Genomic DNA, 288,358 nt, shown 5'->3' with positions numbered 1-288,358 from the left:
GTTCCCTTGAGGTGGTGGATGACTCCTCCTGCTGGCCAGCCGACTTCCAAGCAAGGCTTCTCCTGTGTTTGGATTCATTCCCCTTCTATGCTTCCAGGCCCTTCTTCAGGACAGAGTCTCCCTCAAGTAGAGCTGTTCCTGCAACTTGGGCAAGCCCGCCTCTGGCCTCTGGCAGATGCACACCCTTCCTAGTCCCACCAGGCTCTGGAAATGCAAGCTATTCCCAACAGGGTCATGACTTTTCATGTGGCTACCAGGCATGGGGAGATCTGGCCACAGCTTCCAGGCCTAGGACTCTGGGTGTGGTTCCAGCCCTGTATCCTCCATGTCTACTAGGTCTCCAGGGGGTTCTCTTAAACATCCCACTCCCTATTGGCTGGCATTTGGTGTCCTGTGAGGCCAATCTGTTATCCAGGAAGCTTTGGGTGACAAGGAATGCAAAATCCAAGTTAAAGCCCTGAAGGCTTTAACTGGGTGTCTCTGCTGTGTTGCCTGCCCTGTTGGCTGCATCTGAAAATGACTGTCGCCAGATGCAACCCAGGCTTTCTGCTTTCCACTTCATGTCTAGTGGATCATGTTCTTCTCTGTTGGTCTCTCTGTTTGCCATTCTAAGTGAGAGTCCCAAGAGTCACTCTGAATGGCCCAGTTTAAGGTACAATCCATCCCTGAGCCAATGGCAATGATGCTGATTGGCTAAGGCAGTCAGAGTCCAACCTGGCCACGGGGGAAGGCACTTTCTGTGCAGTACCTGGATAGGGTGCAGGAGGGAGAAACATACACGGGAATCTGAGTACTGGGTGACAGAAATGGGTGATGTGTAGGAAACTATATTAGCTTCCCCGGGCTGCTGTAACAGCACCAACAACTGGTGAAACTGCAGATATGTGTTGTACCACAGTTCCTGAAGCTGGAGCCTGAAATTACATGTCAGCAGGGCTGTGCTCTCAGGATCCTTCCTGGTCTCGTCTGCTGGGGATCCTTGGCATTCCTTGGCTTGCAGCTGTGTCACCACAGTCCCAGCGTCAGCTCCTCCCTGGGGGTCTTCACGCTGCTTTCTCTCTGTCTACCTCTGGGCTCACAGCTCTTGTCTTCTATTGTTAGGACACGAGTCACATTGGGTTAGCAGCCCACCTGGCTCGAGTATGACCTGCTCTTCAGTCATCTGCAATGATCCTATGTCCAAATAAGGTTTGTGTTCTGAGGTCCTGGGGATTCCCCATCTTTTTGGGGAACACAGTTCAACCCACAGCAGCCACAAACATCTTCTTAAAACTATTCTCACTGCTTACTTTGCACAAAATTGTTTAATTTGATCATGAAACCTACATGTCACACTTGAATCAGAATTAAATAGTCTTATTTCTTACAAGCAGTTTCCCTCAAAAGAAAAATAAAAGGAATAGGAACCCCCTCTGAAGTTATTTAAAGGTACGTAATTGATCCTAAGGAAAAATTCCAAAGAATATTTGAATCTTGACAGCATGCCTGACTACAGGCAAAGCCTAGCATTGTGGCACTCACTCAGGGACGAGACCAGCTGGTAAATCATCAAGCCAGGCGTAGTGGCGCATGCCTGTAATCTCAGCAGCTTGGGAGGTTGAGGCAGGAGGATTGGGAGTTCAAAGCCAGCCTCAGCAATGGTGAGGCTTGCTAGGCAACTCAATGAGACCTGTCTCTAAATAAAATACAAAATAGGGCTGGGGATGTGGCTCCATGGCCGAATGCCCCTGAGTTGAGTCTCCAGTACCCCCCTCCCAAAAAAAAAGCATCAAGAACAATCAGCTGTAGACTGATAACTCCAAAAGTATGAGCCAAAACAAACCTTTTCTGTTTATAAGTTGATTATCTCAGGTATTTGATACAGTAGTGGAAAGTTGATTAACATAATTCTACATCAGTTATAGCCATTTATCCACCTACCCATCCATCCATTATCATCATTTGTCTAGTCCTCTACCTATTAATCATTTATATTAATGTTTAATCTATACATATTTAACTTTTTCATTACATAAGCAATTCATATTCACTGTAGATCTGAGGTTGGAGGAGTGTGATCTTGTACCTTTGGAGACTTTGGCATTGTCTATTATTAGTTGTCACAGTGTGTATATAGATGCTACTGGCATCTAGTGGGCAGAGGCCAGAGGTACTGCTGAATGTCCCATAAGACACAGGACAGCCCCACAACAAAGTATTATCTGGTCCTAATTTTCAATAATGCTGAGATTGCAAAGACCTGTGCTAATACAAATTTCAAAGAAGTAAATGGAAAACTAATACTGCTGGGGATTTCTATAATTAATATTTTTACTAAATTCTTCTGGTTTTCTATGCAATAAATGTATAGGCAAGTAATCACAAATACATGAGGAAAGGTGATTATTATACACGTGCCATTTTGTAACCTTTTTCATTTTGTAATATTGTTCCTTGTCAATACTTTTGTATCTAACACATCATTATTCTTATTTAAGAAAATAGCTTTTAAAAATCGATCTTTTTTTTTTTGAGGGTAAAGACAAAAGTTTCTAGTCTCTCCATGCATATGGTTAAAAAAATTAAAAAATCACAAAAGTGTATAACATGGTGTATTTTAAAATTGTATTTTAGTACATGTGAATTCTGGGAAAACCATAAATTGGATTATGCAATGGTGTTGTTGTGTGTTTTCCTTTCATTAATTAATAATATCTCCTAGGACAATGTCTATCTCCACCCTTGTGTGGATACATTGCATTTTAAAAAAAATAATTTTCATTTATTTATTTATTGGTACCAGGGATTGAACTCAAGGGCACTCAACCACTGAGCCACATCTCCCAGCCCTATTTTGTACTTTTTATCTAGAGACAGGGTCTCACTCAGTTGCTTAGAGCCTCAATTTTTGCTGAGGCTGGTTTTGAACTCTTGATACTCCTGCCTCAGCCTCTGGAGCCACTGGGATTACAGCTGTGAATCACCGTGCCCGGCTCCATTACCCTCTTGACAATGGAGCAGAGCATTACCGGCTCACCTACTGATGCACAATTGGCTCTTTCCATAGGTTTGCTGTCAGTTATCGATGCATGGACATTTCCACACCACATCTCTGCATATGTGTGTGAGTGTACCCCTAAGAATTGGCCTTGGGGAATCAAAGGCTATATACTTGCCTTTTGGTAGCTATTTCAAAATTACTCACTAAAGAGTCTGCCTCATTTATTTTTCCTCAGCCTTTTCCCCCAAAGCCTCACCAATCAAATATTTAACTTTTGCAAATCTGATTGTTTTGATTTGAATTGCTTTAATTATTGGTAAAGCTGTACATTTCTCATGTTTAATGTCTATTTTTATTAATTATTATTATTATTATTATTTATTATTTTGTGGTGCTGGGGATTGAACCCAGAGCCTTGTGCATGCAAGCAAGCACTCTACCAACTGAATTATGTATCCAGTCCCTATTTTTATTTTTTTAAAATCCTTCACACATTTTATTTCTATTGGATCATCTTAATGACTTCATTGGATTTAAGAAGAGTAGCCACACATCTTTCTGTTCGTTTGTTTTTTTCCTTGAGTTTTTATCTAGATGATTAAACTATCCCCCTCCCTTTTAAAATAATGGTATTTTATTTTTATATAAATAAATGTTTCTTTTATGGTGTTATATCATGCTACCAAGTCCTTCTTTAGGTCAGTAACATAACTAAATTCACATTTTATTGTTTCATGGCTTAGTGATTTCATTACATTAAAAATCTATATATTTTTTTGAGAGTAAAGACAAAAGTTATCTAGTCTCTCTGAGACCATATATCAAATTATCTATACTGTTCTGCTAATCCAAATTGAAACCTAAGTGTATGTATGTTGTTTACATATATACATATATGTATATATACATTTTTTTTTTAGGTACTGGGGAATTGAACTCAGGTGCACTTAATCACTGAGCCATATCCTCAGCCCATTTTTGTATTTTATTTAGAGACAGGGTCTCATTGAGTTGCTTAGCGCCTTGCTAAGATGCTGAGGTTGGCTTTGAACTCATGATCCTCCCATTACTCTTTTTTAAAAAATTTGTCTGGATAATTTATATATTCATTTAAAAATAATTAATTCAAATAACTCAAGCATATAAAATGTATAAAGAAAAATATAATGAACAATTAATAAAAATTAAAAATTAATCTTATCTTCCAGTGGTAAATTTAGTATCAGAACAGTAGCTCTGAATCCAGTGTTTAGCATTCCCATGAATGTTTTTATACTTTTAACTTCTATCTGTATTTAACCCTAAAACTCTATGCAGTATTACTGTGCATTTTTAAAATGCGCTTTTTATTCTTTGAAGAAAACATATGTATCTTAAACCAACCAACCAATCCACTCTCTGCCCACAGTGTGATGGCTTATAATGTGTCAGTGGGCTGGGCCACAGTGTCCAGATAACAGGCCAACATTATTCCAGATGTTTCTGTGGGGGTGGTTTTGGAAGACTGACATTTGAAATGGTGGATTTTGAGTAAAGGAGATTTCCATCCATAATGTGGGTGGGTCTCATCCAATCATTTGAAGGCCTTAATAGAACAACAACAAAAAAAAAACCAAAAAAAACAAAAAAACCCCAAAAAACCCAACCTTCCTCCAGCAGGAAGGCATTGTGCCAGCAGGGACCTCTGGACTTCATCTGCACCGTCAGCTCTTCCCTGGGCCCCCAGCCTCTTGACCCACCCTGCAGATTGGGGACTTACCATAATCACATGAGGAATCCCTTGAAATAAATCTGTCTCTGGGTATGCACATTCTGTGGGTTCTAACCAATGATACTAGGTCTGTAACCTCCGCCATACCAAGAGCCGGAGGAAAGTTTAAAGAATATTTCCTCTCACATGATCAAAATCTAAGGAAGGGCTCTTGGTCAAGCCTCCAAGAGTACCTAGGAGGAGAGAGCACTTTCCTGTTGGCCAAATGGTGCTTTGGCATAGGGTCTCCAACTGTAGTTGGCAATGAAAGACTCTTCTAGAAGGTACATCATCACAGAGGTGTGGCTTTTGCCACACTGTCAATGACACTTTCCATGATCACAGTCAGCTCTATATCACCACAGTTTCATAACTATCCTCCTCCCTTTTAAAAATAATGGTATTTTATTTTTATATAAATAAATGTTCTGAGAAATCTCAGAATTTAGTGTATTGTTGTGAAAATTAATAACTTGCCCTTTTTATAGGTGTGTAATTAGAGAGATGTGTTCTTTCCCATTTCTGCCATCACAGATAACCACTATTTAACAGCTCAAAAAATACCGTTTATTACCCCACAATTCTGTTGGTCAGAAGTTCCAGCTGGGCTCCTGAGTCCTCTGCTTAGGATCTCACAAGGGCCAGAATGAAGATGTCATCAATCTGGGTTTTTGGGAGACTCAGGGAAGAACCTGCTTCTGGCTCATTCAGGCTATTGGCAGAACCCAGATGCTGTGGTTGTAGGATGGAGGTTCCTGCTCCCTCACTGACTGACAGCTGTTCTCCACTTCCAGAGGCTGTCTGTGATCCTTGGTTTGTAGCCCCTGGAAGGAAAACACACCATTGTTGGCTCCATCTTCAAGGCCAACAATGGTGTGTTTTGCTCACTTCAGGGATCCAGGGTGATGTGATTAGGGTCACCTTGGTATCGAGCTTTTCAAACCCTTTAGGATAAGTTAAGTACTGTCAAGGTAGTCAGCTGAGCATGTCGTTGGACAGTTTCTTAACTACATTTTGACATGTAAATAGAGAAAGCCCAGTACATTCTGGTCAAGGCCTACCTTTGTGAACCCTTGCCTCTTGCTTTGGGGTGTGCGGATCTTCCTGCCTTGCTGTGGCCCAAGATGTGCTTCTGTCTCTAAGTCCCTAACAAATGGCACCTTGTACAATCCTGGATTTGTCAGCCTTTCTTCAGTTTCTTGACACCTTCCTTCTGTCTTTGATGGCTGATTCTTGTACCCTGTCCACCAGATTTTGTTAAAACACTCATACTGAAAATCTCTCTGCCTTTCTTTTCTGTTTTCAAGGATTTGTGCAATTATATTGGGCACATCTGGATAATCCAGGATGATTTATGTTCAGCTGATTAGTAGCCTCACTGGTATCGGCAAAGTCCCTTTTGCCATGTGAGTTGACATCACTGCAGGCATAGTACCAGAGAGAAGGTCACAGGGCTCCTCTCTGAGGCCATCTGCCTACCCCAAGGACCACAGAGGTAAGTTTTCCCCAAACTAAAGGACCAGCCTGGTCAAGGATGTTCAGATTTCCCCTTCAGGGAGACTGAAAACTGCTTCTAGCTCTCAGCAGAGCATTTTCCCATCTTGGAGAGCTCAAAGATTGCACACTTGGTGTTTCCTTTGTCTGCAGCAACTTTTGCAAGAAGCTTCTTCCTGGTGTAGAACCCTGGACAGGCTCAGTGTGATCACATCAGAGCACTTCCCTCCCCCATCCTTCCCGCGGGGCCCTTGGTTTCCCCCTGTGCCCTGATCCCTAGGCTCTGCTAATGACATGGCTTCAATTGTCAAAGTGTATGAGATACTTAACACACTTGGCACGAAGAGTTTCTGTCTGGCATTCTCTTTATGGTCAATATATTTTAAACCCAAAATGTGTGTGTGTGTGTGTGTGTGTGTGTGTGTGTGTGAGAGAGAGAGAGAGAGAGAGAGAAGAAGAAGAAGAAGAAGAAGAAGAAGAAGAAGAAGAAGAAGAAGAAGAAGAAGAAGAAGAAGTTGATAATGATCATGATGATGGAGGAGGAGGAGGAGGAGGAGGAGGAGGAAGAGGAGGAGGTCGAAGCAGTAATGCTTTCAAAGGCTTAGCTGCTGTGTCAGCTGAGTGACATGGTTCGGAGCCTCTCTGTGGTGAGCAGGGCTGTGGAGAATAGCAGTAGTGTTGGGCGGGGGCCTTGGGCACTGCAGAGAAGGTAGAGAACAAAAAGAGATGGCAGTGGTGTCCTGTAGAGGGACTACAGGGCTTTTAGCTGCAAAAAGTCCCTTGGGAGAGAGAGAAAGAGACTGAGATTAAAAAGGGGTGAGGGGGACCCCAGATGGAGTTACCCACCCTGGAGAAGTACGGGAAGGGAGAAGAGGGGAAGGCAGCATTACGTAGACCTAAAGAAAATACAGACAGAGAAAGAGGAAACGAGAAATGTGAATTGAGAGAGGAAGTGGAAGGCGGCTATAGGGCAAAGGTGAATTTACTCCCCGTAAATATAACACAGAACATGAAACTCCTCTGCTTAAAACTGTCCAGTGGATTCCTAAAGTGACCCCAGGCCCTCGGCCACCTGTTGATGTGCTCCCTCTGAGGCCATCTCATACCAACTCCTTTCCTTTGCTGCCCTCTGACCACGTGGGTCTCCATCTTGGGGCCTTTGCATGGAAGTGCTCCGTGTCCCCACAGCTTGTCAGCTTATTTCTCTCTGGGCTCTGCTCAAATGTCACCATGACAAGGAGGACAGCTCTGTCCACTCTCTAAGACAGCCACCCCTATTTTCCCTCACTGCACGTATCCCTATGTGACATGCTAATTGTTTTTACTTGTTTATGTTTTCTCTCTTGCCAATTGAGTGTTTGTTTATTGTGATATCTCAGTGGTTAGCAAGTGACTGTCACCTTAATACTTGTTAGAAAAATCAATGGACAGCATTTTATGTAAGGTCTTGTTCACTTAATTTAAAACATGAGACTTTGATGGTTGGGATGATTATGATAAAAATAATAAATGATAACAACCAACTAACTCTCACGTGGCACTTTAAAATAATGATTGAGATTCATGCTGTCAGATGGCAGTAACTTGGTACTTGCCCAGGGCACCCAGGAGCACATGAGCCTTATTCCCAGACCATAGACACCCATGTCCTTCATGCACCCACATAGGGCAGATGCCCAAAGAACAGTGGCAAAAGCAACAAAAGCACTACTTTATTGTTAGCTGAACTTGAAACCTGGTCTCCACTCAGAACCCTGAGAGGAGGCTGGGCCATGTGTAGAAATCCTTGCTCATCAATTTCAGGCTTTAAATTAAAGCATAACATGACAGTGTTCTCCCCGTCCCTTCCCCACCCTGTACTCCACACTGCTTCCAACCACCACCCCGCACCCAAGGGTAGCATCACGTCTCAGTATTCTTTGGGTGCATTGGATGAAACGCTGGTGAAGAATGTTGTTTGGTCCCGTCTGAGGGAGCAGGACATGGGGAAAGAATAGACAGAATTCTCTGGACTGTAAATGATAGAAAGTAGATCCAAAGCCTGGGAGAAATACCTGGACCATTCCCCACCTGAAAAGGCTAGAGAGCAGGTTGCCTGTGGCTGACGGGGGCTCTGAGAATGTCTCCTGTCTTCTTTCTCAGGTTCTTTGTCTCCCTCTTACCTTGTTTGTCTCCTCCTTGAGAACTGGCCTTATTTTCTTCTGCTTTCAAAAGGGATGACCTCTAGGATGGCCATTTAAAAAGAAGTTTGGTGATTCCAATGGAGGAGAGTCAGGCTTTGGAGCTGGCTCCAGTGGGACACTCTTGAGGAGGATTGAGTGGCCAGCTCTGGTCAAGTACCCACCCTGTAGAAGACAGGGTGCGACCCATGATTTATAGCCCCACAGAACTATGGGAAGAGGAACCTGAGCTCCCCAAAGGGACAAAGGGAATGGAAAACCCTAGTGGGAAGACGAGGGCGGAATTATGTCTGCCATATTGGCTAGTTCCTTCTCTCTCTCTCTCTCTCTCTCTCTCTCTCTCTCACACACACACACACACACACACGTGCCCACAATCTGTGAGTTTCTGAATGAAGTGGTGTGCTTCTGAGGAAAACAAGGGGAGGGGACCAGACACATTTTGTGTCCATCTTCCAGTTTTCAACACTATTAATGGGATATCTCTAGCTTGCAGGCACAGCTCCAGGCACTGGGGAGACAGCAAAGAATAAAGCAGGGACTGCTCCTCCTGGGGACAGAACCAGGCAAACAGAGAAGTGGGGGGGGGGGATTTAAGACGCCACTGGGAGAGGATGAGGTGGGTCTTACCCTGCTGAGAAGTTGCAATAGGAACTCACCAGAGGGAAAAAGTAACCGGGACAGAGACTTGGAAATGATATGACTGTCCAAAACGGTAGTGGGTGACTTTAGTGAGGAGCTGCAAGGAGGTCTAACTTGAAGGAAGTCAGGGAAGAGGAACTTAGCAAACTCAGCAGGCTCCTGAGAGACGCCAGGAAGCTCAGGTGGGATGAAGTCATGGAGAAAGCAGAGGGGGAAGGAGGCAGCCAGAGAAAGAGAAGGAAAGGAAGAAGCGGGGGACGTGGCTTTGACAGAGTAAAGGAACAAGGAGGCGACAACATAAAGAGAAAAGTGTGAAATGACATGACCCTCAAAGGAAATGGCTGTGAACGGTACCTAAGTCACTTCCAAATCTTTTGATGATGTCTGTAGCCTCCAACCATCAGAGGGGGTCTGTCCTGGGATACCTGTTGCTCCTAACTGGACGGAGGAGAGCAGTGGATGGATTGTTTGATAAGAGTTTGTCTAGGGCTGGGGATGTGGCTCAAGCGGTAGCGCGCTCGCCTGGCATGCCTGCGGCCCAGGTTCGATCCTCAGCACCACATACCAACAAAGATGTTGTGTCCGCCGAGAAGTAAAAAATAAATATTAAAAATTCTCTCTCTCTCCTCTCTCACTCTCTCTTTAAAAAAAAAAAAGAGTTTGTTTAGTTTTGAGCAAAAGAGCATGTTTAGAAATTGCCAAGTTGTCTTCCAAAGTGGCAGTGCCATTTTGAATTCCCCAGAGCATCAAGTGAGAGTTCCTGTTTCTCTACATCCTGGTCAGCATTTGGTGGCCATTGTGATAGGTGTGCAGTGGCATCTCACTGCTGTTTCAGTTTGCATTTCCCTGATGTCTTGGGATGTGAAGCATCTTTTCACAAGTTTATTTGCCACCTGTATGTCTTCTTTGGTGGGGTGTCTATTAAGATCTTTGCCCCATCTTTTAATCAGACAGTTTTCTTATTGTTCGTTGAGTTTTAAGGGTTCTTCAATTATTTATTTATTTATTTTTTGAGAGAGAGAGAGAGAGAGAGAGAGAGAGAGAGAGAGAGAGAGAGAGAGAGAGAGAGAGGGAGAGAGAGAGAGAGATTTTTAATACTTATTTTTTAGTTTTCGGCGGACACAACATCTTTGTTGGTATGTGGTGCTGAGGATCGAACCTGGGCCGCACGCATGCCAGGGGAGCGCGCTACTGCTTTGAGCCACATCCCCAGCCCTCTTCAATTATTTTAGATAAGTCCTTTATCAGATGTCTTTTGAAAATATTGTCTCCCAGTCTGTGGCTTCTCTGTTTTTATTATTTATTTTTTGCCAGTGTCTTTCACAGAACAGAAAAAATTTAATTTTAGTCAAGTTTTGGGAGGGGAGGGGAGGGGGGATAGTAGAGGATAGGAAGGTAGCAGAATACAACAGTCACTAGTATGGCAATATGTAAAAATGTGCATGTGTAACCAATGTGATTCTGCAATCTGTATACGGGGTACAAATGGGAGTTCATAACCCACTTGAATCAAATGTATGAAATATGATATGTCAAGAGCTTTGTAATGTTTTGAACAACCAACAAAAAAAAATGTTTAGTCAAGTTCAACTTATCCATTTTTCCATGGATCATACCCTTGATGCTGTATCTGAAAAGCCATTGCCAAACACTGATTTCCTCTTGTTATCTTCCAGGAGTTTTATGGTTTTTCATTTGATCCATTTTGAGTTAAATTTTTTTGACATATAAAGTTTGTGTCTAGATTTGTTTTTTGTACGTAAATGTCCAGTTGTTCCCAGTGCCATTTGTTAAAAAGACTGTCTTTGGTCCTTTCCATGCTATTAGAGGATTTTAAGTGAAGGAGCTACAATTTACGAACCATATTTTAAAGGATCATTTTGGCTCCAGGTGAAGATGTTAAATAGGCAACAGATGTCCAAATAAACTCAGGTGAGCCATCTGGCAGGGTGACATGGGTTTGAAAACCATCAACACAGAGATGGCATTTAGAGCTGCAGGTTCTGAGATCTCTGAGGAATAAGTACAGTTAGGAAAGGAAGGGTCCTGGGCACTTCACCATTTAGAAGTCAGGGAGATGGGAAAGAATAAGCAAAAGAGACAGTCGGTGAGACAGAGGAAACCAGGAGAGGACAAGATTCTGGAAGCCAGGTATAAAATGCATGTAGGAAAGACTGGGTGGTTTTTTTCAAATGCCACCAGCAGTTTGTCTCAGATTAAGGATGAAAGTCAACTCTTGGTTTCAGCAACACAGATGACCTTGACAAGATCTTGACCTTGACAAGAGCAGTATTGGTGAGGGTAGGAGCAAGACAGGAGAGGTGGCTGTGGAGAAAGTGAATTGGGCATTTGGCTTTGAAGGCAAGGGGCAGTGGCTGGCAGGGGCAAAGGGGCACGGGGAGGTGTTTTTAGAATGGGAGCTTGACACAAAGAAAATGAAAACTGTATCGAAGTCTCTGTTCTATAGATGATCCCAGTTTGTTTGTGAGATTTGCTCTTGGAAATATTTTTTATTTTCTTTATGTGGTGTTGGGGATCGGACCCAGGGCCTGTGTGTGCTAGGCAAGCGCTCTACCACTGGGCTGCACCCCGGCCCACTCTTGCAAATTTATGACACAGTTCAAGTGTCACTTCCTTTAAAGACCTTGCCAACCCCTGCAGCTGATCAAGTCACCTGTTTTATTTTTCTCACAGTCTATTCACCGTCTGAAAATAGCTTGTTAATCAATCATTTTTTTGATCTTCCTCTCCTAGAACAGGTGCTCTCTTAGGGTAATGACCTTGCTGTTCTGCTCACTGCTGTCTTCCCACTACCACACAGTGGCAGGCGGATGGTATGTTGGTAAATCAACTCTCTGGGGAAAAAAAAAAAACCCAACCAACCCTGATTTGTAACATTTGCTGATTACTATGGTGCAAATGTTTCACCACAGTTGATTTTGAACTCTCGACATGACATCCCTAAATGTGGAGTTGGGGAGAGAAGTGTACATTAGCTTTTCAAGATTCTCTGTGAGCCAGCTACACCACACTTGGCACATGGCAGGGCTGAATAATTAGTCATTTAGTGAAAGAATGAATAATCATTAGCTTGAGCCATTTCCATTAAAGGTAGGTCTCTGGGGATTATTGGAAGACTTTCATTCCTTATTGCATTCTTTTTTAAAGTTTTTATTTTAGTTGTAGATGAACACAATATCTTTATTTTTATTTCTTTATTTTTATGTCTTGCTGAGGATCAACCCCAGGGCCTCATGTGTGCAAGGCAAGTGCTCTACCACTGAGCCCCAGCCCCAGCCCTTCCTACTGCGTTCTTATTTACCCTTTCTCTACACTCCTTTTCCTCCCCTGGGCACTCTGCATGTCTCTTTCTTGTTGGAAAGTGCAAAAAACCAAACTTTGCCTGAAGGTTTGAGGCCTAGCGGGGGTTCCCCTAGGCCCTGATCCTGGGACCTGCTCCTGTGTCCCTGCACAGAGCTTGGCAGGGCTTTTGGCCAGGCCTCTTTCTTTTCTCCTGGGTCATAGCTGCTTCATTAGAAGCAGGTGTTTTCTTCCAATTCGTCTTTCTCCAGGCCCACCAAACCAAGCATGGGTAACTGTCTTTCCATAACCCCAAGCTCACCCCAACACACATCTCTTTCCTCAGTGTCCTCTAGTGTCTCCGTGTACCTGGAGATCCGTCATTGTCATTTGCAAATTTGTTTGCAGGTTGCTCCTCCGATTCCCCTCTCCTCACTTCTCCCTGACAACCTTACATAGTTTAGAAGGCTAAAGTCTTCATCTAGTTGTTTTTTCTTTATTATAAAAAAGTCTTAAAAGAAGGAAGAATGCAAGTGATTGAGAAAGACAATGGCAACAGCAGTCTCTAGGCGTCACATTGAGGTGGATTCTACTAAGCGTCTGATGCACTTCTGGTCAATGTGGCTGTCTTAGACACCACCCAGAAGATTCTCTAAGACAAGACAGTGAAAGGCAGTAAATGAATTAGTGGGTATGGAAAGAACTAAGATGGACTTCCAATTCCTCTTCTTGAGTCAAAACTCACCCAAGCAGCTTTCTACAGTCGTCATTTCTCTGGTCCTACCTGGATTTCTCTTTGGTCCTGATATGGTTTATCTGACTGGGTTCCCTGTGTCCTGCAGAGACTGTGCCCTGCCATGTTTGGCACTGGGTAGCTGGGACTTTCAGTCCCTAGGTGATTTGGCTTGGATGTTCCCCAGGGGTCCATTGTGAGTGAAGGCTTGGTGCTACTGGGAGTTGCTGAAATGGTTAAATGGGGCCCAGTGGGAGCTTCTTAGGTCATTGGATGTGAGGAAGTTCTCGTGTAACCCTTTGAATTTGTGCAAGAGCGTTGTAATAAGAGGAGCAAACATAGTCCTCTAGTCCTCTCTGGTCTCCTTTTTGAAATGTGACTGTTACTATACATGCTTCTGCCATGATGTGCCACCAACTACCACCCTCACCAGAGGCCACACCAATGGTGCCGCCCTATCTTGGACTTTGAATCTCCACACTGTGAGCCAAATGAATCTCCTTTATTTTGTAATTAGCCTGTGTCAGGAATTTCATTATAGTGATGAAAGATGACTAGGACGCCGTACCTGCAGCCATTCCATGTTAATTCAAAATCCTTTTCAACTGTGGTGGAGAAGGTTCTGCTCCAGTGCTTTCTGCAAAAAGACCTGCTGCCAGTTATTTATAAATATGGAGATGATTTTTTTCTGTTTGCATGGTTCTCTGCTTCTCTTTAGTATTTTCTGCTGGCTGCCTTTGCATTTTCCCGTCCTGTTGTTTACTCGGACTGTGGTGGGAAGGGATTTGGAAGTGCGCTCCTTTCTTGTGATGACTCATTACACAAAACTATAAAAGCCATTAAACTTCCTGGGTCATTCTTTTAGCTTCTTCTGTAAGGTTAAGTTTTATGTTTCATCACTTTGCTCTAGAGTACGATATTAAAGTCCCTTGACAACTTTATGAACTAATTAAGCACTCCAACTGCTCACTTCTTCAAAGAACAATGAAAATAGAAATAATGACAAAAAACGTATAAACTATTGGGCACTCACCACAGGCATTCTGTCCTTCTTATTTTGGAAAAATTTTAAACCTATATCTCAGAACCTATTATCATTCTCACATGAGGAAATAAACTCATAAAGTAATATACCCCAGGTCACTTGAAGTAAATAACAGGTCTAAAAATGAAACCCATGGCTGCCTGACTCCAAAACCTTTTCTTCTAACTTTTCACTAATATTTTGGGATTTGTCTCTTCTAGGGCCTGTTGTAACTAAATAATTTTCTTGGCTGCAGCAATAGTGACAAAAGTCACATTCAACTTAAGTCAAGGGCTAGAGCTGCCCCAAGGATGGAGGATTTCCACTTTAGTAACCTTTTTTTTTGCCATAGCAACTTCTTTTCATCTATCAACATCCATTGAGGTTGCTTTTTAAGCATTTTTAAGAACTTTTAAACATTTTTAAGAAATGTTTTACAGAAGTCCAAGAGCTCTCCTGCCTCATGAAAGGTTTTATTTCTCTGTGTTAGATAGTCCATGAAATCTAATATTAGTGAAATGTACTCTGGATCTATAGCGGTGATGATGATGATGACATGATTTTTTTTCTTTTGTAGTCTGGGCTTATTTCTTGATTCCATGACCAAAGTGTCAGCACTTTGTACTTTTTAAAAAATTTTCCAATTTTTTGTTGGGTACAGCAATATCTTTCTTGTAAATAAAAGTCCTTTCCCCCAAACCTGACTGTAATTCTAGATGTTTCTTTTTTGGGAGTTTGATGGAAACACAGATTCTTTGGCCCCACCCCGGGGCCCAGCAGTGTGTTTTCAGAAGCCCTCCAGGTGGCTGAGGGGCACTCTCAGGCTTGAGAGGCCTGGTGTGGACACTCTGGCTGCCCTTCTTGCCACGCCCACTCTCCTGTGCAATGCCGCCTACTCCTAAGGCTTCAGCCTACTCACCAAATCTGAGTGCAGCCCAGACTGGCTTTCTGAGCTCTGAACTTAATAATGCTTATCTAAATTACATCTCTGCTTAGCTATGTTGTAGAGACTTCAAGCTCAGCACTGTAATAAATATTTATGTTCTAACTTGACTGTCATTTTTTCCCCCATTGAACTAGGGTTGTTTACCCTGCCATCTCTGCCAATATACTTTGCCAAAATATCTTGTTTAAACTGCCTTCTTTGCCTCATCAGCAACTTGATGAGGGCAAGGACAAGTCTGTCTGGAGATGGCTGTCTTTGGAAAGCAGCTAATATTTGTTGAGTGAATCAATGACTTCTGTATTCTCTAATCAGGGTTTGACAAACCGTGGCCCATGGGCTGCATCCAGCCCATCCAGCCACTGCCTGTTTTGTAAATAAAGTTTTATTGGGACGCAGTCACACCCATTGGCTTAGGTGCTAAGGTTGCTTTATGCTACAATGGCAGAGTCAAGTTGTTGCCACAGAGACTTTATGGCCTACAACGTCTAAACTATTTACTATCTAATATCATATAGAAAAAGTTTGCTTGAGGTCATGCTGGTGTGTCTGTAGAAGGGCCAACCCAGGCACTTTTCTGTGCTACAATTATGTTGTACTCTCTAGGATGTTAGCTTGGCTAACCGGGACTTCAGGTGGCCCCATCACTAGCATAAACACACCTGAGCAAGCACCTGTGTTATGGGGAAAACAAGCTGTGGGCTCGGAATTGATAAACGAGTTTGGCACTGACATCAATCACAATTCCAGAAAGGAGAAGAATAGAGACCATCCTGCCCTGGTGTTTTTCTTTTTTGGTACTAGGGGTCGCACCCAGGGCACTTTGCCACTAAGCTGAGTCCTCAGCCTTTTCTTATTTTTTATTTTGAGACAGTGTCTCACTAAGCTGCTTTTAGGGTCTTGCTAAATTGCTGAGGCTGGCCTTGAACTTGCAATTCTCCTTCCCCACCCTCCCAAGTTGCTGGGATTACAGGTGTGTACCACTGCACCTGGCTCCTAGTTTCTTAACATATCAAATTTATACATTTTATTTTATACATTGTCAGAAAAATTGAGAGAATACCTAATAATCTTACCAGGTATTCCTTCAGTGCATGCTTTCTATTTTATTGACTCATCCCTCCCAGGGTATTTTCTAAGTCTAAGAGATACAGGTTAGCTTGCAGAAAACTGATGATAATATAAAGATTCTTGTTTGAAAACTTTGTAAATGATTCTTGACTTTAACAATGCAAGTGAATTGAAATAGAAAAAATTGATTAGTGTGACAGATGCCATTGATTACTGTCTGGAAGTAAAAATGACTTCAGACAGTTTATTGTGTAGTAGGGGATTAGCCAGTTTTGCTTATATTAGAAAATTCTCTTCAGTTGACTTGAATGACAATGCAAATATCAGTTATTCAATTTCTCCTTCCAGCCAGTTGTAGTATCTTCCTGGTTTCCTCATTAGTAAATTGAATAAAAACATGGAAATAAATTCATTTGATATTTTCCTGAAGGTTGTTTCTTTTTTTCTTTTTTTGGCAGTGCTAGGGATCGACCTTAGAGTCTTACATGCTCTAGGCAAGTGCTCTGTGAGGTACATCCCCAGCTACATTTTTTGAAGAGTATAGCAGGAATACAATTCATTCACCTTCGTGAATTGCTTTGGGGAAGCTGAGCAGAAAGGGTCTCAGGACACACAGGTTGGGAAGACAGACCTTGTGATGTTTCACAGGGGATGGAAGTAGAACATTGGGGTCCATAGCTAACATTCTTCAAAAAGGCCAAATGTAGCACTGATAACAAACTTCGAGAAGATTACAGTAAACATTTTTCCAGTAAAATATGTGGAATTTGTAAAAGTCCTGGTGTTCATGCTGGGGAGAAAAATGCTAAGATTTTTTTTGTTGTTGTTACTTGGGATTTCAATTTTGGGGGATTGTGGCATGAAGTTCTCTTGTTTACGTGGGCCGCTGTCCTCTTCACGTGGCAGGAGAAACCAGAGCCACTGCTGGGCTCAATTTAGAGACTTGGCTGGACCTGGCCATGCTCTAGTCAGACATGAATTCCTGGGGCCAGAGCCTTACGGCCTGTTAGTTATGGCCATCAGTCTGAGAAGACACCCCTCGTTCCGTATGTGGGACCCCTCATGAGTGCACAAAGTCTTTGCATCTGATGCAAACTGCACATTTCATAGAAAAACCTTCGCAGCACTGGTTGCCTCCAGGGCAAAGTCAGACACTCTTCATTGATTTGTTGGGCTGCTGTAGGCGGGGGAGGCGTTCTGTCCCCTGACAACATTCACTTTCAAAAACCCACTTCTCCATTTAGAAGATGACTGTCCACTTACCCCATAACTTCAGGCTTTCCCTCTAGTCAATCCACCACCGAGATGCCCTGGGAAAAGACATCGGCACAGTGAGAATCCACTGGGTAAGCTGTGGGCCAACAGCTGTGTGCTCTCATGGAAGTCGGCCAAGGGGCCCCAGGTGTCCCCTCACTGCTCTGCAGTTTCAGCCTCTCCTGGATCCTGCCCTGTGGTGGTGAAGCTGAGGTGCTCTGTGGGGGAGGCTCACTTCAGGCCGTTGCAGTCCATGGGGAGAATCCAAGTGGGCAGGGGTACATGGCCTTGGGGATTCCTAAATGTAAGGCAGGTCTCAGAGACCTAGGGAAATAGAAAGCTCATTTTCCCATTAAAAATATGGGCTTCCTCAGAGTCTGAACTCTCTCTGTCTAGACTATATACCCAAGTGTGGGCACAGGAACTGCCCAATATGGAGCTCATCGCATACACCTATTCCTTATGCTATTCCACCCTTATTTAGGAGGAAATAATGGCACTTATAACCTTGATTTTGCAGTGTTTGGTTAGAGGTTGGAGAAAGGAATTCTGTTTTCCCAGGATGGGCAGCAGGATGCATTACAAGAGGAGGTATCACTAGACACAGGTGGAGTGTCCCAAATCTGAAAATCCAAAACCCAAAATGCTCCAAAATTCGGGACTTTTGAGAAGTTGAAATGAGGCCTCAAATTTAAAGCTTCACTCTAACCTCAAGCCACTGTCCCATCAAAATAAACACTGAAAAATACTGTGTAAAATTAACTTCAGGCCAGGTGTACAAACTACAAATAGAACATAAATGAATTTAATATTTAGGCTTGGGTTCCTTCCCCAAGATATCTCATTATGCACACACAAATATTCTAAAATCTTTAAAAAATCAGAACGGAAACACTTCTGGTTCCAAATATTTCAGGTAAGGCCTATTCAACTTTCTTCTAAAGGGGACTGTGCCATAACAAGTTCCTGCCACCAGAGGGTACTGTACACTTTCTGGCGATTCGGAGAAAGAAAAGGGGTACTGAAATTCTGTGGGGAGAGAACCATACAGTACAATGCAAATTTCAACTAAGGTTTCACTTGCTAACTTTAGAACAGCAATAATAAAAAAATTCGACCATGACGACGTTCTTACTTTCATTCTGCTCTGCGTGCTCCTGCTGATCAGAACTGTCGCTAGGCGGAAGGCTGGATCGGGATCCAGGAGGATCCTAGGACATCAGGTTGCTCCTTGGGAAGTGCTGGGAGTGTGTGGGGGCAGCAGCGGGTGGAGGGAGTACCTTGCAGGGTGGAGGGGAGGGCAGACTCCCTCTACCCTCTGAGGGTTGCATTACTGAGTCTATGAAATAAACGGACAGCTGGCAGGTGAACACCAGCTTTAAATGGGACATAAATTTAGCTGGGTGCGGTGGTGCACGCCTGTAATCCCAGTGACTCGCGAGGATGAGGTAAGAGGATCACAAGTTCGAGGCCAGCCTCGGCAATTTACTAGGCCCTATGTCAAAAATAAAAAGGGGTGGGTAGCTCAGTGGTAAAGCCCCTCTGGGTTCAACAATGAAGTGTGCAAATTTATTACCTGCGTGGGGGCGAATAGGAAAGAAAGAGAGCAGCTCATACCAGTGAGAGGAGACGACTTGTGACAATACTATCCAAAGTGATGACAATTTGTGACAAAGCTCATCTGAATGTGTGTTGACTTCTTGTCTCACCTGGGGGCGAGTTAATCTTCCCTGGTGGACGAAACTCCTTTTGGAGGCTCTGTCTTTAGGCGGAAGGGGGCCGGGCGGAGCCAGCCCCTCCTGCAGTCGCTGTTTTGCTGGGGTCTTCGGCTCCAAGGGATGAGTGTACCAAAGCGGCCGATTTGCGGGCTGCATTTCCTGAGCTCCGAGGGCTCGGGGTGGGGGCAGTTTACCAGCTGCGGGGAAGAGCCTGCTGCAGGTTCGGTGCGACGCGTGGCTTCAGCGGCGAGTCCCGGCCCCAGGCTGGGCGGGGAGGAGGCTGCAGCGAGGACCGCGGGGTAGGAGCCAGGGCAGCCCCGGAGGCTCCCCGCCCTGGGGTGGCACCAGCGCCCGAGTCCCGCGCTCGGATTGCACCGGCCGGATCCACCGTCGTCCCGGAAAGGGACTCGCGGCCAGGAATCCCTCCCCCAGTGGAAGAGCGAGGAAGAAGGGCCGGCGATTTCCTGGTCACCCTCAGTCCTTTCCTGGTTTAGTTTTCGGTTAAATCGTTAAGTCTCAGACCCAAGTGTCACTGCACAAAGGCGCCCGGGTGTGGCCAAATGGAGGGAGGCCCGGGAAGGCTGGCTTGAGGCCTGGCCCCAGCATCTGGGCCACCACTTCTTCTAGACTGAGTAAGACGCTCAGTTGTGCCTCCGAGAAGTTTCTGGTGTTTGTGACTCAGTTGGCTGCGAGCTCTCACAAAGCCACTAAGCCAAGACTTTGTCCCTGCCCCATTGACTTTTGTTGGGTTGTGCCCAGTCTTTCCTTCTGTATTGGCTCTCCAGAGAGCGCCACGTGATTACCTAGTTGGAATAATTGATCTGAAGCCACAAGTTCAAATAATGAGTACCCTTCCATTATTATTATCATTATTTTTTTTAAAGAGAGAGTGAGAGAGGAGAGAGAGTGAGAGAGAGAGAGAATTTTTAATATTTATTTTTTAGTTCTCCGCGGACACAACATCTTTGTTGGTATGTGGTGCTGAGGATCGAACCCCGGCCGCACGCATGCCAGGCGAGCGCGCTACCGCTTGAGCCACATCCCCAGCCCTATTATCATTATTAATTGTGATAAAACAGACACAATATCATTTTTCCATCAATATGATATTTTACCCTTATATTATCATCAGTGACATAAAATACTTTCCCCATGTGGTGTGACCATAATCACTCTATTTCTAAAACTATTTTCATCATTCCCTAAATTCTCCACACAATGAACAAACAACAGCGTTCCCCATCTCCTGCTGTGGTCCTCTGGAAACCTCTGCCTGTCTTTCGGTTTCTGTGAGTCTGCTGTTCACATTAACTCATGTCAGTGGAATTACACTTTTGTCTTATGTCTGGCTTATTTCATTTAGGCTAATGTTTTCAAAATCTATCCATGTCATAGTACATGTCAAAATGTTATTTCCTTTTACAGCTGAATAGTGTGCCGTTGTATTTGCCACTGAGTGCTACTATAAATATGGGTATGTGATATCCATTTGAGACACTGTTTTCACTTCTTGTGGATATACACCAAGGAGTAGAATTGCTAGGTCATATTGTGGAGGACTTGTATGCTCAAAACTGAGAAACACTGCTGAAGGAAATTAAAGAAGGTCTAAAAATGAAAAGATAACCCATATTCATGGATAGGAGAATTAAAATTGTTAAGATGTCAATACTATCCAAAGTGATGAACAGATGCAATATAATCCCTATCAAAATTTCAATAGCCTTTTTCACAGAAATGGAAAAGCTGATTCTCAGATTCATATGGAATTACAAAGGTTCCCGAATAGCCAAAATAAACTTGACAACGAAATTGGAGTCTCACACTTCCCGACTTTGAAAGTTACTTTAAGTCTACAGTAATTAAAACACTATGGTACTGACATAAAGACTGACATATGGACCAAAGACATGGAATAGAGAGCCAGAACTAAACTCTTTGTGGGGTAGGATAAGGGGAATTGAACTCAGGGGCACTCAACCATTGAGCCACATCTCCAGCCCTATTTTGTATTTTATTGGAGACATGGTCTCACTGAATTGCTTAGGGCCTTGCTGTTGCTGAGGCTGGCTTTGAACTCTTGATCCTCCTGCCTCAGCTTCCCAAGCTGCTGGGATGATAAGTGTGTGTCCACCATGCCGGCTCAGAACTAAATTCCTATATATATAATTGATCAGTTTTCAACAGGGATACTGAGACCATTTAATGGGAGATAGAAGAGTCTTTTCTTTTCTTTTTTAAAGAGAGAGTGAGAGACAGAGAGAGAGAGAGAGAGAATTTTTTTAATATTTATTTTTTAGTTTTTGGCGGGCACAACATCTTTGTTTGTATGTGGTGCTGAGGATCAAACCCGGGCCGCACGCATGCCAGGCGAGCGCGCTACCGCTTGAGCCACATCCCCAGCCCTAGAAGAGTCTTTTCAACAAATGGTGCTGGTAAAACTGGATAGTTACATTAGAAAAATAATAAAATTGGATCCTTACCATGAAAACTAACTCAAAGACCTAAGCTTAAGAGCCAAAATACAGAACTCATAGAAGAGGACATTTGGGGAAAGTCTTGGAAATGATACCAAAAGCACAGACAATCAAAGAAAAAGTAGCTAAATTAGACTTCATAAATATTAAGGATTTTTGTGCATCTAAAATTAAGTTGACATGTGTTATTTTGTTTCTATTTTAAAAAAATTTATCCATACAGATGTGAAATGATATCTCATTAAATTTTGATTTTGATTTCCCTAATAACTAATAGTGTTGAGCATTATTATATACTTGCTGATCATTTGCATGCTTTCCTTGCAGAAGTGTCTATTCATATCCTTTGCCTATTTTAATTGCGTTGATATTATAATTATTTTTTGAGTTATAGGAGTTTTTATATTTCTGTATATTAAGCTCTTATCAGATATATGATTTTTAAACATTTTCTTTTTACTCTCTTAACTTTTCCCTTGCTAAAGAGTTGCATGAGTCTCTTATGTACTTTGGGGCTTAGTGCTGTAGGAGTTATGTGGCTTCCAAATATTTTCTTCATTCCTCAAGTTGCCTTTTTCCTCTTGGTGAGCATTTCTTTTGCTGTGCAGAAGCTTCTTAGTTTGATGGATCCCATTGTCATTTTTTTTTCTCATTGCTTGTGCTTTTGATCTCATATCTGAAAAATCACACGAATAGTATGGAACACTTCTCCTATGTTTTCTTCTAGAAGATTTGTAGTTACACTCAGAAAAATAAGGAATTATATCCCATCTATGTATGATATATCAAAATGCATAAATGCATTCTACTGTCATGTATAGCTAATTAAAGCAAATAAAAACATTAAAAGACCCTTTAAACCCCTTTGAGCTGATTTCTGGGTGTAGTGCAAGGGGTGTAAGTTAAGGGTCCAATTTCATTTCTTGCATGTGAATACCCAGTTTTCCTCTTTATTGAAGACTCTATCCTTTCCTCACTGTGTATTCCTGATGCCTTTATTGAAACTCAGTTGACTGTATGTGGGGGGTTTCACTTCTGTGACTTTCTGTTGTGTTCCATTGGTCTATGTTTGTATTTTATACAAGTGTCATACTCTTTGATTACTGTAGCTTTGTAATATAATTTGAAATCAGGAGGTGTGATGCCTCCAGCGTTGTTCTTCCTTCTCCAGATTGCTTTAGCTATTTGGGGTCTTTTGTGGCTTCATATACATTTTAGGATTTTTTTTTTGTTCTGTGAAAAATATTATTGAAATTTTGATAAGGATAGCACTGAACCTTAGATTACTCTGGATAGTAAGGGCATTTTTAACAATATTAATGCTTCCAATTCGTGTACACAGGTTATTATTATTATTTCCACTTATTTGTGTCTTCTACAATGTCTTCCATCAATGTATTATAGTTTTCATTGTACAGATATTTTACCTTGTTGGCTAAATTTTTTCCTATTTTATTCTTTTTGATTCTATTGGAAATGGGAGTATTTTCTTACTTTTTCAGATAGTTTATTGTTTAGTATATAGAAATGTAACTGTTTTTTGTATGTTGATTTTGCATCCTAGGATTTTACTGAAAGCATTCATTAATTCTAAGTTTCTTGGTGGGGTCTTTAGGATTTTCTATATAGATCGTGTCATCTGTAAAGAGATAATTTAATCTTTCAAAACCTCGTTCTTGAACTGATTACCTTTTTTTTCCCCATTTCTTTTTATTTCTTCGAAAGACTTTCTGTTCCCATACTGAATTCTGAGATTTTTTTTTTTTTTTACAGTATTGGGGATTGAATCCAAGGGCACTTTACCGCTAAGCTACATCCCCAGCCCTTTTTCTTTTTGTGAAGCAGGGTCTTGTTAAGTTGCCCAGGTTGGCCTTGAACTTGTGATCCTCCTGCCTCAGCCTCCCAAGTACCAGGGATTATAGTCCTGTGTCACTGGGCCTGGCCTGAAGATTTTTAGCTACAAGTTAACAAATCCTTTGATTCAAAGTGGCCTCAATAATGAAATATGTATTACCTTTCGTAATGGGAAGTCTAACAGGAAGGCAGAGGTTTCAGGGTTGGATGGTCTGAGGCCCAGTGAGGTCTTCAGGCCCTTGGGTACTTTCTGTCTTTCTGCTCAACTTCATCCTAAGGCTGTGGGTTCCCCTCATGGTCATGAGGTGGCTGCTAGGAGCAACTGGTGGCAGTTGACTTGTTTGGAGCCACAGGAAGAAGTGTAACTCAGTTCACACAGAAACTCCAGGAAAACCTGTTGTAGCAACTCATTGGTCCAGACTGGCTTAGTGACCACCCATGAGCCAGAGGCTGGAAAGGCAGAGGGCTTACCATGACTGGCCTGGACGGGCCTGGGCAGAGGGGATTTGGAGTCGCTCAGAATGCCTTCTCTCTTTGAGCTGAGTGCTCCTCACCTAGGCCTTTTAATCAATTTCCTTAGCACTTAGGTTTGTGTTTACTCTCCTGAACCTAAACCAAGAGTCTGATTTGTCTATTATACAGTAAGGATCCTTGTGGCTTTGTAGCTAGTCATGGATACATCCGTGACATGGTTGGATCTGGAACAACAACTGGTTCCCTGCAAGTTATTACCATAGTTAGCCTCTTCCAAGGCGGGAATGTGGCCTCCTAAGAGGAGGGAAGATGGAAGTTGAAATTAGCTTTACCCTCAACACCCACCATGGTCCTCGAGCCTCACTGGACTTCCAAAGAAAGGAAAGACCAGTAGAAGTTGAGATAGTGGGGTTTGGAATGCCATGCACTCCAGCTCTCAGAGCCTGAAGGTCAAAGGCAGAGACTTTTTCTCAGGGAGGGGTCTTTGGACACTGCCTGGGCCTCAGGGGGGGTGCCTGCAAGAGCTTGGCAGTACTTGGGGCAGACCACCAAACTAGTCCTTAGGCGGGACCCCTGGGCTGCTTTTGTCATAAGAATCCCTGGCATTTCTTTAGCTCTCCAAAGTCTGAGAACCAATCCTCAGGGGTCTCTGCTGCCCTGTTTGGAGCTCAGGAAAGCAGCAAAATCAAGATGCAAAAACAAGCTGTGGTGGAAAATCCCTTCCACTGACCAGTGCCTAACCTGCAACCAACCTTCATCAGTTACGGTGTCCAGTTCCCCATCCGGAGGGGGCTGACCCCTGTATTTGACCTGCAGCTGCCGTTTCAGGGTGAGGTGCTGACAAGCTGTATCTGGGCCTAAGTGAATCTGTCGTCCCTCAGGCTGTGAGTGGCACTAATCATGGGGCCCTCACTCCTGCAGGGTCCTGGCCTTGTGGATCCCCTCCTCTGTGTCTCAGCTGGGCAACCAGGTTCTTATGTCGTGGCTGTAGCTAGAACTCTGTCTAGACCATCCCTAACTTCAGGTGACAGGTCCCAGCACACCCACTAGGGCTGGAGGGGGCAAGTCTGCCAGGGGGTAAGAAAGCTTGGAGTTGCACCCAGACTTCTATTGGCACTGGCCTAAGCCTGGCTGTCATCTGAGGGAAGGCAGAACAGACAAGCTAGCTGTCACTGCTCTTGTGGCCTGGGAGCGGGCTGAAGCTGCTCTTGGGAGTCAGGAACTGCAGTGAGCTTGTCATGTCAAGGAGGGCCTCGGGGGCCAAATCTCATCTGATCATGAACAACTCTTCTCTCTTAAAGTTCTTGAGTGAATTGAAAGAATATAAAAAGGGACTTTCAGAGAGGAGAACTCAGTTCTGGTGTATGATTAGCAGCCAGTGTAGAATACTGCAATGCAGAAGCTTCTGTTACTGGACTAGAGTCAGGTGGTCTAGGATCAGAAGGGCTTCTTCTGAACCACCTGAGTCCTACTCCTGCCACCAGTCATCTGAGGAACTCGGACGTCTTTTGCTCTTGGAGTCAGAGGAGTCTTTTGAACCCACGTGGGCTATTGTCTGGCTCAGAAGTGGCCTAGACCAAGGCTGGGGTTGGAACTGGGTCTGGCCACTGCGGTGGAGGAAGGAGAAGAAGAGGAAGAGGATTGGGGAGGAAGGGAAAGAAGAAGAGCAGAAGGAGGCGGGTGGGGAAGGAGGAGGAGGGAGTGGCAGAAGTGGTGAGGTGGCTCAGGGCCAGGTCTCCCTGAGGTCCACTTGTCCTGTGATGGCTGGGAGCAATGACAGCAGAGCCCAAGAGAGGTAGGTCTGCTAAGGGGACAGACCCTGCCTCAGCTTGAACTTTATGACACAGAAATGAGAAGGAGGGGGAAGGGGGGAGGGAGATGTATCTGCGGCACCTGTAGACGCAGTCTGCCACCCCCTGGTACAGGTGTCCTCCTTGGTGTCCTCATGGATGGCCTGGAATCTGTTCTACTCAAATTTGTGTGAAGGAAAAAGCCAGCCAAGGCCGGGGAGGACAGAAGGGCAGGAGTCTCTTCCCCCACATGTTCCACTTTGTGGATGGGGAGCCCTTGTCTCTGGGATACTGTTAGCAGTTTGTAGAAATTGGATTCAGTGAAACATCATTCGGAAAACACTGCTGCAGAGCATGTCTGACACTAGCCCGGCCTCACCTGCTCCCCCTCATCTCAGACTCTGGGTCCACACAGCCTGTCTCCCGCTTGCCCCGCTGTCTCTGCCCTGTGATCCTGCACAGATGTCCTGCACCTGGTTTTATTTCATGTCCCACTCTCATTTGCTCCAACTGATCTTTATTCTGTTATATTTTCAGTATTTAAAAGAGTCACATTAAATCCTCAAGAGAATGTGTGACCGAATCATCGTGCGCAGGTGTAAATGTAGTTGGATATTTGTGAGTCCACCTGGCCCCTTGGGGTGTGGAGGATCTTGGTTCTCATCCCATTGGTCTATGGTCTGTGGTCCCTTTGTGAGCATCTCTACTCTCTGCCTAGCTACATTTCCTGTTTTTATATTACCGCAGGTGAGAGTTTTACAAAAACCACATAACCAGGGGCTCCAGTTTCATCAGTATTTTTCTCATAAGCCCCACCCACTGTACCTTTAGGTGCCCACCCACTTCTCAACCCCAAAGCTGAGGCCATGTGTTTTATATTTTTGTTATGACAGAATCCTCCTTCAAAATCTGTTCTAGTGATACTACTCTGGGGGAAAAAAAACCACCCCAAAATGTAGTGTTTTAAAACCACAAAACTGTTCATTTTGCTCTGTGTCTGTGATCTGGGCAGAGCTCAGCGGAGAGGTTGTTTCTGCCCTGTTTCTCCTGGTGGCTGGGTTGGGCTGGACTCTGTCTTGAGCCCTGGGCCTGCAAGCTTAGCACAACATCCCTTCTATCATATCCTATGGGTCAAGCAGACACAGAGTCCAGATTCCAGGAAAGGGAACATAAGCCTCACCACCGTATTTATGAGTCAAAGAATCCTGGGGGCATGTAAAAGCCCCATCCTACTTTTAATAGGCTCACTGTCTTACCAAATTGGCCCTGCCTTTGGCCTTTTTCCCTTCTCTCATGATCTCCAGAATCTCTAAGGACCTTCTTCCCACTGTATATTGTAGAACATTTTAGATCCTTCAGCCTTGTCTCCAAAGTCAAGGTCACAATGTACCTGGCCACCGGCAGGCCTGAGAGAAGCTTGGGACTTTCTGGCTTTCCCTTCCCTCCCTTGTGGTCTCTGCAAGGGGAATTGACAAAATGGAGACCTAGCTCCTTCCAATATCAACTATGCCACTCCCCCTAGAAATGACTTTGGTCCATTTTGTCCAAATAAACTTCAGGCCCTCTTTCTTTTACATACACACAGGGTCCCGCATTTTCTATAGACCCCTTGCCACTGGTCTTCTCCTCCTCTTCACTGGACACTGAATTCCCCACCCCTCCCCAGGCCTCGTGACTCTGACCCTGAATGTCCTCTTCAATCCCCAGCTTCCATGGTCCCACAAGACTTGAAAAACTTGGAGATTGAAAAAGAAGGCCAAAAAAATACTTGTGACCTGATTTTTAGCATCATAAATTCTTTTACTTCCCTTTTCTATTTCCTGGGAGAGTCAACATGGGCTTCCTGTTCTGAGCCCTGGTAACCCTGTTGTGGGCTCCAGTCTGGGCCTAGAACACACAGCTGTTTCCCCCAGTGGTGAGTCATGGCCCGTCAGGCTCAGCAGCCTAGAAGGTGGTGGGACAGAAAGCCAGTAGGTGGAGGTAGCAAGCTAACAGAGAAGTCTGTGTGCCCCTCTGTCATCTTTGTCCATGTGGGCTTTCATACTTACTCAGATCCAGTTTCATTCTGAAACTTTGGGCTGGGTTACAAAACCAATTATATATTGTAATAGGAAAAAAACTGAGTTAGGAGATATCAGGTAGACGGCGCTGAGTGAGAGCTGCTGGAAAGATGTCACCGACTCTGACTTGTCAACTTTCATGTCACCTAGATGTGGTAGAACCATTAGAAACCTTAGTTCCCTCTCTCTTGGTGTAGACCTGGGAGGATAATTGCTGGATCCTAGGGTAGTTTTAGTAGACATTGCTAGTTTCCAAAATGGGGATGCTAAATTCTACTCTATCAGCAATGAGAGTTTCTGTTACTGTATTTCTCTCAACATTTGCTATCGTTAGGTTTTTTTAAAAATCCTAATCATTTTGGTGGAAGTATATCAGTATCTCATTGAAGTTTTATTTTGCATTTTCCTAATGTGTGATGATTTATAGGACATTTTCTTATGCTTGTTGTTCATGTAGATATATTGTTTTATGCTGTTTTGCATGTATTTTAAAAATTGGGGATTGTTTGTATATGCAGGCTTCAGGACTTTAATTCTTCAGTATAAATACCAAGGAGTGGTACAGGTGGGTCATATGGTGGTTCCATGCCTAGTCTTTTGAGGAACCTCCGTATTGATTTCCTTAATGGTTGTACTAATTTACAATCCCACCAACCATTTAAAGTGTTCTTTTTCTCCACATTCACTCCAGCATTTACTATTGTTTGTATTCTTTTTTAATATAATTTTTATTCTAATTTGTTATATTTGAAAGCAGAATACATTGCGATTCATATTAAACATATAGAGCACAATTTTTCAAATCTCTGGTTGTATACAAAGTATATTCACACCATTCTTGTCTTTTGTTTGTATTCTTGACGACTGCCATTCTGACCGGTGTGAGATGGAATCCCAGTGTAGTTTTGATTTGCATTTCCCTAGTTGCTAATGATGTTGAACATTTTTTTTTCATACATTTGTTGGCCATTTGTAGCTCTTTTGAGAAGTGTCTATTTAATTCATTTGTCTACTTATTGAGTTATTTGTGTTTTTATGTTGTTTCTAGACACTAATCCTCTGTCAAAAATGTAGCTGGTAAAAATTTTTCTCCCATTCTGTAGGTTCTCTCTTCACATTCCTAATTGTTTCCTTTGCTGTTCAGGAGCTTTTAAATTTGATGCCATCCCATTTATTAACTTTTGGTGTTGCCTACTGAGCTTAGGTGTCCTCTTGAGAAAGTGGTTGCCTGTGCCTATATGCTGGAGTGTGGACCTTATGTTCTCTTCTAGGAGTTGTGTATTTTCTGGTCTAATTTCTAGGTCTTTGGTCCATTTTGAGTTGATTTTTGTGCAGGGTGAGAGACAAGGGTCTAGTTTCATTCTCCTACTTATGGAAAGCCAGTTTTCTCAGCACCATGTGTTAAGAAGACTGTCTTTGCTCCAGTGTATGTTTTTGTCACCTTTGGCAAGAATCAGATGACTGTAGATGTGTGGGTTTGTCTCTGTCTTGTATTGCTTACCATTGGCCTCTGTGTCTGTTTTCATGCCAGTTCCATGAAGTTTTTGTTATTGTAACTTTGTAAAATTTGAAGTCAGGTATTGTGATGCCTTTAGCATTGGCTTTTTGGCTTAGGATTGCTTTGGCTATTCTGGGTCTTTTATTTTTCCAAATGAATTTTAGGACTTTTTTCCCCCTACTTCTGTGAAGAAAGTCATTGGTATTTTGATGGAAATTGCATTGAGTCTCCATATTGCTTTTGGTAGTTTGACCATTTTAACCATATTAATTCTGCCTATCCATGAGCATGGAAGGTCTTTCCATCTTCTTGTGTCTTCTTCGATTTCTTTCTTTGGTGTTCTCTAGTTTTCACTGTAGATGTTTTTCACCCCATTGGTTAGATTTATTCCTAGATATATATTTTTTGAGGCTATTGTGAATGGGATTGTTTTCCTGATTTTTGTCTCAGCAGATCCATTGTTGGTGTATAGGAAAGCTATTGATTTTACTTTGTTGATTTTGTGATCTTCTACCTTGCTGAATTTGTTTATTAGCTCTAGCAGTCTTTGGTGGAGTTTGTTTTGGATTTTCTAAGTATAGGATCTGCAGACAGTGATAATTTCACTTCTTCATTTCCTAACTTTATCCATTTTATTTATTTCTCTTGCCTAATTGACCTGGTTAGAATTTCTAGCACCATGTTGAATAGCAGTGGTGAGAGTGGACATCCTTGTCTTGTTCCAGATTTTAAAGAAAATGCTTTCAGTTTTTCCCTATTTACTATGAGGTTGGCTTTGGGTTTTTTGAAGATAGCCTTCATGTTGTTGAGGTAGGTTCCTTTTATCCCTATTTTATTCTTTTTTTTTTTAACCATGAATGGGTCCTGAATTTTGTCAAAGGTTTTCTCTGCATCAACTGAAATGACTAAGTAATTTTTGTCTTACTTCTATTTATGTGATGAATTACATTTATTGTTTTGTATATGTTAAACCATCCTTGCATCTCTGGGATAAAACCAACTTGACCATGATATACAATCTTCTTAATATGTTGTTGATGCAATTTGTTAAGATTTTATTAAGAATTTTTGCATCTAAGTTCATCAGGGATAGTCTTTAGTTTTCTTTCCTTGATGTGTTTTTATCTGTTTTTGGTATGAGTGTGACACTGGCTTCATAGAATGAACTTGGAAGTGTTTCATCCTTTTCTATTCCATGGGATAATTTGAGGAGCAGTGACATTAGTTATTCTTTTAAAAGTCTGGTAGAATTCAGCTGAAAATCCATCCATCTGGTCCTGGGATTTCTGTGTTGGAAGGTTATTACTGCTGATATCTCATTACTAGGTATTGGTCTGTTTAGATTATCTATGTCATTGTGGTTCAATTTTGGTAGGTCGTCTGTGTCTAGATATGTATCCATTTCTTCTAGCTTTTCCAAATCATTGAAGTATAAGTTTTCAGAATAGTCCCTCATGATCCCATGGATTCTGTGATGTCAGTGGTGATTTCTCCATTTTCACCTCTAATTTTAGTAATTTGGCTCCTCTCTCTCTTTCTTTTGGTTAGTTTGGCTAACAGCTTATCAATCTTGTATATCTTTTCAAAGAACTAACCCTTCAATTCATTGATCCCTGTTATTGCTTATTTATTCTCAATTTCATTGATTTTGGTTCTGATCTTCATTATTTCCTTCCTTCTACTGGTTTTGGAATTAGTTTTTAAAACTTTCTCTCACCAAATGTTTTGTGACTTTCAGTATTGGGTTTTTACACATCTTTTGTTAGGTTTATTTTTATTCTTGATGGTTCTGTAAGTGATATTGTTTTTCTATTTTTATTCCATTTCTTAATTTGCTAGTATCTAGAAACACAATTAATGTTGGTCTCAAATCCAGTTACCTCACTAAAATTACTAATTAATTCTTATGGTTTATTTAGAAACTCTTCAAAAATTTCTGTAAATAATGGTAATTATTAGGTTTATTTTTAAAAGTTTCTTTTTATTTTTTTAAGTTGTCAATGGACTTTATTTTATTTATTTATATGCAGTGCTGAGAATCAAACCCAGGGCCTCACACATGCTAGGCAAGTACTCTGCCACTGAGCCACAACCCCAGACCTAAAAATTTCTTTTCCTCACCTATTACATGTGCTAAGATTTACAGCAAATGTTAAATGAAAGAGGTGACACTAGACATCTTTGTCTTGTTCTCCAATTGAATGGAAAGGATTTACGATTTCATATTTAAGTATAATGTTTGCCATTAGGTTTTTTTTTTGTTTGTATGTTTGTATACTTAAGATTCATAAAGTTATTTTCCATAATTTTTCTGGGAGTTAAAAAAATCTTGAACAGATATTGAATTTCAATTGTTGAAATTGCTTTTTCTGGATCAATTGAAGTTATCATGTTTTTCTCCTTTCTTCCTGTCAATGTGGTGACATACATTTTCTGATTTTTAAACGCTAAAAAATTCTTGCTTTCCTGGAATAAGTCACACTTAGTCATGACATATTATCTCTTTTACCTGTTGCTGGATTTGAGTTGCTAATGTTTTGTTGGCATTTTTTCATCTATGTCAATGAGAGATATTGACCTATATTTTTTATATATATATTTTGTAATGTCTTCATCAGTTTTTTTGCATCAGGATTATGCTGTGGTTTTATATAGCAAGTGTGTTTTGTTTTCTTTATTCATTGAGACTTTGAGTAAGTTTGATAATATTCTTCCTTAATTGTATGTTTTGAACAACTTGTGAGTGAAGTCATCTAGATTGATTTTTTCTTGGCTGGGAGAATCATCTTGAAATGTTTTTACTTTTGATGTTTTTATTAGAGCATTATATTGTACATAATATTGAGGTTCATTTTGACATAATCACACAAGCATGGGGTATAATTTGCTCCACTTCAGTCTCTAGTATTTTCCCTTCCCTCTCCTCCTCCAGCCCTCTGTTCTCTTCTCAACTATACCTATCTTCCTTCTATTTATTTATACTATTTTTAAAATTAGTGATTTATAAGTATACAGAAATGTGAGATTCAGTGTGGTATATTCATATGGTACACGGCATAATTTGGTCAATTTCATTCCTCTCTTCCTGTCCTTCCTTCCTCTTTCTCAATCCCCTTCCTCTGCTCCACTGATGTCTTTTCTGTTTCCATAGGATGCCCCTATTTTGGTCTAGCTTCCACATAGTAGAGAAAATATTTGACCCTTGGCTTTCTGAGTCTGGCTTATTTCACTTAGCATGATTTTTCCAATTCCATTTACTTATCAGAAAATACCATAATTTCATTCATCTTTATGTCGGAGTAAAACTTCATTTTATGTATCTATTCATCTGTTGATGGGCACATGGGCTGGTTCCATAACTTGTTATCGTGAGTTGTGCTGCCGTAAACATTGATGTGCCTGTGTCACTATATTATGCTGATTTTAGTTCTTTTGGTATCAGATGGTGGTTCCATTCCAAGTTTTTTGAGGAATCTCCATAGTGCTCTCCAGAATTTGCAGTTCCACCAAGAATGTTTAAGTGTAAATTTCCCCACACATTCTTGCCGGCATTTATTATTAGTTGTATTCTTGAGGATTGCCATTCTGACTGGAGTGAGATGAAATCTCAGTTGAAATCTTGATTTTTTTTTTCTATCATTGTATTTTTTTTTCCTTAGGATGTTTGCAATGGTCAAGAATAAGGAGATATTTTGTGATATATTTTTCAACCACTTCAAGAAAAATAAAGTGGAGATAGCAACTGCAATAACAAAGCTGTTTCCTTTCCTAGAGGGCCTCAGAGACCGATCCTTTATCACCGAACAAATCTATGCTGTAAGTGAGTTAATTACATCCCCCCACAGTAACCCAGTCTCACATTAATTCATGTTTGGCTTCGTGGATTCAAAGCTTAGTATGTCACTCACTGGCTGAGACGCCTTTTATGCTTTGTGTGGGAAGACCCCTTTATCTCCATCACCTGACAAGGCAGAAGATGACAGAACAAGAAGAGGTCATTACAGACACCTCTGTTTCTAACCAAAGCTCTTTTCTGAGGCACAGGTGGGGATGGGGATGGATGGTAATGGTGATATGACTCAATGAAATTCATAAGCAAGATTAAAATAATTAAGAGACTGGAGCTGCATTTTACTGTATTGTTCACATGTGTTTGATAAAATACTGAGGGAATTTGTGCCATTATAAAACAGAATCATGCCTTGCTATTGTCTCCTGTAAGGTGTTTTGATTCTGTTAGGTGATTCTGCAATCTTGGGGTTCAATAAGCTTGATCAGTGGGCCCTCCTGGAGACATGGAGGGGGAAGCCATCTCTTCCATGTGGGACTGTGCCCTTCTCTTTGTGTTCTTTACAGCAAGGGCAGAGTCACCTCCCCACTCCTTAGAGCACTTCCAGGACTTCTCATACCCAAAATGGGGTGTTAGTGGAGGATGGGGAGGGTCCAGTGATTGCCGTGTTGTCAACAGAATTACTACAAATCCATTCTTCGAACGTCCTAGGCTGGATGAGAATTTGAAAGTCAAGAGACAGGGCTTACTTGTTCTTTTAAACAGGTGATCAAGTATTCAAGAAGTTCTAAAATATTACATGAAAAATTATAGTCTAGTTGCACTGAGAAAATAGAGCTTCTATGTGATGACTTCCTGTTTGACTTCAAAGCTATGATTTATAAACTTTTTCCATTGATTTTTTGAAAGGATTCTCAAGAAGCCTTTAGAAACTTGGTTCCTGTAGCCAGAGTGGTGTACCATGTTCTTGGCCACCTTGAGAAGGTGTTTGATTGGTCACTTCTACAAACCCTATTCAGCAAAGTGAACCTGAAAGAGTATCCTGGCTTAATACAGATTTATAAAACCTTTGAAAATGGTAACGAATCTTTTCCTCTCCCTTTGGTGTCCAGCTCTACTTTTCATTCATTCACTTAACAAGTATTTATGAAAGGCTGGCTGTGTCCCAGGGCCTGCCCGGGCAGTGTGAACCTAACTAGTCTGGTGTCCTGGCCTCCCCTCATTGACCGCATTCCAGGCTCCTGGTTAAGGCATCCCGGGACATTCCCCAGTGTAGGGGATTCACTCCTGCTTTAGCTGCCAGAGTCCTGCCTTTGCTGCTGGGACCTGGGCCTCCCCTGTATTTCCTTCCCACATCCTCTGTTAGGTCTCTTTGGGATCTTTTCATTCTTTTTACCCAATGAAACCCAAACTCTCTCCTTCTCTAACTCCATCTTTAAAGCCATTGACCTTTTTCTTTCATCCATATAGATCTCTCGAGGACCTTAGGCTTCTTCAGAAATCCCTGTTTCTTCCCTAAGGTTTGGTCAATTCATAGGAATGTTCCGTCTGTAGAATTTTAATTGAGATAACCTTTCACTCCTTCCTGACCATCTTGTCGGGCTATCAATTATTTATGATTTTCCACTACTTCATCATCCTTAAAAACTGAGAGGTTCATCACCTGCAGGATTTCAGTGGTTTTGTTTCTTCCCTTGGCTGTCCAAGAGGAAGGGATAAATTATTTTGAGTCTTGAGCCATAGAAATTAAGAATTACCAAGGGTTAGGAACTCCCCACTGAAAAATAAGAATTCCTAGTGCTCCCTCCGTGTAATTGTGAGTGATATTCCCAATCTCTTGCCTGAAAACTCTATTTTTTCCCCTTTGTTCAGTGTTCCAAGAAAAATATGTTTCCCAGAGAAGTGACCTGGAAGGAAGGCAACAAACGTCCATCACTCAGCCAAGCCGTGAGCAAGGTACTTAGGACCGAGTACAAACTTGGTTTTCAGGTTGACTAAGAGGAAAAGGAGACCTGGGACTAAGCTGGGTGAGGAAGGATGGATGCTGGGGGGGAATCCAGGGGAGGTGGTGAAGGTAGATGAGTATTGATTTAGGTTGATTCCAAAATGGCCTGACTCCATGAGGTGGCAGAGAGACTTTCTGTCCAATAGTCTGTAGGTGGGGTGGACAGGGAATCTGATGAATGACAAGTTCAAGAGTGCCTCCGCGGGAAGCTTCAAAGGGCTCAGAGTAGGGGCCTATCAAGATCAGTGTCCAAGAGGAGCCCTCGTGATGGCAGGAGAGACTGGCATAAATGTGGCAGCTGGGCTGGGGGGCAGCTCAGCGGTGGCCTGCCTGCCTAGCGTGTGCAGGGCCCTGGTTCAACCCCCAGCACCACCGTAGGTCAACAATGAAACAAATGAACAAGTCAGTAAATGAGGTGGTTGTTGTTCAAAAGCAGGAATGCTTCAGAGAAAAGCTGACCCCAAGAGAGACCCAGAGAGGAAGGGGCAGAGGTTTGGGGAGAGGAGAGGGTGCTTGAAGAGAGAGAAGCCGGAAGGAGGGGAGAAGTGAAAGGGAGAGGGAGTAAAGGACACGCACAGGAAGGAGGTAGAGAAGCTCGCTCTGACTGAGCCCACCGGGGCTGCTGTGGATTCTGTGCTCAGGCCGCCGCTGGAGGCGTTATCACTTACTGTCCTCTGGTCAGATGAGGAAGTTGAAATCTGGAGGGACCATGGACGGTATTTGCCTGGGGTCAGACGAGCAAGGAAGAACCCAGGCGTTCTGAACCCAGAACCTGCGTTCTTAGCCCCATGCTGCTGCCCGGGTTGTCTAATGAAAAAGGCAGAAACATGAAACCAAAGTACGGGAAGAGGTGCAGACAGAAAGATAAAGGAAACAGAGGATGCCAGGAGAGGGAGGGAGTGAGGCAGACCAGTCGCTGATCCTCACTGGAGGCCTCCAAGGAGGAGCCACACCAGGAGGCTGTGGTGTGGGAGGGCAGGAACCAGGTGGCCAGGGCTTCTAGGAACTCAGGTAGGACCAAGGGGCAGGCCAGCGGGGGACAAAAGCAGGCCATCACCAGGTGCCAGAGTGCCTCACAGAGGACCCTAGTGAGGGGGCCCAGTGAGACCCTCAGACAGGGCTGCAGCTGACCCAGACCCCACTCTCGAGACTGAAGTCAGGAGGGAACTTCCAGCTCCAGATGAGTCTGGATTCACACTTTGAGGGGTCTCTACCATCTGCATTGTAAAGACAAAAGAGAGAATGGAAAAACCCATCCTTCAGTTTCTGAGATCAACTTCTAATTTCTTCCCCTAGGAACAGGGGAGAACACGTTTCTGCAAAGACTGACCTGGCCACAGCACTTAGATCCCTCGTCTTACAATGGTCTGTTGCTGTTGCCTCTTGTGGGACCCTTTGCTGTCTTACTCCATTCTGGAATGTTCTGTGAGGCTGCTTCCTTGTGTGACTGATTGCCCAGAACTTTCAACCTTTGCATCTGTAGCTTCTCCAAGTTCAGGATGTAAACAGGAGGGTTTTGAGCCTCTGAGTTACCTAGGAAGGATTCTGGGCCTAAATAGGTGGTTAACTTATCAATGTATTAAAAATTTTGATTTTGATTCATAATGTCATAATGTCATATTTATGAAACCAGAATGTCATCTAGGAGCCATCCTGATTGGAACTAGAACTAGAACCTCAGAACCTGTCTGGGATGTAAAGTCAAAGCGTATAAAGACAGAACAGCCTATCTGCAGCCCAGAGAAGGCTCTTGGAACTCAACAAGAAAATTATGACTGTGCCCAAGCAGGTAAGGCTGATGATGTTCTGGCACATACATGGTGACCAGTGGAGGGCACCGTACTATAGTCAGGAGCAGGGGCCGAGTCACACGATCAGTGTGAACCCCAAATGACAGCAGGAGAATGGACCAGTGTCCGGTGCAAGGAGCCAATGACATAACAAAAAAGAATACCTTACGATTCCTGAGGGGAGGACAGAAAAAATCCCAGAGACAGAGAAAATAGGATTGGAGACTGGAATAGAGAATGGGAGAGTTTGGAGAAAGGAAGTTGGCAATGGAGCACAGAGCGTAAGGAGTGAGCTGGGACCATCTCTGGAGGTGAAGGAGAAGGGAAATGGGATGGCAGGAGAAGTCAGGGCGAGAGAAGCTGGTGGAGCCCAGGAAGCAAGAGGCTTTCCTGTGGTGGAAGCCGCAATGTCTGATCCTGGTTCCTGGTGGCAAATTGAGAAGGAGAGAGAGAGAGAATGAATCTAACAAGGTGGAACGCAGCAGCTCAGAGCAGGACTTGGCCGGAGCCTGGCTGGGCTCCTAGGCGAGGAGTATGTCCTCTGTGGTGTCCGAGTGTCCAACCTCAGAGCTCCGGAGGGTCACACGGTGGTTATTTCTCAGCCATGGTGCTGGTCACTCCTTTCCTTTGATCTCTTCAGTTGCTGGTGAATTCAGTGCTCTCCCAATGAAGAGAGAGGAAGGGTGGGAAGAGAAGCCCAGCCCCCTGCAGCGAGGCGGACAAGGTAACTGGGCCTGAATCCCACATCTAAACAACCTGTTACCTGATTAGATCACCGTGTGGAGGAAGAAGAGTCTTTCACCACAACTTCCTGCACCCCTCTTGGCTGAGAGCCACTGCTGCTGCCCCTAGATGCAGCCAAGCAGCCACACTAAGCTCGTGGGACAAGGAATGGTGAGGGCCGGGCATCACTGCTGCTGCCTCTGCAGCCTCCATACTTGGTAGGGCTGTCATCGTTGCAGTGACAGCCACCCTGGTTCTTTGGCTGCTTTAAATAGAGCTGCTCACTGGGTTGCCCTCAAGACATTTGCTGGGGATTTTCCACCACCTCCTGCAGTGGTGGTGGTTAGCACCGCCCCCACCTCATGAAGCTGACTGTAGAAGACTCAGCTCCCATGTGCAAACCCCAGTGCTGAGAGCTCAGAGTGGCACGATGGTGCAGAAATTCTGCATTTAGCAGCTAACTGTGCGCCTGCGGGAGCCCACTCCTTTTGCCTATATAAGCTTGGTTTTTCTCATCTTTTGAGTGTCATTCCAGGAAAGCTCCATCCCAGGTACTACCTCCCTTGTGCTGCAGCAAAAGCCCCAGTTAAGTTCATTCAGATGCTTTGATTTTGCCTATTCACGATTTCTATCTCAGACTGCATCCTCGTCGGCCAAGCTGGTCACACTAGGAGCTGTGAACACTGAAGGCTGGTGAGGGGGGTTGCCAGCTCTCGGAGTTGTTACCACTAAGAGCTGAGAGCTGATCCACCTGCAATTTCTATCAGCTTCCATCTTCCTTAGCCAAGTGGCCCCAATTACATGTTGCCAGCCCAGACCTGTCCTCTCAGTTCACTCACCTAATAACCTGAAATCTCCCCATGAACCATCTTGCTTGGATGCCTTCCAGAAATCTCAGGTTCAGTGCTACCTTAAAAAACTAGGTCCCCCTCCACCTGATCCTCCTCCTTCTCCTTTGCCAGGGTTTTCTCTTTGGTAATGTGGACAAGTGTCCAGTTTTTCAAGCAAAATCTCAGGAGTTCTCCTAAGTCCTTCTGTCCTCCAGCTTCAGGTCCCATCAGTCACTCAGTCCTGAGGGCGTGACCCGGCAATAACATGGCCATTTTTTCTTTCTATTGCCAGGACTGTAATGCAAATCAGATTGCTGATAACTCTCTCTTGAACTTCAGCTGGTGGTGCTCACAGAAGTAGGATGTGTTCACGTCACTTTTCTACCTAAACCCCAGTGTCTTTAACAAAGCTTGGGATTCATGGAATGTCCTTCACTAGGCTCCCAAGGCTCAGGCCACACAGTCCTTCCTGTTTCCCCAGCCTCTATTCTTTCACTCCAAGAAGTCCTGCTGAGCCCCGTGATACTCCAGTTGCTTTTGCCCTCACTCTGCCTTCTATTTGGATCTGTTTTCTTGGCTTCTTTCCTAATTTGGCGGTCTCCTGCCTACGTGATACTTCCTTCAGAAGCCTCTTCCTGGTTCTGCAGGTTTGCAGAGTGCTTCTCACTTCCTATGAGGCAGCACTCACTGTGCCAAAGTGGTGAGCATGTGCCATCTGTGGTGGACTGTGTGATCACAAGGCAGGGACCACACCTGACCTCTTCCTACTGTGTCCTCTGAACCTAGCACGGGATCTGGCACATAATAAAACCTCAATTACTATTTATCAGGAAATGAAAGTATTCATATTTCAGTACCCTGAAAATTGGACACATATTTTGGTAAACATGATACTATTGATGTATTCATATTGAAAGCTTTACAAAAGCAGTTTTAAGAATTGTATTTACACATAGAGTTGTCCCTCAGTATCAGTTGTTCCTCCCCATGGATACCAAAATCAGGGACGCTTGAGTCCCTTATATAAAATATCATAGTATTTGCCTATACAAATGCTCCGGTATACTTTAAATCATCTCCAGACAACTCATAATACCTAATACACTATAAGTGCAATGTAGTTGGTTTACTCTATTGTCTAGGAGATAATGATGAGAAAAATAAGCTTATACATGTTGAGTATAGATGTAATATATTTTCCCAAGTATTTTTGACCTGTGTTTGATTGAATCTGAGGATGCAGAACCCCAAAATTGGAGGGTCCACAGTGTATGTAACAAGCTACCTTTGTGAAAATTATCATAAGAATTAAGAACTTAAGATCTTTTTTTATTATTTGTTCTTTTTAGTTATATATGACAGTAGAACATTTTGACATATTAAACTTATATGGAGTATAACTTCCCATTCTGTGGTTGTACATGATGTGGAGTTACACTGGTTGTGTATTCAATATGAACATAGAAAAGTCATGTCTGATTCATTCCACTGTCTTTCCTATTCCCCTGCCCTCCCCCTCTTCTCCCCATTTATTGTTACTTGTATTCTTGATGATTGCCATTCTGACTGGAGTGAGATGAGATCTCAGTGTAGTATTGATTTGCATTTCTCTAATTGCCAGAGATGTTGAACATTTTTTCATATATTTGTTGATTGGTCTTATTTCTTCTTCTGTGAAGTGTCTGTTGAGTTCCTTTGCCCATTTGTTAATTGGGTTATTTTTGTGTGTGTGTGTGTGTGTGTGTGTGTGTGTGTGTGTGTGTGTATTTGTTTGTTACCTTTTTTGAGTTCTTTATATATCCTGGAGATTAATGCTGTATCTGAGTCGCAGGTGGTGAATGTTTTCTCCTGTTGTGTAGGCTCTCTCTTCTCATTCTTGATGGTTTCCTTTGCTGTGAAGAAGCTTTTCAGTTTGAATCCATTCCATTTATTGATTCTTGATTTTACTTCTTGTGCTTTAGGAATCTTGTTGAGGAATTTGAGAACTTAAGATCTTAATCAAGTTGAGAATTAAGTTAGTTATATTAAAACATCAAGTTTGGCCAAGATAATTATCAGTAAGTAAATGAGTGTAGCAGGTAAAGGTGAAAGAGGGGGAAAAAAACCATGCAGAGTTCAGGGTGAAAAGGGAAGCACTTGAGAAGGTGGGACAGAAAGCAAGGTGCAGATGGAGTGGAGATGAGGCCAGGAGGTGAAGTCGGCAGTAGAGTCATCCCCTGGCGTCAAGTGCAGGGAGAGGGCAGGATACCACGCGGCTTTGCATTCATACATTGCATTTATAGTGTATTGGGTATTATGAGTTGTCTGGAGATAAGCGGCTTTTTAAGGGGGACAGATACAAATTCTTTAAGAATCACTCATTGTTGTAGGGGCAAGGCGATGCAGATACGAGGATCTGGTGCCCACTTCCCTTGTGAGTCCGGAGGACCAGCAGAAGGCCAGGACCGTGCAGAGCCAAGTGGATGAAATCATAGGTAAGACTGACAGGTCACCTGGGACCCTGTGAGTGACCCCAAAGGTGACCGCCTGGGCATGTCGTTGGAGGCCAGTCAGTGGCCTGGGGAGCACAGGATGAATGCAGAGAGACCTGGACTCTGGCGCTCAGTCCAGAGAACTTTGACTCAACAAGGCAAGTTTGTGGGGAATGAGAATGTACCGAGAGACCTGCGAGGGGCAGGGAATAGCTAAGGGGACATATATCGGCAAGGATGCCAGGTGTGTGCGGGGTAGAGGTGTGAGGATAAAGAAGGGCAGAAACAGGAGGCACCTGACAGGGGAACACAGAGGCGGAGAAGACAAGGAAGTGGGAGCTGGCAGAGGCCAGGAAGTGGGTAGAGATAGCTGGAAAGGAAGAGGAGAGTGAGGGAGAGGGAAATGGAGATCAAGACAATCAAGGCTGGCCAGTGGCCATCTTGGTGTGCAATGGCAGAAACCAGAAAGATCAACTGGAGCTGAGCCATTCCTGCCTAACAGTCACCCAAGCTTCTGAGTCTTCTCCAGTGTCCCTGTGTTATGGGTGTCCAGCTGTGCTGGCTTCTGAGTCACACTGTCATCCCTCACAGACTCTGTTTCTCTGCAGTTATCAGCAGTGAGGACGAGGAAGAGCCCCAGGTGTCTCCCGCTCAGCACCAAGGTGCAGGATTCAGGCGGGTGAGGAGGGCGCGGACCTCTGCCCCGGACTCCAGGATCTTAGAGCTCCTGCTTGCTGGTGCACATGGCTCGGAGGGCACTACCAGCCAGGGCCCTGCTAACCCTGGGCGCCCATTCTTCACACTTGCCTCGGCTGGCCCTTTGGGAAACGTGCGGAGGCAGGGCGGTACTCCCTGACTGCTGCCTTCACGTCTGAATGTCCAGGTAGAGACAGGATGTATGTTTCTGTTTTACACCTTTTTCCTTCTCATGGTCGTACATGTGACAGTATAACGAAAATTACCTAATTTGTCTTTGTCTCCAGTTCTTGATCCAGAGTGGTAAAACCTCTGGAATTTCTAGTGAGAAGAGCATCTTTTAAAAACCAAGCATATGATTACAGGGTTAGATCTTTCAGCCCCACTTCTCGACCTCTGGGGAGAAGAGAGGAATGGAAGATTGAGTGCATCAACAATGGCCAATAATAAAATGTCAGGTCTGCACAATGACAGCTCAGAAAAGCCCCTGAACAATGGGGTTCAGGAGCTTCCTAGTTGGTGAAGTCACGGATGCGCTGGGAGCTGAAGAGAGCATGTACCTCTCCTTCCCCTGCCCACCCGCCCCCACTGTCTGCTACACACATACCTTGCTTTACCATTTGGCTGTTTCAGAGTTGTATTCTTTATAATAAAACCACAGTCACCTAAAACTCTTTTTTGAGTTAATGTGAGTCATTCTGGTTCTCTAACCTGAAAAGGGGAGGGTCCTTGGAACTCCCAAATAATGTGGGTGGCCTGATCACAGGGCTTCTTATACTAGACTCTTTCCAGCCACGGGCCCCTGTTGTCACTGATAACAACTGGGTCATGATTCTGAGTCACATCTTGTCTTTTCCATTCATACTTTATTTTTATTGGGAATGTGAGAATTTTTGTTTATTTATTTATTCTAATTAGGCATATTCGACAACAGAATGCATTTTGGTTCATTGTATACAATTGCAGCTCAGCTTTTCATGTACATGATGATGGCATCACACCATACATGCAGTCACACATGTACCTAGGGTAATGATGACCATCTCATTCCACCATCTTTCCCGCCCCCATATGCCCTCCCCAGCCCTCCCTCTCCTTTGCCCAATCACAGTTCCTTCATTTTCCCATGCCCTTCCCCTCCCATTATGGATCAGCATCCACATATCAGAGAGAACATTTGGCCTTTGGGTTTTGGGGATTGACTTACTTCACTTAGCATGATATTTTCCACCTCCATCCATTTACCTGCAAATGCCATAATTATATTCTCTTTTAATGCTGAGTAATATTCCATTATGTATATATACCACAATTTATTTATCCATTCATCTATTGAAGGGCGTCTAGGTTGGTTCCACAGTTTAGCTATTGTGAATGAGCTGTTATAAACATTGATGTGGCTGCATTACTATAATATGCTGATTTTAAGTCCTTTGTGTTTAGACTAAGGAGCGGGATAGCTGGGTCATATGGTGGTTCCATTCCAAGTTTTCTAAGGAATCTCCATGCTGCTTCCCAGATTCTCTGCACCAATTTGCAGTCCCACCAGCAATGTATTGAGTATGCCTTTTTCCCCACATTTTCTCCAACACTTATTTTGTTGTTTGTATTCTTTTTTTTTTTTTAAGAGAGAGTGATAGAGGGAGAGAGAGAGAGAATTTTTTTTAATATTTATTTTTTAGTTCTCGGCGGACACAACATCTTTGTTGGTATGTGGTGCTGAGGATCGAACCTGATCGAACCCAGGCCGCACGCATGCCAGACGAGCGCGCTACCGCTTGAGCCACATCCCCAGCCCCTTGTTTGTATTCTTGATAACTGTCATTCTGACTGGTGTGAGATGAAATCTTACAGTAGTTTTGATTTGCATTTCTCTAATTGCTAGAGATGTTGAATATACAGATTCAATGTGATTCCAATTAAAATCCCAATGTCATTCATTATAGAAATAGAAAAAGCAATCATGAAATTTATTTGGAAAAATAAGAGATCCAGAATAGCCAAAGCAATCCTTAGCAAGAAGAGTGAAGCAGGAGGCATCACAATACTAGATCTTAAACTATAATACAAAGCTATAGTAACAAAAATGACATGGTTTTGGCACCAAAATAGACATGTAGACCAATGACACAGAATAGAAGACACAGAGACAAACCAACATAAATACAATTATCTCATACTAGACAAAGGGGCCAAAAACATACATTGGAGAAAAGATAGCCTCTTCAACAAATGTTGCTGGGAAAACTGAAAAGTCGTATGTAGTAAACTGAAACTAAAACCCTATCTCTCACCATGCACAAAACTCAACTCAAAGTGGATCAAGGACCTAGGAATTAGACCAGAGACCCTGCGCCTCATAGAGGAAAAAGTAGGCCCAAATATTCATCATGTTGGATTAGGCTCTGACCTCCTTAAGAAGATTCCTAAAGTGAAAGAAAAAAATCAAGAATCGGCAAATGGAATGGATTCAAACTAAAAAGCTTCTTCTCAGCAAAAGGAACAATCAATGAGCTGAAGAGAGAGCCTACATTTTGGGAGCAAATTTTTGCCATATGCATGTCAGATAGACCCCTAATCTCCAGGATATATTAAGAACTCAAAAAAAAAAAAAAAAAACCTTAACACCAAAAAAAGAACAACCAGATCAATAAATCAGCCAAGGAGCTGAACAGACACTTCTCAGAAGAAGATATACAATCAATCAACAAATATATGCAAAAATGTTCAACATACTTTATTTTTGATCAGGAAGAGTGATCAGGAAGAGTGAGCCAGAGGTAGAGAATCTCACCTCTTTGTGGCTGGTGTCTGAACTGGGGGCCGTCTTGTGAGACTGAACTTTAAACTTGTGGGGCCCATGCTAACCCGGGGTAGTTAACCTCAGAATTGAATCAAGTTGTTGGGTGCTCAGTTTGGGTCAGAAAATTGGAGAATTGACTGGTATTGGAATGATGTATCTGTTATTGAAAAGGACATCACTCATTTGGTGCTAGAAAGGAATCACATACCTGTTCATACTGATACCAACTGCAAATAATAAAAAATTAAGTGACTTTTGTGATTTGTTTTCAATGCCACAAACATCAACAGATATACCCCCCTGTTATTTAACCTCTTCCCTTGAAGTCCCTGTTTGAAAGGCTCTTCATATGCTCTCAAAATGTGAAAGTCAGAGTCCTGCTGAATGATTCGCTATTGTCACACATGAGCTCCATCTTCCCAGCCTGTGATGTGCTTCCTGCCTGCCTGTTATCTACCTGTGAAGCCACTGCTACATATCTCAGGTTTCTGTGTGGCATACTCTCCCAGCACATTGTTTTTTAGTAAATCATAGGATAACTCCTGTAAATGTTTATTGGCTCAAACAGTAAAGGTTCTATTCTTGCTCACACAATCAGCGTAAGGTTGTGTTGCCCTTTAAAGAAAAGGCGGGCAACAAAATACCATGTCTCTGAATGTCCATTTCCGTTCCCCCAAACCTAGTCAAGTTAAGGGAAGAATGAGAGCAATTCTGGTGAGAATGTCCAATAACAGTGTTTGCTTGCTCTCACGTTTGCTGGGAATTCTAAAGTTGATTTTATGCACATATGTCAGAACCGTTGCTCCTTGGGAGGCTGCTCAGACCAGGAACAGCACCCTAAGGCTGATGATCCACTGCCTCTGTAGCCGTCCCCTATCCTGTGGTGACTGGTGAGGAGCAGAGCCTGGTGGAGAGGGGAGTGCCCATCCAGGCGGCTGCATGTGGACAAGGCATGGGGGTGAAACGGGGCATTACTTTCTGGTGAGGTGCTGGAGGCACTGCATGCAGCAGAGGTCCACCCGTCTAGCCGGTTGCCATGGAACCTTCTGGCAAAACACTTGTCCAGTCCATCACCACTGGACTTTCTGCCAAAATACCTGTCTGGCCCATAACCACGAACCTCCCTGTAAGCATTTCTCATCAACCTTACATCTCATATCCCATTTCCAGGCTCTTCCTTGGTCTCTTGGCAACCTATTGCACTCCCCTAGCACAACTGGGCATAGACAGTACAAAGGTGGTTCTTGGTGTTGGGGGGTTTTGCTCCACTTAGCTATTTAGGGACTCTGGCTGACAGAGGTTCCAACATCTTCAACACATGGCTTCCAACATCTTCATGGGAGGAAGAGGCAGCGACATGTCAAACATATGGGGGCAAGTGGTCCGGCAAAAGGGAAGAGCAGGGTGTGAGAAGAGGGAGTGGGGTTCAGCGGAGATACTCCATGTGGGGGAGATGTGTTACTTTTCAGTACTAGGGACTTAAACAACATTAGGCCCAAATTAATTCAAAGGCAGGCCAAGATGACCCTGTGAGTTCCCAAGTCAGTTTTTTTAAAAATAATTTTTTAGTTGTAGATGGACACAATACCTTTATTTATTTTTATGTGGTGCTGAGGATCGAACCCAGTGCCTCACTCGTGCTAGGCAAGTAAGTGCTCTACCACTGAACCACAATCCCAGCCCCCAAGTTAGTTTTTAGTTTTTTTTTTGAGGATACCTTCTGGGGTACTCCATTATCACACTCTGAGACTAGTCTGAGACTATGAGGGCTTTCACCCCTTGTGCAATGGTTAGAAGAGATGACCCTGTGGATTCTGTTACAAAAGAAGAACCCAGGTACCTTTAACCTATAGCCAATAATTAAAAAGGTAAACCATCTGTTGGAAATTGTCCATTTGTATACACAGATAATATTCTTGAAGTGGATTTACATTAGCCAGGAATTCCATTTTTCCTGTTTTCATTACTTAAAATGCAAGAAGGCGAGAATTCTGAATTGATCATTCAGAATAAATTCACATTGGCCTTATGAACTGCATACATGTGGTAATCTTCTGGAGAAAAGCATATTGGAGGCAAAGCATATCTTTATGCCTGCAAATACTAGAATGTTGAAATTGCCTTCCATGTTCTATAGACCATGGAAAACTGCATTCTTCTATTAATCCATTATGTCCCATTGTTCTATATAGGATTGAAAACCTGTGACTTAATGGGTTAATGGAAAACTTGAAGGAAACTTTCTAGGTAAGAGGTTCTGCTCTTTAGTTACTGCTAAAAAGATAATCTTTTAGTTTACCCACTGGAACCCCAGATTATACTATTGACAAGAATTCTCCAGCATGAGATTGGCTTAGTATAGATTTTCCAAATCACTTTTGTAAAATCCAATAACTTAAAGAGGTTGGCAGGGAAACTGGTATTACAGATGTGAAAACTGAAGCTTGTAAATATTTAAAGGATCTTGACAAACCAACATGGAAAATTCGAGGTAGAGCCAGGACTTTGATCATTCAGAATTCATTCCATCATTGTCTGCTTTGAGCTTTTTTTTTTCCCATAAGAAAAGTGGAGACAAAGCATCATTATGATGTCAATTCTGTCTGCCATGTGAGTTGTTGCCCAATTTCCTACTCTTTTCAAGTTCCTGTTTTTAACCTTCCCTGGTTCATTTTCTAGATCCCATGAAGAAGGCGACAAAGTAGAAAACAAACTCACTTTGGAAAATGCAATTATGAAATACCCAACAGCAAATAAGAACTTATAGTGTTACCATGAACGTTTCTTTTCCTAGAGAAAATAGATTCAAATTTTTATATGTTTTCCAATTAGAAATACTTTTGTTTTGGCTTTAGATGGTCACATGATACACTCTGTAATGGTTAGGGTAGGCCGTCTACCCTGGTCAAGGAATATACAGTGTGCCACGAATCAGGATCTGTGGATGTGGATTTTCTCCACCCACGAGGGGCCAGGATGGCAGCACAGCTCTCCTCCTTGTCCCTCGAGGCCCAGTTTGATGAAGGGAGGTATTGCTGTTTTTGACTTACTGCATCATGACCACCCTGGGTGGACATCCCTCCTCCCAGGGGACAGAGCATGGCAGACCTATGGGCCAGGCTTTGGCATTGCCTATCCCACTTTTGCCCACGTACCTTCACTGGAATCCCGTGGCAGTGGCTAATGAGGAGTGCGGGGCTGATCTTTGGGGAATGTGGGTTAGCTGTGTGCTCAGGAAGAGGAGGAGAACTTGGATTTTGGCATTTAGAGAGAGTTCTCTGCAATGCCTTTTAAAGAGCCTATATATGTTTTTTTTTATTACAACACATCTTGATGTAAAAACAAATGATGATATCTTACACATTCTATTTTCTTCAGAAAATCTAGAGTAAAGGATCACTTCATAATCCCATAATATTCAATATTGCAGATGAAAAATAGAACAATTTAGAAAACTGCTGAAATTATCAAATGAAATTGACCAATACCTGATTGCAAAATTCAGGATTTCTCAGAGGTTAATACGAAGTCAAAAGTGATGGATACAATGTGAATTGTTTGTGCTTGTCCCAGGCTGTTGATAAAACCTCAGCCTGTCCTCTTCATTGCTTCCAACTGTGGTTTTCAGAGCCAATAAGCTTTTCCCTGCTCCTAGGCCAGCATAATAACAGCCCATCCAGATGATTAAATATAGAGCAGACCTATGCAAAATGTCATACTGATCTGATAATGATACTTCTATACCATACTTGGAAACTTCCATAATAAATCCTTCCTCCAGAGGAACAAAAAGCAACTTTCATCTTGCTGTTATTTAGAATTATTCTCTCTTACTTGAATTAGCATTTTATGTACAGAATTCTCTCTCTCTCTCTCTCTCTCTCTTTCTTTTATTTTGCATGGGGGATTGGTTACTGGGGATTGAACCCAGTGGTGCTTACCCACTGAATCACAACCTCAGCTCTTTTAATTTTTTATTTTGAGACAAGTTCTTGCTAAGTTGCTCAGGGTCTTACTAAATTGCTGAGGCTGGCCTTGAATTTATGATCCTCTTGCCTCAGCCTCCCCAGCTGCTGGGGTTACAGGTGTGCATCACTGTACCTGGCTACACATAGAATTCTTACTATGTGTAGTTATGATAACTTCATGTGTTTCTGGAATGATTTAAAAAATATACATCCCTAAACTCACTTAATCTTCAAAATTACATACTCCAGTGATGAAATTTCATTATTCAAACGGTGAAATGGTACATTGGGGACTTAATTTTGACACTGAGGTTGGGGTTCTTCCCTGAAGGCTGTAGTGGATGCTCTGAACCACTAATACTAATACGTGGTACTCTGTCCATAGCCAGAAGACAGTGGATCTGGGAAGCCATTAGGCAAGGCTGACAGATTTGTCTGGTAAAGAAACATGGAGCCATTTAGGATTCAGTTTATTACTTGCAAAATTAAGAAAAGCAAAGGTGCCAGCTCCCCATGTCCTTATCCCTCTGGGGACATGGGGTAGCAGTAAAATGAAAGGAGCTGGCTGGGTATGGTGCACGTGGTGATGGCCACGTCCGTGTGGATGCTGAGCCGTTTACAGCCTGCAGCTCCATCCTCGTGGGGGCGAAGCGGAAACTCTCCAGCCTCTCAGAACAGAAGGGAAGCTGTCTGCAGAAGACCAGCAGGGAGTGAAGAGTGGCTTGGAGCAGCTCCCCTCCGGCAGCCCAGGCTGTCTTGTTACGGAAGGACCACAAGGAGCTCTGGAAAGACTTACATCCAGTCAGGGGCTGTTGATGCATAAATGCACCTGTGGTCTTCATGAGATGGGTAGGAGGCCAGAATATGTCACCTGCAAAGAGGCCTCTTTGGCATAAGGACTGTTTTGAACTGACTGTTTTGAGAAATAGAGGAGAAGTCCCACAAACAGAATGGTCCCTTTTAAAGGAAATTTGCATCTTTAAGGAGATCTCCACTACTACCAGAGCTTCCCTTGCTATACCAGAGATGGACGACTCTAGATCATGAGAGACTCATCAATGAGGAAGACATCGAAAGTCTAACAAATCCCACTGTTGTTTTCCACACTTTTCCCAAACACACCCACCCTCACTCTGTTTTTGCCTGGAGATGGGGTTTTATTGCCTCTGGGCAAGACGCTCATTTCCTTGGAATTCTCCCATGTGGAAATGTCAAGTCTGCATGACACTATTTATCATTATAGTTAGAGTATACTCCTTCTGCTATTTTAAAAAATCAAAGTTCACTATAAGACAGTGTGCAGAGGCAGGGCATGGTGACGCACACCTATAATCCCAGCTATCTGAGAGGCTGAGGCAGGAGGATCCCAAGTTTGAGGGCAACTTCAGCAACTTAGCAGGATCCTGTGTCAAAATAAAAAACTAAAAAGGGCTGGGGATGGAGCTAGAATACTTGTCTAGTATGTGTGAGGCCCTTGGTTCAATGGCTTGTGCTGCAAAAAGAAAATAAATAAACAAACAAATAAATAAAAAGTGCCAGCAATAGCCTCATGTCCCACATTTATGGTCTCACTTGACTGCACCAAAAGGCTAGGTCATGTGATCAACCCACACCATCTGGCTTTGCATAAGTACAAAGATGTTCCCACAGAGACAAAATTGCCTACTGATGCAGTTCTCAGAATGTATCTTGCTATTAAATGACACCTGACTGTATATACATGCTAATAAGATGTTTTTCTTTTCTCTTGTTAACCTGTTCATTGTGACAGGCGACCCAGATAAGTACTTCGAAGGGTAGAGGGAAATTACTTTTTCCTTGTCTGTGTGCAAGCGTCTAAGAGCCAGTCCCCAAGAGCCAAGAATCGTCAAGGCTTCAAACAGCCTCTGGAAGCTGAAAAACAATCACTGAAGGCCTTAATATAAGATTTGAATCAATGAAAAGACATGATGTGATCCCTTATAGAAAGATTGGATACCTTTAATCGTAATTTTTACTCTAAATTACTCAATTAGAGACTTGGGTAAGACAGTTTTAAGTTTTATTAAAAAAAGGAACAATAACAATAATAAAAAATGAAAAAAGAATTGTGACATGAGGTTATTTGTACAGGAACAGGCAGAGTGAATAGAGGACCATCAGAGCACCGTGTCACTAGTGACACAACCAGAGGGTCCCCAGGGGGAACACAGACATGGACTATGTTAACATAATAATGTGCTTAAACTGACAGATGCTCTCGCTTGTTTCTTGGATTGAAAAAATGTTTTTGAAGTACTTCTCGAATATGGCTTCTATCTTAAGCGGCAGCTGGATGAATTTATGGTTCTGGAAAAGCAAAAACAATAACCTTCTTAGCCATTGTTCAATGAGCCTAGACTCCCAGTGTCTCGGGTACTCCAGAGCCTCATTTAGACTCCTTCAGATGTCAAGTGAGAATCAACCCAGTCAAGAGGAGTTTATATTCCCTGATAGCTTGATTATTTCTTTTTGTTGGGAAGACAGAGAAGCAAAAATAGCACTACAGGTTGAATATCCTTCATCTGAAATGCTTGGGATCAGAAGTGTTTTAGATTTTTTTTTTTCAGATTTTGGAATATTAGGATGTACATAATGAGATGTCTTGGGGATAGAACCCGAGCCTAAACACAAACTTCATTTGTGTTTCACATAAACCTGCTATGGATAGCTCAAAGGTAATTATATGCAATATATTTAATAACTTTATACATGAAACAAAATTTCATGCTGTGGAATTTTTCACCCATGATGTCATATTGTCCCTCAAAACATTTCAAATTTTGGACTATTTCATATTTTGAATTTTGATGTCCCACCTGTAGGTCACGCTCTAATTCTTATTCAGAAAATCGTCAATTTAATTTTTTAAAACATTCTTGCTATTTGATTTTTTTTTGCTATTTGATTTTTAAAGACAATATTATTCATAACAGCAAAATATTGCAGAAATATCCAAGGCCAATCAATGGTGTCTTCTTGTTTCCTTCACTGTTATTCTTCGGAAATCCTTGTTAGCTTTTCCGTAATGGCACCAGGAAATTCTGATGGAAAGTGTTATGGTTTGTATGTGAGGTGTCCCCAAAAAAGCTCACGTGTGAGACAGTGCAAGAAGATTCAGAGGAGAAATGATTGGGTTGTAAGAGTTTTAACCCAATCAGTGATTTAATCCCCTGATTGGGATTAACTGAGTGGTAACTGAAGTGGTGGATGTGGCGGGAGGAGGTGGGAATTGGGGCGTGGCTTTGGGTGTCTATTTGTATCTGCAGAGTGGAGTCTGCTTCTTGATCACTGATGTGAGCTGCTTCCCTCTGCCACACTCCCCAGCTATGATGTCCTGCCTCACCTCAAGCCCCAAGGAATGGAGCTACCTGACAACCTCTGAAACTGTGAGCTCTCAAATAAACTTTTCCTTCTCTCTAGTTGTCCTGGCCAGATCCTTTAGTCACAGCAGTGAAAAAGCTGACTAGAACAGAAAGAAATCCAAGACTTTGAAATTTGAGAAATTCAGTTTGCTATCTTCTTTTAGAGAAGAGCCACACCAGTTGCCTTTAAAATGCACTTCTACTTCCTGTGGAAGACAATGGGTCTGCAGGGGCAGTTCTTCATGGGCAAGAATCAAGAGTCTGCAAGCGAGCAGACTCGGAGTCCTAGGGTGGTGTTTGCCATGGCATCTGCTGGTTTGTTGTTATTTTTCCCACTTGTGCCCCAGGGCTCTTAGAATATTTCCAGAACTTTTGTGGCTATAGGCTTGCCACACGGGAGGGCAATCGTAACTTTCTCTGATATAAAATGAAAGGCAAAGTTACTTAAAGAGAAAGGTTAGCAGGGGACCACTCACTCTGTAGAAGGCCTTGTTGTTCAGAAAGATGAGGCGCATGTCCCGCACAAACCCCGCCACTCGGTGATACTTCTTCTTATTCAGCCTTTCCTTGACCTTGTTTAACCACATGTGCTCCTGGGGGTCTTGAGTCTGTTGAGGAGAACACCGAGGGAGGGCCATTAGCATGGTCCAGGCCTGCCTCCCACACATCCCAAATGCTATGGTCTGAAGGTTTTAGACCCCACTTTCTCCAATTTTTGTTTCAAAATGCTCACCCCCAGCGTGATGGTGTTAGGAGGTGGGTCTTTGGGAGCTAATTATGTCAGGAAGGCGGAGCCCTCAAGAGTGGGATTATTAAGACTCCAGGAGGTTCCCCTCTCCTTTCCACTAGGTGAGAACACAGTGAGAAGTGGCCCTCTGTAGCCTCTCCAGAACCCCCCAGGCCGGCACCCGGGCCTTAGACTTCCAGATAAATTTCTGTTGCTTCTAAATCCATTAGTCTGTAATTTGTTGGACAGACTGAACAAAGACAACTATCAACAAGGCAAAGATGATGGGAGCTTGGACTCATAGGATTCAGATCACAAATTTGACTAACGCAAGTTTCTGGCTTTGTTGCTGTTACTTACATAATATGGTTCTTGGGCAAAAAAGGCACTTTGTGAATAACAATAGACCTTCAATAGGATCAGCTCACATTTCTGTAAAAGACAGAGGAGATTTTAAGGAAAAGGTAGCATGGAGAGAAAGAGCCAGAAGCCTGTCTAGAGAGAATGCATGGCTCTCAGACCTGCGGGCTCCTTGAAATAAACATGGAATGGGGATTTTCTCTGGAATGTAAATTTTGGTGGTAAGTCAGGTAGTCAAAACATAATACGGGCCAATGATTGCCATGGGGCACCATTTCTCCCACCTCTGCCAGTCTGTGCTTCTCTGTGTGAACAGAAAGGAGGGGGCTTCAGGGTCACACTGACTTACCAGCTGTTCCTCAGGCAGCATAGGCCTCTTTAAGACCTCAGATTCCAGATGACATGGTTGGCTTTCTGGGTGCTTTTCCCAGGCCTTTGTCCTGCATAAGGTGCAAATCCACTGGCTCCTGAGAGGTCAGGCGTAAAGTGAGCAAGGGCACCGTCTGTGAACCAGCCACCGTTCCCATGGCTGCTAAAGTTCAAGAGTGTCTAGTAGTTTCTGCCATGTATCCAATGTCCATATAGCCAAGGACATCCCCTTCCATCAATAGTGGTCACAGAGTGGCAGTGTGTTGACTGAGATGCCCCAGGGAGTGGTGGACTCTTGTTCACCTCAGAACTTGGAATTCCCATCTGAGTCACTGTGAGCCTTGATCAACTATTGGAATTTACTACTTTAAGCCCAGAAGTTCTGGAACTTGATGAGTCAATCAGACCCTAGTTGAAATCAGGAAACCAGTTCCCATTTCTCGATTGGGCCGAGTAAGCACAGCGCACAGGCTAAGGCAGCCTCTCCTCTATCTGTGCCAGAGCTGTACCTGGAATATGAGCTGCAGAAACTTCTTGGAAGGGAAATCTACTGACAGGGTATCAGATGGCTTCCATTTGCCCCAGGATTCATTCTCTAATCTCTTCCAGGTTCTAGGAGGTGCTAGGAGGGTCTTGGTAAATCAGGTGGACACAATGACCCATCCTAGCAATGTCAGCCTCTTCTTGGCCACCCAGTGCTTACTCAAGGGCCCCATTATGTGCCCATGGTGAAGAGATGGGAACTACAAGTGGGTTGGACAAAAGATCTTATCTGTTTTCTGCCTCTGCAAATTGCCCAACCTGTCAAAAGCAGAGGCTTACACTGATCCTCTGAGATGTTGCACTAGGAGCAGGGGACCACATCACAGAAGGGCAGTGCTCTGTCCCCACAGGGACAGTCACATTCCTGGTAGAGATCATTCTCCTGGCCACCGTAATTCTGCCCACAAAACCACTCCCAGAACCCCTTATCGACCTCTGTGGAGTTATGCACCCCATCACCTCTGTTCCAAAGACACACAGCAAAAGAAGTGCATCAGGGGGTTAACACCGACAGAAGTCACAGGTCTTTTTAATGTGCCCAGTTACCCAGACTCAGTTGGCTTGATAGACTGCTGGGCTGGACTTCTGAAGGCTCATTACAGAACCAGCTTGATCAACTTTGCAATGTTCCCACAGCAGATGATATATGCCTAACATCAGCAGTCAGTTTCGGATATTACCGCCTGTCAGAGTGCACGGTCTGGGAACCAAGTAGAAGAGGTGGGAGTGACAGGCAGCTCTTACTACTATACCCAATAGGGGCTGGGATTGTGGCTCAGCGGAAGAGCGCTTGCCTAGCATGGGCGGGACCCGGGTTCGATCCTCAGCACCACATAAAAATAAAGGCATTGTGTTGTGTCCATCTACACCTAAAAAATAAATATTAAAAAAAGAGGTGGGAGTGACAGCTCTTAATATTATACCTAATAACCACTTGCAAAGAACTTTTGCTTTCCATGAAATCTACGGTTGCCAGCACCATTAAATAGCTCTGGATGATGCTTTTGGATCTCGAGATGCTAAGCATCCTGCTCCTTCTGTCACCTACTAGTGACAGAAGCTCTGCAGGATATGTATGCACAGTGAAAGGAGCCATACCCCAAGAAGAAAGGACAAGGGGTGTGGATGAAGGTGCTTTACCAACCTCTGAGCATCTATGGGTGGGATGTGGCAGTTCTGATGGTAGGATCTTGAACAAGTACTGCAGAAGACCAGCTGTTTCTCTTGGCGGCATACTTCACACTTATTTGAGTTTTTTTGCTAGAAGGGAAATGGTGTAGACATCACTGGGATTTGTGAGACCCAGAAAGTTACCATGTTGGGATTCTAGAGTGTGTGGGCTTTCCATGTACCAAGGTGACACTTATAAACCTCTCTCCTCAAAATATTAAGAAACAATATTGAGTGGAGATTTTATAAGAGGACATTCTGGTCTACCACAAGTTCAGAAGACAGTTGCTATGTGCCACACCAGAACATTTTTCTTCATGAAAACAGTGATTCTGACATGGAATAGCTTGCAACAATAGCATCAAAAAAGGATGAATTACAAATAATCTGATATACTTATTATGTGTCTGGTAAAGTCTGGTCCAGGAACACAGTGTCTTATCTAGTTGTCTATTTTTAAAATTGACTCAACAAAGGGCGAGTCAATTAAATTAATGAAATTTAATGAGATGGAATAAACTTCTGAGATATCATTGTGTCCCATAGTCTTGGCCATAAGCTCCCCAGGAGTTGAAGAAAGGGCCTGGCAAGAAGGTCCTAGACTGTGGGTTCTGTGCCTGGAGGGCCCTGGACCTGTGGCAGTACCACTGGATAGAAGGACCATGGGTGCAGATGACCAGGTGAGTGCCAGGGAGGACAGGCTCTGGGAACCTGGAGGAAGAACCCCCATGACTCAGCCAACTTGTCATGTGAGGTGTGGAGCACCATTTCTAATGTCCAAGGAGTATGGTCATGGCAACTGCCCAGGGTTGAAGAACGAGATTCTACCCTCATTTTCTGTGCCCAGGAAAGAGATGGTAAACTTGTCCTAAAAAAGGAAGATAGCCGGGCCCAGAAAATTGGCCAGTACTGAATTTCAGACCAATCTCAATTTATATGACCTTTAGCCAGATTTAGTTTCATTTAGTTAAGTTAAAAATTTGACAGTATTTGTCAGGATTGTGGAGAAACTCACACATGTTAAAAATGACAGAATTTAGGTCACGATAGAAATTGGCTAAGGAAGGAGCTCACTGTTAAGCAAGGGAAATTACATTTCCCCTCTTTTTTTGGTGAAAATTTACATAACAATAACATGTGGATAATTTCTGGGTATGGGGGCCATGTGTCTATGTTAGAGAAATACCCAGAAGGATGGGCCCTGCCTCCTCTCCTGGAACCATCTGAGCAGAAAGAGAAGAGTTCAAGGAGAACTAACTGTCTGGAGAGACGTGGGTAGTGCCTCTAGCCCTGGCTGAAATACCTGCACCGTAGGCTGGAAGGAGGAATGCACATGCTCATGTGACCATCTAGTGAGGCTGGGGTGGGGATTCTGGTGGGTAGGGAGGAGGTGAGGAGGTGACAGGAAGCACCGTTCCATGTCTTCACAGTTCTCAGGTGAGACCTCTGTGTCTAGTCCTTCTAGAAATACTCTCTCTGCTTCATTCCATGATACCCCATTCTCTTGGGGTTTTCTCTAACACTCTGTCTTTCTTTTCAGGTTCTGCCCTTGGAACGTGGGAATTCCTTGGGACTCTGTCCAGCGTCCTTTGTTCATTACATTCTTCTCAACGGCCAGCTCCTTCCATGACCAAACTTACCACGTGTGTCCCAGGACTTTTAGACCTGTATCCTGGTCTCCTTTAGAGCCTCCAAACATTAAAACTCTGATCTTTGTCCTAGTGAAATGCATTTTGTCATGTCTAAAACCCATCCTGGCACAATACCCATTCCTTGTCTTCCTGTGTCAAATCTGCTCCTCATTTATGCTCCTCATCTCCCCCACAACCCACCCAGAAGCCTGGAAGAGAATTCTGATTCCTCCTGGTCTCCATCTCAGGGATCCGACCCTATCCCAGTCCTGCTCTTTCTCAGTGCTTCTGTAAGGTCTGCTGCTATGAGGGTGCAGAGACCCTACTTTGAATATTATAAGCCAAAGCAAAATGCCCTGCTATTTGGGTTTAAAATCATTAGTAGTCATTCCTGGGCCCAGTGAGTTGAGGTGATTTAATTATAATTTCTAATTTCTCTTGATCTTATAAATTCAAGATAAGAAGAAATCCAAAAGTCACCCATATGAGCAAATTCTAGGTGGCAAGGTGTATCTGGCCAATGTGTTCCCTTTCAATAAGAAAACTTGAGTGGTCTGTTAGGGAAGTCATTGGGCACACCTCCAAGGACTCCCGAGGTCACCCTGGCATACAGCCTGGCAACCATTTTTCCTTTTTGTCCTAATAGGTGAGACTTGTGGATGCTGACCATTATTTTTAATTTTCTGGGTCAAGGTTCCTGAGTCATCATCCTATAAATACAGGGCAAGTGGGCCTTGAGAAAGAATGATTAATACAGGCAAATCCCATGCTGGAGTTATGTGGTGTAGGAAGCCTGCAGACTTAAGGTTTCCTTCCTTCCTTTTTTCTTTCCTTCTTTCCTACTTTCTTTTATGATGGTGATTAAAAAAAAAAAAAAACCAGGGACTAGAGCATGCTAGGCAAGTGCTCTACCATTGAGGCACATCCCTGACCCTCTCTTTAATCTTCTTAGCAAGAAAAATTTGTTCTTTTGTTTCTAATCTGCTGTAGAATAGAATCACTAGGAAGTTTTTAAAAAATTCAGGGCTGGGGTGTGGCTGAGTGGTAGAGTGCTGGACTGGTATATGAAAGGCTCTGGGTTAGATCCCCAGCAAAAACAAAAACAAACTCTCTCTCTCTCTCTCTCTCTCTCTCTCTCTCTCTCTCTCTCTCTCTCTCTTTAGATGGCCTGGGGCTCCATGACCAGAGGTTTTTCAACTCAGTGTGTCTGGGTTGGTGGTGAATGTGCCCAGGTGGTTCTAATTCACAGTCATCAGGTGAGACCTCTGTGTCTAAGGCAGTAGTCTCTAGATCAGCAGCATCAGTATCACCTGGACGTGTTAGAAGTACACCGTCTTGGGTTCTACCCCTCAGGTGCTGAATCAGGGGCCAGGATGAGACCCAGCCAGTGGTGGCCTGCCTGGCTCCAGGGGGATATCACATACACTACAGATCGAGCAGCCCTGGTCTACAGTCACTCACAACAGGGGCTGCGCTAAAGAAACTAATGGAGGACTTTGGAAAATCATCATTCTTGGGAAGCACATTAAACCAATGACATTAGAATCTTGGGGGTGACCCCCACCCCTTGGTGATTGCAATGTGCAGCCAAGGTTTTCTTCTGAGCAAGGGCTGGGCTTGAAGAAGGGCGAGGACATCCTCACTCCAACAGTTGCCTTTTCATCTTCACAGAAGGTTTGACTATGGGCTGCAAGAACCATGACTGTTGTCAATCAAGTTATCCAGACTCCAGATGTGAGAGCTCTTCAACCACTGAAGGGTCCCAGCTCCAGCACAGGAACACTGGCTGCGTGGGGGTACCTAGATCTTGTTAGGGCAGTGCATTTGACAGCAAACCAGAGGGCACGGCAACCCCCATTTTTTATCCCTCTTGCTGGCATCCTGCATCAGTCTAGCTGCATAACATTCTATAATGAGAGGTGCCCCCTGCAGTTGTGCAAAAACCAGACCTACCTAAAAGGTGCATCTCATTGTCATGAAAAGAATCCAGGTGTGATTTGGCTTAGAAAGAGGAGTCATCTATGATTTGGGCAGACCTCAAAGCAGGCAGCATTATGACAAGCCGAAAATGGACAGGATGCTTGGGAACAGAATGCTTTGCACATTATTAAGCACCAGCCAAGCAGTTTGAATAAAAGCGCCCTGTGATTTGCTGAGTGGTGATGGTTTTGTCCTAACCAGCTACAGTACTCCCGATGGCTCCCTTGAGACTGGCCGCAGGGGCTCCAAGAAGGAGCCACTTGCTCTCTGTGCATATCTATGCATGATTAAGGACAGGGTCCAGGGTCCACACCTTGAACTTGCCAGCTGGGCCCAGCCTGTTCCCTCAGGATGATACTGAAGACCATCTTGAGCTCTTTGCCTGCTTCTGAGTGGATGTCACATATTTTTCTGTCCATCTTTCCATCTCCACTGCCTTCTTTAAAGAGCTGTTTTCCCTCTCAAACTTGCTGCACCCCCTAATCTTCAGGCCAGACCTGTATTTTCCACTCAAGCTCTGCCTCTAGAGACCCCAGTTGTCTAAGTTCAGCCTCCCATACCCACTTTTGAGGGGAGATGAGGGCACGGGAAGTTTTCCAATTAGACTGATGGAAAAGGTGCTTTCAGTGGAGACACCCAGCCTCAGAGCCATGTCCCTGGCTGGTATTCTTTGTTCATTACACACAGCAACATACTCCAACAGGGAGTGAGCGCGTCTTAGGGAGAAGCAGACATGATACAGGACATGTACCAGGGCAGAGGTCTGGGGATAAGCTGGACATAGTACTTACATAGGGGTCAACTAAGACATTGTTGAGAGACTCCCGTGTTTTCCTCTGAAAGAGAGAAACTTGAAGTGAAAATATTGAATGTGATGTTTTATTAACCACATATTTGAATAGACTTATTTATTGAAGGGATCTAGGCCATATCCCTCTATTTGTTTTGTACCTGCTTTTATGGGCTATTTGCCTAATGAGAATGAGAACACATTAAATTATGTGTCAGTGACCGTTTAGTCCAGTGAAAATTCCTTTCCCTGGCTCTAAGACTCAGGGGGACTCTGTGTGAAGTCGTGGAGGGAGTCTGGCCCTCCTTTCCTAGTTGAGTTGGAGAAACCTCACTGATGCTCCTACCTGCAACCCTCCAGTATTTTCTCTCTATAAGGAGGTGTCATGCCATCCGGAGAGCTGCAGTGAGAATTAGGCTGAGGACTCATCCTTCAGGGCCCCCTGTGGTCATATGTCCCAGTCCTGGAGGCCATGCCGATGTCCCTCAGAAGACCTCCACTGCCTCCTACAGCTCTCCTGGAGCCCCTCCCTGAAGATAAAATGTGTCCATGGTCCTTGGGGCTGCAGCACCTCTTCCTGAAGAGAAGAACCTTTCCACTTCCCCTGAACCCCAGGAGCTGGCATTGACCTTGGATACCTTTGAAATGACGTGTACTCCTTCCAGTCTAGAGCGTTGGTGGCCTCACATTTGCCTTCAGCCTGGAGCAGAGAGGTCATAGACAAAGCACCTGATGTGAAGCAAGGTACAACTGACTGAAGAGGTGACCATCTCATGCTCCTCTCTCAGTGGCCTGGAATGGGCCCCCACTGTATTAGTTATTCTCTCAGGTGAGACAAGGAGAACGCAGTCCTTGGGGCCTGCTGTCTGGGCCCCCCTCGGCTGCCTTTGGTCAAGCTCATTGCCTGGCACTAGTACTGCTCCCCAGATGGCTGGTGATTGAATACTCGAGGGCATGAAGAGATGAACACGGTTATAACTTAGAGAAGAGGTTTCTTAGCAGCCAGGAAGTGATCATCTTGCACTTTTAGATCTTATTAGCCCAGAGAGTCTTAGCTATCACCAGCAGGTTGATCAGGAAATGCAGGAACAGAGAAGATGCTGACAGTAGCACCTGCCCCATGGCACAGAGAGTGACGTGGCCATCAGAAGCCCACGGCCATGGGAGGAAGGCCTTGGAGAGAGAAGGATGAGAGACGTTCAACCCAACTGATCATCCTGGGCAGAGTCACCCCTGGCTCTGGGGCTGCGAGGACATGTTTGGTCTTAATAAATAGATCAAATAATGTCTCTTTTTCCAGAAAACCCAGTGGATCCAGAGCCTAGTCACTGAGTGTCTGGTCATGAAGCCAGTGAGCAGAGAGTTCCAGGAGTTGGCCTTGTGAGGACTGGATTCTTGATGTGGTAGAGAAATATAAGCTCACCAAGGTCAGAGGTCAGGGAGTGGCGGTTCCCCCATCTCACCAGGTTCTGGGACAGCCAGGCTTGGAGAGGCCATGCAAGGCACCGACAGGCTCACACCTTCCCTGCAGTCCCCACAGCAAGGAAACTGCTCGTCCATGCACTCCACAGACTACTGCCATGAAGGAGAATCCACCTTTATGGATGGAAGTGAGGTCTGTACACACCCTCTGGCGGGGTCAAAGGGCCTCTCACAGAGGACAAGATTTTCCATGTCAGCAGCCGTAGTAATCCATATTGTGTTACTATAACAAAATACCCACGTCCGTTTTTATTAGAAAAACAAAGAAAAAAGAAACAAGGTTCTGGAGGTTCAGGAACCAACATCTGATGATGGCCTTGCTGCAGAGTCCAAAGGTGATGAAGGACATCACGGCAAAAGACAGGGAGTGCGTGTGGACAGCATCTGGTCTCGATCCCTGTTCTTACAAAGCCACTGTATTCAGCCTTCGGGGCTCCACTCTGGTGACCTTATCTAATCCTAATCACTTTCCAAGAGTCCCACCTCTGGACACCATCGTTGGATTCAGTTTCTGTCCTCTTAATACCTCACAAAGGGGATGAAATCTCAACACATGAACCCTTGCGGAGCACACTCAAATGACATCCAAACATCACGGCAGACTTTCAGGGTACTTCTGCCTTCAGTCACTATATTCTCAAGTGTGTCATAAAGGAAAAACAATTCTCTTGAAGAAGTGTGTGTGTGTGTGTGTGTGTGTGTGTGTGTGGTGTGTACGTGTGTGTGTGTGTCTAGTAGAGGAAAGACAGAAAAGAAAGGGAGTCTGGTTGCTCCCCTGTGATGCACCCTCCCAGGGGAAGTTTACAATAGGTGGTCTGGAGGGACCATGGGATGTTTCTCGGGAAACTTTTGCTCCATTCTTATTTCATTGAAGACACAACCCCTCAAACAGTGACAGACAGTGCTTAAGATGAGAACGCAGAGACAATGGCCATTAGAAGTATTGTTTTGTGAATTTCTAATTATGCTTGCTCTTCCAATTCCAGCCCCATTACTTTTTTGTTTAATTCTAAGATAATGTGGCACTCAGACCTTTCACTAACACATACATACAAGGACAGTTTTGCTTTATTGTCTATTTTTAAGGATTGTTCCCACCACCGTCCATCTCACGTGTTCTAATGCTCAAAGAAGTTCTGACCTCTTATGCTAAGAAATGTTTAAAAGCAGCAACTACACAAACACCATTTGATGAAGTCAGATTTTATCATAACTGATCAATTTAAAACAGAAATGGAAAATCAACAATTTGACGGTTGAGACATTGGCAGAAGGTCATGGGATAATCACCTTTTTTCTTGTTATTGGTGGCTTTGGTAGATGCCCTGCCTGAAAGAGAGAAAAGATTGATCAATGATGTGATGATGGGCCCTTATTTTTGACTTTTGAGGGTGGTATTTCTGACTGCCTTCCAGATCTTTCTACCTGGATGTCTCACTGTCAACTCAAACTCAGGGTGTCTTCGTGGAGGTCATTTTCCATGTTCCCCAGGGATTGAAGGACATTTAGGCTCTTCCTTCTGGCCACATGACCTCTACAGCCAGCCCAGTGACTGTTGGGTCTCATTGCTTCCAACTTCTCAACACACCCAGGAGCCAAGCTTCCGGCCATCCCTTTTGCACTGTAGGATGCCCTGTTCTACACTGTTCCTTGTCAGAGCTGGTCTCCTTTAAGACCAAGCTCGGTTCAAATTTTTCTATGCAAGTTTCCTCAACCTCAGAGCTTTCCGGAGATGACCACCCCATTCCCAGCTACTGGAGCTGTGTCTGTTGGTGCCTCCTGTTACAGCAGTGGCACCTCAGTCCTGCTCTCAATGTGTGGCCTTAATCCTGGCTAAGGGCTCAGAGACTGGATGCCCTCCTCGATTTGTATGTTGCTCAGTAAATATTTGCTGAGAGCAGACCTTTTCTTTACTTGTGCCACAAGTAAAGGTCACCTGGGATGTACGCAGAGGCAAAACACACGCAGGTGTTCATCTGCAACAGAGACCTATTCCTGTTTCCTCCATGTTGGCAGCTGATGTAGGAGGAAAGGAGTTATTTTAAAATGCATTTTATTTATACTCTTTTTTTCAAGAGTAAATTTGAGGGGGCTGGGCTGTCTTGCTCAGTACAAGAGTGTTTGTCTTGCCTCCTCAAGGTCCTGGTTTTTCTTCCTAGCATCTCTCTCTCTCTCTGTCTCTGTCTCTCTCTGTCTCTCTCTGTCTCTCTCTCTCACTTTCACCCAACAATTGTTAAAGAATCAGTTTGATGTGGTCTATCAAAAGAGATGTTGTTGAAATATTCTGTCACCAGGAACTACCCACACAGATGCATTATTTTCGGGTATGTCATGGGTGACTTTTAACATTGGCCCTCCAGGTTTAAGAACACTTTCTCCCTCCACCTTAAGTGACTTTCATGTGACCAGATCTCACAGCTCATTAATGGCAGAGTCCTGGCCACAGGGTGCCATCCTGCCTTCAAGGACATGAGTGAACGTGCTTAGAGGGCCTCAGCCAGCCAAGGTACCGCCTCAGTGGCACGTCGTAAGGACACTCGCATGATGACCTGAGAAAGGGGATCACGATGGGCTTCGGGACACCGACACTCTGCGGAAGCCTGGTGTCGATGTGGGTGGGCCTTTGGTGGAAGCCATTTGTCACAGAATACCTCTATCAGTTCTTTCAGGGTCCATCCATGGCAGCGCAGGCTTAGCTTCCAGTTCTTAGCTGCTGCGTGGTTTCCTCTGATCTCAAAGTCCCTGGGGGTGAGCCATTTTCCATCCTCAGTCCTTATGCTCTTCGTCTGGGCCCCTGCAAGACCAAGGAAGCTGAGCTACCGGCCAGGAAACGCTGCAGTGGACCTCCCTCATGCTGGGCCTGGGCTGCTGTGCGTCAGGGAACGGATTCCTCTCAGACATCAGGGACCCCAGTCCAGCCCAGAAGGCAAGGACAGAGGGGGACCCCCCTCATTGTGTGTGTTTCTTTGACCTTCATGTGATGAAAGAAATAATTACCACTGATGTTACCTTCTTAAAGTATTTTGTTCCATCAAAAGAGAAAAAAAAATGAATGATCCTAAATAATGAGCAAGATTATTTCTTCCCCTTTCTCTACACCTCAGGATGGAACCAGCCTGGGTTTCAGAAAGTCTGATGAAGGCACAAAGCGCCTGCTGAGATTCTGCGAACCCAGGTGGCCATGTCAAAGTTGTCACTACAGGTGCATCTGCCTCATCTTGTGCAACACCTTCTTCCTGCTAATGGCAACTGATGATTTCTCGTATTTGGATTCATGGCTATTTGATGTTAAAAGTAATTATGGATGTGTTACGGAGGAAAACGTTAAATCACACATAGGCAGTAGAGTCACAGGGCAAACACTGATACCTGGTACCCACAGAACTGTATTGTGGGAGGGAGGATCAATTAGGAGAGATGAACATTCATGCTACACTTTAAATTATAATTGGCAAAACCTATTATCTCTTTTTTCCCCCTCATAATAATATGGTGAGGGAAACTTTATTATTCTCATTTTGTAGAGGAGGAAGTTCAGGGTCAGAGAGACTGAGTTCCTTGATGCTGATGACACAGATGCTGTCTGCCATGGTTTGGATATATTTAGAGTGTGTTTCCCAAGGGTTCAGGTGTTGAAGGCCTGGTCCTTATGATGGTGATGTCAATGGTGGTGAGACCTTTAAGAGGTGGGGCTGCTAAGACGTTCTTAGGTCACTGAAGCTATTGCCTGGGAGTACTTAAGGTAGTTGCTATGGGACCCCAATCATTCTCTAGTTTTCCTATCTTGTGATGTGATCTCTTTCCCTACTAGAGACTCCCACCATGATGTCATCTTACCATTAAGCCATCACCCAGGGCCAAACACAGGAGGCTGACAGCTCTTGGACTTCAGACTTTGAAGCTATGTGCTAAATAAACATTTTTCCTTATAAACTATCCTTCCATGGGTATTTCATTATAGTAATGAAAAATAAACCAATAACCTGTTGGTATAGCTAAAACTTGAATGAAGGTTTTCTTTAAAGTCCTGTGCTCTTCCTACTTAAAGCTGGACAAATGTTCTAGGAAACAGCCCCGGGAAGATGGATGTTGAATTTCTCACATGTACACATTTTCCACCAGGTGTTGAAATGTTTCTCACTGCATCGGGTGCTAGATGGGCATCCTGTGGGCCTTTTTCATGAATGAAAGGGTAGATATCTTGGTAGGGTAACATTTTATGAATTTTACAAGCGTGAAAATGCCACATTACTGCAGCCTATCTGGGATGTTGTGCCATAAAGACTTAATACCAGATAAGATCCTTCTATACTGGGGCTGGGGTTGTGGCTCACCAGTAGAGCGCCTGCCAAGCACATGCAAGGCCCTGAGTTCAATCCTCAGCACCACATAAAAATAAATAAATAAAGGTATTGTGTCCAACTCAACTAAAAAATAAATATTAAAAAAAGAAACTTCTATCCTTAGAGAGGCTTACTTGCAAGTTGGACCCCTGGCTGGTATCTGGGAATATGGATCTTGGAAGCAATTCTACCATTACCCAGAACTGATGAGATGCCTCACTGTGTCTAAACTGTCCAACATGGTTTATGCAGAAAACCTGTTTTCCTCCTGAGAGTCGGGATTTTGGAATGTGCTAGGCAGAGGGTGCCTATGAAATTCACCTCTGGTAAAAAAATCCTGGACTCTTAGGCTCAGGCCAGTCCGAGTAGAAGACCCTTCACTGTGTTGTCACAGTTTGTTGATGGGGAATTAAGGGAGCACTGCGTGACTGCACCAGGAGGGACCCCTGGAAGCCAGCCTGGGCTTCCTCTGGATTTTGCCACATGGGCCTCTTATCTTTGCTGATTTTATTTCCTTCCTCCACTTTAATAAATCCTGGGTGTGGGATGATATCCTGAGTCCTAGGAGTCCTCCTGGTGGGTCCCCAGACCTGGATCTGGACCCAGAGACCCCCACACAGAGATCTACTTCCTGAACAAAAACCGAAGGTAACAAAACTCACCTTGCTTAAATTGCTTCTTATCGAGAGTCCCCTTAGCCTCACCACAGGTCACAGGAAGTTTAGGAAGGTTGAAATTCACATTTTTTTCTCTGGGAATTGTTGGACCTGTAAAGAAGTAGTAGTAGTAGTAGTTGTTGTTGTTTTGTTTTTAAATTCCATCTTCCTCTAAAACTGTGCACTCTGTCTCCCCATCTATCTTGAGATCCCTCTTTTTTAACTCAAAATGTATTGGATTTCAAGGTTTTTCTTTTATGGCTGCTTAGATGCCCATCGATAATGTCACCCTCCACTCCCACCTTCTGAATTCCTACATGAAGCCTCGTGAGGCAAAAGCTGAGCTCCCAGACTTGTGGGGCCACAACTCCTACCGCACAACGACTTTCCCCCTGGTGTTTTGAAGATGTATTTCTAATCATGTTATGACTTTGAGGTTCTGCACGTAGAAAAAAAATAACCAAATTTTAGTCTAGTCTCCCATTCAAGGCATTGACTGGGGGAACAGGGCAGGGTGGCACAGGGCACCTAATGGGGTAGCTTCTCTCTCTCTCTCTCTCTCTCTCTCTGCTCTCTGAGTTGCTTCACTTATCCTCCACCCGAGCTTCCTCAATGGCTCAGGGTGGGGGCTCGAGAAGAAACTTCAAATGGCTCAGGGACCCCTGCAGTCCCCACTGCCTTTCCAGCCAAGATCTGGGAGATCCATCGAACACACAGCCAGGACTTCACTCTGGGACGGGGACAGTGAGCTGTCTATGGCTTTTCCTGAGTCATTTCAGAGATACAGACTATTAGAGCTGGGGGAGCCCCAGCAGGGAACTTGGTCTAATTTACCAAACACCCTTCCCCACATCTTTACAGATGAGGAAACTGAGCCCAAAGTGGCAAACGACAGGCTAAAACCACGCAGTCCAGGAAGTCTGGGGGTTAGAACGTGGGTTTGGTGTTACTTCTGTGCCATCTACAGCTTTCTACCTGGCCAGAGAAGGGTCCGCCAAGTATCATGACAATCACAAATTTTATATTTTTTTCTTTATATTTCTCTCCTCAAAAGTTATGGGCATAGTGAAAGGAATTGCAGGACAGGGTGGCCTGGGGCCTCTCAGATCAATTGACTAATCAATAGAATGGGAGTTCACGTGATCTGCCATGTGGTTGAAACTGACCACTGCCAACGAAGATCCTAATGTTCGGAATGGGCTCCATAAACCAATGATGGAAACTGATTTATCACTCAGAACGCAGAGTATAGAACAGGAATTTAGGTGTTTAATTATTAAAAGTCTATTGATCGCATCTTTTTACCTCTTTTTCTCCCTCTTTTCAAGGGTCTAACGTTGACTCTTTTTCTCCCTGAGAAAGTTGAGAAGCAGCACGATTATCTCTTGTTTACAACATTGCATTGCAAATAACCATGTTTTTCAAAAACACCATTTAAATGTAATTTTTCAGGAGCTTGTTTAGTACTTAAAGAAAAACACAAATGCCAAGATCAAAAGTCAGGCGCTTCTTCTGTAAAGGTAGTAAATATTTAAGGTTTTGTGTCCATGATCTCCAGTGCAACTCTTTGACTCTGGAGTTGTATCAGGAAAACATCCAAAGACAATATATAAACGAAAGGATGTGGATTTGTTTAAATAAACCTTAAAACAAACATTTGGAGAACGGAATTTGCCCTGTGGGCCATAGTTTGCTGACCCCTGACCTACACTTAGTTCTAAAAGTAATGCTGCAAGACATGGTGGCGTCTGTTGCTTGGGAGACTGAGGCAAGTGGATTGTGAGTTCAAAGCCAGCCTTAGAAATTTAACAAGGTCCTAAGCAACTTAGAGAGATCCTGTCTCAAAAAAGTATATACAATCATATATATATATATGGATTAGGGATGTGGCTCAATGGCTAAGTGCCCCTGGGTTCAATTCCTAGTACCAATAAAATAAGAATAAAAGTAATGCTTACCTGAGATTCACCCTACATTTCTTTATTAGTATCCACAATTCATCCCAAACACATCTGAAACACTGATTTATGTTGTTTCCCAAGCAACACGGTGAGAACGATATGAAGAAAACTTTTGTCTCTACTAACTCCTTAGAACAAATCTATTAAATGGGTACTACAACTATTCTCACTTTCAAGGTGAGGAAACTGATGCTCAGAGATTTTTAAAAAACAAATTAAGGGCTGGGGCTGTAGCTCAGTGGCAGAGCGCTTGCCTAGCATGTTCGAGGTACTGGGTTCCATCCTTAGCACCATATACAAATAAAATAAAGGCATTCTACAGCTACACAAAAAAAAACTTCATAAAAAAACAAACAAATTAAAGAAAGGTAGTGAAAATTTCCTTTGGGAAAGAGAAAAAACGGCAATTCAAGGTCTCGGGACAGACCTCATGGCAGACTTTATCAATCACACGCCCAAACTTAAACTTGAAAGATTTTTCTACTGAAAATACTGCAGAAAATGGCCAAGGACTTCAAAACTAAGCTAGTGAAGGTTACTCAAGGGGGGGGGGATTTGTAGAAATTAAGGCTCAAAGTCTAAGAGTTATAGAGCTAAAGACAGCACAAAAAATTGACTTAAAAGATATTTAAGAAAAATGTAGAGTCTGATTTTATGTGTTGACTGGATGTGCAGAAAAAAAAAAAGGAAAGATTGAGTCACTCCATGTGATTATTTAAGACTGTATCATTCAGTTGTTTGTGGCTGTTAAAGTCAGGGACATGGAGTGCCCGCTCACACTTCTCAAAGCCTGTGCCTGTGATTCTGTGCTCATGGCTGTCATTGTGGGGTGCTGATTTGGGCAGTACAGATCCTAGGAGAAAACTCCCCCATGTACACTGTCATACATGTGCTTTCCTTTAAGCAGGTTGTGACCACCTCAGAGTGGATGTTATTTTATTTTCTGAACCTTTGCCGTAAGAGTTACTCAGAGGTTTTTGCTTTTATGTTTTTAAACCTCATCAAGATAAAAATGGCCCCAGATGACATTGATTGATGATTCACATCCCCAAATCAAGTTTGTCTTACCTCACAAGGCATCACCCTTAGGAAGTTAATTAAGATATTACAGAGATACATGCAGTGAGGAATTACTAACCTTGCATGAAAGAACAATCAACTTGGCTATTATACTCAAAGTTTTAAGAAGAACAAACAAAATGGGAAATTGGAGTCCTCAAGGAGGTAGATGAACCTTTTTTTTTTTTTTTTAACACTCCTTGATTGTGCCTCAGAACAAATTGCTCTAATTTGATCAGTTTCAAAGAATATGATTGGGGTATGATAGTTCCTGGTGGCCAGGGTGAAAGATCATTGACACAGGTATGGTTCTCTGTGGGACTCTCTCCCTGTCACTCAGGATGCGGAAGGGACACAGGCCAACTCTCTCTCTTTCTCCACTCCTGGTTCCATGAGACGACACCTGTTCTATCTGCTCTCTCCTTTCCCATCAGGTGGCCAAACTGGAGCCCCAGCCCTGCTTTGGAAGATCCAAACTGGATCTTCCCAGCAACAGCCATTACTTCCTCTTAGTCTCTCTTTGTTTAAATCCTCCTAGGGCTAGTGGGTTAGCTAATCTCTCCTTTCAATCAAAACCTGTAAGGGCAAACAACTTCAGGGCAGAGAAACAAAAGATCATTGTGCTCCCTCTTAGTTTATGGCTTAGAGAAATTTGGATTGAAGACCAGATCATATTTGATAAAGTGCTGCTGAACTTGGCTTTACAACGGCTTGCCCTATCTTACAGTCAGGAAGTAAAACACCTGGACAGAGCAGGATTTAACTGTTTTTCAGTAAACTAGTCTTAGTAACCACTTTACTACTACTACTACTACTACTACTACTACTACTATTAAAACTCTATATCAACTCAAAAATAACAATGTGGTCAGAAAGAATTGAAAGTTATTAAAAATAATTTTGTTGATAAGTGGGACTAATCATTCTGAGCAAAAGATGTTAGGATGTTTAGGTTCCAGCAGATGTCTCAGGATCCAGGAATGGTGTGATGGGATCCTAAATCCTCACGCAGAGTGCTGGTCTACCCCTGCATCCCAGAACACGATAGGAAAGAGGGAGCCTGGTTCTGCAGCATCAGACTTCCCCACCCCCAGGCCTTATGAAAGAGCCTACATTTTTTTTGAGAGAGAGAGAATTGTCAGACATCTCCTTCAAGCCAATTGAGAAGTCTTTAAGACATCACTGCGTCTGGCCATGGGAATGTGAGGGATGTAGACACGATCAGACTCACTCCTGCTCTAAGTGTGAAAGTTATGGCTAGAGGGGTCAGTGGTGGCAGAGGACTGTGCTGAGAGCCTACAAAGGAACAGAGAAGAACCATGATTGCCATGGCCTCATGGAGACGCTGTAAATGGGAGCAGGACTGGAGCGTTTTTGAGAAGTACTCTGCCCGAAGTAACTGCAGCAGGGTGTGGACCTTCTAGAAGGACCATTCAACACCTTAATTTCAAAGCAAGTTTGTCACTATTAAGAATGGACAGGCAGTGAAGATACTGCTTTTGCTCTACTAGTGAGAAATTTATAGCCTATATGTATTTATATTTATAAATATACGTATGTTTCTGTATGTACATATTCCATTTATACATACATATACACGTATCCAGAGAAGGTTAATTTTAGACTGGCTGAATCACAATGGGGCAACCTAGGAGACAGGCAGATAAATGTCTTCTCTGCTTGCTTCATCATCCCTTTACCACAGCTTTCTCCTGGCTGAAAGAGAAACTCAGCAGAGTTCTAGAAGGATCAGCAAATTTCCCAGGGAGAAAGGGGGCTTTCTACATGGTAGGGTGGAACCTCCACAGGTGGGATGGAAAGACTGAGGATCTGGTTCAGTAGACAGAGGTGAAGATCTGCAGGTGGACTCCAGGAAGAGTCCACTGCTGTTCCTACCCTTCCAGGCAGCAATGGTGAGGGGCCATGGCAGACACTCCATGGGCCCGCTGTTCTCCCTGCAGGACAGGCAGCTGTCCAAGGTGCTTGCCGGGTTGGGTGGGAGATTCTCAAGGGAAGCCACGTATGAACGTGATGAGCCTGGGAGGGCAGCCAGTCTGACTCATGTTATTAGGAGTAAACTGAGGCAGAAGCGGCGAAGGGGCAGACCCGAGTCTGCAGGATGACCACAGGGCGTCAGAGAAGAAGGGAGTGGATACATCACCTGTATGTGTGTGTGTGTGTGTGTGTGTGTGTGTGTGTGTGTGTGCGCGCGCGTTAGCTATTTTGAGCCTTGGGAGGAGTGGCAGACTCATCACTCAGGTTTTGTTTGTAGTGTATTATCTTTCCTTCCCTGACCCATTTTGGAAATTGACAGTATCTTATATATTTCTTAACAGTCAGCACATCTACATAAAGCAATTAGGGAAACAGGTTTGTTACTAACGAACAAAATAAAGCACGAGAATTTAATGTTTGTTGAAAACGTTTCTTTTCCTTTCTTACCTTTTGGCCAACCTCTTTTCCTTTGAAGGGCATTATTCTGAATTGAGTGGAATCTATGTCTGCCTTTCTTTATTTCTGAGAAAAAAAGGAAAAATATAAAACAGTTGCATTGCATAACAGTGTTTTTCAGATTTCTACTTTACTGTAACTTTTCAAGAGTCTGATACATAATGAAAGCTATGTAGTCCATAGCCTTGCAAATTCCAAGCCTTTAATAGTAAGTAACCTGGGCTCACATGAGATTCCATTGTATTTACTCTGACCTTGATCCAAATTCATTTACTCCCATGTCAATAAAAAAATTAACATATTATACCAAAGAATATTGTGATAATAATAATGATATCTAACACTTAAGTGCTTATTATATTCTAGATAGTGATACAAGATACACACACACACACACACACACACACACACACACACACACCAGGATTGAACCTAGGGGCACTTAACCAATGAGCCACATCCCAGCACCTTTAATTTTTTGAGACAGGGTCTCACTAAGTTGCTTAGGATCTTGCTAAGTTGCTGACACTGGCTTTGAACTCGGGATCCTCCTGCCTCAGCCTCCTGAGCCACTGGGATTTCAGGTATGTACCACCAATACATACATATGCTAGTAAATTTAGGAAAGAAATTTTTTTAAACCCCATTACCAATGAAGAATCTGAAGCATACAAAAAATTAAAAAACGAAGTGAAACATTGTAGATTTCCTTTGGTTGAGAGGCAGAAATCAATGGTAGCAAAATAAGAATTTGGATTGTTCAGGGAGAAGGGAGGATGAGCTACAAGGATGAGACACTAGCATCTTAGCCCTGGTCAAAGAATTTGGGCTGAAAAGAAAATGAAAGTCACCAAAGACCTTATTTAAATAGTTTTGAACAGATAATAGCATCTAAGAAATTAACCAAAAGGACACTGCCCCAGGGGAATTGTAGAGATAAATGTTAAAATCTTAGAAAGCCTTAATAAGGTTAAAGACAGCAAAAAGTGGTTCACTGAAACCCTATCTCAGGGAAAGGTGCTCTCAGAGTCAGTAGTTAGTGGGTGTGGGTGGAGAGCAGTGAGGTGGTGTGTGCAGGCACAACTCACCATGCCAAGATACCCTCTTTCTCTCCCCTGGTTCAGCTGTGAACACCTTAGGCAAACACAGACTCTTTTTCTATCTCTCTGTGTCTTTCTCTGGTACTGCTATATTCACCTTTCATCAAAATATGTTGAAGTCAAACAGATTAAAGGCATAAAGTTGTCTGGTTCAGTTGACCCAAGCTCTCCTCATTAAGAGATCTCGGGCTTAAGACTTCCAATCCCATAGAGCTCCTGGACTTTCCTTTAGAGTCGTTCTTTTTAAGTTTTTTTTTTTTCTCAAATGTAATTAAGCATACAGGAAATGTGGCTGTTCTTGGATTTCCTGTCCAATTGCCATTGATTGGCATCCTACACTGCTATAGAAGTGAGCTAAGAGCTCCCCTCTCCTCAAGGAAAGTGAGAAGGCTTTGCCTTCAAGGGAATTGGCCTGCATCTCTAGGAATTTGGAGGAGCAGAAATATTTACAGCCTTGACCCTGGGACAAGTACAAGGGAGACCCTGCTAGGAACCAGCCACAGGCCCAGTGGAGCTTTGAGGAAGGACAATTTTCATGAGCTTCCCCGGGGAAAGGAGGAGTTCAGTTAGGTCTGCTTGAAAGATACTCTGTGCAGAAAGATCACTAGGATGGATCACTTGGATGGTGGCCCAGCAGAAGGGTGGATCTCCACAACCGGTTGAAGTTTCTGCATTAAGGGAACTTAAGTTGAGAGATTTCCTCTAAATTGGGTCTCTAAAGAACTAAAAAAAGAATGTGGCTCATTCATCTACCCTATCTGGGAGACATCAAGGATCTACCAAAAAGACGGCCATGGGAACCAGTAGAAGCTCAAAGGAAAAAGACCTGGGTAAGTATAAATTTGGATATGACAAACATGATAAAGATAGGAATGGAGAGGAAAATGATAGAGATGCTAGAAGTAATGGAAAGAAAAAGAAAGAAGCCCTGACACCACTACTACATAAATACACTAGAAGTATTTTATAGACACAAAACATTGTAGCCTGTGCAGCAAACAATGGAGCATCATATGTCTTCTTCCTCCAACACCCAAGCACAACACGGTGTGTGCTCTGAGTTTGGTTTGAATAACTGTTTCCCAGGCTTAGAACCAACATGGTTCCAGGGCTGTAGCTTTGCCTTCATTGATTTGAGTTCCCAACGTCATTTGAGTTCCCACTGTCTATTTCTCCTTGTTCCACCAGGGGCTGGATCAATTAGTTACAATACCCCCTTCTAACACTTTGCCCTCTCCTCCCATTTCCCAATCGGGGTGGCTTATCTCTGGCTTATAATTCTGTGCTGCACCCCAGGTTCCAGCTCATGCTCATGCCAAAGGGTCTCAATATAGAGAAGGCTTGGTTTGAACCAATGCTTTCCTCATTTGGAGGAAGTAGTGACTTTGGTTGCAAACGTGAAGGGCAAGTAGGCAGGCTGCTGCTTGTCACCCACAATCAACCTCTCTTTATTGTATAAGAAGAGAGTTATGGCTGCCCTCGTGGATGCTGGTAAGAGATGATATTTCTCAGCCTCACTCGCAGCAAACTCTGGCCAATGACCAAGTTTTGGCTGATGGGATTTGAGTAGAAGACTTCTTTCCAAGAAACCAGTGGTGGTTGTTCCGTTCATTTCTCCCATTTCCACTGGTTGAGAGACAGCAACCACAGGTCAGCCTTGTTGGACCCAGAAATGGTAACCACATGTCAAGGAAGGCAGATTCTTCCTACCACCCTGAACTGTTAAATGAAAGAGATATTCGTTGTTTGGTGTAAGCCTGCATTGGGGGATATCCTTGTTACAATGACTTAGCCTGTATTCTAAATAAACCAAGAGTTAATCAGTTATCGTGGTTCATTGGAGATTTAGGGGCTGCAGCAAAGGTGAGATCTGGAAGAAAGATCAGGACCACAGCAAGCTCAAGGAGGGAAGGCTAACATTTCTCCTTACCTTTTTGGAGATGGTTTACTTTATGAAGTCTCTTTTTCCCTTCAAACAGAAAAGAGAGAAAACAATCCTTTAGAGCTATAAACAAAGGTTTACAAGCTTTATATATAAGTAGCTTTTAAGTATTCTATTTTTAAACCTTCATTCCACTATGTTTTTGTGAGGCTAAATCCCCAGCTAGAAACACACCACCTTGGTTATTGTCACATAGAAAAAATTAACACAAAAACCTATATTTGCATTGTCAATGATTTCTTAAAAATAAAATTTACATGAGGGTTTTTTTTTAAAGAGAGAGAAAGAGAGAGAGAATTTTAATGTTTATTTATTTATTTTTTTAGTTTTTGGTGGACACAACATCTTTGTTTGTATGTGGTGCTGAGGATTGAACCCGGGCTGCACGCATGCCAGGCGAGTACACTACTGCTTGAGCCACATCCCCAGCCCAACATGAGGGTTTTTAAAAAAATTTTTTTTAGTTGTCAATGGACCTTTATTTTATTTCTTGATATGTGGAGCTGAGAATCGAACCCAGTGCCTCACACATGCTAGGCAGGCACTCTGCCACTGAGCCACAACCCCACCAGTACATGAGGTTTTAACAGTCACAGTAAATAAAATTTTTAGAATTGCTCAATACCAGGCAGAAGGTGACAACAGAAGGGGAATGTCAAACAGGTAAAAACAGGATTTCAGACAATGTCAGCACACTTGCAGGAATTTAGAGGAATACCTTGAAAATCCAAAGTTATATTTCCTGTTTACAACATGCAGAAATTAAGAAATAAACCCATCAGAACAATGAAGTCAAACTGTAGGAGGAAAACAAAGGAGATGGGACAATTCAGAAATTAAAAAGGACATAGATTATAGAATTCAGAAAAGGAAACAAGGATGTTTAAGAACGATTCAGAAAAATGAGTAGGGAGAAAAGAGTCAGTGGAAAACCATGAACAGATCATCGGAGTTTCTGAAGGAAAAAAAAATAGAAGGAATACTTGAAGATAAGTCAAGAAAAAGGTACGTGAAGTTCTTGTATCACATAGAACACATGTAACACCAGTACACGTGTTTTCAGCCTGTAGCAGAGACGTGCACTCAAGACGGTCAACCCTGAGACATATTCCAGGAAATTTACCACACCTCAAAGTTACAGGAAGAATTGAATGAGCTACCTAGGCAAAAAGATCAAGAGAGGGGATCTTATCAGCTACAGAATTTTCCACAGTAACATTTAATGTGAACAAAAATCTACAAGATATTTCTATAAATAATTAGCAAATTGTTTTTCAGGTATAATTAACACACATAATTAATTTCAAAAAAGAGAATCCTGGGGGATGTTGTTTCTCTGATCCCTTTTTGAGAAAATAACCTAAATCACTAAAACAAGGAAGGATTGGAAAAATGTTGGCAAAAGGACTAAAATATAAGGAGTGGGGTGGACTAGAGGGAAATATGGGTGGTAGAGCAAGTTTTTTATTTTATCACTAGGAGTCAAAGGGTATTATTTGGATAAACCCAGGAGCAGTTGTGAAGCATTTTTTAACAGCTGAAAGGTAATAATCATGGTCTAAAACTGAGTGGGTGAGGAGACTGAACACATTCTGATTTTACAAATCTGGATGGGATGCTAATGGGTACCGTCTAAAAGAGAAGATCAAGGGTATCATAAAAAGACAAATCTAAGAGTGATGACAAGAGCAGAAACCTAATCCTTAAATATCCAGTGTCTTTGCTCCCACCAGTGCACACTAGGAATGGGCGGGGCCAGAATCTAGTCACCAGAGTTAACTGTAAGGAATGCAGTGAGGTATAGTCTCAGCTCAGTGGCCAGGTGTCCAGCGGAACAAAAAGGCAAACCTTCCTAGGTATCTGAAGTACACACCCACACCCACACAAAATGCAAAGAGACAGAATGTAGAGTGTTGACATTTCAAAAACCCCAAACCCTAGAATTCAAAGTAGAAATCAATGGGACCAAACAAGATCAAGCATCTTAATGTCCATAAAAGTAAATGTGCTTGACTCATTTGAAAAAGAAAATTTTAGATCCAATTACAAAGTTAAACTCAACTTTTCACTACATACAAGAGATTAACTTAAACATATATTTAAAAACAATGAAAATAAATATGCATTAGCATATCTCCACAAGAAATCAGGGCTTATCACTGAATCTTAAAGAAAGTGTAATTCAGGCCAAAAAGTGTTCAGCAAGGAGAAATCATAGGAGACACAATAAGAAGCAGAAATATACTATTAGAAGACTTTTTTTCTTTAGCTCATAAGAGATCACTGGACAAGACAGAGGAGGCTATGAAAGACCTAAGTAACACATTTAACAAGGCAGACGTGATCCCTGTGTAATGAACTCTATAGCCAGAAAATAGAGCACATGCCCTTTCTTCCCCTTCTCTTGAATGTCTCCTGAGTCAAGGAGAAAATACAAATGCAAATTGTGGGATGTCTAGCCAATAACAATATTGAAGACATCACTTACAGGAACCTATAGAAGACTGATAATAGAATGCCCGCAGAAAAATATCAGCCTTAAATAATTAATCAGTGATAGAAATGACAGCAATTGAATTAAAACACCTGCCTCAGAAAGGTTAAAAAATATAAAATATTCCAGATGACATAATCATAGACTCAGAAACCCCCAAAGAAGCAATTAATAATATAATAAGAAAAATCAGAAAATTTCAGATTATGGAAATGAATAGCTTTCATAGGAGTAATGAGTGATCAGTCAAAAGGCGCACTGTGAGGAAAGACAGCAATTACAACAGCATCAGCAACAACGGACAAAACAGAAGGCCTGCATCCCCCACAGGAGAGAAAGCTGAAGCACTACTGAAGGCAGGAAGGGCGGGCGATGGGCCACCACGCTGTGTCCTTGGTGGGGAGTCTCAGCACCACAACACGCTGAGACCACCCGTGAGAGCTACGGGACCCTGACAGACCACTTCCCCCAGCTCTACTCCATCTCTCCAGCTGGTGACCTCCAATGCCATTCTGTAAAGGACCACGTGGAGTGCTGTCTTAGGCTTTGCAATGAATGTTTTCCCGCCTCTCTCCCTGGCTCAGTCCCTGCCTCCTTAAGATCTTATACACGGTATGTTAATGAGGTTCTCCTTGTCCACCATTCCTAAAATGAAATGTTTTTATCACTCTACACCTGCAATACTCTTTGTTACTTTATATATTATTTACATACTATTATAAGCTATATAACATATTATTTATATGTTATTCCTTTGTCCCATATAAAATATTACACATTGGGCTAGGGGTATAGCTCAGTGGTAGAGGGCCTGCCTAACATGCCAGAGGCTCTTGGTTTGATCCCTGGACTGGAACTGCAAAAAACATAAAATAAAAATAAAATATGATATATATATATATATATATATATATATATATATATATATATATATATATTTGTGTATTTTCTACATACCCACAGTAGGATGTAAGGTTGATGAGATTTTGTTCATTTCTTTATCTCTGTTGTGCAGCTTGGAAATATCTGTTGAACATATAAATGAAGGATGTGAAAACTCAACAAATATTGAGTCTTCCTGCAGGAAGACTCAATATTTTAGACATGTCAGTTCTCCGTTCTATGCAATTTTGATAAAAATAAAACAGGGTTTTAAAGGGTTGGCAAAATGACTAAAATTCATGAAGAAAGGTGGCACATGCCTGTAATACCAGTGGCTCTGGAGGCTGAGACAGGAGGAATGAGAGTTCAAAGCCAACCTCAGCAACTTAGCGAGGCACTAAGCAACTCAGTGAAACCTTGTCTCTAAATAAAATACAAAAATGGGGTGGGGATGTGGCTCAGCAGTTAAGCACCCCATAACAACAACAACAAAAATCATGATGAAGGGGAAAATGGACATAAGAGCCTAAATAATTTTGAGAAAGAAAACCATTGGGAGAATATTAAGATATTATGCAATTAGAGTACTTTAATAGAGTATGATATGTACTAATACAGAATAGAGAGAGCAATGGATCAGTCTAGAAAGCCCAGAAACAAGTCTGTCTATCTACCTACCTGTCTCTGTGTGTATGTATACTACCACTGAGCTACAACCCCAGCCCAGCCATATGTGTGTGTGTGTGTGTGTGTGTGTGTGTGTGTGTGTGTGGCTTGATGCAGACCATGTATGATATTGCAATATCTTTGAATAAACTGGGACAATTGGTTGCCATACTGAGAAAAAGTTAGACCCCCACCTAATGTCACAATGAAAAGAAATCAACTCCAAAAGGACTAAATATGTAAGTGAGAAAATAAATAAGGATGTCGCAGTCCAGTATTCTCAAAAGCAGATCTTGTTCAGTAAGCTTACTCTTGAAGCAATCCCAAGGAGCAGGAGTGAGGAACTAGGAAGTGGGAAAGGGAAGAAGAAAGCCAATTGGTGTCCAACTCGTCCTCCATCTTGCTGGGAACCCTCTGAAGAACTGTAATAGTGGCTGTCAGAGGAGCTGGGGAAGCAGCTCAGTGGTACAGCATCTGCCTAGCCTGCAAGAAGAAGAGCGAAGAGTGGCCTCCACACTGTCCATCTTGGGTCTGACTGTATTGGTCAAGATGCCCAGTCAAGTAGGAGAGCAGAAAAGCTCTGGGATGCTCCAGGATTAGGCCATGGTTCCTTAAACAGGATTAAAAAGCATGATCATAGAGGATAATATAGACAGGTAACACAAAGAAAGTATCTTTTGTACATCAAAAGCACGATCAATCAGGGGAAAGAGGTAAAAGGGAGATGGAAATAGGCTGGGGGAGTTTCTAAGAACACATTTCTCTGAAGAGGAGATTCTTCAGCTGAAACATGAATAAGGAGCCATCTGCCCCAGGGAAGAGCATTTACTTATATCAACAGAGATGGTAAGGCTTTGAGGCAGAAAATTGCTTGGGTATTCAAGGAAGGCCAGAGTAGTAACTGAGGCAGGCGTGTGACAGAGAGAAGATTTATAAGGTGATGGGGGCAGCTTATGTAGTGCTTTGAAGGAATAGAAAGACATTTAGACTTTTTCTCTTGATTCAACTGGAAACCATTGAAAGGGTATAAGCAGTTGGGTGGCAGGCTGTTGAGTGGAGAATGAATTATAAATGGGCAAGAAGGGAAATGGGGTGACCGGTGGGGAGGGCTCTGGTTTACCCCATGCAAGATAATAGGACTTAAACTGGGGGAGGGGCAGGGGAGATAAAGAGTGAACAACGTGAAATATACTTTTGAAACTTGATGGATTGAATGTGGAGGGTTAGGAAAAGGCGGAAATCAGTACATGCCCTACATTTTTTTGGCTCAAGCAACTGAAGATATATAACATTTACTGAGATGAGGGTGACTGGTGTGGGTGATAGGGTTGCAAGTACAAACCATGAAGTCTGTTTAGCATATAAAATTTGAGAGAGACACTTATTAAAATCCAAGTGGCTATTTGGAGCAAGAATTTGAATTTATGATTTGGCAGTTCAAAAGAAAGAGGAGGAGAAATATAATTGGCAATCATAAACACGAAATTTAAAGAACAGCATGGTTAGAATGGAGAGAGTACTGTAGCGATGGGAAGGGACCCAGGTCTTTCCATCATGTAGACGTCAGCAAGTTCAGAAGGCCACCACCAGTACTACCATTCAACACCATCATCAACACAGCCAGCAAGTGACCAGGGAAGTACTATTAGACAGTAAGAGATTGTGGGTCCCAGAAGACAAAAGAAGAGATTGCATTTTAATCCACATGACTTGAAGGGGCTGTGTTCTCCCCATCACCCACCTGATCATGGTGGTGCCAAGGCCTGCTGGGTGCTAGAAGGCAAAAACGCCCCCAGCCTTTAAGACCATGATCAGGTGACCACCGCTGGCCATCCTCAGATAAGCCACACCAGCTCCATCCTCTAGTCTGGAGAACTAGCTTTCTGAGGCCCCAGGCTCCTGGGAAGGGGTCTCTCTCCCCTTCCACTATTACCTCCACACCTGCTGCCTTCCTTCTGCCTCACCTGTGAGGCCAGTAGGGTCACTCATCTATGGCCATTTGTACATTTGTCCTCGGAAGAAGCCCACTGAGAATATGTAGTCTAGAAGCAGCCTCACCCCACAATGAGGTCTGCAGAGAACCCACATTAGATTGCAGCATTTCTATGACAGAGATCATAAATAATGATGTAGAAATAGATAACCCTAGAGAAATAGATAATGATGGTGAAAAATCACCACTCTTCTCACAGGTAGTTTCCTGACATTTCTGATACATCTTTTCATATTTTTGTTTGCTTTAACTATGTATTTTGTACAATCATATATTTGGATTAAACTTTCACACACTGGTAGAATTAACTTATTCATGAAAATATATCATTCAATAGCTATTTATTGAGCCCTTATAGCTAATTAACCCCAGGAGCTGAGGATAAAGTTGTGGATAACATAAAGTCCTTGCTACATGGAGTTTACATTCTGGTGGGAAGACAAATAATGATAAATAAATACATAAGATGACAGAGTACTATAATGAAAAGTAAAGCAGAATGAAGGGATCAGAGAGCAGTGGATGTGTGTGTGTGTGTGTGTGTGTGTGTGTGTGTGTGTGTGTGTGCGCGCACTAATTTAATATAGAGGACTTGGGACGAATCTCTAGCAAGTTAACTTTTGAGCAGATATTTGAAGGAAGTTAGAGTAATTCATAGATTCTGTCCTTCATTGGTCAAGATGCCCAGATCATTCCCTTAGGAAAACCATTGTAGGCTCTGAGTTGACTACCTTATCTGTGGAAGTGAGGGTCACTGTGACTTGCCTGCCATGTCCTGCAGGCTGAGCTATGGTGACTTCATCTGTCACCAATGAGATGCTAACCAGTCTTCAGTGTGACCATAAACTTGAGTAAAGGCTTTTGAAGTCTTGGCCTCTCTGCTGAAGCCTTGCACACTTGTTTGGGGGTGCCCTGGTCCTCCCAAGTTGGCTCTTCCTTCAGTTTCACCAAATTATCTATCTTATTCTAGTAACAGTGGGCAATTACAAAGACCATTTTGTATATCCTCAACCAAAACAGGTACCTTGAAGGGAAACTGAGATACGGTAATCTTTGATATAGATGTGGTCTGATTTGCCTGGAAAGAACAGTTGAGGAAGGGTCAAGAGTGAGAAGTGGGTAAGTAGGTCAATAAAAAGGGGGGTGTGGTGAGGCCCACAGGACGAGGTCTTGTAAGCGGCAACTGCATTTTGAAAAAAGAAAGAGTGTAGAAAGCATTTTAATGATGCCAGGGATGATTATTAGCCTATAAATACAAAATAATGATTATAAAGTATTATATGATAAATTATTAAAAAATAATAACCATCCTCCCACTTAAATATTGAAATAGTTGTTCATATTTTGTATTTAGGTGAAGACAAGAAAGGAAAGGTAAAAATAAAAAAATAAGAGGTCTCAGCCGGCTCAGATTGAAGCAACAAGAATTATAGGCCATAGTAGAAAAGTCTATATACATCCTTAGTTCCTGTTTTCAGGCCTTTTTCTTTTTATGCCAATAAAATTAAGCTCCACATATTTGCTTTTCTTATAAGACTAACAAATTTCCAGAGATTGGGTTTTTAAGTCCCTGTAACAAAGAGAAACAATTCCAGAAAGAGATGAAAGAAAATTCTCTCAACACAGTTGTAGAAGGAGAAAGAATATCTGTACCACAAAACTAATAGATATGATCTGAAGGGTTAAAATTAGAAGTTTTGTAAGAGTCTTATTCTCTGGTAAAATACAGGAACACGTGTCTATTTATAATTATTATCAATTCATTCTGTTCTCTGTTAATATAAATTTGTCATTGGAAGAGTTGGAAGAGTAGAATGTTTCTAGTGATGTTCTTCCAAGTTAGGATTATTGACATTTCTGATGAAACCAATTTCCAATGGAGGCTGTAGTTCTGATTTATCATGCTACTTGATAGTTTAGAACCATAATATTTTAAGTTACATCTGGATCCTGAAACTGCATAAATGTTGTAAGATTTTATATCAAGTCAGTGACTTTCTGATTCCCTCACGTGTAAATAATAAAATGACTATGGATTTTCTATTTAAATTAAGATTTTGAGTCTTGTCTCATTTAAATTCATTGGTTTATTATATAGATGGAAAAACTATGTTCATGGTAACACATATTTATATAATATATACAACTTTTTTAAAAGTTCAGGAGCTATTTAAGAAACTTCTTATTGGAAGAATATTAAGTAAAAATGAATAAATGGGTAAAAGTCTGTATTATCCCCAAATTAACCTGCATTTATGAGGTCAATGCATTTCTAATTAGAGGTTCTGAAGGGGTGGGGGGGGAAGAATCTTGAAGTTATTCTAAAACTTATCCCCCCAGTAAGTCATCAGGATGATTCTGACTTCCGCTTTCTCTTTTGTAGTGCCTTCTGTCATAAAAGAAAAACTAATAGGAATAGGGAAAGGCACTGTGTGGTCTAAGTGGCAACTTAGTTCATGATGCAATAGTGTAGGGAGTATTTTTAAAATTCCCAGCTCACGTGTACACAAAGAGATGCATAGATCCTATGTGGATTATAGATAAGACTAAAAAGGATCAAGTGTTTGACAAATATAGAACAATATTTTTGAAATTTTGATGTAGAAATGGCTATTGTAAACATTATATGAAACTCAGAAACCAGTGAGAAAAAGGATGACAAATTTGACTACTAAATTCTTAAACTCCTCTAGCATAAAAGATTCCATTAACAAACCTAAAAGAAAAACAACCACTTGTACAAACTATTAGCAATACACATGACAAAGATTTAATGTCTATGACATAGGAGAGTATCCATGATCATTCAGCAATGTGAGGAAGCAAACAAACTGCATCCACAGCAAAGAGATTTGGGAAGAAGAAAAACAAGTGATCAAGAGCAAACCAAGGGCTGGGGATGTGGCTCAAGCGGTAGCGCGCTCGCCTCGCATGCGTGCAGCCCGGGTTCGATCCTCAGCACCACATACCAACAAAGATGTTGTGTCCGCCGAGAACTAAAAATAAATATTAAAAATTCTCTCTCTCTCTCTCTCTCTCTCTCTCCCCTCTCTCACTCTCTCTTTAAAAAAAAAAAAAGAGCAAATCAAGTCTTGTTAAGGAAATCAGGTCCTAAGTCAACATGATAAAGATTTGGTCTCACTTTTTCTTCTATTCAGCACAGGGTCTTTGTTCTAGTGCCTAAGTCTTTGGTCCACTTTGAGTTGAGTTTTGTGCAAGGTGAGAGATATGGGTTTAATTTCATTTTGCTACATATGACTTTCCAGTTTTCCCAGAAACATTTGTTGAAGAGGCTGTCTTTTCTCCAATGTATGTTTTTGGTGCCTTTGTCTAGTGTGAGATAACTGTATTCATGTGGGTTTGTCTCTGTGTCTTCTATTCTGCATTATTGGTCTACATGTCTATTTCGGTGCCAATAACATGTTGTTTTTGTTAATATAGCTCTGTAGTATAGTTTAAGGTCTAGTATTGTGAAGCCTTCTGCTTCGCTTTTCTTGCTAAGGATTGCTTTGTCTATTCTGGGTCTTTTATTTAATGGGATGAATTCAAACTAAAAAGATTCTTCTCAGCAAAGGTAATAATCAATAATGTGAAGAGAGAGCCTACAGAATGGGAGAAAATATTTACCCCACACACCTCAGATAGAGCATTAACCTCCAGGATATATAAAGAACTCAAAAAACACCAAAAAAAAAAAAAACCCAAATAACCCAATCTATAAGTGGGCTAAGGAACTGAACAGACACTTCACAGAAGAAAAAATACAAATGGTTAACAAATTATGAAAAAATGTTCAACACCTCTAGCAATTAGAGAAATGCAAATCAAAACTACTCTGATTTCATCTCACTCCAGTCAGAATGGCAATTATCAAAAATATAAGCAACAATAAGTGTTGGTGAGGATGTGGGGAAAAAGGTACACTCATACATTGCTGGTGGGACTGCAAATTGGTGCAACCAATCTGGAAAGCAGTATGGAGATTCCCCAGAAAACTTGAAATGGAACCACCATTTAACCCAGTTATCCCACACCTCAGTATATACCCAAAGGACTTAAAATCAGCATACTATAATGATGCAGCCACATCAACATTTATAGCAGCTCAATTCACAATAGCTAAGCTATTGAACTAATCTAGTGCCCTTCAACATCTGAATGGATAAAGAAAATGTGGTATGTATACTCGATGGAATATTACTCAGCTATAAAGAAAAATGAAATGATGGTATTTTCAGGTTAATGGTTGGAGCTGGAGAATATCATGCTAAGTGAAATAAGCCAATCCTCAAAGCCCAACAGCCAAAGGTTTCCTCTGATATCAGGATGCTGATCCATAATGGTGTGTATGTGTGTGGTGGGGGAGCTAGGGAAGAATGAAGGAACTTTGGACTGGGCAGAAGGGAGTGAATGGAGGGTATAGGGGTAGTGGAATGAGATGGGCATTATTATTCCATGTGCATGTGTGATTGTACGAATGGTGTGACTCTGCATTGTGTATAGCCAGAGGAATGAGAAGGTGTGCTCCATTTGTGTACGATGTGTCAAAATGCATTGTGTTGTCATGTATAACGAATCAGAACAAATTTAAAAAATAAATTGAAAAAGAGCAATTGAAGAATTCCTGCCATACTAAAGGTGGGAAAAGTCATGTTAAAGTAGCCCTATAATATGATTTTCATAGTTCAATTAAAGATGCTAATCTGTTTATTATCTAGCTATGATATTTTAGTTTAAAAAGCAAGAAAAGGAAAGAATATGTAGAATTATATTACTTAAATAAATAAAATATTTCAAAACATTTATACATGCAAAGAAATATTCTCAAATCTATACATTGATGTTTACAAGAAACATTTAAAATTCAGAAAAGAAACATTTAAAATTCAGAATAGAAACATTTAAAATTCAGAATAAAAACATGAAGATATGAAACTTTTGAAAAATACATTGTTACTTTCAAAGGCATTTTTGTCTTATGAAAGGTATAAAAATGATGATAATAAACCTTAGCATTAAAAAATAGTTCATTAGTAACATAAAAATCAAGCAAATACTTATTTGTTCTTACTTCTTTCCCCACTGCCTTTTCCCAAAGTAGAATTGTTCCCAACATCCGTGGTATCTAGAAAGTGAAGATGGGGGTCAGAGAACTGTGGTTTATAAATGAAAGTTAAGAATATATGACAATTCAGTGTGTGGAAGACTAAAGATCATACTGATGTGATGGGCTTCATTTCTCTATCTTCATTCTAAGGGAATGGACTGGTAGGGAAGATGTAAGGCCTTCCTTTAGTTCCCTGACACTCGGAGAAAGCTCTTGATCACTCTGTGTGCCTGTTTAAGGAAACAGGGATCCATGAAACAGGGATAGCAAGGGTAATCCTGCTCAAATTCTAAGTTTTTTATGAAGATTAGATGATCTCATTGGTGAGTTAATAGAAAATCACTATATAAATCAATAACATGTTGGAAGACAACCATTGGAACTATATATTTTTAGTTTAAGAATAGTTATGTAAGGCCTTTTTCCTAACAGGTAACAGGGCCATTTGTCCTTTTAGGCTTTCCTAAGGCTGTGGCAAAGCTATTCTACCATCTCTCAGATCTACCAGCAGAAGCACATTGTTTCCTTGGTTCTACAGGTAAGGGTGGAAGCCATATAAATCCGATGCTTCAGTATTGATAATAAACAGGACACTGCTGTTTTTATCAACCTATTTGTTTTACACGAACCACATGTAACCAACAGAGCTCATCCTGTTAAACACGTGTATCTAACGCTCTCTTGCCTTTCTGCAGTTCCCAAAGGGTCAGGTCATGCAGGTGTAGAGAACAAGATTCTGGCATGGCTGGGCCTGTTCCTTGTCACTGTGTACTCAGTAAGTGCTGCAGAAAATGGAAACTCTTATTCTGGATTCCTGCAGCCTGGGGCCTGGGGCCCACCTCCTGTCGGTGAGCTAGAGTCTTCCCAATGTTCTCCTTGAACTTGATCACCTTGTTCACCCTGGATCCCATGATATCTGTCTCTCTTCCTCTTCATGTGGCCCCACCGCCATTTTTCTCTCACCTTTTACAGCTTTCTCTCCTGATTCAGTCCTGCCCAGCAGCTGTGGTATTTCTGAGCCACCTCCACCCTGATGCCCTTGAGCAGACTTGCCTGTTGGGTGAGACGCTCGGCCACTTTCCACCGTTGCTTCCTGGCCTCTTGGCACACCTTTTGGGGAACACAGGACACAGGAGCACTTCTCATTTCCAGTCTCTTGTTGCCCTGCTCCTAAATCATGATTAGTAAAGTAATTTTCATCCATGTTCCTTCCCCTGCCCAAGTTTTCTTTTCCCCTAACACTGGTGACTCCTCCCTCCCACTCCTACATCAAAGGATGGCTTTACCTTTGAAATCTCTCTTTTGTTATTCCTTAGTGCATAAAGGTGTGTATATGTGTGTGTATACATATATATGTATAATATATATATGTATAAAATACACCTCTCTTTTATAGCTGACCCCAAGAATTTCTTCTTGAAAGAAGAGATTAATCAATAGTGTGTTTTAGAGATAGAAAACACTGAAGGAGGAGAGTCTGGTTTTAGGGCAAAAGATGATGTGTTCAGTTTTGGAAACGTTGAGTTTGGAGTGTGAAGGTCTTGACATCCAAGGGAGGACTGGGGCCTTCAGAACCTTGGACAGAGGACGTTCTCAAACTCAGGTGGGAAGAGGGGGCTGGCTAGAGAAACTAGAGGGTGGGTGGAACGCGAGTAATCAGGGCCACCTAGATCCCCAGGGACACCTTACCCTGAAGACTCACTGCTACTGTGAACCATGCCTTGTGTCGGGTTGCTTTTGTCTCATGTTCACCCTGGATCCCATGATTTCTGTCTCTCTTCTTCTTCATGCGGCCCCACCGCATTTTTATCTAGATCTTTTAACTGTTTTTGCAAAGTCAACCTTTGCCTATCTATATTTCCTTCTTCTAGGTTCATTTTCATCTCACAGACACTACTTTTATCCTCATCAAATGCCAGTCCTTTGACACTGACCAATCACCCAGCCTATTCCCTTGCCAGTTGCACATGAGATCTCTACGTTGCAGGTCTTTCAATCAATCACCAACTTTTATTTCCACGTTTCTGGTTAGCTCCTGAGAAATATCTTGCAAGTCATCCCTTTTCTCCCCCAAACTCCCCAATCTGGGATCCTTGGATCCACATACACTTAGAAGACCTTGAAACTTATTCAGTCTCTTTCCATCTGGTCACCAAGGTTCCCTTTTCCACTGTTTTATCTTAACAGTTTTCATTCAGAGTCACCTCCCTTCATCCAAGAACCAGCTCTTCTTTCTCTCTTGGTCCTCTCAGACCTGTGGAAAACACTGAGTCTGTGCACAAGTCTGCATGCGCATGTGTGCATGTGTGTGTGTGTGTGTGTGTGTGTGCGCACGTGTGCACATGTGTTTGGGAGGAAAAGAATGGCTCCCGCCCCCCCACCCCCGTGTAGGCAAGTAAACAAAGATAATTGATGATATCATAATTGGCTTCTCCAATCAAGACTCTACCACTATTCATTTGAAGACCTGTGGATCCCCAAGACACTGAGGGGAAATAAGGAAATGATCGAGTACAAGTGTGACCAGGGAACAGACTTCAGTGTGGTCACAGGGAACCACGTCTAGCATTCAGACGAGTTGAGAAAAAATACACCCACCCCATGACTGCACTTCAGGTCCAACAGAGCTGCAGCCTCTCTTCTGTCTGGCCACACCTCATTCTCCTCTTCCTTATTTCCTGTCCAAGGCCCTTCCACTGTTCCTTCCTGTGAGCCTCTGTCTCTGATTTTGCTGGCCTCCCATGTTGCACTGTCTCTTCTCAGTGTTGCCCTGGATCTCTATTCCTCTTTATTTTTCTATTAATCCTTTCTGGATGGATCCTTTAGTGGTTTTGTATACAAAATATCAGGCTCTATTCCTGTCCTTATTGTCTATCTGTGATTTTCACTTTTTACTCTCCATGGATATGTATGTATCTCAACCTATGTATACACACATGTGAAAGTGTGTATATGCTAATGTGTAAATGAGTATGTGCATATACAGCACACATAGTATACATATATACCATAGACCATATATTATAAAATATAATATGTACTTTACATATTATATTTTTACTTCTTGTTGTTAAATGTTTTCTTTCTTTCATCAGCTACTGACACATTTCCCTGTGAATATTACAAGTTAGTTATACTAACTTTTCAGACTCTGATCATGTAACACAGGTCTTTTTTTTCTGCCCATTACATGCAGTAGTCACTCACTGTAAGTCAACACGGTTGCTAGTTCCTATTGTTACTTGAGTTTTTGACTCTTACACATTTTGTACATCTATTATATTGTCCCAAATGGGGATAGCAAGGGTTTACCTGTCCAAGTCTTAAGGCTTTTGTGATGATAAAAACAGATCTTGTTTGTCAAAGTACATGGAAATAACACAATATAATCCAATTCTATAGTGAAGGACATCTGTCAAAAACTATACTAAACTTTGAGAGTGATTGATCTGAAGCTTTTATTTCTGACTATAATTACACAGAAGGACCAGTTGTCTTCTTAGGCTTCTACAATTGCAAATGACAAATGACCAGTGTGGGGCTAGAAATCTAGAGACTTTGTGTGAATAGGCATGACAGATACCATTGCTTTGCTATTTATTTCTCCTGCGACAGCAAAATATATTTACACACATTTAGTTGACAGGACTCATGCTGTTCAACGTGAGTTTGTAAGGATTTCCTGCCTCCTTCCATTTTCTAAAGTATTGAAAAGAAGTTTCCAGGATAACTGGACGCAAGTCAGTCAAGTTGTTCAAAATAAAAGGCATCTGGACTCAGTGGCTTTTAGTGCAGAGTCCTGACATCCTGCAGGCCAAGGCGCGGCGTCTAATCTTCTTTACCTGATCCACTTCTCAGGACTTCCCGAGGCTCCTCTCCATAACTCAGCTCTGAAGAGCTTTCACTGCTGTGCCCTACAGAAAAGAAGGAAGTTCCGAGTCAGTCCTTGCCTGTGCCTTAGCATCCCATCCAATCTTTAAAAGGAGAACTGGCAAAGGGAAGCTTGAGTAAGAGGAAGGGATATTCCTGCCACCAGGCCACCCTTTGGCTCCCTCTGACCCGCTGGACAAGGTTGCTCCAGGAACCATCCCCAAGGCTGGGGCTGGGGCCAGCTTTGCCAGGGAAAGCAGCCCCTTCTGTCCCCATCTCTAACACTTCTGACCCTTTCCCCTTGTTTGCACAGATGTCAGCTTCCACCTGCGTTTCTTACTGGGGGCACTGGACACAACCTTTAAGAGACATCAGCACCTCCATCAGCTGGGCCCGTGATCCTGTGAGGCGGGTGAGCACTCCATCTGGGAACCCCCTGATCTCAGTGAGTGAGGAATGACCTTGTGCTGGAGCCACTGCACACTTGAGGCCTCTGTGTTATACCGATTAGTCTGACTCACTAATTATAGTAGTATCGTGTGAATCATCTAAACTCTCAAAAATTGTATTTTGATTTTAAAGGATATAAAAACCAAATGAGGCTTTTGTGGCAAGGAAAACTGTTTGTTACACCAAGAGTTTTTAATTGCTCTTACTTCTTTTCTGACTGTGTATCCTCCAAGTAGACATCCTCACAGAATCTAGAAAGAAAAGGAAAGAAAAACCAGTGACCAGAGCCTACTGAGACAGGATCTGGATTACAAAGATGCTATAATGATTATTCCTGTCTCTCTAAAGAGCAGAGTTCCCTAACAAATGGGGCAGAGACACACATCTTTTAGCTCTAACTGCAAAATCAAAGAGTTTAGAAAGTGATAATTTTTCCCCCATAGGTTTGCAGCTAAATAATTTATCAATGAATCTGGGCTACCTGGACTGCCTAATCATGCTGTGGTGTGTGCTCAGAGTAAAATGCACCTAGGAATAGGGGGTCTGCATTGTGCCCTGGATGTCTTGGAGCCCAAGTGGCAGAACTTGCCCTTGGCATCAAGCTCACCTGTTGGTGTTGAGATCCGGAGCGCTGAGGGTATCTCCTCCTCACTGGATTCTGAAGAGCCATAGTCATGTCCTCTCGCTGCAGAAAGGAGCAAATATCCCTTGGAGGTCTTAGTGTATGCCAAGGAAACCAAGACAGAGGAATTCTATAGAGAGGACACTAGGAACAACTTGGAGAGCTGTGAAATTCCAGGGCAAGAATATTCCTCCCCTCAGACTTCCATGATCTGCCTTTCAAATTCATGTGACTCACCGTCACCTAGCCTGACGCTAAGAAAATCTCACCCTCACTGGGCATCTTGCTTTGCCTTGGCCCCTGTCTTCCTCCACTGCATTCTCTTTCTTCTTTTACTTGTCCTTTATGGATTTATTGTTGGCTTTATGTCTGCATCTGTATTGATCCTAGCTTTGCTTATCTTTCAGGACAATCATGGAAGTCTGATATTGAAGAAGGGGAATCTTCTATTTGGCTATTTCTCTGACAACCACCAAGAATAGGATCATGCCTCTCTCCCCTCTAAAACTTTATAAACTTGAGACAAATGACAATATTAATGAAAAGAAGAACACTTTTCTTACTATATCCTATAAAATAAAAAGGGTGGGTGGAGAATAAGTACATTATTTCAGCTCTTTATCAGTAATAGGTGTAATGATATGCAGTCAAAAAGACTCATTTTATAAGCACATTTTTGCAATGTTTTCATTGTAGCAGTCAATTAAGTTTTTTTTCCAGTTAAACAACAGTCTAAAATGCTTTCTTAACACCTTCGATTTCCCATTAGGACCAGATTGCAGAAAGAGATATCCTAAAAGCTACAGAATCAGGGCATATGAAGAATGCTCAGAATAAAATTAATCAGGAAAACAGTTGTGGACTCTGCCATTCTGTAGTCCTGGAGCTGCAATCTAATTTTACCTGGAGCAGCCTGGTGCCATGAGCAAGTGGCTTCTTGGGCCTCTTCTTCATCTCTCAAGTCAAACTGGACATGGTTTTTGATTACTGCACAAAAGAACAGAATTCTTTAGGAGCCTCTGTTGTGACCAAGGAATCAGCTCAGTAGAAAATTTCCTAATAAGAAAGGTAAGGCCACAGTGATCTGCTTTTCTGATTACCTGCCATGTAGGTTAGTGACTTGCCATACTTATCCCCGGTGACACAAACACTTCCCTGCAAGGGACGTCTTTGCGTGGCTTGGCCTTTCTTCCTACACCTCTCCCTTTTACTTTTCCCCTCTGATGGCCATTCCGTGTTTCCATCTTCTCTGCCTGATCTCCATGGAGGGAGGCCTTGAATATCTTACGTTGAGGATGACAAGGCTCCTTGTCCCCCACGCCCCATTTACAAGATCGAGAAATAATACTCTCTTGGGTGTGAGTCCTAGACATATCTGGGAACTACTTTTTGGAGCAGTTTGTTCACACCAGGATAAGAGTCAGAGATGTACAGTCTGCTGAAGCAAATTCACATTTTTCTTTAGAAGCTATTGGGAGCAACTGGAAAGAACATATGATTTAAAATATTGCTCTTTTGTGACCTCAAGATCAGGTAAAATTTTAATTTGCTCTTTTTCCAGTATGGTTTCCCTAAAGAGGCATGTTTCCAAAATACTCTGGATCTAGAAAATTTAAAAGGAAAACAAATCACCAATTTGTGCGCTACAGAGTTTTTTTTTGTTTGTTTGTTTTGTACTGAGGATTGAACCCAGGGTACTGAGCTACATCCTCAGCTCTTTTTAAAATTTTTATTTTGAGATAGGGCCTCACTAAGTTGTAGAGGCTGGCTTCAAACTCGTGACCTTCCCACGAGTCTCCCAAGCAGTTGGAGCTACAGGTGTGCAATACTATACTTGGCCACTACAGAGTTGTACATCTTAAAACTCATACCTCAGGTATGCCTGAGATAATACAACATCTTGATAATCATATTAATCTTGCATTTTATAAGGACATAACTCCAAATCCAGGATCCTAGTCTTCTCTCTCCTTTAATTCCCCATGAGACTCTGCAGAAGAACTTAGCACATTTCTAGGATTGTGTTGTCTCTTCTGAGAAACAAAGATGTCAGTGCCTATCCTGCTTACCCTTTAAGGTTGTTGTAGAGAAAAAAAAATAGCATATTATTTGAAAAGTTCTCTTGAAAAATCACTAAAAATGCCATGGCTTGCTGCAGAATTTTGTCAAAAACAAAACTTTGGGTTTCATAATACATTATTTCAAGTCTTTATTTCTGCTAACATTAGAGAGTTGAATGAATTGTATTTTGTTTGTGGTCAGATGACAATATAAACTTTTAATAAAGGAATATTTAATGGCAGCATAAACTTCTAATAAAGGAATATTTAGCTTTCTGTTCTGTATAGAAATCACTGGATAAGTATAAAACTTTGTGTTCATAGCAATTAGTTTCTAAATCGTTACTTTGATAGCCTATTTCTACTATATAATCAATGCACAAATTTATATTGATAAATAGAATCCATCTATTCACAATTTCAATCATGAAAAATAAATACATAATGATTTCTGGGTCCACACATTTCCCCAAAGGGTCAAATCAATGCAGACTTGGGAGTCTCAGGATAAACTGGAGCCATCATATAGAATAGGTTCAGAATAAAGGACATCAGAGAACAGTAGCTCCAATTCCTGCAGCCCAGCCTGCTGTCCCAGCTCACTCTCCCAGCCCACTGTCCTAGCCCACTCTCCCAGCCCACTGTCCCAGCCCACTCTCCCAGCCCACTGTCCCAGCCCACTGTCCAGCCCACTGTCCCAGCCTGCTCTCGCAGCCCAATGTCCCAGCCCACTCTCCCACCCTGCTCTCCCAGCCCACTGTCCCAGCCTGCTCTCCCAGCCCGCTGTCCCAGCCCGCTGTCCCAGCCCGCTCTCCCAGCTCACTGTCCCAGCCCGCTCTCCCCCCAGCCCGCTGTCCCAGCTCACTGTCCCAGCCCGCTCTCCCAGCCCACTGTCCCAGCTCACTGTCCCAGCCCGCTCTCCCAGCCCACTGTCCCAGCCCGCTGTCCCAGCCCACTGTCCCAGCCCGCTCTCCCAGCCCGCTCTCCCAGCCCGCTGTCCCAGCCCGCTGTCCCAGCCCGCTGTCCCAGCCCGCTGTCCCAGCCCTCTGTCCCAGCCCGCTCTCCCAGCCTGCTCTCCCAGCCTGCTCTCCCAGCCCACTGTCCCAGTCCGCTGTCCCAGCCCGCTGTCCCAGCCTGCTGTCCCAGCCTTCCTTACCAGGATGGCTCCTCTGTGCTGAGTTAGAGATTGCTACAGGCTCTTCTGTGTCGCTGGTGTCGTCCGAGTCCTCACTGCTGATGACTGCACAAAGGACCAAAATCCCTTCAGAGTCTCAGGGAGCCCAGCAGGAGCCCACACAGCCAGGCACCCCACAACAAGAGCACGAGGAAGACCTGGCAACTAGGGGCTCTCTGCATGTGTGTGGCTTGGGGGTTAATCCAGGGCTAACCCAAACGACAAAACCGACACATGAGGCAGCTTTTCCCAGCCCACGGACCCTCTGACCTCCACCTCTGCTCCACCTCTTCCCTTTCCTCTGGGCTCTGGCCACCACCCCGGCTTCTGCCTCTGTTTCTGGCAATGGCTCCTCTTTATAACTCTTTTTCTTGATCTGTTCTTTCTCCATCTCCTCTTGAGAATATCCTGGTTCCCCATTTCCCCTTGTCTTTAGTTCCTACTGCTTCCTTTTCCTCCTTCTTCAGGAGGAGAGCCTCTGCTCTCGGCACTGCCCACAGCTCCATGTCTCTGCTGCCTCCCCAGGTATTACCTGGGCAGTGCCCGGCTCCCCAGACTAGCTGCCCACTTGAAGTCCCTCCAACATGGCAGACACTGACAACAAAGAACATTCTGAACTTGATCAAGATTTGGATGATGTTGAAGAAGTAGAAGAAACTGGAGAAGAAACAAAAATCAAAGTGCATCAGCTGACTTGGTTCAGATGATACAAAATCCTCAGATTCTTGCAGCTCTTCAAGAAAGACTCGAGGGTCGGGTAGAAACACCAACGGGGTCCATTGAAAGGTGGCCTAGGGTGGTTAAGAGAGGAGTGAATCCTCTCAGACCCTCAAGTTAAATGTGCGCAGATGGAAGCCAAAATTCCATGGGGAAGTTCATGATCTTGAAGGGAAGATGCTGTTCTCTGTCAGCCTCTATTTGCTAAGTGATTTGAGATCATGAACAGAATTTATGAACCTCCAGAAGAAGAATGGGAATGGAAACCAGATGAAGAAGAGGACATTTTAGAGGAGCTGAAAGAAAAGGCCAAGAGAGACGACGAGAAAGAAGACGAAGAAAAAGAAGATCCCAAGGAATTCCTGAATTTTGTTTGACTGTTTTTTTAAGAATGCTGACTTGCTCAGTGACCTGGTTCAGGCAGCTGATGACCCTATTCTGAAACACTTGAAAGACATTAAAGTGAAGTTCTCAGAGGCCGGCCAGCCTATGAGTTTTATCTTAGAATTTCACTTTGAACTCAATGAATATTTCACAAATGAAGTGTTCACAAAGACATCTAGGATGAGGCCAGAATCAGACAATTCTGATCCCTTTTCTTTTGAAGGTCCAGAAGTTATGGGTTGTACAGGGCTCTAAATAGATGGGAACGAAAAGGAAAGAATGTCACTTTGAAAATTATTAAGAAGCAGAAACATAAGGACATGGGACAGTTTGTAGTGTGACTAAAATAGTGATTCATTCTTTACTTTTTTTGCCCCTCCTGAAGTTCCTGACAGTGGAGAGCTGGATGATGATGTCGAAGCTATTCTTGCTGCAGACTTTGAAACTGGTCACTTTTTATGTGAGCGTATAATCCCAAGATCAGTGTTCTGCTTCACTGAAGAAGCTATTGAAGAAGAAGAAGGAGGAGGAAGAGGAGGAGGAGGAGGAGGAGAAAAAGAAGGTGAAGAAGCAGATGAGAATTATCAGCTCTCTGAAGAAGTCAAATGCTGCAGTATGCTTTTTCAACGTTGGCTGCAGTAAATCTTTTTGATAAAAGCTGTCTGGATGTCTCGGATTGTGTTGGGAAATTTTTCTTAATAAAAGTGTTCAAATTAAGTTGTATTATCACCAAACTCTCTAATCATGAAAATCTGTTGACCCATAGAGTAACTTGTATTAATTTTTCCCTACATTATGAGCCAATTTTTCCTACCATGTACCTACTTCATGGATGCATTTTGAAATTTAATATAGGGAAGGGAAGAGGAAGGAAATGAAGAAAATGATCCAGACTATGACTTGAAGGATCAAAACCCAGCAGAATTCAAGCAACAGTGAGGCAGGATGTACGTGGCCTTGAGGATTTTGTATTTTCTTGGTAGACTCAGTAATTTTTTTTAAAAGAAAGGAATTGAAATTTTCAAGACAGATTTGTTCTCCCTAGCATTTTAACTATAGCTTTTCTGTTGAATGCACAAATTCTCTCATGCATGTTCATTCATTGCTGCAGTTTGATTCTTCTGGGACATTTATATCATGTAGTTATTGGAGTACAACTATAAAAATTAACAACTGTTAAACTGAACTAATGTTTTTTATACCTTTATTTTACTTATTTATTTTTATGTAGTGTTGAGGATCGAACCCAGTGTCTCACACATGTTCGGCGAGTGCTCTACCACTGAGCCACGACCCCAGCCCCCAAACTAAATGTTTTTGTTTGCTAATTTTTTTTTGAAGAACAAAAGTAGTTTTCAATTGGTAGTAGAGTGAGTTTAAGTCTGCTTGCATAGTTGTGCTTTTCACTTATTTGTTATAGAAATGCAGTGATTTTTTTACTAACATAACTCATCATTTGAGGGGAAAAAAACTACATAACTAACATGGTTAAGAATTTGCAGTCAGACCAAATGCGATAAATGTTAGTATTAATGGGATATAGTGAATTATAAGGAATTCTGACTCATAATATGGTTATTGGTTACCACAGTGAGGTGAATAAAACAATTTTCAGAAGGTTATTAACCTGATAGAAGTATACTTGTAAACTTAATCTCCATTAACTAAGTATCTTTTCTTTGTGGTAGGGTCTACCTTCTGCTTTCCCAAAAAGGATGAATTTATAACATTCGATGAGCCTATTTCAAGTTTTTGTTGTTTGTTTGCTTGGTTTTTATTTTTGCAGTTTAAAATAAAAATGTCAAATGCAATTTTAGTTCTCAAAAAGAAAAGAAAAGAAAAAGAAAAAGAAACAATCCCTCTGACATCAGTTCTCATTATTACCACCATTTCTGCCAGTATTTTCCCAGACCCTAAGGACCTCTGTTAAGCTAATTTGCTTCAGCTTACCCAGGCGCTGGCCTGCTCCAGAGGCTACCCGGACTGCCTGGTGGGCCTTCATGACGTGCCGAGCCCTTTACCTGGGAACCTGTTCCCTGGAAACAGTCACAGATCCTTTCAGTCAGCCTTACCTATTACTTCGGATGGCTGGTAATGGTTGGTCCTGGTTTGGGATCCTTGCTTCACTTGCGTGGGAAAAAATGGCTTTTCCTTCTTTATATCCACCAGACGCACAGAACAGGAAGTCATGTGGATTCCATGGCTGGAGAGCTCTGCTCCTGGGCCAAATTGTAATGAATAAAGAATTTTCCTTCTCCTCCCCCATTGACAAACATGCCATTGATAACAATCGCTTTCTGAAACTGCATTGTTGAGATGCGCATCCTCTATTTCCTGCTGCTTAGTTCTGTCCCTCCCTTTGTACCTCTCTTGATGGTGTTTTGTTTTTAACCTATTTTTTCCCCATTTTTTTTTGGTAAGTAACATTTTTTTTGCCTTTTTAAAAAATAAAAATTATAATTGCAGTACATATAAAAGTGGGTTTTGAATGATTACGAAGTATGTCTCTTTGGACAAGACACAGATTGCCAACACCCCAGAAGCCTCTTAGGACATCTCCCACTAATTGCCCCCACCATCTTTCTCAAAGTCAACAGCCTTCCTGATTTCCAATACTCCCATTAGTTTTGCCTCTTAAGTAATTTAATTTTATATAAACAGAATCATGCTCTTCTTACTCACTCTCTCATATATATCCCTGAAGAAGCCAAATAGCCCCAAATTCATCTATATATGTGTATGTGTGTGCATATTTATATATATACATGTTTGTGAGAATCATCCATATTCATTTTTGTATAATTATATTTATTATATAATTTTGTATAATTATTCTTGTTGCACATGGTATCGTATTCCATCATAGAAACAAGCTGACATGTGTTTCTCCTTTTGTGCTATTTCAAGTGTCTGGCTTTGTGAATACTGCTGTGGACATTGTCTTCTGATGAACACAGTATACATTTCTGGTAGTTTCTGCTGAGAAATGCAGTTCTGAATTCTAGAGTGCATATTTCCAACTTTAACAGATGACACCAAATTGTTTTCTAAAAGCACATGTAAAGGCAAATATGTAAGAGAAAGAACTTGGCAAATTCAAGTAACTGAAGAAAGTTTGGTGAGCGAGGCATTAGAGGGTTAGAGGCAGGTGATGGGGGTAGGCAGCACACAGGCCTCTTTCAGGATGTGTCACACCAGGCAGCACTGACCTAATTCAGGACCACAGGAAGGCACTGGGTTCTAAATAGGAGAGCCATGGAAACTGGTTTGCATTTTTGAAAGTTCCATTTTTAGTGTAAGTTCGGACAATGCATTTGAGGGGAGCAAGGTTGTAGAGACAAAACCAAACCAAACCAAACCAAAACCAAACCAAACCCAACCAAACCAAACCCAAACCAAACCCAAACCCAAACCAAACCAAACCAAACCAAACCAAACCCAAACCAAACCAAACCAAACCCAAACCAAACCCAAACCCAAACCAAACCAAACCAAACCAAACCAAAACAAACCCAAAACAAAGCAAACAAAGCAAAAACACTGTTCCTCCAGTTCGGAGAGCCAGAGGGATCCAGATCAGGATGATCATGCTGAGGATGCAGAGAAAAGGAACCGTTGGAGATATTTTAAAATCAGAATTGAAGGAAGTGGTAAATACAGTGGTGGCTGCTTTACACCAGTCAGTCTGGGGTGGTTTGTACATCACACTGCCATAAATAATGGTGACAACCTCAAAAATAGAAAAGTCCTTCAGATCTTTGAAGATTTTCAGACACTTTGAAAAATGAGACAAACAACAGGTCTGGGTGGGAAATGTGTGTTTAGGAATCAAGAGAATCTACATGGTGACTGAGCCTTGGAGAGGCAGGATGCCCGAGGGAAGGAGAAAACCGGGACAGTTTGGTAAAGGACACCTTACCCTTCTCAGGGTTGACGACTTGTGCCTTTTATCCTCAGATCAAACAGTGTCTTGATTTGTTCTCTGTCCCTTGTTGGACACAGCCCCTCTCTACTAGTTTTTCACCCACTGCGTTTTAACTCGTTTTCTACACGACTTTTCATGTCCCACCCCCATATTTTTGTCCTATTTCTTGATACTTCTCGATCCTTTGTATCTTTCTACTCTTATTCTCTATGTCTTTTTCTTTAAAAAATAAGAAACACATACACACACACACACACACACACACCCCAGGACTAGGTGAGGCAGAGGTGGTACTGTGGACACAGAGTGAAGGAACCCTGAGGCCCAGGTGCTCAGAGGGAGATCTCCTTACACTCTGTGCCTGGGGTTCCCCCTGCTGTACCTGGCCTCGGCCCTGCTGTCCCCTACCTGATGCTTTAGCTGATCCATCTATTACGTTTTTACCTGCTCCTCATCTGCTTTTTAAATTTAATTATCAGTGTGACTCCTAACTCTTGTATGTCACTTTTTGTCTTTCTATACTATCTCACTTCAACCACTCCAGTCCTCACCAAAGTCTCCCCAGTGCCAGCCCACTGCCCCAGAGTTCTTCCACCTGTGGTTTCCTCCTGAGGGCCTTCCCCTGCCTGGGATTCCTTCCTTGCAAATATTATAGGAAACATTATGCATGATTTCCACGCTTCCATTTAACCTTTGAAATAAGTTGCAACATATTTGTTTTAATCGACCATGTGACATGGAAATGTTTGGATTCCATGTCAATTTATCTAAAATCTGCCTCATTCATGTACTGTGTTATTTACTGATCTTTAGTTGACCTTTCCCATACATTCGCTCCTTGTTTTCTCTACCCAAGGACACACACCACCTCCATGAAAGACCACAGACAGCCCTCTCTTCCTTGCCTTTCACAGCTCTTGAAAACCACCAGAGGGTGTGCTCAAAGGCCGCGTCTGGGCTGGGCAGGCAGTTAGTGGGACCACAAAGCAGAATTGTTGCTCTCACAGAAAAGTGAAGACATAATTAGAAAATTGGGGAGGGGCAGAGCAAGTTGGTAGAATAGGACTCTTCATTGTTCATCCCCCCCACAGAAACACCAATCTGAACACCTGTGTGTGCGAAAAAACCTTCACAAGAGCGGTGGGAACCAGGTGAGAGATCACAGCATCTAGGTGAGGCAAAAAATTAAGAACTAGACTTTGTCTTATATTCCAACACTGGGTCTTCCCCAGCAAAACTCAGTGCTGAGCAGGCCCAAATGACTTCAGATTCCAGCCCATTCCTGTGGTCTGAGCCTTCAAGCCTGCCCAACCCCAGGCTAAGTCCCACAGTCCCAGGATCATGACCAGTCCTGTGAATTTGGTCACAGGTGACTCAATACCAGGTCAGCCTCAGCAGTCCCACACTTCAGTCCAGGTCCATTCCAGATCAGCCCCAGGGCATCAAGCCAAAGGCCCACCCTAGCACCTGGACAGCCCGGTGGTACCAGGCTTCTGGCTTCCACCCTAGTCCCCCAAGAGCTCTGCAATCTCTGAGTCAGGGTCCACCCTGGCACAGGACGACCCACTCGCTGTCCTAGGCACTGGGCCAGCAAGCCTGTCCTTGGACCACACCAGATGGCCTGCCACAGATCTCTGGGTCAGCAGACTGGCAAAGGCTTTCTAGGACAATACCAGTTTTTGGGGACTGGAACAAGCCCCCACTTCCTCAAATGTACAGACATTTGAGGTAATAAGAAACTTGAAAAATCAGGAAGTCAGAATACCGACAAAGGAACACCACAGTGTCCCAGTAGCATGCCCCAAAGAAATGGATATATGAGCCACCTGAGAAAATATTCAAAATAATTGTTTTAGGAAAGCTTAGTGAACTTCAAGAATATACAGAAAAACAACTCAGTAAAGTCAGGAAGACAATAATTGACCAAAGTGAGAATTTTAACAGAGGTTGAAATTATAATACAAAACAAAACAAAAATGATAGAAAAACAACTAAAACAGAAATTCTAATGCTGAAAATATAATGAATTGAGGGGCTTGGGTTGTGGCTCAGAGACAGAGCGCTTGCCTATCATGCATGAGGCACTGGGTTTGATACTCAGCACCACATAAAAAGATAAAATAAAGATAATATGTCCTCTTATAACTAAAAAATAAATAAAAAAAGAAAATACGATGAATGCAATGAAAAAATGCAACTGAAAGTCAACAGCAGAATTGATCAAGCCAAAGAAATAATCTGTGAATTTGAAAACAGGTTACTTGACAACACATAGGCAGAGGAGAAAAATTAAAAGGAGTGAGGAAAACTTACAGCTTTTTGAGACATTTCAAAAGAGTAAATTTTAGAGTCATAGTGGTCTGTAGAGGAGCAGAGAAAAACAAAGGGGTAGAAATCTTATTTGAAGAAATAATAGCAGAATATGTTCCCAATTTTGGAAAAGATACAAATTTCCAGGTATAGGAGAGTCAAAGGACTCCAATCAGACTCAATCCAAACAAAACTACACCAAGACACACCATAACAAATAAGAAGACCGAATTCATGATCAAAATGGAAGTTATACCATTGTTGTAAATAAAGGCCACACAGGACAAACACAGCAAGCATCAGACAGTGAAAAGTTGAAAGGTTTCTTTTTAAGATCAGGAACAAGAAAAGAATGCCCACGTGTACCACGTCTACCCAACACAGATTTACAAATGGCCAGTAAGTGTATGCAAAGGTGAACATCACAGTTCATCAGGGAATTACAAATAAAACCACAATGAAATATCAACTCATACCTGTCAGAATGGTTATTATCAAAAAGACAAAAGATAGCAAGCGTTGGTATGAAAGGAGAGAGAAGGGAATCTTTGCGCATTGTTGCGGGGAATGTAAATTAGTATACCTTATGGGAAACTGAATGGAGGTTCCACAAAAAATTCAAGTAGAGCTACCATACCATCTGACAATCTCCCCACTGGGTACATATCCAAAGGAATTAAAATCAGTGTGTCAAAGAGATTATCTAAACTCCCACGCTTATTACACAGCATTATTGACAAATCCCAAGATATGAAATCAACCTAAATACCTAACAACAGACCATGAAAATGGGATATACATGCAAAATACCTGCCTTAGAAAAGAAGAAAAAAATCCTGTCATTCACAACAACATGAGTGAACCAGGAAAGTAGTATGTTAAGTGAAATAAGCCAGACACAGAAAAAGTCCCATGGCATGATCTCACTTATATGTGGAGTGTGAAAGTATTAATCATGATCATAGAAGCAGAGGGGGTAATGGTATCTATCAGCAGCTGCTGGGAGAGAGGAAGGGGTTAGAGGAGATGTGGGATATAAGATTTCTGTTAGGAGGAATAAGTTCAAGAGATCTACTATATAACGTGATGACTATAGTTGATAATAGTATTGTATTCTTAAAATTGCTGAGGTCATGGATTTTAAGTGTTCTCACCATAAAAATTATAAATATGTAAAATAAAACATGTCAATTTTAGCTCAATTAGTCATTTCTATCTATGTATGTATCTAATATGTATATGTTTTCATCATATTGTACATAATACCTATAAATTATACAAAATATGTATTATTACACATGGTACATAATAAATATATATAAATATAAACATATGATGTAAATCAGCTTTAAAATGATTAAGGTGGTTAAAAAGGCAACTGATAACCCCACAAACATGGAGGATCTGGGGAAAAACAAAAGGGTAAGGTAAGTGACACTTACTTTCTACACAGTGGGGCGAAGGGCTGGGTGTCCCCACGCTCGCCTCTCCACGGTCCACGTGGGCAGCCATGTGTTGACGGGACTCTGAAGTTTAAAAAAGACCATGACTGAGACCCAGTAGAACCTCGCCCTGCTCTGTGTGCATTTTGTTCTATTTCGCTCTGTCTCTCCTTCCTCCCCACATTTCCGTCTGTAGCCCTGTTTGCATATATTGCCACCCGCAGTTGGGGAGGTGTCTGTGCTTCCCTGATTCTGCGGCCAATCCCTCTCTGACTTCTTTTGCCTGTTTAAAAAAAAAAAATATATATATATATATATATATATATATATATATATATATATATTTATTTATTTTTTAGTTGCAGTTGGATGCCATACCTTTATTTTATTAATTTTTTTTATGTGGTGCTGAGGATTGAACTCAGGGCCTTGCACGTGCTAGGCGAGCACTCTATTGCTGAGCCCCAACCCCAGCCCTTCTTTTGCCTTTTATTTCTCTAGGGCCTCTTAGCCCCCCCCCCCCCACACACACACACACACTCACACACTCACACAAAGGAAGTCAGCCTTACCTACTGGCTCTCGAGGGCACTGCTCATTTCCTTGGTGGCTTCCTACTGCACCATTTGGGTCTCGGGCCGGCTCTCTTTTATTTACATTTCTCTCTTCTGCTTCGCAAGGGTGCGCCGAGAGTTCGTTTTCGGGTCCGTCTGTACCTAAACCACATTTTAATTCACAGATATTTTATTCGCCCCTTGCATCAATCAGGATCAAATAGGAAAATACAAATCACTGGAAGATCTTGAGGCAGAGAGAATTTAACCCAGTTGAGAGAAGAGCTGAGTGCTCCAAAGGGAAGATGCAGCAAGCAGAAGCGTCAACAGGAGGCTGGAGGGGACTGAAGGTTGCCCACTCTAGGCTGGTGAGCAGAAGCCGGGACCAAGGCTGGCCCGCGTGGTGGAAGGTGGAGAGAGCCATGGGGAGGAGCAGCTACCAACTCAGTGGCTCCCCAGTGTCGTGATGGGGCTATACTTCTTCCAACTGTGCAAACTTTTTCTAATGTCTCTCACGCTGGAATCAAGGAGAGTTGGCAACAAATAAATAAATAGCAGAGGTCAGAAGATATAGGTAGAGGGAAGAGTGGAGCAGGAGGGCAAAGAATGAATTCCAAGCACACCAACCCGGGGTGGGAACACCTCCTCCCCCTGGTGAACTTCCTTGGCCCATTGCTGACTTCCATGACCCACACCATTCTGATTCCAGGAACCTCGATAGTCTGCAAGTGGACAAGTGTATTTTTTTGCAGTTGCATTTTTTCCATTTAGTGCTCTTTTTCTAAACAAAGTGGGTTATGGAAAAATTATTTTAAAAGTTTTTACAGACTTTTTTTTTTTTTTAAAGAGAGAGTGAGAGACAGAGAGAGAGAATTTTTTAATCTTTTTTTTTCTTTTAGTTCTCGGCGGACACAACATCTTTGTTGGTATGTGGTGCTGAGGATCGAACCCGGGCCGCACGCATGCCAGGCGAGCGCGCTACCACTTGAGCCACATCCCCAGCCCTTTACAGACGTTTTAATGTGGAACTTAGAGCAGGTGCATGTTTTGTGCCACCATCCAAAGCTCCTAGGAACTGCTTCTTCGTGTTGTGGGCGTGAGACCCGGCCTTTATCCCCCTGTGCATGCCACAGGCAGTGTCCTCCTGGCTCACTGTTGGACACACTCGTTGATGACTTATTGTGTTTTCTGGGCATCATTTGGGTTTCAGGTTGAAAATTCTCTTCATATTCATCTGGTTCTCATCACTGAGGAGTTCTAAGATTCTAGCCCCAGGTAGGGTTGCCCCACACCACAGGGAGATTCATGAAGAACTGACTTGTCTCTCCCACAAGCTCACTGCCCCTACCAAATCCCTTCTCTGCTGGTTATTAATCACCTTTCCACCCATTCATTCCTTCCTGCTTCCACTATCTGCACTGGTAGATGGACAATTAAGAACATGGAGCATGCATGTTGTATTTTTTAAATAATTTTTTGAATAAAAGTAATTTCTAAAAGTATACTTATGCTTTTAAAAGTCACTCTGAAAGTATTCTGTAACAATGTATTTCTGATTTTAAAAATCTTTTCTTAAATAACATCCTCCTTGCTGGGCATTCCCTGGAGACTCGTTTCCAAAGAAGAGTCATGGAATAAAGACATAAAAGTTATTCTACACACATGAGTGTACTTTAGAGGTGGGGAGTCTCAATTTAATTTCCTGCTCTGAGGTTGGTATTGCTTTGTTCATCATTTCTCCTGGTTGAGAAATAATTAGATCCACAACAGACATTCATGTCAGACATATAGACAAGGAGTATATCAAAATTTACTGTCATGGTTGGCCAGGCACAGAGGTACACATCTGTAATCCCAGCAGCTTGGGAGGCTGAGGCAGGAGGATTGAGAGTTCAAAGACAGCCTCAGCAATGGCGAGGTGCTAAGCAACTGATTGAGACCCTATGTCTAAATAAAATACAAGATAGAGCTGGGATGTGGCTGAGTGGTTGAGTGCCCCTGAGTTCAATCCCTGGCACTCCCTCCCCTCAAAAAAATTATTGTCATGATTAAAAGGTTAGACTCTGGAGGCAGGTACAAATAGCAATGGTAATTAAATTAGTAATGATGACAAAGTCATGTAACATAGATGAAGTTCCAGGCACGATTGTGAAAGCTTTCATTGGTACAACTTGTTTAGATACATCAACCCCGTAAGGTATATACTACTAAGTGATAAAAGGAGGAGGTTCCTTGTCCAAGATTGCAGAGGCAGGATTTGAACCCAGGCAGCAGAGCACCAATATTCTTGCTCTGACCCTATTTTATAGCAGAGTTCAATCCCAATTCTTAGTTGGGTGAAGCTACACACAAAAAATCAAACTCTTTAAACCAACTCTTTCTCCTCTGAGAAAGAGGGTGATAAAACATCATTTTAAAGTATTTGAGAAGATAAATAAAATATTACCTGTATCAATATATGCCATATTGTAACTGATCAGAAAAAATAAAGTCATTATAATTACTATCTTAAATGTATATTATTTTGAATAATTGGATGATATATTATTAAGAGCATTTTGGATTACAGGAAGGTCAAGAGTTGTTAAAGTACCAAATGGTTTTTCGAAGAGACCCACCTGGTGTCTGAGCCCCAGGGATGGTGAGCAAAGGTGTTCTATGAGAGGCACCCTGGTGTTATGGTCTCATGTGTTGGACCCAAGAGCGATGACATTTTCCCCACAGAAAAAGCAGGCTCATTGCACCCCTCCAGCCGCACAACACGGGCCCCCACTGGACATGCGATCAAAGGCACCAGACAGATTTAAGCAAGGCAGGAAACTGAAGCCAGGGGCTCGGGACAAGTGCCCAGACCCAGAGCTGGTACCAGGACTGGCAGCAAGTGCATGCAAGGGGTAGGGAAGAAGAATCCCTCCTAGGCAACCCCGAGGGCCTTTAATTAAAGATCTCTGTTATTTAATTTCCAAACTTGGAGAAGCTACAGATGCAAAGATTGAAAGTTCTGGGCAATCAGTCACACAAGGAAGCAGCCTCACAGAACATTCCAGATGGAGTAAGACAGCAAAGGGTCCCACAAGAGGCAACAGCAACAGACCATTGTAAGACGAAGGATCTAAGTACTGTGGCCAGGTCAGTCTTCGCAGAAAAGAGTTCTCTCCTGTTCCTAGGGGAAGAAATTAGAAGTTGATCTCAGAAACTGAAGGATGGGTTTTGCCCTTTTTGTCTTTACAATGCAGATGGTAGAGACACCTCAGAGTGTGAATCCACACTCATCTGGAGCTGACTTCAGTCTCGAGAGTGGGGTCTGGGTCAGCTGCAGCCCTGTCTGAGGGTCTCACTGGGCCCCCTCACTAGGGTCCTCTGTGAGGCACTCTGGCACCTGGCGATGGCCTGCTTTGTCCCCCGCTGGCCTGCCCCTTGGCCCTACCTGAGTTCCTAGAAGGCCTGGCCGCCTGGTTCCCGCCCTCCCACACCACAGCCTCCTGGCACAGCCTGTGGCTCCTCCTTGGAGGCCTCCAGTGAGGATCAGCGACTGGTCTGCCTCACTCCCTCCCTCTCCTGGCATCCTCTGTTTCCTTTATCTTTCCGTCTGCACCTCTTCCCGTACTTTGGTTTCATGTTCTGCCTTTTTCATTAGACAACCCGGGCAGCAGCATGGGGCTAAGAATCCTTTTCCCTTGCTCCTTTGACCCCAGGCAAACTCCATATGTGGTTTCTAGGTTTCAATTTCCTCCTCTATAACAAGGGCTTATAAGTGATAACCATCTCTAATTACAACAGGACCTTAGAGGCTGCTTTTGCTAAAAGCACTGACTCTTCTCTTGGACTTGCAGATGCCCAACAGGTAACTAAAAGCAGGATGAAAATTTTGTCTCTCTCTCCTCCTGCTCAACTCTGCATACAAGCATGACAATCATTTCAGGAGTGTTCAACTAAAACTGGTATTTCTCTTTGCGGCTGAAGGCACCAAGGTAAGACTAATTCAGGTATTTTTAAAATTTGAAAGGACATTATAATTAACAGATTGGCAACTGCCGGCTTTTACAACATTCTCTTCTCTACTGCCAGAGCCATGCCTAGAACTTTCCAGTCATTGCCCTAAACCTCCCAGAAATAGCAAGTCTTGTAGGCACAAGGAGGCTGCCCCCTGCCCTGGACTAGAATGGCGGCTGCTCTCTAAGCAGCAGCAATCATCTTTGGATGGGAACTGAATTGTCCCCCTGAGAAGGATGACTTCCTCAGAGAGCCACAGAACCAGTCCTGATATGACGACCCACCAGGCCATGACCAGGATCGGCGGCCTTACCAGCTCTGTACGCTCTCCAGCAGTGCAAACCCCTAAACCCCACTATGACACCTCGACTTTCTTACCAGCCCCTGGGAGTCAGATCTTACCTCACTAGACCTTCCCTGCTCTGCCCAGCATGGCCACACTGATTACGGCTCTTTTCCTGTCCTCACCACACTCCTCTCTCTGACCAACATCTTGGGTTGGGTGACTGAACCTAGTCCTTTGGGGTCCTCAGAGCCAGGGCCTTTGCCCTAATTCTAATAACACAATGACAGCCTGGGCACTAAATCATCACAGCAGAGGGTGGACATTCGAGGTGAGCTGCTAAGGACACAGAGCTTTTTATTTTTTTATCATTGCCCTTTGCCCCATTCTTCCTCTAATGCCCCTCCTCCTTCCTGCCTTCTCAAGGCTCCATAAGCTCTTTCACATCTTGGCCCCTTCCTCTCTGTGTCTATGTCTGTCTTCCTCCCGGGTGAGTCCTGCTCTTGGACAGCAGTCACTGTATTGAAACCAGCCCGGGCTTCTGCTGTCGTGAAGTGTGACACTGAGATAGAATGAGAAATAGATATTTTGATCTTCCTCCTGGCCACAGCGCCCGGAACTCCTTGTAATGTCCTAAGTGATAAAGGTGGAAAGAGCATTTTTGTACTCACAACCAGTCCCTTTCGTTAACACCTGAGTTTATGCTAATGAGGTGAGTTTTGGAAAGTTCCTAAGGATGGAAGGAACTGAGAGTGGTTAGAAGGTTGAAGGCTCTGACCTCCAGGGAGGGGAGAGGGGATAGAAGTTGACTTCTATCAGTGGTCAATGATTTCATCCATTGTGCCTGTCAGTACAGTGGGTTTTCTAGAAAGAAAAAAGAAGATCCCTAATGACAGGGTTCAGAGAACTTGTGGATTGGCAAACACAGCAGTGCTGGGAGAGTGCGGTGCCAAGGCTGGGCATGTGAGCTCTCTGCCCCTCTCCATTACTTTGCTCTGTACATCTCTTCCATTTGACTGAGTTGTACCCTTTAAACAAATGGGTGAACATCAGTAAAAACTTCCCTGAGTTCTGTGATCCATACTAACAAACCATCCAATCCAAGGAGGGGTTGTGACACCTCCAATTTACAGTCAGTTGGTCAGAAACAGAGGTCACACCCTGGAACTTGCAACTGACAAGTGGGATGGTCTTATGGAGCATGGTCCTCCACCTGTGGGTTGTGCGAACTATAGGACACCCCATGGGTGTCTGCAGAGAACTCGAGTTCGGTTGGTGTAAGGAGAACTTCCACCCCTCAGGTGTCGAGTGCTGTGGAAGGCACAGGTAGAACCATTGTTTTTCTTTTGCTAAGGGTCCTTCTCCTTCATGTTGGCCATGGGTCATTTTTCTTAGCCCTTCACAGCTTCATACTAATCTTCTCCTGCGGGACCTTCCTAAATCACAATTACTTCCTGGTAGTCAGTCTCCTTAAATCTGTTTTCCTGGCCCACTGAGCTCTGGTTCCCTCCTCATGGGTGCTGGGCTGGCTGTCTCTGGTCATGCTATTTCCCAGCATCCCACATCCTGTTGGGGCCAGTTAGGGTTGGGATTGTAATGATCCCCCAAGGCATTATGGAAGCTAGTGGAGACTTTAAGAGGTGGGGCCTAATGGGAGGAAGACAGGCCACTTGGACAATGTTCCCCTAGTGTCTCTTTCTTTGCTTTCTGGATGCCATGAGTTGAGCACCTTTGCTCCACTTCTGCCATGATGTTCTGCCTCACTACAGGCCCACAATGATGGGGCAAGACACTGTGGACTGAAACCTCTGAAACCACGGACCACAATAAATCTTTCCTCCTTTAAGCTGATTTCTCTCACGTGTTTTGTCACAGTGACAGAAAGTCGACTAACACGAGGTCCATACAAATCACCACTCCTTGCCATCTCCATGGTCCTTCCACATTTCTTCCCTGGTTCACAGTCTCTACTGCACAATGCCCTTGTTTCCTTTTCTTTTGAGCAGATGAGAAATGTTTTATCCAGGTGTAATTACCTTGTTCAAGCCTTTCCTGCCTCTCTTCTCCATTATCTTCTTGGGGATATAGCATTCTCACCTCTGAAGAAAGGGAGGGAAAAGAAGGCAATTAGAGATCTCCAGCAGGGACCAGGTACACCATCTCGAAATTATACATTTAAGAATTTCCAGTCCCCCAGTTACTCAGAGTTCAGTGAATCCCACATGACACAGTTCACCTTCCCACCCTGGGACAAAAAAGAGGAGACTCCCACAAAGGAGTCTATGCTTCCCACACACTAGGGAGATACTCAGTGGGAGGGGATACACTGTAAGCTGAGATACTCCTCTAAAAAATATTCAGAGGATAGCAAGGCAAATTTCAAAATAAATAATAGAAGTGAAATGTCTTTTCTGAACTGTTTGAACTGTAGGAATCAACTGTTCAGAGTCTGGGACCTTGGAGAGCTCAGTGTATGAAAGGGGAAGTCCCAATGGCTTTAAAGATAGGGCCAGAAACAAGGGGGGCTTGGGCTGAAGAGGGTCAGGCAGGATGAATAGTTTCCAAAGGAGTTGGGACATCAGGGCCCATCAGGAGGTGGCAGCATGTCCCCTGAGGAGAGGTGAGCTGGTTGTGCTGTGGGTGGGGGCGGTGCTGCCACCCTGGCCATGAACTTTAGGCTTGCATCACCAAGCACTGGGAGTACTGGAAACAAACACAGGAGATGTGGGTGCTAAGGCCAGAGAGGGGGTGTCTGCAATCCAGAAAGAGGTCGAAGCCCCTGGGAAGTGGCCCCTCTTGTAGCTCCAGCCTGCGGGGCGTCCCATTATAAATAGAATAGTGACTTGCCATTGGTGCCCGGGTGTTCAATCTCCTTTGTGACCTGCTAGAGAAATTATTCTGTTCTTTATTATATAAGGTAACTACTGACACACCTCAACTAGCCATAGGTCCCTGCTTTTACATATTCACCCTGGTTTATAAACCTGTCATATCTCTTATAGCCTAGGAAATAAACTTCAACTTCTTGGCATTCAATGCCAGAACCTTCGAGGTCTCCCTTGGATTTATCTCACTAGAGTTGGTTCCTACATTGCTGCTCACTCTCAAATTCAGCCGAATCCAATTTGCCAGTTTCACAGACATACTTTTGCACACCTATTCCCTCTCCTCTTCAGGGGATGTGTCTGTTTTACTTGTGATGTCTCTATCTTATATTTTGAGAACTTGGTTGAGACCAAACTGTTGGAATAAAAAAATCGTCTATGCAAGTACAAAACCAAACAAACAAACAAAAATTGGGGGCATCCTTTTTATTGCATACCAATAAAAGTATGAATCATGCCTTCTTGGAAGAAGTGAAGAATCAAATCTTTAGTTTTTCATAACACCAAAAATCCATGTTGAATATTTGATTAATATATGTTTTGCTCCTTTTGATTAGAGAGTTAACAAAACCATTTCTTATTCTTTTAGGACAGTTTGACCCAGGATTACCTTTCTAACTCATTACTCTGGAAACCTAATAAAAAGTGGCCTTTTTGCTGGGATACTAGGCAAACACTGGGCTTTAGAGTTAAAAATGACCCATGACTAGTTGCCTGAGAGGGACTACTAATTCCTGTAGAAAGCTACAACATTATGAAGGTCTTCCTCCAATGGTGATTCATTACTTGGCTTGTCCCCTGTGGGCTACCTGAAAACCAGGACTTTGGAATTCCAAGAGGTCTTGATTCCATGGACATGTGGTGCTAACTCAGGGTGGACCCTGCATCCAGAGCTAAGCAGTCGCTCAAGGTGTGTAGTAGTGAACTTGGTGGACTTCTACGTAGACCACTGAAAGGTTTTCCACTGAAGAGACAGGGTCATGCATCCCTCTTGGGACTTTGTTTCTAGTTCTATGCTTTTTAAAGTAAACCTGGCACCAATATGACTCTGGTTGCCCTGAGTCTAAAAGCCCAGCTGAACAGACATCCAGTGGTGCTTACTGAACAGCCATTCTGTCATTAGCACCTGACATGTCTGACTTATTAACTACCATATCCCATAGCACGTGACCTTTTTGCATGTGGTGGAAGCTTCAGATACGCTTGTTGAAAAAGAAAATTGACCCTGGACCTCAAAATGTGGTAATATATCTAATTACCATGTTCGAAGCTTCTACGAACACGAATTAAATCAGGGTATTCCTGCAAGTTGACCTCACTGAACAATGCTTCGCATAAATCCAGGTTGAATTTCTTCTCCAGTTCACAGAGAACATTGTACACCACTCTTTGTACAGGGACCAGGTTTCTACAAGACTCTTGAGAATCCTTTAAAAAGAAGTGAATGGAAAAATTTAAATAGAGATTTCTATGTTACAAAAGAATGCTAGAAAGTAATTTTATAGTTAATGCATTTCAATTTCTCTACATAGGTATCATCTCATGTAAAGCTTCAGAATTTTTGTACATTCGGATAGCTACTAAATGAAACAAGTAAATCCTATCTCTTAAAAAATACCCAATGGTAAGGCTGATCTCCTCATCCTTATTTACATTTAATGTAAGAAAGAGCAAAGATGAAAGTGGGTTCAGAGTTAACTGACATGTAGCCCTCTAAAGAGCCTGGCCAATGTGCTTTGGGAATAGACTTCTCAGGTGATGAGGGCTGATCTATTGGCTGGACAACCCCTGCACTTCCCCCAGTTCTGACTTGGCCTGAAGGGCTCAAGGGAATCAAGTGACCATTCCTCCTTACTATGAACTCGACCACGAGAAAGCACATTCATAGGGGAAAACAAAGAGTCAATACTCTGTATCTCCATAATGACCAAAGATTGATGCCAATTCCAAGACTCCAGAAGTACCCCCCCCTTCAAAAAAAAAAAAAAAAAAAGAAAAGAAAGCTTGTTAAAAGATGTTGCAGATATAACAACAATCATCCACTCTTAAATTCATTCTAACAACACACCAATTGCCATTGGATTTTAATGTTCTTAGAGCTAAGTATTTTTAAGTTGATATTAGTTGAAATAAAATGTTGTGCTTACTGCTATTTCAACAAATCAATTCAATAAGATCATTTGTCAATTCACTTCAATTATCTTAAATTTTTACTTTATGTTATATTGTATGAATTATACTGCATGAAAGGTAAGCATAACTTAATTTGGGGCTTGTTTACCAGGTTGTGACATAATAAACTTCACTTACTTCAAACATTTTATTGGTAATGAGTTCACGGTCACGGAGGCCCTCGAGGAAAGGAAACGTCTTTTTTATGGCATTTGAAATCTCCACTTTGTGTCTTTTGAAGTGATGGAATATAACCTCATAGATGGTATTGTCGTCTACACTCTGCTCTTCTGTGGACATCCTAAGGGAAAAGAATACCATGGGAAATCAAGATTCTGAGATGCTTGTAGAGGATCTTACACATGAAGATTGGGCCATGAAGAACCAACATATATTAAATAGATGGTCCGGATAGAGTTATCCAGATAGATGGGATGAAACAATGGAAGAAAGCACGGAGATGATGAAAGCCTTATCTAAAAGGCTTACAAAGTCCTTCCCTGATCAAAGCCTTTGCAAAGAAAGACTATTTCTGAAATAAAAATTTAAATTCGTGCAAAATTGAGATAAAGCAGGCCATCCATAGAGAATGAAAAACAATGGAAGAAAAACAAAATCTAACCTTGAAAGTACATCTTAATTAACAACTAAAAGAGAATAAATCTCAGAAAAATAAAAACAAGATGTCCCCTCTTTGACTTATAGCTATTAAGAGATAAATATCATCCTATGCCACAAATCAATTCATAAACGTGTGACAATGACAGTAACAAAAGTGATGATAACAATATGGTAAGTTGGGAATTTCCAAGAATCTCAAAGCTATTTCCTGGGACATCAGGTTCCGCTTTGATTTACTACAAATCTGTCTATGCTATTGTCATGAACACTGACTCTTCTTAGGCAACTTGAATTTCAGAAATTATTCATTTCCTGTGAAAACAATTTGAACTCTGACTCTTTAATTCTGATTCATAGTTGATGATTTTATTGCTCTAATAATAGTGTTTTAATCAACTTCTCTGTGTTTCTAAATGTTATGAAAACCCAAAGCTTTCTTTGTCAAACCGGAAGAGACCTGTGCACACACTTCCCAGGACCTATTGTGCAGCAGGGCATGAAAACACCAACTCTCCTTATTTTAAATTCCTGTAAACAAAGTTTCAGGTTAAAGATCATAGACTGAAGAGAACTATTCATCTTCTCATTTACTAAAACTAAGATACTTAAACGATGAAGCATTAGATTCATAACACAAAGAGAATGGCAGAGGATGATGAAAAACTTCTCAAGACCAAAACTAGACAGAGGAGTGCTCATTGCTGTTGTGGTAGAAGATGCACCCAGAGCTCAAAAAGCAATCAGTGTGTCCCACGAACCCCAAAGAGACAGTGGAGATTGCGAAGGAGTCATGGGGTGACGTGCTGTTGGAGAGATCAAAACAGAAGAGTATGCCTCACTCCTCAAACTGTGAGCTGACCACAGTCAGCACCGCTTCCCAGGGACAAACGTTGCTGGAATTTCTATCACCACCTGCTAATTTTGCCCATTTGGGGTTTCCCATAAATGGAAAAGAACATTGTCTCTGCTTTAGTGTCTACTGTTGTGCTCCTCATTGTGTTGTGGTGTTTAGCAGGAGTTTGTGTCTTTTTTATTGTAGAATGATTTTCCATTGTGTGAATCGACCACAATCTGCTCATCCAACTTCCTGCTGATGGACATTTGGATCCATTCCAGTTTGAGTCTGGAATGGATAAAACTGCTGTTCTTGTAGAAGTCTGTTTATGGCAAAATGTTTTCATTACCTAGGAAAGAGACTGTGGGTGATCGCTTAGGAATATGTTTAAGCACTTTACAACTTTTCAAGCTGTTTTTCAAGGACTATTAGAAATAGACCCTCTAACGTTAGCCTTGCTCGTGTGTGTGATGTGGTATCTCATTCTAGTTCTAATTCATATTTCTTTAGTGACTAATCATGTGCAGTACATTTTCATGTGTTTTTCTGAAATTCATATATTTTCTTTTGTGAGGTGGGCCCACTTGTATTATTGGGTCATCTTTTACTTATCAATGCATAGGTATTTGCTTTTTATTTTGGATAGAAATATCTGTCTGAATTACGTATTGTGAAGATTCCCCTCATCTTTGGCTTGCTTTTCGTTTTCTTAACTATGTCATTTGATGAGAAGAAATTCCTAATTTTGAAGAAGTCCAATCTATTCATATTTTTTATGGCTAATTAGTGTTCTGTGTAAGAAATCTGCCCATTACCAGGTCATAAAAACATTCAAAAATCAATCTGTAGTTTAAGCGTGTCTATTTCTAGATTTTCTACTCTGTACCATGGGTCTATCTGTCTTTTCTTATGCCAATGCCATTTTTGGTTTGAACACTGCAGCTTAAAGAAAGTCTTGAATTCAGCTATGAAGAACTGTCTTGACTTTTCCACATCTTTGTTTTCTATGTGTTATGGTTTGGATGTGAGGTGTCCCCCAACAGCTCCTGTGTTAATGCAGGAATGTTCAGAAGTAACATGATTGGACTAATTAGTGACTGGGTGGTGGTGGTAGGCAGGTGGGGCGTGGCTGGAGGAGGTGGGTCACTGGAGGTGTGTTCTCCCCACTGCTTCCTGGTCCCATGAGCTGAGCGGCTTTGCTCTACCACCACGCGTTCACCATGCCATTCTGTTTCACTTGGAGTCAACTGACCTTGGACAAAACCTATGAAACAATGAGCCCAAAATAAATCTTTCCTCCTCTATGTTGTTCTTGTCAGGTATTTTGGTCACAGTCACCAAAAGCTGACTATCTGTAGAATCCATTTGTCAGTGTCTATAGGAAAAGCCCTTTGGATTTTTATTGGGTTTGCAGTGAGCCTATTAACATATTTGCAAGAATGACATCTTAACAATATTGAGCCTCCAACCTGTTCCATTATATGCCTCTCCACTTATTTTTCCCATCATTGTTTGGTTTCCAGCATAGCAGTCATGCACTTCTTTCATTAAATTATTTCTCGCTATTTTGTTCTTTTCAATGCTATTTTAAATGGTGTTAGTTTAAAATAATTTGTATTTTATGGAAACAGAACTGGTTAAAAATATTAGACATTTATTTATGACTTTGCTAAGTTCAGGTATTAGTTCTATTGAAGAACTTATAGATGTCCTTTGAATTTTTCAGAAAATAATAATGTCATCAGCAAATAAAAATGATTTTACTTCTTTTACAACAATTATTTCTTTTTCTTATCCTAGTGTACTATTTATGCATTTAAATATAATGTGCAAGTTATGAAAGTGAACTTTTTCTTTGTTGCTAATTTGAAGAAAAAGAATTCGTTATTGCCTCTAAATCTCTCTCTCTCTCTCCTCCCTCCCTCCCCCCCCCTCACACACACACACGCACACACACACACACACACACACACACACACACACAGAGTCATGCACCACATAGTGACATTCCATCAAAAATGAACTATACATACGACAGTGGTCCCATAATGTTGTACCACCTAGTGGACACTGAGCCCTCTTAGCCTGTGTAAGTACAGTATATTCTACAGTTTTTACACAACAAAATTGCTCAGTGATACATTTTGCAGAATGGATCCCCATTACTGAACCACACATGACCCTGTGTGTGTATACATATACACATTTATAACACTATAGTTGAAAAATGATGATGGTGAAAGGCACAAAAATCAAAAAACTTGAATCCAAATAGAAGTCACAACCAAGACAAGGAAATGTGAAATTTGTTAAAATGAAAGAGGAGCAAAGCTGCAGCATGCAACCACAAACAAAGCAAAAGGCAAGGGTGCACGTATCAGTGGCCGAGCAGAATTCAGAAAGCAGACCACTGGACCAATGTTTTATGGACATTGGAAAACAGTTCACCTCTCAATGTTTACTCTTCACACATGGAAAAAATGTACAAAATAAATAGACTCTCGGTAAATTAGTAAGAGTGATTTATTACTTAATCTTGTGATTTAATAACAGATAACCCATCATTGTTTCCAATATCCTTGAAATATACATATTTTTATACTGATCATGATCTTAGCCACAAAAGAAGTCTCAATAAGTTATAATCAATAGGAGCTACACAGATTTCTTTCTTTTTTTTTTTTTTAAGAGAGAGAGAAAGAGAGAGAGAGATAATTTTTTAATATTTATTTTTCAGTTTTTGGTGGACACAACATCTTTGTTTGTATGTGGTGCTGAGGATTGAACCCGGGCCGCACGCATGCCAGGCGAGCGCGCTACCACTTGAGCCACATCCTCAGCCCACGATTTCATATTAAATAAAATTAATTACTTGAAATTTTATAGAAGAAAACACTATGTTAGGTCAAAGATGAAATTAAACTTGCAGTTAGAACTTATTTAAAAGAAATGAGAAAAATGATGACAATGAGAACAGGTAAAGCAAAGATCCTGAAATAACTTTACAACAAACAGAAGAGAGAAGATGTATACATGTTGAGAGCCAGACAAGTCTAGATGGCACCTGGCACTTTGCCAGAAGGAGTGGTTTGAGAAGTAACGCCAGTGAGCCGTTAAGATGATAGAGATTCCTTAATGACTGACTGCTGTGTCTAGAGGATGTCAATTAAGTTAAGCTGTATGTACAGTTTTTCTTTGCATCCTAACTCCCTCAAAGAGTGTTCAATCTATATAGATTGTAAAATAGGAAAAACCAGGAACTAGAAGCTGAAATATTAACTGAATGATAATAGAATTATAACATGTAAATAATGGTTGTGTTTACGTTAATAAAGAAAACCAGATTAAAAAAAAAAAAGTTAAGCTGTGTGTAATCATTAAGATGATAAGCATTCCTTATTGGTTGACTGCTGTATCTAGTTTATGTTAATTAAGTTAAGCTGTGTATTCTGTCCCATAATAAAGCGGCTCCCACTGCTGCTGTATCAACCTTCACAAGTTCCTTGTCACTCGCCCCCGGGTTATTTCGCCCAGCCAGACTGCGGCATATATGCACATCCATAATGATTTTCAGAGGGACTCTGACAAGACTCAGGAGCTGTTTTTAGTAAAATATCTGTATGAAATGAAATCAATCCAAAACAAATTCTCCTAAATCAGCAAGTATTATAGTAGATATTAAATGAAATAATTTAAACAGAAAAAAGATGGTGCTGCTTATCATTACCACCATTATTTTAAATATATTTTAGAAGTTTTAACTAACGCATAGATATGAAAATGAAGCAATTTGCATAAGTAGTCAATTGCTGTACATACGACATTATGTGCCCTGTAATTATATTCATAGAAATCTAGTCAAAACCCATGAAACTGGAAAAAGCATTTGCCAAGGGTCATGAATAAAAAATAGATCTATAAAACTTAGAGATTTTTTTAATTTGAGACAATATAAATGGAAAAGAAGCCATTCTTCAGACACAATAGCAAATACACACATATTTATAAATATCTGAAAGATTCGAGATCTACATGAAGAACACAATAGCTTATGGAAAGAAATGAAACGAGATCAAGTAACTGGAGATACATAAAATGTTCCCAGTTAGATGTGAACGTTCTTTTTCCAGTGCTGAGAATGGAACCCATGCCTTGAACATCCTAGGCAGCACACTGAGCTGCCTCCCTAGTCGTAAATGAAATGATTTTAGAACACTTGTCCGCCTGAATGGGTGCTGTATTTGCAATCTGAAATTCAATAAAAATCGGGTAGAATAATATAACTAGTTTTATGACAGAAGAAGTATCTAAGTCAGACAAGAAAAATTTAAAAAATAGCTCGAGGAAGATTTTCCTTAATAAATTTAAATGTCTAAACCATATATTACGAGACATTGCAGTAAATATTTTCTACACCTTTGACAAAGAGTTAAGACATCTGATATATAAAGACATTAGTGTATTAATAACAAACGGCAACTCAAAAGAAATGGACCTAAACAGACAATTTAGAGAAGATAAAATTAAAACATCTAGCAAACATATAAACACTTAAAAATTAAACCATCAGTGGCAAACCCGTTAGGGTGGCAAACATGATCTCATTAGTGACCTCCTGCTGTGTGGGAAAAGATTCAGAGAGACAGATGTTCAAAGCTGGGTGAGCATGAATTACTACAGTCTTCAGAAAATGCCTGGCAATGTCCCCTAAATGTTGACGAATGCTACAGATTGATCTAGAAGTTCCATTTTTGGAACCTATTCTATAGAAATAAAAATACAACTTGCATCTTCCAGAAACAAGAGCTCCAGAGCTTTCAATAGCTCCCTTGACTCCTAGAATAAAGGCCAGACACTTACACTGTTTTCCAAAGGGCCAAAAGTGTGACCCAGCCCTTCTTTCCTCTTCTGTGTACCTCTCTCTCGCCATGTTCCCCTCTTAGTTATTTCCTGAAGACACTGGGCACACTCCAGTCCTAGAGACTTGATATTGGCTGTCTCCTCTGCCTCGCAGGTTCACTGCCCAGACATCCATGCAGCCAACTCACCCCCTCTGCCCTTTTGGGTCTGGGTTCCACTGTCACTTCAGTGAGGCTGGCTTTGGCTGACCTATCCAGAGTCACAACCTCAAATCCCCACCCTGACCTGATTCTACCCCCCAATCTCGCTCAGTGTCCTCAGAACTCCCTAACATACTAAATTAATTACTCATTTAACTTATTATTTATTATATCATTGTCTCTCTTCTTCCAAAAATATAGATGCCAACAGGCAGGAATTTTGTCTTTTTTTTTTTTTGGCTTCCTATTTGGTTTTGATATAAACAAGGTGCTCAATATTTGTTGATTAGATGCCTCATAATACACAATAATTTATTGAAACATAGTTTTAACAGCAACAACAACACTGACTCCCAAACCTGAAAACAACTTGATTGTCCATTCAACCAAATAGTTAAGAACATTCTGGTAAACACACATTGTTCAAATATTACAGTTATTTATTTGTAGTAATTTGGATGGATTGTAATAGTTTTTTTTTGTTGTTGTTGAATAAAACATAAAGTTCAGATTAACATAACATGATTTCATTTTTACATTAGTCAAACTAATATATTCTTTTATATGTGTGTAAATTTTCAGAATGAATGAATGTTACCACCCAAGGCTGTGAAAAGAGGTGTAGTAAACAGTACCGGGCTTCCATCTAGGTATCTGGCAATATTTCTTTTACTATTTTTTCTTTATAAATAAAAACAGAAATAATAGAAACATTACAGCAAAAAGAACAAGACTTTAAGTATATTTCATACTCCCACGTCTTTGACATGATATTGTTTCTTTAATACGATGATATTAATCAGCTTCCTATCACTGTGACAAAACACCTGAGGTCATCAACTTATAAAGGGGAAAGGTTTATTTTGGACATACTTTCAGCAGTGTTAGCCTATGGTCACTTGGCCCTGTTGCTTTGGAGCCCGTGGTGAGGCAGCACATCATGGCGGGGAGAAAGCAGGGAAGCAAAGCTCCTCAATTCATGACTGCCAGGAAGCAAAAATAAGAGAGAGAAAGAGACAGCACCCCCATGTCCCCTTCAATTTCACACCTAACTTCCTTCCACTAAAGCCCACCCTGAAAGGTTCGCTGTCTCCCAACAGGGCATCAGCTACCGAGCAACACAGGAGCCTTGGGGGACATTTAGGATTCAAACCAAAACAGCAATCCACTAGGAAACTTAAACATTTCAGAGTTGAGTTTTCAAATCCAAAAACAAAGGAAGGCAAGAGCATATTTTTTTTTTTTTTTAGGAATGAATTCTACAAACAAGAACTGTATGCTGAAAACTATAAAACTTTGAAAGATAAAATAAGGCTATCAATAAATGATACATTCATGTTCATGGTCTGGAAGATTCAATATTTTTAGGATGGCAATTATCCTCAAATTGACCTATAAATTCAATGTAATTCTCTTAAAGGCTTTTTGCAAGAATTGAGAGGTTGATCGTAAAGTTTATGTTGAAAGGCAAAAGAAGAGCCAAAACAATCCCGAAAAATAGCAAAGTTGGAGGACTTATACTTTTTTTTTAATACTAATTTTAAAGCTACATGAATCGAGAGTTTTAGGATTGGTGTAAAGGCAAATAAAAATCAATGGACAGAGTTGACGTTACAGCTATAAATCCTGATGTTTGTAATGAACTGATTTTCAGAAACAAATGAGGAAAAGATAGTCTTTGCAACGAATCATACTAGGATAATTGAATATCCACACCTGGAAGAGATTAATTTAGACCTTCCCCTCATACCATATACATAACTCACTTCAAAATGGATCCCAGACCTCAATGTGAGAGCAGAGTCAGCCTCACAGGGATGCGGTGTATACAGTCACCTAGGTCCTGTGTTTGGCTTCATGCTCTGCTCTGTTTTGAAATTCTTAGTAATTTGAAGACAAGGATATCCCTCTTACTTTTTCCCCCTGGGACCAAAAAATTATGTACAATGTTTCAGAATGAATGAATGCTCCATCTGGGAAACCAAAATCTTCGTGACTTTGGTTTACATATAAATTTAACTACAAATACCAAAAGCATGGTCCAAAGAAGAATAAATTGAAATTCAATGAAATTTAAATATTTTGTGCTTCGAAGGCACTAAGAAAATGAAAGACCAGGTAGAGTCAGGGAGGAAACAGTCGTCAGTTATATCTCTAATAAGCCACATACCCAGATAGGCAAAGAATTCTTTTTTTCCAGCTATGTAAGTAAATGTTTATTAGATAAAATTGTTAGCGGACGTTCTCTTTATGCAGAGCACCACCACCCTGAAGCCACAACTAAGAGTGACCAGGCCACTGATCGCCAAGGGCACCTCCAGGCCTGACCCTAACCCTACGCACTCTGCTGAAAGGCAGAGGGTGTTGAGTTGCCTGGATCTTATGTCTGGATCCCAGGGAGGGGACTACTCCACACAGTTCACAGACGTCCAGTACCACTGCTTTCAAGGACCAGCCAATTTCTGGCGTCCACAGTGGAGAGCTGTAAGGGCAACCTGAAGAGGTTCCAAAGTACACAGAGCGGCCGCTGTGGGTGGGTGGCCTTTCTGATTAAAGGCCCGCTGAGCTCCCCTGGATCAGTAACGTAGTTGGATTTGAATAACCATTAGATCCCATCTTCTTTGTTTAATAACAATTAGATTTTTAACAGGAACAGCAATGACCGAACAATCTCTACAAAGGCAAGAGTTCTTGTTTGGTCCTCCGCTGTGTCTGAAATGCTGCCGCCAAGGGCTGTGTAGGGTGAGTAGATGTCACACTGACGTGGCCGAAGCATTTAAGTCAGTCCCAAGCATTATGAAGACAACTGTTGTGGACACAGCATACCTAATACAATAATTTTTTTTTTAAGAAAACAGGCTTGAAAGACTCCTATCTGAGGGTGCTCAGGAGGTGGTGCACGTAGGCTTTCTACCATCCCATGCTACCTCCTTTGTGACCCTCGACCTGCTGACCGCAGTGCAGCGTTTCAAAGGTCAGGAAAAGACTGTTTAAAAATTAACGTGTAGAGCCCATAGACTGAGGAGTCTCTTTTCTGAACAGCGGGTGTTAGTCGCAGCCTCCACAGGATCAGGAACACGAGTCCTCCTCTCAGAGTCCTTCTGTCGTTTCTGAGTAACTGGAATTTACTACTGACCACCTCACTCTCCTGGTTACATGCCACATGATGTGACTGAATTAAACCCAGACCAACCCTTACAACACTGAAGACAGGCCTGTGTTCTCGGTGAACACGCGAGCTTTAAGTGCAAACACTTCTACACCGGCCCCTATGAAGCCATTAGGCGTTTGAAAAAAGTTTAAAGGTGAAACTCTGCAGTTAGTCTTGAGAACTTGGCTATGAAGGAGCTCACTACTCACTCAGTATTATTCCAAATGAGTTAAAAGAATTTGTAAAAAGAAAGGAAGGTCCCCTAGAGACTTGAGATTCTGCAGTAGCCTAATCATCTTCTTTGTTCAAGAAGACTGTGGTCATGGTCAGAATTCACTCCAGAATCCAGTGGTCCTGAGGTGTCAGCTAACCCATCAGGGCAAGAGGTACACAGAGAGGTCAGGAGACCACTCAGGAAGCCCACAGTGGGCAGAGGGCAGAACACACTGAGAACCCAGCCTCAGAGCAAAGCCTGGCCAAGGAAGGGGGCGTGACCCTTGTCCTCGGAAAGACCCACAGAGCACTCCTAGGCACATACCCACCCTGCTGAGTTGTTTATCTACAAATAACAAGAGAGATCTGCGGAGCCAGGTGGCCCTGACTCAGTCAGGCTAGGTGGGGACCCATAGCAAACCCCTAGCAACCACCAATCAGCATGAGACAGGGAAATACCTGGGATGTCAGATGACCCTCCTGGTAGTTTATGGTGGTTGATAACACTTTGGGAAACCACATCGTTCAGCAGTACTCCCCTTGTGGCTTAAACCAATCACAAACAAATCCCCCTCTTGTACTAACCAATTACCCCTACCCAACTTGTTCCCGTCAGTGACTATGCTAATCATGTTTTAGAGTTGTTTTATGATTTTCCCGAAGTGTGTGATGATTTGCTAAGAGATGCTATGATGTATGTGAAGTCCCTGCCTTCCCCAAAAGTGTATAAAACTGCTGCAAACCCTGGGCTCGGGGCCTCTCAGTGTCACCAGTTGCTGTGTGTGCGCGGAGGACTGAGCTAGCTCGCAATAAACGTCTCTTTGCTCCTTACATCAATCTTGGTCTCTGGTGGTCTTTTGGGGGTCCTGAATTTGATCATAACAACGGCATCTAGCCTCCGCCCAGGGAGACAAGCCTGGGTGCCCCTATGCAAAGAATTCTTACAACTAATAAGAAGAGAGACAATGGGATCTAAAAATGGTAAATGATTTGAATAGATATTCTTTCAAAAATATAAATGGAAAGCAATACAATTGTGAAAAGATGTTCAACATCATTATTCATCAAGGAAAAAACAAAACTATAATAAGACATCAATACACATGGCAGAATGGCTACACTCAAAGACATAAAATTACAAGTGTTGGCAAGGTTGTAGTGTTTCCATAGTGCTGGTGGGAGTGTAAGATGGTCCTTTGGAAATGTTGTGTTAGTTGCAGCCTCTACAGGATCTAATTTTTTAAATGTTAGGTAATTTTTAAAATGTTAGACACAATGTTATTGAATGATTTGACAATTCCACTCCTATGCATCCTCTTAGAAATGAAAACATATTTCCGTACAAAGACTTGCATACAAATATTCATGGGAGCCTTATCAATAGCCAAAAAAGTGAGAGCAACCCAAATATCCATTGATTGGTAAATGGATAAATAAAATTGGTAGAGCCATAAAATAAAATACTATTCAGCAATAAAAAGCAACCAAAACAACTGTATCCTGTAACAAAGATGAACCTCAAAAGTGTTATGATTATTGGGAGGCTAAAGCAAGAGGATCGCGGAGTTCAAAATCAGCCTTAGCAAGGCCTAAGCAGCTCAGTGAGACCCTGTCTCTAAATAAAATACAAAAAGGGCTGGGGATGTGGCTCAGTGCTTGAGTGCCCCTGAGCTCAATTCCTGGTACCTCCCCATGCCCCACAAAAAGAAAGAAAAAGCCAGATACAGAAAACTACACCATGTCTGATTTGAATGTCCAAGAAAAGAAAACCTATAGAGATAGAAATAATATTCCTGGTTGCCTAGGGTCAGGGGAGAGGAATAAGAATTTACTGCAAATAACCATGAGGAATTTGGGGGGTGGGTGGTATGAGAATGTTCTAAGCTAGTGACAGTTGCATAAATCTGCACATTTACAAAACAAATAAACAAACAACAAAAAACCTCACTGAATTGTACACTTAAAACAGGTGAATTCTACAGCAAGTAAGCCAAACCTCCAGGAGAGCTATTAAAAAATAAAAGTGGGTGCCCCAATAGTTGAGCAGACTCAGTTGAAGAGTAAGTCAATGAGCCACATTTTCTTTCTGGAATGCAGGGGAAAGTATAGAAAATGTGAAAGACAAAGATACACTGTGTAAGATGCTTCAGCATTCCACAGACGGGAATTTTAGGAGAGAATAGAAAGTACAAAAATAAGGAAATCAAATAAAACAAAGAAAAAAATTCCCCAGAATGAAAAGACCCAAGACCAGCGGAGGGCCCGGCATCAGCAAGATGGCAGAAGAGGAAGTCTCTGGCTTTAGTTACCCTCACAGGAAGATCAACTAGCAGCTATCCACAGGAAAGACCTGGGGTGTGGGCTGAACCAACCCCCTTTGACTACAGGAAAAAGAAGAAAAGTCACACTAGATGGTTAGGAGGAGCAGTTTCGTGTTGACTCCGGTGCTTCCTCCCCAGGCTGCCTTCCTTCCTTCCAACAGGGGACTCGCGGGCTAAGGTTTCTTCAGTGGGTAAAAACAGAGCCTGAGGAGGACATCTAGCTCCCCCAGAATGCTGAGGTGCTTTCAGAGAGGTCATTCCTGTCTTGCCCAGTGGGGAGTTCAGGAGGAATCAACAGGCTAGACCACTGGGGTCATTCAGAAACAGAGGGTGCAGGCATCCCATTTTGGTGACAGCACCAGGTTCCTGCCATCAGAGGCACTCTATCAGAAAGCCTTTCAGTAGCTCTGCCCACCTGTAGAGCCACACTTGTGACTGTCTGTCCAGGGAGCACGCTCAGCAGTTCTGCCCAGATTAGGTTCCTAGCCAGCAGTCTAGCCCGGCCGGAGCAGGCAGCCAGGCTTGGGACCCGCCTAATTTAAGAAGATAGCCTCTGGGTCCACCCAACTAAGCAGACCAATAACAGCCCCATCCAGCCTCAGAGCACAGCCCCTGGCATCACCTGGGCCAGGAGCCAAGCTGGCAACCTGCCAACATATGAAGTAAACCAGAGAGCCCCAACACTGACCCTGCACTTTGCCATAACCCAGCCCACAGCCTTTCCTGGGCAGGGAGCCAAGCTGGCAACCTGCCTGCATATGAAGTAGACCAGAGAAGCCAATCAGTGACCATGCCCAGCCTCAGAACCCAGCCTCTGCCCCTGCCTGGACAAGTAAACAAACCAATGACTGTGCCCAACAGCAGAGCACAGCCTCTCGTTCCCAAAACCAAAGAGCACAGACTGTGAACTCGTCCATCCTCAGAGGCCAGCCTGTGAACTGCACAGCAAGAAACCAACCCAGCAACTCCTTCCCATGTGGGGTGCAGCATGGGCCCCTACCCGAGCCAAGCCTGCATCCCTGTCTGGACGCTGAGCACAGCCTGCAGTCATACTCTGGCAGGGAGCTCAGCCCATGATCCTGCCCCATTTAGAAGCATAACCTATAGCCCCACTCAATGACGTAGCCCAGCCAGTGACCACACACAAATATTGGGCAGAGCTTTCAGCACTGTCTGACCAGGAAGCCTGGAGAGTGACACCATCTGACTAAGGAGCCCATGTAGCAAGCACAAGTTGTGGGTTACAGTGTGTGGTGCTCCCCAGACAGGGCTGAGAGTAACCCCAACTGATCTCGGAGCACGGCCAGCTGCCCCAGTGCAAAGGGGAACCCAGCCAAGGACTCCACCCGAGTGTGAAGCTCTGACTGCAAACACACCTGATTACAGGGCCCAGCCCTGGCCCTTCCCCACACCAAAGCAAAAGCAAACCTACAAAGACCGGAAGAGGTGACTGCTGCCTTAAATGTTCAGGCATTTATGCAAGGGTCTAAGGACATAAGGATCATGAATAATGAGAAAAAAGGACAGCACCTCCAGGAATGAACTGACTCACAAAGAATTCAGAATAATCTTCAGCGACCTGAAAGAAGACACAGAAGGAAAACAATACATGAACAAAATGAGAACTTTAACAAAGAAACAGAAGTCATTTTTTAAAATCCTAGAGCTAAGAATACAGTGACTGAAAAAGAAAATGTCTCAAGAGCTTCAACAGCAGACTCAATTGAACAAAGGGAATTATCTGAACTTGAAGACGGGTCACTTGAAATTGTCCAGTCACAGGAGGATAAAGAAAAAAATAATAAAAAAATAATTTCTCATAAATCCTATTGGACTTATGAAACACCATCAGGTAAAACAATATACACATTATGGGAAGTCCAGAAGGAGAAGAGAGAAAGAGAGAGGGGGAGAGAGAGAAGGGGAGGGAGGGAGGGAGGGAGAGACAGAGAGAGACATCAATCTCTTTAAAAAAATAATCATCTCATAATGTATACAAATATCATAGCATCACGAGGTACTCCATAAATATATAATTATTTGTCAACTTAAAACAAATAGTAAATAATGGCTTGAAATTTCCTAAATTTGGGGAAAGAAATGGACATCCAAACTCAAGAGGTCCAAAGGTCTCAAAATAGGTAGAACCCAAAATGTCTACACAAAGAACACTAAAATGGAACTGTCAAAATCTGTAGACTTGGGAAAGCAGCAAGGCCAAAGGAACCAAAAGGACAACCAAAACTTTAGGGGGCTGGGGGAGGATGGGGTCTCAATATGTTGCTGGTCTCAAACTCGCAGGCTCCAGTGTGGATCCTCCCATCTCAGACTCCCAAGGGGCTAGCTGAGGATGCGCCACCCCACCTGGCACAAAATACCTTGAGACAAGCAAAAATGGAAACAGAACAACCTGAAGCTTATGGGATACAGCAACAGTAATCCTGAGAGAACATTAGCAGTTATAAAAATTTTCAGTAAGACCAAAAAAAAATCTCAAATGAGCCATCTAACTTTATATCTCAAGGAAGTAAAACAAAGTTCAAAGCAACCAGACGGAAGGGAAAAAATGGAGAATAGACCAGAGATCATTTAAAAACAAACCAACAAGAGTTAGTTCTTTGAGAAGGTAAACACAATTGACATTTAACTGAAGTAACAAAAAAGTGAAAGAATTCAAATAATATATGTATAAATAATAGAAGAAACAGTTCAACTGGTACCACAAATATGCAAAGGATCGTGAGACTATCAGGGTTGGGGATGTAGTTCAGTGGAAGAATGCTTGCCTAGCATTTGTTATGCCCTGAGTTTGATCTCTAGCACCACAAAAAAAAAAAAAAAAAAAAAAAAAAAAAGAAATACAGCCTATAGTACCTCAAGAACAAAAGAAAATCTGAGTGGACGAATAACAGGTAAGGACATTGAATCTGTAACTAAAACTCTCCTATCAAAACAAAACAAAAAAACCAGAACGATGATAACAACACCAGCACCCCAGGTCCAGATAGCTCTACTGGAGATTTCTACCAAACTTTTAACATAATACCAATTCTTCTCAAATGCTGAAAAAAAAAATAATCAAACTGGGGGACAACACTTCCTAAAAAGATTAGCATTGCTCTAATACCAAACCCAGATAAATACCTCAAGAAAAGAAAACTTCAGGCTAATTCCCTGATGAAAACACTAGCACCAAATTAAAAAGCACACTGAAAGGACCGATCACCATCAAGTGGCATCTATTCCAGGAATGCAAGAAATGCAAGGATGGTTCAATATATGCAAATCAATAGATGTGATACCTCACATTACTGGAACGCAGGACAAAGCTCACACCATTATCTCACCAGTTGCAGAAAAAACATTTGATGAAATTCAACAGCCTTTCATGGTAAAAATTCTCAAACATTGGGTATAGTACGAATACATCTCAATATAATAAAGATCATATAGGTCAAGTGCACAGCTAGCATCCTCAAGAACAAAAAGCTGAAAACTTTTCCTCAAAGGTAATGAACAAGAAAAGGTGTTCACTCTCACTTACCTCCTCAAAACAGTACTGGAAGTCCTAGCCATAGGAATCAGGCTAGAGAAAGAAAGGAAAGCATGCAAATCAGAAAGGAAGAAGTTAAACTCTCTATTTGTAGATTATGTGACAATATATATATATAGAAAATCCTGGTGACTCCAGAAAAAAACAGTTAGAACTAATAAACAAATTCATAAACTTACAGGATACAAAATCAATATATGAAAATCATACAGTAGCAATGAACTATCTGGAAAGGAAATTAAGAAAGCAATCTCTTTTACAATAGCAAAAAAAATTAAAAATAAAACTCTTAAAAATAAATTAAACCAAAAAATGAAAGATTTGCACTGAAGTCTATGATTGATAAAAGAAGCTGAAAAAGACAGAAATAAATAAATAAATAATGCTGTGTTCATGGTTGGAAGAATAAATATTGCTAACATGTCCATACTACCCGAAGTGATCTACAGATTCAAAGCAATCCCAATAAAAATTCCAATGGCATTTTGTAGAAATAGAAAAACAATTCCAAGATTTGTAATGGAAACACAGAAGAGAGCAAAAAACAAAGTAATCTTGAGAAAGAGCAAAGCTGGAGACACCACATCCCCTGATCTCAGACTATATCACAAAGCTATGGTGATCAAAAGCATGTTTCTGGCATAAAACCAGGGACATAGACCAGAGGAACACAGCCGAGAGCCTAGAGATAGTGGCACTAGAGATAGTGCCAGAAATGTGCAGTCAGATAATACTTGACAACATTGCCTCAAACACACTTCGGGGAAAGATAATCTGTTCCACAAATGGTGCTGATAAAACCGGATATCCACAGGGGGGAAAAAGAGAGAAAGAAACTGAACTTTTATCTTCTACCACTCACAAAAATTAACTCAAAATGGATTAAAATCATGAACGTAAGACCTGAAGGCACAAGAATCCTACAAGAAAATATAGAAAAGCAGCTCCTTGGCATGAGTCTTAGCAATGAGATTTTTGTGTAAGACGCCAAAAGCATAAGCAACAAAAGAAAAAAAAAGAAAAATTACACCAAACTGGAATCTTCCATACAGCAAAGGAAACAAGATGAAAAAGCCACCTACAGACAGGGAGAAAGTATTGCAAACCCTGTGTCTGGTAAAGGGTGAATATTGAAAGTATAGAAGGACCTCATACAATAGAACAATAGAACAAATGATCACATTTGAAAGTTTGCAAAGAACCTGAAGAGGCATTTTCCCAAGAAGACATACAAATGGCCAACAGCTTGACATCAGTAAACAGGGACTCAAACCACAGTGTGGTGCCGCCTCACACCTGTTACGACCGACCCGCTAGTGGCTAGTGTCAAAAAGACAAGAGATAAGAAGTGTTTGAAGTGATTTGAAGAAGGGGGAGCCCTTGTTCACTGTTGGTGGGAATGTAAATTCATGTAGCCATCATGGAAAGCATGAATGGAGTTTCCCATAAAAATTAAAAATAAAACTACCATATGACCCAGCAACCAACCCATCCATATTTGGATATATATGCAAAAGAAGTCAAATCTGCATGTTAAAGGGATTCCTGGACGCCCATGTTCACTGCAGCATGACTCACAACAGTGACAACATAGGAAGGAAACACCTTAAGTGTCCATTGACAAATGGATTTTTAAAATTATATATATATATATATATGAAAAAAATGTAGATCAAAGGAAATGCAACCAATCCAAAGGCAGGTAAGAATTAGTGTGAGAGAGGAACAGAAATTCATGTATAAACCAAATGAAAGATAAGAGCAAGAATAAATACAGAGACTACAGTGATCAAAATAATTGTTAGTGGAATAACTTGGTTTGTACAATGTAGAGCTATCTCAGGTGGCTAGGATACACAATTCAGCTATATTCTATTTATAATAGACACCCCCCCAAAAAAACCAACTCAAGATTAAAAATGAAGAAATTAAAAAAGATATACCAGGCAAATGCAAAGTGAGGGAGGGTTCTGCGCCAAAACTAACACCACAAACACAAAGCATTTAGGTTGAAAGAATTACAGACACCACAGAAGCTAACTTTGAGTAGAAGTTTCCCACAAAAATTAAAAATAAAATTCTTCCAGATAAAGGAGCAGAAATCATGATCTGTAAGAAACTGCTTAAGAATATTGAGAGGAAATTCTAACAGTGGTGCAGGAAAAGTTAAAAACTCACAATTGTAGTATAAAAGGTTAACATAGAGTTGTTAGAAATTGGGCCAACCTAGTGAGCTAAAATCAAATCAAATGAAAGATTTGAAAATAATCATGAGCATTCTGGATTAAATAGATGGGTACGACAGAGCTCACAATTTGTTGCAGCACATTTAAAAATATCTGACATCTTTCAGTTGCAAGGGCAAAAGGGGCTTCCCCGACTTCCTCCACAAGTTCAATAATTAGGCCTTTTGAGTTAACAGACAATAGACAGATTAACAGGATTTAACAACAACAGATTTATTACATATTTAACACAGAGCCACACGCATTCGGAATGAGACTCAGAGAAAGTCAAGAAGGTTGAACCTTACAAAGAGCTGCACAGGAGGACAGGCGCTCAGGCCTCTGGGAGAGGGGAACAATCTATGGAGAGTTGAGGGAAGGATCCTGTTATACAAATAAATTCTCCCAGGCAACAGCCACCTGTGCTCATCTCTGCTGGGCCAGGCGTCAGACCCCCAATCTCTCCTTCCTGGGAAAAGATCTTTCTGGGCAGAAAGGGGGACATCAGATGGAGAAGCCTAGAACTGCATCTGCTGTTTATTGGTGCAGATGGGGGTCAGTTCCATTATATAAAAGAACAAAGTTTTGGAGGAGTACCTGTGTCTGCAGTTTCTCTGAATAACCAACTTGAAATATGACAAATAAGTACATTTCAGGGTGTCATACCATGGGGTTCCACAGAGTGCTCACTCTGCTTTACCCCACTCTTCTCAGTGCTTGATATATGGTTTAACTCATTTTTCCCCCATACTCCCTTTATGAAATGGGTACCACTCTTTGTATTGTTGGGAATTGACCCCAGGGCCTTGCACATGCTCACCGTGTGCTCTACCACTGTCACCCCCAGTTTACAGGTATGACCCAAGCTGGCCCAGCTCCACATCTGGGAGGTGGCAGAGCTAGAACTCAGATGTCCTACTTGGCCTCTCTACCACCTCCTCCCTGTCTCCTATCTGGCATTATTTGCCATGCTGTTAATCATTACACTATTTACCTTTCAAACACGGAGAAGCCTCAACAATGACCATCCATCAGGCCACAAAAGAAATAGGAATAGACCTTCAAACCCAGAAATCCTAAGGAACACATTTTCTAACCACAGTGTGATAAATAATGAAAAGTCAAAAGGAGATCTCGAAGAGGCATTAAAGTTTCCTTCCAAACATTTCTTAGGCTAAAGAGCAAATCAAATAAGAAATAACAACTGGTCAAGAAATTAACGCCAATGAAGACAGTGCATATAAATCAGACATTTCCAAAGTGACACAGAGATGAACACTCATAGCCTAAAATGTGTGCTTTAGAAAACAAGGAACATTTACAAGAAAATTAAGTTTTCAACGAAGTCATTATTAGGAAATAAAAACGAGGTAATCTTCCAACAAGTCTGAAGTAAAGAATTAGGAAAGAAAATAAGAAGAGAAATATAATAATGAAAAGCATAATTTAATTAAATCTCAAACAAAGAGTAGTAAATCTATAAAAACAAAATGTGGTTCATTGAAAAGACCCACCAAATGGCAAGTCTGGTCAAGAGAACAAAAGAAAAGATAAACCGTGGTAAGAATAAGGAAGAGGATTTTTCTCCAGAGAAGGGCAAGATCAAAACATTTTGAAAGAAATTCTTTACAGGGCTGGGGCTGTAGCTCAGTGGCAGAGCGCTGACCTAGCATGCATGAGGCACCGAGTTTGATCCTCAGCACCACATAAAAATAAACAAAATAAAGACATTCTGTCCATTTACAACTACCAAAAATTTTTTTTAAAAGGAATTATTTTACAACTTCCTACCAAGAAGTATGACAATCTAGGAAAAATGTCACCTTTGAGGAAAATGAAAACAGATCTGTCTAAGAATCAACCCTGGAAGTAAATATAATTTAAAACAATAGAGGAAATGCATAAAATACTTCCAAACCTGTCTGATCCTGACCTCTCCTCACACCACACAGTTTCCCACAATTTTAGGGACAATTGCCAGCACCCCAGCATGTCTGAATTGAATAAATCATTCTAAACCTTTTAAAATTTTTTTCAGATGGCCCCAAATCATTTCATGAGGCAACTTTAGTTCTGCTATCAAAACCAGACAAATAAAAAATAAGAAGCAAAATTTTTAAGCCCAAGCTACTAATAAATACATCTGGTTAAATCCCACAACAAAGTAACGATAAATCCAATTCAGGAATGGGTAAAAAAATGTAGTGTGATGTGACCAAGTATATATTAGCTCAGGAATTATGAGACAGGTCACATTTGAAATCCTGTCTATGCTTTCGGATAAGACTGGCAGATTAAACACAACTATATTTACTAGATACAACCTAGAAACTCAGAGAGATCCTTAACTTAGAGAGATCCTGTCTCAAAAAACAAAACCAAAAACAAACAAACAAACAAAAAAACTCAAATAAAAATGGTTGGGGGTACAGCTCAATAGTGGAGCACCCCTGGATTCAATTCCAATGACCCCCATTCTACACAAATATAAAGAAAGAAAATGTAGTGTATATTTTTAAAGAAAGAAATTGCATCATTTGCAACAGCATAGATGAAGCAAAAGGATATTGTTTTAAGTGAAATAAGTCAGGTACAGAAAGACAAATACTGTATGATCTCACTTATGCATGTGTGGAAACTAAAGTGGGTCTCAAAGAAGCAAAGTAGTGAAAGCTACCAGATGCTAAGGGCTGGCAGGGGGTAGGGAAGAGGGAACGTGGGTCAAAAGGTACTAAGTTTGAGAAATAAGTTCTGATGAGCTTTTGTACAGTATGGGAATTATAGTGAATAAAAATGTATTGTTTTTTTGTTTTGTTTTGTTTTTTTCAAATTTACAAAAATAATGCCCCGGTTCAGAGGCGGGCTTTAGGCAATGACTGGGTCACCAGGGCTCCAAGATCATCAGTGGATTTATCCATAGCTGAATGCACCACTAGGAGACAGGACCTCGTTGGAGGAAGAGGGTCATTGGGGGACATGAGCTAGGAGGGTTTATCTTGTATTTCTAGTTGTTATTGGTGGTGGTAGTGTTTTTGCCACACTGGGGACTGAAGCCAGGGCTCTGCACATGCTAGGCCTGTGCTCTACCACTGAGCTACACTGCAAATTTCTTGAAAGGCATTCTTAAATAAGGCACAAAGGGGAAAATATCGACAAACTTGAGTTTATAACACAAACCTTTTGAATGTAATTTTGGGTAATGATGGAAGAGCAAAAGCAGAATACAGAATCACCCTTACTTAGTATCTGTACAAGATAATCTAGCCAAAAATTCATCAGGGGGTTGGATGATCAAAGGCAGGTTGAAAGCACAATCTAGAACAACTAGAAAACTAAATCAAAATAATTTTTATTTCTATTTTTTAAAGGCATTAGAGAGATAGAGAAACAATCCAGACTGAGGAACTGAGATTTCAGAGGCAAAACTTCTCAGAGACAGCTGAGGAGCTGCTGCTGTTCTTTTTTTTTTTTTTTAAATATTTATTCTCAAGCTTTTAGGTGGATACAATATCTTTATTTTACATTTATGTGGTGCTGAGGATCGAACCCGGTGCCTTGTGCTTGCTAGGTGAGCACTCTACCACTGAGCCACAACCCCAGCCCCCTGCTGCTGTTCTTTACCTCCTTCTGTACCTGGGGCATCTGTTCATTGTGGAAAGGGAGCTGAGTAGCTGGACGTGGCCAAGGTTGAGCACAGAAGAGTCTGGAGATGGTACAGGCGTGGAGACTGGAGGAGCCTCACACACACTGCCAGGTGCCCCTCCAGGTATCTGGAGAAGTTATTCAGAGCAAAAGGCTAGAAATCATATCAAGTGCCCCTGAAAAGCAAAGTAGAATTTCCTGCCAGCCTACCACACTAAAAAGGCAAAAACTGTCATGGTGAGGGACAGAGGACATGGAGAGGGAGTCAAGAGCCCTGGAGGGAACATGGATCTAGTCATGAAATCTGTAGTTTGTTGGTCCTCTGAGGGTAGGGTACTTGTCACATCTGGACACAGCCAGAGGCTGAGAATCTGGGCTTGGCTTGGCCAGGGGATTCCCACCTCCCACCAGAAAGCAGAAACCAACTGTATTTGATGGTCTTATGGGGCTGGACTGCCAAATCATAGTCTTCAAGGAATCAAACAACTTGGTTTCCCGTTGAGAACTTTTCTTGGTTCTAAAGCTGCATGAAGCAAGAGACTAAAAATATAACAAAATCTTTGAAGAGCAGAGAAGACTTAACTGCCCAGTCTCTCTACTGAAATTCCTGAAGATTCTTACCTACAATCAGAGAAAACTAAAGGTATATTAACTTTCATTAAAAAATGCAAACTAATCTTGACTCATTTCATGCCCTGATTTGCTTAAAGTAATCAGACCATTACTTTAGCTGCCTAGCATAGAAAAGGGGGAGTTATTCTTACATGGAGGATAACATTTAGAGACTCTATGTCTTTTACACATAATGTCTGACATTCAGTAAAACATTAATAGTCACATCAAAACATAAGACTATAAGACCAAAGAGAAAAATAATGGAATCATATACAGACATGATATGGAGATTGGAGTTAACACACACCCAGTGATAAAAATGTTCAAGAAAATGGATAAAAAGATGGAGAAAATATATGGTCAGAAAATTCCAACAGAGATTTGAACTCTACAAAAATAAATCAAATGGACATTGCAGACCAGAAAAGCACAATTTCTTAAACTAAACTTAATAGAAGGATTTAGCAGAAGACTGAATACAGAATAAAACCAAAATTAGTGAAGTAACAAATTGCAAGACAGATCAATACAAAATACCCAACTAAAATTTAAGAATGAAAAAATTTATAAAGGAGTACAAGAGACATGTGAGACACAGTCTAAATGTCTAACATGACTTGCACTTTGAGTCCTAGTAAAAGAGAAGAGGAAGTAGAAGGAAAGAAGAAACATTTAAAGAGATGACTGGGGATTTTTCAGAAGAAAGAAATCAAGTCATAAACTTAAGAAACTCTGAAAACTCCAAATGGGAAAAATAAAGAAAAAGAAATCTGGACACATCACAGTAAACCCGAAAGAGAAAAATCTTAGAGGCAGTCAGAGAAAAACTTCTTAAGTTGCCACCAATCCTCAAATCATAAGCTTTGAAAAACAAGCCAATTAATCAATTAATCAATGACCTTGATTCTGGTGAAGGGCAGAACTAATCCAACCTAAGCCCCCCTACCCATGCTGAAAAAACACTTTAAAAAAGCTGTTATAAATGTAAATGTTATTAAGTTGTTATTAAGCAAGGATTTTACCAGGAAAAATTAAACAGATAGAAGAAACCTAGGGGGTGCCCAAGTGCAGAAGCCACTTTTGAAGTGAAGACCTTGGTGGCTTCCAGAGAATCAGATCTTAGGTTTGGTAGCCTGAGGGTGAGGGGTTCAGAAATGAAGTCCAGTCATTACTACGTTATGTGGATGTATTAGTCAGGGTCTCCAGAGAAACAGAATCAGCAAGAAGTAAACTTATAAAAAGAGGACTTATTAGATTGACTTACACAACCAGAAGCTGGATAGTCCACAATGGCCGTCTGCGCGCTGGAGAGCTGGGAGAACCAGTAGCTGCACAGTCCAAGAGTCTGAAGCCCCAGAACAAGAGGGATCAAGGGTGCTACCCTAGTCTGAGACCTAAGGCTTTGGAAACTCCCTGGAGAATCACTGGCAGAGTCCACTTTGGAAGAGCGAAGAATTGAGAGAGTCCGATATCCTCAGACAACTGAAGTGGCAATCAAGAACCTGTTCAAGAAGAATCGAGCTTACATCTGCTGCTGCTTCCTTGTCCTTCCAACTTTTATTCCATCCAAGCCATCATCCTATTGGACAGTACTGCCTATGCTTAGGGAGGGTCTCCATTTCAGTTGGCTATCCCACATGCCAATCATTCCTAAACACATCCTCATGGACACACCCAGAAGCTTCTTAATCATTGGCATGTCTTAATACAATCAAGTTAACAATTCAAAATAACCACTACAGTGCATATATGATTATATGACCTGTGTAACTCTACATCGTGTACAATAAGATAAATGAGAAGTTAAACTCCACTTATGTGTGATATGTCAAAATGCATTCTATTGTCATGTATAACTAATTAGAACAAATAAAAATATATATTAAAAGAAAAAAAAAAGAAATGAAGCCCAGAGACCACACAGGGAGGAGGGTCTAATGGCTGGCTCCATTCCACAGGCTCAAGGTGACACTGAACATCATGGAGGAAGAGTGTGGCAGAGGGAAGTAGCTCACTTGATGATCAAGAAGCAGAGATAGAGGGAGCCTCCACTTGCCAGATACAAATTTATACCCCAAAGCCACACCCCTGCTGCCCACCTCCTCCAGTCATACCCAACCTGCCTTCAGTTACTACTCAGTTAACCTCATCAGGGGACTAAGCCACTGATTCAATTAAGACTCTCATGATCCAATCATTCCTCCTCTTAACCTTCTTGCATTGTCTCAAACATGAGCTTTTGGGGGACACCTCACATCCAAACCATAACAGGAGGAAATGGTAACTGTATGGCAGAGATGTCTGGCAAATACCATCTCAGCGTCAAGATTTTTTTTTTTTAACTGAGTACTGAGGGTCAAACCCAGGGCCTTGCATATGTTAGGTGAATATAAATTTGTTATTTGTTATGGTTTGAATCTGAAATGTCCCCCAAAATCTTATGTTGAAACCATGGTCCCCAATGCAGCCAGGTTCAGAGGATTTTAAGCAATAACATGATCATGAGGGCTCTGACCTCATCAGTGGATTAATCCGTTTAATTGATAGCTGAACCGATTACTAGGAGGTAGGTCTTGGTTGGAGGAAGTAGATCGCTAGGGATGTGCCTTTCAGGGTATATTCCCAGCCCCTTCACCTCGCTCTCTCTCGCTCTTTGCTTCCTGGTTTAGCAGCTTCCTCCACCACATCTTCTGCCAGGATGTTCTACCTCATCTCAGGCCCACCCAAAGGAATGGAACTGGTTAACCATGAACTTAATCCTCTGAAACCATGAGTCATATAAACCTTTTTTCCTCTAAGTTGTTCTCGTTAAGTATTTTGGTTACAATGACAAAAAGTTGACTGACACAATTTTTAAAGAATAATAGCCATAGACCATATTCCTGAGATTGAAGACCCAACATTATAAACATATCAATTCTTTTCAAGTAAACTCATAGGTCAATGTAATCCCCACAAGATTTTGACAAGCTGAATCAGAAAGGCAAAGACCTGAAACACTTTGGAAGAAGAGAAGATTTACTCTACCAAGCATTGGAAGTTATGGGGAAGCTGGCATCGCTGTGACCAGGTGGGGCTGGCACAGGAGGGGCCATGACAGGCCAAAGAAAGGGAGGAGAGGACACATAAACACACCTGCTAGTCAGAATTCACATCACTGTGACCAAAATACTTGACAATAACAACATAACAACATAGAGGAGGAAAAGTTTACTTGGGGATCACAGTTTCAGAGGTCTCAGTCTGTGGACTGCTGACTCCATTGCTCTGGGTCCCAGGCCAGGCAGTACATCGGCAGAAGGGACAGAAAATCATGATGGGAACAGGAAGCAGAGAGGTGGGGGGAAGGGACCACAGGAAGAACAATCCTTCCAGAGCCTGCCCCTAGTGACCCACCTCCTCTAGTTATATTGCCACCCAGTCATCAACACTAGGATGGACTGTTGAGGTTAAAGTTCTCACAATCTAATTATTTTACCTCTCAATATCCCTGCAGTAACAGAGGCTTTTAGGGGACACTTCATATCCACACCATAACAGTCCACCACAGCCCCCCAAAGTGCATATCCATATCACAATGCAAAATGCATTTAGTCCATCTCTAAGAGTACAGAGTCTTAGCAGTTCCAGTGTTTCCCAGAAGTCCAAGCCCAAGGTCTCACCTGAGACTCAAGGCAAATTCTCAGTTGTGAACCCGTGTGAAAGTCAAAAGCAAGTTGCATATATCCAATGTCCAGTGGCATGAAGTAAACATCACCATTCCAAAAGGAAGGAATAGAGGCATAGGAAGAAGAAATGAGGCCAAAGCAAGACCAAAACCCAGATGGAGAAACAGGTCCCCTGATTCCACCCATAATTCCTTGAACAGCACCTAGGACACTTGGCTTTGAGGTGCTGTTTCCAAAAGGCTTGGGCAAGCCAGGCCCAGTGGTGTATGCCTGTAATCCCAGTGGCTCTGGAGGCTAAGGCAGGAGGATTGTAAGTACAAAGTTAGCCTCAGAACTTAGTGAGGCCCTAAGCAACTTGGAGAGACCTTGTCTCTAAATAAAATATAAAAAGGGCTGGGGATATGGCTCAGTGGTTAAGCGTCCTGGGTTAGAGCCCCGGTACCAAAAGGAAAAAAAAAAAGGCTTGGGCAGCTCTGCCCTTTTGGCCTTGCCAGGTGCAGCTGACATGGCCTTTCTTTTAGCCCGGCTCTCTGACCTGGCTGCACTCTGTCCTCCCAGGCCTTCCTTTGAAATCTCAGTGGACACCTTCATGACCCCTTCACTGTAGCAGTCTGCATTCCTGTAGAACCACACCATGTGGACAACACCAAGGTCTGCTGCCAGTTCACATAAAACCTGGACCTGAATCACAACTGCAGTGACCTCTGAGTCCCTGTGCAGTTCAGCATGGTGAGACAATTTCCTAGGGCCCCCTGCGTGAGTAGAATGCCCATGATCTCAAAGGAATGTCCCCTTCCGGCCCCTTAACCCTGAAATCGTTGTGGTCTTACCAATTCCTGAAAATACCCTCAAGGCATGTTTTCCTTTGTCTCTGCAAAGTATTTAGAATTTCTTTGGGGGTTTTAATCTCTTTAATAAGCACACTTTCCTTAACCCAGCTTTGCTTTTTTTTTTTTTTTTTTTGGCCAAAATGTGAGGTTTTTTAAAATATCATTTATCTCTGCTTTCTGCTTCCAATTCTTACAGTAAACCTGGCCAAAAACTGCCAGCAATATTCATGCTACTGACAGTGCTGCTTTGAAATTTCCTCTGCCAGATTAATTAGTCCAACACCTTTAAATGTGGCTTTCCCAAAGTTGCAGGACATGGGCAAAGTGTAGGCAAGTTCTTTGCCAGAATACCTCATGAGTGGCTTCTAGTCCATTTCCCAGTGGAGTCCTCAGTTTTCTCTGAAACCTCACAAACCCAGTCTGCATTCCTGTTGCATTCTGGTCTTTTGAGCTCCAGCAGAATTGCCCATGAAACTCCACCTATCACATTCTATAGCTTCCCCATCTGCAACTATAAACTTTTAAAATCCCTTCCACAAACCAGCAGCAATGTTTCTGAGTCACATGGTCAAGTTGCTCACAACAACGACCCTACTTCTCAGTACCAACTTCTGTTTTGGTTAGCTTTTGCATCGCTGTGATCAAAATACCTGGCAAGGGAGGTTTTCAAGATGCTGCTCCATGAAGTGAAACCAAGAAAACCAGCAAGGTGGGAGAACACCAAAAAGCAGGGGGACTTTACTGGAATTTAAAACTGAACATTCAAAGCAGATCAGCCCTCAGGAGTTTGGCTATAATAAAATAAGGAAGAAATCCCCAGCGGCAGAGCTGCTGCCGCAGCCGGGCTGGAAGCTCCAGCCAGAGCAGTCCCTCTTTGAGAACAGTGGAGGGATAAGGGAATGAAGGGGGTTAGGTGGGTTCGAGGTGGCTAAGGAAACAAAGCACCAGGCAGCCCACTCGTGTGTAAGAACAACCAATCAGGCACCAATAGACAGCAGTGATAACCACCTGTCAATCAGCGGGGTCTCCGGACCAATCCTGGAAGGACATGGATCTCAGCAAGATTCCCCATCCAACCCCAGGAGGACAAGGAACTCTAAAAAACCTCCCTTTCCTGTCCCAAGCACTCCCTTCCTGACCAAAGCCTAATAACATTCTGAGCCTCTGCATGATTCCCCCGGACCCGCTCTGTTAGACTGGAGGGTCTCCCCCTGGAGCGAATCTCAATAAAGCCTTGTTCAGCTGCTTTTAATCTGCCTCCTTTTGATCAGTGCCTGACCTTACAAAAGGAACCTGCATTTTGGGGAGGCCCAGGGCATATCTGGGTATGGAGCATTTAGAGATCAAGGACACTGCTGGTAAACCTGAAAGATGCACTGCATGATATCTGTGTGGAGAAGCCACCATCTCTCCAGGCAGCATGCAGGAGACTAAGGAAGGAACCATTTTGCAGCTGCTGTGTGTGGGGCCAGCAACTGAGGGGGCCGATTCCTGGCAAAACCAAGTTTGACCCAAAATACGGGCCCAGTAAACACACACTGCACGACACGGAGTGTGCTTAAGTGCCCAGGAGAAAATCAAATGTGGAGACAGGTTTACACAGGGCACAACTGGTCGTGGAATCCCACCTGGCTCTCCCTCCCCCTCTAATCCAACTGCTTGCAAGACCAGCTGGGAGAGACCCATCTGGCTGGAAGGGCGGGTCAGGAGAAATTGTTTGGAGAATGAATCCGAGAACAGGAAATGTGGGGTCTACAGGTAACTTAGGGGGACTAAGAATTGGGTTCCCCACCACATGAGTAGATCTCAGGGGATCCCTGGGGACATCTTTCAGTGTGAACCAGCAATCACTGGGCCCTGGAAGGGCACTGATTTAAAAATCTCCAGCCCAACTGGCATTCAGCCAAGAGCCTGGAGCCCACCTAAGCTTAAGCCCTGCCTCCAGGAATTCTGCCTTATGGGATCACCTCTCCCACTCCAGCACCCAGAGGGCGGAGCATCACCCTCCAGAAGACCCCACCTAACACTGCTGAGAAGAGAAGGTGGGAATCCGGTCTCCAAAGGAAAGAATTCTTTAACTCTCCATCAAGATTCTTTTCTTTTGTTTCTTTTCTTTTAGTTCTTTTTTCACTAAGAACTGCTTAATTGTGACCTTAATGGTACATGGACATTTATACAGTCTCCTATTTTTTCTTCTTCTGATCTGTAGCATTTTCAAAGACAGTTATTTTGCATGGATTAGTTTTTTGTGAACTAGGATGGTTTATTAGTAAATTTTAGTTTTGTTTTGTATTCTTTTATTTTTAATTTTTTAAAAAATTTGCTTTATATGTATAGATTTAATCCTGTTTCCCTTGATTCTCTCTTTTCTTCTGCTAACAGCCAATCTCTATTGTTCTTTCACTCTTCCTTTAATCTTTCACGTCTTCTTCTCCCCTCCTTCCTCATGATCACCACATCCCGTATCACTTCTGTTCTCTTTCTGTCCACCATCTGAAAATGTAAACCCTTTTGCAAACTTGTTGTTTTTATTATAGGCAATAACTGATCATATCATTTCTGTTTACTGTGATAATTAACATTGTAGACATCATAGTTGGTACTATTTGGTTTAATGCTTTATATTGTTTGCACTGGTTGTTGTATTACTTGTCTCCCCCTAAACAGTGAGATACTCGAAAACTTCAGGGACACTATAAAGTCCACAGAGTATAAACTCTACTGCCTCAGATCTGTACTGTTAGATGGGTAGATACACAAACAACATGAAAAAGCAAGGGAACAAATATCCCCAAGCAAACCAAGTTTCTCCAATAACAGAATCCAATGACATCACAGTGGAAGAAATACCAGAGAAGGAGTTCAGAATGTACATGATTAAACGGATCTGAGAAGTAAAGGATGATGTAAGAAAGCAAACACAGGTAGCAGAAGATCACTTCAATAAAGAGAGAGTCTGAAGAAAAAAAGAAATTCTTGAAATAAAGGAAACAATAAGCCAAGTTAAAAATTCAATAGAAAGCATCACCAGCAGACTAGACCACTTGGAAGACAGAACCTCAGGCAATAAAGGCAAAATATATAATCTCGAAAACAGAGTTGGCCACGGATAGAAGATATAAAGAAACCATGATCAGAACTTCCAAGATCTATGGGATAATATGAAAAGACCAAATAAGATTTATCAGAACAGATGAAGGTACAGAGGTACAAACCAAAGGAGTACACAATCTTTTCAGTGAAATAATATCAGAAAATTCCCCAAATCTAAAGAATGAAATGGAAAATCAAACACAAGAGATTAACAGGACCCCAAATGTGCAAAATTACTACAGATGTACATTAAGCACACTATAATGAAAATGCCCAGCATACAGAATAAGGGTAGAATTTTAAAGGCTGTGAGAGAAAAACATCAGATTATATTCAGAGGGAAACCAATATGGATCTCAGCTGATTTCTCAACCCACACCCTCAAAGCCAAGAGATCCTGGAATAACATCTTCCAAGCTCTGAAAGAAAATGGATGCCAACCAAGAGTCCTACATCCAGCAAAATTAAGCTTCAAATTTGAAGATGAAATAAAAACTTTCATGATAAAGAAAAATTAAAAGAATTTTCAACCAGAAAGCCTGCAATTCAGAATGTTCTCAATAAAATATTCCATGAAGATGAAAGGAAAAAAAAGTGAAAACCAATGACAGAAGGGACTACACTAAAGGAACAGTCAATCAAAGGAGAAACTAAGTGAAATTAAAAACTAGAAATAAAAGCCAGGTGTAGTGGCACACACCTGTAATCCCAGTGGCTCAGGAGGCTGAAGCAGGAGGATCATAAATGCAAAGTCAACCTCAGCAAAATCAAGGTGCTAAGCAACTCAGTGTGACTCTGTCTCTAAATAAAATAGAAAATAGGGCTGGGAATATGGATCAGTGGTCGAGTGCCTCTGAGTTCAATCCCTGGTACCCCCCATACACACCAAAAAAATAGAAATAAGACAAAATGACAGAGAACACAAATCATATCTCAACAACAACCTTAAACATTAATGGCCTAAACTCATCAATCAAAAGACAAAGGCTGGCAGATGGATTAAAAAACAAGACCCAACAATATGTTGTCTCCATGCGGCTCACCTCATAGGCAAAGACTATCCTTTCCTATCCTTTCACCTCCACAGACTGGAGGTGAAAGGATAGGAAAAAACATAGCACTCATATGGATTGTGTAAACAAGCAGAGGTTTCTATCCTCATATCAGATAAAATGGACTTCAAGCCAAAGTTAATTAGAAGGGACAAAGAAAGACATTTCTTACTGCTTAAGGGAATTATACATCAACAAGACCTAACAATGATAAATATTTATGCCCCAAACAATGGAGCAAAGCCTTCTTAAATTCAAGAATCAAATAGACCACAACCTAATAATACTGGGTGACTTTAACACATCTCTCTCAATACTGGATGGAGCTTCCAAACAAAAGCTAAACAAAGAAACTATAGAAATAAATAATACAATCAATAATTTAGACTTAACAGACATATACAGAATATTTCATCCATCAGTGATTGCATACACTTTCTTCTCAGAAGCACACAAATCCTTCTTTGAATAAACCATGTTATGTAAGCTATCACATATGTTGGCATACAATTGTAATATTACCTTAATTCATTTTTAGCATCTGTAGGGTTATTTTGACAGCACTCTTTCCATTGATATTAATTTTTGTGTCCTTGTTTCTTTCTTCATCAGACTTGATTTTTATCAAATTTTAGCTGTATTTTTTCTTCTCTATTTCATGTATTTCTGCTCCTACTCTTATTTTTTTCCCTCCTACTACTTAATTTGAAAATAATTTGCTATTCTAGCTTCTTTCTGACACAAGTATTTTAAATGTTCATCTGAGTACTGGTTCATCCCAGAGATCCTGGTATCTTAAGCTTTTATTATCAATTCAAAGCACTTTTTATTTACTTTACTTGTATTTTCTTCCTTGACCTCAGAGATATTTATGAGTGCACTATTTAATTTTGAAATAGTTGATGTGGGGAGGGGTTCTTCTATATATCTTAAGATGATTGATTTCTAATGTAATCATGCAGGAAACACAGTCTTCATGATTTCAGATTTTTAAAAAGCAATGGAAATGTTTTTTATGTTGATTATGTTGGTTACATACATGTCAAAACTGATCAAATTGCATACTTCAAATATATGCCTTTTATTGTTCTTCAATTTTACCTCAATAAAACTACGGGGGAAAAAAAGATTGGACTTGTAGCTCAGTGGTAGAGCATTTGCCTAGCATGCGTGAGGCCCTGGGTTCAGTCCCCCGTACTGCAAAAAATAAGCACAATCCCATTATAACATCTAAGTAAAAATAATTAATTCCTTAATATCTTCAAATATCTGGTTATCCAAACAAGGCCCATACCATGCAAATGGTTGATGTGTTCTTTAATTTATTAGGTGTGGAAGTGGGGAAGTACTGGGATGGAACTCACTGCATTACATCTCTAACTCCCCTTAAAAATTAAAAAACCTGACAAGAAGAACTTAGAAGAGGAAAGGTTTACATGGACAGAGTGGAAGTGCATGGACAGCTGACTTCACCGCGCAGGTTCCAGGTAATGCAGCGCATCGTGGGGAAGGGCCTAGTGGGGGAAAGCTGCTCATGGTGGCGCAGGAAGTGGGGAGGGAAAAGGGACCACAGGAAGACCAGCCCATCCAGGCCGCACCCCCAGGACCCACCTCCCTCAGCCACACCCCACCTGCCTATGGTTTTCACACATCAGTCCATCTGAACCAGGGTGGATGGATTGGGTTAAAGGTCTCACAATCTAATCACTTCATCTCTGAATATTTCTGCATTAACAGTTAGTTTTGGGGGGACACCTCATATCCAAACCATAACCACCCTCCTGTCTATTTGGCCATCACTCAATGGCGTCCTCAAAAAAACAGGTGAGAATCAAAACAGAAACTTCAAACTGTAGCTCAGATGGGAAACAATGCAGTCTCTGATAAGACAGGAAATGTGAAAAAATATTCAATCCAATTATATCTGAGCAAGCACGACATTTGGGTGAGCATCTTGGGGCAAATATCAGCGAGATGGCCTACCAAACCACAGCCAGCACCCGAAAAATGAATGAGCGCAGAATGCAAGATTCAGGCAGAATCAGTCTGGAAGAATGACTCAGAAGACCAGGAAAACATCCCCCCAAGGGCTTGATACCCCACGAAAACCCAAGCAAAGCAGCGTCGTGACGAGGGGTGATGGATTTAAAGGACCCAGCTAAAAGTGTGGCTTGTAGTGCTATGGGAAAAAATTAAGATCCTCTCCAAACACACACACACACACACACACACACACACACACACACACACACAGTTTGTTTGGTTTTTTAAAATTATAAATTACAAGAAATAAACCTACTGAAAATTGAGTAATTGTCATGGAGGAAAAGCTGAAGGTGACCACTAGAAACATGAAGTAAAAGAATCAGAGAGAGGAAGGTATCCAGCAGCCTTGGGGCTGAGAAGGCTGAAGTTACTCCAGTGGAATATAATTTTGCATAAAATTGAAAAGGAAAAAATTGTCAAAAATGTTTGAAAAGGAACTTTCCCTTTTTATTTTCTTTTGCCCCTAAAAGTAGACTCGAATATGCAGCCAAAAAAGAACGCAAGAACCATCATTAAACACTGAGAGTGCTCATGGAATCAACCCATCAGTAACTTCCCACACCACTTTATTTATATCTTATGAAATCAATGCCATCATAGGTTGCACCTTAAAATGTAAGTTTTAGTAAGACGAAAGCCACCTCACACAAAGTTAGGACAAGGAAGCTACATTTATACTTTTCCAGGATATCCAGCGAAATCTCCCATATCATGAAACAAAGGACAGACACCCAAATAAAACTGGAAAGAAAATGAACCTGAAAGAGGAGAGGGAATCTAACAGCCAACAAACAGGAGAAACTGAGCCACCTCCTACCTAATCAGGAAAATACAGATGAAAATCACGCGCACCTCCTCATCTGTCACTTTGACAAAGTCTGGCTGGGTGTGGGGAGGTGGCTCGTCTCATCTGCTGTTGGTAAGAGAATACATTCATATTCAGCCTCTTACAAAGGCAATTTAGCTGAGCCTATAAACGAATACACATTGATTCCCTTTGCCTCAGTGATTCCACTTTCTTGTGTTTTGATACAATTATGTAGAATTCCAACATAAAGTATATAATCATTATCACAGCCTCTTAGTAAAAGTGAACAATTGAAATAACCTAAATATCCATCAGAAGGGGATGGTTTAAATATTATGGTACCTATATCAATCTCATGGAATAGCATAAAGCTGCTTTAAAAAACAAAGTTCATGTACATGTATTAAGGTGAAGAGATCTCTAAGATTTCCACTTTTAAAATAAGTGGCAATATAAAATGCTGAAAAAATGTACAGTATCATCTCATTTATTATGAAATGCATTTATGATAACAAGTTATATAGACAAATGCACAGAAAAGAGAAGACGAGACCAGACTTCTCACAGACCTGGGACTGGAAGCTGAAAGTGAGTGAGAAGGGAATTTTTTCCCATTGTATACCTCTATGCTGTTTGAAATTTTATGAGCAAGGTTGTATAGCGTATTCCTTTTGTAGACATAAAAAAAATCAAGTCTTGTTATTTTTGAGCCCACTACAGAGGAAAAGATAGAATTTCTATTGTTTTTCTTGTCAGAGGTATGACCTACCCAGGAACAGAAAATTAAAGTGAAAATAAAACTCGGCCTGCACTAGTTTTTCTCCTCGTGGGCCCTTTCTCTCTTTTTTTTCCCTTTGATCAGGATAAACAGAGAAAGAGCTCAGACCCCGTCAGCGCAGGGACAGCCCCGGATCTGACAAAGCTAGTCCCCTGCAGGTGCTGGACCATAGCACCCCAGGCTCGCTGGAAAAGATGCCAGATGTTTACCCTGGAGCTTGTGCTGCCCCACCTACCCTCTTTGAAGTGACCTGTGAAAGGTGGAGGGAGGTGGAGGAGGACTGGGAGCATTCAGAGGTCATGGGAAATGGCCAATCCCTGCTGGGAGGGACAGAGTCCCCGCCACTGAGAAGCAACTGCAAAACAAGTTCGTGTGCTTCGTGGTGAGCTGAATTCACATCGACAGCCGACAGCCGTCCTGCTCCTTTAAAAAAAATCGCTCTTCCTCTTTCCTAGCTCTTACTTCATCTAGTGCAGACCTTGCTCCCGTGGAGCAGGACTGAGCCACAGTACCGCCTTAGACCCCAGCTGAACTCAAGCAGCACACGGCCAGAGACAGAAGTCCAAGGGAGGAGAGAGACTCACCTGGTGCTCGGGTCGCCAGCCCTGTCTGCCATCCTCCTGCCCTGGACCTGCCTGGGTCTGGGAGGGTGACCCCTTGTCCCTCAGTCTCCCCCGCCTGTGTCCAGTGTGGCTGCCCGACCCTGAGCAGGAAGTGGGCCCTGGGATTGACTCACCAAACAGCGCTCCGCCCCGCCCCGTTGGGGAAAAGAGAAGTGAAAGTATTTGTTCGACCTCTGATGGGCCACTGCCAAGCTAGTCCTCCCTCCTCCCTCGGCCCACGGTCTCCCGGCTCTCCTGAAGTGTAGCAGGAGGATGAAGGCCTGCAGGCAGGGAAGGGGGCCCCAGGGACAAGCAGGGCCACTCCCAGGTGTCCCTTCTGTCTGTCTCTAGATGATGGTCCTTATCAGTTGTGTCCAGTCGTGACTAAGCATGCCTCTGCCTGTGCCTGTGCCTGTGGTTGTTCCTTACAACCAGCAACTTAGTGAGTCCCAGCATCTCTATGGCAGATGCTTCTTCCAGGAGGGAAAGCTGGAAACTTCTCTTGGGCCAGCGGGGGAGACTGGACTAAACGCAGGAAGGTCCTGACATTCAGACCAGAGCTGGAGAGAGCCGACGTGCTCAGCCTTACAAAGGAGGCAGAATACCCTTAGCATTCTTAGGCATCAGTCAAAGGCAGGGGAGGTCTCTCCAAGCCCCTGGGGCCACATGCTGAGCCAGGTTAGGGCTAGGACTGACATTTTAGGTGCAAGGGTATAAGGTGCCTTGACCGGGAGCTGCTCTGCATCAGCAAGGGCTGAGGAAAAGACGCTGTGTATCAAAGAAGTCACTGGACCTCTCAGTGGAGGAGGATGGAGGAAGGAGCCCAGGGGGTCTAGAAGTGAAAGGGCAGGGGGACCCAATGGGGGGACCTCTGCCTCTCAGTTATGCCTGTTTGGCTGGGGCACGGTCAGGGATGCAGCCGGCAGCCAGGGTGTGCAGACTCCAGGGCCAGGATGGGATGGGCAAAGGGCAGAGGACTCAGAGGCCAAAAGTGGCCAGAGCTCGAAAGTGATAGTTTCACACCACGGTCCGCCGAACGCGACTCCTTCTGGTGGTAAGCAAGGGTGCTTGACACTGTGGGGGGAGGACAGAGGTTCCTACCATTGATCCACTTATCTTTCTTTCCTCAGAAGAGCGAGCACCAAATGGATGGGGCAGATTCCAGGCACTGATGAGGACATCTTTTCCAGTGGGCAGGGCCACTGTGCCGACAGGTACAGACTCGTGCCGACAGGTACATACACCGCCACCCAGCATTCCCTTTCTCTCTGGGGCAGAGGGGCTGGTAAGCTGAGCCTCATTGGGCACAGCTGTCCTCTGTCCGGTCTCTATGGGGCAGGGTGGGCCACACAAGCTCTGGCACAGACTTCACCAGCCTGTCTTGGTGAATCCCCCGGCCATCCCCGTGTAGTAGGCTGTCCAGAGCCAGTGCAGAGCTGGGCACTGACGTGAACATGTCAGGTCTCTACGTCTGCTCAAGCTCCAGGAGCCTGGAAGCCAGGGAGCAGGAGAGCAGCAATTGAGGAGGACCTCGGGCAGGGGAGTGACAGAGAGATGGCTTTGGGAGCTTCACCAAGAAGAGCTGGGACCTCCAAAGCAGGGGATGGGAGGGTGATTCCCCAGCCTGGACACCCCTTGGGGACAAGAGATCTATCTCTGAGACAAGGAGTCAGCATCCCATCCTGGAGTTTGAGGGCAGGATGCAACCCCAGCAGCTGTGGCCACTGGACACAAGTTTGGAGAGTCTGGCCTCCCTCCTGTGGGTGGGCACATGGAGAGTGAGTGCAGGGGCCTCCGGAGTCTCCTTCTGGGAGGCAGCTCATGGATCAGCACGACACACCTGCCCCCTCCCTTCTTCTGGGGCAGATTCTTCAACTAGGACTTGGTGGGTGGGAGTGTCCCCTTGTCGAGCCTCTCCATAGCCATCCACCTGCAGAGACTGGGGCTCTATTAACACCCCCAAGCTGGGTGCACAAGGACAGGGTCCAGCGTGGGGCTGGGCCATGTGGTTGACTGGAGCAGCTTGAGACCGTGTAGATAAGGCCAATTCTGAGATTCAATTTGGGGAATCACTTTATTACCACACACCTGAGCAAGGTCCCCAATTCCACTTTCATCAGGAATAAAGGAGGTTTGTTGACCTCCTTTTTGCCCATCTCTCAATTGGGTTAGAACTCAGGTGGGGGAAAAGGATGGCATGTGGGAGCCTCCTGCCCCTAAATATGTTTAGCCCATGGTCTGTGTCTGTGTGTCTCTCCCCTCCAGTTCTCTCCTACCTGAGCCCCACATGGGTGAAGAGGCTGAGGATCAGAACCCCTTACAACTACGTCACCATGATGCAATTATCCCCCTGGCTTAGTGATACTCGGTGGCAATATTTGGGCTTTTAAAGACTGTGGTGAAGGGGCTGGGGTTGTGGCTCAGCGGTAGAGCGCTTGCTTCACACATGCAAGGCCCCTGGGTTCGATCCTCAGCACCACATAAAAATAAACAAATAAAGGTATTATGTCCAACTACAACTAAAAAATAAATATTACCAATAATAAAAAGAAAATAAAGACTGTGGTGAGACTGAGCCTCACTCCTTCTCCACCCTGCCCTTTGCTTGACAGAACTTCAACGACTGGGCTAAGGGGTGTAGAGCTTTGGTCACTCCAACCCGCAAAGTTTGCAAGATGCAAGAGGGATGATTAGAGGTGGAAAGGATTATTTCTATGGAAGAAGAGAATGTATGGGGAAGGGTTGGATGGGAAGAGACAGAGACCATCGCAGAAGAGGAACGGGTTGAGGGAGAGGGGTTCTGAGGAGTGAAGAAGGGAAGGGAAGCACTGGAGAATGTGGGAGGTCCATCTGGCCACCTTCTGAAGGTCTGGGGTCCAGCCACGAGAAACACCTCCACAGAAGCCCTCAGTCCTTGTGCGGCAGAAGGGAGGAGGTTGGCCCAGCCACATCTCCAGTCCCCACCTGCAATCTGCATCATCACCCACGGCCCTTCAGTTTATCCTCTGTGAACAAGGACAGCTGTATCCTGTTCCCTGGTTACTGGTTGCAGAACCAGGATCCCCAGAGTCCAGTGACACAACTCTTGCTTCTTTCCTATGGTCCCCAGGCAGCCAGGGTGGGCACAGACTGACCATGTGCAGCAGAGTCCCTCTCCCATCAGCCCACAGCCCACCTGGCTCCTGGACTTGGCTCCAACCAAGTCTACACTTCCCTCTAGTGGCCTAACTCAGTATTACAGTCTCCTTACACCTGGGTTCTTTTGTCCTTTGTTGGAAACAGAAATCAAAAATCCTTCTCTTTTCAAAAACAACCCAAATACCTTGATATTTGTAGTAGAAGCTCTGTTATTTCATTCTAAATAAAGATGAACCGAGTAAGAGATTGAGTTTGGGAAGTTTTAATATCTGACAGTTCATGAGCATATCTGGGCTTGTGGTCTAGCAGAGACCTCTTGATTCAAATCCCGAGGGAGGTGCTGCCCTCTGGGCCATCCATCCTTTCAGGAGCCCTCTGTCTTCCCAGAAATCTGCATCCCACCTGGGAGCACCAGGGTGGCCCTTCCTTCTCCACCTCCCTGGAGGCTGAAGCCCTCAAACCTGCCCACCTCCCACCCCTGAGGCCCCCCGCAGCATAATCCTGAGGTCCTTTCCAAACATGTAGATCTTGTAATTTAAAATGTGTTTAAAACATTCAATAAGCTGCAAAAACAGATGGCGCAGAATGAGCTTTTAAAGGAAGGCCTGAGAGGTTCAAGGAGTGGGTTATGCTGAGAAGTTCAGGAAATGCCCTTGCCCAGTCCTGCCTCATGCACCCCAGTCTCCTTGGGGGTGGCCCTCACCTTCCTCTACCATTCAGTGTCCTCTGACTCCTGAAGGACCGGAATCAAAACGTCTTAGCTTCACCCAACTCTTGCTAACTTAGGGTCCTACCTCTCTGAAAAACAGCAACCTGCTTCAGAGTTCATGATTTTGGATATCCTGGGGATTCCCAGGGGCAGCTTGCTGAGGTCGTGGGCACCAGTTAGCACTCACTGCCAACACTCGGAGATGTGGATCAGGATGGCTCCGTGCTGTTAACACCCGACAAGATGGAACTAGGACTGCTCTCAGAGAGGGGGAGAAACACTTCATCCTAGTTAGGGTCCAACTGGTGCCTCTTGGGGAGCCTCGGGGTCTATCAAGCTGGGTGCCCCAGAAGCAGAGGAAACAGCATGGCTGCGGGAACTGGAGGAGAAGGCAGTTGGGTTGCACAACCATTTGAATAAAAGTGAAGCCTCTTACAAAACGGCCATTGCTAATATTTCTGCAAATCCCTCCAAATGTCCATTACTAAGAGTAGCCAGGTGAGGCGTGTGTGGTGAGAGATGGCCTCCACCAAGCACATGGAAGGAGCCCACTGGTAGCTGCCTTCCGCTTGTTCTGGCTCATAAGTGGGTGCTTTTTTCAAGTGGGGGGTCCATGGTAGGGACCGCAGTGTTGCTGAACAGAATAAAAGATGTGGTGGAGAAGGGAAGGGTAGCTTCATGAAGACTTAGTTGTTAGGGGACAGGAAATAAGCTGTCCTAAAGAGACTCGATCATGGAAGAGGTTCAATCCAACTGTCCCTGCATAGAGGACTTGGCATCCTAAGAATATTTATCCTAAGTGTATTTCTAATAAGCGCTGATGTATACCTCTGTCCAGCATCTAGGGGAGATGTAGGGGAAGAGACGGAGGTGGCCATACCCACGGAAGCACTTGCTAGAAAATGTGGTGGGCGGGAGCTGGCTGAGTTGGAATACCTGGGCTCTCCCAGGGAACCAGTGTCCAGGGTCACAAAAATTCCACAGAGCATAGACTTGCACAGAGCATAAATTGGCCTTTATAACCGACCAACCATTACAGTTCTTGTTTAGGGAAACTCCAAAGTAAAGTATAACGAGCTCTCCCGAAGGCCACAGAGGTCTCTAAACTACTGTACTGTTCCCCTGCCTGGTGCACGTGCTTCTCACAGGTACAACACTGCACTTGTGAAGCAGGTGAGCACCCAAAAGGGCCCCAGCACAGGCCAACCACTGGGTCTAGACAGGTCATGAAGTAGACAACACAGGAGGGTGGCCCAAGGGCTCTAGCAGGCCATTGGTGCCCTGCTGTGCAACTAGGCTTATCAGGTAAAGGCAGGCTCCAAAGCCAACAGGTGGAAGAGCTCCTCGGGAGCAGGTGGCCTCCAGGGTCTGCTGGTACTGTGGCTTTGGGGGGAAATGCTTGGCACGGTTGTGTTGGTTCTCAAAACAACGACATTCAAGTTGCAAACCCACCCATCTCACTTGCTACACACTCATTTTCTTGGAGTACTAAGGAAAAAAACAGTAAGTTCTCTGTGATCACGTGCCAGTTCTCAACCTCTAACCAGCTCAGAACGGCTGGTGGGCTCAGTTTACTTGGTGACTTGCTTCCTCTAGAGAGAATGGAGACCCGTCTGCACTCTCCCACACATACCGCCTATGGCCTGTGGTTCCCTCTCCTATGGATAAATCTGGGAGGTGTAGAGCCCATTGAATGTGGGGTCACAGTAAATGAGCGGCTCACGTGTATCCAAGGACTCTGGGTTGAGCTATGACGACAATATGATATCCCTGAACTTCGCCTACAAGAACCAAGTATTGGGAGTTGGGTTCTTACCCACTAAGCTGCTTTGGCAGGAGGGGCCTGGATTTACCATTTATTGTTCAGACAATATACAATGCAGGAACCCAAGGACTATTTCTTGTCTTTCCTGAATAAACACAAAGTAAAGACAACCAGTTGGAATCTACAGAACTCAGGCCACACGTCTACATGCTACCTACATGTGCCTCAGGCTCCGTCTCATTCTCACAGACCCAGAGAGGATGAATCTAGAACACATAGACCTTGTCTGAAGGGGTGTACACTCTTCCAGTCCCATATACCATGAGGTTCAGGGCAAAATGTGAATGAAGAGATCAGGAGAGAAAATTCCAATTTTGATGCAATATAGAAACAGGTGGTTTCGTGTCAGATGAAACATTGTAGACCAGAGAATCTGAACATACCTGTTATTGAAAGGTCTGGCAGCTCTGATTAGTTCATTGCTCTGTAGCCCCCAACCCCACCCCCCGCCCCGTGTCCCATCAGCATCTACACTGACTGGACGGGTAGCTAATTGCCATCTCTTGCTTGAACCAAGACAGGAACTCTATTTTAGCAGGTAATTCTGGTGGTTAGGCTCAGACGGCACTCTTGGTCTGTAGTGGAAAAAGCTCAGCCCCAGATCTGACAGATTTCAGTTTGCCCCAGGTATCAGCCACAGACTAGGGAAGGGTTTACACACACGTTTTCTATGACCCTCTCTTTTTGGACATTTTCCCCTCACTCCCCAGAAAGCCTGGTTCCTCTGGGCTCTTCCCCTGGCTCTTCCAAGCAGAAAGAAGAGCTTCCTATCAAAGTTTTAGGCCACAAGCAAGAGTGTGGCTGTTCTTAGAGGAAGAGGAAGTGGATTCACTACAGGCTGCTCCCTTTGAGTTTCGACTTCCCCCCAAAGTTTCGATTTCTCCCCAAAGCCTGCCTGCTTGTGTTCACCTTTCAGAACCCTCAGGCAGCTGGTTTTGAGTAGTGTCCAGAGTTTCTAGCTAGTTTGGAACTTTGGAGGGGAAATCCTAGCATGCTTCAAATCATTGAGTCCCTCAAACTTACCTACATGTCATGTCTCTGAGTCGTGGTACCTGTGATGTACCCAAGGCATTCAGAATACTCAATACTTCTTGCTCATCGGATCCATGACCACACTGTGATCCGTACAGTGGGCCAATGTAATGTGCTGCAGCAGCCAGAGGAGCTCTTCTTAACAGAAAGCAGGAGAATTTCTTTTGTCCTAGTGCAAGTCTACTGTTGTCTGACCCATGTGACTGTTGTGTCCTGATTACACATTCAGGAGCTGGGAAAATGACTGCCGGCTGGATTCAGTACACCCATTCTGAGATGGACATTACCTGACATCCATCCACTCTAACAGGGGGGCCAGGATGGCTCTGTGTCCCCAAATATTTGCATCAACTCCAACCCTGTGTTCAACAACTCTTGAAATATCGGTGTGTTTTTCTTTCCCTGATGTGGTTATTTGAACAAATGGCCATAGATCCCTTTGGGGAAGAACTGAGGGAATCCTACTACTTACCCTCTCAAGATCCTTCCTTCTGAAAACTTGCCCTCCCTTTTATTGGAAATGAGCCTCATGAGAACTGGCTAGACTGAGGTAGCTGTCTATCATCTTGTGCTCCTCTATTTCAAATCTCTTTTGATGATGTATATGAAGTAATATCCTCATTGGCTGAGGAACACAGTCACTTCCCGGATGAGTCTTTCCATTGTAGAGCAGGGTCACGCTAGCATGTCAATATCCCTCGGCTTTTGTTCTCCAGAGCCTGCCACAGCAGTTTGGGCATCTCTACCTTCCACTTCATTTAATATGTACCACAGTTATTGTAAGCCTGAAATAGCCACCTGGGGCTTACAGAATCATGACCATCATCCTCTGCCAGGTTGATTAAAGTCTGTGGCACAGAAGAGCTCTCCTGTATCAACAATTCCCCCTTATCTAGTTTTACATCTTACCTTTCTTGATCCAGGATCTTCTACCAATCTCCTAGCTCCTGTTGGTAATGTTGGCCAATCTCCATCTCCTTTGAAATATAAACCCTCTTTCAACTTGCAGCCCCACCCATAGTTTGTCCAGTTGGGTCATGCAGAGAGGCCTCTGCATGCTTAAAGTCTTCATTTAAGCAAGATGGGGATGGGTGTAGTTCCCTCTTCCAACAGGGGGAAGGGGGATTCTTTTTCATGACCAGTGGTTCAGAGGGTATAGTAGTTCAAAATTCTCATGTGCATCTACCTTGATAGCCCCGTTTTGAGTTTCAGGGACTTGAATTTGGCATAGAGACCACCTGAGCTTGGAATTCAGTCCTTTTTGGAGTTCTGCCATTCTTAAAATCAGGACCTGCAACAGGCTTTCCTTCCTGTCTGCCTTCCAGATGCAAATTTAAGGGCCTCTTGGCTTTAGGCTGGCGATTAATAGATCTAAACCTGATATTTATGCTTATCAATATATTAGCAATAGCCACCAAACCCAACATTTCTTATAGTTACCCTTTCTCCCTTCTTAAATGCCAGACAAATTGCACCAGCTAGTGTGCCTCTTTTCCTGTAGCTCATCTGGCTTTCTATAGTAGAAAGTCTGGCAACTGTCCTGTTATAACATCCCAGGGATTATCAATATCCACCTATCACCATTCTGCTAAACAGTGATCCACCTCCAGGATCATGTTCTTAAGAGTTTGTTTTCGAGGACCACTACTTAGGGTGGGTCCCTGCTGTGGTTTGGATCTGGAATGTCCCGAAAAGTGCATGCTTTGAAGGCTTGGCCCACAATGAAGCAATGTTCAGAGGGAATCACTTTGGGGAAGTGACTGGATCACGAGGGCTCTGATCTCATCAGAGGATTAGTCAGTTGGTAACTGAATGGATGCTGAGACGAGGGGGCAATTGTAGGCAGCAGAGTCCGGTTGGAGGAAGCAGGTCCCTGGGGGTATGGCTTAGAAGGCTATTCCTTGTTCTGACCCTGTTCTCTTTCCTTCTCTCTCTCTGCTTCTGAGTTGCCACGAGCTCAGCAACTTTCCTCGGCCATGTTCTTCCACCATGATGTTCTGCCTCACCCCAGGCCTGGAGCAGTGGAGTCTGCTGGCCATAAACAGAAACCTCTGAAACTGCAAACCAAAAGAAATCTCTCCTTCTCTAAGTTGTTTTTCTCAGGCATTGGTCACAATGATAAAGAAAAAAAAAAAACTAACCCAGCCCCCTAGAAGCAGAGTCTGAGATGGAGTATCTTAAGGTATTGGTTTATTGTGAAGCTCTCTCAGGAGAAGAGGAGTGAGGGAAGCAACATAACAAAGCAAGAAAGGTGAGGTCAGCTGCAGACGAGCTTCAGCCTGGTTCCCTGGGATCAGTAGCCACTGTATCCCTCAGGCTGGGAGGTGCCACCCCGGCTGAAGCTGGCTTTCTTTGGTACAGGGATGCTAGACTTCGTAAACGGTGTTCAGTGCAGCAGAGGGTGGGGGATCTTGCCAGAAAAATAAATTGCACCAGAACACCAAGAGCAGTTACTGCCCCAGTCAACTATTTTCATTTGTTTCCTGAATAGTGAACAGTCCCTTCAAATTCTTCTCGAATTCAGTCTCCAGTCTAATTCCCATTTGGCCACACTCACGGTACTGGAAAAAAAAATAATAAAGACAAAAACGAAAATCTCATTATCCGTGTTGTTAGACATCTGGCCATGGAGAATGATCAGGACACTTGTTAAACATTCTGGGGCACGCTAACCAGTTCAAACTTGAAAACTCCTATAGCTAGGAGCAACTTCTGTGTTCTGCTGGCATAATTAGAAAGAAATGTGAAATCATTGCCATGTTGGGGGATCATTACTTATGTGACTTTGGTTGTTTATTAGAGTTCAGTAAGAGTTAGAAGACGGATCTATGTTAATAGAAGTCACGTGTAAGGGGAGATCAATGATCTCTTCCTTCCTCATCACTTCTATTCCTCTATTGGGGAGTCCCTGTTAACTATATGGCCCTTGAACATATAAAGGAGCCTTGAGTTTGGGATTTCTGAGAAGTTTTAAGGAAGCTTGGGGGAAGATAAGAAGCACAAACTGACTTGAATATAAATTCACTTTCTGGGCTGCGGTTGTGGCTCAGTGATAGAGTGCACGCCTAGCACGTTCAGGACGGTGGGTTCCATCCTCAGCACCACATAAAAATAATAAATAGATTAAAATAAAGATTCTGTTCAACTACAACTAAAAAACAAATATAAAAGATAAATAAATTCTCTTTCTGTGTGTGTATGGGAAAGGGAGGACTTGACTGTTCTCTCTGTGCTCTGGTTGGAGGGATGGCAAATGAGCGCTTGAGAGCAAGGGGATTTCTTTGGTTACAGGGACATCTTCTGATTCACTGTTACCTAAATCTTAAACTAAAAGAATCACTCACTTCCAGGGCCTTTCTTGTGCAGGCTTGTTAGAGGAAGACAAGGGAAACTAAACTTCCCAGGTGCCAGAAGATGAGGGGTGGAAGCAGCCTATGGGGGAAAACAGAAAGGGAAGCAGAGCGCGTCCTTACCTTGTACGAGGCCCTGTGGTTCTGAAAGATGAGGCGTATGTCCCGCACAAACCCCTTCACTTGGGAGTAACCCTGTTTATTCAGCCTTTTCTTGATTTTGTCTAACCACATAGGTTCCTTCAGACTTTGACAAGTCTCCCTCATCTGCTGACAAATAAATACACGAGTTACTTAAGTCTTAAACTGGAGGAATCTGTGAGAGCGACTAGCAGTTTCGTGTTTGACCTGCTATGGATTCTCATAAAATCCAATGGAAAGACAACAGGGCTGCTGTCTCACGCCCCAGGGACTGAGATCACAAATCCCATTTCAGAGTCACCTCGTATCATGGTGGTCTGTGATTGAGGCTCTCTGCTGTTACTTACACGATAATAACGTGGATTCTTGGCAAAAATGGAGCTCTCAGAACAGCAATAGACCTTCAAGAGGAGGAACTCACATTTCTACAAGAGAAGTAGGCTGTCAATGAAAAGCAGCTTGAAAAGAAGAAACCCATATGCTCACCCCATAGAAAGCATGACTCATGCCCCCCAGCTTCAGGAAGTTTCTCCAAACACGTGTGATGGCTAAGTTATTCTTTTCTGTAAACATGTTCTGGTGTGATGTCAGCATAACAGAAGTGTGGGTCGGAAGAGGAAGCTCCCTCTGAGTTCCACGTCTCTGACCCCAGGCCTGTTGGTGTTTCTCACAAGAGAAGGGACATGAGAAGGCTTGGGGATTCCATGGACTCACCAACTGTTCCTCAGGCTGCATCTGCCTCTCTAGGATCTCAGATTCCCGGTGACTCTCTTGACTGTCTAAGGAGCCCATCCTGCAGAAAATGCAACTCCACGGGATCCTGAGAGATGGTGCATAAAGTGAGCAGAGAACACGGCCCCTGGAAATAGCTACTGTTCCTATAGCTGCATGTCCTCCTTTAAGGAATAGTTAGTTGATATGCTAGTTAGAGAGAAAACTCCCAGAGTGTGCAAGATCCCCACATGGGATCGTGAGCTGTCCACTCTGTTTCCATCTGTGGCAGAAACAGGATGTCAGTCCTTGGAAAGTAGTGTCACGTTGACTAATAGGATCTCCTTTCCCCCACTGGGAACACAAGGAGCCCTGCCAACGAGGCTCAAGTATAAGAAACGGGGCTTTAACTCCTGGTGATCTTGGGTCCATCAGCCCATTAAAGCGTAATGAAAAGTGGGAACCAGTTGTGTTTATTTCTTTCCTGACTAAGCACAGAAGAAGAAAAAAAAAAACCTGTCATTTCCCATTTCCAATCCATGGACATAAGTCCCTGCTGCAAAACTTTGAAGAAAGGATAATTATAGTATGTAGGCTAAGGACCCAGTCACCAGTCTCTGCATCTCTGGTCGCACAGAGAATATTGATATTGCAGCATCTTTCAATAGCCCTCTGAATCATGCTGCTAGATCCCGGTCGCCAAGATCTCTGCTCATTCCCCATCGAGACCCAAGAGGAACATTGCAGGGCAAGTGTGCACGGCAGGGGGAAGGACTCCTAGCAGGAGAGAGAGAAGGAATCACATCTCACTCCTCAATCTTTGCTGGTGGAATGTGACAGTCCCTATGGAAGGCTCTGGAGCAAGTGTCACAGCAGAACAGCAGTCCCCTACGCCGACACACCTCACACACTTCCGAGTTTCCCATCTAGAAGAGAAAACAACAACCATGTCACTGGGATTGGCAAGACCCCGCAAAGCCACTGCTATGGGAACCCAGAACACAAGCCTCTGGGCGAACCTGCATGGGTCCATTTGCTTCTCCCTGGGACAGTAGGTGCTTGGAGTGGAGAGTTCAGACAAGACATCTTCTGTTAAAGTTCAGGAAGAGGAGACCACGTGTCATACCAGAAAACATTTCCTCTCAAAACCAGAGATATAACACAGAAAGACCAACAGCAAAACAACGTGGTGATTTTGAGGGAATCTGAATAATTTTATGACTAGCCTGCAGACAAAAGTTCCTAAAATAAATGTTGAATCCATTTGCTTATACAACAATGATGAAATTGACTCATCAAAGTGTGATTTACTAAAAGTTTATATATGAAGGAATAAACTTTTGAAATATCACTGCATCCCATAGCCTTGGCTGTAAGCTCCCCATGAGCTGAAGGAAAGGTCTGGGAAGGCTTTGGGCTATGGGTTCTGACTATGGAAAGTAATCAAAGATGAAAAGGTGCTGACTAATAATCATTTTGAAGTTTGTTTTGAGCTTTGGGATGAAAACACTTGTTAGGTGAATTGGGATCTTGGTCATTTTTTTGATCTTAAAAATGGTCATATATGAGAAAATACTGGGCCCCTAAGGCTCCTGCTTAATGTCATGGGGGATTCTTACGCAGATCTGCAATTGGAGACTGAAACTGTTCAGACATGGAGCCTTGGACCCATTCTTCTCGTTAGTGCAGACTCATGGATTACCATCATCACTGTCAAGAAATTGATGCCTCCTCTCCCCAAACAACAAGGAAATAATGGAGGCAACAAGTGTTTCAGAATCTTGCAATCATAATCCTTTTAACAAGGTATTTGATTCCTTGACAGGCCATGGGAATCCTCAGTGGAGAGTACATAAACTACCAACGTCCTGATCCCAACACCAGAGACCAAGTCATGTGGTCTGGGTTGGGGCACCAGCATTACTGTTCCTCTTTAAGTCATAGAACAAGTATTTCTGTGCAGCAAAATCATCTGAAGCCTTTGAACAAGTCCTAGTCCAAACTAGTTCAGAATCAGAATTTCCTCTGGGGGCAGGATCCAGGCAACAATGCTTTTTACACCTTTTCAGGTGATTCTGGTGTCAAATTTGAGATTCAGCCTGAGCCAAGTCTGGTTATTGAGGCCTGGAGATGTATATGTCAGGGTTGTTTGGCCTTAATATCTATCCCAGGAAACATTAACAGGGGAGAGGATACCTTTGCTTGGGTATGACCTAATCCTTTGTCTACATCTATCCCTCACAAGCCACACAAATACTGGACTCCAGGGCTGTTTTGACTATTGAAAACGCCCTCTGTAGAACAAGGGTAAAAACCAGTGTGAATAAGATCTAAATCTGGTTGGAGAATTGCTGTGGAGGTGTGTGTAAAACTACTTTGCTATGCCTCTTCTGCTGAGTGTCATGAATGGAAGACACTCTTTGCAAGTATTGACCCATAATTGAGTGAAAAGCTAACATGGCCTAAAATCTGCATCTCATTGCCATGAAAGGAATCTAGATATGATTTAGCTCAAAGAGAGGAGTCATCCATGATTTCAGCAGACCCCAAAACAGGAAGCCATATGGCAAACAGGGCCCACGGAATCAGAATGGTTTGTACATTATTAAGCACCAGCCAAACAGTTTGAATAAACTATGATTTGCTAAGTGGTGATGGTTTCAGTCTTAGCCAGCTCAGCCTCCTAATGGCTCCCTTGAGACTGGCTATAGTCTTTCTTTCCTCCCTCCCTCCCTTCCTTCCTTCCTTCCTTCCTTCCTTCCTTCCTTCCTTCCTTCCTTCCTTCCTTTTCTTTTTGGTACTAGGGATTGAATCCTAGGGCACTTAACCACTAAGCCATCCCCAGCCCTGTTTTCTGTTTTATTTAGAGACAGGGTCTCATTGAGTTGCTTAGGGCATCACTAAGTTGCTGAGGCTGGCTTTGAACTCACAAACCTCCTGCCTCAACCTCCTGAGCCACTGGCACTACAGGTGGGCACCACTGTGCTGGGTGTTCGGTGTGCATTTCTATGCAGGACTAAGAACTATGTAAGACTAAGGATGTTAGTACTTACATCGGGTTCAACATTGTTGTGAGTCTGTGGTGTTGTCTGTTGAAAGAAAAATATTCGGTGACTATGTTGCATGTGATGTTTGAATCTATCACTTATTTAAACAATCATGTTTCAAGGGATTCAAGTAACAGTTATTTCAAAAATAAATTAATTAGGAAGTCAGTGGGTTGGGTTGGCTTCAGGACTTTAAGTTTCCACAGCTTGAACTCGCCAGTTGGGCCCAGCCTGTCCCCTCAGGGTGGTGCCGAATACCATCTTGAGCTCTGCCTGCATCTGGGTGGACGTCACATATTTTCCTCACCACCCTTTCCATCCCCACTGACTTCTTTAAAGTGCTGTTTTCCTCTCAAATTTGCTGTATACCCCTCATCTTCAGGCCATTCCTGACCATCCCTACTTCAATTCTGCCTCTAGATCTCTGCTTCCCATACCCACTTGGAGGGGGGACAAGGCACGGGAAGTTTTCCACTGAAATATAAGGAAAGGGTACTTTCAGTGGAGACACCCAGTCTCAGACCCATGTCCCTGTCTTGGGGGACACACTTGATATTCTTTGTTCATTGCACACAGCAATAAATACTACAGTGAATGAGTGCACTTCAGGGAAAAGCAGTCATGACACAGGAAATGTGCTTGGAAAAAGGTCTGGGGTCTTGGGATGCAGCTGGGAGTTAGTACTTACATCCGGGTCAACATTGTTGTGAGTCTGTGGTGTTGTCTGTTGAAAGAAAAATATTCGGTGACTATGTTGCATGAGATATTTGAATCTATCACTTATTTAAACAATCATGGTTCAAGAGATTCAAGTAACAGTCATTTAAAAAATAAATTAATTAGGAAGTCAGTGGGTTAGGTTGGCTCAGGACTTTAAGTTTCCACATAAAAATGGGGAGCCCAATGTAAACAGTAAGGAGAAACTAGTGACTTTAGCAATTAAAAAAAAAACTACCAGCTAATCTTTAACCAGGGTCTTTCCACTCTAAACAATGAAACGTATCTTCTCTGTCTTACTTCCACCTTAGCCCATGAAAGTCACCTGCTCACACTGGTGCATTGGAGCTCAGTGGTGTTCTTACCTGAGTGCTGCCCAACTCATGACCCTTTCATCGCTCAAATAAGCTCATCAAATTTATTTTTCTCTCAACACAATATACCTTTTATTTCATACCTTTTTATGTTGACCTATGTATCTATTAGGAGAACAAGAAGTGCCAAAGAGCTCTGTGTAGCCAATGCACATTCCCTTCCCCAGCTCTTCGATTTAAGGTGGGCCTTCGTGTTGCCAAGAAGGGACCCAGGACCTGGTTTCCACAGACTGAATTGGAGAAATTTTACCTGTCCTGTTGCTTCAAGGGGTTCTCAGCCATTTTCCTTCAACTTGGCTGCCCAGGATCTGCCAGCCCACCCACAGGAGCTGCAGCGAGAATCAGTCTGAGGACTTAGCAGTCACAGGCCTCAATATAACCACAGGGCCAGGTTCTGCAATCCAAGGAAGCCCACAGAGAACTCTCCTACTTTCTGAAGCTCTCCTAGGGATTATCCCTAAAGATAAAATATATAAAAAGTCCCCAGGACTGAAGTTCTTCTCCCTGAATGCCCCCCTCCTTGCTCCTCTATCCAAATCCCAAGAAGATGTCAGCTGGCTGGCTTTTCAGAGAAAATTTTACATTTGTTTACATGGCCTTTAAACATCCAGTACAACGAGCTGGCATTCTTCCCTTCGGAGATATGTGCAAACTCAACTCTTACCTCTATCCCAGGATGGAGAGACCATAGACAAGTGGGACCTAAGGGACAATACCCTCAGAGGTGGCCATGTCACTGCCCACCTTTGACCAGCTTATTATTATTCCATTTTTACAATGAATTGACACAATCCTTAAGGTCAGGAATACAGTTTCAATCTTCTCTAGTGACCACTGGATACTTAGGATGTGTTCATTAATTATGTGTCATGTACTGGAAAGTTCTCATCTGGTGCTCATGGTGACACTGAAGTTTTCAGGAGCCAAGTGGCTCTGAAAGCAAGGGACACTCCAAGAGGCCCTGAAGACCTATGGAAGTAGAAATGGATCCTGGGATCTGCCACTTTGGAGAGCATCTGCTCTCACCAACAAGGAAACACAATATACAGAGGCAACTGCAGCGTGTAGGCCAAGAATTGCACTCATGATAGGGCAGATTCTGTTGGTTGGAAATTTCCAGCTCATTCTCATAATGTGGTCTGAGTTACTCTTGACACCTTGGGAAAGTTAGAGCCACTTGTCTTTAAAGCACTCACCAAGTAGGCAAAAAGTAGTTTCCTTTTAGGAAACCCACTGGATGAAATATTCCAGGGGCTGAGAGTTCAAACCAGTGAGACCACTGATATTGCAAAGGCTGAGATCTCAAATTCTAACATGAAGTCCAGAGGTCAGTGACGTGACCCGTCTTAGAAGTCTGTGAATGTCTTGAGTGGCTCTTTCTACCTACAGTATATAAGAAGGGCACTTCTCCCCTTCGCCTCCTCTTTCTCAGGTTATCATTCATACTCAGTGTTGAAAAAATTGTCGCCTTGCCCTGATTCTACACCACACTCAACCTATTTGGTTGTTGCCTTCTTTCATAGAAGGACAAACCGCTTCTCACAAATAAAAGTTTGCATGCACAATCCTTCTGATGGAGCAAAAGTGGTGGTGTCCAGTTCAGCACATCCTGTATAGATGTACCTACCTTCCAAGACCTCCCTCTCCAACAGCACTGTCCTTATTTATGAAAGGCAAATAATTTTCCCTTAAGAAAGATTTCTATGTGCTTATGTATATATTTAGTTGGAAAGTGGAAGAGGATGTGAAGGACCAGAAAAGGAATATGCTTTTGGTTGTATTACTCATAAAATGATATGTAATTTCACATAGGTCCCATGAAAAACTATTAGTTCAAGCTCATCAAAATGACTGTGAGCAGAAGAAATAGCTCAGTTGGTAGCATGCTTGCCTCACATGCACAAGGCCCTGAGTTCAACCCCTAGCACCATAAAACAAAACTAACTATGAGCAAACTTTTGCTCCACCAAATTTTATTAAAACTAGAGAAACTCTTGGCTTGAGTTGAAGATAACTCTATCACATGATTATGAGATGTTTTTATGTATTCCACAATTATGTTTGCCTTTTCAACTTTGATGCCCTTAAAACAATTGCAGTATTGCTAACACACTTCCATGAGGTCTGTTTTGATGGCTCCCTATCATCTTCACTTCTCATGGATTAACAAAGAAGACCTAGCTTTATATACAGCATTGTACTCAAAAGTCACAACTCTGAAGGTGCATGTGCCCCCATCCAAAATGAAAGAAAGAAAAAATAAAGGAAGGGGTGGAGGAGGTGTAAGATTAGTTATGATTACCCACTTGAGATGCCATAAATAAGACACTGTACATGTAAAGTCATATGTGGTGAGAACTTGTAGAAAGTTATATAATGATCACCTTTTTTTTCCTGTGATATATTCTTGGAGGATGAGGAAGAAATCCTTCCTGCAAGATAAAAAGATTCAACTATATGGTTACTCTGGGTTTCTGTTTAGTGAGCCTGCATAGCCAACCTCCTCCCAAATATTTCTGCCTGCATGCTCCACTGCCAGTTGAGATTCAAGGTGTCTAAATGAGAATCTTTCTTTTCTCACTTGCCTCTTCCAGATTTCAACAAATGGTAGTTGGAAAGTCACCTGTAGAACCTTCTCCCTTTCTCTTGTCCTCTTTTCTAAGTCTCTGAGAGGCTTTCCTCAGATAGCCTTTACCTATTTCCATTCCCACAGGACGCTCCAGTTTGAATTCCTACACTAAGACTATCCAGGCAACACACAATTATTGCCCAATATCTATTGGAACCTCTAATAGCTACTGGGCATGCAAAGAAGACACATGTATAACCCTGGAGAGGTCTAGAGAAGAAGAAGAAAGCTCCAGGAAGTACAAATCTAAAATAATCAGAGAGGAATCTTAGTGGTGGGCTCAGAGAGCCCTGGGAAGGGATGCTGAGGGGCTGGTACATTTAGGGAGGGGTGACACATTTTAACTGAGCATTCTGTGTTTGATATAGATTGCTGAGTGCAGAGACAGGGAAGTTGTTTCAAAGCAACATGGCTATCTAACACACTGTTTTAGAGGACTGAGGTGTAGCCCAAAGGTAGAGTGCATGCTTAGCATGCATGAGGCCCTAGGCTCAACCCCAGCACCAAAAATAAGACAAAACTGTTTTAAATGTTATTTCCCACAACAAAGATTTTGCTGATTCTATGTTGACTACATTATGAATTAGAACCAATTAGCATAGCATTAGAACCCTCCACAAATGATCCCCAAAACATGTCTTATTGCATACAACCCATCAATCTAAATCCACAGTGCTATTTCAGTAATGCCTTTCTCTGGAGTATCTTCTTGCATTGTTTGACTGTAGACTTTTTTTTTTAAACGTAGAAAGTTTCTGCATTTACTCTAATTAGAATGGGCACTCCCTCCTCTAAGGTTCTGCATCTACCCTTTGCAACATTCATGTGCTGTACTGTCCTGGAGTTACCAATGTGGGACCCCTGGCTTTGAGTCAAAGGAAAAGTACAGAGGCATCAGGGCTGTATCTATAACTCACACACATTTGATGATGAAATAGTGACCTAATTATTAAGATGCAACAAGAGGGGTGCATCTCTTGCCCTTGTGAACGGAATACCTGCAGCAGCCATAGCAGGGGCCGCCCGCCACAGTACACACTCTGTTTCCAGTACTTTGATCTTGCGTAGCCTCCTTTGATTTCAAATTCACGGGGCGTGAGCCAGTCTCCAGTCTCACTCAGTATACACTTTATGGAGATTCCTGTAAGACCAGAGAAAGTTGATCCCTATTTCTGTTTGTCCCCAAAGCTTAGACTTCAGCCTCCCACCATCCAAATTTGGCTCATGGTCAATAGCAGAAGTCCCACCTCTCAGATTTCAGGGGACCCAAACCCAGCCTGAAAGTTCCCTGAAAGGAGATTTCTGGCAGGGTGTGTACATTTCTTTGATCTTTGCATGAAGAAAGTAACAATTGCCATGAAAAGCAAGCTTTTAAAAATATCTAGGAATCACCTACAAGAGGAAAAGCAAGCAATTCCTAAGAATGAGAGGATTTCAATTTGTTCTCGGGTTCTAGAGATAGAGAACATTGATTTGTATGCTCTAAATGATGAACTGAATTATATGTGAATGATATTTCAGTAAAGCTGTTTTAAAAATTAACATCCAAAGACCCATATTAAGAGAGGTCTGACCAATGGTACAGAATAGAGGACACAGAAACCAATCCACAAAATTACAACTTTCTTACATTTGATAAAGGGGCTAAAAGCATGCAATGGAGGAAGGATAGCATCTTCAACAAATGGTGCTGGGAAAATTGGAAATCCATATGCAACAAAATGAAACTGAATCCCTTTCTCTCGCCATGCACAAAAGTTAACTCAAAATGGATCAAGGAGCTAGATACCAAATCAGAGACACTGCGTCTGATAGAAGAAAAAGTTGGCTACGATCTACATACTGTGGGGTCGGGCTCCAAATTCCTTAATAGGACACCCATAGCCCAAGGTTAATAACAAGAATAAATAAATGGGACTTACTTAAACTGAAAAGTTTTTTCTCAGCAAGAGAAACAATAAGAGAGGTGAATAGAGAGCCTACATCCTGGGAACAAATTTTTACCCCTCACACTTCAGATAGAGCCCTAATATCCAGAATATACAAAGAACTCAAAAAATTAAACAATAAGATAACAAATAACCCAATCAACAAATGGGCCAAGGACCTGAACAGACACTTCACAGAGGAGGACATATAATCAATCAACAAGTACATGAAAAAATGCTCACCATCTCTAGCAGTCAGAGAAATGCAAATCAAAACCACCCTAAGATACCATCTCACTCCAGTAAGATTGGCAGCCATTATGAAGTCAAACAACAATAAGTGTTGGCGAGGATGTGGGGAAAAGGGTACACTTGTACACTGCTGGTGGGACTGCAAATTGGTAAGGCCAATTTGGAAAGCAGTATGGAGATACCTGGGAAATGGATCCACCATTTGACCCAGCTATCTCCCTCCTCGGACTATTCCCTGAGGATCTTAAAAGAGCGTACTATAGGGATACTGCCACATCAATGATCATAGCGGCACAATTCACAATAGCTAGACTGTGGAACCAACCTAGATGCCCTTCAATAGATGAATGGATTAAAAAAATGTGGCATCTATGCAAAATGGAGTACTACGCAGCAATAAAAAACGACAAAATCATAGAATTTTCAGGGAAATGGATGGCATTAGAGCAGATTATGCTAAGTGAAGCTAGCCAATCCTTAAAAAACAAATGCCAAATGTCTTCTTTGATATAGAGAACAACTAAGAACAGAACAGGGAGGAAGAGCATGAGGAAAAGATTAACATTAAACAAAGACGAGTGGGGGGAGAGAAAGGGAGAGAGAAGGGAAAACATATGGAAATGGTAGGAGACCCTCAATGTTACACAAAATTACATAGAAGAGGATGTGAGGGGAAAGGGGGAAACAAGGGAGAGAATTGAACAACAGCAGATGAGGTAGAGAGGGATGATGGGTGGGGAGGGGAGGGGGGATAGTAGGGGATAGGAAAGGTAGCAGAATACAACAGTCACTTATATGCCATTAGGTAAAAATGTGAGTGTGTAACCGATGTGATTCTGCAATTTGTATTTGGGGTAAAAATGGGAGTTCATAACCCAATTGAGTCAAATGTATGAAAGATGATATATCATGAGCTTTGTAATGTTTTGAGCAACCAATAAAAAAAAAAAGAGAGGTCTGAGCAGTGTAACTCCACATCATATACAATCGCAAGGATGGAAGTTATACTCCATGTGGTAGGATTTGTCAAAATATGTTCTACTGTCATGTATAACTAAAAAGGACAAATTTTAAAAAATTTAAAAGGAGAGGTCTGAGATGAAGTCCATCATCATGAACTATTTTTGAAAGGCCTTAGAAACTATGGTCATAAAATATGTTGTGTCAATTCTACACATTAATTCTTACAGCAATACTAGGATGCAGGTTTTTAAAATTATTTTCCCCTTTCGTAGATAAAAAATTTCAGGCTCAGCAAGACCTCCTTCTCTCATGAGAATGAAACAGGGGCTGCGGATATAGCTCAGTTGGTAGAGTGCTTCAGCCTTGCATGCACAAGGCCCTGGGTTCGATCCCCAGAACTGCTGAAACAGGAACTCAGGTTTCCTGATCCAAACCTAAATCCTGTGATCTCACCAGGTCAAGCATCCTGCCCTGTGATGATGATCCAGCAGGAGAGAGGGTATGGAGGTAGAGGCTGAGGTCTATCTCTAGTTATAAGTAAAATATTTTATTTCCCACCTCTGGATGGAATTTCCTGCACTTATCTTTGGTTCTTTGGGTATTACTATGGACAAGCCCACGTGAGAGCATCTAATATATGTGATTTCTCAGTGTAAAAGTATCATCTTAAGAATTCCTTCCTCCTTCTCTCAAGTCAAACTAGAGACTCAGCTCCTTGAATGTTGAGTAATTCACATGACTGATTCCCTTCCTTCCTGTGAATCCTGCAGATAGTAGTTACAAATTAAAGAAGACAGTGAAACCCACCTTTTTTCAATTTCTCCTTATATAAAATTCCTTTCAGCTCACCACAGCTCACAGGAAGTAATGGAGCACAAAAATCCACAGGTTCACTTCTGACCTTTCTTGAACCTGCAAGAGAAGGGTCTTCATCCCAGTTCACTTTCCAATTGCACATGCCCCCCTCCTCCCTTACTGAGGTCATTCCTGTAACGGCAGGAAGTACTTAAGGAAATTCAGCCCCACAAATTTCAAGAGTTAACATCTTTGTCCAAGTGGTATTTTGGATAGATAATAATGAAATGTCTCCCTTGATTTCACACAAACTGAAATGCTTTAGCAGAGAAACCAGGCTTCAATAAAACTGTTTTGATTCTCAATCTACTGAGCTCCACCAATTCTTACATGAGCATAAAATAGACAGTTACTGTACTGTCACTGTTCTGGTGAGGTCTCCAGCAATGCAGTTTTGCCACAGGTGGTAGCCAGAGACAGAGCCAGGGGATGGTAGTCCCACTTCCCCATCCGAGCACTGACCAGGCAAGCAGAGGGAGGAGGAGGATGGACATGGGGTCTGCTTCCTATTGTTCTCTGCTTTACTTAGACTTCATTTTCCCCTTTCTCTACAGGTTAGGAAGGAGCTCAGGGAATTCTAGAATGATTTGAAAATTATAGAGGGGAAGGAAATGGAGACCTGACTCCACAGAAGTGGGGGTGAAAAGTCTTGAAACAAATTCCGGGCGGATGAAGAGCTAATCTAGCTTCTGACCAATGTGGCAGAGGCATGATGGAGGGAGGGAGCTGTGTTTGGTCCTAAGACTGAATCTGGGACAGGTAGATGTCCAATCAAGACTGGAAGGTTCTGTGAAGGATGGCTGGCCCAATTTCCCCTTTCAATTAACAGATGAGAAAACTGAGGCAAAAGACGTCAAGTGTTATGCCCAAGTGCTCACAGTCAAAGGACAAGAAAACCCTAGGACAAGTCCTCTGACCACCACGTTGGCCACCTTGGTGTGCAGTCACAGACTGTTCCCTTGATATGGCCTGACTATTTGCAGCCTTGAACGTTATCTGTTCAATGAAGGCAGCGCTGCAGTAGCCCTGGGCCCCTGGAGTCTGGTTTCAGACATGGCATAAGAGTTTCTCATTTCTCTCCCAAATACATTGACTAAATGGGACACATTTCTCAGAAGTTACCATCGCTACATGAAGTCAGGAAGCAACTGGGGAAACAGGTTTATTTAAAAGAAAAGAAAAAAAAAAAGCAGAGTAAAGACCTGGAAATCAGATATTTAGCCATTGAAAATACATTGTATTCTTCTCCTTCTTTACCTCTTGATCCTCTTCGCCATGCGACTCTAGCTTTCTGAGTTAGGTGGATTCTAGATCTGCCTCTCTTTCTCTCTGAGAAAACAGAAAAATATAATCACCACACTGAATATGTTGGCACTTTTTAAAAATTGCACTTAAATGTAGCTTCCCCAAAACCAAGAATTAAATGGCTAATCTTAGGCTCACCTTATGTTTCATGTTCATATCCCTACATCAATAAAAAACTAAGTGAAATCAGTCTTTCACTTGTATCTCAGGAAGCAGTGTGTTGAGTCTTAGTACATAACATTTTTTCTACTGTTTAATATTTTTATTCTATTAATTTATTTAATATTTGCAACAAATAAAGGTGATGATGATAAAGGTGAGATAAAGGTGATGACGATTGGAGAGAATATTAGAAAATATTCAAGAAAATTGAGACGAAACTAAAAGTTTAAGTGAAGACATTGTAAGTTTCTCTTAGTGGAGAGAAAAGAACAAATCCAGTTCTGTGAGTACAGGAAAATCTTTTGAGGTGTTCCAGGTGAGATACTTGCTTGTATATCAACTTGAATGAAGGTATCTGCACATTTGTTCTGAAAGTGACCATAAAAGGAACCAAAGGCTTTGTTCACTGGGGTTTGGACAGAGATATTTGGATCTGAGAAACTAACCAGGAGAAGACTTGTCAAGAAAATTGAGTCTTCTGGAAATTGTTTCAAATAGTAATTATAGCCTGACTTGGAAAGTGCTTCAGAAAGAATACTTCCATTTACAAGTTAACTGGCTGTGGGTGGGAATCTCAATATTTTCCATCACTCAAATTGTGTTTTATCTGCTAAAGAAGCAATACAATTTTTTTCTCCTTTCTTATATCCAAAGTTTACCACTCACGGACCACCATCTAGTGGTGCTAGTTGAAGTTACGCAGACCCCATGAGAAAAAACTCTCCTGACTATGCAGTCTTAAGTGCTGTCAACTCTCCCATGTTAGGATGCAAAATTAAAAGGATCTTCATTTTATTCAAACCCAAAGTGTTACTGGTACTTGGTAATATAATTCCACTTTCTGTTCTTCAGACTGAACAATTACTGTTATTTAAATCCATAATGGTCGGTGGGACAAATATTGGTAATTGGGCAACCTTATCCCAAGACCAAACAACTTTCATCCTTACAAACTATAACTCCATTAATATTTAATCAAAATACTAGGAGCTCAAACAAGAGTTCTAGGAGAGTTGGAAAAACTCATGGAAGAAAGTAGGGTATCAGCAGCCGAGGGCTAAGGAAAACTAATAAAATGATGGAAATGTAATCCTCAGGGAGAATATTAATCTGCTTGCTCCCTCTTGCTTCCTCTCTCTGGCCAGCACATTCACTAGGCTCTCCTCTCCCCTCTCACCCAAGACACCAGCAGGACTCTGGATAGCAAGGACATCTCTGGGTGTTCCTTCCACCCCCTCCTCCTCTGAGGGTCCACACTCAGAGCCCATTGAGAAGAGATTCAGACGTCTTATTCTTGCTTCTCTTTCTCCTCCTATATTCCATCTAGGCTTGACATTACAGCTCTGACCACACCCTCAGACAATCTGACAAAGACAGAGTTCTTTCTTGCTTTCTATCTATCTCTGTCTGGTTACATCTTTTCTGAGACCAGTAGCCATATTGTGTTTACCTTCATCAAACCTGTTTAAGCCTAATACTTGTAGGAGAGAAAAAGCAAACATATTGAAATCTACTCTAGCCCTTGGATCCTTTGGTATAAGGAGATTTGAAGCTTACATACAGCTAGCCCATCATATGGCACTATTGTGTTTTCTCTCAAAACAGAGTGGCTGAGCTAGGCAAGATTCAACTCATTGTACTCCTAAGTTAAAATACCCATTAAATAATACTAAAATCCCATCACAAATTCTCTTAAATACAATATGGTCAGAATATAATTTTAAATTATCATAAAATGATTGTTATGGATGGTATTGATTAAACTCTAGAATTAAGTGTGACACAGTTGTCAATTTCCTCCTTTTTTCTCAAAACTTTAGTAGACATCCCAATAGTTGGGAACAATTCAATAAGTGCCAAGTAGGGTGACCCTTATCTGCCCAGGACTAAGAAAATGCCCAGGACACCAGAGTTTCAGGGGAAAAACTGGAAAATCCAGGCAGCCAGGGTGAGTTGGTCACTCTAGTTCCAAGCACCCATATCCCAAGAAAATGTACCAGGTCATCTGCACAGTGTTGGCAGAACTGGTTGTGCCAAGTCACATCCAGGTGGCAGAAGAAAGGCTGCATTTCTTTTGAAAGAAGTCAATTGTGGTGCCTGATGCCTCCCCGTCCCTCAAAGGGGAACTGATGAAAGCATCTCCACTCCATTTCCAATGCCATTCCATGGCTGTGCCTGTCAAGCAAGACCCTTCCTCACTCATCTCTCCTGTCTTCCTGCTCCCCAATCCTGGATGGGCCCAAGCCAGCAGCTATTGAATAGGGGTAGAGTTTAGAGAGAACAAGAGAAGACGGCGATCACGCCACCCCTGCTTTACAACCAAAGAGGAAGAAAGGTCAGGTGGTGGGCAGATGAAAATACAAACACAAACAGTGTGCAACTCTGGTTCCAAGTGAGTTTGCTTTTGAGATTTCACTGCTTTCAAATCAACTAAGAAATTTGACTAGTAAAAAATTAAGGAGGATTTAGATTCCTCGAAACTGTAGCAAAATCTGTACTGACCTGCAATGTGGAGGTAACGTGCTACCGATTTTGTCCTACCCCTGATCCTGGCAGGGCCTCGTAGGTTCATTTTCACCGCCTCTTTGCTGGAGGCCTTGTGGTCATTAGCTGTGCTGTTGCCTGTGGACAGACATGGGAAAGGGAGAGTTGGGCAGAACCACAGGTGACAGGTGGGAACAAAAAGAAGCGAGGCTGTCCTGGGTTTGCTTTGGACCCTTTACTCCACACGCTCAGACGAGGAAGTGAATGCAAAGCAAACTCCAGCAGAGGTCCAGGGCGCTTTCTGTCTTGGGAGGGTCCACTGTTAAATGACAGGCAAGATTTGTGTTTTTTTTTCTTTAATTTTTGGTACAAGGGATTGAACTCAGGGGCGCTCGGCCACTGAGCCACACCCCATCCCTATTTAGAGACAGGTCTCACTGAGTTGCTTGGCACCTCGATTTTGCTGACACTGGCTTTGAACTCATGATCCTCCTGCCTCCGCCTCCTGAGCTGCTGGGATTATAGGCATGCGCCACTGCACCTGGCAATGTGCAAAATCTAATCATGCTTTGGAAAGAAGTCTCCTAGAATTTGTCTACATGCACATAGACTTAAGTGAAATGTTATAATGACTTAGTCCAAATAATTTATCATTTTGAAAATACCATTTATAAAATGGATGAGACCATTTTTTTTTCTTTTCAAACAAAAATGTACACATCCACCTATAGGGGAGCCATATAATTGTCAAAAACATAAGATATATATGGTTTGGTGAAAATTTTAATTCTTAATAGGATTTTTAAAATCTGCTGTTTCAAAATTGACAGTCATTCGGAAAACAAGGGTTAGCCTTCATTTCTAGGAGAAAGGAATTCCCTAGACCTTTTATAAAATAAGATTTGGGGGCTGGATATTGTGGCTCATGTCTGAAATACCAGCAACTTAGAGGCTGTAAGTTTAAGGCCAGTCTCAACAACTTAATGAGACCCTCAAGCAACTTAGTGAGACCTTGTCTGAAAAAAAAAGTAAAAAGGGCTTTTTTTTTAAAGTAGTAAAGAAGCACCCCTGCATTCAATCCCCTGTAACAAAAAACAAACAAACCAACAAACAAAAAACCTTCAAAATAATAAGATTTTAGTGAACTGATTATAAATAGTATATACATTAAAGAATTTTAGAAAATAAAATTGTATGAAACATTACTATGTAGAGATAGTCACAACTAACTTGTTCAAAAATATTCTCTTTGCATGTATTACTTTTTAAAAATTTTTTAAAATGTTTATTTTTTAGTTGTAGTTGGACACAATTCCTTTATTTTGTTTATTTATTTTTATGCGGTACTTAGGATCAAACCCAGGGCCTCACTCATGCTAGGCGAGCACTCTATTGCTGAGCCATTACATTTTAAATAACGTTTTTGCATTACAAAAGCTGAACATTTAAATATTTTAATATATACACATACATTTTAAGACTACAAATAAAAATATAAACACCTTTATTCCATTGACCAAGAGTAACCAATGCACATAGTTTTATGGTTGAACTACCACTGATTTTTCTATATGTCCACATCTATGTCCCTATATACAGATAAATATATATGTACAGATCTGAATTTATAGACATTTAAATACGTACTTTCATAAATATATATGTTTACACACATGTATTTTTTATAATGCCCATACATGCCCACATGCATATGCATACATAGAAAACCTGCTTTGTTCATTTATGCTTCTTTGGGACATCTTTCCAAGTAATAAGAATTTCTCAAACTAGGAAATAATACTGAGAATGGCAACACCTCCCTATATTAACTGTGGATCATTTACTGCTGGATGAGTCAGTAGCATGTATGAGAAATAAACCATTTTGTAAAAGCCATTGTATTTAGGGACCTCTTGTTTAAGCATCTTAGCCTACCCAATACAGTAGCTATGAAACCACTATGGCCCGCCTCCAAGCGTACAATGAGCAGTGCCTTAATAAACTCATAGGATGTACCTACTTCACTTTGCCTACTTACCTTTTTGAAGTATGTTTTGTGGCCTTTTCCTTTTTATTCTTGACCAGTTATGTCCTTTCTTTTTTCCTTCAAAAAATAATGAAGTGAATCATTCAGGGCTATAAATCGAAGTCTCCAAGCCTTATATGTCAGTAGTATTCAAGAACTATTTGCAATGGGGAAAAACTCTCAACACCCAATATAGCAAAGTGGAGGTTGATCAGAGAGTAAAATTTTAATCCAGCCTGTGCATTGGCTCCCAAGCTTGGGAGACTGTCAGAGCCACATTTCTTTGAAAATTCAAAGAGGAGGAAATAAACTCCTGCCTTCTAACTAGATGGCAACTGTCACTGTTATTTATTAGTGTTTCCTTTTTAAGCGTTTTTCATGTAAATTCAAATGTGCAAGGAGAAGGCACATTTCTTGAGTCTGACAATGTGATGGGTAACAGACTGTCCTGGAAGTTGGGGTAAGTTCTCAACTGGGATGTGAAGAGTCTTTGTTAAATAATCTCTATACTCTTGCAGTTGCAATGCAAATCCTCTCACATATTTAATCTAGCTCCCAAAGAACCTGGAGCACTTTAAGGAGCCACAGTGGGCTCTTTGTTTTGCGGTTGTGGCTTTCCTTTGAATGATTTGAATGCACAGGAATGAATGCATAAGACCACAGGCACTGAGCGAATGGAGACTGTATAGAATTATTGGCAACTATAGCGACAGCCATCTTCTAGAGTTTCATTTGCTAGAAGTGAAAGCATGACTGGAGGAGAGAGGCCTTGACTCCCCCACCTGAGAAGCCCATTTTGAGTGGGTCAACTCAGGCTCCAGAACTGACTAGGAAGGTTGGTTCAAAAACACCTTGCTCTTCAACTGGAAATGGTATAGTCAAGAACACAGGGACTTTGCCTAGTGGCACCTCTGCTTCAAGCCTGAAGCAAACCTCTGGGTTGGTGGGGTCCTCGGCTCATTGAGATTCCCCTGAGGCCCGGGGCCTGGTTCACTCATGCTTGGCGAGGCTGGGCTGCTATGGCTGTTCAGCCTCAGAGACAGCTATGCAGAGCTAAGAGTGGACGTGGTCACTCCTCCTGGCTGGCAGAACTCAAGACAATTGGGTTTTGCTTCAATGGCTTACATATTTGGTCTACTACATGGGAAACCATAGGAGTGGCAGAGTAAAGACATGCTTCTCTGGGGCCATGAACTGTGGAAACAGTCTCTGGTTGCCAAAAGGCCTGGTGGGTGGGTCTCTCATGGAAGTGCCAAGTAGTGACTGGTCTCTGCTGTTGGCAGCTGATGCTGTTTCTCTCTTGCTGCCTGCTAGCTTTGCGACTCCTGCTGGAAGTTGACCTATTGTCCCTCAAGGGGGAAACCAAGGTGCTTTGATTGCTCCTGGTACAGAGATCAGACCTTCGAGCTCCTCTTAGGGCTGTTGGCAGTGCCTCAACACCACCCCTCAGGTTGCAGGTAGCTGACTTGGGCCACGCCCTTGCAACCATGGAAACTCACCAGTGTCATGCCTGACGATGAGGACCATCTGCAGCCTGTTAGGGACGTGCCCTTTACCAAACAGGTGTGCCACAGCATGCTCACTGCCTGACTCTGCGTCCCTCCTCTCCTCCTGTCCACATACCTTGCAGGGCAGTTTGCTCAGGCAAGGGACCACTGCCTTCCTGGACGATGATCAGGACAAAAGTGAGGGATGGAGGGCTGGGGATGTGGCTCAAGCGGTAGCGCGCTCGCCTGGCATGCATGCGGCCTGGGATTGATCCTCAGCACCACATACCAACAAACAAAGATGTTGTGTCCACCGAAAACTAAAAAATAAATATTAAAAATTCTCTCTCTCTCTCTCTCTAAAAATAAAAATATTTTTAAAAAATCCCTGTAATGTACAATTTACTTTTAAAAAATAAAAATTATTTTAAAAACCTGAAAAAAAAAAGTGAGGGATGGAGTCCTTACAGGTGATAGATGAGCCTCTCTTGGAAATTCAGGCCTCTGTTCTGACCATTTCTCATTCTTTCCTCCATAACTTAGTGTATACAGCTTTCAGAGTGCCCAGTTACATTGCCTAAAAATGCTTTTGCCCTGCTTGTATCAGACCCTTGTGGATGGAAGGTCTTGGTGAGAAAAGGAGATGATTAGAAAAAAAGATGAAGCTACAGCCACTGGAATGGCACACACAGCTTGTGCAGCAGAAAAGTAAGAGCAAGACTCCAAGCATCAGAGAAGGAACGTCTCAACCCCTAGAAGGTAGGCAGGAAAGAGGAGCACTGATAATGTCTGCCTTTCAGAACTGCCACTAGGTCCCTTGTCCATTGGAAAACACCCTGGTGCGGCTCTCTCACCACTGGGGATGCAGAGATGAATGCCAACTATTGCCATCATGGACGAAGGGTGGATTGGACAGACTATCCTCAGTCAGTATCCTCCCAAGTCAATGAGCAGAACAGGAAACTGAGGCTTACAGCTGTCCAGAGGCCATGCTAGAGGCACTGTCACTTCCCCTCTCCTAACAGGGAGCAGCTCAGTACTGGAAACACTTCTTTTCCAGGGGACCATGTGTGCCCTGGGGCTTGGACTTCTTGTGTGAAAGCCAGGCTATTAACCTGCCCCCTCATGCCAACGTGGCCACTTGTACTTTAGAGGTGGTTGTCAGAGACCTAAAGCAGTTGTGGTTCATGACATTTATCAAATACTATGGGAAACAAATCCAATTTGCTCTGAGTCGCCTTTTAAGGCTGGGAGTTTCCTGTGCATGTGTCCCTCAGCTGCCACAGCCCTGGGTGTGCGTCACCTGCTCAGGCCTCCTCCATAGCATGATCTTCACGGATCTGGGACGCACACCCAGGGGGAGAGCTGATACATCTATCCTGTGGCAGAGCATTTCACGCCTATGTATTTATGCAAGAGGTAGGAAAGCGCCTGGCCCCACACAGACTTCTACAGGACATTCATGGAGGCTTTCTCATTATAGCTCAAGCCGGAGACTTGGAGGCATCTGAAGATTGGAGACTGTATAGACAATGGTGAATCTAGACAATGCACACCACTCAGCAATAAAAAGAAACTACTGCCACACTTACAATGTGGATGAACCTCAAAAGCTTTATGCAGAGTGAAGGGATGCTTATGCGAATGAGAACATGCTGTGAACCTTAATTATATAAAAAGTTTTAAAACAACCCAAATTAAGTTATCATGAAAAAAAAAAATAAAGAGTAGCAGTTGCTCTCTAGGCATGGGGCAGAAAGGGCATAGGGAATTTCCCCAGGGTGATGTCATTTTCTGCATCTTGAGGATTTCTATTGTACAGAATGATACAATTACCAGGAAGCATCAGATGGTAAACTTGATATTTATGTTTTATTATAAATTGTTTAAAAAGGATTGCAAAAAATATTGAACTCCAGGTAATGATATGTGTGTTGAAGTGTGTGCAGGGAGGTGTACTGATTTCTGCAACTTTGAGGAGTTAACAAACGGACAGAGAAACGGATGGCTAGAAATGTGGTAAAGCCATAATGCAGGAATAATACAACAGCATCTGTGAATGCATGTGAACGGACACTCTTATTCACCAAAATATTCTCCCAGGTTCTCTGGGTGTTTAAAAATTTCATGATTCAATGTTCATGGAAAATGTATTTGGAGAGAAAGAACAGATTACTTGCCAAGAATGAACAGTTACAATAAAAAGTATTTTCATCAGGCACACACTGAGTCCTGAAGGCGATGTGGTGATCCCTTTACTGCACTGAGAAATACATGTCAACATCAAATTGTCAACTTAGATTTTAAAAACCTATAAAAATAAAGATAATTTGCACATACAGGACTTGGAAAAAACTGACTACTTAGAGATCACTCGCTAAAATACCTGAAGGATTTACTTCAGCTAGATAAAGAGTGGAGCCAAAGAAAAAAATAATTATTGAGTACACAAAATAATTTTAAAAATTTCATCTAAGTAAATATCAACCACAAAAGAATGTTTCCAAATTCATAAATAAAAGACAAAATATTAAATAACAACAGTTAAGTGGTAGAGGTGGAATGTTCAATTTCTAGTGAAACCACAGTAAGATATTTCCATCTTCTAGGATTGGCACATGGTTGAAAAATTACAGAAATTTTATCTCTAATTTCCAAATAGCAGGGGGCTGGGGGGAGGGGAGGGGAAGGAATATATAATTTTTTATCGATCTGTCAGAAAATAGGAAACAGACACACACACACACACACACAGAGAGAGAGAGAGAGAGAGAGAGAGAGAGAGAGAGAGAAGGAAAGAATGGTCAGCAAGAGTATAGAGGGCATGGATCCATATGAGTCAGGAATCAAAATAAGTGTAAACAAAAGAAACTTTATTAAAAGTCTATGATGATCATATACAATTACAAGAGCTGAGTGTTGTTACAAGGGACACAAAACAAAGCTGCACTTGAGGGGTTAACACAAAGGGAGTAAGAAGCACAAAAAAAACCCAAAAGTTTGTGGAACAATGTCAGCACTCCATAAAAGAGATGTTAAGCATCAATTAAGATAACATGGCACATGGTTAATTGTAAAAGAAAAAAAATTCACTTAAAAGTTATAATGTCATGAAAAGCCTCAAAGTACTTAAAGTAAACCAACAGAATAAGCAGGAATTGGAAAACACACAAACCTCGTGGGCAAACTTAACATATCTATACAAATCTAGTGGAAGAAATAGAACCTAACTTACTATGGAAAAAGATTTAAACAAGATGGCACTTGAAGAAGAGAGGCATATGAAGAAAAGCCACAGCTCAACATACAGCTCAGTTGGGTATTATTTTCAAGTGGCATAGAACATTTGTAAGTATTGACCACACATTAGAATGCAAAGGAACATTCAACAATCTTAAAGAATCCATGATCAAGTCTTTATATTGGCTTTCAGATATCCATTTCCCATTCCTAATTAACTGACAGAACCCCTTCAGTATTGGAAAGATAGATGTTTCCAGAGAAGACTCCACAGCTCGTAGCCTCTCTTGCAGATGGTGTGGCTACCAGCTTAAATCTGGCCATAAGACCATAGCAAAATATCATTGTGGGAGGAGGGAAAACTTGGGGACACTTCTGAAAAAAGGAATAAATCTCTGAGGAAGATAGGTTTTGCTCTCCATCCTCTCCTCTCCATCTAGTGGCTAGAATATGTATTATAGCTGAAGCTAAGCAGGCACCTTCGACAAGGATGTGATCTCAAGAGGGCTAAACTGAAAGGTAGAAGAAGCTTCAAAATGCACAGGGCTGAAAATACCCAAAATTATTTTGAAAAACAAAAATCAGAGACTTACACTTCCTGATTTCAGGTATTTTTACATACATATTTACATATATATATATATATTTACATATATATATATATATTTATACTCACATTATATATATGTAAAATACAATAAAAGCCAGAAATAGACCCAAACACATGGCCAACTGACTTTCAACAAGGATGTCAAAGCAATAAATTTAAGTCAGAAAGAATTAACAATGGTTCATCAACAAATGGTTCATATGGAAATTCATATGCCAAGAAAAAACAATCCTTCAATCCTTACCTCATACCATATACGAAAACTAACCCAAACAGGTCATAGATCTAAAAACTAATAACACAAAACTTCTTGAACAAAAATAAAATCTTGAGTTAGGTAAAGACTTTTTACATAGTACCCTAAAATCACAGAGTATAAAAGGGAAAAGTTATAGAAGGATACTTCATCAAAATTTTTAAAATTTTGCTCTTTAACAGACAATGTTAAGAAAATTAAAAGGAAAGCCACAGACTGTAAGACCTAAAACTAACAAAAGACTATCTGCAGTATGTAGGTCAATTGGTACTTTCATGAATTTCTGGTGGGGATGTAAAAGGGAACAATCAATCTAAAAAAATGTTTTGGCAGATTCTTAAAATATCAAACCTGTATTTATATTCATGTGACCCAGTTGTACCGCTCCTAGGTATCCAACCAAGAAAAATGAAATCATATATTGACCTAAATATTTGTATGCATGTGTTCCTAGCAGCTTTGTTTGTGATAGATGAAACTGGAAACAGCTCAAAAATGAAATCATATATTGACCTAAATATTTGTATGTATGTGTTCCTAGCAGCTTTGTTTGTGATAGATGAAACTGGAAACAGCTCAAGGATTATAAAAAAATAAACAGGTAAACTATCTCTGTGTATCCATACAATGGAACACTTCCTGGCAATAAAAACAAGAGTAATTACTGATACATACAGCAAGATGAATGAGTCTCAAAAGCATTATGTTAAGAGTGAAATGAGTCAGACATAGATAATCTATTTATTGTATTACCCCATTTATATGAATTTTCATAAAAGAAAAACTGTATAAAAAGAGGTTACTTCTTGCCAAGAGCCAGGGGGTTGGGAGAGGGACACAAGAGAACCTTTGGGGGTGATGGAAATCTACGCTGATTGTCGAGGTATTTATATGACCACCCATTTGTTAAATGTGTACACATTTGTTCCATTTTACCCTAAAGTGGTGAATTTTAAAGCTGATAAGGAAACTAAAAAACATATAAGATCTACATAAAGAAACTATTCCCTTGGTGCCCTTATCAAAGATTATTTGACCACACATGTACGGTTATATTTATGGGCTCTCTATTCTGTCCCATTGGTCTGTGTATCTGTGTGACAGTGCTGTATTGGTTTGATTATTAAAGATTCATAGTAAAGTGTGTCAGCATGTGATGGCTCCAGCTTTGTTTATCTTTCTCAAGATTACTTGGCTGATGTGGGGTCTTTTGTGGTTCCATATACATATTAGGATCACTTTTTTCTATTTCAATGAAAAATGCCAATGGAATTTTAATAGGAATTGTATTGAATCTGTAGATCACATTGTGCATATGGACATTTTGACAGTATTAGTTCTTCAAATCCATGGACATGAGATATCTTTCCATTAATTTCTGCATTGCTCAATTTCTTTTACTAATGTCTTGTAGTTTTCAGTATATAAGTATTTCACCTCCTCGAATGAATTTATTCCCAAGTGTTTTATTCTTTTTGATGCTATTATATAGGGATTTTCTGGTTAGTTTGTTGTTAATATAGAGAAACACTACTGAGCTTTGTTATGTTGATATTTGCATTCTGTAACTTTACTGAATTCATTTATTGGTTCTAATTATTTGGGAGTAGAGTCATTAGAAGTTTCTATTTATAAAATCACATTATCTGCAAAGAGTTTTACTTGTTGCTTTCTGATTTGTATCCTTTTATTTTTTTCTTGCCTAATTCCTCTGGCTAGAACTTCCAGTGCTGTGTTGATGGGATAAGGTGAGATGTTTCTGATCTTAAAAGAAAAGATTTTAGCATTTTGTTTTTGAATATAATGTTAGCTGAAATAAACAGACTAGTGATTCGGAGTTGATTCCAGACACAGATCTGTGTATGACAGAAAAGGTACATTAAATGACATTTAATGTTGGGGTTATTTTTTATAAATACTATCTCACATCAGACACAAAAAGGTGAGTCCCATTACATTACTGGATTATTGGGTCTAGTGTATGATATACTGATTTAAATTGAGGGAGACATAGCAATATGAATAGATTTATTAGATAAACAGGATTATTTCTAAATGTGTAAATACAAATATTAAACATTGAAACATACTAAGTATTTCAACTACTCTAGAAGCAAATAAAAATATTTCCAAAGTCTCGAGGTAGAAAATATTCTCAATAAAACTTATATAAAACCTGAAAACCATCAAGAAAGAAGCTGAGAGATTTGACTACATAAAATTTTCAAATTTCTCTAGGATAAAGATGCAATTAAAAAAACCTAAAAGAATAACATCTAATGAAACAAAATATAGCAACATATTCAGGTAAAATATACAAGTAGTTCTACAGTTATTCTGCATGGTAAAGAGAACAACATAAAAGAAGATACTGACAAGGCTTATGTTCCAGGTATTTGTAGAGAAGGAAACTAAATGGTCATAGCAAATGACAAATGTACCCAAAATAAAAGCACTGCAAATTAAAATAGGAATGAAATAAAACTAAGTAAAATACTAAATGGTTATTGGGTCTAGTGTATGATATACTGATTTAAATTGAGGGAGACATAGCAGTATGAATAGATTTATTAGATAAACAGGATTATTTATAAATGTGTAAATAGTAATATTAAAAAGATACAGGGAAATATACACCAAAGTGTGGGTGTATTAACATAAAAAAAATAACAAAGATATAACCATTTAAAAAAACAAATTTATATTTTTAAAAATCTAATATATCCTAGCAACTACCACTCTTCTTGTCTTATAATTTTAACTAAGTATTTAATATAAATGAAATTATACAGTGAAAAAAGTTTAAATCTAATATAATTATATATGGTGGATTTTTTTTTTTTTGTCTTTTGAATGTACTGGTTTTCCATTGCTGTCATAATGAATTACTATAAACTTGGTGACTTCAAACAACATGAACTTATTGACTCACAGTTCTACAGGTCAAAAATCAGCTGTGGGTCCCACAGTCCCACAAGGCATCTGTTTCCTCCTTGAGGCACGAGTGGAGAAGTCATTTCTTTGCTCTTTCCAGCTTCCCACAGCTGTCTACAATCTTTGGTTCAGAGACCCTACTTAATCTTCAAAGCCAGCTACATTGTGCCCCTCTGATGGTTCTCCTGTGGTCACATGCCCTTAGATATCCCTCTTTCCAAAGGAGAAAAGGACCTCTGATTTTAAAACTCCATGTGATTTGATTGCCCCATTCAAATACTCCAGAATACTCTCCCTACCTCAGTATCCTTAACTTAATCCTATCTTCATTTTTAAAAATTTCTTTTGCAGTGTTGGGGATTGAACCCAGGGTCCCGTGAATGCTAGGCAAACACTCTACGACTGAGCCACATATCTCTAGCTCTTATTCCTATCTTCAAATTCCCTTTTGCCACCTACAGTAACAGATTATAAATTCTACAGAACATGGACACATTGTTTCTCTTGCTACAATATTCTCAGAATCCTAAGGATCTCCCACATATGTCATGGGCATTCCATTAGACAACAGGCACCCCATAGATCTTCCCTAGATACCCATATATGTTTTTAACTTCTGATGAGATGACTGAATGGATCTATAGTCCCACACTTCCTCTCTTCATAGAACCTAGTTTTGAGTGAACACTCCAACCTTACACTACTTCCCAGGCACTAGCAAAAAGCTTCACAGACATTCTATCTAGGTCACCTCTGACCAAAGCACACTTGCCTGACAGTGAGTCTCCTAATCTGAGCATCTTTTGCAACCTGGACAGGATGAGAATTTTCCAGCTCACCAAGCCTTCATTTCTTTTCTTTTAGCAGTTCTTCCCTCAATTGATCCCTTTCCTCTTAAACTTTACTATAATTGGCAAAGATAGCAGGATGCATCTTCTAACTCTGTTTTGAAATCTCTTGACTTTCCACAGAGTGGAGGGACAGAATTTCACTAAGCCTTCTGCCACTATATAGTAAAGAGCCCCTTCCCACCAGTCTCCAAAGACACGTTTTTATTTCTTTCTGAGCCTCCCCCGTGATACCTGCAGCCTTCATACTTTTACTAAACGTCTGTTGGGTTTGATTTAGGCATTCTCTGAGACAACACAAAATTTCTCTACCACGTTCTTCACTCCCTTCTGAGTGCTCTCAAGCAGAGCCTTTAGCATCCATATTTCTACCAATGATCTGCTCAAGACATTCTAAGCCTTTCTACCCTGCTATTTACAACCCTTCCATTCTCTACTCACTACCTAAATCCACTCACTTCCACATAACTTCCGAGTTATGGTTGCACCCCACTTCCAAGTAGAATTACTTAACGGTGGAGACACATTCTGAGAAAAGTGTTGCAGGTGGTTTGTCACTACACAAACATCACAGAATGTACTTACACCAATCAAGAGAGCTACAACTTCACTAGGTGATGCAGTCTTGCAGGACCACCACATCTGTGGTCTGCTAGTGCAGAAATGCCACTATACAGTGCCTGCCTGTACCAAAAGCTGATTTGCTCTCAATTGCTTCCATAACAATTACCACACAATTAGAGACTTAAAACAACACAAAATTATGATCTGATAGTTATATGAGTTAGAAATCTCTTTCTGGTGGCTGTAGGGAGAATCTACACTCCTGAGTTTTCCAGCTTCTGAGGCCAATCACATGCTTTGGTCCCTTCTTCCACCTCCAAACTAGCAACACTGCACCCTTCCCACCACCCTTCCACAATCACACCTCCCTCTCTCAGGAAAGCCTCTCCACTTTCTGAGGCCGATAAAATTAGATTGGGCCCACCCAGATGATTCAAAATAGTTTCTCCCTCTCAAGGTCCCTAGCTTAACTCTATTTGGAAGAAAACAGATTACAAAGTCCAAGGATTCAGTCACAGGCATCTTTGGGAGCCCATCATTCTGTCTACCATGGCATGGTAATAATGGTGATAATAATAATAAGCATTAAAGACTCATCTGCGACATTAGAAGCAAGTAAAGTCTCATTTATTCTTACTTCTTTTGCTCTTGGGTTTTCCTAAAGTAGCTTGGTTTCCAATATTCACAGTGTCTAGAAAATAACAAGAGATAATGAGGAAATAGAAATTAATAAATAAAAGTAAACAAGTCTTAGGAGAATTTCTAATGCAGAAGGCTTACACTTACAAAAATGTCTGGATTATCATTTCGTTCTTCCTTGTAAAACAATCCAAAAACCTACTGAACTGAGAAGTAAGCATTCAGGAGGGGCCCTGGGTCTTCTTTTTTTCCACAACAGGACTTTGAAAAACTGTTTCTTTAGTAATAGAAACAGTTGCCCCTGCCCTTGCTCAGGCCTTCAGATTTTCTACAGATAAATAAGATTTAAAATTTTGAAAAATTTTATAAGCAATCCCTGTGCAAGTCAGTGACACGTTGGAGGCTCTCAGTAGAAAACATGCCCTGGATTGAGAACAGCTGGTCTGAAGCCTTTCCTCCTGCCAGTTAGACAGCAGGACTCTGCCTGTGGACAGACACCTTTCTAAGGCTGTGGGAAAGTGACACTGTAGTCTACCAGCGGAAGTTCAGGTGGCTTCCTTGGGTTCCTGGGAAAATTGTGTTTAACTGTAGTAAAGAAGGTACCTGCCATTTTTAAAGAGTGCATTTTTACATCATGCTTACATGCTCAACAGAACCCATCCTGTTAAATGGGACTGTATAAAGATTTCTAGCCTCCCTGCAGGTCCCAAAAGCCTCAGGCCAAGCAAACACAGAGAGAGGGATTCTGGGATGGACTGCATCACCAGTCGCTGCTTTACCGGGCCCGTGGTACCCACGAAGCCCTCCCAAAGCCCTCCCGAACCACGGCCCCCACAGCCTTACCCATCGTATCCTGTGCTTGGCTGCTGTCCGCCCCTGTTCCTGAGCCTCCTGGCACATCTCTTGAGAAACACATGACACAGGAACACTTCTTATTTCCCTGTGCTGGTTGCTCTGTGTCTGGAACAAAATTATGATTTCTGAAGACGTCTCATTTACCTTGCCGCCTTTTCCCCCACACCCTTTGGTCCCCTTCTCTATTTCTTCCTCTGAAAAATTTCCCTTCATTGTTCTCCTATATCTGACTCTTCCTTTCAGTCTTACTTTTTTTTCCCTCCCTGTCTTTTCTTTAATTTTTTAAGGGATATGTACTTGTGCTTATGAAAAGGGCCCAAAAGTTTCAGTAAAGTGTGAGTAGAAAATAATTATCGTTGGAAGGTAAGAATGTTTAAGCAGAAGGCTGGGTACCATTTTCCTTTCTTAGCTTCTGTGCCTTAAACACCAGGTAAAACTTGAAACCATCAAAAGTTAAATCATGTTTTTTCCTCTTTATCAGAACTGTGTCTGTTTTAATGATTTTTAAGTCCTAATTACCTTGTCCATCAGAGCAGAGCAGGTTGGAAGTAAGCTCTTCTGACTCTCCTTCTTTATTCGTTTGGTGATCTTCTAATTCACCAGATACTAATGAGAAACAAGAAGATTACTGTCCATGGATCCTGAGACAGTGACCAGGGAAGAGTCCCGGTGTTCCATGACACATACTGATGTTCTAGGCTAAGATGAACTGGGGGAGGAATAATATCTGCTCAATAACCACACCCAAGATCCAGCAGAGCCCTGCTCTTTCCATTTGACACCTCACTTGCCTTTTCTGAAACTTATATCTTTCTACTTGTAGCCCAGAAAATTTTTTTTAAAAAGTTCTTTTCTTCCAGAAAACGAAAAACAAAAAAAAAAAAAAACACTAGTTGTTCTTTGGAAATAGTAAAGAGTACCCAGCAGAACCATTTTCAAACTCATCCCAAATGGCCAGTGACTACTTACATCACTAACCACATTGCTCAAAGTCAGCCAATCAGAGGCAGCCCTGCAGGATTGACATCGAGCCATCAGCCAACACCCCCTAAAAAGCCTGAACAGTGGCTGAATGCCAACATACTCATAAACACTCCTGCTTCTAGAAGGGTTGGGTCCTGAAATCCTTATTTTCCAAAACTTGATAAAAAATCAGCAGTTTCCTGTTTCATAGAGACTGTGTCCCATAAGCACAGTGTCACCTCCCAACGGGACCTTTGCTTAGCAATTTCAGATACTGCGCTCAGATATTGAGTGATGAGTTCTCCCTTCAAATTTTGGAGTCCCCACCAATATCCTCTGGAAGACTTGCTTAAGAAGGTCCAATGGGACCCTTGGACCTCACAGTGGTCAATTCCATACCTCTTGGGCCTGGGCCTAGCTCAGTGGTCTTCCTGGTCCACTGCCAAATGAATCAGCATTAACAACAACTTGAGCTCTGGATTGTTTCCCTGGGCTTTTATTCCTGAATTTATCTGATTTAATTTGTTTTATCTGATTTAATTTTGTTTTGTTTAGATATTTTGGTTTGGAAGTACAGCATCTAGCAATTATTCCCTCCACTTATGTACTTATTCTCCACTATATCATTTGTTCTCACTTTTGTCTGTTTTTAAAAGTCTTGTATTGTCTGTTTCTGATTTTCCTGTGCTTTCCGAATATTAAAAGAATGTGATCCTGGGACTGGGGTTGTAGCTCAGTGGTAGATCACTTGCCTTGCATGCATGAAGCACTGGGTTTGATCTTGGCACCACATAAAAATAAATAAATAAATATATTTTTAAAAAATAAAAGAATGTGATCCAAAGCACATATATGGAGGCAAAGGTCTAATAAGTCCTTAATCCAAGCCAGCCCCCCAAACTGATGGATGTGGGTTCATAGACAGTAGCCAAATTGTGCAAAGATGTTTGGTCACACTTTGTCTTGGGTTCCTCATCACAACCTTCAAGAGGGCAACTTGGTGTCTTGTCAGTTTGAACCACAAATCATTTATGTAGTATGCAAGCTGGATTAAGTTATTCTCGTGTTATTGGTCATGTGTTTCCTTTTGAGTCTCTGGTTGGTGATCCCAGTGTTCCATGCCTGGGCCCCACACCATTCACATTCATTGCTGAATGCAATGGCCTCATCGCTGTTTGTCACACGACTGTCTTCCTTAAAGCCACAAGTACTCCCTGACAAAACTTGCCCCTCCTTTATAGACTCCCTATGATTCTAACTCTTGCACCCATCTGAATAAATGGCAAGAAAGGGTAACTGGATTACAAGGAGGGACTTTTGACATGTCAAAAGTAACACATTTCAGCTAGGCGTGGTGGCTGATGCCTGTAATCCCAGTGGCTCAGGAGGCTGAGGCAGGAGGATTGCTAGTTCAAAGCCAGCCTCAGCAAATTAGTGAGGCCCTAAGCAACTCAGTGAGACCCTGACTCTAAATAAAATGTGAAAATGAATGGGATGTGGCTCAGTGGTTAAGTGCCCATGGGTTCAATCCCCAGTACCAAAAAGAAAGAAAGAAAGAAACAAACAAACACATTTGGTAAGTACTTCTGTAAAAGAAGGGGGGAAATCTCCAGATGTTCCCATATCCCAACCAGAAACTGTTACTTTCAGAACAAAATTACAAAATATCTACATAGCTTTCTTTTCTTTAGTAATATCCCTACAGATGTACTAGGTAGAGATCTCTTCTGCAAATGGGACTGACAGATTAAAAAACATACACAAGGACTAATTTTAGAAGTTCCCCAAAAATTTTCCCATGCATGATCAGTTTATAGTTGATCTGAACATTGGCATTCCTCCACTGTGTGTGATTTAAGATCTGCAAGCACTAAACAGAACAGCTACACTTCCCTTCCTGTGGCACCTAATCCATTTACTATAATCTCTTCAGCCTCATCTAAAGACAGATTCTTTTCTTTCATACATTTATGTTCTACTTTCATTTTATGTCCCATTTAATATTATTCTCTTGGGGAAATCAGTGGCTCATCTAGACAGTTATTTTCTCTGGGTTTTGTTAAGCACTGCTTAGTAGGCAGAATTCTATGAAGGCTCCTGAAGATTTTCTTCCCTAATCTAAGGAACTATGGACATGAGGTGTTATTCCCATAATTAGGTTATGTTGTATTGCAGAGTTGACCTTGAGAAGGGGAGGATTATCTAGGTGGGCTGAGTCTAGTCACATGAGCCCTTTAAAAGTACTGAATGTTTTCCCGCGGGCAGCAGAAGAGGCACTCCGAAGTTCAGAGCGTGCACAGGACTCCACACACTGTTGCTCCCTTGGAGATGTGGGGGCCATGTGTCAGGGGATGTGAGTGGCCCTGTGGGTTGAGTAAGCCCTGGCCAAGAACCAGCAGCAAAGCTGTGACCTCAGCCCTACAACCACAAGGAACTAGTCATTTGGTCAACTAATTACTAAATATCACTACTTCTCTTTTTTCTGTCTTCTTCCATAGGCTTAATACTCAGTCCAGCAGCCCTGTCACTCAGTGGGGGAGAAGCCTAGGAGTTTTAATCCAGTGTCCTCTTCCAGAAAACATCTGGCTCTGAATAATACCTTCATGGCCTTTCTTGCATCTTCTTAGTAGGGACTTCCTCATGGGGAAACAGATTTCAAAGTTCCTACAGGCCCTAGGAAAACTCATTATTCTTTGGCCACATGAACAAATAAAGCCAGAATCATCCCAATTAGTCAATGATAGCTTCTGTCCAGGACACAGGCCTCTGAAAGCCAGCCCATCATCACATCCCCAAGATTCTGACAGTCAGCAGAGATGTAGGGGCCATGCTCCCGTTAGCCTGCTCTCACTAAGGGTCACCTAGTCCCCATGCAGGCCACTTCCAAAGATCCTCCAATCCCTGAGCTCCACACTCTCCCCAAACATTCTACAGTAGGAGTGCTATTTAGAGAAACTGGACTCATAAGCACAATTCTTCCTCGGTTAAAAAACAATGAGTTCAGCCTTTGGTTGAATACACATTTTCATTGCTACACCTCATAAAGGGCCTCCGTGCTTCTCCTTGACTTTCTGGATCTTCTCCCTGACATTTCCAGTCTCCATGATTATCTACCTTTTTCTCCTTCGGTGATTCTCTGTGTCTACTTTTTCACATTGCCTCTGTGTTCACCTCTTCAGGCTCTACTCTTCTGGGTATCTCCTATCTCATATGGAAGATTACATTCACATATTTTCTGTGATTTCCCCCCTCTTCTCTCCCTAAGCATTCTTATTTGCTAAATAAAATCTCTGTCTATTGAATCCTAGTGGATTTCTGGGTACCCAAAGGCCCCTTGGACTTCTGCTTTGGACATTGAACATGGCCCAACCTCATGCCAGGTTCTCAGAACCTGAAGCCCATGTGGATCTCCATTCTGCTTTTCTTTCTTGGGACTTCTCTTTCCTTGCATCTTATATACATCTTATTTCTAGTTCCTCAAAACAGTAGCAACATCTCCCTGCCTGTGTCTTAAAGTTTTTGAGGATGGAAGAAGAGCGTAATTTTGAAGCACACTGAAAAAACACTGTGTAATCCAATGGCATAGGGAGAACACTGGTCCAAAACAGAATCTGTTTTTATAAATAGCTCATCTGAATTCTATCAATGAGATACTACATTAGTGTTTCTTTGAAGGCTTTGTCAAGTTTGTGACAAAACTGTAAAAAAATTATCAACTAGCAGAGAAATGCTACGCTTTTTTTTTTATTTCCATAGAAGATAAGGAGTGAATGGGAACAGAAATTGTTATCTGAATTCAAATAATAATACTAATAGTGGTGAAAAGATGAAGGCAAAACAGCATTTTCTTATCCTAGTATTTTTCGAATTTAAGTGCATATACCAATACCTAATAACAAACAAAAAGACTCCTTAATCCCAGAGTTTCTCGAGATTTCTTGTCTCCCTGAATTTCCCCAAAAGGCCAAGGGAAAATGTGAAGAGTAACTGGATCATTTCATCATGAAGCACATTCAGAGTAAACCCACCAGGAAACACTAGCCCCCCAACACCCAGCAGCCGTCGCCACCCGTCCCTGCCTTACCTGGCTCACCCGCGGGGGGTGAGCCCAAGCCTTCCTGGGCCTCTTCTTCATCAGACATTTGTAAACAGAAACTGTTGCTTTCTGCAGAAGAGAATGAAACCCTTCCAGGACTCCATGTTCAACCCCAGGATACCATGACAGGAAAGCCCACACGGGAAGGCCAGGAAGCCCCAGGCAGTTCAAGTGACTCCTGGGGAACGTCCCTGGCCTCAGACCCTCCTGCCTTTGAATCCCCCCCGACGTGGGGGCTAAGACAGCTCCTGTCACTCTTACCAGAGGCAGGGGACAGTCTTCCCACCTCGCTCCCTCCCTGAACAGCACATTCTCTCTTATTTCTGACCCCTTCCTTTGGCTCCTCTGCCTGGTAACTGCAAGCAGCAGGGTGGAATGGGAGAAGACGGGGAGAAACAAAGATTCCGCAGTTGCTTGGGAGCGGACAACACAATTGCCTTCTCCAATCCACAGTGGCTGGCTGACCACCTCCTCTAGATTGTCTGTGGGGGCCATCTGGGTAGTATCCAGTTCCCAGGACACTGAAGAGATACAAGGACACAACAGACCACGCAGAGGGACCCAGAAACATATCTTAGTATGCTCAGGTGGAGCCAGAGAGTTCAGAGAAAATATTGGACATGCAGGGATCAGAGTCACATATTGAATTTTTAGCATAAATGGGCGGGAAAAGTGAAGGGGAAAGGTCTAACTCCTTAAGGGTCATATGCCTTCCCTCATATGAAGAAGCTGGAGAAGAAAAAGGAAAATAAAGCTGGGACTCGAATTCCAAAATATCAAAGGGAGATCAGTTAAAGACAGGAACCACGGCAGGAAGGGGGAGGGGATGCTGGGGAGTGATACTGGCCAAATTAGGTTGTTAAATCGAGTGCATTTACGAATATGGAAGAGCAAACCCCATCAACATACACCACTACAATGTAACAATAAAACAGAAGGAGAGTCATTCCTTGGAACTTATTACTTCAACCTGAGCAAAAAACACATATTCAAACAATGAAGGCCACATTGTTCCAAACAGAATTCACAAGAGTTTCTCCTTGTGCTTCCCAAAAAACTCCAGGATAAATGCAAAGACTTCCATCTGAGGACTAGCTGGAGAGTGCTCAGCGTGAACCCAACAGCAAATGCCAGGGCTGGATCAGCTTCCTCCTTACCTGGTGCATGTCCTGGGGAGGTGCAGGTGGCTTCCTGTGGTTCTTCTACCCCACACATATCCACATAGGCATTGCCTCCCTCTGCAGAAAAGAAATGACGTCATTCAGAGGTGTCAAGGTACCCCCAAAGGGGAATTGTGGAGAAAAACTCAGCAAAGATTTCGGAAGCTCCAGCCTCTCCTGGGTGGGACGAATCCCCATCTGAGACCCTCCTGGTCTGTGCTTCAGGATCACCTGGCCCATAGGTGGACACACCCCAGGCATTCTCATCAAGGCCAAGAACCAGCTTCCCACTCATTTTCTCTCCCGCGCACCTGCTTCTCTCCCCCATTCCACAGCACATTGCTGTCTCTGCCCTTGTCTCTGACCCCCAGATCTCCAGAGGCCTGTCTCTGGATGCACTACTGTCTCCTCCTTTGTTCCTGTCTGTGTTTGCTCCCTGCTTTTTCCTGTCCTTCCCATCTCACATGGATGGGCAAGGTGGAGGAGTGCAAGAGGAAACAGGGCACTCGTCTTTACCAAGAGAATCAGGCCTGGAGAAGCAGGAATTCTAGGGTCAGAAAGAAGGTGTTGGTTCCAATGGGAAGGGTTCAGTTCCTGAAAGACATCCAGTGGAGAACTAGGAAGAATGAGCCAGCAAGGCAGGCCTGCCCTATGACGTGCACCTGGGAATCTTCTGTCATCAGAGAGCAGGTGACATTGCTAGAGAGAGGACCATTACACTCAGTGTGTCCCTGGGCCACTCCTCCTGTGAAGACCTCCTTCTTAGACCTCCCTCTGGACAGGACTCTCTTCCGCAAGTCACTGTATACACTGTGACTCTTACTTCAGTGCTCTGCCCTCCCTTGGATGCAGTTTCTACTTTTCAAAATATTTAATCTTCATTTATTTTTAAGTTTTAGGTGGACACAATATCTTTCTTACATTCCCATGGTGCTGAGGATGGAACATGTTGAGAGCCATAGACAAAGGGGTCCCAGCAAACTTCCAGCTGCCAGCTGATTGGCTCCTCTTCGGTGATGCTCACTGGGTTGTTTCCCCGCCCTTTCAGACCACGGAGCTGCTCATTGGGGGACTCTTTTGGCTCTGCCCATGCGACCCAGCCATTCGGCCTGAAGAGCAGGAGGAGTGGGGGGATTGAGAGGCTTGTGGGAAGCTGGTGGTGGCAGTTGGGCTCTGAGGGAATTCCTGAAGAGTTCTTGTGGTGTGGCGTGTGTTCTAAAAATAAAGTTCATTTCTGCTTGATAAGTGGCTCGTGAATTGTGCCCAGCCAGACTGCAGCATTTGGTGGCCCATACAGGGAATGACTGAGGGTAAGTGATAAAGTAAACTGCTCGCCCCTGAGGTCAGGGAGAGAGGATGGGTAGCCATTTTAAGATTCTTCTTTCATTTTGTTTGACTTTTGTTTTAAGTTGCCTGTCCCTCGAGATGAGTGAGACGAAAGAAAAACCGCTCACATCTGAGGAAAAACTATTTGCATCTGAGGAACAGATAGGGAGAAAGGATGGACGGACATTTCAGGAGGATAGAAAGGCTGTCATAATGATTTTTTGTTGTTCCATTTTTGTTTCATTCTGTTTTGGTTTTGTTTGGCGTCATCTTGTTGGGTTGTATTATAGTAGAAATATGGGATCAGAAATTAGGAAAAAAACAAACCGAAAGAGTGTTAAGTAAATTGTTAGAGGAAGGAGGCATCTCATAAAATCAAGAGCAGTCAGGGCATACGTTGATACAATACAAAAATGTAGCCCATGGCTTTTTAAGGAGGAGTTGTTAAATATATCACAATGGAACCATCATGGTGAAGATTTAAGGGAAAAGAAAAAGAAAAACCCAGGAACTCTGCCATTTGGCACATGGCCATTGTGGGCGTTGGTGTCTTGTTTGCTTAGTCCAAAGCCTTCAATTCAGACAATGGTAGAGGAAGGAGAAGACATATTGATTCAAGTAAAAGAGAAGGTCTCTCAAGTTAGTCAGACAGAGGAAAAGACTCAAGTAAAAGAGAAGGTCTCTCAAGTTAGTCAGAGGAAAAAATTCAAGTAAAAGAGAAGGTCTCTCGAGCTAGTCAGACAGAGGAAAAAATTTCAAGAAAAAGAGAAGGTCTCTCGAGTTAGTCAGACAGAGGAAGAAAGTTTAGAGCAGAAAAAGCCATCAGGGGAAAAGTTACAACAGGAGACTGCTACTAGCACCTTTCTATCACCAGAGGATGTAAGTGTCCAACCAACAGCGCCACCTCCATATGCTGGGAGGCCCCCAACCCCCATAGTTGATAGATGGGATCCTGAGACAGGACCTCAAATATTAGCATGCCCTGTATTTGAGCAGGCAGCGAATTCACCATGCTTTAGATTTCAAAACAGTGAAGCAGCTAAAAGAGGCTGTAACAACCTATGGTCCTCAAGCACCCTTCACTGTAAGCATGGTCGAATCCATTACCAACTTGAACATGACGCCAGCAGATTGGACTAGTATGTGTAAAGCTGTGCTAAATGGAGGACAATACCTGTTATGGAAGGTTGCCAATGAGGAATTTTGCAAGGAGACAGCTAGGCGAAATGCAGCAGCTGGTTATCCTCAGAGAAATTTAGATATGTTGTTAGGAAAGGGACCTTATGAGGATCAACAGCAACAAATTGCATATGATCCTGCCATATACTCACAAATTGCTGCAGATGCGGTTAGGGCATGGAAGACTTTACAAGGACATGGAGGTTTACAAGGTCAATTATCTAAGGTAATACAAGGAACTAATGAACCTTATGCTGAATTTGTAGATAGGCTTATTCAAACAGCTACCCGAGTTGTAGGGAATACAGAATAAGCAATGCCATTAATAAAACAACTGGCTTATGAGCAAGGGAATCATTGGTGCAGAGAGGTCATTAGACCATGGAAATATGAAGATTTAAACACACATATTAAATTATGTAGAGACATTAATGAACAAAGGCAAGTCTGGGCAGCTGAGTACAACAGGTTTTAGATGCCAGGCCAAAAACATGCTACAATTGTGAACAAACAGGACATTTTAAAAGGAATTGCCCCGTAGGAGGAGGGTTTAACAAAACTAGGTATCAAAGGGGTAGAATACCGGGTATTTGCCCATGATGCTGTAGAGGGAGACATTGAGCTAATGAATGCCATTCTCAAAACAACATAGAGGGTACTCCATTATCAAAAAACGAACAAGGACCAGAAGTCTATCCATGATATTGTGGAGAAAGGCATTGGGCTCCATTGCCAAAAAATGGACAGAGGGGGCCCAATGCTCTAGGGCCCAAGACCACAAATATACAGGGCACTGGAGGAACCCAGCAACACCATCAGGGTAGTGCCCAGGACACATTGTCCATTAGATCCCTCACTAGACAAACCAGAGGAAACGCAGGATTGGACATCTGTGTCTCCGCCAGAACAGTACTAACTCCAGAGATGGGAGTTCAAATCATTCCCATAGGGGTAAAAGGACCTCTTCCCAAAGGAACAGCAGGCTTATTATTGGAATGCAGTTCTTCTACTCTAAAAGGACTTATGATAAGTCCTGGGTAATTGATCCCAATTATTAAGGTGAAATAAAAATTATAGCAAGTTCTCCAAAGGGTATATCAGTAATTTCACCAGGAGATAGAATAGCACAGTTACTAATAATACCCAGCCTGCATGATAAATTTTCCAATCGTACTACAGAAAGAGGTTCCAGGGGATTAGGCTCCACAGGTGTAGATTGGGCTATGCTTTCTTTAAATTTAGATTCTCGCCCCATGCTAAAACTAAATATTCAAGGACATGAATTTAATGGGCTACTGGATACAGGTGCAGACCTCAGCATCATCTCTCATCAAGAATGGCCAAAACATTGGCCATTACAACAAGCCACTCAAATACTTCAAGGCCTAAGAGTGGCGACTAATCCCCATAGAAGTGCAATGGTATTAGATTGGAAGGATCCTGAAGGATGTGAAGGAACTATACAGCCATATGTATTGGATTTCCTAGATCCATTAGGACTAACATTAACAAATAACATCAATTCAAATGTGTCCACTATTATGGCCAGACAAGGTTTTAGGAAAGGAAAAAGATTAGAAGAACAAGAACAAGGTATAGCAGCACCAATACAAATAGATCAAGGAACAGACAGACATGGATTGGATTTTCAGGAGGGGTCACTGAGACAATAAAAATTACTTGGAAATCAGAAAGACCAGTGTGGGTTCCTCAGTGGCCCCTGACTAAAGAAAAGATACAAGCAGCCCATGACCTGGTCAAACAACAATTAGCGGAAGGACATATACAACCTTCTGTATCTTCCCATAATACTCTCATTTTTGTCATCAAAAAGAAATCTGGTAAATGGAGATTATTGCAAGATTTAAGAGCCATTAATAATGAGATGGTTATTATGGGACCTGCTCAATCGGGGATTCCTCAATTGTCTGTTTTGCCAAAAACCTAGTATGTTTTAGTTATAGATATTAAAGATTGTTTTTTTTCAATTCCAATTCATCCTGAGGATAGTCCACGTTTTCCATTTACTATCCCTGCACTGAATCATGAAGGTCCTGATCAGAGATATGAATGGAAAGTACTTCCTCAAAGGGATGGCTAACAGCCCAACTATGTGTCAAATTTATGTTAACAAAGTAATCCAGCCACTTAGAAATCAAAATCCTGAACTACAAATATTTCACTATATGGATGATGTATTATTAGCACACAAAGATAAAAACACATTGCTAGAATGTTATGCCACACTGACAAACTTATTAAAAAATTATAATCTAGAGATAGCAATAGATAAAGTACAATTAAAATTTCCAATTAATTATTTAGGAGTTCTATTATCCTCAACCATGGTCCATCCACCAAAAATTCAAATACGAGTAGATCAACTCAAATCACTTAACGACTTTCAAAAGTTATTGGGAGACATAAATTGGATAAGGCCTTATCTAGGCATACCAACAGGAGAGTTGGGACCTTTATTTGATATCCTAAAAGGTCCATCAGATCCAAATTCACCCCGAATGTTAACGCCTGAAGCAAGAAAGGCATTAAAAATCATTGAAACATATATGAAAAATATGCATCTAGATAGAATTGATATAAGTTTGCCTTTATTATTTATTGTACTACCAACAAAAAATATTCCTATAGGAGTATTTTGGCAAGAATGTCTATTATTATGGATACATTTATCTTAATCTCCTAACACTATTCTTACTAGGTATCCTGAAGCTGTAGGACAATTAATACTCAAAGGAATAAAAGCAGCAAAGGGAGTGTTTGGAATTTCACCCAATAAAATTATTACTCCATATACTATGGATCAAATTGATGAGTTAGCTAATGAGTTAAATACTTGGGCAATAATCATGTGCAAATCTCAAGTTTCATTTGATAACCACTTACCATCTAATCCTTTATTGTCTTTTTGTTCATCGCATCCTGTAATTTTTCCAAAAATGACAAGAAAAACACCTATCATGAATGCTCCAAATATATTCACTGACGGGTCAAATAATGGTACAGCAGCAATAGTTACACCTGATCAAACTTTTACATTTTTAGTACCCAAACAATCAGCTCAAAAGGTAGAGCTTAATGCAGTATTACAAGCTTTTGTGATGTTTAAAGATTCTGTGTTTAATTTATTTTCTGATAGTCAGTATATAATTAATGCTATAGTATCCCTTGAAGATGCTGGTAGGATTTCCCCTTCCTCTACTGTTTTCTCTTTGCTTTCCATTATACAAAGCATAATCTGGGACAGAAAAGATCCATTCTTTATAGGACATATCAGGGCACATACAGGATTGCCTGGAGCCCTTAGTTTGGGCAATGATTTAGCAGATAAAACTACACATGACATACATATTTTCTCTACACTAGAAGAAGCTACAAATTTTCATAAAAAGTTCCATGTCAATGCTAATACTTTACAAAAGCATTTTACAATAACTACAGAACAAACTAGACAAATAATAAAACAATGTCAAAATTGTTTTATTACAATTTTACTTTTTACCACAAGTTAATCTTGGAGTCAATCCTAGAGGACTGATACCTAACCATATTTGGCAGGTGGATGTCACACACTTGTCAGAATTTGGAAAATTAAAATATTTGCATGTTACAGTTGATACTTCTTCTGGATTTTTGATGGGCTCCCTTCATGCCAGAGAAAACACTAAAGATATTATAGCTCATTGTTTACAGAATTTTGCCACTGTGGGCGTTCCAAAACAGTTAAAAACAGATAATGGTCCTGGTTATACTTCTACCTCTTTTAAACAATTTTGCTCATCATTTGGCATTACCCATATAACAGGAATCCCATACAATCCACTGGGACAAGGCATAGTTGAAAGAGCTCACCAAACTATTAAAATGTACTTATTAAAGCAAAAAGAGGGAATTGGGAAGGGGTATATATTTCCCAACGATAAACTTAAAATAACCCTTTTTACTCTAAACTTTTTAAATTTGGATTCACCAAGGCTTAGTGCTGTGAAAAGGCATATGTGTCCAAAAAATGTACATAAGCCCAAGGTACTTTGGAAGGATATTCTAACAGGACAATGGAAAGGTCCTGACCCAGTGATTGTCTGGAGTCGGGGTTCTGTTTGTGTGTTTCCACAGGGAGAACAGCAGCCCATTTGGATTCCAGAGAGATTAACTAAAGCGATTTCTACAGACCAAAAAGAAGATGATTTGGCTGAAATCCATAACAGCTGATATCCAGAACTCCAGTTTGGCTATCCTTACATCTGCAACAGTGATTAACCAGGGTGCTTTTTTCAATATCTATTTTATTATTGCCCTTTCCCACATCATGAAGTTCTATTTTGTTTTTTGAGCTCATACAGACCTAGGTTAATGTTTTGCTGATCAGTTCTATTTTTTGACTATAGAGTTTTTAAACATTGCAATGGAGATTTCACCTGTAAAAAGTTATAAGGCCTTTACTATTATGTTATGTGTTGTATGTATTATATTATGTGTGCACACTTGTGTTTTGTGTTGTATGTTTGTATGTACGTATGTCCATATATCAAATATTATAAGCGCTCATGAAAAAATGGATCCAAATATTTTTTTTTATTCACGTGATTTAAATGATTTAATTTAAATTGGGTAAACAGCTGTTGAGGATTGTTTTAATATGTGAACAAAAAAGGAGGTTAACAGATCTGTTTGTTTACTTTCACCTTTCCTTTTCATTATATTTAATAATTCTGTTCAGGATAATGTAAATTGTTCAGAAAATTGTTTTCTTTTAGTGCCTGCTGGAATGTTACATAATTTTTTCTTTAGCCATTATTGCCAGAATTCCTATCTTCATCCCAGTGCCAGTGAAGACAAAGATAAAACCAATCTACAGCTTCTGCAAGAGCCATCACCGAACTGCTTGCAGAACGTGCCTGGACTATGCATCACTTGTATGCATTGTGAACTATCTGTTGGTGCAGCAACTTGTGGTAGTGTTGGGGTATTTTTGCTGATGATGTCATCGGTGGTACAATTTTTCCAAATGAGCCCTCAATTGGCTTGGTGTATCCTCCACCCTTCTGCTTGTGATGGTCGTTCAGCTAAAATTTGGGGGCCAACAGAGGTGAGGCAAAGAACCTCACCCCCCCACACTGGTACAAAGGCCTATCCACAGGTGTGGCAGTATGCTGGACCGGTAGTCAATGATGGGTAAGATCCAATTGCAATGGTACCAACCTAAGACAGGAGGCTGACGACTTGAGGTCAGCTCATTCGATGACGGGTAAGCACAATATGTAGAATTGGACAACCTAAGCCAGGCACGGTCCCTAAGCCACATGCTTGTTGTTTAAACAGAGAGGGGGAGATGTTGAGAGCCACAGCCTAAGGGGACCCAGCAAACTTTTAGCTGCCAGCTGATGATTGGCTCACAGTGGCCCCAGCAAACTTCCAGCTGCCAGCTGATTGGCTCCTCTGTGGTGATGGTCATTGGGCTGTATCCCCACCTTTTCAGACCACAGAGCTGCTCATTGGGAGACTCTTTTGGCTCCGCAAACATGAGCCAGCCAATCGGCCTGAAGAGCAGGAGGAGTAGGGGGGTTGAGAGGCTTGTGGGAAGCTGGTGGTGGCAGTTGGGCTCTGAGGGAATTCCTGAAGAGCTCATCTGGTGCCGTGTGTGTTCTAAAAATAAAGTTCATTTCTGCTTGATAAGTGGCTCGTGAATTCTGCCCAGCAAGACTGCGGCACTTGGATGCAGTTTCTACTCTTAAAAATATTTAATATTCATTTATTTTTAAGTCTTAGGTGGACACAATATCTTTCTTACATTCCCATGGTGCTGAGGATGGAACCCAATGCCTTGGGCATGCTAGGTGAGCGCTCTACCACTGAGCCACAACCCCAGCCCTCAAAATGCGTATTTTCATTGATCTGTTCTCCACAGTTTCCTCAATGCTTCCTTGCCACGTGGTTATGATTGGCTTTCATTATCTCTCTAAACAATTTTCCCTAATTTGGGCCTCTACATCTTATTTCTTAAAAGCATAAAGTCCAGGGTGAATGCAAAGACTTCCATCTGAGGACTAGCTGGAGAGTGCTCAGCGTGAAGCCAACAGCAAAGGCCTGTGTTGGCCATCCCCACCCTGCAACCCAGGGCTGGATCAGCTTCCTCCTTACCTGGTGCATGTCCTGGGGAGGAGCAGGGGGCATCCTGTGCTTCTTCTTCCCCATACATATCCACACAGGCGTTGCTGCCCTCTGTAGAAAAGAAATGGCATCCTTCAGAGGTGTCAAGCTACCCCCAAAGGGGAATATTGGAGAATAACTCAGCAAAGGTTTTGTGGGCTCCAGCCTCTCCTGAGTGGGATGAATCCCCATCTGAAAACCTCCTGGTCAGTGCCTCAGGATCACCTGGCCCATAGGTGGACACACCCCGGGCATCGTCATCAAGGCGGAGAACCAACATCCGTTCATTTACTCTCCCGTGCACCTGCTTCTCTCCCCCATTCCACAGCACATTGCTGTCTCTGCCCTTGTCTCTGACCCCCAAATCTCCAGAGGCCTGTCTCTGGATGTGCTACTGTCTCCTCCTTTGTCCCCGTCTGTGTTTGCTCCCTGCATTTTACTGTCCTTCATATCTCACTTTGATAGGCAAGATGGAGGAGTGCAAGAGGAAACAGGGCACGCGTCCTTTACCAAGAGACTCAGGCCTGGAGAAGCAGGATTCTAGTGTCAGAAAGAAGGTGTTGATTCCATTGGGAAGGGTTCAGTTCCTGAAAGTCATCCAGTGGAGAACTGGGAAGGATGAGCCAGCAAGACAGGCCTGCCCTATGACGTGTACCTGGGAATCTTCTGTCATCAGAGAGCAGGACCATTACTCTCATTGTACCTTTGGCCACTCCTCCTGTGAAGACCTCCTTCTTAGACCTCCCTATGGAGAGGACTCTCTTCCACAAGTCACTGTGTACACTGTGACTCTTACTTCAGTGCTCAGCCTGCTACTTCTTTCTGCCCTCCCTTGGATGCAGTTTCTAATCTTCAAAATGTGTCCTTTTTTAATATTCATTTATTTTTAAGTTTTAGGTGGACACAATACCTTTCTTACATTCCCATGGTGCTGAGGATGGAACCCAATGCCTTGGGCATGGTAGGCGAGCGCTCTACCACTGAGCCACAACCCCAGCCCCCAAAATGTGTGTTTTGATTGACCTGCTCTCCACGGTTTCCTCAATGCTTCCTTGCCACGTGGTTATGATTTGTTTCATTCATCTCTCTAAAGAATTTTCCCTAATTTTGGTCTCTAGATCTCATATCTTAAAGAGCATAAAGTCCATGGTGAATGCAAAGACTTCCATCTGAGGACTAGCTGGAGAGTGCTCAGCGTGAAGCCAACAGCAAATGCCTGTGTTGGCCATCCCCACCCTGCAACCCAGGGCTGGATCAGCTTCCTCCTTACCTGGTGCATGTCCTGGGGAGGAGCATGGGGCTTCCCTTGGTTCTTCTTCCCCACGCATATCCCCAAAGTCATTGCCTCCCTCTGCAGAAAGAAATGACATCCTTCAGAGGTGTCAAGTTACCCCCATAGGGGAATTATGGAGAGAGACTCAGCAAGGGTTTCGGAAGCTCCAGCCTCTCCTGGGTGGGAGGAATCCCCATCTGAGACCCTTCTGGTCTGTCCTTCAGAGGAATTTTGGAGAAAAGCTCAGCAATGTTGTGGGAAGCTCCATCCTCTCCTGGGTGGGGCCTCCCTCTTGGTCTCTCACTTTCTCCTTTTCTACCTGTGTTTCTTGTACCTTGACCTCCTGGATGCCTGTATTATTTCTATGATTTTCTATATTTGCCTCATTCTTGAAGCTCTCTTCTCCCAGGTTGACAAAAGCCCTTTTGTTTTCACAAGATCCAGAACACCAGGGACCCTGCCCTCATCAAATGCTCCCCAACACGAGTTTCTTAAATTACAAGACTTCTACCACTGCCAAAACGCAGGTCCATGCGCCTTGTGTTTCCAGAAGGAGCTGAAGCCGTGTCTCCTCCTCACCTGTCAGGACCTGCTGATATTTGGGTTTGGGGTGCACTTCATTCTGTCACCCTGGCACATGTTCCATGGTGCTCAGCTTTACTTTGACACTCTCATCGCCCTAATTTCTCAGCACAGGGGCACCCTTCAGGACGTCCCAAGCCTTTATCCCTTATCTCTGGAAGTTTTGAAACAGAAGAAGATGGATACAATTCCACCTCACCTTTGCAAAAATGAAGAGGAGACAGGCAGGAAGGGGAGCGGAGATGTGTTCCACATGGACTAGAAAGGAGAGATCTATTGAGGTCACTGGGAACCCATGTCCTCGGGGGCCCTGTTCCTCACCTGCTTGAGGAAGAAAAGCCTCCTGTGGTTCTTCTCCTCCTCCTCCGGGAGTCTCCTGGGGAGTTTGGGGATCGCAGGGTTCTGTAAAGAACAAGGAAATGATGAACCTGGGGGGACGTGGCCTGAAAACACCCCAGTGTGCTGGCACCACCTGTGAGGGGCACCACGTGTCTGACCCACAGGCTAAGGGCCTCCGTCGGCCTCCACCTCTTTCCCATCTCAACGACTCTCCTCCCCTCTCCCTCTGGCTGCGTGGTTCTACCCACTCATCCTCTCTCCTTCCCAGCTGTGGTTCTCTTTAACTGTCGGACTGCTCTTCCCCTGGCTCCTCCCATCTCTTGTTTCTTTATATTTTATTTTGGTGACACTATATCCTTTCCTGTTGTCTGGTCAGCTGTCTGGTGCTGGACCTCAGCTCTCCTGGTGGGTGGCTCCAGTCCTATGCTCTCTGCACTTAGAATTTTCTCCCCCTCCCACCAACATTATTTTACTTTTTCTTCAAAGTCTTTTTTTAAAATATGTATATTTTTAAGTTGTGGATGAACCTTCATTTTTATTTATTTATTTTTATGTGGTTCTGAGAATCGAACCCAGTGCCTCACACGTGCTAGGAAAGCGCTCTGCCGCTGAGCCAAAACCCCACCCCTATTTATTTATTCTTATTGATACATACATACATAAAATTTTTACATGCAATGGGGTAGCAGGCAGTGTTCAAGGCAGGTATACACTGCATCATGTTTCAACCAAGTTAAACAGATTTATCTCCCCCAGACATTTATCATTTCTTTATGGTGAAACCTTTCAAACAACTTTCTTCTAGCTTTTTGAACTGCACTGTACATTGTAATGACGGTTACCACACCGGGCACTGTCACACCAGAGCTTCTTGTTCCTATTTAACTGCAACTTATTTAACTGTACAGTCTTACAGGGGCCCTGGTCCATTCTGGAACCGGAGCTTCCTCTTTCTATTCTGACTGCATGACAGGCCCCTGACACCCAGTAACATCCCAGGATGCTGTGCCCGCTCTTCCTCTTCTACCCCACCCTTACAAAAATAACTTGCACACCTGTCTGTGCCTTATTTTTCCATCTGTAAGAGAGAGGCTTCAACGGTATGCATGCCTACGTCTGAAGCTTTTGTGAGGGGAAAGAGGGGTCTTGCATGATTCAGCTTTCTGATGGGGATTATCAGAAATCCCACCCAGCTTCTCTCCACCCCTTGTTCTCATTCTCGTTTTCACCCCTTCCATTTGTCTCTGCCTCTTCTCTTTCCTCCTCTGGCCTTGCTGATGAGGTCCACTGGGACCGCCCTTCTCTGGCTTCGCTTCTTTCCCGTGTTCATTCCCAGTTCCTTTCTTCCCTGATGCTGGGCTTTGTGCTCTTTCCCCATCTCTCATCCTCATTGCTCTCTAGAACTAGGGATGAGAAAAGACATCTCGGAGATCGTCATGCCACCTCACAGACTTTCACCAGATTTGGGAGCAGGATGGAAGGTGGGAGGGGCCAAGAAGATGCGTCCAGGTGCAAGGCTAAGCATGTGCAGAGGCTCAGAGGGGAAGAGGGAATCAGAAAATTAAAATCACTCCAGAAGTCCCATTCACCCTGAAGTAAGAGCAGGAGAGGCAGACATGAAGCTGGAGATTTGGGGAGGAAAATGGATTTAGCCTTTATGACAGCAAGAAGTCATTGGCCTCAAGCAGGAAAGCCAGGTTATGCCAACTCACATTTTTCTTAGAGTCCTCTCATTGGATTCCACAAAATGCATGTGATGGGGCAAGATGGGAGGGGAAATCTGAGCCTGGAAGTCGTTTCTATAATCTCAGAGAGAAGGGGGAAATGTTGACTAAGGTTTCTGTGTTGGTGATGGAAAGCAATGACTGGTGGGAGGTATGTGAAAGGTAGAATCAACCAAACTGGATGGTCCAAGTTGAGGGAGAGGGACCAGTCTTTAATAACTCCCAGGTTGACAATGGAGAAATAGCGTTCTGACAGCGAACTCCCAGACACGAGGCAGGTCCGGTGTCAGGAAGGGTTGCAGGTGCGATTTGAGTTATGTCTCATACTGAGGCTCCTGAAAAGCATCTAAATGCAGACAACTCTCAGATTATCTGCATGAATGAATTCAGGCTCACAGATGAAGGAGGCTAGAAAACAAGCCTGGAGATGTGTCTTGGGATCATTCGTTTATAGGTGGGAGTAGATAAGAACGCCTGGGGAAGGCCAATTGCCTCTGAATGTATTGTGTCACGTTAATAGCTGAAAACTCTCTGCTAAAGTGATCATCCTTGTGCCAGAAGTTGGTTCTGTCCAGTGACTTTCAAGCCCCAAGATGTCTCAAACTGTCTTTTCTGGTGTGCAGACAATTTTCCCTTTCTGCTGACTTTTCATTCATTCATTCTCCTTTACCATATAGAGCAGGTGCCCTCCCCCTCAGGCCCTGTCTTAGCAGTCTCCCCCTCTGGTTCTCCCTTAATATGACTTTCTCCGCCTTGGAAACGCTGCACCTTGTTGGATGAGTGAGCTTATCTCCTGGGGAAATGAAACTTAAATATAAACATTCAAGTTCAGTCTTTCTGTCTTATCTTTCTCCCATGTCATCAAAGGCCTCATCTTTTTGCCATTGACACTGGAGCAGAGACCCTTCCCCTTACCAGGTCCACTTCAAAAGTCTTTCACAAGAATTTCTTACATTGCAGTTATACTCATTATGTCCAAGTTCCTGGCACAACCACAGAAAGTAGAGTGGAAAGTATCCCCTTCCCTGACAACGTGCACTCCAACATGGTGAGAGATGAGTTGCATGACTGCTTACGTAAAATTGGCAATCACTTGGGAATTTATTTAATGGTTCTATCTGCATTTTCCATTCTCCCTCTCTATGTTCTATACACAAGAAAACCTCACCAAGTCTGAACAACTCCTCCTTATGTGTTTGTGTCTTCTTACAAAAGCAGCCAAAATCTGGGCCTGGTTTGTCTGTCTGTACACAGGGGGTGTAAGGAGAGTGAATGGATGAATTGATAGATGGATGGATGGTGAATGGATGAATGGATGGATAGATGGATGGATGGATTGGTGGATGGATGGATGGATTAGTGGATGGATGGATTGGTGGATGGATGGATGGATGAATGGATGGATTAGTGGATGGATGGATTGGTGGATGGATGGGTGAATGGGTGGATGGATTGGTGGATGGATGGGTGAATGGGTGGATGGATTGGTGGATGGATGGACAGATGGATGAATGGGTAGGTGGATGGAAGCATAGAAAAGAAAATGAAAGAATAGATATGTATGTTGACAGAAAAATAAAACTTTAGGTAGCAGGTAATTTAAATTCTTATTACCTTCTCTATCATAAGGTAATAACCTGGGCATGTCTTCTGATTCTCTTCCTTCATCCATTTGTAGAGACGATTTCTGGGGCACTGAAGAGAGAAGCAGGAACGTGACTAGTAGCAGATGGTGACCTGGACACCTGCCTGGATGTGGTCATGCGAGGCTCTGATGTTCACAGTGCAGCGCTGCTGGGGAGGAAGGTGTGTGGCACTAACCCAGTTCTATTTCACTTCCTTTAGCACTTTCTAGGCCCCCTGGCCCCTTCTCCTCCTCTCCACCTCTCCTTTTTCTGATTCTAACCCTGTTTTCACACACCACTGCATCTGTACCATGAAGCTATTTGTGGATCTCTTTGACTCAACTTCCTCTTTTTGACTTGTACCATCTCTCTGAATTTCTCTCTCTCTTCCTCCGTGATAGTCTTACCTCTTGGCACAATTATCTCCCTATTTATTCTTTGAACTCCCTTCCATCTTGCCCCCCTATATTCTGTGATATTATTCCTAACACTTCCTAGCAAGTAAGTTTAAGATGATTCCTTTCTTCTCCATCTGCCTCCTGCTAGTCATCACTCAACACATCCTGACATTTCAGTCAAGGACAGACCTCTTGTGTGACAATGATTCCTGGTGACACTGCAGCTGTCCTCAGCTGTAAGTACACTTTCTGATGTTCACACAAGAAAGAAATCACCTAAAATCACGTCTCACAATATATCCCCATCATTGATGACACCTGACTGCATTTATATTCTCTATTTGTTTAGATTAAAAAGGGGCTACTGGGGGGACTGGGGTTGTGGCTCAGTGGTAAAGCACTTGCCTGGCATGTGTGAGGCCCTGGGTTCAATCCTAGCACCACATATAAACAAATAAATAAATGAAATGAAAGATACATTTACAACTAAAAAAGATATTTTTTAAAAAAGGGGGGGCTACTGGGGAAACTCCATTTGGTGCCCTTCGTCTATGTTTCTATTACTCTCTGTCCTTGGGTTCTCTACTCAGAAGCCCCTTCCCCAGCTTGCCTCCCACACACCTGGGAACAAAGCCACAAGTGAACACAGGAGTGGGTTTGTGTGAGGGAGCGATGGGGGGAGGATGGAGATGTCCCTTTCATACAGATAGACAAACACATCCGTGAGTTAGTCGGTGATTTAAATCATAATTACCTGCCCCGACACCTGGATGCTGTCTGTCTGTGGTTTCAGCCTCGCCTCCACTCCAACTCCAGAGAGCCTGGCACTCACGGAAAACTGAAGAAAAACAAGGAAATAACTAACCAGACCCAGTGAGGAGGGAAGAGCCCGGGCCTCTGTGCCGACTCTGGTGTTCAGTGCACAGGTGAGCTTCTCCTGGGGAAAGGGGACCGTGATTCCAAGGACCCCACCCAAGGTCCCCCAGAGCCTCACTCTCCCCGTTTCTCTTGCTCTTGTTCCTGTGCCTTCCTTCTCCTCATTTCCTGCCACATGCTATTGCTTCCACGCCATGAGGAACCCCACCCCTGGGTCCTTGCCCCGCCCCGCTCCTTGGTCCTCTTTATCCTACTGTGTCTCGGCTTTTCCTCTGGGTTCTCTTCTTTCAGAGCTCTGGCATCCCACATGGCAGGTTCCACCCTATTGTCTCTGCTTCCCCCATCTTGGGACTGAATCCTCTTTTGAATGAGAGGCTCTCTGTGCCAGGCCCTGATCCACTCCCTGGACACCTGCAGAGCCCTGGATCTCCCTGCAACCTCTGCTCAGAGATCCCAGCCACCCCAGCCCTCACCAGCTTTACACAGACTCCGTCACAGTGAGTCATCACGGATGCGGAGCTTGACAACCCTGACCTGTAACACGGGAGACCTGGGCACAGGGGCCAGGGAGGGGGCTCCCTGTAGTCCATGGAGAGTGTGATGGTTTGAATCTTAAGTGTCCCCCAAGGCTGCTGTGTGTGGAAGATCACCAGCTGTGGTGCTATTGGAAGGTGGTAGAACCTTTAGGAGGTGGGGCCTAGTGGAAGGTTAGGTCAGTGGGGGCATGACCATGGATGGCCTCTCTCTCTCTCTCTCTCTCTCTCTCTCTCTCTCTTTCTCCTTCCCAGCCACCCTGTGGTAAGCAGCTCTTTGCTCGCTAATAAACTCCCCACCATAATGTTCTGCCCTACCAAAGGCCAAAGGCACAGTGCTAAGCAACCATGAACTAAAAACTTGAGCCAAATAATAATAATAATAATCTTTTTTTCTATTTAAGTTGTTTATCTCAGGTATTTTGTCACAGTGACAGGAAAGCTAACACAGAGAAGATCAGAGCCCACAGAGATATGCACAGTTCTCTCTGCAACTTTGAACTGGAAGGATCCTAGGTACAAAATAGAATATTGACTTAAAATTAGTACCTAGGTATTCAATATCCTTTATCCCTTTCTTAGAGTTGGATATATCATTGTATGGAAATGAGGTAGCTCTTATTTTAAATCAAGGTATAGTTTCCACAAACCAACACATTCCATTCTTCATACTGACTTCTAAGTTTTTTCCTACTTAAAAATATTTTATTGCTTTTTTTTATTTCCAAACAAAACAAAATTTTAAATTCCTCAGCACAGGGTGTATCAGGCCCTCCAAAATTGGCTTCCAAACCCACCCTCCATGATGCAGTCTCCTGGTTCTGAAAGTGTTCCCTCCCTGCCACACACTGAAGCTTTCACCAGCTGTTCCTTGTGACTTCTCTCTCAGGAGAAGCAAGTGGATGACTGTGTGTCTATGAGCATCAGAGAGGGCTTCCTCCTTCCTAAGAAAGGGCATCACTGTGCCTCCCCCTCTGTTTCACAGCCCCCAAGTCAGGTCCCAGGGTGACTGGGCCTGAGTGAGCTCCGTGAAGACACAGGTCAGGTTGTGTCCATGCCATGGTTCCTCAGCAAGAGTGAATGAATGGGTGACTGGACTTGAACCCCAAACACCACTGAGAGCTTTTGTTACCATTTAGGAAGCTTCTGGAAATCTCCACTAAGTCTGGGTAGGCCATCAGATTGGTGCGGCTGAACAGTTCATTCAGAAGCGACAGGCTGAAGGTCTTCTCCAGCTCGCTGAGGACGGTATATACCACTGCGTTCACCGGGACCAGGTTTCTACAAGCTTCTTGAAGATGCTGGAAAACGTTGAATGAGAATTATGTCACTGTGGATTTGTGGATTATAGAAGACTCTTAGGTGGGTGCCTAGACCGTTCCTCCTCTCATGAATTGCAAGAATTTTGCATGTTTGGAGACTTCTTACATAAAAATAGTCTCTTGGTTTTGTGAACCTGGCTCTCTGAGAGGTTGAGAGGAAAGCCGTTTTGAAGAATAAAAGTGTGTCCAAAGTCAAATGTTGTATGGGACTCTAAGAGCCAGATTGTGTGTGTGTGGGGGGGGGGTGTCCTATAGACCATGAGAAGATGTTCTGGTGATTGGACAATGACCGCTGCTCTGCCCCCAGGACTGGACTGGCCTGAAAGCCTCCTAGAAACCAGGGATCACCCTCTCCTAGTGTGATCCTAGCCAAATGACAAGGAACAATTCTAAAGACAAAGAGGCAGCTTGTCCTCAGTATCCCCAGGGAGACCCAACGCTAACCCTAACCTAGAGCTCCAGAAATGTCTAAAGAACAGAAAATGACTTGGAGAGAGAACGGCAAGCATCTGTTTCCAAATTTATTCTAAAGTTGCCCTGTGAGTTGCAAAAAATCTCATGCTCAAGGGTTTAAAGTAAGAGGGCCTGCAATGAAGCAGTGCTGGGGTCCCTTAATTTACCTTTAGTTTATGTTAGTATTTGCATAAAGTACCTAAGATGCTCTGCACTAGGAAGCATTCCTGCTCCCCAGCCTGCCCTCTCCCATCACCTCCCCACTAACAGTTACTGCAGAAAAAGCAACATTTTCTGTGATGCCTGCTTCTCCCACTGCCTCCCGACAGGATGGCAAAGGTCCCCGTTGCCACCCTGAAGTCTGACATCATGCAGTGTGGGGCTGGTTTCCGGTCCTGAGGAAATTCCCCTGACTCACGTCAAACATCTGCTCGGAGATGAAGGCGCGGTCTCGGAGGCTCATGAGGAAAGGAAACAGCTTGGTTATTGCACTCGCAATCTCCACCTTGTTTTCTTTGAAATGCCTGAAAAGGTGTTCATGCAAAACCTGCTCCTCTCTGTTCTCGAACTCCATCCTGGGGAGCTCTGTGGCCACCCTACGAAACAAAGATACGACAGATACTGAGCTTCCAAGAGGCTGGTGATGATTTCAGACATGCAGGAAGGTCGGTGAGAGCCAATGTGTGGAATAAGGGGTCATGCGGGAAGAGCAGAACGAATGCATTTATTTTAGGGAACAATCCAGGGTGCAAAGGAAGAAAATGGGGATCTGAGGAAAGACCTGTACACGGCAAAAGGACTCACCCTGTTCTAACCAACACCAAGCTAAGCTCTTTAGAAAAGCATCAAATTGATAAATGTTAAGATCTTCCCTGGTATTGACATGATACTATGCTGGTTGATTTCACATGTCAACTTGTGGGCAGGGGCTGTTTTTAAATAAGATGAGCATTTAAATTGGTGAACTAGGAGTAAGACTGTTTGCCTTCCATGATGTGGGTGGGCCTTGGCCAATCGAAGACCTAAACAGAACAAAAAGACCAAGTGAGAGAAACCAAAACTGCATCTGCCTGCTACCCACACCACAGAGTCTGGGCTTGCCAAACTTCATGACTGTGAGAGCCGGCTCCTTGCCATAAATCCCTTCCTCTATACACACATCGCTTCTGTTGCGCATAGAACTCTAATACAGCATGTGTGTGTGTATGTGTGTGTGTGAGTGTGTGAGTGTGTGTGTAAAGTTACAGACCATAGGATTATTTTAAATGAAGTATCACAGAACCTAACACTGAAAGACAAGTCTTATTAATCAACAACAGAGAGAGAGAGAGAGAGAGAGAGAGAGAGAGATCAGAAAGATGTAAAGGAACTGCACCTCTCCCATCTCTAACTTCTGAAAGATTCTGCGTCATCAAACTGGTTCAAAGATTCTTATCTGGTGAAGTTTGAACAGTCACAAGATATCAGTATACTTCTCTGGTCCATTTTGGAGACTTGTACAAATATTCAAAATGAAGACACATTCTTCTGTATCCCACCTGCCTGTGGAGGTGATGTAATGGAGACCTCTAAGACGGCTGAATTTCAGACAGTAAGACCACGCCCGGAAAAAGTAATTTTTGAACTCAGAAAGGCTGTAACTCTGAGTCTCACTTGGTAACTTGTTCCCCTTATGTGAAATTTCTTTCTTTCTTCTTCTTTTTTTTTTTTTAGTTGTTGATGGACCTTTATTTTATTTATTTTTATGTGGTGCTAAGGATCGAACCCACTGCCTCACACATGCCAGGCAAGTGCTCTACCACTGAGCCACAGCCCAGCCCACATGCAATTTCTTAACAGAGTTCCCTGTATTTCTAATTGATATAAAGGCTTGTACAGTCTTTTTTTTTTAAATTCCACCATAAGAAGGTACTTCAAACATGCACTAGGATAGAATAGTATCCTATTTTTCTGTTGAAAAAAGAAGACTTCTGGTTAAAGATGGTTGATTGAACACAATTTTTTTTCTCCTCTTTGCTAGAGTGTCCCCTAAGATAACAGTCAAAGAATTAAAATCACAATGACAAAGAGGGAAATTAGACAAGAAATTAAAGTCTGAAAGAGAAAAAGTGTCAGCAGAGCCCCAATTGCTATGTGGGTGGAGGATGCTCCTCTCTGGTCAGAAAAGGGTCAGAGTGTCCTGTGGACTCCTGGAGAGGTGACGTCTGGAGTTAGCTTTTCGGTCTCCCATCCTGAAGTATGAATGAGCAACAGACCATTGGTGTTGGTGGAAACCCACATGAAGGACTAGAACCAAGATGAGCAAAGGACAAACTTACCCCAGCAGAAACAGAGATGTTGCAGAAAACAAAATTCTAAAAACCAGGGCTGGAGATGTGGCTCAAACGGTAGCGCGCTCGCCTGGCATGCGTGCGGCCCGGGTTCGATCCCCAGCACCACATACAAACAAAGATGTTGTGTCTGCCGAAAAAACTAAAAAATAAATAAAATTCTCTCTCTCTCTCTCTCTCTCTCTCTCTCTCTCTCTCTCTCTCTCTCTCTAAAAAAAAAAAAATTCTAAAAACCAGAACTGTCACACAGACAAGAGAAGATCTTGTGCCCACAAAGCCATGCAGGAAACAAATATCCAGAAAGTAAGACGGAGGGCCTGGAAATTTGAAATGATAGTTGAATTTTTTAAAAAAGTTAACTAGAATGGCTTTAAATGGGTTGGGGAGGGAGTTTCCCTGAACAAAGGGAGAATGCCCGCCCTAAAGGGAGAAATTAAAAGTAATTTCGAAACCTTAAATGTCAAAAACAGTTATGAAATTCTACAGACCTAGATGTAGAAGGAAATGACAAAAAATGTTACACCCTGATCCGTTATTCATATAGGAAGACAAAATAGATATTTAGCTGTGCCAGGACCACCTGCAATCTCCATCTTGTTTTCTTTGAAATGTCTGAAAATGTGTTTGTGCAAACCCATTCACGCCCCTTTCTGCGGCTCACCCATTTCACAATGTACTTTCCTCCCAGGAAAAGAAAGATTCACCTCTCTGCCCTGCTCCAGTGATGGTGTCTCTGGCAGCAGAGTTCAGGCCAGGCTCTGGTTAGACCCTCTCTGGTCCTCTACCAGGGTGGCAGCCATTCCAGATGGTGTGATGCATTAGCCAGAAGCAGAGTCTAGCGGGAGGGTCCTCAGGAGCAGAGGCACCGTGAGACCCCACTGAGATCTGAGAGTCATTTGTTCCTATTATCTACTCAACTCTTACTGACAAACTGGGGCAAGCGGTAGATAGAGCACCCTGAGGTTCATAGCCAGTATTGCAAAAACAGAAAAAGAATCTAAAGGAATTTGAGAAGCACTATTCTAGAAATAAAGGCTATGTACTGCATATAATAATAAAATTATAAGAATTTCAATCTTAAGGTTATATGAAAAAAATTAATTGAGTACTAGTAAAAAATTGAGTGAAATGAATTTAAATGATATTTGATACTATAGACCAACTAGAGATATAGAGAGAATTAACTAGAAAACTCAAGAGTAACCAATAGAGTCAAAATGAGACTACAAAGCTTACAAAATAATGAAAAAATGAACGTGTTGTTTTCTCTAATGCAGAAAACAAAAGAGACATAAGTTATAAGAAGGACCAAAAAAATTCATAGGAAAATATATCATTTAAAACAGATTAATTTCCATCTTAAAGTATAAATGATCAAAATAGAATCTAACTACAAGAGATACAACAAAGATTAGGGAACATTAAAAATGTTAACAGTCAAAAGCTGAGCAAGTTCCACTGGGCAAATGCAAAAAAGATTTTTAAAAGATAGACATTTCTGTCATGATTGCTAAAAACAATTTCACTTCCAATTTTTAACTCCTCTAGTACATAAAAAAAAGAACAAAGATGTGCAGAATGTGTTTCAAAAATTAGCAAGATTGACTTATAAATAACTCTTGATCCCAAACACTTATGAACATACCATGTTTCTTGCTCTGAATTAATTTCCATAAATACTAATAATGAGAAAGTTTCCAGGTTACGTGTTCTGACTATAAGATAATACTACGATAAAACCAAATTTTTTTTTTTAAAGAGAGAGAGAGAGAGAGAGAGAGAGAGAGAGAGAGAGAATTATTTATTTATTTTTTTAAGTTTTCGGCGGACACAACATCTTTGTATGTGGTGCTGAGGATCGAACCTGGGCCACACGCATGCCAGGTGAGCGCTCTACCGCTTGAGCCACATCCCCAGCCCCTAAAACCAAAATTTTAAAACAACAAAAAAAAAAGTTTGTTAAGAGACATATCTAAACGTAACAGAGATCTGAAAGTTCACTAGACTGCTGGTTTCGGCTCAGAATGCAAAAACCTTGGAAATCATCACTCCTCTCCTACAACAAGAAGAAAGCAACTGAAAATCAAGGGCTTTTCTTGTATCTATGAAAGAACTGAGGTCTCAGGGGAAAACTGCCAACTCCAAATCTGGAGAGACAGGTAAATCTCAGCCAAGGTGAGCCACCTGGGGCAGGAGCCACCACAGCCATAGACAGGGGACATCTAAATTGTAAGTTTGGTGAATTGCCAGAAGCTGAGTGTGGAGGGAGAAATTCCTGGGGGCCAGAGTCTTAGGGCAGCCCCCAGCCTTTTGTGGCGCTTCCCTCCAAGAGCACCACCAGGTTCTCAGTGTAAAGAGCCAAGAAAACTCCCCTGCATTTCTGTCAAGGGAGAGGGAAAAGAAAAAAATTGTTAAATAACCAAACACTCTACCAGGCTTTATGGTCCTAGGGGTAGGGCTGCTGTACATCCAGCCCCTTAGCCTTGTCTCTCCTAAACGGGATGGGAAAGGGGAATAACTAAGAATACTTGTATGAGTTATAGTCCAGGGATACAGTCCTACTAAATTGTTTGTTGAGGGCCACAGCCGAGTCGGGATGACGCATGGCATTTTTGCCAGAAGTCGTGGTTGAGAGGTGATGCTAGCGAGCCATGAAGATGATGACTTTTGAGTTCTGGCGGAGTTCCCGTTCAGTTCCGGTTGAGCTCTCAAGGGGATTCCCAGAGAGTTCCCATTGGTTGGGGAAGTGCCGGAGGAGGGATTTTCCGGTTGCTGGTTCATGGGGAGGCGGCGTGGCGTTCGGGGGAGTTCCTGGGAGCGTGTGTGGAGTGTGCTGGTGGAGTTCAGAAATAAAGTTTGTTCCTGCTTCAGTGGCTCATGATTTGTGCCAAGCCAGACTGCGGCATTTGGTGGCCCATACGGGGAACACCTGAAGCTCGGAGGTTAGTGAAATTGCTCGCCCCTGAGGGAAGGCGAGAGAATGGGTGACCATTTCAAAAAACAATGTGTTCTTGTTTTGATTTGTTTTGTTTTTGTTTCAAGCTGCCTATCCCTAGAACTTTCTCAGGCAAACTGGGAAAAATGGTTGGCTCAAGGTTTGAAGTTGTTCGCCCCTGAGAAAGAGATAGAAATAGACCACAAATGCACATGTCAAGAAAATAGGAAAACTGATACAACGATTTTTTGTTCCATTTTTGTTTCATTCTGTTTCAGTTTTGTTTTGTGTTATCTTTATAGTAGATTAGAAATTAGTAAAAAACAAACTGAAAGAGTGTTAAGTAAATTGTTAGAGGTCCAGACTATGGTAGAAAATGTGTTAGATCAAGCAAAAGAGAAAGTCTCTCGAGCTAGTCAGATAGAGGAAGAAAATTTAAAGGAAGAAAGCTTAGAGGAGAAATAGCTATCTGGGGGGACGCTACAACAGGAGGCTGCTACTAACTCTGTTCTATCACCAGAGGGCGTAATTCAACCAATAGCTCCACCTATGGAGACAGCTGAGTGGCCCTCAACCCCCGTAGTTGATAGATGGGATCCTGAGACAGGACCTCAAAGATTAGCATGCCCTGTACTTGAGCAGGCAAGAGGGCAGCGAATCCACCATGCTTTAGATTTCAAAACAGTGAAGCAGTTAAAGGAGGCTGTAACAACCTATGGTCCCCAAGCATCCTTCACTGTAAGCATGGTCAAATCCATTACCAACTTGGACATGACACCAGAACTCAAAAGTCATCATCTTCATGGCTCGCTAGCATCACCTCTCAACCACTACTTCTGGCAAAAATGCCATGCGTCATCCCGACTCAGCTGTGGCCCTCAACAATTGTTGAGATGGAATCATAAGATAACAGATGACACCTTCTCTTTCTATCCAAGGGCTCCAGTATGGACTAAAGCTGAGATGAGGTACAGACTGTTTAAGAAAGGACTTAACAACAGCATACTACAGGGACACAGCCACATCCATCTTTACAGCAGCACAATTCATAATAGCTAAACTGTGGAGCCAACTCAGAAGCCCTTCAGTAGATGAATGGATAGGGAAACTTATATATATATATATATATATATATATATATATATATATATATACACACACACACACACACACACACACACACACACACAATGGAACATTACTCATCATTAAAAGAGAATAAAACCATGTAATTTGCAGGTAAATGGATGAAGTTGAAGAATATAATGCTAAGTGAAGCAAGCCAATCCCAAAAAACCAAACGCCAAATGTTTTCTTTGATATGAGGATGCTAACTCATAACGGCGATGGGGGCTGAGCATGGGAGGAACTTTAGAGAGGGCAAAGGAGAAGGAGAGGGAAGGAGGGGGTAAGGGGGTAGGAATGATGGTGGAATGAGTTAGACATTGTTACCCTTAGTACAGGTATGAAGACATGAATGGTGTGGAAATACTTTTTGTACAATCAGTGACTTGAAAAATTGTGCTGTATATGTGTAATATGAAATGAATTGCATTCTGCCATCATGTATAACAAATTAGAATAAATAAATAATTTAATTTTTAAAAAAAAGAAAGAGCTCTTGGGAAATCCACAGAAAACAGAGGAAACAAGAACAAGAACTCTAGAGGAATTTGAAATCTCTGCCATCTATAGGGAGAACCAACATTCAATAGAGCCCATCATCCAACCCAATGTGTTGGGGACCGCGAATCAAGTCAAGATGGCGCCTGGCAGAGATTTGTGGTCCCCAACACCAATGGGCATGAAACCTCACATTAATGGCTCATTTCCCTCGATTTCTATGACTGAATTCATCGTGTCTGATATTTTTTGGAAAAATAAAAGATAAAATATGATGAATGTTTTATCATGTTATTTAAGAAAACAGGCTATTTAAGAAAAAATAGTCTGAAGAGACACAGCAACCATCAAAACCAGACTCAGTTATGAGAGACTTTCAAATTATTAGGTAGGGATGTAACATAATGATTGTAGCTGATATGTCAAGGGTCTAAAGGAAAAAGCAGACAAGTGCAAGAATAAGTGGTGGAGAAAGCAGACAGAGGAAAACTCAAAAAATAATGAATGCTAGAAATCAAAACCACTGTAACAAAGTGAGGAGTTCTTTTGGTGGGTTTATATGGCCAAAGAAAGAATCAGTGGGTTGAACTACATCCACAGAAATGTTTCAAATCGAAATGCAAGGAGGAAAATGAGAAAGGAAAAACAGAACCCAATATCCAAGACGGCTGGGTTGATTCCAAGAGATATTATCGGAATATCAGAGGAGAAGAAAGAGAGAGTAGAGCAGAGGACACACTTGAAGTGATAATGGTGAAGAATTCTGTGTCTAATATTAATGAGACAAAAAAAAAAGATTCAGGGGCTGGGGCTGGGGCTCAGTGGTAGAGTGCTTGCCTAGCATGTGTGAGGCACTGGGTTCAATTCTCAGCACCACGTAAAAATAAATAAATAAAGGTCCATCAACAACTAAAAAAAAAAAAAAAAGATTCAGGAAGCTCAGCAAACATCAAATAATTTCTACCTAGATGTACCATTCGCAAACTGCAGGAAGCCGAAGACAGAAAACGTTGAAAGTAGCCAGAAGGGGAAAGCCCTTATCCATGGAGGGACAAGACTAAAAGTAACACCTGATTTCTCTTTAGTAACTAATACTGGAGTCCTAGGCTGGCGAGCCCTCATTTTGGGGGTCCCAACAGACCAGGTGCAGTCACCCTGGAAACCAAGCAGAAAATGACGGGAAAAGGGAAAAGGAAATTACTCAGTTTGGCCAGGCTGGGAAGGACAGGGGAGGCCCAGCGTCCTCAGTCCTGTCTTTGGGTACTGGCAAGAGCTCTAGGATTATACAGGGGAGGGACAAGAGTGCGGGGTGAAGACATGTGCCTGGTCGAGTCGTCGTGGTCAGACCATGTCTGGTTTGTGTCATCTCAGTATGAGCCATGAGGAGCCTTGTCACCTCAGTGACGAGAAAGCTGCTGCTGCCTGCTGGAAGTTTCAACCCTTGCCATGATGCATGCTTCCTTCTTTCTCTTTCTCTTTCTACCTCCCCTTCCCCTCCCCATCCCCCCTCCCTCCTCCTCTCCCACTCCCCCTCCCTCCCCCTCTCCCTCCTTCCTCCTCCTCCTTCCTCCTCCTCCTCCTCCTCCTCCTCCTCTTCCTCCTTCTCCTCTCCTCTTCTTCTTTTTGTCTGTACTCAGAATAGAACCCAGTGGTGCTCTACCACTGAGCTCCACTCTCAGCCCCTCTTATTTTATTTTGAGACAGGATGTGGCGAGAGAGAGTGACTCAGAGGGAAAAAAAAAAATTAAGTGAGAAAGGCAAGACGGAATTAATTACACAATGACTGAGTCCAGCTTAGGTGCAAGGTCTTGAGGTGCTTGTCCAGTGGTCTGGAACAGGGTGTTGTACAGGTGGCAGTTGACATCACGCCCCTGCAAATCTTGAAACTATCTTCATCTCTCTTTTCTTGCTGCCTTCAGCCTTGAAGGCAGAGGATCACCAACTTTAACAAACATTCTTTAAATGATTAATAGGTCTACCAGCAGACTTGATCAGGAATCTGACCCAAAGTTTATGCTAGCAAAGGAGAGAGGCCAAAGGAGGGCAGAGAGACCAAGTTTGACCCTGCTTCAGTTACCCACTGAACATCCATGAGCCCAGCTGAACAGTTAGTGCTTTAGCAAGAATACCCTCAAAGTCCCTGTTACAAAATGACATAACTCAAAAGGGGAGAAAAATATTTATAATGATAAAAAAAAGAAAAGCACCAATCTAGACTTCCACTACCTGTGAAAGTAACTTGGCCAGTGACAGAGAAATGAAGAAACAGAAACTGGGGGAATTTGTTGCCATGTGATCTATCTTGCAAGTAATATTAAGAGAAATTCTTCATAAAGAAGAAATATGAGATGAGTTAGAAACTCAGATCTACTTAAAGTAGAGAGCATCAGAAAAGGAATAAAAGCTGATACAAGTAATTGTTTTTCCTATTTTAACATGACCTAAGAAACAGTGATTTGTTCAAGGAAATAACAGCAAAAGTCGACTGGATGATTCTAGTGTGTGGGTAAGTGAAATAACTGGGAGCAATGTTCAAAAAGGATAATAAGAAGTTTGTAATTTCAAGTGGGCATGATTAGTGTAAAAATGTATTGCAAGTGTAAGGGTAGGCATAATTGTAACAATCTTGTTGGAAGGTAGTAACTATTAAATTCTAACTAACTTTTTATACACAATCTGTATGTTAAAATAGTTATCAAAAACCCATTTATCAAAGAGCAACTAGGGATCAATTTAAGGCAAATGTAACTAATATTCATTTCTTTGCATAAGATAAAGGATGGTAAAGGTCCTAAGCAGAAGCAAAACATCTTGGTATGATTTCACACTTATAGAAAAGTTGCAAATAATGACTTTTTTTTAGTATATTCTCTAATTTCTATTTGTCTGTCTATACATTCTTTTTTCCTGAATCATTGGCAAATAGGTTGCACCTATCATTCATTCTTATCCCTCAATATTTCTGTATTTCCTAACAAAGTAGCATCAAAACATGCGAGGCATAAAGAAGAATGAAATGTTGGCATTTGCCAGTAAATGGATGGAATTGAAGACTGTCATGCTAAGTAAAATAAGCCAACCCCAAAAAACCAAAGGTCAAATGTTCTCTCTGCTATGCGGATACTAACACATGATAAGGGGCAGAGGCAGATAGAAGTTCATTGGATTAGACAAAGGAGAATGAAGGGAAGGGAGTGGGGATGGGAATAGGAAAGACAGTAGAATGAATCAGACATAACTTTCCTACGTTCATATATGAATACACCATCAGTGTAAGTCCACATCATGTACAACCACAAGAATGAGAGGTTATACTCCACATATGTGTTATATGTCAAAATATACTCTACTGTCATGTATATCTAAAAAGAACAAATTTAAAAAATTTTTAAATGCAAGGCAAAAATTGATTGAAGACAGTGAGAAATAGACAAACCCACTACTGTTGGAGATGTCAATATTTCTCAGTAGTTGAAAATCAGTGAGGATGCAGTTGACCGGAACAGCAGTAGCAATGAACTTGATCTAAGTGATACTTATGTAATATTCCATTCAGTGACAGAAGAATACACACACTCTTTAAGTTCACATGGAACATTTTCCAAGATTTGCCATATTCTGAGCCACAAATCACACCTTAGCAAATTTAAAAGGATAGAAATCATAAAAAGTATGCTGTTTGACTACAATGGAATTAAACTAGAAAGCAATAACAGAAAGACAGCTAGAAAATCCCAAACTATTTAGAGATTTAAAAACACAGTTCTAAGAGTCAAAGGAAAAGTCTCAAAATAAGTTTTAAAATATTCTGAACTTAATCCCAGTGGCTCAGGAGGCTGAAACAGGAGGATTGTGAGTTCAAAGCCAGCCTCAGCAATGGTGAGGCACTAAGCAATTCAGTGAGACCCTGTCTCTAAATAAAATTCAAAATAGGTCTGGGGATGTGGGTTAGTGGTTGAGTACCCCCGAGTTCAATCCCTGGTACCAAATAAATAAATTAATTAAATATTTTAACTAAATGAAAATAAGAACCTAACTATCAACATTTATGGAATGCAGTAAAGACATGCTTAGAAGGAAATGTACAGCATTGAATACATATATTAGGAAGGAAGAGCCTGGTATGGTGGCACACACCTGGAATCCCAGCAACTTGAAAGGCTGAAGTAGGAGGATTGCAAGTTCAAGGCCAACCGGGGCAATTTAGAGAGTCCCTGTTTCAAAATAAAATAAAAAGGGCTGTAAATGTAGCTCAGTGGTGGAGCACCTCCCGGAATGAAGGAGGCCCTAGGTTCAATCCTCAGTACTGCAAAAAGAAAAGAAGTAAGATCTCAATCAATAATGTATGCTTCTATCTGAGGAAATTGAAGGAAAAAAAGAGCAATTGAAGCTTAATGCAAACAGAAGAAAACAAGCAATAAAAATTAACATAGAAATTAATGAAATTGCAGTTGGGAAAAGTGACACACACACACCTATAATCCCAGCGACTCAGGAGGCTGAGCCAAGAGGATTACAAATTCAAGCCAGCGTCAGCAATTTAGCAAGGACCTGTCTCAAAATTAAAAAATAAAAAGGGCTGGGGATGTAGTTCAGCAGTAAAGCACCCCTGAGTTCAATCCCTGGTGTCAAAAGAAAAAAGAAAAGAAAAGGAAGGAAGGAAGGAAGGAAGGAAGGAAGGAAGGAAGGAAGGAAGGAAGGAAGGAAGGAAGGAAGGAAAAATTAATGAAGTTGAAATAGGAAGGCACTAGAGAAATCCAATGAAACCAACGATCAATAAAATTGTAAACCTTGAGCCAGGCTTACAAAGAAAAACTAAACAAAACAAAACAAAAATCCACAAATTACTAAAGCCAGAAATAAAAGAAGAGTCATCACTATGAGTCCTATAGACATTAAAAGGATTTAAAAAATACTATGGGAAATCCTCCGCCTACAGATTCGATAACAGGAGAAGTGAACAAATTCCTGAAGTCATGAACTACCAAAACTCACAAAGGAGTGTTAGACCATATGAACAGGATTCTGTCTATTAAATAAATCGAATCAGTAATGAATAGCCCTCTAAAAGAGAAATTCTAGTCCCAGATATTATCACTACTGGATTCTATCAAATATTTAAAGAGGAAATGATTTTTTTTTCCTTGTGGTTTCACAGTGTCAGAAGTACCTTGGCAGAGAGTCCCAATTAGAGGATTTTCCATACACTTTTACACTGCTTTAGTTTCTATCAACAAGACTATATTACTGTGTTTGTCTTTTCTTGTGTGATTAAAAGATCATTTTGAGGGCTGGGGATGTGGCTCAAGCGGTAGTGTGCTCGCCTGGCGTGCGTGCGGCCCGGGTTCGATCCTCAGCACCACATACAAACAAAGATGTTGTGTCCGCCGAAAACTAAAAAATAAATATTAAAATATTCTCTCTTTCTCTCTCTCTCCCTCACTCTCTCTTTAAAAAAAAAAAAGATCATTTTTATCCTTCTCCAGCCAGACGTGTAACAGAGTCTTGTTAAAAAACAACAACAAGCAACACTCTCCCCACCTACTCCCATTGGTTGTTGGGGCTCATCGACTTTTGATTCCTCCAATCAAGGGTTTAAAGATCCTGCATGGACTCCAAGGGCTCATGGCCACCCAAAGCAGAACTGGCCCCCAACTCTGCAGGCTAGAAAAAGCTGAACAACAAATAGGCATTTAATTTGGATTCTAATTTTTCTAAAAAGACTTTTTTGTGGGGGACAGAGTTGTCTGTTGGGTGGGGATAAGGAAAGCTGAGGCAGATGAAAGTGCAGAGGTCACAAGGAACCTTCAGGAGGGACCTTGAAATTCTAGCAGCCCCAGCCCAGCCATGTGACTTTGAGTGGCTTTTAGTTCCCCCAAGAGCCAACCCACTGCCATCAACATCTGCTTTCCTAGGTTTTTGTCTCTTGTGGTCTTGTTCTCTTGTGGACCTGTGGAATGGGCTGGGGAGACATACGTAACAAATGCAGAGGTGACCTTACCACAGACGAGGACAAGGAGAGGAGGCTGGGACTTACCTGAAACTGAGACTCTGGGTCCACGTCTGCCGTCCTACTGCTGGCCCCTGGGCCGTGCGCTTGGCTTAGCCGCAGCTGGTTAGATTTCCACTACCTCTGTGCCATCCCAGAGATCAGAGGAAAACCCCGCCAATTGGTCAACCTCTCCATCCCTTGGGGTTTGCGTCAAAAGGGGAAGAGAAAAGTGAAATTGCCCAACCGTGTGGAGTGGCTGCACCAAACACCTGTACTCTAGCCTGTGCCCTGGGGAGGAGGAACGGGCCAACCAGGAGTTCCTGAAAGACAGGGTGGGAAAGTTCATTCAACTAACAGGGACCACTGTTGTCCTGAGATGAGGTGGCATGGTTCACATGGGGGGAGTAAATGCCATGTTTGCCCCTTTCGCTTGCCACGGTGGCTGGGAAAGTGAAGCCTTGAGAATGTTCTCTCAGGCCTGTGCCTGGCCAGTCACCTTGGCCAGCCTGGACTGGAGGAGTCAGACTTAGTTATTGGAGGTAGAGACTCGTGGCATTATAAAGCTCTCAGCCTCTCTGGAGAGCATCCAGAGGTAGGAAAAGACTCTTCCCACTCTTCCAACCAAAGGCAGATGCAGAGAATTGGAGCAGAGAGGCCAAAGTGGAATTCTAAGTTGCTTGTATGTACGGGCACTTCACAACCGCAGCCAGGGTGCCTGGGAACATCAGCTTCAACCATTTCATCAGAACACGGAGGAGAGCCTCCTGGATGGAGGCTCAGAGCTGAGATGATCTAAACCTTCAAAGACAAGGTGATGCAGGAAGACAGGGCACACATCTATGTTTATGCAGGGGGGTTGGGGCGGGTTCTTTTATTTGTTTTTTTTCCAATACCTGACCCTTATTCTGAAAAGGATCTGAAACAACTTTCAAAAACAACTACATGGATATAAAGTTGAAAGACAAAGAAATTGGAGCAAAAGACAAATGAAATAAATAAACAAAAGCAGAAATCCAGGCAGAACAATGGGTCTGAGACGGGGGCAAATGGGAGACGGAGGGTGCCTGTGGGACGGGGCTGAGACAGAGTAGGCAGAACTGTCTCTTTACCTCCCTGTGACCGTGGGGCCAAGAGACCCCGGCCTGTCTCCTTGTGCCCACCCAGATTTAGGCCAAGTCAGTGGTAATCCCTACAGGCAAGTTGAAGCTCTCATTTGGCCTGGAAGATTCCTCTCCATGTGGCTGAGAGCGCCAGAATCCACACGTGGAACTAGGAGTCACCACAATCTGAACCTGCGACTTTAGGCAAAGCCTGCCGAATTCCAGTTGGTGAACACAAACAGGGTGCTCACTTCCTTTCATGTCCAGCTATGTCAGGTGACAATCCCAGAGAGACCGCATAATCTTTAAAGGTGCGTTGCTCACAATTCATACCCTGGTGCCCAACTTTTGAATCAGTCAGGATTTGGGATACAAGTAACCAAACTAATTCCGGCTAACTGGGGTAGAAAATCAACGTCTTAGAAGCATATTGGGTCACTCACAGAATTTATAAGCCACTGGAGGAGCAGGCCAAGAAGATAGGCAGTTCAGGAAGATCCCCAGCCATCTCTTTTCACAGGTGCACAGTGTGGGGCTGTTGACTGAGTGATGTTCTCTTTCCTTTTGGTTTAGAAAGAAGGATCCCAAACGGTTTGCTTTTATATTCAATACAGAAGAATATTAATTATGACTTTGTTTTGGGGTTCAATTAGCTCACCTGTCTTTTGTCATAATAGATTCAAAAAGGTCTGGAACACCTGACATCCATAGAACGTGCCACTGATGGATCACATTGGTGACATCATACTAACCAGACAGGATGAGCGAGAGGTGGCCAGCACATCAGCTAGAGAGCAGGAAGGAGTCTCAAAAGTATTAGGATGAGCCAGAAAAGCCACATACCAGAAAGTGCACACCCTAGGTTTCCATCTTTGTAAAACTTAGTACAAAAAAAGTGGAACTAAGCTGCAGTCACAGATGGTCTACCATTGCCCATTGCTGGGGTTGAGGAGGGAATTTTCTGCAAAGGATACAGGAGAGCACGCTGGTGTGTTGAAGATGGACTGCATCTTCATTGTGGTGGTGCCAATATTTGCTAAAATTCATCACAATGTTCACTTAAGTTGGATCTATTTTATATGCCCATAAAATTGAGCTAAGAAGAATTATACGCACAATGAAGCATATCTGTAATCCCAGGGGCGCAGGAGGCTGAGGCAGGAGGATTACGAGTTCAAAGCCAGCCTCAGCAAAAAGCAAAGTACTGAGCAACTCAGTGAGACTGTATCTCTAAATAAAATACAAATTAGGGCTGGGGATGTGGCTCAGTGATGGAGTACCCCCTGAGTTCAATCCCTGTACCCCCCCCCCAGAATAAAGAATATACATAATTTTAATAAGCCCTCACTATAGAGGTCACTTGCATTGAAATTAACAGGCAAGTCTTTCCCCTTCTTCCTGTGTTCTTGAGCATGTGTTGCTTAGAATAAACATCTTTTATCCTTATTCACTCTTTCTCATATAACCTTTGCCTGATCTGACATTTTGACATTCTTTCCCCCGCTTTCCTTCACCCATGCTTTTGCATCTCTGGTGCATCTCTGAGCGAGTCTGGAGGAAGTTCTTGCTGCTGACCTCTCCCTCCATGAAAGGTTTTCCAGGTGAAGTGGAGGGGCTTGGGAAATGCAGTGTGACCCTGACAGAGACAGTCACTACCTATCGCCACGGATCCCCTGCACCCGCAGCACTTAGACATCCTTTCCTGTTACCCTGGGCTTGCTGTGGCTTCCACCGTTGTCCCCACTGCTGGGACGGACTGCACTGGCCCTGTTGCTCTGTCCCTCCCTGGCCGGCAGATTGTGCTCACACCTCCTCGGGAAGCACGGCAGGCTCTCTCTCCTGCAGGTCTCCTCCGTTTCAAGTGTCCATAGACCCCAGAATCATGTTTCCCATCTCTTTTCCTGAGGGCTTCATAGGTTTCCTGGAATGGGGGACTTCTGGGTCAACTACATTTAAAATTCATGACTTCAATACAGTCGAGCAGATGGCTAAATTTCTCACAGATCTCCGTGCCCAGGCACACGAAGAATTTTTAAAGGGGGGTGTCTGTGCTCTCTCCTGGCCTCACTGATCTGGAGTCCTCTCCTGGCTTGGCTCAGCCTCTGGACCTCCAAGTGCGCAGAGGTGGGCGGCCTCTGCTGGATCCCAGCTGGTGTTCACGTCCCTTTATTTGCAATTTTCTCATATAATCGTCTTACCCTGATAAACTCTAGGCATCTCTGGCACATCTTCCTTAGCTGTTGGTGTGGTTTTGATGGTGTCTAGTAAATTTATTCAGTTTAGAACATTGCATCACCCAAGAAGGTACCGAATGGGGAGGAGTCATTCATTCCGGGGAAATGGAAGTGCGTAGCCAAGGGGACAGGCGGTGGACTCCCAGTTCCCTGGCCCAGGTCGGGTCCCCTGGGCCTCCTCCCGGGTCTCCCAGTTGGGGCCGGGAGACAGCAGCTCCTCCCCACCCGCTGGGGGCGTCTGAGCCGGAGGTGAGGGAGGCTGCGGGCACCGGCCTCCGCTTCCTGCCCGCGGTGCTCGTCACTTTCACTTTCCTTTCCTGCGCCACCAGGCCAGGCACGGGCACTTCCTGTTTCTCCGCCTGGCACCGGTGTCCCTGCAGTCCTCCCAGGCTTCCCGGGGCGCCCGCTGGCCCAGCCCCTGGACCGGGAAGGGGCCCGAGCGGGCGGGGAGCCAGCCCCCAGGTAAGTGTCTGCCGGTCTGTCCGCGCTGCCCTCCAGTCTCGGTGGACGGGCTTTTGTAACTGGCAGCCACCCCCGGGTGGAGCGCAAGGATTTAAAATCTAAGGCTCTTGTTTGTAAAGGAGTGTTTTCCAGAGGTGGAGAAGGCACGCGGGCTTCTCCGGGGATTGGTAAGACGCGGACGTGCGGCGAAGCTGACCCCCGGCCCAGCTCCCGTCCCTGAGGGCCAGCCTGTGGCCGAGGGTGCAGCCGAGAGGCGCCATCTCCCCAACCCGACCCTGCGTCTACCTGCGTTATCCACTCCACCAGCCCCCAGCAGAGAGACGGGTGGAAAAGAGAAAATAAGGAGAGTCCTTTTCATTTCCTCTCTAGCATGTCGTGAACTTTTTATAGAGATTCTTTAAGCATGTTCATCATTATTTCCTTGAAATAAATTTCCAAGCCTGGCTGGTGGCACACGCCTGTCATCCCAGAGGTTGGGAGGCTGAGACAGGAGGCTCATGAGTTCCAAGCCAGCCTCAGCAACTGTGAGGCACTCAGCAACTCAGTGAGACCCTGTCTCTAAATAAAATACAAAATAGGGCTGGAGATGTGGCTCAGTGCCCCTGAGTTCAATCCCCAGAAATTTCTGGAGGTGGAAATTTGAAGGAATACACATTTTAGGACATTTGATGCTGGTTGCTAAATTAGCCACTTGGAGGATCTCAGCCTGTTTGCATTTCCATCCAGTGTCTGGGATTGTTGCTGTTATTTTCTATCTTGGCCAAGACAGGCAGATGTGCGGTCACATTGTCTTTCTGTGCATTTTTCTAATGACTAGCAAGTTAAGCTTTTCACAGATCATTGCACATGTGGCTTATTCTTCTCTTAGTTGCCTGCTCACGTTTTTTTTTTTTTTTCACTTAGACGTTTGTATTTTGCTTATTTGCAAAGTCTCTTTACATAATAGAAATCTGAACATAGTCATCTATGAGATGTGGCATCTTTTTTTTTAAGAGAGAGAGGAGAGAGAGAATTTCAGTATTTATTTTTCAGTTTTTGGCGGACACAACATCTTTGTATGTGGTGCTGAGGATAGAACCCAGGCCGCACGCATGCCAGGCGAGCGCGCTATTGCTTGAGCCACATCCCCAGCCCAGAGATGTGGCATCTTTCATAGTGAGCAAACAGGAAATAAAAGAGTCAGATAAACCCTGCTTTGCCCCTGGATGCCTTGGGCTGGTTACTTAACCTGCCTCATTCTCATCTTTCAGGATGAGGAAGGAGGAGTTTGGTGAGGTCCTATTTGGAATGCTGTTGTATGATGAAGGGTCCTAAGTGAAGCCAGTAGTTGGTGTGGGGGTGGCCTCCTTCTGGCTCCCATTGACTCTGCACTCACCCTTATACTCTCTCCTCCCTGTGCACACCGTTCTCTATCTTTTAGGATTTCTTTATGAAGCCCATATCTGTTCTCCTTTACCACTGCTGTTGTGGATTATTATTATTATTATTGTTTTATGTATTTATTTGTATATGGTGCTGAGGATGGAACCCAGTGCCTCATGCATGCAAGGCAAGTGCTCGACCACTGAGCTACAACCCTAGCCCCGGATTATTCTTTTTTGTCTTTTTTTTTTTTTTTGCCAAATTTCAATGGGAGTAGAAGCATTGAATGTGCCACTGTCACAAATGAAGCTGGAGAAAGTAGTGCCATGTTGCCTTGTCTTTTAAAAATCTCCAGGTGACTGGGTCTTTGTTAGTACCTCCCTGTTGTCAAGGTCATCTGCAGATTTTCTGCCTGTTACAATTTGTATTTTCCATGATTCATAAACAGTCCGTTTTGTACTTGTCACGTAGGCACGGCACAAGGCAGGTGTGTCTGTTGTAAGACGTGAGTGGTCAGGTGAAATAAACCACTGAGGTCACCCTTGCTGATCAGACTTTCACATCCTTCATGGTTTTATTTATTTTTTCATCTGCTTATGTCAAAACGTTGGGAGCTGCTTATTAGAATTCGTAAATACTATCAGGTTTCCATCTACCCATTTCCAAGTGGTCCCTGTTCCCTGAGCTTGGCTGGTTGATGGCTCAGGCTGGAGCCCAGGCCATCCAGTTTAACCCAGCTCCGTGTGGCTGTGAGTACAGACCTACAACTCAGAAGCCTGCAGCCAGCAAGCTGGGATTGTTCTCAGTTCTTCCCCTGCCAAGCTGCACAACCCAGGACGAGGTTCATGAGTTTCTGTGTCATTATGCTCAACAGCTAAGTGGATGGAATCAGAGCAGTGAGCTTGCAGGGGTTTGTGAAGATCCAAGAAGCTACTGCGTATGAAACCCTTAGAACAGAGTGGTGCGCAGGAAACACTCAGTCACACCAGCGGTTTTTAATGTCCACCTCAAGTTCAAGGGAGGCCCCTTGGGGATCTGAGCATCATTGGGCCAGAGCCTCTCAGCCTTTATTGTTGCTGGGCCCTGCCTTCTCCTCCCTATGTCTTTGAGTCTTTTAAGCAGACATTGCTTGTGGACTGCTAAGGGATGCCTTGGGGACCTGGATGTCTGTCTTGTGTGCCTCTTTCATGCAGAGAGCAGCTCCCCGCACGCCTGGGAGGTTTTCCCCTGTTTTCTCATTCTGCCTCCCTCCATAGGGTGATCACTGTGAGCAGGGCCATGGAAAAGGCTCTTCTTCAGCATTTCATATGCCGGAAACTGGAGATTTCCTATGCCATACAAAAGCCATTTCCCTTCTTTGAAGGCCTCCGAGACAAGTCCTTCATCACTGAGAAAATGTACAAGGTGAGTGGTGTGGACCCTCCCCTTGGCAGCCCAGCCCCCACCGAGTGTACCCTGTAACAGATCTCATACCACCAACCACCAGGGCCTCTAGGGTGTGGGAGGCCCAGCAAACACGTCGTACATGATTGCAGGATGGGCGGTTGGAAGACAGGGTGTCCTAGGGGCTGCCTTCCTTTGACAGTGCCATGGGGACCACCCCCATGGTGAATCACCACAGACCAGGTGGCTTGAAACCACAGTTCCAGGGGCCATAAGGCCAGAATGAAGGTGCTACAAGGTTGTTCCTTCCAGAGCCTCTGGAAGAACCTGCTGCCTGCCTCTGTTTTAGCTTCTGACGGCTGGGTGCTGGCACTTCCCAGTATTCCCTGCCTTGGGGGCACATCGCTCCCATCTGTTCCCATCTCGGGGTCACCTTCTCTCTTCTGTGTTTCCTCGCTTTTCCTTTCTTCTAAGGGTACTTGCATTTAGGGCATCTGGAGCCCACCCTAATCTAGGATGATCTCATCTCAAAGTCTGTAGCCTAATTACATTCTGCAAAGCCCCCCTTTCCAAACAAGTTCACATTCATTCACATCCACGGCTCCGGATGGGCATCTCTCTCGGGGTCGGGGGAGTGCCATTCGACCCACTGCATCCTCAGGTATTGCTCACAGTCCCTGCTGATATAAGGCAGGGCTGTCCACATAGGGCCATGTGGACAAAAGTGGCTCCAGGCCCAGGAAAATGCCAGCCATGCTGGAGCAGTCTTGGCCTGGGTGGCTCCAGCTCTCCCTTAGATCACAGCCAGACAGCACTCCTCAGAGGGGTCTCCTCCCCCACTCGCCCCGCCCTGCACCCTGAAGGATCAATTGCGCAGTGGCACCCTTTGGCTCCACTTTCCTTCCTTAAAACTCTCTCTTCCATCCAATGTTCCTGAAAGTGGGGTTCACAAGAAGACTGAATTTTTTTCAAGAAGGCTGCATAAATTATTTATTCCTACAACTAGGCACCCAAGCATATGTGAAGTGATCATGTGGAGCTGCGACCTCTTTACCAGAGAGGATTGGGTCTATAGTTTATATCACATGTCTTCTTAAAAGAGTAAATTTGCTTTCCTGTAACTTAGAAAACCACAAACGTATAATGACTCTCCGTTCAGTTCTGAATCCTCCATACTAATCCTTCCCTCCATGTTTTAAAGGAATCACTGGAAGCCTGTACCAATTTGGTCCCTGTGTCCAGAGTGGTGTACAACACTCTCACCCAACTGGAGAAGACATTTAACCTTTCACTTCTGCTGACATTGTTCAGCCAAATTAACCTGCGTGAATACCCCAATCTGACGGAGATTTTCGGAAGCTTCAGAAGTGGTAATGTGATTGCTTGAATACTTCTTGCACTTGAGGGGTTGCTATGCTGAAAGTTCAGGTTTTTTTCCATGTCAACCCCAGCTTCCCTTTGGCGTGGCTGGAGGGCAGCCCTTCTTGCCTCTGTCCCCAACTCTCTAAGATGAATTTCTAGAGGAGAGAGACCATTCTGCCTAACCTTTCCTGTGCATTTGGGGGATTGCCCAGTATCCTGGACAATCTCTAAGGAATGCTAAAGTGACGGAAATGCAAAGCCAGAGAGACCAGGTCCAACAGAAAGATAAGGAGAGTCAGATGGAAAGAGAAAGGGATAGGGATGGAAAATAAGAAGTCTCTCTCTTTGTTAGTGCGGTATACCACCTACTTTATATGACTCTCTCATGCAATCTTTTTTTTAAATATTTATTTTTTAGTTGTAGTTGGACACAACACCTTTATTTCACTTGTTTATTTTTGTATGTGGCCGAGGATCGAACCCAGGGTCTCGCACGTGCAAGGCGAGCGCTCTACCGCTGAGCCACGCCCCCAGCCCCTTGTGTAATCTTTAAAACCCTGTGAGGTTCTTATTAGCAGCTCTTGACACACAAGGAAACAAAGCTCAGAGTCAACTTTCTGTTTAGAAACAGAGCCAGAAGTGTGGGTTTCCTGATACAGGGCTCAAGATCATAACCACTATTTGAACAAGGCGGCAGGAAGGCATATTGTAAAGCTGAGAGAGGAAGAAGGTACCTGGAGAGGAAGGGAAGGATCATGAAGAGTCTGAGGAAGACTGGAGCATGAAGTACGCTGAGAGAGAGGGAGAGCTATGTGGTGGGCACCTCCCCATCACGATAAAAAATACCTGAGGGAATTAAGTTATAAAGAGAGAAGGTTGATTTTGCTCACCGTTTGGAGGGTCCAACCCATGATCAAGTCCCTGTGGTTTTGGGACTGTGGCAAGGCAGCACAGCATACTGAGTGTGCGGCAGGACAAAGCCACTCACCTCCAGGCCAGAAAGGGAAAAGAGGAGAGACCAGAGTCACACCCCCAGTGACTTCCCACTCGGCCCCACCTCCTAAGCACAGCGCTGGGGACCAGATCCTCCACACCTGGGCTTTGGAGAGACCTTTAACATCCAAACCATAGCAACTGGGTAAACAGAGGGGAAAGAAAAAGGAGCAGGGACGAAAAAAGAAGCAAGAACGAGAGGGCCAGGTAGTAAAAGCACTGTCCGCTGGGGGAAAATGTTTTGGCCAAAGTGTATGGTTCTGGCAAGGGAAGGACCTCCAGGTCACACTCGATGGTGACATCGCCTTCGGTGGAGTCCCTGCTGTGGACAACTCCTCTGCTCCCTGACACTTCACAGCAAGGGACTCCTCCCTAAAGACACAGGATGCCTTGAGCTAAGGGGGGAGCAAAGGGAGAGTCCTCCAGGCAGGTGCAGCTGTGCCTGGGCCCTCCTCCTGGCCCCTCTGAGAGCCCGAGAGCCACATGCCTGGGCTGGGATCCCACGTCCTCCTGCATCTGCTCCTCTCTGATTTTGTTCTGGGTCCCTTTTGAAAATGTATTCCTTTTTCTGTCCACTGGTTGAGATCCTTTGGCTTCTGAAATAAATAATGGAGACGATTGTAACAAAACCCATCCCAAGCCATTCAGAGGAACAGCGTGGGGGATGCCGAGGGCCTGGGCTGGTGGGGTCAGGAGGGAAAATGTGGTGTGGTCACATGGTCGGGTGCCGAATCTGCAGAAATGAGCAGAAACCAGAATATAAATATTTTGATCCACCTTGCTAAGGAATTTTCATTGTATCTTAATTTGCTCTAGGGAAGTATGTTTATTAATAAACAGAGACCTCTGTTAAAATTATAGCATTTATATCATTGACTAAATTCTACAAAACCAAAATTAAAGAAAGTTAAATCCCTGGGTACAAAGTCAAACTCAACTTTACATGTGAAACCATTTTGGGGGCAGATCAGGGGTTAGATGCAGTGATTATAAAAGGGAATGCCCACATCAATAAATAGAAAGGAGCACAGATGGACAGATAGGACCACAAATTCGTTCTAAGTCCTTGCAGGGAATGAATAACTCCATGTCCCCGTCTTCATGGAGATGGTGTATTAAGAAATATCCTGAGCTGGGGCTGAAGCTCCACAGTAGAACCACTTGCCCCAAATGCTCCAGGCCTCAGGTTCAATCCTCAGCACCAAGAAAAAAGAAAGAAATCCCATTCCCTAGATACTTGGGGTCCTGATGTGTTCTCCTTCATCAATCCCAGTGGGTGCTTCCTATGGAGAGAGGAGCAGAACCACAGCCCTGCCACTCAGAGCCCCAGCAGAAAGGTACACGCTGCTGCCGCTGATCCCACCTCACCCTCCCTCACTGAGTCATCTGTCCTGTGCGCCCAGAGTCAGTGAGCCCAGAGCAGCCTTGCAGCAAATCCACGTGACCCTGGATGAACTGCCTAGCACCTCTGACCCTGCCACGCCTCCCCCTGACCTAATCCAGGAAGGAAGAAGCACTCCAGGTGAGAAGCAGACCCTGCCCAGCACCCTTGTATCCCCAGCCTAGCCCACGCATGCCTTGGGGCCTGGATCCCAGGGTCCTGCCCTTATAGATCATCTGGTCCTTTCCATGCACCCCTCTGCCCACACAGACCTTTCCAAAAAGGATCCCAAGCTCCGCCAGGGGGCACGATGAGACCTGGAGCCCAGAACACCTGCTTCCCATTCCTGGACATCCCAACTTTCCAAAGCCCCTGGGCCTTGGTGCTCCATCTACCCTGGGCATTTTGGTCATTCAGTGTCCTCCCTGACACCTAGTCCCTGTAACCTATGATTTTTATTCCTCCTTCAGCAGCCAGTGACAGCTTAACACCTGAAATAACTGAGGAAGAAGACTCACAAGAGATGCCCAGCACTCCCCCTGGCGCTGGGCAAGGTAACATTGATCGGGGCTGACTTGGCTTAGCTCCAGGGGGCTGTGAAGGGAGAGCAGGCACCTGTCAACTGAGAGGCCATGGTAGGAACCTTGGACACAAGAGCTGGGGATGACAAGGGGCGGGTGGTTCACCAACTTCAGTGCAAAGCCAAACAACAATCAAATCTCTTCTGAATTGACGTGCACCTTGCACAACACTCACGTGGGAAATGCTTACCTGGCCCCTCACCCCACCGAGTATGCGGACCTGCCTTTGTGTGTCAGCCTTATCCATTCTTCTTTGGATTGGATTATAAGAACAATGCTATGGAAATTATTATTAGAAAATATCATAAAATAAGTTGGACCCAAGTTAGCTTCTCAACTTTTGTCACTTTTTTTCCCCAAGCCATTTTTATAATGGAATTGGTTACATTAAATATTACCGTGGTCTAGTACTATTATTAATTATGTTATTGTCAAAAATGATATTGTGGATTCTGAGCTCTCTGGTACCAGTATAATAAGGGGTCCTATTTGATCCAAATCTGTTTCCTGTACACTACCCCGATAAGGTTGACATAATAATCAGGAAGCTCACAACAAGGGATGATTCCATCTCCAAGATTTTCAAAAGAAAAAATACTGTTATTACACTAATAAGCATCTAATTGAGAGTGAATAATTGTTCACTTCCTCACTCTGTCCCACCCTTGCCTGGGCATTGGTGCTTGGTCACCCATTATTTTTACTAGTTGGAATCAATTACTTTCCACCTCCTCACTCTGGTCCCCACTTTCTGGTCCTGGAATCTAGAATTTTTTATTTCCCTCTGGTCAGTGTCCTCCAGTGACAACCAGACCCTCAAACAAAAGATAAGGAAGACCATACCCCCTCAGGCCCTATTCCAGGTTCTTCTCATTTGGACCTTTTTGTGTGTACCAAGAGGGAAAGCCATTTGCATCTTCTTGGAATGGGGCTCTCCATTCTCTGAACCGCCATCTTGGCCCCATTCCAGCTGCTCACTCAGTGCTTAGGTCAGGCAGGAGACGGGAGCTCCTGAATGGAGGCAGAGTCCCAGGGAAGAGCCTGAAGGCAGGTCTGGAAGAGGTAGGCACCAGTCATGGAGGTCAGAAGCCCCAGTATACCTGCTAAACTTGGACTCCAAGTACTATATGGCATCTGCAAAGGGAGAGCATTCCTCTGCCACAAGGGATTGTAGTGGGAACCGCAGGGGAGAAGGCCACAAGAACGGAGGCAGAGCCACTTTTATTAGAGAATGCTCAAAACTGCCCTGCCGAGATGCAAAGCAAGCAGAAAAACACTGGGTGGCCTGAATGGTGAGTGGAAGGGCAATACAGATGGACCCGCCTTGCCCTGACTCATGCCGACTGTGGGAAACTCCCACCCTCAACCCTAGTCATTTTTGTATCATTTGGATTTTTGAAAGCAGATATTACTAAAGCAATGTGAAAAGTAGTAAATTGTCTCAAAAGTTCAACAGTTGCTTATCCACACAGTCACCTGCTGCCATGTAGGCAGAATTGGAGACAAATCTCCTAGGATTGTGTAGAAAAGAAGAAAGTGGCGTCCCTACGTGGGATGGACATTTATTTATTCTATTTCAAGTCCTCAGCAAAACCAGCAGAACTTGGTTCATATTTGCTGTGAGTAGGTGCTAGAAGTACTGCCCGCCCCTACCTTTTTCAACAATCCTCCTCTACAGCTGTGCCCTGAGCCCTCAGCCTCCTCCACTGTTTCTCAAGGTGAAATGGTCACAGGTAGAGCAGTGAGTGAATATCCATATGCTGACACCTAAGCAATAATATGTTTCTGTGGCCATCAGAATTCAAGGTCACCCATTCCCTTCACTCTCAGCTGAGTTCCCTGAGCAAGGGCTGCTGAGCCTTGTCCTTCTCTTCCTCCCAGAGAAGGACTGTCTGTAAGTGGGTCCGACAGTAACCACAAGTTGGCACAGTCAAGGAAGAACCCTCCGGCCTGCAGGTTCCGAGGCCTGCAGGACATGCGCTCTCTCCCTTTGACTCCCCTGGGCACTTTCTCTTCAGACTCTTCTGAGCTCTGAGAGGAATTTTGTGTCTTTTGTCAGTGGTGACAGAGAATTCTCCAGAGTCAAATGACCCAGAGGAGCCCCACGAGGCACCTAGCACACCTCCAAAGAAGAAAGGTAAGGATTTCCTTTCTCTTTAGATGTCAAGAGAGTGAATTTAGAGTTGCTCTCTGTGATTCTGATCACATCTTGTCAAAAGCAACCACTACGTGTCCCTGGTCCTGATGGCCAAGACTCTACCTTCGTCAAAGGCCTTTATAGAAACTGTGACAAACCAGAAGGCATTTAGACACATGGAAATAAGCAACTGTCAGAATTGCCTGTTCTGAAGCCCTCCGAGGCCTGTATCCACAGTTTCTTAGCATGTTAGTCACACCAATTTCTTGAGCTGAAGGTTGCTTCTCCTGAACAGAACTGCTTCCTCGCAAGACACAGCCAGCTATTCTCTGCCATCCGTCACCCACACCTGTGGTCCACACCTCGCCACCCTCGACCCCATCCAGTCTCTTGCTCCCCATCCTCTCCTTTGAGGCTCAACCATTCAATTAAAACACCCTTCTCCCCAGCCCTCTCATCTGTTGGCTTCCCGCTCGTCCCTCCTTAGTTGGCCTGAGGCTGTGTTTCTGTCACCTCAGGTCCCACCTTAGTCCTGGATGCCTGCAGGACCCATGAGGACAGCAGATGGGCCATCCAGTACTCTGGCCTCTCAGCCCGTCATCTGCTCATTTCCAATGACTTTTTCCTCCACAGATTCTTGGCTGCCTGTGCCCAGAGCAATCCACAGGCCTTACCATCACTCAAACAGCCTGATTTCCCAGTAATTAAACATTCCTCTTCTGATACCTGTTCTTCAAGTTTTCTACAACTGTCCTTCAACTTCTGATCTCTCCTTCTCAGCCCAGTACTAGAATAATAATAAATTTAACAACGTCCCTCTCTGTTTTCTTCCTCACAATGTGTCCCCTCTGCAGCTGTCCTTCAGTGCTTTTGAATGACCTGTCCACTGGCCTTTCCTCACCCCCTCACCGGCTTGGAGTCCGAGATCCACCACCTCATAGCCTGTTGCCGTCTTCCTAACCTGCCCTGCCTCTCTGTCTTTTCCCCGGCCAGTCTCCAAAGAACTTTCTTATCTGCCTCTGCACACGGCATCTGAGAGAGGGCGCTGCTGGACAGTCACAGGCCTGGCCAAGTGCCCCTGCTGCGTCTTCCTGTGTAAATGACCTCACTCTGTGAGCAGGTCCTCTTCCTGCCACTGTCCTTTCAAGCCCTGCGCTGTCTTTTGCAGCTTCTCACGTGACACTCCCCGTTACAGTAGCAGAGGAGATCCCCTCACTCCCCCGCCAGCCCTGACGGCCACCCTCTGCCCTCCAGTCCTCCCCTCCTCACAGTACCCCTGTCCCTTGCTCTGTGGGTGTTCAGATCTCTCTCGCACCAGGGCCCTCTGCGTGGCTCTTCAGAGGAGCTTCAGCTGCCTCCACAGCTTCCCCTTCATTTCTAGAAATGTCTGGCCTCGGCCTCTCGTCTCCGTTTCCTTTCTCTTCTCTCTTTCCTTTCTTTCCTCTCTTGAGAGCCTCTTCTAACTCCACTTCTCCATGAAGCAGTATCCCCTAAGGCCGCCAGTGACCCCCTGACCACTGTGGTGTCCAGACCAGAAGTAAACACTGAGTCTCGCCGACATGTAAGGCTGGCAGATCTGTATGTAGAACCATTAAAGATTCTTTATCCTTTCTTTTTTAGGAAGAAAAATAAGAAGAAATATCTGGTCAACTCCAAAAAAGAGACGTCAGAAAAAAAGCTGCCCGAGAGGTAATAGAATGAGAGGAGGCGGGACCCGCGGGGAGCTGTTCAGGCCTGTAGTTGGGAAAGGGGGTTGAATCGTATTCCAAAAGCAAGGGGGGGTCATTGAAGAGCTCTCAGCAGTCAAGGGACTTGACCTGATTTTAAATTTCACGAGAGCGAGTTTGCTGCTGTGTACAAAGTGGACTGGAGATGAGCAAGAGGCTTTCAGTTCAGGTGACAGATCACATCCCCCAGTCAAAGAATGGAAGGGGGTGGGTTTTAGTTTATATCCATGATGGGTACCACCATCCTAAAGGGAGAATTAAAAAATTAAAAAGCCAGGCATGGTGGCGTACACCTGTAATCCCAGAGACTCAGGAGACTGAGGTAGGAGGATTGCAAGTTGAAGGCCCGAGATCCTATCTCAAAATAAAAAAGGACTGGGGATGTGGCTCGTGGTAGAGAACCCTGAGTTCAATCCCTGGTACCAAAAGCAAAAACTTTGCTACTTTGAGATAAGATGGACAGGATCCTGGTCCTTACCCTAACCTGGTGGTATTTCCAGAGGACAGAGAAGCTGCAGTCTTTGATTTTTATAGCCTACAGATGTCTCCACGTTCTGGACGTCATCTCTCTGCACTTGTGGATTTCCAGTTTTCCTGGCACTTTGAGACTTAACCTAGGAACCCGGGGCAGCAGGAGAAAGGCAGGAAGGCAGGTCACTAGGGAGGGGAAGGGGCAGCTGTCTGTGGACCCCAATCACAAATCACCTCTTGGTCCAGAGGCAGCCTCACCTGGGCACAGAAATGAAGAGAAGCTCCCAAAGCTGAATCAGGAGACTCCAAGGAAGGATCACTCAACCTGCAGCCCGAGGGTGGTAACAAGGGCCCAGAAGGCCAGGATCACACGCGCCTGGGCATCCAGACAGGACCGTAAGTCTGGGGAAGGAATGGCTGTCCTGGAGCAGGTACCCGGAGGGAAGGAGGGGGAGGGCAGGTCAGGGGAGAGGACCACAAGGAAAGGACAGCAAGGATGTTGGCGTGAGTGGTTGTCGGGACCGGTACGTGTATCTACGTGTGTCGTCTGGTGCCCCTCACCTCGGCTTTGCAGCCGACCCGTAGCCCACTGATCTCGTTTTGTTTGGTGGGGTCACCAATACCCCACCCAGTGTGAGAAACTCCTTTCTGATTCCCACTCACCACTGTTGGAGGGGCACCCGCCTCGGGATGGCTATGTTCACAGGATGATTTCCTAATGGTTCACTTCTAGAAGCGAAATCACTTAGTCAACAAGTTTGCATATTCTAAATTAACACATGTTGATCATCCAAGGACCCAAATTGTTCACACTTCCGTTGACCTCATGGAGATACCCTTGACCCTGCACCTTTACAAATAATAAGACTTTTCTGTTTTCCAAACATGAAAGCACAGAACAAAAACCCACTGGCTGTTCCTGAGTTTCCTCCTGCTGTGCCAGTGGCTAAATGTGCCATAGATACTGGGGTCCACAGTCTTCCCAATCCCCAGCAGCCTCTAGAGGTGAGACACCCAGCCTGTGAACTCAGGATGTCCTGGCCCTGACTTGGCCAGTGATATGCAGACCAAAGTGAGAGGGTCACTTCCACTTGGAGAGCTGCCTGCCCCTTTCTCTCCACCGGAGAATAGCCATCTTTGGACAGAGGCTGCTCTGTGGCCAGGAGCCTGGAGCATCCATGACGCAGGGCTGAGCTCCCTCTCATCTGTGATGATCAGGGAGCGCAGGAGAGAAGGAAAGCTTTGCTGCTGAAAAACAGCAGGTGGCAAACTTTTTTCCCAATAGGGCCAAATGACCAAGCCGTCTTCATCACACACACTCAGCTCTGCCTTCCTGGGGTGTGTGTAGGCAGATGGGTGTGGCCAGCTTCCAAGGAAAACTTACTGGTGGGAGGCCAGTTTGGCCCCCAGGCTGTCATTTTCTGATTTCTATAATAGATTACTGAGATTTATGAGACTTATGAATTACTGTGCCATTATCCAGCCTGTCTTCACTAATTGACCTGTTTTTTTTAAAAAAAAAATAAATTTGTCAGAGTTTTTTCTTTTGAGCATCATCTGTTTACAGTTACTAATTTTTTTTTTTACATAGGACTATTCATTTCAAGCTTTAATCAGAAATTAGTCCATTGTAGCACATATTATAATTTGTCTTGCTTTTCGTCTTTTACTAGAGAAACTTTTGGTGGTGGAGATGTTTTTATTATTAATGTATACAGGCCAATCGGTTTATCTTTAGCAGTATGGCCAATGACAGTCTCTCAACCTTGGCAGCCACTGACATATGGAGCCAGATAACAGTCCATAATAAGGCAGCCCTGTGCATCAAGGAATGCCTAGCAATGTCCCTGCCCCCACCTGCTGGACGAGAGAAGCACCTGTTCCTTGTCCTGACAAAAAAAAAAAAAAAAGAGTCTAAATGTTGCCTGATTTCCTCATGGAAAGGGTGGGGGTGGGGAGCCAAAATCGGCCCAGATTGGAAGCCGCTGCTTTATGCCATGTCCTCCTTCCTTTAAAAGCCCTTTCTAGAACCAGGCACAGTGGCAGTAACACTCAGTTGTAATCGCAGCAGCTCGGGAGAATGAGGCGGGAAGATTGCAAGTTTGAGGCCAGCCTCAGCAACTTAGTGAAACTCTTGGCAATTTAGGGAGATCCTGCTTCAAAATGAAAAGGACTGAGGATGTATTTCAGTGGTGAAGCATCCCTAGGTTCAATCCCCAGTACCAAAAAAATGGGGGACGGGAGCCCTTTCTACATAGGATCTATAAGTCTATACAAAATATACACATATATATATATAAATTATTAAAATGGCTTTTCTAATACTTTCTATCTGTGACCACTTTGAGCTTGCCGTTTTCCGTAGGGCTGTAATTTTCCTTTCCAAGGGACCATACCAGATTTCTCACAATGTTGGCGGGTTGGACACCAAAAGATTCACCTCCTGCCTGCCCCAGGACCCCTCTCATGTCCCCGTACTCACCCCCAAGACAAATCCCACTCACCCTCCTCCCTCTCCGTGCCCTACCCTCACATCCTCCCTTAAAGATCCCATCTGCCCTGTCCCAGCTGGCGGGGTGGGTTCCCGCCACGCCCCTCAGAGCCCTGTATCTCTTCTGCCTGGCTCTAATTAATTAGCTGCCTGCCTCCTGGGGACCTTGTGAAAGTCACAGGAGGTGGCTCTGAGTGAAGCAGTCTTGCTTGTTGCTTCATGTCCTGCTCCTCTGTGCCTCACAGTTTATACTTAAATAATTAACAAATAGAAATATGATTCATTCTTCTTCATCAAGTGTGAATACCAACCAATACCAGGGCCAATTACAGTGCACCTGTGTAAACTGGAAACCGCTTCTTCCCCATACACCTGTCAGGGTGGAGTCTTGAAACCAAGCCCTTTGCTGCGCTCTGCTGGAAGACTGATGTACTATGCATACACAAGGATTGTGTTTCTTATGTGACTTAAAGGTTCCCCCCTCAAAGGTGGAATCCTTGCTCAGTGCACAACCCACGACACCTTGTGTATAGGCCCTGATAATACAAGTAAACGTATCACTTTACAATTGACAAAGCACTTTGTTCTACCTTTTGTCATCTAATCCTTACAATAAACGAGTGTTAAGCCCATTTTGCAGATTCAATTAAAGGGTAAAAGACATGCATGAGCTAAAATCAACCTGATTGGTTCTAATCCGAAGTCCTCTGTTCTTTACATAAGAAAACTAAATAAGCAAACCCAAATGCCTCCTGGTTTTGTTTTGTTTTTTAATGAAACATTGGAAGAAGCAGATATATGCCAATAGTTGTCCCTCTGCCTCTGCGTCTCCTCCTCCTGGTTCCTATCTGTGAACGCTTTGAACTTTCTGTTTTTCCGTAGGGCTGTAATATTCCTTTCCTAGGGACCACACCAGATTTCTCACAATGTTGGCGGGTTGGGCACCAAGCGCTTCACCTCCTGCCTGCCCCAGGACCCCTCTCATGTCCCCTGTACTCACCCCCAAGACAAATCCCACTCACCCTCCTCCGTCTCTCTGCCCTGCACCCTCACTTCCTCCCTTAAAGATCCCATCTGCCCTGTCCCAGCTGGCGGGGTGGGTTCCCGCCACGCCCCTCAGAGCCCTGTTTCTCTTCTGCCTGGCTCTAGCTGTAATTAATTGTGAAAGTCACGGGAGGTCACTAAGTGAAGCAGTCTTCACTTAGCCTCGTCACCTGGTATCTTCTAATTTAACGGTGTCTGTTGTTGGCCCTTTCTCCAGTCACGGGACGAGCATGACAGGGAATCGGGCACCTCTGAGTTCCATTCCCAGGCTACCTCCTACACTGTGGGCCACCAGGAACTCTCCCCAGATCTGAGCCCGAGTCCCCATCTACATAATGAGGACAGTGGTCACCTCCTCTCTCTCACCCATTGTGTGAGGACAGTGTGGGCTGCCCTTCTATCTCCTTGACCAGTACTTTTCCAGTCGCCCATCTCCCGCTCCTCCCAGCCCCCTCGCGCCTGGTCACACAGCTCCCGTCCTTCCCAGGCCTCTCATCTTTCCATGCATAATTTTCACCTCGGGTTTTTCTCTGAGATTTCCAGGAATTAGTCTTCGACTTGCCAATTAGGGTTTTTCCATCCTGCTGCCCCGCCTCTCCGGGCTTTCTTTTCATTTCCTACCTGCTCTTCTTTGTTTCCACCCTCATTTGCTCTTGAATTGCTTCCCCCCAGGCTCCAAGCTGTGTGCTCACACTTGCTAATGGTGATCCAAGTTCCCCTTAGAGAAGGGGCAGGTGTTGTTGGAGCCCCCCCCCCCCCACCTCCCTGGGCCTGTTTGCTGAGCTGGGCACATGGAGCTGACCCAAAAAGCACTCCTGGGAACTGACCAGAGGCTGCCCTTGTGGGTAGGTGGGTGCCTTTGAAGTCCTCAGGCCTAAAGGCCCAACTCCCTGGGTGGCTACCTGCAGGGGAGGGAGGGAGACCTGAACCAGGGCTCTGCAAGTTGGCTCACTGCCCACACTCATCCCCTGTGAGCATCTGTGTCCTGAGAGCTCTGGGAGTTGGAGAAGGCATTTCTGTGAAGATGGGGAACTATAGAGGGTCCCCAGGGCTGTGCTCATTTCCCCCAGGGCTTTTGACTGCACTCCAGGCCACCTGTAGCTCTGCCTTTCACCCAAGATGGGAACTGGAAGCAGAAAATCTCCCACTTAAACGTTATAACAGTGAGCACCCTTAGGAACCCCTTCTAGGAGCTGCAGAGGAGAATCACAAGCCCACCAGGTCTGGCTCCCAGGCCAGACCTGAATATGGTGAATGCTGCACCATATTTCAGGGGAGCCTGGAGACACATGAGGGAGTCCGCTGCTCCGGGAAGAGTTCGGTTGACTGTTGAAACCAAGTCCTTCTCTCCCCCCCCCCCAAGGTTTCCTCACGCCCATGCCCAGCCCTGCAGCCACCCTGCTCCTCCAAGGATGGGCACTTGGGCTGGGCAAACCATGCTGTCACTCCTCAGGGGCCCTCTGCTCTCAGTCTCCCTCCCTCCCCACCCCCGTCTCTCCTCTTTCCAGTAGCTATCAGATTCTTCACTAAGATGCTGTCCTTTCCTTTTCCCACAATGCCTCGATTACTCATGTTTTCTTCTGGCTCTTCCAGTAAGTGTGTGAAACAGCACAGGGTTGGACCGCTTGTTCTCTTTGACTCATTTCAGGTGGAGCCTCCTCCATAACTCAACCTGAGGCATGGGCAAGGCATGAGTAGCCCTTTCCCCGTCCCCAGGACACGGCTCCTGCAGAGAATTACCCCACAGTGAGGTCAGAGGGCTAGGGAGCAGGAATTGCTGACATTTATTTCAAACGCTTTTGCAACTGTTTCTCTTGAATCTGAATCCAAGATCCCTCCTTGGGGGTTCTGAGCTGTCAAATCCCCATGTGCAATTTGCAAATTAATCCACGACTCTCTAGAGTTTTTTTTTTTTATTCATAAAAGAAGAAAACAGGAAGCCATGAAATTAAAAATGAGAGCAAACACTGAAAACGGACACCGTCTCACTTAGCCAAATCCTCGTTTGAATTAGGAGTAAACTTATGAGCAAAGACTTTTTCTTCAGCTGCATGATCACAAAGAAAAATTCTAGATGGGAACTTCCATCAGCACAGAGATAAGCAGGATTCTGTCGAATGCTAAAGAACATTGGGCGATGGCCAATTAGCTTGCAAGTTAAATACATTCAAAGGATGCCCTGTAAGTTCTTCTAAAATGCTCTGACTAGTGTGGGGCGCGGTGGTGATGGTTTATTTACTGTTCACCTAACTGATCTGACACTCAGAGTGGAGGACTTCCTGTGGCTGAACCAGAGAAGCTTCCCCAATACCATTTACATTATTGTTTGTTATTATTATTGGAATCCCAGGGAGGGGGAGCATTCAAGAGGAAATGTGAAGGAAGACTAACCCAAAAACGTTCTCTTCTCCTTTCAGAAAAACCTAAAGATGACCTCATGGACTTTCTGTCTCCTGAACTTCCTGTGACCTGTGGTACAGCAAAAGGGATTTTATATAAGGAGAAAATGAAGCGAGGTGAGTTCCTTGGTTATTCTGTTCTGTGGATCCCATGGTGATAGAAGGGAAGAGAAGTGCCTGGGCAAACCATGTCCAGTTCAGGACATGGACCCTGCTGGCCAGGCTGCAGAGACAGACAGGCTTCCTGTGAAGGAATTTCCAAAGCTTTCCACGTCACAGTCTGTGAATCAGGCCTCTCCACCCTGCATGGAAGTCGTCCGTGGACCTACAACCTGCTGTACATAGGTGTCACATACAATGCAAATCCTGTCGCACTCCCTCCACATGCACGCAGGCTCAGTGCTCCCTTCAAGCTTAGAGAAGGGGAACCCAGATTCCCCTGCTCCTGCCCCAGCTCACAGGAGTCCCTCTGGACCCAGGAAGGTGAAGCACCAACCCTGGGAGCTCAGAGGCTGGGATGAACTCTCAGAGGGTCAAGGTGGATCTCAGAATGGGCTGCCTCTTCTTCCCAGGCTCCTCCGAGAAGTGCATTCAGAATGAAGAGGGAGCGTGGTTCACACCCCAAGAATTTGCCATTAAAGGAAAAGGGAGAAAGGCAAAAAACTGGAAGTGGAGTGTGCGCTGCAAAGGAAAGACCCTAAGTCAGCTGCTGGAAGTATTGCAGTGACCAGAGACGGCAGGTGACGGGTTTACACCTTGGGAGGGTGAGTAGAATTTCATCAGGATTCAGCAGCATGATTTAGAAAGAGCTCAGGGCTCACAGAAAAAAGCTACAGGTGACAAAGTTAGGATGGGTGCTGATGAGGAAGACCTTCAAGGCCAGCAAAGTAGCGTGAGGGTCTAAATGCAGGGGACAGGTAGGAGCTCTAAGAAGCTTAGTCTGGCAGTTTGGATGGATTGGAAAGAGGGTAGCCGAAGGCTGATGCTGAACAGCCTTCCTGTGTCCTCTGCCCAGTAAACACCTACTGAAAGCCCAGCTCATCTGGACCCTCCGGGAAATGTTTCCAGGCCACCGTCACTGAGCCACCCTATGGCTCAGTGGCTAATCTCTCCTCTGCATTTCTAGGGCATACGGTTCCTGTCCTCCCAACAACTGCAGAGGTACTAGTCTTTGTGACCCCAGGACCCAGCACAAAGATTCCAATAATACTCAAAAAAATTATTATGGGGATGAAATCATAAGGATTTTATCTAGAAAGGAAGAACGGAAATGGAAAGGAAGAGCTGGGAGAGAGGAACTTGGATTTAAGTAACAGGGGAAATGATTTTATCACTAAGTACAGCCCACAAGAAGTGATTGTGGGAGGGAGCTTTGGCTGCCTTGGGTTTGAGATCTAGTGTGATGTCCAGGCGCAGAGATTCCTAGGAAGGAGGAAGCTCAGTATTAGCTTCCATAATAACCTCATTCATTGAGCCCTTCTCTCTTGCAAGAAGGACTTTTCTATCCTCCAGGAATAAACCCCAAGAGAGGAGTAAATGGCAGGTGTTCCTACCACATTTCTGGTCGCCTTGTTAACTCTGAGCCCCTGAGTGTCCCAGCTCGAAGCCGCCCCTCACTTGGGCAGGGTGACTTCATGACAACTACCCTAGCACCCTGCTGCCAGCACACTGCCACTGCTTTCATAGTTAATTTGGGTGGGGAAGTAAATGACTCTTCAAAATGAAAATTGGGGGCTGGGGTTGTGGCTCAGCAGTAGAGCGTTCGCCTAGCATGTGTAAGGCCCTGGGTTCGAACCTCATCGCCACATAAAAATAAATAAATTAAATAAAGGTATTGTTCCAATTACAACAAAAAAAAAATATATTTAAAAAAATGAAAATTGGGAGGACAAAAGCTGGTGATGTCCATGTGTTTTAGAAAAAGATCTGGCTCATGGGCGACCATCCTTCACTGATCACCAAGTATGGCTCAGTGGTAGGTGCTGGTTATCTGTAGCACTGGGGTGGAGTCGGAATTTGAGCTGTGCTTTTCTTTGCAAAACCCCTCCAGGCAGCATGGCAGGCCTGCGATGGCTGTACCACCCTCTCCTCCTTGTACCTTCTCTACTAGCTCATCCACGTCCTCCAGGCTCAGGTCCCACTAGTGAGCTTCATATCAGGTGTGAACTTTCCATCTCTTCTGTCTCGCCTGGGAGACTGGCCTGACCCTTGGCTGGATTCATTCGGAGTTTAAGGCACTGATCCTGCAGTGACATCTGTGGTATGAACCATCTTTTCCATGCTGATTGGAAGTACCGTGGGAATCAGGGATGCTCAGCGTAATAGCAAAAAGTTATGGAAGAGCACAAACCCCATCAATATTATAAAATAAACCAATATATCTTTAGAATGAATTTTTTTTGAAAATAGATGTGGGTTCCTAGGTATTGCTGTGGTTTGAATGTCCCCAAGAAAACTCATGTTGAAATTCAGTCTCCATTGTGAGGTGTAAGAGGTGAACACTTAATCCAATCACGAGGTGTAGAAGTATGACCTCTAGGAGGTAATTAAGGTTAACTGGGGCCATAAAGGTGGGGTCCTCGCCCAGTGGTACTGTGGCTTTATAAGAAGAAGGGGAGAGACCTGAGCTAGGACCCTCTGTCTTGCCATGTCAATGTTGAATTGCCTTTGAATTTACCAGATTAGGCCCCTGATCTTATCTTGAATTTTCAATGCCCATGAACTGAATAAACCTTTATTCTTTATAGATTGCTCTGTCTGGGGCATTCCATTGTAGCAACAGAGAATGGGAAGCCACCAACAAGTTTTGAGTTAAGATTATGCTGGTAATAATGAGTCTGGTTTATGGGAGTATCTAGGCCTGTGGCCAAAAATGTATCTGAAAGAATCAATTAGTTATTCTAGGGTAGGATTACAGGGACATTTGCTTTCTGTGTTATACATTTGCTTTCTGTGTTGGTACAGTTGAAATTTTTGTGATGACTCTATTATTTCTGTAACCACAAAAAAAATAAAGATCTTGAAAATCTAGAACATTAATAGCCGTATTATTATTGTACCTTCTAACTCTTATAATGCCGTGCATTACACATGATAGCCAGGGCACTCTTGACTGGCCTCTCAGACCTGCCTACTGGCAGCTACACTGGATCAGGAGAATGAGCTTAGTTCTATCCAAGGTGGACCAAGGCAGGCCTGTCCCTGGCCACACGGTCCAGCACTCCTTACCCACAATCCTATTCCTTTGTTAGTATGTGGATGCTAATGAAATTTCCCTGAATGTCCCTATAGATAGTTCTATATTCGTTCTTTTTGCCAGACTAGGTTTTCATGTAATGTTCTTTTCATTTGTCTTGCTTGGGTACCCTAAGCCCTTTCAGTACACATGTAGTTCCTTTTATTCTGCTTCATTAAGCCTTACTGATGCATTTTTTTTTTCTAGGCTCACTTTTAAGAACATGTATTCTCCATGTGCTATCTTTTCTCAGTCCTTCCTGTTCATCATTTGTGGGGGAATGACCCCCAAATTATTACTCTTCTTATACCTTTATTATGAGACTTAAATATAACTTAATGCAATTGTAATTTGATGGTCAACATTTTAAACCTAAAGAAGCTTTAGCATTTTAATAATGCTACTTGCTGTCTATTCACCAAGACTCAAGGAACATAAACTTTGCTCAACGTTTTTCTCAAGACAATAGTAGGAAAGTAGTGGAATTAACTAAGTTGTCCCCACGTGTGCCTCTGACTTCCCTTCCTTTATTTAAAAGGATGTGGATGGAGATGATGACCTCGGACCCTCACCCCCACCCCATAGCGAGGCAGAATCTGCCGCAGCTGCTCCTGGCCTCCCAGTAAGGCATGGGAGGAGTGGGTTGGTGTTTCCACGGGGTAGCTGAGGTCACAGACCAACAAGCAGAAAGTGTATGGAAGTCCCCTTGGGTCCTAACTCCCAGTGTGTCCACAATAGTGTGACCATGGCACAGATCCAGGAAAGAGCAGGGGCAATTGGGGCACTGACTCAGAAAAGCATGTAACATAACAGGATTCCCTTCATTATATGGGAAGATGGCAAATTTGACCACAAAGACTGGCCCTCTGAGTGCTACCTCAGAGGGCTCAGAGGGTGAATGCACATCCTGGAGAAGATTCCATCAGGTTAGGCTTCAGATTCCAAGTCCCCTGAGAGGCACAGCAAAGATTTGCCTTCCTAGTGTAATTCAAGTGCGTTTCAACCAAAGGTCCCCCTCCCAACCAGGGCACCAGTGCGCCAGCCTGCGGGGGGGTTAAAAGATCCTGTGTCCTGTAATGGTTTGCATCCAGATTGTTCCTGAAACGCTTGGGTTGAAATCATGATCCCCCAAACAGCAAGGTTCAGAGATGGGGCTTTTAGGCAAAAGACTGCCGGCCAAAATGCATCTTTCCTCCTTTAAGTTATTGTGATCAGGTATTTTGGACAAAGAGCTGACTAACAAATATTCATTTGTGACCCTGCCTTCTATTCCGGCCTTGGTCAGCTGATCCAGGTCTATCTAGCTATCTGTCATCGACTTCTGGCCCTGGGCTACTCTATACCTGGTGACTGGGTGGGTGGGGGGAACTAAAAAGCCATTTATTTCTTCTGGGTTGGGAGTTTCAATCACTAGCAGTTGTTGCCATGACAACCGAGAGCCCGTCCCTGGGACCTTCTCTCCCGTTGGCTTCCTTTGGTTGCTGCCCCACTCCGGGTTTCCAGGCTTTTCCTCCCTTGCTAGCTTTCTTATTCTGCTTAGCTCCCCTGAGCTACGGGCTCAGGTCCTCCCTCTGGGTCTCCCTGCTCAGGCCTCACCCCTGCTGGCACCCGACTTCTACACATTAAAACTCTATGAATCCAGTGTTGGTGACTCCCTGCAGACAATGCCAACTGTCCCTCCCCAGGGCCTGGCTGCAGCCCTTCCCCGGGGGCCTCTCTCCTCCTGCTCCAGCTGCTTTCCACTCCTGCCCTCCCTACTGCAAGCCAGGACCTGGGAGAGTCCACCTCAGTTCAGGACTGCCTCCTCCCAAGACACAGGAGTCTTTAAATGACTGTAAAATGGCTCCCTGCAGGAGAGGGCCAAGGCTGAGAACACTTTCTTATTGGGTGTAACTGGAGGAATTATATGCAAAATGTACCCCTCCCGCTGATATCAGAAATCCCACCTTGGAAAATACACTTAGGAGCCAGAAAGTCACTGTCCGCTGACCAAGTGCAGCTGAGCTGGGGGAGGGGCAGACCTCATTGGCCAACAGCATCTGAGCTGACTCTGTTTCTCAGATGTGCTCCAAGTTCAGGCCCTGCAGAGCAAGCTCATGTCCAAGGTGGTTATGGGAGTCCGTAGCCGGTGAGCTCCGTGAGTCCTGGACTCCTCCCACTCCATCCCATGTAATTCCTCTCCTCCCCAAATTGGGCGTGTGAGCTGCAGGAGTCCCAGCTCTCCCTTCTGTCATTGTGCCTAAAAAAGAAAAGAAAAGAGAAAGCATAGACACTGTTGGTTTTAACATTCACATCACTGGCGTGACAGGCAAAGCGATGGAATCCAAGTAGCCATGGTCTTGTCCACCTCTCACTGCTCTCAAGTGCACCTCTGCATCTTGCATCTCTGGAGCCATCTGGAAAAAGAACACTACCAGAGAAGTCCCCCAGCACGGACTCCTTTGGGAGCATGGTACCCCACTGGAAAAGATCAGAACTAAGATACCCTGGCACAGGGACAGCCCTGGTGGGGGGCTATTAAAGCCTGGTCTTTCTGCCCTCAAGTGGGGGTTCTAGAAGCCAGCAAAAGGTGTGCAATGAGGTTAACGGGCATATCTTGGTACTTAGCAGCAGAGAGAACTGGAGGTCCTCCAATACATACTAACACCCTGTGGGAGCTGAATCTCCTCCTCCGAAGAAGGCAGAAGGATTGGCCCCAACCAACACAGCAAGTGGGTGGCGGGAGGCAAGCCCCTCACATACTGATTTACTACATTTTCCCAGATAACCCACAGGTCAGATGTGGTGTTTCTGTACCTGATCTTGACTCAGTTTCTATTCAGAGCCAATGCCTAATATCAACACCATCCGGGCTTCCAGCTCTTCCCAGCAGTTTATCCAGCACCCTCCAGGCCTGGATCTCAGCTGTTTGGAGAAGGCACAGAGAAGCAGGCATAGAAGAGGTTTTCCTTCTCTCTCAGGCAGGCACAAAACTCAGTTCCAAGTAGCGGGTACTCTGGGCATCTTCAAAAAACTACAGTGCAACCCCACCACCAGAGGGCGGTGTGAAGGCTGAAAGTAACTGGGTAATTAAAATTCTGCAAGAAATTGGGTACTGGGTATGGAACTTAGGGGCACTTTGCCACTGGGCTACATCCTCTGCCTTTGTTTTTTATTTTGGGTCAAGGCCTTGCAAAGTTGCTGAGAGTCTCGCTAAATTGCCCAGGCTGGCCTGGGACCTGAGGTCCTCCTGCTCAGCCTCCCAAGTCTCTGGGATCACAGGCTGTGCCACCGCACCCAGCTACCAGTAAAGCTTTAAAGGGGGTGAAGATGCTTTCAATGGCTCTGTCACTGAGCGTCCAGAGACAGGAGAGCCAGCCAAGAACATGAGGCAGATCCCACCAAGATTAGGCTGACCAGGATCCGTGAGCAGAACCGTTGTGGTTAGGCACAGGCTTGTGAGGATTTTCTTATGTGACCAAAGATTGCTTCTGTCCTTTGTCACGAGTTTAAAGCCCCACAGTAGCATAAGGGAATGGCTGAGATGCTATCTGTGGTGCAGGTGGGAGGAGGTTATGCCATCGCTTTTCATTTAAACAGGTTGGGGACCTGTGGCAGGCCCAGAGGTGAGATGGCCAACAGCCAGCACAGCCCTGCACCCTAGATCCTCTCACGTGCATCAACTTCTCACTGTCCCAGTGTCCAGGCTTCTGGGGGATCAGCAGTCAGGGAGCCGGTTGAGTGAATGCTGTTCTCAGGGGATGAAGGGAGGGAGGGGTGTGTAAGGGGATGGGGGTGCTTCACCCTAGGTCCCAGTTTCTGTCCTACAAAACCTAAAATCAAAACCCACTTACCCTGAAGAGTGGATTTCCTTCCTTATCCCCAGGAAAGGGTCACGGTTCTCTGTAGCAGACGGAGCCCTCCTGCTGCACTTTCTTCAGTTTAACCCTCTGACCTGGTCTGATTCACCAAGCATCATGTCTCGGGGGCTACTAAACCTGTCTCAGGCTTCCCTAGGCTAGAACACCTGCCCCCAGCCCTGGGCTATCAAGATTTTCTTTCACTGACAGGCAAGGGAAGGTACCCAACCCCAGATGAGCCATCTGAATTTCTCAGAAGGGAAGAGGAGATGCCATTGATCCCCTAACTTAAGCCAAGTGCCTGGCATTCAATGAAGCCATCTCACCATGGCATGAGATGAGGAAGAGTCCCTTCCCTCCATCTGTGCTGTCCCAGGGTCCACCCCACGGGGGACCCTGTAGCGGAGCTCCCATCCTGCAGCCCAGACACAGGTGACCTTCTTCTGCCACACTGGGCAGAATCAAGGACCCCAGGAAAGGTCAGACAGGATGATACCCAGAGGGAACCACAACCCTGCTCCAGCCAGGGAGGCCATCCACCAGCTGGGTAGACAGAGGGGAGCTCCTGAGGGTGCAGATCCTGAGACGAGACTTCTTCTGTTCTTGGGGGCACGGGAACCCTTTTGAGAAAGAGAAGGAGGGCCGTGTTTTTCTCAGAGACGCTCACAGCGAGGCCTCTTTCTACCTCCTTCCCACCCCACCACTCACGGCTTTCCGGGGTGGAAATTCCTCACCTGTTCAGCCCTGGTGACAATCTAGACTTGAGGCAGGAAGCTGGTGTCCCTAGCGGTTACTACAGACTCAGTCTGAGGTGCAGTTAGATTCAATCAGATCTATTTTACTGATGCTCATCATACTTCAGACACATCCTGACTGAGTCTACACCCAAGGGTCCCAGGCGCTCACCTGTGACGTGTCTTAAGTCCGGGCCGCTGGAACTTGATCTGGGCCAGGGGAGTCTGGTGCAGGGGGACAACCGCTAAGGAGGTCTGGTCTTTCTGTCCGGGTCCTGTTTAGTCCCACCGGCTCTCAGAAGGCTGAGTTTTGAAGTCCCAGTTCTGTTGTGCTTGCTGGTGAACCCTGAGGTGTATGTCGGGGTGTAGACTCCTACATCCCTAACTGAAGTCTAAGTTCTGCAGTTTATCTAAGTTTTGCAGTTGACATTCCATCGTGGACACAATGCTTACAGTCTTATCTAACATACACACTAGTTAATGTAATCCACAGTCAATAATCCTATAATATTTTCTGGGACTCATATCCTCTGGCCAGCAGTCACAGGCTGCCTGGGAGCTTGGCCATGTCTGCGGGCCCCACCTTTGAGTTAGAATTGACCACTGTTCCTCACCTGCACAGGTAAACCAATGCCCTGATTTGCCGTGGTCTCCCTGGTCTCACTGCTCCTGCCCTGTCCGGCCCTCAGCCCAACAGCCTCTCCCAACCCCCAACCCCAAGGCCTATTCCCGTCCCCACAGCAGCCAGACTGAGCCTGCTCCACCCAGGCCTTCCCCACCAGCGCCTAGGGCCCGCTAGACGGGCGCCCTCCCTTCTTCCAGCTGTCCTCTCTCCCACCTCCTGGCCCCTCACTGATCCTGGAAGCAGCAGGCCACTCGTGTCTCAAGGTCCTTTACACCAGTGGCTCCCTGTGTCTAGAAGGTTCCTCTCCTGGACATTCCCATGGTTCATTCTTACATCCTGAAGGTTTGCTCAGATATTACCGTCTTGGGGACGCCGCCCCCTACCAGCTCTCTGAACCTTGTCTGTGCTGTCCTTTTGTCCCATTTATGGTGCCCTGACACATGATAACTTGTTTTTCCGTGTTTGGTGTCTATTGTCACCATCACCTAAGCTCCACAAGGACAATCCTTTGTCTCCTTTGCCGGTTTATCCCCACCTCACGCTCCTAAGTGCTTAGTGGGTGGAAGCAATGCTCCTGCGGCCCGGGTAGGCCGCCGCCTGTGGGCTCTGAGCTCCCGCCTCCCTACTCCTGCGTTCAGAAAACGGAGTCTCACGCCTGGGCACCCAGGCCAGGGTCCACTGGGCAAGCCAGGCCCCCGCTTTGTTCCTGGCCATGCCCTCTGGTCAGTACCACTGCCCTCCCTGCCCAGGGCCCTGCTCCACCCTGGCAGACCCCCAGTGCAGCCTGGGTGCCTCCCCCTCTGCTGCCCCGTGGGTTCTGGTTCTCAGTGGGGCACCGGGCCACGTCTCCCTGCCCACCCTGAGCCCTGACTGGAGGTCCCCTCTGAGAGCCAGAGTCTGACAGAAGTTCAAGTGGTAAAAACTGGATCCCAAAATGGGAATTTTTGCAACAGGGCAAAGAGAGTTCAGTATGGTACTGGGCTCAAGTCTGAATTCAACACGAACAAGTGGCCCAAGGGTAGAAAATCACCAAGAAGAGACCTCAGGAGTAAAGAAGGACTCTGTGAACAGACGTGGCAGGATTCTTGCTGAGGGCAGGGCAGGCGATCAGATTCCCCAGGTGAGGGATTCTCTCTGACCCGTCAAGAAGGGTGTGTGCGAAACCTGGTGATGCAGCCCCAACGAGGACAGATTGGAAGCCCAAGGTTGAAGTAGACCTGAGAGAGGGCTTAGAGGGGCCCGACTCGGTCAGTCAAGGAGGCAGTCTGTGTGCCCCATGAGAAGCAGAGCCCTTTGCTGGCGAGGCCAGCCCAGGGCCTGGCCCCATCCTCTTGCTCTGCCTGGAGTGCCAGGCAGGCCCAGAACAAGATGAGGTGCCCAGCACCCACACCCTCCAGAGAACACTGGGTAGCAGGGATGAGACGGAGCCAGACCTGATCCCCAGAGAACCAAAATGTCCCTGCAAAGTCCCTGAGGACGGTGATGGGGGAAGCTAGCAAAATACTCCATCACCCAGAGCTAGGCCAGTCCTGAGTACCCTTGGAGGAAGCCCCAGCGGCCACTTGAGTCCCAGCCTCTGCTGCTGCCCCAGTTTAGACAGTGGCCTGAGGCTGTTCTGCCCACAGATTCTACAGGAGACACAAGAGGCTTTAAACTCAGCAAGCTTAGCCACCACAACCCGTTTTTCTGCTTAGGAAAGATACGGTGTTATGGTTTGGATACATAGATGTTCCCCGAAGCACCTGTGTTAATGCAGGAACACTCGGAGGTAAAATGATGGGATTGTGAGAGCTGTAACCTAATCAGTGCATCCTAGTTGGAAAGGATTGGGTGGTAACCGTGGGCAGGTAGAGCATTGCTGGAGGAGGTGGGTCACTGGGGATGTGCCCTGGAAGGGTTCATCTTCCCGTGGCCCCTCCTCCCCTCCCCTTCTCTGCTCCCTGACTCCCAGGAGGAGAGCAGTGTTCCTCCATCACACCCTTCCACCAGAGTGCTCTGCCTGGTCCTGGGCCCAGAGCAATGGAGTCGGCCCGCCATGAACTAAACCTCTGGAGCTGTGAGCCAAAATTAATTTTCCTCCTCTAAGTTGTTTTTGCCAGGTGTTTTGGTCACAGCAACACAAAATTAACTAACATAAATGGGTTAAGAATTCGAGAGTCCTTGCCTCATCCATTGATCTCTACCCTTTGATTTCAAAGACAGGACATTCTATGAGCAAGTTGGCTGACTGCCTGTCACAGGTTACTAATTAATGCCTTCACATGCCATGACCACCAAGAGAGACCCCCCAGGGGTACAGCCCTAAGATGGGCAAATTCCTATTTTAAGTGGCATGAGCTGTGACTCAGGGATCCTGTCTCTGCCTGCCCCCACCCAGCTCCCCACACCCTAGTTGCAGCTTTTAATAGTATTTTTTAAAGTCAAAGACTTGAAAATTTCTATAAAACATATCTTATGGAAACCAGAATACATAAATAAATCTTATAACTCAATAATTAAGAAAAACAACTCATTTTTTTGTTATTTGGAGAAGGCAGAAGATTTGAACAGACATGTCACCAAAGAAGATATACAAATGGCAAATTAAGCACATAAAAAGACACTCAACATCACTAGCCCTCAGGGAAACACAAATTAAAGCCCCAAGAAACTCCTGGGGTGCAGTCTCCCAGTGTAGATCGGCCACTGCCAGGCCCTAGAGGTGTATTAATTTCACAATTCACAACGAGAAAGCCTATACTAAAAACATACTCAATAAAATATTCCATAAAGAAGAAATGAAAAGTAAAAAGTGAAAACCAGCAGAGGAGAAACTACACTAGAAAAATAGTCAAAGTAAAATCTAAATCAACTTAAAAAGTTGAAACAAACCAAAGTGACAGGGAATAAAAAATCATCTCTCAATAATAACATTAAGTGAAAATGGTCTAAACTCATCAATCAAAAGACATATGCTGGGAGATTGGATTAAAAGCAAGACCCACTACTATACAGTCTCCAAGAGACTCATTGCATAAGAAAAGACATGAACAGACTGAAGGTGAAAGGATGGGAAAAACGTATCATTCACATTGAAATTGTAAACAAGGAGGGGTTTCTATTCTCATATCAGATAAAGTGGAGGTCAAGCCAAAGTTAATCAGAAGAGACAATGAAGGTCATTTCATACTACTTAAGGGATTCATACAACAACAAGAAATAACAATTGCAAATATTTATGCCCCAAACGATGAAGTCTCTATGTATATCAAACAAATCCTTCTCAATATCAAGAATCAAGAAGACCATGACACAATAATATTGGGTGACATTAGCATACCTCTCTCATCACTAGATAGATCTTTGAAACAAAAACTAAATAAAGAAGCTACAGAACTAGAAAATACAATTAATAATTTAAGCTTAACAGATATATATAGAATATTTCATCCATTAATGACCAAATACATTTCTTCTCAGTACCACATGAAATATTTCCTAAAACAGACCATATTTTAGGCCATAAAGCAATTGTTATCAAATATAAAACATAAAGATAATACCATGTATTCTATCAGATCATAATGGAATAAAATTAGAAATCAATGATAGGATAAAAAATAGAAATTACTCTAACATTGGGGGACTAAATAAAACACTACTGAGTGATGAATGAATAGCAAAAGAAATCAGGGTTTGAATTTTAAAAATACTTAGCAGTAAAGAAGAACAGTGATAAAACATATCAAAATTTCTAGGACACTATGAAGGTGGTTCCAAGAGGAAAGTTCATAGCATTGAGCTTATACTTAAAATAATAGAAAGATACCAAATAAATAATCTAACATTACACTTCAAGGCTCTAGAAAAAGAATAAATTAACACCAAAATCAATAGAAGACAGGCTCAAAAATAAGAGCCAGAATCAATAAAATTGAGATTTTAAAAAATCAACAAAAAAAGTTGGTTCTTTAAAAGAATAAACAAAATTAATAATCCCTTAGCTAAGACAACCAAAAGAAAGAGGGAAAAAACTCAAATTATTAAAATCTGTGATGAAAAAGGAAATATCACCAGAGACACTACTAAAATACAGAGGATAATCAGAAACTATTTTGAAAATTTGTACTCCAATAATCTAGAAAACCTTGAAGACATTGAAAATTCCTAGAGACATATGACCTACACAAATTGAATCAGGAGAATATTAAAAAATTTAAACAGATCAATTTCAAGTAATGAAATTGAAGACACCATCAAAAGCCTAGCAACAAAGAGAATCCCAGGACCAGAGGGATTCTCAGCTGAGTTTCACAGGACCTTTAAAGAAGAACTAATAGCAATCCTTCTCAAATATTCCATTAAATAGGAAAAGAGGGAATTTTTACAAACTAATTCTATGAAACTAGTATCACCCTGATACCAAAATCATACAAAGACACATACAAATCATACAAAGACCTCTACAATGAAAACCACAGAACATGACAAAAAGAAATTTCAGATCAATCTCCTTGATGAACACAGATGCATAATTTTAAAAGAAAATACTGGCAAATTATATACAAAAACACATTAAAAAGATAGTGACCCATGATCAAGTGTGTTTCATCCCAGGGATACAGTCTGGTTCAACATATAAAAATTAATAAAGGGGAAGGGGGGATAGGAAGGACATCAGAATAAAATAGACATTATTATTGCTGTAGTATATACGTGACTATATGACCAATGTGATTCTGCAACCTGTACACTCAGAAAAAATGAGAAATTATACCCCATCTGATTCAAATGTATGATATGTCAAGGTCATTGTACTGTCATGTGTAACTAATTAAAACAAATAAAAAAATATTATTCAATGCAGGCATGAATAAGGTTAGGAAAATAAATAAATAAAAGTAAAAATTAATAAATATAGTTCATACATAAATAGACTTAAAGACAAGAATCACATAATTATCTCAATAGATGCAGAAGAAAACATCTGACAAAATACAGCATCCATTCATGTTTAAAACACTGGGAAAAAAAAAAGGGATAGAAAGAACATACCTCAACACTGTAAAAGCTATATATGACAAACCCAAGGCCAACATCATTCTAAATGGAGAAAAACTGAAACCATTTCCTCTAAAAACATGAACAAGACAGGGATACCCACTTTGACTACTTCTATTCAACATAGTCCTTGAAACTCTAGCCAGAGCAATTAATCAAAAGAAAGAAATGAAAGGAATACAAATAGCAAAAAAAAAGAGCTCAAAGTATCTGTTTGCCAAAGACATGATTTTATATTTAGAAGCTCCAAAACACTTTACCAGAAAACTTCTAAAGCTCATAAATGAATTCAGCAAAATAGCAGGATACAAAACTAACACCCATAAATCAATTGCATTCTATATTCCAATGATAAATCACCTCAAAGAAAAATTAGAAAAACCATCCCATTCACAATAGCTTCAAAAAATAAAACAAAATCCTTGGGAAAAAATCTAACAAAAGAGGTGAAGAACCTTTACAATGAAAACTACAGAACATGACAAAAATCGAAGAAGACCTCAGAAGATGGAAAGACTTCCCATGTTCATGGATAGGCAGAATTAATATTGTCAAAAGGGCCATACTACCAAAAGCATTATACAGATTTAATGCAATTCCCATTAAAATTCCAATGACATTCTTCATAGAAATAGAAAAGGCAGTCATGAAATTCATTTGGAAAAATAAGAAAAACCCAAAATAAACAAAACAATTCTTAGAAAAGCAAAGAAGGAGGCATCACAATATTGGACCTTAAATTATACTAACGAGCTATAGTTAAGAAACAACAGCATGGCATTGGCATAAAAAAAAAAGCATAAAAACCAACGGAATAGAATAAAAAACCTAAGTAAGTACAGTTATCTCATACTAAACAAAGGTACCAAAAACAAGTATTGGAGAAAAGATAGCCTCTTCAACAAATGGTGCTGGGAAAACTGGAAATCTATATGCAGTAGAATGAAAATTAACCCCTAACTCTCACTCTGCACAGAACTCAGCTCAAAGTGGATCAAAGTCCTAGGCATTAGACCAGAGACCTTGTGCCTACTAGAAGAAAATTAGGCCCGACTTTCTTTCATGTTGGTTTAGGAACTGACTTTCTTAACAAGATTCTGAGTGCAAGAAGTAAAATAAAGAATCAGTAAATGGGATGGCATCAACTGAAAAGATTCTCCACACCAAAGGGAACAATCAAGAATGTGAAGAGAGCACCTACAGAATGGGAAAAAATCTTTGCCACCTGCACCTCAGATAGAGCATTGTTCTCCAGGATATATGTAAAGAACTCAAAAAACTTAACATATGTATATATATATATATATATATATATATATATATAGGCTAAGAAACTGAACAGACACTTCACAGAAGAAGAAATAAGATCAGGCAACGAAAACATGAAAAACTGTTCAACATCTCTAGCAATTAGAGAAATGCAAATTCAAACTACACTGAGATTTCATCTCACTCCAGTCAGAATGGCAATTATGGAGAATACAAGTAACACTACATGTTGATGAGGATGTGGAGAAAAGGTACATTCATACATTGTTGGTGGGACACAAGTTGGTGCAACCACTTTGGAAAGCAGAATAGAGATTCCTCAGAAAACTTGGAATGGAACCACCCAGTTCGGAATGGAATTAGACCTAGTCATCCTACTCCTTCAGTATATACCCAAAGGACTTAAAATCCATGTACAACAGTGACACAGCCACGTTAATGTTTATAGCAGCTGAATACACAATTGTTAAGATATGGAATTAGCCTAGGTGCCCTTCAACAGATGAATGATTAAAGAAAAATGTGGTAAATATACACAATGAAGTAATATTCAGCTATTAAGAAGAATGACTTTATGACTTTTGCCTGTAAATGGATGGATTTAGAGATCTTCGTGTAAGTGAAATAAGTCAATCCCCAAAACCAAAGGTCAAATGTTTTTTCTGATATTTGGAAGCTAACCCACCATAAGGGAGGAGGGGGAGAATAGAAGTTCAGGCAATTAGACAAAGGGGAATGAGAGGAAGGGAGGGGGATAGGAATAGGAAAGACAGTGGAATGAATCTGACATAACTTTCCTGTGTACACATATGAATACACCACAGTGAATCTCACCATCATGTGCATTCACAAGAATGAGGTTCTTATTAGAATAAGAGATATTCATTGCTTATATAATTATATCAAAATGGATTCTACTGTCATGCATAACTAAAAAGGACCAATAAAAAATATCAAAGCCCCAGTGAGATACTATGATATACCTATCATCATGGCTAAATTTTAAAAGATGAATAATTCTAAGGGCAGGTAAGAAGGCCATGCAACTGGAAATCTTACTCATGGCAGGTGGGAATGCAAAATGGTACAGTTACACTGGGAAAGTTTGGTGCTTTCTTACGGAATTATGTTTAACATTTGGCCCAGCAACCCCCTCCCAGGAGATAAAATGAAAACATAGGTCCACATAAAGACCTGTAAATGAATGTTCAAAGCAGCTTTATTTTAGATGGTTGGTCGAAAACTGACAATAACCCAAATTTTCATCAACTTAACAATAGGGAATAATAAATTACTGATAAAAGCAACACCAAGAATGGATCTCAAGATAACTAGGTTAACTGAAATAAAACCAGACCATTTTTGTTATAAAAGCCTTTTGTGTTATAAATTATTTTTTATAATTTATTATATAAATATATATAGTTTATATATACATAAATAAATAAATCAGATATATAAATTTATAATTTATTATATACGATGACAATGATATGACACTTTCAAAAAAGGAAAACTATAGAGATAAAGCATGGATTGGTGGTTGCCGGAGGCTGGGGTAGGATCTGAGCGAACTTTCTGGGGCAATGGAATGTCTTGATTGTAGTGGTGCCATGTGGCTTCCCATTTGTCAAAACTCAACAGACCTACATGCAGAAAGCATGAAATTCATTGTATGTCATTTATTCCTTGATAAATCTGACCAAGAAAAGAACACGATTGTCTGATCCCTACTGTTTTTCTAAAACAAAAACAAAAACAAAAAAATACCCTATATTTTGGTCCCACTGCTACCTGATCCCCTAAATTGATCAATCTGAATATTTGTACTTTCCAAGGTAACAAATGTGTTTTCCAAACTTTTCCTGCAAATCTCTCTGTAGTGGGAGGGTGGGGGGCACTGGAAGGAGCCATTCCCAGGAGAAGCACAGCAAAATCAAGAGCTTTAACCTAGGGTAGGGATTTAGAATTCATCGTCAACTTCACTTCCTACTGTCCAAGACTAAATTGCCAGAGGAGTTGAGAACTTAAAAAGAGAAAGCACATAGCTGTCTAGACTTGGGCTTTTGTTTCTGTGTATTTTATTATCAAAAACCCACAGATGCGTTCTTGAAAGCAAAGGCCCTTCTGCTGCAATCCTTACAAGTGCTGACAACAGAGACCTCAGAAAACAACTTCACACAAAGTCTGAGCTTCTTTGGTTGTGGTTTCCCTTTGTGGTGGAGAAGAGCCCTTCTCAGAAAAATTAGGAACAACACCCGCCCAAGGGCATGCCTGCTGCTCACCTGTGCAGGTATTCTAAGCTGCTGATTGAAATCCCAGGACACCCTAGAGTTAAGATTCCCGGATCTTGATGCTCATGTTATCAGAACCACGTGGAAGAAATTAGTGCTTTGTGTTGTGTTTATTCTGTCAATTGCCAGCAATGAGTAAGTGTAAGAGAGCTTCTGACTCAGAAAGCCTGTTAACCATAATTAGCCTTTCAAAGCATTCTCCAGAAAAGCATCCCCCCCTTTATCTTTTATGAAACCATATTTCATTGTGTCTAAGACATCATAGATAGTGTAAGAGAGGAAAACAAGTTTCAAATTAAACCATGGCCCCGTGCTTTTTCACTTCTTAGGAGTTGCCTTGTACACTGTTCAAAGAGCTTTTAAACTTATTCAGACAGGTTTTCTTATCCTGCGTCACCTTGGGGCACATGAAAAAAAAAAAAAAACATGCAAAGAATATTAGTTAATTAGGATGTATTGAGTCTAATTTTTCTGAGTCACATCTCATTTTAATTCAAAGTCATCAAATCTCCTGTTTTGCCAGACTTTCCCGCTTTCTTGGTCCAGCGTTGGCAAACTTGCTCTGCAAAGAGCAAGATAGCAAATAATTTAGGTTTTGCCAGGCTCTGTGCTCTCTGGCACAGTTACTCAACCCTGTGGCTAAAGAGCAAAATCAGACATAGGCAATGCTTAAATGAACGGCATGGATGGGTATGTCCCCCTCTATTTATTTATTTATTTATTTTTGGAGGGTACCAGGGATCACACCCAGGGTTCTTCAATCACTGAGCCACATTCCTAGCCCATTTTTATTTATTTTTGAGACAGAGTCTTGCTAATTTGCTGAGGCTGCCTCAGCCTCCCAAGCTGCTGGGACAAAAAAATATATATATATTTTGAACATGAAAATTGAATTTCATAGATTTTTCATGTTTTGAACTCTAATTATTCTTTTGATTTTTTTCAGCTCTTTAAAAATGTAAAAACGTACTTATAGGCTATACAAAAACACAGAGTGAACTGAACTTGGTCTGTGGGTGGCGGTTTGCCAATCATTGCCCTATGCCATTGGAAGCATTATTAATGCAATATATATTTTTTAAAATATATACTTTAGCTTACAGGACTATCTTTGGGCCACTGACACTTGGTTTATAAATTTGAATACTGGAAAGCTTCACTAGGATAGGCGGTGTTGTGCTGCAATAACAAACAGTCCCAAAATTTCAGTATCTGAAGACAAAGGCTTATTTCCACTCACACAAGGTCCTCTGAAGGTCAGGGCTACTTCTCTAGGGCAGTTGCCCCATGTAACGAATGAGCTTTGCCCCTCCATACAAACATGGGCCTCCTCAGTATGGACAGGGGACAAGATTACGGGAAATCACACACCAGCTTAGTTTTTCTCCAGAGGTGCATGTGTCACTTATAGGTAAAACCAGCCACATGACACTGTGCTTTTAAAATGCATCTACAGATTTGTTGACATTTCCACTTCCAAATGGAGCCTGAATCCTTTTCCCTTGCAGGTGGGCCAGGCGGAGTGCCCCCTTGCTGGTATTGTGTGACTTGAAAGACCGGGTCACTAAAAGGTTAAAAGGATACCTGACCTGGCCACCATTCTCAGATTACTCACTCTGGTGAAGGTCAGCCACGGTGGCATGAGGACACTCAAGCAGCCCTGAGGGGCCACAGGAGGAGGAGTCCCTGTGGGGAGGAGCCAGCTCTCAGGGGTGAACTGGCTGGCTATGTGGGTGGATCCTCCAGCCTCAATCTAGCTCTCAGGTGACTCCAACCCTCAGACCTCAAGTCCTCCAGTTGGACCCTTGAACATAAGCAGGCAGAGATAAGCCATCCCCCTTACGCCTATGTCCTACCAGAATTCCTGAGCCGCACAAATGGTGAGATAAGACGTGATTGTCATTGTTTTAACCCTCCAAGGTTTGAGGGTTATTTGTTATACAGCAATAGACAAACCATGCGTGTTGCTTCCACAGAGTTGGGGAAGTCCATGTTTCCCATTGCCCTAACGAAGGGAGGAACTAGTTGCTGGTAAATGTCTTGGTCTAACACAGAGTATCAATGAGAAGTTTCCAAACAAAAACCCCAACTCATTCCTTTCTTCAGTGGTTGACCAGAGGCTGTTGACTGAAACATCATGGGATTACTCAGATCCCAAGATATTGCCAGGTATGATACCCAGGTTCAGAGATATTCAGGCAATGACACTGAAGCTGGACAGCAATTTTTAAGTGTCTTTGTTGAAACAATACTCCTTGGTTTTATAAACATTAAAATGTTAAAAAAAAAACATTTGGGAATTCCTAGAAATTTATTTTCTTTAACTAGGAAATCAAAGGTAGGAGATTTGGAGATAAAGTGAGAACACTGGGGGATGGGGGTCCAGCTCAGTGGTAGAGCATTTGCCCCACAGGCATGAGGCCCTGAGTTCAATCCCCAGCACCGAGAAGAAAGAAAAAGAAAGAAAGAAAATAAGAACACAGGTAGAAAAAGTTCTCATACCCAAAGCAAAGCAAATGACAGTGAGTTTTCTATATTTAAAAATATACACATTGCTACATAAACTATAAGTATAATCATAATCATAACTAAGGTCTATCTGACCTTTACTCAGTTTGAAATGTTCCAAATTCAACTAAAACCTACAACTATCTCAACTATCTCTCTATATATTTTATGCATATATTCATATTTGTGTGTATACATACATACATATGCATATATGCACATACATATACACATATGTGTGTATATGTGTGTGTTTGGGTGTGTGTGTGTGTGTCTACATAGAAAGAGAAAGAGAGAGAGAATACTTAGGGGATGTATATACCTGCTGTGTATGAATTTTCTGTAAATCCTTTGTAGTAAACAGCAGTCTTGATCATGCTTGACTCATAACTCTTTTGTTGTACCAGCAAGACCTGCTAGGATGCAGCAAGAAGCAGCATGATTTTTACCCCAGGCTCCGTTCCAACTGTGTTTTTGAATTCAACCTTTACTTTTCCCTTTTGTGAAATCTTGGATGAGACCCCTCACTCTTGTCTAGACATACTTTCTTTTGAAATTGTAGTTAAAAAAAATACAACATAGATTTTACCTTTGTAACATTTTTAAGTATACAATTCAGTGATGTTGTGTATCTCCAGAATTTTTTTCATGTTGAAAACAAAACACAATATTCATTAACCAACTCCACATTTGCCAGTCTTCCCATCTCCTGGAAGTCCCCATCCTAATTTCGGTTTCCATGAATTTGCCTACTTTAGGTATCTCACACAAGTGGAATCATATGAGATAGATAGATAGATAGATAGATAGATAGATAGATAGATAGATAGATAGATTTTTTTGTGGCTATCACATTTCTCTTAGCATAATGTCTTCAAAGTTAATCTATGATGTAGCTCAAGAGAGAATTTCCCTTCCCTTTTAAGACTGAATAATACCCCACTTTGTTTATCCATTCATTCAGTGAACGTGATGTATAAATATCTCTCCAAGACCCTGCTGTCGATTCTTTCGGATATATACCCAGAAGTGGGATTGCTGGATCCTATGGTAGTTTCACTTTTAACTTTTTGAGGAAATGCCATACTGTTTTCCATATTTGTTGTATATTTTACAGTCCTACCAAGAGTGTACAAGTTTTCCAATTTTTCTACAAGCTTACCAAATCTTTTTATTTTATGGGGTAGTCATCCTAATGGATACAAAGTGATATCCCTCTGTAGTTCTAATGTGCATTTTGTCTAGTCTTAAATAATAAAGTCCTTTGATCATTTTTAGTTCCAAAGAATAATCTCAATTTAGTAAACATGATAAGCAAAAATTTACATCTCCTGCACACTCCTGAAAAGGTGTTCCCATCCTAATCCCTGGAATCATAAAGATATGTTATGTGGCTTTTTAGATACATTACAAGGAGGCAATAAGATGGCAGGTGGAAATAATTAGACTTCCTCACAATGAACTCAGCCTAATTCTTTTTTTTTTTTTTTTTTTTTTGTGATGCCGAGGATAGAACTCAGGGCCTTATGCATGAAAGGCAAACACTCTACCAACTGAGCTATATCCCCAACCTTAATTCCTTCTTAAGATTAAGAGCCATCTCGTCATAAAGTCATGAAAAGTTAATTTCTGTTTTATTATAAATTACTGCGATTTCTAAACTTGTTTGGAATTCCTGGCTGTGCCTTGAACTCACCCATGCCTGGCTTTCCCTGACCAGATAACAACCCCTTCTAAGACCTTAGTGGCGCCTCATAAATCCTGGCTCCCCCTGACCAGATAACAACCCTCTCTGAAACCTCAGTGGCGCCTTGTAAATTTTGAAATACCTTGAAATATAATGCCATGTAGATCATTAATCTGCTATCTGCCTTTGTATTATGCTTGTTGAAATCCTGTTATCTGTAAGTTCTCAACTTTTTGTGCTATATAACCGTGTTCCTGGAGAGATGGGGTGCTGATCTCTGGCCCGAGATTTAGGGTGAGACAGTCGCTGGCCAGCCTTTGTGTACACAAATACAAGCTTGCTTTAATTTGATTTAAAATTAGAGTCGGTGGTCTTTTCTTTGCATCAGGGATCAACACTCGACTTCCAGAGTGCTTGTGACTCCTCCAGGTTGGGAGATGGAAGGTTCAGGAAACACCATCCTCAACAAAGGCAGATGCTTGCATTTTCCATTGAAGCAGATTCCAAAGATGATTCTTTTTCTCCTGTAGCACTTAGTGGTATCTTCAGAGTTAACCCCTCTGGACTCTTGGGCAATGCTTGCCTCTGGCCAGATGTTTCTCACTCCATCGTCATCCTCTGCTGTCAGGGGTAACCTGTCCAGCCTCTCAGATGAGGCCCCTCTCCTTTGCCTTGAAGACTTTAGGGACACATCTTTTCCAATAACCCCACAACTGGACCTCCCCACTGTCCTCTTGGCCCAGGAGACCTCTTGGGCATCCTCTCCCCTATGCCCATCATTGGAAGATGCCCAGTTTTCTCTCCATTATATATATATACCTTTGCTTAGCCATCAGCAGGCAGTTCCTGCCATAGCCTTTGACTTTTCAGAGGACAACAAGGTTTAAAATTTGTAAGTGTGTCTTAAACTACTTTTAAATAATAATCTGGATTCATTCAACATTTTTTAAGATGAAAATTATGAACTATTTTTCTGATCTTGCTTGTAGATACTTTTCCCAAGCTTTTTAAATTAGTCAATATGTGTTTTTATTTGGCATATCTACATAGAAGCAGAAACGGTTTCAGGAAGTATGATATGGTTGCACTTATTTATATGAAATGTTAGTTAAAACTTGGAAATTCTGAGATAATTCACATTTCTTCCTTGAGTGATTTATTTTTTCTTAGGGCTATTTGCAAAGTCCATTTCTTCTGAACATTTGCCCAAACCCCACACTTTCCAACTTGAAACTCAGGATCATTGCGCCATGTCTGCATGGAAAAGGACATTTTACAAGAACTCAGCTAACTGTAAGTGACTTGAGCCACTACTTCCTCTCTCCCCTTCCCTTCTGTATCTTGCTCAAGTTTGTACTTCTCTGGGGGCTCAAAGGATTTGCACATCACGAAATTGATTATTGTTTATGTCATGAACTGTCTGTCACTCTAAATACCAACTTAAATAACTTTCCAATCCAAATCCAGGATATCAAAATCAAAGTTACCTTACAAGGGATGGAGTGGTGGCTCGGTGGTAGAGCACTTGCCTAGCTTGTGTGAGGCACTGGGTTAGATCCTCAGCACCACATAAAGATAAAAAAAAAATTAAAAGCAAAGTTACCTTTCATATGGGAAATGCTCAGCTTACCTTCTGTAGGTCAGTTCTTGAAAACACACACAAAAAGAAAACCCTTGTAAGTTATTGAGTCTTAGAAGACTGCTGAGGACCTAGAGAAATGGGGAGGAGGCGTACTTGAACTAAAAATCATTGCAAACCTTTTGAATTTTACACAAATAGATTCTCAATTTTAAAAATTTGTTTTAAAAGATAATTTCCAAGTGAAAATATAAAATTACCATATAGCATTCAACTGCTGTTACAAGCAAAAGTCACCCTTTGATATCAGAAAATAGAGTTTAAAATTTTTTAAGGATAGTTGAATGTTGTTTAGTAAATGGAAGATTTAAAACTGAGTTAAGCTTGGTAATATTTTTTTTACTTTTTTTTTTACTTTTTTTTTTTTTCACTTTCTGGGAGACAAAGATAGTCTTGGCTCTCATATTGTTTAATATTATGACAGAGAAAGCATGGCTTTTGTAGGGTGGGACAGTGAACAAAGCCGGATTCACAGGTCATGGGTCTCTTTCTCATCTGGGTGCCTGCGGTCTAGCAAGCTCCAGTTGGGTGTCGGGGACAAAGAAGACCTGGCACCATCCTGGAAAGACACTTGAACTCTGGAAAAGACAAGGTGGCGCTTTGACTTCTCTGAGAGGAGACAGCAGACCTTGAAGCCCAGGAGCAGCACAAGGGCAGAGGAGGAGCCCCTGGACTCTGAACGCAAGGGAGGCCTGCGTTTGGAGAGGAGGGAGTTGCTGCTTCTCCCGGCTGGGTGTCCACACCCGAGACACATGGGAAACCCAGGCCTGAATCCCCAAGCAATTGGCCCAGCTCCCAGTGGTGATCCCGCTGGGCAGCATAAGGGGGGTAGCAAGGGTTGGGAAATGTCCTGACCTCTGAGCTCAGGTAGGACCTTCCCAAGCCTCCGCTTTTCTCGTTTGTAAATCAGGAATTATCAGAACTACATTGTAGAGTTGGTGTCGGGTTTGACGTAGTGTACAGTGGCTCGCACGGTGTCAGGGAGCATCACAGTTGCTCAGTAACTAGGCCTTTTGTTTCTGTCCCTGTTGCTCTGCCCTGTAAACAAAACTCAGTAGTAAGGGGGCTCCTGTGAGCGGCTCCTTTTGCCCTCATTTCCCTCCCCTTTGGTGGTGACCTCCTGCACCACCCAATCTGTGAAACCAGGAACTGCATTTTCCAGACTCCTTGCTTCTAGGGCTCCAGAGCCAGCCAGGTGACACCAGTAAGAGACAGTCGTGTGACATGTAGAAGCAGAAGGAGACGGGGACCATCTCGTTCCTTCTGGAAAGTCAGGTCACAAAGATGTGGGGTCTGGAGGTAGCGGGGACCATGGTGGCAGCGGCTGTACGGTCTCCAGACCCCACGGCAGAGGTTCACCCTTGACATCAATCACTGGCCCCTGACTTCTGCTCCTCAGGTCCTTCCAGGGGCTTTGTTAAGCTTCTGAGTCCTGGGTCGAGTCCTTTTGCTTAAAATACCAAGAATGATGATTCCTGTCTCTAGAACTGAATCCTGACCAATTCTGAAATGAATCCTCTGAAAAAACACAGAAACACACACGCAAACTTCTGTGAAAGAATTTATTTCATGCCCCCACCTCAGACTTGCTTAGAATTAAGTTCTGAATTGGCCCCCATGTTTAAGCCGTTTCGATGTTCTTGTTTTTCGAGAACTGTTAACATAAAGCAAGGGAAGCTTCCTGGGGTCCTGAAGACTTAACTCTGTTTATATATAATATTGAAGTGCAGGCTATTTGTGGTGATCATAACCCCTCCATTGTCTTTTTTTTTTTTTTTTTTGGTTGGGAGGAAAATGGTCCTTGAAACAACTTGGCCTTCCAATATCTTCTTCCCTCCTTTCATGGTATAAAGAACCCCAGTTTTTAGCTGGGGATGCTGCTTCCCAACTGAAGCTTATTCCCAGCCTTTGTTAAGGCCAGGTGTAGCCATTTGACCAAGTCTGGGGCAGTTAGAAGCAAGGTGATGTTTTGTGTAACTCCTAGAAAGTGTCGTGAGAAGGAAGATTCAATCCCTTCTTTGCCCCTGCTTCCTTCTTATTGGCTGGAGTGTGAGTGTCATGATAGACACACTAACAGCCATTCTGGATCATGAGGTAGCTACAGATCATGGCAGAGCAGAGGAGAATGAGACTGTTGACTATAGAACCGTTACCATCTAGGGGTGCTGGGTGGGTTGTCTCTGTTCAGCAAAGAAGGGAAGAACAGGACAGAGATAGCAAGCAAGAAGTAGGTTTGTTGCAAAAGCAACAGAGATACAGAAACGGACTTCTCCAGAGAGATGGGGCCCCAGAGCTGAGAATCCAGTGGGGAGTTTGGCCTGTTCTTTCATGGTCTCTGGAATTTCCTCCTTTCCTTATCCCCTCCCCCATCCACACTTCCCCACATTCATTTCCTTTCATTTCTTTGGTGCTCCCTCTGTCCCCATGTCTGTCTTAGTGTTTCTATTGGGTCCCCTGCTTGTGTCCGTGAGTACTTTCATCAAGCAGGAAGTTGGCCTTGTCAGAAGACCCTCTCCCTGCTCCTGTTCTGGCCCTGCCCCTGACCTCCTCACTTGACATCTTGCCGTGGCTGCCTAAGCCCTTCTCCGTCTCCCTCAGAACCACCCCATAGGCCTGGATTACCAGTAGGGCAGGCTGTGAGAGATGTTGATCTCAGTTTAAAATTAAAGACACGAAGATGATTTCACAGAGGCCAGTTCATTATATGTGGCGGCAAAACATCATTTTGGTTGACTCAGGTACTTTCATAACCAAATAAAGATACCCATTTGGGGTTGAGTCAAAGGCAGGTCCTGGCCCTTGCTGATGTGTCTCTTAGCATTGGAGTTATCCATTCAAAGTGGCGGAGTTTTGCTAGACCGGCCCTCTGCTGCTCCTCGTGTGACCAGAGCCCAGGCGACAGCACAGCTCGTGGTGCAACCTGCTCCGCAGTTCTGTGTTCTGAAGCCCGTAGACCAGCGGGTTAAAACACTGGGCAAATGCAAAGACACCAAAAAGCACCAGATTTAGAGCAAAGAAAGACACCCCACACCTCTTGCCTAAACCCAAGATGATCAGAGTTGGCAATACGTGTAAACTTATCTGCACTAAATGAATAAGAACTGTTTTCCTCGCTTTGAGGTTGGACCTGTTAAAATGGCCGGCTCGTTTCCCTTCTCGATAGATCAGAGAGTAACTTAGAAGAATGACAGATAAAGGAAGGAACAGGAAAACCAAGCCTATGGCTCTGGCAGGAATGCTATTCAAGGTCACAGGGCATAGGGGTTCCAATTTAAAAACAGCAATGGGGGCTAAGTTAGTGACCTCGATGAGGAATAAGCAGACATTCTTGAGTATTATGGTCGTCCAAGTTCCTGCCAGAATCCTGTACTTAACTGAACCCACAAAGGACAGAGATTTCAGTGGCCAGCAAATCGCCAGGTAAGTGTTGAGAGCCATCAAGGCCAGAGTGAAGAGAATCCCTTCTCCAACACTTAGCTGCACCCCAAACACCACCCAGCAGATTAGCCGCGGGCTGTGGGCCAGCAGGGCCCGCATTCCTTGGAAAACAACCCCCAGGCCACAGTAGGAGGAGATGCACAGCAGATGGTGGCAGAGGAGGATGTGCCGGACCTCTTTCCTCAGTTTCCGATCCTGTGACACTATGGTGACAATGACGATGGTGATGAATGTGGCGAAGGAGAAAGCAACCAAATACACAGAGGCCTTCACCGATGCTTCCAGCCTCAGCCAATCTGATATGTTGCAATGCTCAGAAGACACGTTCATGATCTTTGGGGCTGGCTCAGCTCCTGGAGGAGAAAGGGACAAGAATAAGTGACTCTGTGCTGAAGCTGCTCTTGTGACTCTCAGCTTTCCCTTCTCGAGGAATAGATGCACATCCCTTGGGATAGAGGAAGACAATTTTAGATAGTATTGATATGGATCAGTGAAATAGGAGAAATCCTCAGAAGTCGTCTATTTGGTTGAGGGAGGGGCACGTAAGCAAATCATACTAAAAGGAGGTTTGAAAGATGTGTTCTGAGCACCCAGCAGATTGCTCCAATTCAGGTCAGCAGTCTGATTCTTTATGCATCTTTTTCTTTCTTGGATTGTAAGAGCTTCTTGAAGTAAGAGCCTAAAGCATATTATCAAGTCAATTGATTAACCACTAAGCCCATGTTAACACCTAGGGCCTGCCAAGGTCTGGGGAAGAGGTGGGGGCAAGAGCTGTGAGGACCGTGGAGGAGTCATTCATTCAGGGCCTTCCACGAAAGGGAGATGAACAGTAATGATGGCGATCAGGGTGATATTTGCTGGACTCTCCCCAGGAGTTAAAACCTATCTCAGAGCATATTCCTCAGGACCCCCAGTTTGTTTTAATTCTCAGCAAGTAGTTTTAAAATGCACTTTTCACAAATGAAATGAAAAAGACTTAGAAGGGCTAAGAATTATGGTTTGGATCTTGAATGTCTCCCAAATGCTTAAGTGTTAAAGACTTAGTCCCCAGGATGGCACTACTGGGAGATGTTGGGGCCTAGTGGGAGAGCTTTCGTCACCAGGGACGTGGCCTTGAAGGGGATACAGAACTCTAGGCCCCCTCCTGACCCTCTTTTGCTTCCTGGCCTGGAGGTGAGCAGTGTCCCTGTGCTACTGCTCAGTCCACGATGTGCTGCCTTGCCATCTGCCCCAAAGCAGTGGGGCCAGCAACTATGGACTGGAACCTCCAAAACTGTAAGCCAAAGTAAGCCCCTTCTCCTCATCAGTGGACCACCTCAGGTGTTCGTTACAGTGATAGAAGGTTGACTAGCACACCTCCTCAAGGCCACATGGCTTTTGCATACTGGAGCCAGAGTTTGGATTTCGGACCCCCATGCCAGGACTGGCCCTCTCGACCACTACGAGGAAGCTCATGTCAAATGCAAGACCAAATGAGTGCCTTCTCAGGTTCTCCTATACCCATGTCCTTTGCCAGCTAGACTCCACAGGTAGGAATATTGTTTCTATTTTTAGGAAGCCAATAGACTGCAGGTCCAGGAAAGTGCTGGAATCATGGGATTGCTGCCAAATGACAAAGCAGACACAGTAGCCTCAATAAACCTTCTCAAGCACACACAGCAATGAATGGCAGACTGGGTGATAGCTGGGGACCCTTGAACTCCCTATCACCATTGTAGCTGTGAAGCCTGTCGAGGAGATAGCAGCTGTCACCTGCCCACCTGTACCCCATCCAGGGCAATGTACCCTGTGGCCCTGGTTGCCCCACTCCTTTCCCATGACCTACAACATCAACTGAAAATCATTCTGTAGATTGCACTGAGTCGATCAGAGTCTATCTCTTAAAAATCTGACCCAAGGCACACAAAGAATGATGTTAAGTAGCTAGCCTCCTAGTTAAGTTGTAGTATGAGCAAGCAGAAGAGACTGAGACAGAGAGAGAGGGAGGAGAGGACAGAGATAAATGAGGCTATGAAGCCCCAGAGGCCACAGAAGCTCATGTAGACGAGGGGCCAAGCATTCTCTGCTGAACTTCTGATTTCATGGAGATATCCTCATTTTCCCTCTATGGGCTCTAAGACTTTAACACATCCCTCTGTTATTTGAGCTAGTTAGATGGGTTTTTGTCACTTTATTCTGTCCTCTAGACTTCAAAGTAGAACAAACAGGCCCAGAAGAGGTAGAGCAGATTGATTTCCCAAAGGACTTATCACAATGGCGATGTCACTACTCCACCTTCCTGAGCACCTAAATGCTACCCAGCTCCGCAAGAAATCTCCCTCTGAAGACCTCGTTCCTTTTTGCTGGATATTGTGTTTGTTGAGAGCCACAGCCAAAGGGGCCCCAGCAAACTTCCAGCTGCCAGCAAACTTCCAGCTGCCGGCTGATGATTGGTTCACAGCGGCCTCAGCAACATCTAGCTGATTGGCTCTTCTGCAGTGATGTTCATTGGGCTGTTTCCCCGCCCTTGAGACTGCAAAGCTGATGATTGGCTCACAGCGGCCCCAGCAACATCTAGCTGATTGGCTCCTCTGCGGGTGATGTTCATTGGGCTGTTTCCCTGCCCTTTCAGACCACGGAGCTGCTCATTGGGGGACTTCTTTGGCTCCGCCCACGGGACCCAGCCAATCAGCCTCAAGAGCAGGAGGATTGTGGGAGGTGGTGAGGCTTGTGTGGGTGAGAGGCTTGTGGAAGCCAGTGGTGGCAGTTGGGCTCTGAGGGTTTTTTCCTGAGGAGCTGTTTTGTTTGGTGTTTGTAGTTCTAAAAATAAAGTTAGTTTCTTTTGGCAAGTGGCTCCTGAATTGTGCCCAGCCAGACTGCGGCATTGTTGTCGCCTTTTATGGAGAATCTTTCCAGAGCGGATGGATTTTGCTTATAAACCCCAGGCATTTATTTTCTATACTCTCCAGTTCTACAGAGAGGAATAGAAATTGTAAAAGGTCACGAAATTCTCAAAGTCATTGATTGTCAAGCTTCTTTTAGTGGTAGATTTTCAATGAAAATCTTACATGAGAACCCCTCGATATTAAACAGAAGACTGCACATCTGCTCTCATCAAACGCTTCCTCCTTAATTGCTGACTCCCTAGCCCACGGGACACATTGTTTTGCTCTTGTTCTCAACCAACCTCCATTGAGCACTGAGACATATAATGCATATTCCTGATCAGTGAGGGTATAAGGCAGTAAGAGTCTCTGACACCTGAACTCATTGTTTAGTGGATAATGCAGATTACGGTTTAATTAGATAACTCTCACCAAGAACTTGTTTAGTTTTACTTATTCACCAAATGAGCAAGAAAGCCAGGTGTGCTTTGGAAGTATTGTGAGAAAATAAGTGAGCGCTGTGGTCCGAAGAAGTCAGAGAAGGCTTCCTGGAAGAAATGAGGTCTTTTAAGGATTAGAACTAACATGAAACAGGGCAGGAGTGAGGTGGGGAGGAAGAGGAGAGATGCTGATTGCAGGCAAAGAGAAACAGTGAGAGCCAAGGTGAACCCTACCTGATGCTGCAGGCATGAGTATTAGCTGGGATTTATTGGAGAGCAGGTTTGTTCAGGGCACTCAGGACCAGACTTGGAGGACCTCCATACCACTCCAAGGGTTTAAACTTATTTTGTGAGTAAGAAGTAGCCTTGCCAGTTGTCGAGAATACAAATAATAACAAATGCTGGGGAGGATGTGGGGAGAGGATACACTCTTACATTGCTGGTGGTACTGCAAATTAGTTCAACCACTTTGGAAAGAAGTATGGAGATTCCTCAAAAACCTAGGAATGGAACCACCATATGACCCAGATATGCCACTCCCCAGTATTTATCCAAAATAACTAAAATTAGTATACTGTAATGATACAGCCATGTCAATACTTTTAGGTAGTGCAATTCACAATAGTCAATTTATGGAACTAGCCCAAATGCCCACCAATAGATAAATGGACTAAAAAAATACAGAACTTATACACAATGGAGTTTTACTCAGCTATAAAAAAAATGAAATTATGGATGGCATTTGTTGGTAAATGGATGCAACTGGAGAATATCGTGTTAAGTGAAATAAGCCAATCCCCCCAAACCAAGGGCCGGATGTTCTCTTTGATATGTGGCTGCTAACTCACAATAAGGTGGGGGGGGGGGTAAGGAAGAATAAAAATACTTTGTATTAAACATAAGGGAATGAAGGGAATGGAGAGAGAATAGGAATAGGAAAGATAGTAGCATGAATAGGAGATTACATTCCTTTATACATATATGAATACAGGACCAATGTAATTCCATATCATGTACAACCAGAAGATTGGGAAATTATACTCCATATATGTATAACAGTCAAAATGCATTCTACTGTCATGTATAACCAATGAAAAAAAATTTTTTTTAAAAAAGTAAATTATGGAATTTTCCAGTAAGTGGATGGAATTGGAGAATACCATGCTAAGTGAAATAAGCCAAACTCGGAAAATCCAGAGTCAAATGTTTTCTCTCATAAGGGGAAGCTGAGTAAAATAAGGGGAAATGGGAGCAGGGTTGGATATCACAAAGGCATAGGGAAGGTCAGTGGTATAGAAGAATGAGATAGAGAAGGACAGGAAAGGGAAGGAAATGTGGAATGAAATCAACAAAATTACACGATGTGCATGTACAAATACACCACAGTGAATTCTGCCCTTATGTGGATTTATAAAGCACCCATCAAAAATAACCAAATTTCCTTCAGACAGAAGTAGAAGAAGGAGAATAGTGGGAAAGAGGAATGAAGAGAAAAAATGGGGGTGAGGGGTTGGGGACTGAAATGGAATAAACCAGATTCCATGCATACATGATCTTGTGAAAACAAACCCAACAATTATGTATAACTGTAATGCACTAATAACAAAAGAAAAAGGAAGCTTGTAGATTCACACTTCTTACTATCAGATTTTGAAGTACTTAGATACAAGTGAAGATAAAATGGTAACTATTGTGATGCCCACCAGAGGTGAAGAGCTAGGACAAAGTGCCGTCTGCCCAGGGTGGTATTGGACATGAACCCTGACTGCAGAGCATGTGGCCCAGCAAAAAGGAAATTTGCACAGTGGACCCTTGAACCACAGGAAGTGGCTTAAATACTTTTCATATATATGAATTTCAAGAGGGTTGGAAATCTGCATAATAAATGAAAGCAGGCTTTATTTCCCTTAATTTATTTATGAGACCTCAGGAAGATCAGGAATTTCTTTAGAATCATACACCCAGAATCTCCCCGTCTCCAAATCCATTCTTCTCAGAAGTATATTTGCATACCAGGAACTTGGGACAGCCAAGGCCATATAATTAGTTCCCCTTTCTACATATTAACTCCATTTAGAGACAGTTCTTAGAGCTGCCTTCTGAAATTCTAAAATGGGGAACAACAACTTCCTTCTAACCCAAAATATTACTTTGGTTTCCACTTTGAGATAGACACAGGAGCCAAGAGACCTCAGCAAAGAATTACGTTATTATCTCCAAGCACCCTGACCAAATCAGAGCCAGCCACCCCCACTCTCTGCAAAAGTCCTGTGGCAGGTGACAAAGCACACCAGATGGCCTCCTTAAGAGCCTTGCTCAGGGCAAACCCTGAACACAACATGCTTCCCTTGGGGACAGAGAGAATATAAGGAGAAATGACCAGGCCATATATAAAAATAAAACTCTGACCTACAATCTGCAGCAACCAACCCAGGAAACCAACCTCTTATGTCCGGTCACCAGACCAGGAAGCCAGCCTGAGCAGTCAGGCTCGCAGGAAGTCAGACTGCTGTAATGACAACCAGGAAGCCAAAGAATAAAGCCTGTAAAAATTGGCCCCAAACAGCCAAGACTTGATCACTCGCTGGCACTTTTCCTAACTTCTGTCCTGCATTTTTTTATCTTTGGGTTCTAAAAACATAACACACCTAGGACCAAAGAGGGAAAGTCAAATATGCCCCTAACCAATCACGTCAGCTGTCCCTCTCCTATTTAGCTTATCCGCAGCTTCCCCCTGCCAGCAGCCTCAGCTCAGGGCACACCTGAAGCCTCCCCTTTTCCCACTATAAAGCTTTCTCACTCCTCTGCTGGCCCCTGAGTCTCTGCCAGAACATGAGCTCAGAGGAAATAGTCTTTGCCTACTCTCATTTGATTGGTCTTTGGTTCTATATCAGTATGTAAAGATGGTGCTAATGGCTCCCCCAGGAGGACATGCTCTGAGCCCAGTTTCCAGGAGACTATGAACTGTGGGGGTCCACGCAGCTCCCCATCCTATGCCCTCCTGGTCAGCAGCAGGAGCATGCTAGGACTTTGGGTGAGCAAGACAGATTGGAGGGCAATCACTACCTTGGGCTCTAGATCTTGGGCTCTGGGTCACTGAGCTGAGAGGATTTTCCACTTCTCTCACCTTGGAGGGTCCACAAGGTGACCCTGATGAACAGACACCCCACTTCAAACAAAATCCAAGGGGACAACGGGACTAGACTGGAAGGGAGCAAAAGAGAAGGGCAATGACAGATGCACAATATGCCCGAGGACAGTGTGGTTGACTGTCCTACAAGATGGCTTAGGAGGTGCCAATCTCTTTAATCCATGCAAAAAGCCTATGAAGTCAATACTACCATATTCCCACTATTCAGAAAATTGGGGAATGGAGGAAGAAGTAACTTGGCCAAGGACAATGAGCTCGAGATCATGATTCCAGAATCTGGACCAGGGAGTCCAAGCCTGGGTGCCCCTCTCTAAGCCCGTGGGCCAGGTGCACCAGGCCAACATCTAAGGGCCCCACGCATGCTCCATGCGGTCCTCCCAACAGGCTGCAGAGGTGGGGAGCAGGTCATGTTTTCATCCCTGCCTCACGGGAGAAGGTGACTGTAGAACATTCAGGGAGGGAGCTGCGGGTTGATGGTGAACCCTCACTTCAACCCCCGCCCTTCTGGTGTCTGAGGCCATGTTTTGCTCTTGTTGTTTGTTTAGCATTTTTTTCCCCCAACAGCACCAAGGTTGGGTATGTGAAAAAATCCTGGGTTATTGAGCAGGTGTCATAGACAGAGTATCGTCCCCCTAAAGCTCCTCTGTTGAAGTCCTAAACCTCAGGACCTCAGAATGTGACTGTATTTAGTGATAGGACCTTTAAAGAGGTCAATAAGGTAAAATGATTCTATTAATGGTCCCTGATCCAATCTGACTGGTTTCCTTGGGTCCTAAGAGGAGGTCGAGACAGACATCAGGATGTCATACACAGAGAGAAAAGACCATGTAAAGGGACAGGAAGGTGGAGGCCACCTGCAAGCCAAGGGGAGATACCTTAGAGGACACCTTAGGTTGCATTTCTAACCCCCAAACCCTGAGGAGTCTAAGCCACCCAGTCTAAGCCACTTTTGTTATGCAGCCCAAGCACAGGGCTACAGCAGGAAGAGGAGGCTGCCAGCTGCCATCTGGGTCTGGGTGGCTGAGAATGGTTTCCCCTGGGTCCAGCTAGACCCCTCTCAGGACCCACGTGTGGAATTCTGTAGAAACAAAGACTGTGACCTCAGAGATGGAGGAGGTCTTTTACTTCTTGGTGGTTAGGGTCCATTAAGCCATGTCTGCCACCAAGGTCAGAGCCCATGTCTGAGTTACTGCTGACGGGCAGAACCCATGAGCTGACCGGGAAGTACAGAAACGATGTCATGTGCTCATTGGCTGCTGGCAGAAAGTCAAGAAAGAGAAGCAGACGCTTCCGGACGTTCACCACCTCCCCTGAGGATCAGACCGCCTCCTCCCCACAATAAACGCACCCCCCTCTCTTTAAGGACCTCTCCTTATGTTTTGCTCTGTTCTAGGACCTCCCTTCTTTGGTATTTTGAAAATCATTTCAGTCCACAAAGCTTAGACAATCTTCTCTGTTATTCGTCTCAAAAAGAGCAGGAAGGAAGGGAGGGAATGGGTGATTGCTGAGCATCAGGCCCTCGACATCGAGAAGAAACATTTACTAAATATCAGCTGTGAGTGTCAGTCATCCAGAGGCAGCTCACAGGGTGACATGAGGCCTGGGTGAAATCACAAAGCCTCCTTAGGTATTCTCACTTCTGAGGACAGGAAAATTACACGTTCCTCTGATGAAAGTCTCCCAGGGAATTAACCCTAAGTCTCAACCTGCCTTCTTCACATGGAGGGAAATTCTCCAGCTTCCTCCTCCACTTTTTTCCAACCAAAATTTCGATCTTCAGACATTCTTCAAAGGGCTCCTGAGATTGGTTATTCTAAAGAGTCAGCCCCTGGCTTTAATAGAATGTTTTCTTTCTCTAAAATACTTACATTTAAACACACATCTCTAAAAGCAACATGAACATGCATCTTTACCAAACCTAGAGCATAAAGAAATATCTTTAAAAGCAGATAGCAATGGTGATGGCATTTCTTCATCTTATAATTTAAATAATGATAAGTGGTTATAACTTATTACTAACAATGATATCTTTAAGAACAAAGGATACAATCTAATGACATATTTCAGTCTTTTCTATATGTACCGATTATGTAAATAAAAATAAGATGTAGGAGTCCTTCCAGGATTTCAGAAAAAGACTGTGCAACACGTACTATAATAGCAGCATATATGAAAATTCACATATTTCATGAATCTCAATTAAAACCTAAGTAATGAATTTATGAGAAATTACAGTATTCTGAGGGCTGTGGCTGGGACTCAGTGGTAGAGCGCTTGCCTAGCATGTGTGAGGCACTGGGTTCGATCTGCAACACCACATAAAAATAAGTAAAAAAATAAATAAATAAAGGCATTCTGTCCAACTTCTCTCTCTCTCTCTCTCTCTCTCTCTCTCTCTATATATATATATATATATATATATATATATATATTATCCTGAAATAAAATCATAAGAGTTCTCTTATGATTGGCATGAGACAGGACAAGGAACTAGTAGACATCTCAACAGATAACTATTCAATCAGTTAGTGGATTTCAATTACCAAGTGCCCCCAGCTTAGATTGAAACGCTAGAGCCACCACAGTAACTGTGACATCACAGTTTGACCAATCCTGAATCCTATGAGTTTTCTGATCTTTCTCCCTTCTTCCCTCTCTCCCAGATGTCAAAGGTCCCTGTGATGTCAATAAGCTACAAAGAATAAACAACATCTGTACATTACTGAGCATGTGATTCATTACTAATACTATGTTCCAGAAGCAGACAAGATGTTGCCTTTGGGCTATTGGTTTGTCTCTGGAGTTCATCTTGTAGTATTTACTTTGAAATATGCTGATGTTATTTTAATGCTGCATCCTGGCAAGTTTTAAGCTGGTTAAAAGTTAATTTGTTTGTGTAGGACCTTGGCATTATTAAAGCCTATAACACAGCACATAGTAGCCAACATGGTGAGCTTTGCTTTGCTGGTTGCCAATCCCCTCTTCAAGTCAGTCATTTTCATTCATTGCACAGTTAAGACAGCAGCCCCACCTAAAGCAATAAGACAAACCCTGTCTGTCTCTGCAGAACACACCCAGCTTTAGCCATAAACCAGGTGTTTCATTGGTGCAAGTCTTAGCAAAGCTGAAATCAGCAGATTCCATGAAGCTCTTTAACTCTCTCTGATCTAGCAGTTGGGATTATTGTTAACCGTCAGACATAATTCTGTTTCTCTAAATCAAAATATAACTTAATTATAGCTATTCTTACTAGCGATTTTTATATCCTGTGATTAGTTTTGCAGATGAGAAAGAAATCCCTTAGTTTTGAAATGTACATGTAATATGAATGGCTTGGTTGAATACTTTTATCTTTATTAGGTTTCTTTACTTAGTATATAATATACTTGATAGTATGTGCTGTGTAAAGTTGGCTCTTTAGATCTAAATACTATATAATTTTAAATAAATACTAAAATTGAAACTGAAAATCCAGGGAATAACTTAACCTTTGGCCTTCTCTGAGCACTTTTAGCACATAATAGATTATGAATGTGAACTGTTACCTAATTACTGTATAATCAATTTCTCCCAGTTGTAAGAGGCCTATATATTTATAATTACTTTGGCAGAGACATAAGCCCATCCGCCATAGCAAATTCTATTACCATGCTGATGGACTTGCATTTTTCCATAGCAAAATCTATTCGTTCCAAGTTATTAAAGTTTTTGTTATTTTCATTAGTATTTATATTTGCCTTTTAGAATTAGCATAGAATTCTAAATCATGTGTGGAGAGCAAATAGCTGTTTCATACTTTCCCCATGATTTTCTTAAAGTTCAATCATTATATTAATTTTTTTTTTATTTAATGGACTTCCCAAATAAAAATTTATTTATTGTTTTTAATGTCATTTTTGCAATTTGTAAATATAGTTTGTATTTTTCTAATGGAACTTATATTCTCAGTATTGATGACACAGAATATTACTAACTTTGTAAACACCAGTTGTCTATCATTAAATCATTTTTGAATGTACAAATCATTGAGTCAGAGGAATTCTTCAATTCCTGCCCATACCCCATTTTCTCTGTATACAATCCTTGCCCACTCATCCACTCATTTGCTCATTTATTCATTCAATGAGCACCTACCATGGGTCGGTCACTGTGCTAAATACTGAGCCAGCAGAGATGAATAAATGAGCCCACTGGGCTGGGGATATGGCTCAAGCGGTAGGTAGCGCGCTCGCCTGGCATGCGTGCACCCGGGTTCGATCCTCAGCACCACATACAAACAAAGATGTTGTGTCCGCCGAAAACTAAAAAATAAATATTAAAAAAAAATTCCCTCCCTCCCTCTCTCTCTCTCTCTCTCTCTCTCTCTTTTAAAAAAAAAAAAAGATGAGCCCACTGCCCTCGAAAAACTTTACTTCATTGATTTAAGAATGGGGAACAGAAATAAACTCTGGGGCAGTTTATAAGAGAAAAGGCAAAAACAGACCGATTTCCTATTTTTTAAGTTGGAGAAAATGTATGAAAACGGCAATGCTTTGGTTGGAGAAAGGTGAGTTCATTTCTTTTTCCCAAGAAGAGGATCTGGAGGAGGAACTCTTCCTTCTCTTGCATGAAAGCCCAGACAGGAGATGTTGGATGGATCCTAGTCAGCTCAGTCATAGCAAAAGAACCCTGCTGAAAAAACCCAGGGCCCAGGATGTCTAGTGAGGCTATTGGAGGAAGACAGAGCAGGTAGAAACCCTCTGGAGCCTGTAACTGTGCCAAAGCCTGCCTAGGAAATGAGAGCAAATGTGATAAAGTCAGACTGACATATGACCACTATGTTTATTTATTTTTTATTTAATGGACTTACCAAATAAAAATATATTTATTGTTTATAATGCCATTTTTACAATTTGCATTTTTGCAATTTGCACTTTTGCAGGAGGAAAATGATGCAGAAAGAACCTAATTGAACCTAACTGAAGGACACACAAGTGTTTGAAGAGTACAGTCAGCTAGATCTTGATCCTAACATCATGTCTGGATCCAAATGACGAACAGGCTTAAATTCGTCAGGATGCAGGGTATGGAGAGGCTACCCCATCACAGAACAGATGACCAGTCTATCATCGTAGGGATTCTCACATGCAGTACAACTGAGCAGATTCAGGTGACAACACAGGTGCATGATGCAAGGCCCCCTGGGAGGGGAAGGTGGACCTCAGATAAGGGATAATGGCTGGCACACATAAATCCCACGATGTGGATCCAATAAAGGCAGGGCTGTGTCCCTCCCACGTAGTGAGAGTTGCTCCAGTACTCGAGGAACCTTCCAGTATAGCCATAAAGTTCCCACCTTCCTTTTCACCAACTCTTTGGCCACCCTCATCCATGGGCTCAGTTTCACATAAATTAACAAAAGAGAGAGAGAGAGAGAGAGAGAGAGAGAAAATTGGCAGTTGCAAATTCTACCTAAGAATCAGGCTCACACTGTCATCCTCTGGTTGTTATTATTAACAATTTGAACTAACTTGAGTATCTACATTTGATACAGACTTTTATCCTGCCCTGACTTTATATGTTTTCCATTTAGTCTGTGTCTTGATTTGGGGACTGCTGGTCTCGAAACATTGACTATGACTTCTGAATGATCCAGGACTGGAAATCACATAGGTCATTTGCTCTTTCAGAGTAGTCATTAGGGTGACAACGCTAATTCCCGCCTGGACCCCAACAAAGAGTATGTGGACTGAGGACCCTTTTTTTTTTTTTGTAAAAGATAAGTAGCAGGTCAAGAATGGGGGCTTCAGCTTGTGTGATCAAAGCTGTCAAAATCCATAGCCCCAGAGCAGTGTCGAGTCTCAGGGAGGCTCCTGGAAATAACAAACCCTGCCCAAGACTTACAGATGGTTTGCTGTGAGGACTCAGTTGCCTCTTTACTTAAAATCAGGAGGCAGCTGATGATCCCAGAGCGTAAGACATGAGATCACTCAGCACATTTTGTGGGTTCAAACAGTTTAGAGAGTATTAGAATAACAACTGAAAATTGAAAGATGGTTGTTCCCTTAAAATCCACAAAAGGCCAAGAGCAAGAACTTGCTAATGCATCACTAACATCGAAGAAGCCAAGGGGTCCTTATCATAGTCCGATCCACTTGATAAGTCTATTCCTCAAGACAAGAAATAGTTACAGCCCTGCCACAGCAATACGATTTTATTCAATGGGCACCTACTATGCATCGGGCACAGCACAAAGTGCCGGTGGGTAAACGGAAAAAGTGAGGCAGAATCACCACGTTTGCAGAGTTCACCGACTCTCAGGGAATACAGATACAAGGCAAAATATTCTTTAAAGTGCTATGAAAACTCAGAAAAGGGACTCTAATCTTCCTAGAATGGTCAGAGAAGACTTCCCTTAGGACACTGACTTCAAAAACATGAAAGACTCGTCCATCCAGGAGCTGGCCCCTGGCTCATTCAGTCATGTTGAGCATCTCCGACTGTTTTAGACACTGTGGATGCAACACTGAACAAGAGAAGGCCTCACTCCCAAAGTTTATATTCTTTTTTTTTTATTTTTTTTTTCAAAGTTTATATTCTTGTAGGGCAACGACATTACCAGGAGAGACACTGAACGGTTCCTTCAAGACCATCCAACATCTACCTTCCGCCCTCATTTCCTCCCCCACTTGTATTTTCTACTGAGACCAGAGTGCCTTAGTCCAACCTGGGGCAATTCTGTTCTTTTTGTAAGAAAACCTCTCCTAAGGACAATAGTGCCAGGCCATTGCTCATCACCATAGTGGTCTAACTCCCAAGGGACAAGGTCAAGTTTATGGAAATGCAGAGCTGAAAGTCAATGTTAAGCAGAAGTCAAAGTGGGCGCGCAGTGCCCAGCCTGATGCAAGATGTTCTTACCTTAATTCACCAGTGGAGGTCTTTCCTGCCAGTGCAAGTTCTCTTTTCCAGGAAAAAAATATGTGGGAAAATGACAGGATTCTCTTCGAAATCCCAGGCAAAACTTCCAAAACCCAAACTCTAGCAGCAATGAACCCCTTTCACCCAGGACCCTGAGCCTTCAGACCCAAGAGTCCCCTCCTCAGTGCCTACTGCCTGGGCCACACTACATACAGCTGTGTGTAGAGCTGCTGGTTGGCTAAGAAAGCCAGGAACTCTGGTAGCCACTTCCTGAAAGAAAGTTCAGACCCTTTGTCTAAAAAGGAAGTGGAGGAATCAGAGCCACAGGCTTCACTTCTGCATGCAGGGTCCCTCGGTAAAGGGGCACCCATGTCCTGCATTCCTCTGGTCTTTGGGCCCATTTAGATTTGTTTGTTTTTGTTTTCTTATGGTACCAGGGATTGAAACCAGGGGTGCCCTATACCCCCAGCCTTTTTTAGTTTTTTAGTTTGAGACAGGGTCTCCCTAAATTGCCCAGGCCAGCCTCCAAATTCCAATCCTCCAGCCTCAGCTCCTGAGTACCTGGGATTACAGGAACACACCCCATCTCTGACCAGCAGGAACTAGCCTTCAAAGATCTCTGATCAAGGGCTAGGACTGTAGCTCAGTGGTAGAGCACTTGCCTAGCATGAACAAGGCCCTGGGTTCCATCCCCAGCACCACAAAAAAAAAAAAAAAAAAAAAAAAAAAAATCTCCAATTACTGTAGAAGCCACTGAAATTTCACAACAGAGGCAAGGGAAAGGCAGTTGATTCTGAAAAATTCTTATTTCCTGTTTGCCAACATGTCTGCTTTAAATTCCTCAAACTGCTAATTACATAGCAAGTCTTATATGCTAGCCTTGGGTCATATTTAGAGCCTTCATTTCTCTTTGAAGTTGTTCAAATAATTTATTTTTTATAAAAAAAATGTATAATATGATCACTGTGATGTACACCTTCTGTCTTTTCCTTGGGGATGGGTGGTCTGAGGTGATTGAGGTCCTCAACATCTTTCCACTGGGGAACGTCCAGTAATTGTGTTGGAACCCATTCCATCTCCACCCCCAACTTAAGATCCTGCTCTTAAAGTGTTTGTTTTAGGGACAAGCATCTAACCCAGACCTAAGCCAATCCATACTCGGCCTTAAGAGGCACAAGTCAAGATGAGCCAATCCGAGGGAGATCCAGGACTCCTCCTCTGGGTCTGGAGTACATGGTCCTGGATGTTATCACCCGCCATTTTGTCACCACAAAACTAAGCAGATTTCGAATGGAAAAGAAGCTCTAGAAGGCCAAAAAGAGATATAAAGAGAAATCAGGTCCTTAAAAAACTTTCTGAGCTACCAAATTAAGCTAACGCTGAAATCTGTCTTACTTCTGGACTTTCTAGTTATGCGAACCAACTAATTTTCTTGTTTTTTGAAGCCAGGTTAAAATGAGTTTTCAATCCTTGTAACTGAATGCATACTAAATGCTTCTGGTAGATATTTTTATAAAAATGCATCGCCCCATTTTTACACACACACACACACACTGCATAATACAAAGAAAATTGCATAGCAATTTTAATTTAACATTAAATATTTCAGGGATTGGGATTGTAGATGTTTGGGGGGAAAGTATGAACTTTTCAATGTTGATTTATTTGAAAAATTTTAACAAGTTGGTTTTTAAAAATAACTCTGGAGGGGCTGGGGCTGTAGCTCAGTAGTACAGTGCTTGCCTAGCACAGGTGAGGCACTGAGTTTGATCCTCAGCACTACATACAAATAAATAAATAAAATAAAGGTACTGTGTCCATGTACAACCAATAAAAAATATTTTAAAAAAACCCTTCTGGGTAGCCTTCATTCACATTGGCTCAGAGGGTTAAACACTTTATAAATATAAATATAAATATAAATATAAATATAAATATAAATATAAATATAAACATATATATGTGTATATATGTATGTATATATATATATATATATATATATATGCATATATTTTTTTTTCTTTTATTTAAAGTGGCTGCCCTGGACTTTATGAATGGAAAAAAAATGTAACTGAGGAAAGTGTACAAAAATTACAAATAGTCACCAATTCTAATAGGGCTGACTAAACTGAAACTATATCATTGTTATGGTTTAGATATGAGGTGTCTCCTGAAATCTTATGTGTGAGACAACACAGGGATGTTCAGAGGTAAAATAATTAAGTTGTGAGAGCTATGACCTAATCAGTGGATTAATCCATTTGAAGGATTGGAAATTTGAATGGATTACTGGGAAGTAGGTATGGACAGGTAAGGCGTGGCTGAAGGAAGGAGGTCACTGGGGACATATTCTTGGGAAAGTATTTTTCCCCAGCTCCTAACACAGTCTCCCATGCCCCCTTCCTCACTGCCATGAGCTGAGCAGCCTGCCTCTGCCCTGCCCTTCCATCCTGTGTTTTTTCTGCCTTATCTGAGGCCCAGAGCAAGGGAGTCAACCCACCAGGACAGGATGGAACCCCACCAACCAGGAATCAAAATAATCACCTCCTCTTCTAAGTTGTGCTTGTCAGGTGTTTTAGTTCCAGAGACAAAAATCAGACTAACATAATCAATAGTAAATATGTGTATTACAGCTACTGTGGACCGGGATTCAATGACATTAGTATATTTCCTTTTAGATAGACATTTTTATCTTCTTAAAAAGGTGACTGGAAAGCTATTGCAAGACTATCTACTGGATTCTGAGATATATAATCTGTACCTCAATATAATATTTTTCCCATAAAAGGAAACACTTTCAAATATGACAAAATTCTTACATTAAAAAGGTTTTGTGAATTTTAAATATTTATTCACCGTGCCTATAAATGTGTAAATAAGCTACATTTTTAAAACATACTTACATTCTCTCTTTCATATATAGATAAAGATCTGGAAGGCTACACAGATTGGGTTAGCTTGTGGGGATACTAGAGGAAAAGTGACCTTTGATATTAATCAGGTCTGTTTGTACTTTTATGACTGAATTAATATATTGAATTTATAAATTTGAGGTCAAGTTTTAAAATTTTGAAGAGTAGGAAAAAGAAATTAATCTTGGGGTAAAAAATCTGTATCTGGTGATATTTCAGGGATGTGTTAAACTGTGTGATGGGAATGGAGGTATGAAAGATGGTTTCCACTGCATAAGACAGAAAGCCTCGGTGTCGGCTGAACTCATTAGCCACAGACAATCTGTTTCTCACATAAAGTCCTCGGGGCTCCAGGGCTGGTTACTCTGGACACTGAGGGAGGTCACCCAGGCACAAGGTCTTCCTGCTGTCCTGCTGCTACTTCATCCCCTGCTTGCTGGCTATCTGCCCTCATCTGGTTCTTTTCATAAGATGATGGAGACATATCTAGACAATACCATACCCAGAGAAAGAAAGGGGCCCCTCTTCCTGTGACTTCCTAAGGCTGAGGTGTCTTTCCAGAACTGCTAGGACCCATGTTCCCTCCAGCCTCACTGACCAGAATTGTCACACGCCCTTTCCAGCTAAGCATGGCACGAAGAGGGGAATTGCCACGTTTGGCTTAGACCAACCAAACCTGAGAAAGAAACATGTAGGAAGAAGGCAAAGCCATGAGCCTTCCCAAAACTATCCATTCATGGACATGTTCATAGATGAGACAACTCAATATTGTCAAAATCTCAATTCTCCCTAAATGGAGCTCTAAATTCAATGCAACTGCCATCAAAACCCCAGCAACCCTTCTCTTTATTTTTAAAATAGAAACTGACAAGCTGATTCCAAAATTCATATAAGAAAACAAAGCACCCAGAATACTCAAAATAACTTTGGAAAAGGAAAACAGGATCGGAGAGTAACACTACTGGATTTAAACTGACTCTAAAAAAACTTCTGGGTTTTTTAGAGTCAATGTTTAATTAACACAGCATGGTGTAGGCAGAATGCTCGACCTATAGATCAATGAAACACAATAGAGTCCAGAAAAAGACTCATGCAAATATGGTCAATTGGGTATTGACAAAGGTGCCAAGGTAAAATCAATTGTAAATGGAGTGTCTGTGATCCCAGCTACTCAAGGGGCTGAGGCAGGAAGAACACAAGTTCAAGGTTAGCCTGGGGGAATTTTCTTTTTAAAGGGATAAGGATGAAAGTAGCTTCATTGTAGAGAGAGTACCCTGGGTATTCAATCCCCAGTACCACCGCCCCCCACCACCATCAAAA

At 43.1% G+C, this 288,358-nt stretch overlaps 6 protein-coding genes, 1 long non-coding RNA gene and 1 pseudogene across 20 annotated transcripts; 4 read left to right on the top strand and 4 right to left on the bottom strand.

Moving 5' to 3' along the window:
* Positions 1-18,494: 18,494 nt before the first annotated feature.
* LOC308631323 (nuclear autoantigen Sp-100-like) lies at positions 18,495-42,197 on the top strand. Of its 3 annotated transcripts, none has more exons than XM_081262399.1 (9): positions 18,495-18,594; positions 32,902-33,058; positions 33,942-34,110; positions 34,905-34,988; positions 36,334-36,402; positions 36,671-36,826; positions 37,468-37,551; positions 40,750-40,854; positions 41,460-42,197. In XM_081262399.1, the coding sequence occupies exons 2-9, from the start codon at positions 32,903-32,905 to the stop codon at positions 41,705-41,707; spliced, it is 1,071 nt and encodes a 356-aa protein (XP_081118525.1). In that variant the 5' UTR covers positions 18,495-18,594; position 32,902; the 3' UTR covers positions 41,708-42,197. The 3 variants fall into 3 exon arrangements, with proteins under 3 accessions (XP_081118525.1, XP_081118524.1, XP_081118523.1); XM_081262398.1 differs by lacking the exon at positions 18,495-18,594 and adding an exon at positions 18,739-18,819; XM_081262397.1 differs by lacking the exon at positions 18,495-18,594 and adding an exon at positions 25,608-25,689.
* An 8,158-nt stretch (positions 42,198-50,355) lies between these two features.
* On the bottom strand, positions 50,356-102,452 carry LOC308630428 (nuclear autoantigen Sp-100-like). 6 transcript variants are annotated; one of them, XM_081260448.1, is made up of 23 exons: positions 102,362-102,447; positions 97,894-98,274; positions 96,757-96,903; positions 93,566-93,649; positions 91,253-91,336; positions 90,335-90,412; positions 89,934-89,978; positions 89,250-89,321; positions 86,371-86,577; positions 85,372-85,425; positions 77,717-77,785; positions 74,254-74,292; positions 71,215-71,289; positions 67,058-67,105; positions 65,759-65,863; positions 63,405-63,547; positions 62,044-62,082; positions 59,273-59,317; positions 54,845-54,960; positions 53,138-53,255; positions 52,789-52,860; positions 52,178-52,309; positions 50,356-50,646 (listed from the first exon to the last, which is right to left on the bottom strand). In XM_081260448.1, the coding sequence occupies exons 3-23, from the start codon at positions 96,872-96,874 to the stop codon at positions 50,518-50,520; spliced, it is 1,872 nt and encodes a 623-aa protein (XP_081116574.1). In that variant the 5' UTR covers positions 96,875-96,903; positions 97,894-98,274; positions 102,362-102,447; the 3' UTR covers positions 50,356-50,517. The 6 variants fall into 6 exon arrangements, with proteins under 6 accessions (XP_081116574.1, XP_081116570.1, XP_081116572.1 ...); XM_081260444.1 differs by lacking the exon at positions 97,894-98,274 and having other exon boundaries at positions 102,362-102,452; XM_081260446.1 differs by lacking the exon at positions 97,894-98,274 and having other exon boundaries at positions 86,371-86,517; positions 102,362-102,452.
* On the top strand, positions 93,665-96,748 carry LOC308630430 (nucleosome assembly protein 1-like 1; annotated as a pseudogene). The gene is made up of 2 exons: positions 93,665-95,246; positions 95,540-96,748. The product of its transcript is annotated as a nucleosome assembly protein 1-like 1 (transcript).
* A 449-nt stretch (positions 102,453-102,901) lies between the features above and the next one.
* Positions 102,902-147,572, bottom strand: LOC308630942 (nuclear autoantigen Sp-100-like; the record flags this gene model as incomplete). The annotated part of the gene is made up of 7 exons (XM_081261751.1): positions 147,344-147,572; positions 127,994-128,035; positions 112,387-112,549; positions 111,336-111,504; positions 109,228-109,290; positions 106,010-106,078; positions 102,902-103,077 (listed from the first exon to the last, which is right to left on the bottom strand). Exons 1-7 carry the CDS (start codon positions 147,373-147,375, stop codon positions 102,902-102,904), a joined length of 714 nt encoding a protein of 237 aa, XP_081117877.1. The 5' UTR covers positions 147,376-147,572.
* A 659-nt stretch (positions 147,573-148,231) lies between these two features.
* Positions 148,232-149,759, top strand: LOC308630431. The gene is made up of 3 exons (XR_014017942.1): positions 148,232-148,415; positions 148,492-148,575; positions 149,627-149,759. It is a non-coding gene; the product is annotated as an uncharacterized lncRNA (long non-coding RNA).
* Positions 149,760-156,382: 6,623 nt separating this feature from the next.
* Positions 156,383-223,449, bottom strand: LOC308630427 (nuclear body protein SP140-like protein). The gene is made up of 28 exons (XM_081260443.1): positions 223,385-223,449; positions 212,778-212,931; positions 211,264-211,481; positions 210,878-211,055; positions 209,817-209,985; positions 208,030-208,113; positions 206,867-206,947; positions 203,511-203,591; positions 202,605-202,685; positions 201,326-201,406; positions 192,659-192,739; positions 191,490-191,570; positions 186,962-187,048; positions 186,431-186,547; positions 185,586-185,639; positions 175,022-175,087; positions 173,002-173,121; positions 170,290-170,361; positions 168,985-169,089; positions 166,033-166,175; positions 164,790-164,837; positions 162,003-162,038; positions 161,321-161,356; positions 159,078-159,193; positions 158,271-158,376; positions 157,904-157,981; positions 157,539-157,685; positions 156,383-156,626 (listed from the first exon to the last, which is right to left on the bottom strand). The coding sequence occupies exons 4-28, from the start codon at positions 211,031-211,033 to the stop codon at positions 156,528-156,530; spliced, it is 2,325 nt and encodes a 774-aa protein (XP_081116569.1). The 5' UTR covers positions 211,034-211,055; positions 211,264-211,481; positions 212,778-212,931; positions 223,385-223,449; the 3' UTR covers positions 156,383-156,527.
* A 3,262-nt stretch (positions 223,450-226,711) lies between these two features.
* Positions 226,712-247,499, top strand: LOC308631071 (sp110 nuclear body protein-like). 6 transcript variants are annotated; one of them, XM_081261981.1, is made up of 13 exons: positions 226,712-226,832; positions 227,003-227,135; positions 227,268-227,302; positions 229,754-229,901; positions 231,082-231,250; positions 233,509-233,757; positions 234,087-234,170; positions 236,257-236,334; positions 237,955-238,023; positions 238,779-238,928; positions 244,485-244,583; positions 245,039-245,230; positions 246,517-247,499. In XM_081261981.1, the coding sequence occupies exons 4-12, from the start codon at positions 229,776-229,778 to the stop codon at positions 245,191-245,193; spliced, it is 1,179 nt and encodes a 392-aa protein (XP_081118107.1). In that variant the 5' UTR covers positions 226,712-226,832; positions 227,003-227,135; positions 227,268-227,302; positions 229,754-229,775; the 3' UTR covers positions 245,194-245,230; positions 246,517-247,499. The 6 variants fall into 6 exon arrangements, with proteins under 6 accessions (XP_081118107.1, XP_081118104.1, XP_081118106.1 ...); XM_081261978.1 differs by having other exon boundaries at positions 227,255-227,302; XM_081261980.1 differs by having other exon boundaries at positions 227,239-227,302.
* A 21,443-nt stretch (positions 247,500-268,942) lies between these two features.
* LOC308630677 (olfactory receptor 11H7-like) lies at positions 268,943-284,296 on the bottom strand. Its single transcript, XM_081261063.1, has 2 exons — positions 284,127-284,296; positions 268,943-271,127 (listed from the first exon to the last, which is right to left on the bottom strand). Exon 2 carries the CDS (start codon positions 271,102-271,104, stop codon positions 270,190-270,192), a length of 915 nt encoding a protein of 304 aa, XP_081117189.1. The 5' UTR covers positions 271,105-271,127; positions 284,127-284,296; the 3' UTR covers positions 268,943-270,189.
* Positions 284,297-288,358: the final 4,062 nt, after the last annotated feature.

Source organism: Spermophilus citellus, assembly GCF_964194105.1.
Source record: "Spermophilus citellus genome assembly, chromosome: 11".
Classification (NCBI taxonomy): Eukaryota; Metazoa; Chordata; class Mammalia; order Rodentia; family Sciuridae; genus Spermophilus; species Spermophilus citellus.
The sequence above is the reverse complement of the archived record's forward strand: the minus strand, read 5'-3'. Positions and strand labels throughout refer to the sequence as shown.

Coding starts and splice junctions, on each gene's coding strand:
- LOC308631323 (XM_081262397.1), top strand. CDS start 25,655: ATGGCTGGGAGCAATGACAGCAGAGCCCAAGAGAG. Junction 34,111..34,904: donor TTATAAAACCTTTGAAAATG/GTAACGAATCTT, acceptor CCCTTTGTTCAG/TGTTCCAAGAAAAATATGTT. Junction 36,827..37,467: donor TTATGACTGTGCCCAAGCAG/GTAAGGCTGATG, acceptor TGATCTCTTCAG/TTGCTGGTGAATTCAGTGCT.
- LOC308630428 (XM_081260444.1), bottom strand. CDS start 102,431: ATGGCTGCCCACGTGGACCGTGGAGAGGCGAGCGTGGGGACACCCAGC. Junction 90,413..91,252: donor ATGGCACCAGGCTGCTCCAG/GTAAAATTAGAT, acceptor TCCTTTCTGCAG/CGAGAGGACATGACTATGGC. Junction 50,647..52,177: donor ACAACAAGGCCTTCTACAGA/GTGAGTGGTCCC, acceptor TTGCTTTTCCAG/AACCATAAATTCATCCAGCT.
- LOC308630427 (XM_081260443.1), bottom strand. CDS start 211,033: ATGGAGTTCGAGAACAGAGAGGAGCAGGTTTTGCATGAACACCTTTTC. Junction 206,948..208,029: donor GCATCCAGGTGTCGGGGCAG/GTAATTATGATT, acceptor TTCTCTCTTCAG/TGCCCCAGAAATCGTCTCTA. Junction 173,122..175,021: donor ACAAAACATACTTCAAAAAG/GTAAGTAGGCAA, acceptor GTCTGTCCACAG/GCAACAGCACAGCTAATGAC.
- LOC308631071 (XM_081261976.1), top strand. CDS start 229,644: ATGCCTTGGGGACCTGGATGTCTGTCTTGTGTGCCTCTTTCATGCAGA. Junction 231,251..233,508: donor TTTCGGAAGCTTCAGAAGTG/GTAATGTGATTG, acceptor CATCAATCCCAG/TGGGTGCTTCCTATGGAGAG. Junction 236,335..237,954: donor CACACCTCCAAAGAAGAAAG/GTAAGGATTTCC, acceptor TTTCTTTTTTAG/GAAGAAAAATAAGAAGAAAT.
- LOC308630677 (XM_081261063.1), bottom strand. CDS start 271,104: ATGAACGTGTCTTCTGAGCATTGCAACATATCAGATTGGCTGAGGCTG.